General features: G+C 40.8%; 20 protein-coding genes across 31 annotated transcripts; 10 read left to right on the top strand and 10 right to left on the bottom strand.

Annotated features, from left to right (window-relative positions):
- Nucleotides 1-78,746: 78,746 nt before the first annotated feature.
- On the top strand, nt 78,747-80,132 carry LOC106652194. The gene is made up of 2 exons (XM_023461047.1): nt 78,747-79,527; nt 79,601-80,132. Exons 1-2 carry the CDS (start codon nt 78,747-78,749, stop codon nt 80,125-80,127), a joined length of 1,308 nt encoding a protein of 435 aa, XP_023316815.1. The 3' UTR covers nt 80,128-80,132.
- A 41,429-nt stretch (nt 80,133-121,561) lies between these two features.
- On the top strand, nt 121,562-200,714 carry LOC106652201. 3 transcript variants are annotated; one of them, XM_014371007.2, is made up of 9 exons: nt 121,562-122,058; nt 124,984-125,017; nt 149,926-149,999; nt 171,088-171,533; nt 172,448-173,139; nt 173,227-173,554; nt 173,639-174,135; nt 174,529-174,745; nt 199,451-200,714. In XM_014371007.2, exons 4-8 carry the CDS (start codon nt 171,300-171,302, stop codon nt 174,740-174,742), a joined length of 1,965 nt encoding a protein of 654 aa, XP_014226493.1. In that variant the 5' UTR covers nt 121,562-122,058; nt 124,984-125,017; nt 149,926-149,999; nt 171,088-171,299; the 3' UTR covers nt 174,743-174,745; nt 199,451-200,714. The 3 variants fall into 3 exon arrangements, with proteins under 3 accessions (XP_014226493.1, XP_023316810.1, XP_023316809.1); XM_023461042.1 differs by lacking the exon at nt 199,451-200,714 and adding an exon at nt 174,242-174,336 and having other exon boundaries at nt 174,529-174,635; XM_023461041.1 differs by lacking the exons at nt 121,562-122,058; nt 124,984-125,017; nt 149,926-149,999 and adding an exon at nt 155,880-155,958.
- Nucleotides 197,607-199,238, bottom strand: LOC106652202 (eukaryotic translation initiation factor 3 subunit I-like). Its single transcript, XM_014371008.1, has 4 exons — nt 199,129-199,238; nt 198,395-198,922; nt 198,095-198,322; nt 197,607-198,011 (listed from the first exon to the last, which is right to left on the bottom strand). Exons 1-4 carry the CDS (start codon nt 199,129-199,131, stop codon nt 197,763-197,765), a joined length of 1,008 nt encoding a protein of 335 aa, XP_014226494.1. The 5' UTR covers nt 199,132-199,238; the 3' UTR covers nt 197,607-197,762.
- Nucleotides 200,715-200,731: 17 nt separating the features above from the next.
- On the bottom strand, nt 200,732-209,033 carry LOC106652206 (protein pigeon). Its single transcript, XM_014371011.2, has 10 exons — nt 206,214-209,033; nt 205,956-206,092; nt 205,540-205,885; nt 205,212-205,471; nt 204,005-205,143; nt 203,580-203,939; nt 203,288-203,502; nt 202,959-203,162; nt 202,749-202,820; nt 200,732-202,662 (listed from the first exon to the last, which is right to left on the bottom strand). The coding sequence occupies exons 1-10, from the start codon at nt 206,275-206,277 to the stop codon at nt 202,592-202,594; spliced, it is 2,868 nt and encodes a 955-aa protein (XP_014226497.1). The 5' UTR covers nt 206,278-209,033; the 3' UTR covers nt 200,732-202,591.
- On the top strand, nt 208,942-215,728 carry LOC106652339 (spastin). Of its 3 annotated transcripts, none has more exons than XM_014371256.2 (7): nt 208,942-209,238; nt 209,319-209,877; nt 210,205-210,375; nt 210,907-211,326; nt 211,948-212,399; nt 212,605-213,247; nt 213,322-215,728. In XM_014371256.2, the coding sequence occupies exons 2-7, from the start codon at nt 209,355-209,357 to the stop codon at nt 213,483-213,485; spliced, it is 2,373 nt and encodes a 790-aa protein (XP_014226742.1). In that variant the 5' UTR covers nt 208,942-209,238; nt 209,319-209,354; the 3' UTR covers nt 213,486-215,728. The 3 variants fall into 3 exon arrangements, with proteins under 3 accessions (XP_014226742.1, XP_014226741.1, XP_014226743.1); XM_014371255.1 differs by having other exon boundaries at nt 209,152-209,238; nt 209,322-209,877; XM_014371257.1 differs by lacking the exon at nt 210,907-211,326 and having other exon boundaries at nt 209,152-209,238; nt 209,322-209,877.
- A 219-nt stretch (nt 215,729-215,947) lies between these two features.
- LOC106652362 (nucleolysin TIAR) lies at nt 215,948-220,650 on the bottom strand. The gene is made up of 3 exons (XM_014371290.2): nt 219,030-220,650; nt 218,162-218,458; nt 215,948-218,051 (listed from the first exon to the last, which is right to left on the bottom strand). Exons 1-3 carry the CDS (start codon nt 219,612-219,614, stop codon nt 217,755-217,757), a joined length of 1,179 nt encoding a protein of 392 aa, XP_014226776.1. The 5' UTR covers nt 219,615-220,650; the 3' UTR covers nt 215,948-217,754.
- Nucleotides 220,651-222,827: 2,177 nt separating this feature from the next.
- On the bottom strand, nt 222,828-228,945 carry LOC106652200 (eIF-2-alpha kinase GCN2). The gene is made up of 13 exons (XM_014371006.2): nt 228,476-228,945; nt 228,203-228,384; nt 227,421-228,120; nt 226,995-227,345; nt 226,272-226,913; nt 225,716-226,205; nt 225,373-225,643; nt 224,838-225,300; nt 224,282-224,770; nt 224,086-224,213; nt 223,599-224,013; nt 223,198-223,517; nt 222,828-223,115 (listed from the first exon to the last, which is right to left on the bottom strand). Exons 1-13 carry the CDS (start codon nt 228,563-228,565, stop codon nt 222,989-222,991), a joined length of 4,668 nt encoding a protein of 1,555 aa, XP_014226492.1. The 5' UTR covers nt 228,566-228,945; the 3' UTR covers nt 222,828-222,988.
- Nucleotides 228,946-231,037: 2,092 nt separating this feature from the next.
- Nucleotides 231,038-243,605, top strand: LOC106652327. The gene is made up of 12 exons (XM_014371225.2): nt 231,038-232,146; nt 232,721-232,883; nt 232,990-233,586; nt 233,650-235,041; nt 236,784-236,930; nt 237,015-237,588; nt 237,655-237,908; nt 237,986-238,519; nt 238,588-239,844; nt 239,913-242,385; nt 242,463-242,713; nt 242,788-243,605. The coding sequence occupies exons 1-12, from the start codon at nt 231,935-231,937 to the stop codon at nt 242,950-242,952; spliced, it is 8,019 nt and encodes a 2,672-aa protein (XP_014226711.1). The 5' UTR covers nt 231,038-231,934; the 3' UTR covers nt 242,953-243,605.
- Nucleotides 243,606-243,668: 63 nt separating this feature from the next.
- LOC106652219 (uncharacterized protein C14orf119 homolog) lies at nt 243,669-249,150 on the bottom strand. 4 transcript variants are annotated; one of them, XR_002763565.1, is made up of 5 exons: nt 249,051-249,150; nt 245,341-245,762; nt 245,156-245,258; nt 244,507-244,590; nt 244,251-244,342 (listed from the first exon to the last, which is right to left on the bottom strand). XR_002763565.1 is itself a non-coding variant. In XM_014371042.2 (4 exons), exons 2-4 carry the CDS (start codon nt 245,513-245,515, stop codon nt 244,336-244,338), a joined length of 285 nt encoding a protein of 94 aa, XP_014226528.1. In that variant the 5' UTR covers nt 245,516-245,762; nt 249,051-249,149; the 3' UTR covers nt 244,254-244,335. The 4 variants fall into 4 exon arrangements, 3 of the variants coding, with proteins under 3 accessions (XP_014226526.1, XP_014226527.1, XP_014226528.1); XM_014371042.2 differs by lacking the exon at nt 244,507-244,590 and having other exon boundaries at nt 244,254-244,342; nt 249,051-249,149; XM_014371040.2 differs by lacking the exons at nt 245,341-245,762; nt 249,051-249,150 and having other exon boundaries at nt 243,669-244,342; nt 244,507-245,248.
- On the top strand, nt 246,213-248,883 carry LOC106652218. Its single transcript, XM_014371039.2, has 9 exons — nt 246,213-246,397; nt 246,480-246,698; nt 246,778-246,964; nt 247,050-247,267; nt 247,352-247,483; nt 247,562-247,901; nt 247,995-248,221; nt 248,295-248,463; nt 248,534-248,883. Exons 1-9 carry the CDS (start codon nt 246,213-246,215, stop codon nt 248,660-248,662), a joined length of 1,806 nt encoding a protein of 601 aa, XP_014226525.1. The 3' UTR covers nt 248,663-248,883.
- A 69-nt stretch (nt 249,151-249,219) lies between the features above and the next one.
- LOC106652193 (signal recognition particle 14 kDa protein) lies at nt 249,220-250,301 on the top strand. The gene is made up of 4 exons (XM_014370987.2): nt 249,220-249,326; nt 249,410-249,482; nt 249,564-249,676; nt 249,810-250,301. Exons 1-4 carry the CDS (start codon nt 249,303-249,305, stop codon nt 249,924-249,926), a joined length of 327 nt encoding a protein of 108 aa, XP_014226473.1. The 5' UTR covers nt 249,220-249,302; the 3' UTR covers nt 249,927-250,301.
- Nucleotides 250,302-250,425: 124 nt separating this feature from the next.
- LOC106652209 (trafficking protein particle complex subunit 8) lies at nt 250,426-256,214 on the bottom strand. The gene is made up of 8 exons (XM_014371015.2): nt 255,579-256,214; nt 255,001-255,442; nt 254,683-254,928; nt 254,100-254,615; nt 253,319-254,024; nt 252,500-253,237; nt 251,199-252,415; nt 250,426-251,130 (listed from the first exon to the last, which is right to left on the bottom strand). The coding sequence occupies exons 1-8, from the start codon at nt 255,733-255,735 to the stop codon at nt 250,854-250,856; spliced, it is 4,299 nt and encodes a 1,432-aa protein (XP_014226501.1). The 5' UTR covers nt 255,736-256,214; the 3' UTR covers nt 250,426-250,853.
- Nucleotides 256,215-256,849: 635 nt separating this feature from the next.
- LOC106652203 (oocyte zinc finger protein XlCOF6-like) lies at nt 256,850-260,500 on the top strand. The gene is made up of 9 exons (XM_014371009.2): nt 256,850-257,469; nt 257,626-257,685; nt 257,780-257,848; nt 257,923-258,147; nt 258,228-258,622; nt 258,692-258,955; nt 259,307-259,628; nt 259,717-260,060; nt 260,142-260,500. The coding sequence occupies exons 1-9, from the start codon at nt 257,454-257,456 to the stop codon at nt 260,424-260,426; spliced, it is 1,980 nt and encodes a 659-aa protein (XP_014226495.1). The 5' UTR covers nt 256,850-257,453; the 3' UTR covers nt 260,427-260,500.
- Nucleotides 260,501-260,830: 330 nt separating this feature from the next.
- Nucleotides 260,831-262,063, bottom strand: LOC106652205 (succinate dehydrogenase [ubiquinone] cytochrome b small subunit, mitochondrial). Its single transcript, XM_014371010.2, has 4 exons — nt 261,839-262,063; nt 261,560-261,699; nt 261,295-261,485; nt 260,831-261,220 (listed from the first exon to the last, which is right to left on the bottom strand). The coding sequence occupies exons 1-4, from the start codon at nt 261,891-261,893 to the stop codon at nt 261,031-261,033; spliced, it is 576 nt and encodes a 191-aa protein (XP_014226496.1). The 5' UTR covers nt 261,894-262,063; the 3' UTR covers nt 260,831-261,030.
- A 111-nt stretch (nt 262,064-262,174) lies between these two features.
- LOC106652248 (tyrosine-protein phosphatase non-receptor type 14) lies at nt 262,175-264,450 on the top strand. The gene is made up of 7 exons (XM_014371083.2): nt 262,175-262,544; nt 262,621-262,971; nt 263,028-263,196; nt 263,267-263,428; nt 263,521-263,609; nt 263,687-263,897; nt 263,975-264,450. Exons 2-7 carry the CDS (start codon nt 262,622-262,624, stop codon nt 264,395-264,397), a joined length of 1,404 nt encoding a protein of 467 aa, XP_014226569.1. The 5' UTR covers nt 262,175-262,544; nt 262,621; the 3' UTR covers nt 264,398-264,450.
- A 327-nt stretch (nt 264,451-264,777) lies between these two features.
- LOC106652192 (uroporphyrinogen-III synthase-like) lies at nt 264,778-266,052 on the bottom strand. Its single transcript, XM_023461024.1, has 3 exons — nt 265,828-266,052; nt 265,444-265,747; nt 264,778-265,371 (listed from the first exon to the last, which is right to left on the bottom strand). Exons 2-3 carry the CDS (start codon nt 265,637-265,639, stop codon nt 264,785-264,787), a joined length of 783 nt encoding a protein of 260 aa, XP_023316792.1. The 5' UTR covers nt 265,640-265,747; nt 265,828-266,052; the 3' UTR covers nt 264,778-264,784.
- Nucleotides 266,053-266,131: 79 nt separating this feature from the next.
- Nucleotides 266,132-268,461, top strand: LOC106652337 (adenosine 3'-phospho 5'-phosphosulfate transporter 1). Its single transcript, XM_014371253.2, has 7 exons — nt 266,132-266,479; nt 266,560-266,771; nt 266,843-267,054; nt 267,136-267,511; nt 267,587-267,798; nt 267,867-267,992; nt 268,068-268,461. Exons 1-7 carry the CDS (start codon nt 266,448-266,450, stop codon nt 268,239-268,241), a joined length of 1,344 nt encoding a protein of 447 aa, XP_014226739.1. The 5' UTR covers nt 266,132-266,447; the 3' UTR covers nt 268,242-268,461.
- Nucleotides 268,462-268,539: 78 nt separating this feature from the next.
- On the bottom strand, nt 268,540-269,717 carry LOC106652338 (transmembrane protein 216-like). Its single transcript, XM_014371254.2, has one exon. The coding sequence runs from the start codon at nt 268,963-268,965 to the stop codon at nt 268,540-268,542; it is 426 nt and encodes a 141-aa protein (XP_014226740.1). The 5' UTR covers nt 268,966-269,717.
- Nucleotides 269,718-269,784: 67 nt separating this feature from the next.
- Nucleotides 269,785-277,457, bottom strand: LOC106652336 (EH domain-containing protein 1). Of its 5 annotated transcripts, none has more exons than XM_014371246.2 (7): nt 276,843-277,457; nt 272,297-272,809; nt 271,903-272,216; nt 271,714-271,822; nt 271,315-271,645; nt 271,081-271,251; nt 269,785-270,998 (listed from the first exon to the last, which is right to left on the bottom strand). In XM_014371246.2, the coding sequence occupies exons 2-7, from the start codon at nt 272,780-272,782 to the stop codon at nt 270,793-270,795; spliced, it is 1,617 nt and encodes a 538-aa protein (XP_014226732.1). In that variant the 5' UTR covers nt 272,783-272,809; nt 276,843-277,457; the 3' UTR covers nt 269,785-270,792. The 5 variants fall into 5 exon arrangements, with proteins under 5 accessions (XP_014226732.1, XP_014226730.1, XP_014226738.1 ...); XM_014371244.2 differs by lacking the exon at nt 276,843-277,457 and adding an exon at nt 273,763-274,634; XM_014371252.2 differs by lacking the exon at nt 276,843-277,457 and adding an exon at nt 273,763-274,632 and having other exon boundaries at nt 271,327-271,645.
- A 6,755-nt stretch (nt 277,458-284,212) lies between these two features.
- On the top strand, nt 284,213-285,739 carry LOC106658193. The gene has a single exon (XM_014380040.2). It carries the CDS (start codon nt 284,213-284,215, stop codon nt 285,737-285,739), a length of 1,527 nt encoding a protein of 508 aa, XP_014235526.2.
- Nucleotides 285,740-288,358: the final 2,619 nt, after the last annotated feature.

Raw genomic sequence — 288,358 nt, 5'->3', positions numbered from 1 at the left:
ATGGTCTAAAGAGCATCACGAAGAAACTAACGCTGTAACGTGAAAACCGCAGAAAATGTGAAAGAGCAGCTATCTATCATTTTTCCAGAAGAGAATCGCGTGCGTATGTTGACGTCATACGCGTACATCATTTAGTGCTAATAAATGGAACGAAACTTTTTTTCCCATGAACTCTCGTGATACATTCAAGTTCGCGCGAATCGTTGGCGCACGGCTGCTGTTGTGCTGCAGTGTATGTATACACGTTCGAGTTATGTAAACAAATGATTTTAATTAGCCGTATACAGCGTATATAGTTTTTGTTGCTTTTATTATTATTGTTGCACTGGCTCTCGCAGTCATTAAGCTTTGATAATAATCGCGAGCAACGTTAAAGCAAAATTATCATATTTGCGCGATCACCGGGGTTATTAGGTGCCGGAGTCTATCTCTCTTTTTTCTACATCGCGCGCTCTTTCACTTGAAATACTTCATCTAGGCATCGTTCTGTCTTATGCATGTCATGGGCAAAACAATTGAAGATCGCGATGGAAATTTGAGCGGTACATTTTTGCATATTTACCTATTTCAACATCCTCGTAGACATTGTATATTTCAAGGATAAACGGTACCATTAAATTATTGCAACTACAAAATTTTTTCAATCACATCCGATACATTCAATAATTGCATTCAATTTTTTTTTTCGCTTTTTCTAGCGCTTATACATATTATATACGTGTACATCGTATTCGTCGGCTTGCACACGTAAATACACGTATTCAAGCGCCTTTCATATGTACCTATCCTTTCATTCCTTCGCTGCGCACACTTCGGCGAATCACTTTCGCCGCGGCAGCGCGAGCGCAAGTTCAAGGCTGCACGTTGGCTCGCGCGCGCACACTGAAAAACTCGCACGCGCCCGTACACATATTTATAAGTACGAGTACATGCAGAGTACGTACGTGTGTGTGTGTGTGTATGGATGTATGTGTGAGTGTTTGTAATTGAAATCGAGCCATTCTGCATATGCACACACACGCACATGTACACACTCACAAGCATGCATTTATACAGCACATGCATCGAAGCTATACACGCAATTAAGCGCAGTGCGAGATAGGCGCGAGGCCGGAACACAACGCGCTGCACTACCTATGTATATCTATATGTATAATATTGTATGTATACGCGTATAGAGCCGCCACGTGCACAGCGTGCGATATTATATTCGTGGCAAATATAATCGCGCGCGTTCGCGATGATGATGATGGCCGCGGAGCCGTATGGAGAATATTTGCGATGAGATATTCTCTCTCTCTCTCTCTGCTTGAGCGGTGATTTTTTTCCTTTTGTCAAGGGTACAACGCTACTCGCGAAAGAGCGAGCGAGAGCAGCCAGCCGCGTGTTAAAGAAAGTTTAATACTACGAATAATATCCCTTTTGCTTTTCAAGGTGCGCGCAAAAGTCTCACACACACACACATACACACTCACACAGAAATGCGCACGCTACATACGAGAATATTGTAACGTATTAGTCTGCAACATATTTTTGTTTTATTATCGCGCGCGGGCGATTCATGTATGTACAAGTTATAATTAATACGCAGCAGTTTATAATATGCATGCGCGAGTGGTGTATACCATGCATACAATGCGCCTCGCGCGCAAATTATTTCCCCGGCATTGTAACGCGCGCAACGCAGCCCAACGCGCGTCGACGATTTTCCATAATAGAGAGGCTTAATTCACGCTCTATAAATACTGTAGAATTGTTTGTTGATCCAAATGTGCACAGTTCGGTGAGAGCCGATGGAGAGAGGGGCAGAAGGAGGAAAAAGAGGGACAGAGCGGTTCAATAATTCCTATATTTTAAAATTTTCGATTCGCCCTTGGAGCCAAATCCGAATCTAGGTTCATCGATGTTTAATTATGAAAACGAATATTATATACGCATGCGTACGCGCGAGTAAAATGATGCTAAAATCCTTGCATACATAATAGGCCGTGCTAAGCGCTCGACGAACGCTCGGGTAATTATTTACGGAAAATATTTGCATGAACGCGCGCGCGCGCTCGTATCCTCGTAAATTAATGGACGCGCGCAGAGCTACACCTATACAAAATTGTCTATACGCGTACCAGTGGGTGATTTAATGTTTATTTATATAATCCTCGAGGCGCGTAAATATGCCTGACGACTACGACTAAGACTACAAAGAAGCGATCGCACAGCTCGCAGAGTCGAAAAGCTCATCTTTTGTCCGTAAAAGTAAGACGATGCACAAACTGCGAGATCCGAGCGGGTATTATAATACGCGTATCATCAAACGCACGCTGGAAAACCATGAAAATTTGCGCGAGCACAATGGAAGAGAGCTTCTCGGACCTTGAAATCTCGTCGTAACGACGCGCACAATTTATCAAAAGTCAGTGATCGACGGAGTTCCGTTGCATAATGCATTGCGTGAAAAAGAAAAACCAACAAGTATAAAGATCGAAAATTATACATGAATGAAAAAAGCAGCCGGCGTTAATATTTATACAAAAAGTTTTGCGTAGGTGGGTGTGTGCTTGTGTGTTGAGTGATCAGTGCGGTACTGATCCTTCGCCACTCTCGAATCTGCATATCAGATAAACGACAACAACAGTAACTGTACAGAACAGCAGTAAACTAATCAAACCAAATCCTCGGTGTGCCCTCAAGATAGTATAGCGCATCGTAAAATAAATATTTTACAAACTGTGTTTATGAAAAAAGCCATTAAAAAATGTTAATGCCACGTACACGCACACTTTGTGTAACTGTCCAATTATAATCCGACTTTACACAATATCGTATGTATCTCTAGCGCGACATCTACATATCCTGTCTTTTCGAGCGCGTGAATCTCCTATGCACGACCTTGTAATCGTCTCCTCCGTTATACATGGTACACACACTACACTACATACACATCTAATGCAACTGGATAACTATCTTGTGAATTTGCGCTACTAATCGGCTTTGTCTCGTGTGCTAAATATACTATGTATACTCTGCGCACACCACTCGCGTATAGATACGTATTCAAAGCTGTTGCAGATGATCTGTGCGCGGTGAACATCCTAGCTCGCTCGCGATAGTTTCTTAATTGTTCACGCTTGGGTCCCGCACCACTCGCGCTGCTGCTTCGACTAATTTTTTCCCCCGAAAAGTTTCGCTATATAAAATTGATTATGTGATGCGATAACCTGAATACCGCGGAAACTTCCCCTCTACGCGTGTAATCGGCTTTCTTTATATATTTACTCGATCGTTGCTTGTATTCGATATAATTGGCAAACGGTACGTGTACATCCACAGATTTGCATAAACTCGCTTCATCGAAAGTCTCGTGCATAGTGCGACGTATACACGCAAGACTAAGCTTTGGATCATAACCCGGGAGCTTTTGGTATAACTTTTAGCCGCTCGAGAAGCTTCGATGATTACAAGACGCGCATAATCGATTTCCAGTGTGCTGCTTCAAGCTCGCCCGATTGTACAGATTTTTAATCCCGGGAAGCCATAAGAATTACTCAACGAGCTTCTATATTATCTATGAGCAAAAATGACGACACAATCGTTGTATTCGCGAAATATGCACTGGCGTGTGGCGAATTGTGCTCCCTTTTCCACTTTTGCAACTACAACAACAACGACGACAACAAAAAAAGAAGAAAAAAGGGAAAAAATTCTAGTCATATGCGTAAGATTCCCTCGACCTTTTCTCTCTTGGTGTACAGCACATATATATATATATGGCCGATTCTCTGTGAAATCGATTGGTCAAAAAAATTTTTTTTCTGCAAATATGAAAAACTTGTTGTATTTGATGTCAGATTTATCCCAAAAAAATTTTAGAAAAATTAGGGCCTTCTAAAACACTTTTTCACAGGCCCAAAGTTGGCCATTTCAGGGTTTTTTTGAAATTCATGAAAAATCACAAATACTAAAATAATTCCTGGATTAAAGTAGAATGATTCAAAAATGAAAGTGCCCAGCAATTTTTTTGTTGGAAATTGTCCAAATTTTCAGAAAAAAAATATGCCAAAGTGATTGGAGCCACCTAAAGAGATCATAGTGGGAAAACATACAAAAAAAAACATAAAACAAGAAATCTACTCGAGTTCGAACCGGACTTTCATTTCCTAAACTATGTAAAAAGCTTCCCAAAGATGTCAACTAATGCCTGATAAAGTTTTGTAATGGGTCTTAAAGTTTAACGCAATGTAGACTACAATGTGTGGCGAAAAACGTGCAAAGAAGGTCAAAAATGGGCCTAAAGAAGCTAAAATCACCAAAAACAGCCTTTTTCAGTCAAAAATGGTCCTAAATGCCTAAAATCACCAAAAACAGCCATTTTCTGTCCTTTTTTGCACATTTTTCGCCACATATTGTTGTCTACATTGCGTTAAACTTTAAGACCCATTACAAAACTTTATCAGGCATTAGTTGACATCTTTGGGAAGCTTTTTACATAGTTTAGGAAATGAAAGTCCGGTTTGAACTCGAGTAGATTTCTTGTTTTATGTTTTTTTTTGTATGTTTTCCCACTATGATCTCTTTAGGTGGCTCCAATCACTTTGGCATATTTTTTTTCTGAAAATTTGGACAATTTCCAACAAAAAAATTGCTGGGCACTTTTACTTTTGAATCATTCTACCCTGATCTAGGAATTATTTGAATATTTGTGATTTTTCATGAATTTCAAAAAAACCCTAAAATGGCCAACTTTGGGCCTGTGAAAAAGTGTCATAGAAAGCCCAAATTTTTCTAAAATTTTTTTGGGACAAATCTGACATCAAATACAACAAGTTTTTCATATTTGCAGAAAAAAATTTTTTTTGACCAATCGATTTCACAGACAATCGGCCATATATATATATATATAGCACATAGAACGCATGTATGTGTGTATAGTACAGTATAGGTATATATAGTCGGTCGCGCGCGCGCAAAGAAAAGCGCCGCACTGCCGCCACCGCTCAATTACGATAATTACTATGGCGATTGCGAGGCTCTCTCTCTCTCACTCGCTCAATCTCGAGGCGGCTTCGTCCGGTGTATTGATCATTGTTTGTTGCTCTTCAAGTGAGCCAACAGTGATATTTATGCTGCTCGCTTGCTATATAATGTGTTGTGTGTCTCGATATATAATAAGAGAGAGAGAGAAAATAAACGAGACTGCGAAATTTTAACGCTTCACTGCTCTCCTCTCTCTGCTGTGTCTCGCGATTAATATTTACACGTTTTACGTCTTTCGGTGACTTGTAACTTTTTTTTTCATCTCCTTGTGCTTCGGTTTTCGCTCCGTAGTCACACCTCGCGCCGCCGAGTAAAAGTTACGTATTATGTATAAATGTATAATATAATAATTTATCGAGTGTTAAAGAGACTTGTCACCCTAGCCGTTGTGTATATAAACCGTATACACATAAGAAGTGCGATAATAATATTACCGTATGTAACGTAGACAGCGTCGTTGCCACTGCCTCGATAACCGATAACGCATATAGCTGAGCTAAGCCCCCCGAGAGAGGCCACTTTCTATTGGACTTTTAGCAGACGGATATATGTACACATGTATCTGTATTCCTAATAATTATTATTACGAGACTGAAATAGACAGGCTGTATATCTGTATGTATAGTTGCAAATTCGGTTACGTGATCGCGCGCGCAAATCGACCTTTGTGTTGTGTTGCGCCGAGAGAGCTTTTCTGCAGTATCACCGCGTGTGAGAAGTAAATTTTCGAAGTCATCGCGCGAAAGTTGACTTGTTTATTTTATACATTTTATTTTTCGCCCTTTTTTTCCTTGGCAGTAAAGCTTGAGTCTGGATATATATTTTTCAAGACGAGAAAAGAGAGAGAGAGAAAGGAGAGAAAAAGTTGGTCGAGCCATAAATCCAAAGAAAAGTTGATCGCTTATAACGCTGGGCGCGCATGGCAGCGAACAATAAAAATGTCGTTTTCTTTCTCTCTCTCTCTCTCTCTCTCTCTTTCTTGAGTTCGCGCGCTGGCAGTAAGCAAGCAAGCCGACCAAAATGTATAATCGTAAAAATGCAAGGTCAGTTATCGTGCGCACATGTGCACACACACATAGTAATGTATACTTTCGAGAGTCAATGACACATATCACGCAAAAGAAAGAAAAAGAATAAGCGAGAGAGCGAGACCCTTTTGCTTCATAGTTTCGCGGGCGGCTATAACGCGTTGGCCTTCGATAACTGCCACGACGTATGGGACGCGATCGCTCGCCACCGTGCCAATCGGTCGGTCGGTCCATTTTCAGTCGACTGCGGCATGGCAAGGACTTTTGTTGCGATTGGTATTCGAACTTTTTGTGATTGGCTTTGGTATATATACTACAACGACTACTACTATTTGCGAAACACCGAGCGCTGGGCGCAACGCGTTGTCCTGTTGCATTGCTCGTGCTGCAATAATAATAGGGTCGCGCGAATGAATTTGCGTGTGAGCAGACAGGCAGGCAGGCTCGAGATCGAGAGCCGTATTTCGATTATTAGCCAATTGCTGCTGCGGCTACTATATATAAGCTTTTGTATAATAAACACACACACGCGTGCGAGTATTTATAAGTTACAAGATTGCGCTTTAATTGACATTTCAATATAATACGACCTATAAAGAATTGGCGGCTTTTATCAACTACTGGTTTTTCATTTGTCTTATATCGGTTGACATTGTTGCGGCTTTGTGAATTTATAACTCTCAATGACAAGCGTCGCCCTTTTATCAATCCATAGTTTCCATTTTTATTTATACGTTTTCGATTCGAACGATTCCAAAAAAAAATCCAAGGCCACCTGCATACGTATTATGTGTATGTGCAAGCTCGCTCTGCAATTTCATTATAAGGCGCGATAGGACTCGCGCGCGCGCCATCGCCGTCGAGGAGGAAATTTGCACAAAAGCAGCCTCGCAGCTGTGCGCGCGCGGCGACCTGTCTTCTCCTCAACTATACCATATCCAAATGACAGAGTAGCTGTGGCTGCTTCTGCCGTTGAACACATAGAGCTTCTCTTTGCTGCCTATCATACAACGCGAGCAGGGACAGCTTTAATAATTGCTTAGACACACACACACACACACACACAGATAGACGTGCTATGCGGGTATATAGATTCACTCCCATCGCATTATGTGTAATACCAGCTTGTTGAATGCGCGCTATTACACGTATAAACACACAGCAAATGAGCATCTGCCATTTTACTCATTTTTCTCATGAATACGTAGAGATGTCGGGGTGCCCGCGAGGAGGCATACCTTCGTCGCTCGCACGCGCGATTCCTTACCCTTATTCTCGAGTCTGATTCGTCTCGCGCGCAGAAAAGAAAAAAGAATCTTTGAAAAACAACAGCGAGAAACTTTTAATAAATAATTTTGACTCATTTTGTTGCAATATACGCAGCTAAAGCAGTATGAACGGCTGCGTTGGATTAGCATTCAGAATATTCATTTTTTTCATATATCTCTGAAATTCGTGGATTTTTCCACAGTGACATATGTAAGTATGTATCGTCGACGTCATCCAAGTCTTGGACATATATACTAACGGTACCTCGTCGTCGAAGGACATTGCCGTGCTGCTTCCTGGTTATGCGTATACATGTGCATCTTCTCTTTCTCTTTCTCTCTCTCTCACTCGCTCTCGGGATATATAGATAAAATGCAACTGTTGTGTCCCACGTCGCGTAAGCTTTGTCTTGTCCTTCGTGTCCGGTCAATTAGCGTTGCAGTATACGCTATATATCGGCTTTGTGCGAGTGAGCCTCTCTCTCCCCCGCTCCTTCTCTCTCTCTCTCTCTTTCTCTCTCTCTCTCTCTCTCTCTCTCTTGCTTTAGCTCTCTGGGAGTGGTCCTTTTAATGCACAATGCGTGCTAATGAGAAAACGAGACAGACCATCGTTTCCTTTCTTTTCGGGGCGCGCGTTATCGTTTCGCCGTTATATCTAAATAGATGGCACTTTCAAAGTTTCGGTACAATTGCATTGGAAGTTTATAACGTTTACTGAGAAAAAAAATTATTATTCATTCGAAAACTTATAGCCAAAAAAATATTTTTTAGGTTACATTAAAATAAAGCTACTATTGAAAATGATTCATTTATTAATTATATCTGGACAACTCGTGTAAATACAAATCAACTATCATGAGATCGATGAGATAATGGTTCAGTGCACAGAAAATACACTAAATAGATCAAAGCACTTGAAATGATGAAGCACTAAACTTTGAAGGAACTGCTACACAATTTCCCTTTGAAGCTAAAAAAATTGGCGCTTCTGATTGTTCTTAAACAAATATCCGTGAAATAAGTCAACTCGTTGTTTGACCTCTCTCTACCTCTTTAACTTTCTTATCATCGTCACAATCGTATAAAATGGTATAGCAGCAATAAACATCGACGCAGCTAAAGACTGCTCGACGACGTTGTGAAGAACTTTCTGTTTCTGGGAAGTCGAAAAGAATCACGTCCCTCTTTCTCTCTCTCTCTTTCTCATTCTCCATAAGCATCGAGAAACAATCGATCGTTTTCTCTCTCTCTCTCTCTCCCTCTATCTGGTTTTAACTGCCCTTACCTTTTATCTGTTTATTTCCTTCTCTATTACTGCGGTTCGTTTGGCTAGAAAATAGTAGAGAGTGAAGCGCGCGCAGCATCTCTCTGCGCGCAGTGTATAGAGTTCAATGCCAATTAAAATTTATCCAGCGCACCACAGCAGACAATGCCTCCTTTCTCGGACTCTCCTCTGTACGTGCGTGTGTGTATGTGTGTATGCGCATCCTTAGGGAGATTTCGCCTTTCGATCTTCGCGGAAGATCGACCTTCTGCAGCCTTGAACGGATTCGCCTCTCTCTCTCTCTCTCTCTCCTTAACTTTCTCACTTGTTCTCTCCCCCAGAAGTCTAGGATATTATACGATATACATTCTGTAGGATGTTGCCCCCTTCTCTCTCCGTCTTCTCTTGCTTCTAGCCAAATTGACCTGTACGCGGAGGATAGGATTAATTTTCGGCTAAAATCATACTGTGTGGGTTCGATTGCCAGAGCAAGAGAGACAGAGAGAATGCCTACACGAAATTCTGATCGTCCCGGTGTGGGTGTGTTAGCTAGACAAGCCCTCTGTAGCCCTACACACGTCTAGCTCTGGAATTTAATTAAATTTGATTTTCAAAGCTGATGATCTGTCCTGCTCTTCGATGTTTCTGCCCATGTCCATCATCGGTGGATCATCATTTAATGATCTTGTATAGTAATATACGGTATAAACATTTACACTTTGACAGCTGTTACGATATGAATAAATGGATCCCGACGTTTCGACCGCTTCTAAAATGAATCATATTATACGTCGTATAAGCGCTGGTCGATGATGAATTATACACTCACCTTTGATATATTCTATCAATTTCAATTAAGCCTGTTCTAGAGCAATCCTCTACGACCGTTCAAATTTGGGAAACCGCAATATTCATCGACAGTCAGGTTTTAAAGAGATTTTAGTGGGTATAATTTTTGTAATATCGTGTATTTTAAATGTCAGATAAAATTTATTTCAATTAGCATACAGTCTATTTATGAGCAGTAATTCTGCAAAATTTTGAGCTTAAAAGCGATTGAAATATTTTTTGCTGAACGTGATTAATTGGAATTGATAAGTGTTTATTGAGGTCCCAAAAATATGAGAAAATGAGTGAAAATGGAAATTTGTAAACGTATTTTTGTAAAACTTTGACGATCCCAAAAAATCTCATAACAATTTGAGGATATTTATGACTTCAGAAACAATAAATTTTTCATGACGGTAAGAAGGAAAAAATTTTCTCACCAATTCGATTGTACAGGGAGTCGGTCATGTGCGCGCTTGTATCGACAAATTCTTTATTCGTGCTCAGGGCATGTATGTGCAATGGCAGCAATTCAATTTATTCGAGTTTTTGGAGCTTTAGAGCTAGAATTTCTCGCTTATAAGCTCAGAGGGAGCGCTTATATGTTTGGAAAATCATTGTCTCGACTCTTTCTCTCTCTCTCTCTCACTCTCGCCGCACAAAAGATACTCGAGTCTCTTACCGCATATGCCACGCCGCAGCGACAACAATATTACACATTCACGCGTGCACGCGTACATATATACGTATGCGCGAAAGTCGACTTCCTGCGAGCATAAATTTCAAACTTCCATGCGACTCTGTTCTCTCTTTCTCGTCGTGTGTGAGCATGTGAGTCTGTGTGACAAAAATAATAGTTAAAACGCACACCCGAGCTACTGCTGCAATTTGGATCACGTCGTCGTTGCGAAACGCACACTACGAGAGCCGATCGATTAATCACGTAAAAAAAGCCCCAGCAGAATTTGTATGTGTGTGTGTGTATATGTATTGAAAATGCAAAATATAGTAACACCTACTGCGTACACGAGAGCTGAGTTATATCACGCAGGGCTTGGGCTATTGTTACTTCCTAGAGCACTAAATATGACAATTGCGACACGACACGTGTACGTACAGCTTTATATTCGTATAATACCTGCGGTTTGCCGATCAAACATATTGAGAGTGCGGTTTGCGAGGAAAAAATTCAATCGAATCGAAAATTAGAATCTCGATAACGGAAGCAATATAGGGTGTAAAAAGTTTTTGCCAAGCCCCAGAGCCAGAATTCAATAATCCTCCAACTCTGTGATCAGAAGATTTTTTCTTTTTGGTTTATCTTCGTCCTGCTTCCTTTTTGTAGAACGAAGGAAAGTCGGTCAAAACTGCTATATGATACCTGATTTATTTTTTCTTCTGTCGTCGCATCATCGATCTCGGTACAACGTTTTGCAGCCAAGAGAGCCATATACCAACACTTTTTATGCGTAGCTCTCTACAGTGCCAGTATATGTATGATAATTTGCACAAAGCGCAGACATAACCGGGGCTGGCTGACTTACTTTACGATTGCAACGGGCTATTTGGCTTCCACCTCTGGCTCGAATGACTTTTTTTGCTTCGAGCAGAAAAAGCTACAACTTTTCTATAGTACTTTTTTCTACCTAACGCGCACTGATCGTGTCGCCACGAAGGATAATGCGCGCGGGAGCCAGAGAATATTGTGGTCGTTTATGCGCCGCCGCTCATAATTTGGATCGTGAATTTGAATACCGCGCAAGGCGCTTATAATACCGCACAGAGAAAAACCAACAGACGCGCGCGCGGCGAAGTTTAATTTTCGCCTTTCGCGCATAACTCGCGACAACGACGACGACGACGCGGCGAAATAATAGCTTTATTTATAAAATCTTCAGACTTAATTTCGCAACATGTGCTCCAGTCGCGATCGTAAAGCCCGATAAAGATTCGGCCGAGCACGAATAATATACATTTTCCTCGATAATAACAATCGGCTGCGCGGCATATACAGCGCGACGCTTGTATAATAATTCCAGCACATGCACAATTCAATTAGAAACCCAATGAAATGGTAAATGTATTTATGTGTATAAAGCCTTAACAAGTCTTACGCGGGCGCTATAGCGTTACAGTATGTATGTATACCACCGACGTTACAAGTCAGCAAATCAGAACACAATCGAGCAAACGAGCCATTCACGCAGTTTCTCTCTCTCTCTCTTACTCCGAGAAAATTGATCCTTATCTCTCACTCAGTCTTCGGAAAGAGCCCCCATTTCGTCGTCTATCTATATTACATATACGTGCACGCGCAGACAAATCCGTGAAAAGCCAGACTGTCAATCTTGACGCAATACCATCGCTCGATTCATACCTAACTGTATGTATTTGCCTTGGCGTGTTGCTACGTAATTGCGCCTTTTTTGCTTCATATTGAGATACTGTGCCACCGAATGAATCGAGTCACGCTCGTAGAATAGATATCTGTTATGTTTTAAAAAGGAGATGATGATCTCAATTTGCTAATTAATATTGAGCGCAATTCGTTGGTGTACATTTAATCTTATTGTCTTTTCTTTTTTGTTTCAGGTGAGTACACGTGGCAAATTTTCGATCAAACAATACGAGTAAGTTCATTAACAAATCACAAAAAAAATTCGCTACTAGTTCATTTCGTGGTCGGTGAATAGATGAAGTTTTTTTTTGTTCCCTCGATCGAACTATACGGAGCTTACACTCATACGCTTGTCACTCGCGAGCGAATGGAATACATTTTCAAAAGCAATGTCAGTGCGGTATTAAAAGAGAGAGAAAAAGAGTGATTGACACAGCACGAAATTCCGCTAACGGGTGATTTCAGCCTCGCGCGGATGATTGATTACAAAGGATCCACGAAGTCAAGAAATTCGCGCGTTAGAGTTCGCATAGGCAGTGTAGTAGTACCGCAGCGAGAGAAAAATTTTTCCGAGAGCAGCTGCTTTCATTTCTGGACATTCGGACGTCATATTGTTTCGCTGTAGCGCAGTACGCCGTGTATCTGAGTACAAATGCACTGTCAGCGTGAATCGGAGAGTTCAATTTTTTTTTCGATAATGGCCGAAGGTACGCGTAGGCGTGTGCACGTCGGTAAAGTTCAATGGGCAAAACATTTTTTTCTTTTTGAATAAAACTTCCATCGCATTGAAATATTAGCCGCCGAAGAAACGTATTTTTCGACTGCACCTGCATTCAAAAAAGGATATTTTAAAATTTTCCAATGAAACTTTGGCGCGCGCACCGATCGATTTCTGCTCGCCGAGGGTCGAAGAACAGACCGCAGATATTCAGTTGCTGAAAAATTAAAGCATTTCACGGGGATAAATATTCGATACGAATTTTACGCTCTGATAGTCACTTCGCCTCAATTGCATCACACACGGGCCTTCGCTGTTTAATTTAATGCCTTCGATTTTTATCTCGCGCTTGCATACACACTAACGTACGTGTGGTGTACATTATAATATTTTGCACACTCGAAAGACGAGACGAACAAAGTGGGAATTATTATGTGTAACACTCAGCCCGCGCGCCTAGTGGAACGAGCGCCAGAGTAGACACACACAAACACAAAGCACGAGTTGGAAATTGCATTGAAAGCTACTGCGAGTATATCAGCTGCTCTAGGCACAAATGGATCCATCAGTTTGTAACCACGAGTACGCTATATATGCTTTTTGCATTATACTCGAAATCTCCTCTCGCGTGGTCTTTTCAACATTATTGTATACATACTTACATAGCCGCACATACACACACATGTACGTACACAATACCAGATACATTAAGCGAGTCTCTTTTCGAACTACTGTGTTATTGTTCGTGGCAAGTAGATTATCAATATATTTTCAACCACCATAGGCCATTCAAAAATCTGTCTATTTTATTTTTTTATGAGCTACAATGGGTGCGTATATGTTTGATATGCATCGATTAGCCTGCACCCTGGACATGGACAAAATGACTCGGTTAGTTTATAAGATTTTTAAATTACTCAGCAATTTTTAATGAATACATTTCGAGTTGATTTTATTTGTAGTATTACAGCCATTTTTGCTGTATCAACCCATACCATACAATATGAAAATTTATCGTAAAAACTTACAAGAAAACTTTCATGAAAGCTTTCAATGAAAGTTTGCAATGAAAGTTTTTTTGAGTCGAATAAATGTTAATCTAAAAATTTCAGGATGTTTTCCTAGATCTTTTTAGGAAGCTTACTTGAAATTTTGAAAGCACTATAAAAGCTCTTGCGAAGGTTTTTTTGATCTTTCAAAAAGCTTTTTAGGATCTTACGAGTAAGATTTTAGTTGCATACATCAACAACACGTGGCGTATGTATAAATTCATAGAAGCTCGATAGTGTCTAACAGTATAGTTGTATACAAGTATGCAATACTTTTTGAATACCATTGAATATAATCTATATTATTATTACGGGAAAATTTCGATCTTATTTTTTTATTTCATCGATAAAGCCGTTCGAGCATGCGTTAAAAAGAATTCTTGGCACTTAAATTTTGAATTATTCATGTTACTTTTAAGCTCGTATGTGTATTATAAGTATATATTAGGGTGATTCGCTTTTGCAAAAATGTTCAAAATCGCGTTTAGGTCATGGTGATTCTTAAATTTCAAGTCTTTAAGAAAAGAAAGCCGGGTTCAGAATCTCTGAAAAGTGTCAGAACCGGTATCGATAGATTTTTGAAGTTCAAAAACGTGCTCTTAAAAGGAGAAAAATCGGTTAACGATTCAAATTATTTCAAACTCTGTTTTCAGAGTAAAAATCACCTTAACAAAAAATTTTCTTACGTATTATTATCTGGAAAATTGAATGCCGTAAGTAGTGTTCACCTAGAAGTACGATTTCATCGAAAAAAATACACTTTTTCTTTTTTTTTGTGCAAATTTCGCAAAGTTCATTTTCGAGCGAGCGGCAAATGAACAGAAATAATCTAGAAAATTTTTTGACACCATAACAATTTAGGATTTTTTATGAAGAATCAAACGGTATATATTAGTATACACATTAATATTATTTTAATGCAGAAAAGTACGACTTTATCCCAAAAAAACAACATAAAAAAATTGAAAAATCGAAAAATTTATTCGTTGTTTCAAAATAATGGCTGAGTTCAATCACTCATGAAAAAATTGAATGCAGCTATCTGATAGGTTTTTTTCTAATCTTTCCAACGCTGTTTTCAGATTAAAAAAATTCGCAAGTTTCGCTGAGATACAGCTGTTTTTGTACGATGCGGTTTTTAATCATAAAATCCAATAATTCTGAGCTAGATCTATTCATTAAAAAAGCAGCGAAGCAGAATTTTAAGGTACCAAAGTGTATACTGATACATACTGTTGGATTCGTCATAAAAAATCCAAAATTGTGTTAGTGCCAAAAAATTTTCTAGATTATTTCTGTTCATTTGTCGCTCGCTCGAAAATGAACTTTGCGAAATTTGCAGAAAAAAAACGATCGAAAAAGTGTATTTTTTTCAATGAAATCTTACTCCTAGGCCAAAACTGACTACAGCATTCGATTCTACAGACAAAAATACGTAAGAAAATGTATTATTAAGATTATTTTTACTCTCAAAACAGATTTTGAAATAATTTGAATGGTTGGCCGATTTTGCTCCTTTTTAAAAGCACGTTTTTAAACTTCAAAAATCGATCGACACCGGTTCTCGACACTTTTCAGAGGTTCTGAACCCGGCTTTCTTTTCTCAAAGACTTGAACTTTAAAAATAGCCATGACGTAAACGCGATTTTGAACATTTTTGCAAAAGCGATCCACCGTTGTATATGGTCAAATTTCAAAATAAAATTCCGTTTCGTTAACAAAGAAAAGATAAAATTTTTTTTGCGTGCCCAGCGGCCTGGACCCCTGCAAATTGTTGCAGAACCTCTAGGAGTGAGAAAAAACGAGTGAACATAAAATTTGAAAATAGTTAATTTTTTTGGGGAAACTTTTGTGTTTTAGACCCCGAAAAGTCATCTTTTCACGCAAATACGACTTATTATTCCATTTCCAAGTCGTTGAAAAAGTATCAAAGCTCATCAAAAAAATTTAACTGACTACTGTATTCGATAGGAAATTTCCTCAGCTTTTTGATGGTACTATCAGATTTTCGAAATATCCAATTTTCACCGCAAAAATCGCCATCAAACATTGAGGACCAAATATCTCGAAAAACTCGGTGCGGATAAAGTGAACTTTTTGGATAATTGTTGATTTTCCCTTATGAAAATGAGATTTTTCGGAAAATCTGATAGTACCATCGAAAAGCTGAGGAAATTTCCTATCGAATACAGTAGTCAGTTAAATTTTTTTGATGAGCTTTGATACTTTTTCAACGACTTGGAAATGGAGTAATAAGTCTTATTTGCGTGAAAAGATGACTTTTCGGCGTCTAAAACACAAAAGTGCCCGAAAAAAATGAACTATTTTCAAATTTCATGTTCACGCGTTTCTTTTCACTCCTAGAGGTCCTAGGAACAATTTGCGGGGGTCCAGGCCGCTGGGCACGCAAAAAAAAATTTTACTTTTTTTTGTTAACGAAACGGAATTTTATTTTGAGATTTGACCACATATGTGTGCATTCGCTTACTTACGCCAAGTTTAATATTGAAGCTCTCCCTTGCGTATAAGTTCGTATATACGTTCGCCTGGTAAATTGTGAAATTACGCGAAACGAGGCACTAACTAATTACAAGAATGAAAAAAAAATTCAACATGGAAACTCGGCAACTCAATGTTTATTCTCATCCCGGTATCTTGTTATTACCTATTTACGAGACTCGTTTACGCACGCGCTAGTCGTCCGTAGTGCTACAGAACTGCCCGTGTGCAAAGAGCGCGGCAATAAAAGAAAAGCCAATTCCTCAATTTAGGCGCGATCTAAACCATCTCGCGGCCTCGTTCGTTATACATAGCAAATACGTAAAACACGTCGTCGTAGTCGTCGACTCGCTGCGACATCCTTAGCAGGTGTCAGCTTGTGTTTATGGTAATGGTATGTCAAGTACTTTAATCGATTTTGTACGCGCGTAACCTTAGCCGCGGAGTTTCTCCGCACTACTGCTGCTGCTGCTGCCGCTGCAGTGGTACGTGGAATTTTTCAGGGTTTTTCTTTCTTTCGACGCACATCGCTGAAATACTGGACCGTATACGTCTACGTACACGTGCACGCATTTGCGCGCTCGTCACTGGATATAGGACATATAGAAGCACGACTCTAGAGTTTCGCGAGCACGCACAAATGACTGAAACATATAGCGACTGCGAATTAATTAAAAGTGTGCATTACCATGATTAGTGATTGGCATTGAATGTTAAATTAACTTTAGAACTGAATCCTATACGAAGCGTGTTTATATATGCCGTAGAGAACACATCTATGCATTGGATGATTGCTTCATTTATGTTATAACTACTCTCGCGCTCGCGACAATTGATCGTACACAAAACGCGCTCGTGCGCATATTTTTTTTTTTTTTTGAATTTAAATATTGACTATTCATCGATTTCGCAAGAGCTCGCGAAACGCGACGATCGAATATTGACAAGATGATTGCAATTGCCTGCGCTCGCTACCGACTTTAAAAATCTCGTTTATTTTGCGACACGTTTGTGTGTGCGCATGCATCTTCGCGATTTCAATTCATGCGCTAATATGGTCTTAATTGGACGCGCGTTGATTTTGCGCAATTTTTCCGTCTCAATCTTGCGCTGCGATTCTTTTTTGCACCCGGCAACTCTGCTCGTGATTACGTACATGTATAAAAGCTATAAAACAGAAGAAGAAGCGAGATGGAAGGGAGAGAGAGATGCCTGCGGATTTAGACCTGGTAATCGCGGAGCAAAACGAGTCGGATTAGTGTGTCAGGTGTGTGCGCGCGTGCGCTCGTGTGTATGCACGCTAGTCTTCGTTTGAACCTTATGAATAATGCAGAATTTTTTTTCACACCAGTACGAGAGCGGGAACCGGCATGCTCTACAACCAATCCTCTTCTCCCATACTTTCTCTCTTATATAGCCCCGCTGCTGCTACTCGACTACCACAAAGTGGTCGTGCGCTGTAAAGAAGAGGATTGATGAATGAGGGCTGCTATCGCGCGCTGCGCCCGCGCCGTCGCCGCCGCTTTGCCTCTGCTGCTGCTGGTGACGTTGACGAGAAAATACGGTTTTAGCTTCTTTGAGCAAGCTAGAGCGAGAGAGAAAAATGTCTAACCATGTGTCTTTTGAGGAGAAATATTTCTCCCAAAGCTTCCTAACAATCTATTATTCTTATATATTATTCCGTGCGCGCGAGAAGCAATCCGATACTAAACTTTTAACCGCGCGTATCTAAGCTGCGTGGGCGCGCATGGGGGTGTGTATACGCTTTTCCTCCCTTACTGCATACAAAATTCGTCGAAAAATTGAAACGCTTTACATTGTGTACCGCGAGGCCAAAATACTCTTGGCAATGGGTGTAAACAGTTGTTGCTGCTCGAGCGAGCTCATTGTACGCTTCAGCGTAAACAGATTTGAATTTTCCATTTAAAATTAATTCTCTCTCTCTCTCTCGTCGAAATTACATTTTACATAGACTTGCCCTCCTCTCTCGAGTACTTAAATCTAAAATTGTCTCTTCTATATCGCTCCGCGCTCTGCATCAATTGCAAAAGATGGACTTTCGTCGAGCCGTATTACACGAATACTTCGGCTTCGTTATTTAGTTCAATCCTCTTACGGCGGGCTCATATATATTACATCGCAAGCTTCTGCAAGTTGAAAAGGGGAGAGAGATACTCTTTCTCGAAAGCTCATTGGGCGGGGAAAGAGGAAAATGTCTTTAGCATGCGTGTAGTTCCTATATAGCGGGAGCTGTCAGTCGCAGATTTTCCAGAGTGTATACGAGAAAATAAATATATAATATATCTTTTACATGAAAATATCCATTTTTCGATCTCATTTGCGAATTTCAGCCGCAATGTATATTACTTATAATGTAGCTGTACAGAGCTCGAAATTCTGTCTGAATTCCATTAATTTGCCACACGGAAACTCGGGCGTATAGCGCGCGCACTTGCGGGTCCTAATGCAGCGACCTCAACTTTCATTGTATTCGCTGCGGCTAACTCACTCCAGTTACCAAGCAGCGCGGGTGCGCGCGCGGAGCTCGAGCACCAATTTTATAAATAACTCCTCCGGTTACAGCACAAAAAAGATCTAATTTTTCTTTTTCTTTTTTTTTCATTGCAGTTAATTTATAACTCGCCTCTCTCTGTTTCTCGCGCTTTCCCAGCTGTAATAGCTCACGCTAGAGCGCGCCGCGCGCAACACGCGATACACGAATTACATTATAATATTAGCGCCGAAAGCTACCGAACTTCTCTCTCGGCTTTGCACTCGCTCAGCTTGCAGTTATTATACAGCGCATGTACACACGCACACACACACACACAATGGTCGTTATATATAAGTATATGGGTGCTGCGGTACCAGAGAGTACACATGGCATAAAAGCAATTATTATATAGACACATAAGCGAGGAGAAGGAGAGAGAGAGAGAGAGAGAGCGAACGAGCAAGAGAGCAAAGCTTGCCCATAGCGCTGGCCGCGTCGTGATTTGTGCACGACCGATTCTTTCGACGCCAAAGTCTGAAAGAGAGAGAGACAGAGAGAAGAGAGTATTATATGTGTAGCATAGAGCGATTTACGAGGACTAAAGTACGCCGGATATGGCCGAACGGATGCGAGATTTATCGTTTTGAGCCCGAACGGCCGAGCTTTGAATTTGACTCGAGCGAGCGAGTGAGGGAGCTTTTTTCTCGTTCCTGACTCTTCTGTTTTTTTTTCTTTCTTCGAGCTCGTTCGCGTACTACGCGCACACTCAGCGACCCTAGCTTTGATTATATCATCGTACGGATGCGCGACAGCGTGTAAACGGCAACGATTAGACACGACCTGTGCGAGTATTTTTTAATTGCTCGCTCGCGTTTGCAGTATAACATCGAGCTGGCAGAAAAAGCCGCCGCTGCCGCCTCGTGTGGATCGTGTACGACGAAATATCACCCGGGGCTGATATAATGTATATGGCGTCTAGACAGCGGGTGTGTTGGTGCGCGTGCGGGGTATTAAAACTTCGCCTCGGAGCGAAAAGATAAAAATATTTATTTATACACTATAACTCGAGCAGAGCGATCGTGCCCACATATAGTGTATACACGTATGAACAATATTGTTACACGCGTCGAATGATTCGTCGATCGCGCCGTGTACGCGTGCAGTATTAGTCCAAATCAAAATTCCAAGTACACGTGTACGTACATGTGTACTTTTGTGTTTCTGAGTCTGTCAGCAATTTATGTGAAACCGATGAGAATTCGCTTACATACATATATTCCGCGCCGCAGCAGCGGTACAGCTTGAATTATATCAAAGCTCGCGCGCAGCGCAGCGTCGTGTGTACATAGCGCGGCCGTATTAGAAGTGTATACACAATATACTAACTATATATATATATATATATATATATCGGCGCACGATTCGCCGCTGTTACATTTCAACGTTGATTACTTTATGTCTGTGCGCGACTGCAGTACGTTTGTTACGAATTAGGACGAAGCGGAGAATTATTTCGAGATAGCAAACCTATGAATAATGCGGCATTTGCGTTTATCAAACCGAGCGCGCGCCGCGCGTCGCGTAGTTGCAGGTGCCTGATGGCGTGGCGGCCCGGACGCCCGTGAGTCAACGAATCAATTTGTCCGTTTTGACAAAAGCTCCGGATTATATAGCTGACTCTATACTATATATATGACGCTCGTAACGCGGGCAGGGGTAAAAAAGGATAAAAAAAAAAAAGAAGGAAACGTGAGTATACGTGTATATATTGGTTCTCTCGAAGTCCGTAACAAGCTTCAATTTCTCACCGTGCGTGTGTGCACGGCTAAAACGAGTGAGAGGGAGAGAAAAAAGCCTCTCTCGTGTGTGTGTGCGCCCACCAGACAAGAGTAAACTGCTCCAGAGATAAGCTCTCGTTTTATATATAAACACATACATAGCGAACGACCGAGCGCCGAATTTTCTGTCGTATAAAGCAGCGCGAGGCAATAGTAGTAGCAGCAGCAGTAGCGGCAGTATAGGAGTAGTAGGAGCCACGCCTCGGTGTCACACAACCATGCGTGTGCTGCTGCAGCTACGACATTCCACTCCCTCTGCAGGAACCCTCTAAAAGCACCCGTATATCACACCCGCGTGGAAAAAGGAAGGAAAAAATATCAAGCTTGTATGTGCACGAGTGAGCAAGAGAGATACCCCACGCATCTATAAAGACACACACGCGTACACAGACACACGTCCTCGAGTGGAGGAAGCCACGCTGGAATGTAGCGATGCGTGGGCGATATATGCGCGCAAAGAGATTGCAGAGCTTCGGGTGTACTGTATACATAGCTATATAGTCGCCTGTATGAACGCACATTGCACGCAGTGAAAGCCGCGCCACGCATACGTGTACGTACGTATACTATATGTATGTGTGCGCATGTGCTGCACCGTGTACGAGCGTTACTTAATACCGTGACACAAAGAGATTATTTTATATATGTATAAACTCATGGCAATTGTGTGCACGCAAATACATACGTACGCACGCGTATCTACGTTGGAACGCGCTAGCTGAGAGCAAAATTGCCCTGCGAGAAAAGAGTGGGACATCCTACTTTTAGCTTTTTAACCCGAGAAAAGTCGTAAAGTATATATTTCGGGAGCTCGAGCTGCAAGTGTAGTTCTGTCGTGTGACGCTGCAAGCATAATTTGTCACTCGAGACACACTTTTTCACGGACGTACATATACGTAACCGATAGGAATACTGAAAATTGCTCCCTATCAATAACGAGGTTCGCTTGCGACTCTGTCGACTGCGGTGACGATGGATTTTTCAAATGTCGCTCTTTACACGACGTCTACGACGCCGACGACGACGACAAGGACACATTGTCATCGATGAGAAATTTCAAAAAGTCAAGCATTGCAGTTCAAGGACTGTCTGCGCGTACGACTCGGTATTATATACGCGTGTCTATGTGTGCGCGTATTATACGTGTGGGTATGTGTGCGTGCGTGTCTGTGAGAGGGCAACAATCGTTACGCGACGACGTCGACGTCGGACATAAATCTCAGACCTGCTGTATAGGCTTACACACCGATACGTCTATATATCTTTTTGAGGATATGTGCTGCAAAGACTGTAGACTCCCTGCGATGGCATCGCATCGATATATCCAGGCACACAACGTTAGGTAGCGATATATATACTTTATATAGCACGTATATAGATTGTTACTAGACTTTTTGTGCGAGTTTTTGCCTTGATATGTCAAAATGAGCTAGTAGCTACGTGAGCTAGAATCTAGAGAGAGAGAGAGAGAGATAAAAAAGTAAAGAGATTGGTCTGGGCATGTTGTTCCGAAAATGAAAAATTCGCGAAATTGCCAGATGGGCCAAGTTTGCAATTAACGAGTCAGCGCCAGAAGAGGATAATACACGGAGCTATAACAACGATAACAAGAGGACAGAATATATAATCTAAAATAGGATAAGCCGGCCAAACGATTCTCACGCTGTGTGCAGTATATATGTATAATGTATTATATATATATATGCAGGTCGATCTTCTCGTCGTCGCTTGTTATATTCCGTTGTGTCTGGGCGCGCGAGAGCTAGCAAGCGGGGGCAGAAAGTGAGTTGACGAGTTTCGGGTCACTAAGCGTACACAGCCGAGGTTTATATATATCTATGTATAATATAAAGTTAAGCGAGGCGACGTCGGAGCCCCGGAGAACACGAAAGAGAGCTGCATATATGCACCTCGACGTGAGCACGGTCTAGTTGCTGCTGCTGCAGCTACACCGTACCACTACTAGCGTAAAAACGGTAAATCGTTGTAAAGCAGCAGTCGCGCCAAATGCTATAAGGAGATACACACAAATATATATACGTAAAAAAGGTCGACGAGCGAGCAAGCCGGGAGAGAGAAGAGAAGATCTATATCTGCTGCAGCTCGAGCTGCTGCACACTGCATATAGTGCCCCAACGCCGCCAAATCGTCTGCACCTTCGCAAACATCGACACGTATTATACGTATAGCAGTTGTTTTTCTGCGCTGCTGCGCCGGTGTGTGTGTCTGCATATCTGTGTATAGCTTTCGCGCAACGACGAGACTGCAGTTTGCATACGATTACCGAACGCGTCGCCGAATGTGAAATAATAATATAATAAAAGAGTGAAGGAGGAGGAAGAGGAGGAGGAGGATTGAAGCGGGATTTTTACGCACTCTTGTTTTCGTGCGTTGACGCATTGTAAAATATGCATAAGCGGCTTTCGCTCGCGAAAGAGAGAGAGAGAGAGAGAGTGTGTGAGAGGCTGCGGTTTAAATATAGGCGTTACGTGCGCGTAGCCAGGCCTCTCTGTCCATAAGCGCTATATTATATTGTGTATAGCTGTAAAAACGTGAGCATTATTATGCCCATCAAAAAAAAAAAAAAAACAGAAGCTGACCTCGAGATATAGAGACGTTTCTAAGGCAAACACGACGAAAGATTAACAATTGGATTAACCGAATTTCACATTTGGAAATTGACGCGCGCTTTTTATTATATAGCTGCTGCTGCTGCCACGTATGCCACACACACCACAGAAGGTATGCGGACTCTCTCTTTCTCTCTCTCTCTCTCTCTCTCGGCTTAAAATATGCAAATTGGAAATGAGGTTCGCACCGCTGTGCGCGATATTATGCCCCTGTAGGCTAAAATTTCATTAGTGCAAGCGAGCGAGCGAGCGAGCCAGCCCGACGAAGCTATTACGTGTGGACTCACGAATGTGTGCTTTTTTGTATTTACGGGCAAAAGACAATGGATCGAGAGACTCGTGACTCGAATACACGCAGCTGCAACGGCAGCAGCAGCAGCAGCAACTGTAGCGTATTATATATACGTGATATAAGTTTTAGTCACTCCACTGCGAAAGAGCAGCCGCACATACTCCAAACGTCCAAGAAATCGCTTTAACTAACGCGCTCGGGCAGGGAAAATTTTAATAATAATACTGGACCAGAAGTCGAGTTGGCTAATCTACTTTAATAGAATTATCGAAAAAACGGAGCTCTGTACGTTGGAAAAAGTAATGGCTAATTGTACTCTGCGTTAAATTTAGTTACAGAGCGAAATCGTTGAAGATGTGTCTATTGATTCTAGATCATAATTGGCGGGCTGAAAAAGAAGCTTCGATTTCCAACCGCTAGATAGAACTTAATGCGCATCTTCTTCCGCCTTTTTTATGAGTCAGCTCGCTCAGTTAGCAAAAAGAACGCGCACGAGAGACACGTGCAGCTCCCGTAAAGGAACCTAAAAATTATTTAGGTTTTTATTAATTTTAGTTTTATTTTTTTACTTATACATTTTTTGCTTGTTAAAAGTTATTTTGTGTTTGGTGTTTTTTTTATTAGAATATAATTTGTTTTTTGTGTTTTTTTTCTCAATGCTGGGTGATTGCATTGGCGTCGTTGCGAACGTAACAGCCGCTACATACACGTGTCGATAATCTGCATATTAGGCTAATTTTTTTTTGAAATTTTGTAATAAAATACGTCTCAACGCGAGTATATTCACTAACTGACGTGAAATTTCGTTTGCTACTCCACTTTTGAGATTCAACGAGTATACGACAATATGGTTGCTCGTAACGCGTCACACGCCATCACAATTTTGCACCTCTGCATTTAAGTACTACGAACGGCCCATGTATGGTAGCTTGTTTCGCGCGGACAGACTCGCTTTGCTTATATACTATTACGAGTTTTTTTTTCGCTTTTCACTTTTTTTCTCTTTACGCTCAGATGGCCTTGCACCGATGAAGTATTCATAAAAAAAAAAAAAAATTGCGTGACTGCTTTATTTTTCATCTATTCGAGAGAGAGAGAAAAAAGAGCTCTAAATTCGCTCACGCGTTGATGGGCCTTTTATATATTATACGCCTGTGCACTATGATGATGGCGGCAACAGCATCAGCAGCAGCAGCTATAGACAGAGAAAGAAAGTGAAAGATTCGATATTGGATTTTAAATTGATATAGCTGCTGCTGCCGCTACCGCCTATATACGTATAGATGAAAATAAAATTGCCCGCTCTCGTCTACTCCTATACGTATATGCGCCTAAAGTGCTTATTGCGCGCCTATTTCTCATTCGCGCTGGAAAATATTTTTTCGCTAATAAAGCTTCCATTGAATACATCTCCCCCTTGTGCAAGAACATAGAGGAGTACGTGTGCGTGTGTGTGTGTGTCTGTGCATGTATACAACATTGTATGCCTTACAGACACACATCAGTTCTATCATCTTCCGCGTCGTTCCGCCTGTATATATAGGAAGTGGGTATTATATGCAAACTGAGTAGTCGTGCCATTCTATTATGCTCGCGGAAAGAGAGAGAAAGAGAGAATGAGAGAGATCTTGAAAATCTTCTTTATTCATATATACTCCTATAGCGCACTGCGAATGTCGATGAACGATTATTTAAGAGTAATTGATGTTTTTCCTCGATGCTATGTGCGGCATCGGCCGGTGCTTCTTCGTGATGCACCGATGTAGACTCTCTCTCTCTCTCTCTCTCTCTCTCTCTCTCTCTCTCGCATGTGTAATACGTTGAAAATCATAGACACGAGTTTGTCTGCGTCCATCTGTGTCTGTCCGTGTCATTTGGTGCAAGAGAGAGAGACAGGATATCTTTTGAGATTTCAGGTTTAACCCGATGATGATTATATATCTTATTGGCATAGCACACGCACACTTAGACGGTGAGAAAACTTCTTCGTGGTCTTCTTCTATGTACTGATGCGGCGCACGGATCATTTCTTGGAAATCGAAAATCATCTATATGTGCGCCGCAGGATACAACGTTGATATGGTATAAAACAGTAAAATTAATGAACGTTTGACAGATGAAAAAAATTATCTACATCTAGAGGCATTTGAAGACGGAATATCTCAATGTCAGGTGGAAGAATTTTTTTTTTATTTTTAATTTAAATTTATTTTTTTCAAGTACATGGATTTTGACTACCAAAGGCAGCTTTGAAAAAAATTACTCTGGCAAGTTTAACCTCACACATTTTCATGAGTATTCCCCACGTGAAAATGTGTGAGGCCCAAAGTGTTGGTACCAGAAGATTTTCGAGCTCGTGCTGAACCAACTATTGGATTTTAAATATGAAGGGCTAGTTCGATGGAATTACTTTGACGAGTTTGACCTCACACATTTTCACGTTGTGTACCACGAATATTCACCACGTGAAAATGTGTGAGGCCAAAAGCGTTTATACCAAGGAATTCTCGAGCTTTTATCGGATTGACTTTTGAACTTCTCAGAAGAAGGGCGAGTTTAATGAAATTATTCTGACTAGTTTGACCTCACACATTTTCACGTTGTGTACCACGGATATTACTTCACCACGTGAAAATGTGTGAGGCCAAAAGCGTTGGTACCAAAGAATTTTCAAGCTTTTTTCAGATTGACTGTTGAATTTCCCAGACGAAGGCTTAATGATCTGATGTGTTTGGCCTCACACATTTTCACGTTGTGTTCTATGAGTACTCACCACGTGAAAATGTGTGAGGCCAAAAGCGTTGGTACCGTGCCTTTTACTTCGTGCTTATTAACTCAAAAAATATTGATTCCTTTAGGAAAGAATTTTCGTGCCTGTACCAAGTCAACTATTAACTTTTTTCAACGAAAACGACAAGTTCGACGAAATTATTTTGACAAGTTTGGCCTCACACATTTTCACGTTGTGTACAACGATAAATACTTCATCACGTGAAAATGTGTGAGCCCCAAAGTGTCGATGACATTTCTCGAGTTTGTTAAAAAGCATAGGACTAAGGCAAGTTTTTGCCTTTCGAGTTTATTGGTGCGTTTTTTGCGCTGGGTCGACGATTTCTGGTTCGATTACTTGAAAATTATTGATTCATCAAGAAAAAAATTTACAAACTTGTGCCGAAGCAACCATTAGCTGTTTAACAAGAAAGACGGTTGAAGAAATAATTCTGATGAGTTTGGACTCACACATTTTCACGTTGTGTACGAGTATGATTTCACCACGTGAAAATGTGTGAGTCCCAAAAGCTTCAGTGCTATCTCTTGAACAAATTTGGCGGCAATTCGAATCAGCGACGAAATTACCCAAGTACTTTGTGTTTGACTAACTAAAAAATCTAAATAAAAAATTTCTTAATAAAGATATTCGAGATTTGAAGAATACACGATTGCCTTTTTTTCATATTCCTTCCATCGACGTCTTTGAATTATGCATTTTTATACTATACAGCGACAACGTCTGAATTGAAAATGAAATCTTGATTTTTCCGCTGCGAAAAGTCCATTCTCTTACGGACGGTGCAACATTATACGCGCGTATATATACATATTGGCATGCTCGAGGGTGGGAGAGATCGATATAGGCGCGTTTGTTGGAAACTTTCTATCAATCAACCTTTAGTACAGGCCGCGTCCCTTGCATATATATAATATAACACAATGATCGATTCCCTCGTCAAAAGTAAATTAACATCAGCACGCGGGCGGCGGCGGCGGCAGCGACAGCTACGGCGATCGGCAAATGAAGTTTTGCGCGCCACTATGTATAGTCTCGCAGCGAAGCAAACTGTCCAACGGACATTATATGATGCATATCGAAGAAGACCGACAGACGATGTAACTTTCAAATTTTACTTGGTTAACGCTGATCCGTCGATTATTTGATATAACCATTTGTTGGAGTAATTACTTTGCTACATTTTCGTTACATTTTTAAATTATTACTCGGAGCTTGCAACAATCACGTCAACTCGTGCGGGCAAAAATATGTAAACTTGAGTACATGCAACCATCCGGTGCATTTGTGGTACAATCTTGTTTTTAGTATGTGTGCATGTGTGTGCTTTGAGGTCAATACCACGCGTGAGTTCAAGGCACTTTTAAACTCAAGTCTCTCTCTCTCGTTGTGTGAGCACACTGGCGAACACACACACACTAAAGAGATAGACGCACCCAGACAGAGAGTAGCATAAAGGTCCGCTTTTATTTCTCACTGGATATATATCCACGCAGAGTCACAGAGACAGAGAGAGAGAGAGAGAGAGAGAGAGAGACGTAAAAGATTCTTCCTCCTGATCTTCGAAGCAAAGGGACACATTTGCCTCCGTGATGCGCTCCTTGCGCAGCCGATATACACCAACTTTTCTCTTTCTCGGCGTACAAGTTCTCTTTCTCTTGCTCTCACTCATCGGAGCACTTTTTCGCCGAAGTTTCTGAGCGCGGAGCCGTGTAACCTGTCGACGCACACGCATACACGCAGCATCACGCACACGCCGCTCAACTTACAAGCCTCGCTCTCCTCCCCCATCCCCCTTCTTCCTCTATCCTAAGTAAATGGCAAAGTTACAAACCCCCGAGAAGAGCGAGTGAAAGAGTGAGATAGAGAAAATGCAAAGTTAGCGAGGCGCGCGTGCTAGCGTACACGTCTCGCACAAGGCGCGCGCGAGCGCAAGAGTTCGGCGCGTGGGCGTTTTTAGTTTCTGCGGCCGGAGATTATTGAGTTAGCTCCTGTGCTCTTTTCTTGCCTGCCTGCCAGCCTGCTCCTTCTTCTTCTTCTTACTTCCTTCCTTCCTGCACTTCCTTCCTCGCTTCTTAGCCTTACTTTCCTTCCTCTTTCATATTTATTCAATTACGGCTGTTTGCGCGATTTAAAAAGTTAGCCTGTAGCAGCAGAGGCAGCAGCGCCCATACCACCCCCGCACGGGCTTGCTTGCGCGCGTCTCGTCGATGATGAAAACTTTTAATTACCGTCTTTTACCTTTCTTTATTGCTCGTGAAACTAAACCTGCCACGCGGGAATTATAATACTTTTCCTCGGCGAAGAAAGAAATAAAAATGAGGTGGGAAAAAATTGCACCTGACTCGAGACATTGCATTTACGGTAATAAATGCGCATTGAATATTTAAAGACCCGACGACACACTTGGCACGATTTTCCCGCGCGCGGCGAATATCGAATTTGTTAAAACTGCACCTACTTATATATAATATGGGATAGCTCATACACGCGATGTCACGCGTGCCCCGCTACATAAGCCTTCTCTATTCCTTATAAATCTTCTCACGCCCCGCTAAATTTATATCAATTAACGGCCTCGCCGAGCAGCAGCGGCAGCGGCGGCACCAGCAGCAGCAAGCTCGGATAATTTATAGCTTCAAAAGCCTTGTTCAGTTTTCGCGCGCTCGAGCTGCGCGAACTACACACAGGTCACACTGCACACAAGCGGAGGGGTTGGGTTTGGCTCGTGTGTTATTTTACACACATATCGCTGCAGCCCGCGCGCGCGAGAGCGTGTATATTTCAGGAGGGAGAGAGAGAGAGAGAGAGAGAGAAGCGCACGCAAAGCTCATATATGCGAGGAATTTACTATTTTCTACATCTTCCTTGACCTTATATAGCTGTGTAGCTGCGCTCCGCTCGCCGTATACGCCAAACGCGGCGCTTATGCAATTTATAAATAAAATTTTCATATGCCATCCGAGCGGAATAGGTTTATAACATAGTCGAGTTGTTGCCGTTAATTCGTGAAATCGCGCGAGCCCATATTATATACAGCTGCGGATATCGGCAATGGGCATTGCGCGCGTATATTGAGTTGTAAAAGCTTCGCGTGCGTGCGTCTTTTTAGCGGAACATCGATCATGCCAAGCTACCGGTGTGTGCGGCATGAGGTTTTCCTTTCCTTTTTTTTATTGCTTACTCGCGGCAAATCTTTGAAATAAATCTTACGGACGCAAGACAAGCTCGATATGTTTGTCTACTGGACTCGAGAGACTCTTCTAAAACACCGTAATGAAGCTATAAGCAGGGTTAGACACGCTTGTACAGGCGGGATTGCATAAATATGCGTTAAATTGAGATGCGTACACTCGGTGAAGGTGAATGGAAAAAAATACAAGACAAGATCTATTCTGCAGTTTACGCATATAAATGACTCTGCGAGGATCGATTTGAGTATCTACATCGCAGGACGTGCACGCCTGCGCTCGTCCACGCTAGTTATTTCGAACTCGAAGTATATAGAGCTATTATTCCAGCCCTCCCGAAACACGTATGCGCGTCAAACGAACCGAGTTGCGCATGCACATCAACGTCTCGCCTTCGAATTAGTAAAGTTGATTCATCGATGCAGTTAGATATATCTAGCGAGCGAGCGCACTTGACCTTTGAAACATGTATCGAGTTTAGATAATCCGATCGACTGCCTCGTGACATGTGCCGGCGATAAAAAATCCTTAATCCGCGCAGCGGCGGCGGCTGCAGCACGAACGAGCCAATTTCACGGCCCGATGCTCGCACGATCCCAATGCGTGAGCTACATACGTATCATCCCTTAAAATACAAAGAGTCTAGTCTCTCTTTATATATATGGGTCAAAATAATACTTTTTTACAAAACCGTGCGCACGTATGTCTCCGATCTCGACGCGCTTTTGGTATGTTATAGTACATGGTAAATAGGTCCCAAAAACAAAATTTTAGACCCCCTCCCCCCTCCTACCCTCCACTTCCGGTATAAACGTCCATTTTCGATCTCTATCTTTTCTGAGGACATGAAGTAATTAAAAAATCTGAAAAAAATCATAAAAATACTTTTTAACAATCCAAAAAACCTTGAATTTTTTCAGATTTTTTAAGTGCTTCAGGCCTTCAGAAAAAATTATTGAAAATTTCAAAAATCGAGATATGGCGGTATGAGCCGATGTAGTAAACGAAAATTTTTTCAGTTTTTTATCGCATTGAAAAACATTACCTCAATTTTTTTCAGATTTTTTCAGATAACCTAACGCACCTTTTGAGGCAAAAAACCGCTTTTTTTAACGAAAATAATTTTTTTAGAACGATACGGAGCCTCGAAAAATCTGAAAAAAATTTTTTCTTGTTTTTCTCGTCAAAATACATTATCTCAAATTTTTTCAGATTTTTTAATTGAAGGCGATAGCTTCTAGGGCCGAAAAATGCTATTTTTAACAAAAAACGGTTCCTAGAACCCGATGGTTCCGGTAAAAAAATTTGAAAATATTTTTTTTGAATTCCTTGTCAAATTTTAATAAATTTTGACCGGTTCAAAAGTTAGATTGAAGCCTCCTAGCTCAATGTAGAGCATGAAACTAGTTTTATCATTCCTTAATGTCTTCAGAAACGTCTTCAGATATTTTGCACTTATCTTTGTCCTGCTCTAGAATGAGCTAGGAAGCTTCAATCGAACTTTTGAACTGGTCAAAATTTATTAAAATTTGACAAGGAATTCAAAAAAAATATTTTCAAATTTTTTTACCGGAAACATCGGGTTCTAGGAACCGTTTTTTGTTAAAAATAGCATTTTTCGGCCCTAGAAGCTATTGCCTTCAATTAAAAAATCTGAAAAAATTTGAGATAATGTATTTTGATGAGAAAAACAAGAAAAAATTTTTTTCAGATTTTTCGAGGCTCCGTATCGTTCTAAAAAAATTATTTTCGTTAAAAAAAAGCGGTTTTTTGCCTTAAAAGGTGCGTTAGGTCATCTGAATAAATCTGAAAAAAATTGAGGTAATGTTATTCAATGCGATAAAAAACTGAAAAAATTTTCGTTTACTACATCGGCTCATACCGCCATATCTCGATTTTTGAAATTTTCAACAATTTTTTCTGAAGGCCTGAAGCACTCAAAAAATCTGAAAAAATTCATGGTTGTTTGGATTGTTGAAAAGTATTTTTATGATTTTTTTCAGATTTTTTAATTACTTCATGTCCTCAGAAAAAATAGAGATCGAAAATGGACGTTTATACCGGAAGTGGGGGGTAGGAGGGGGGAGGGGGTCTAAAATTTTGTTTTTGGGACCTTTTTACCATGTACTATAACATACCAAAAGCGCGTCAAGATCGGTGACATACGTGCGCACGGTTTTGTAAAAAAGTATTATTTTGACCCATATATAACCATTTTTAGCCATTCTCCTATACATTTCCCTCCCCCTCTTTTTTTCTTTTCCTCTCTCACTCTCTCTGGGTACGGGGATCTATACGCACACACACACTCACACACACACACACACACACATACGTATGCGGTACACGAATGTATGTATAGGAATTTATGACCGCTGGGTAATAAACACACGCACGCGCGCGCGTGCGAGGCAGAAATCGTCGAAAGGTGAGCTTTTTTTGCTGTTGTTGTTGTTGCTGTTGTGCCTCTGCCTTCTTATATTCTCTCTCTCACTCTCTCGTACCTTCTTCGGGTAGAGAGAGATCAAGTGGTATTATAAGCAACGAGTTTTCCCTCTCTCGAGCCGTGCACACACACACACACACACACACACACACACACACACACACACACACACATAGCTTACTTGGAGAGCAGCACAGTGCGGTGTATGCATTATATACTGCTGCCTCTGCTGCTCACGTAGCCGTTTTAGCGGTAAAAACTAGTTTGCTGATATACGCAATTTTATATAGCTTGTGTGCTGCGTGCGCGCGCGACCATTTCCAGTTTTGCCCTAGCGAGTGTACATAGTACGTACAAGTATACTTCTACGGTGTGTGCTACACGTATGTACAATCGCGAGATCGCGTCTCACTCTTCGTGATGCTCCATTTTTGCTCGTTCAATGGAAAATTTTTCCTTCCATCACCGGGCTCGCGCAATATCACACAAAAGCTGCCGCGGAAGCGATTGTAATTAGTCTCCTCGCGGCGCGCCAACGTGTACGTATCACTCGTGCAGGCGCAGATTTGGCTTCTTGGGCGCAATATAATCGCTGTGGCGCGCAACAGTTATGTTCTCGCGCTAGCACGCGAGCTACGTATATGGAATATATTTCATACACATTATAGCGCTCATGGCGAAAAAACATACAAATTATAAACGTACGGTCTAAGTGCTCGCTTGCGCGCAATTTCGGCGTCAAGTTTCTCCCGCGCGCGGCTTTTATGCATTATATACGTATCATGCGCCGTAAACGTACATAAGCGATATCACGTATCACTCTGTAGTACGGCTCGGGCGAGTTAGGGCCCTTCCCTGGAAAAAATGTCAATATAACCGTAAATCAGCGACGTAAAAATCATCCAATGATTTTGCGCATTAATTGTTTTCAGCGTCGTCTAGCCCTCTTGTTCATATATGTAAGTACGTGAGTACACTTACACACATACATACACACACAGGTCGCGCGCCTAGAGAGTACGTCCCGCACAGAACCCGTTATACACAAAAGGTGGAAGGTCGTATAAGTCGTCGATCGCGCAGCTCCGATCTCAGCGAGCACACATACTATCGTTCGAGCACGACATCGATTAACATTCTTGAAGGCTCGATGCACTGTGGTGTGCTGCACTATGCGGACCAAGTATCTCACGCTCTCCTACGTGTGTGTGCGCGCTTGAGCTTCGTCTAGTTTTGAAAGCCATACATATAAGCTACGCCTTTATCTTTATCTATGCACGCCGAAGCGCGTGTATTCGACGTACCTCCAATCTTGTTCGTAAACTAGGGATGAGACATAAGAGAGGATTTTTGGGGCGCAAGATCGATTAATTGGATGATTTTTATCTGGATTTTGTTCTCGTTGTTATTGATGTTGTGTTTACTTTGCTGTAACGCCGAGTACATTTCTCGTAAACGAAATGAACTGGGTCGCGCGCGCAGTGCACTGCTCGCGACTCGATGTGATCGCAAGAGAGCTCGGCTTGTAAATAAATTCGGATCGAGGAGCATTACGATGAACTATTGATTCAGTCCGATTAATTGCTTGTGCCGCATGTCAATTTAGAAGAAAATCCATGTCTGGCACGCGTGTGTTAGCGTTCGAGAGCCCCACGATGCAGGTCATCGTTACTACACAACACATCTTTGCAGATCGCGAGCTACTTTTCTGCGCCCCTTCGAGAGCTTCGTTCTTTTTTTCCTCTTTTTTCAGCTCGCAAACATTCCAGCGATCGAGCTTGCGCTACGGCACTCCTGCTGCTGCTGCTGCTGCTGCTGCTATTGAACCGTCGCGCTGGTATAAAGAGAGAAAAGAGAAAAAAGCGAAGCCCTTTAAAACCGAAAGATTCTTCAAATTTTTATATCATCGGTATTTAATTTAGCCCCGCAGTAACTAGAGCAATATCCTCTTTGGTAGAGATTTTTTCCATTATCCTGTCTTGCCGGTACGTAACAATGCCTGGAGAGAGCAGAGCGGGCTAGGCACTCTACATAGGCTCGCGCGTCGCGTAGAGATATATATAATATAGGTACACGGCCGAGGCGCGTAATGTCATTAAATAAATTATCGCCAATATAAATTCATCCCGCTCGCTCGCGTATATATATACGTGTGTGCATGTGTAGAGTATTGGCTGCAGCGTATATACTCGTATCTTCAGCACTTAACATCTCTCGCTTACGAATAATCGGTCGACGCGCCGCATCCACGCGTATACGTATACGCGCGCGGCATACAGTATATATCCACGCGATATATAAACCCATCCTCTCTGGCTCGCCCGTCCGTCCGTGTGTGCGGGGGAAGAGAATAAAAAATTTTAATTTCCTCGTGAGATAGACGCGCGAGGACTGCGGCACGGCGTCGACGCGAGTTATGTATGCAGCTCTAATAGAAAAGCTGAGCGCGATCAACGCTTAGAGGCGCGTGTGTGCACGCGCGGAGGCGAAGATAGGCGGCTGTATCAACTGTACGCGCGCAGTACTACGCGGATGACGTCATTCGCGAGTATGCGAGTATATAGACTGGGCACACACACGAGATATACGAGATTTGCACGAGGCATGTGTACTATACGTTCTGCATACATATGGCGCGTTAAATTGTCCATCAGTCGCGCGTCACGTGTAAATAGCTTCCGAGCGTATACTTGAATGCGAATCGTGTGGCTGCGCGGCTGCAGCTTTTATTGCGACTCTTTTCTTTTCTGTCTAGAAAGCTGAAAAGAATTAAAGAAACCAAATGCGATATGTGTCCAATGTCTATACGTACATACAGCTCGATTGTGCAAAAGTGCCTGCATACATGGAAGGAAATTCCACGGAGCGCGAGCATCACGTGAAAAGTGAAAAGGAGAGACATTTTAGCACGCGGCGCACGAATTGTAATTAACAACATCTGCGGCGGGGGAAGCGAGTGGTATAATATAGTGCAGCGACCGTGAGCTCGCGCAGCACATTTCTCTCTCTCTCTCTCTTTCTCTTTCTCTCGCGTGAGCTAATTCGCGCGAAAATCGGAAAACGAAAGAGAAAAGAAGGGCAGGCGTGTGATACGGTAATTACCTGTGTATAGCAGCTCGCGTTTGATTGCTTGATTACACCTGTACAAGATGTTAAGTTTTCGTATAAGAGTACGATCGTATAAATTATTCATCGAGCGGATTCGATTATGATCGATGCGTGCGATAATCGAGGCCTTTTATCGATGTGGTCCCGGTGATTAGGTGAGCGCGACCATCGATATAAATCCGCGGTTAAATAGATTTTCTCTGCAGGAGCGGGAAACTCGATTAAAAATATGTTTATTTACACAGAAAGTGAGAATTACATCGGCCGAGATTCACGTGTTATGCATATCAACGGGCATTTTTCGAGGCAAACAGAGACATGCATCAGCTCGTGGCTGAAATAAAAAGGAACGCGTTTAAATTCACCCGATGACGCACGTATACGTATAGCAAAAGGAGGGAAGAAAATAAGTGGCTTATTTTTCGTAGGGCCGCTGGGCATCGTTTTTCGTGATAGCACATACACGTGTACATACATACGTACTTACTGCACATATATGTATAAACATCGAATCTCGACACGCCCTATTATATCGTATATCCCCAACAACCCGCGCTATATACATTACGTATATATGTTCGCGATATATCGCGTCGAGCCGTCTCAATTTCATTTCTCGCACGCGCCTCGCCGCGTGCACACACATACATACGTATGCATCGCATTCTCGATAATTGCCATCGAGTTATAATATCCGCGGTCCTGTTTATTGGTTTTATTCCCATCTTTTTTTTCATTTATTTCTTCATTTGTTTATATTAATTTATTTGTGACGCGCAATGCACCTTGCGGTATGAAAATTCGTTTACTCCGAAGCATTATTATCAAGGCTACAAGAGCAACAACAACAAAACCATGTCCGATACATTGCAAGCTTTCTTCTGAAAATGTTATAAAATTCTATCATTATGTATGAATACTACGTAAAACGTTGTGATCTTGTAAACAAGATATTACAAAAATTTTGAAATTTAAAAGAAAACGATATTTTATTTTGAAAATGTGACTTTTAAAATATTTTTTATTAAAGCTTCACTGCGAAAGTATTCTATAAAATTGCTCTAGGCCTTTGAAAAATGTTGATGAAAAGTTCCGAAATTTCTGATGAAATTTAGGGAAATGTATACAATAAAAATGCTCGCGCACCGAACCTTGACAATCATCATGGAACAAAAAATGAGGCATGAGCAGGACATAACGTGGCGCTTGTAAATTTTTTAAAACAAACAAAACCCCTGTCGTACCACAACCGTCGGATTAGATAAAGGTAGCTATTCACGCGCTAAAATTTTAGAACACCCAAACACTTGTGTCGTACGAACTGAATGACAAAAAATTGATGATTGATTATATTATTTAGTTGAATTACAAAATTAGAATTTTTACACAGGGGACTTTTACCATACCGATAGGGAGTGCGTACTTGCAAAATATTTATTATTTTTAATTTAGGAAAGACGAATAAAACATTTTTCATAATCACGACCAAATCAATAATAATTAGAAATACTTTATTATCATTCACGAAATTGAAGTATATTTAAGTGATTGAGATCTTAAAATTACAGAAGATGATAAGAATTCTTCAGTGGGTTGAAATGTCTGCGAATACATCTCACGCGTCTAGGGTTTGCTACAATTATGTACTGCATCTTTGTGTCTTCTGCGATTTCTATGACTTTTGAAGTTATCCTTGCGGCCAAATGATTTGTGACGAATTTCACACTCGAAGAGTTGGATACGATCATGTACTGTATTCATGTGTTTATTGAGATTATCCGTGGATCCAAATGATTTGTGGCACATCTCACATTCCAAGGGTTCATTGTGTACTGCATTTATGTGATATTTGAGGTTACACTTTTGTCCATGATTTGTAAAAAACGTTACACTCGAAGGGTTTTCTACGATCATGTATTGTATTTTTGTGAATGTTGAGGTTTCCTTTTTCTCCGAATGTGACAAATATCACACTTGAAGGGTTTGCTCTGATCATGAACTGCAATTATGTGTTTATTGAGTACACACTTATATCCAAATGATTTCTGACAAATCTCACATTCAAAGGGTTTGCTACGATCATGTACTATAATTATATGAGTTTTAAGGTCACTCGTGCGGCTAAATGATTTGTGACAAATGTCACAGTCAAAGGGTTTGCTACAATCATGTACTGCATTTTTGTGAACGTTGAGGTTACCTTTTTTCCAAATGATTTGTGACAAATATCACACTTGAAGGGTTTGTTACAAATATATCCTGATTTAATGTGTTTATTGAAATTACCCTTGGATCCAAATGATTTATGACAAATCTCGCATTCAATGGGTTTGCTCCGATTATGAACTGCATTTATGTGCCTGTTGAGGTTATTCGATGAAAATTAAGCTTATGAGATAACTTATTTTGAATTCTTCTTTCAAACATTTTCATTTCCTTGGATTTATCAAGTTTGAATCGGAAATTTTCTAGAAATTTACCATTATTATCGTAATTGAATCCTTTTTTTATTGAAACTATGAGCCTTTTTTCATTCAAGTAATTTTTATGATTTTCTTTTTCATTTTTAAAATAGATTGGCCACATTGAGTTTCAGTTTTGCAGATGTACATCGATAGGGGTGGCTTCCACTCAGATTTAACATCTTTGCATTCAATATCTATGAGAATTTTTTCATCTAATCTTTCTTGTAGTGCCGCATCCCCACTCTCATGTTTCATCTGAAATGAAAACGTCCATATAGTTTCTAATAGGCGGTCAATAGAATGTAATTTAAATCATTAAACTCACCGATAATTCATGAAAAGGTAGTTTTTCAACATTTTCAGTTTTGCAAGATTTTACTGAATCGAAATTATAATTATCTTCAACTGGCCAAGTATCGTTTGGCTCTTGTTTTATCCTGAAGAATAATAAAATTTGTTTAAGCAACCGCTTCTAAAATTGTATGGGATGCACAAAAACTGTTTACCTAAATGTGTCTATTCTGCTTTCCATGACTTGAATAATCGTATGAATTAACTGTGAATTTCACGACATGCAATGAGAAAATATTCAAGGTTATGGGCCTCAAGAAGTCAACACTATACTTTGATTTCACTTATACACTTTTACGGGTATTATATGTAAAGAGTTAGTTCCCGAGGAATTCCTCACCAGCAACTGAACGCACTTCTTGTATATCAGCAAGGTGACCCGGGATTATGATAGCTCCTTGGCGATACTTTCCCCCTCTACCGTTGGTTGATCTAACGCAGTTATGTACTGCGATAAACAAATGCCCTCGCAATGTATCATTAAAAATAAACGAAACTTGTAATGGAAATGTCATTCATGCAGATCAGATCATGCACATCAGATAGTGTGATAACGTAATTTTTTGTAGCCGGAGAAAAATTCACATAAAAAAAATACATCACTGAACCCACAGCTATACGTTATATATAATGGTGTTACACGATTAATATTAGGAGTAAAGTTCAATTAGTCATTGGAAGGTCAGATAGTAATAAAATTTTATAATTTAGGAAAATACGTGTTTTGTATGAATTACGCTTATGAATTATTAAAACCGAAAAACGATTTAATATTTGATAATGGAAAAAACTTTCATTCGTTGAATTTCTGTACATTTAACTACCTTCCTCGTGGAGAAAGCAAAAATTATATTATATTTACGCAGGATCGAAATACATCGATCTCAATCAGGCGGAAAATTAATACATTAGAGCTTTCGGTGCGCTCGAAACAGCGCAGCTGATAATATAATACAGAATTCCATCCCTCAGAGGGTGGCACAGCAGTCTATAAATCGTCAGCCTGCGCGCGCGCTGTAATATAGTCGCTGCTCGAAAATTACGCGCGCGCCTTGGCCCACGCCGCACGGGCTAATCTTCCAGACGAGTGCTCGCGAGCTCTGAGAAAATCGGATGAATTCAGTCATGCGCGCGCCCGAGCGGGTACCATCATTGCTATGCATTATTATACAAGCTGCTTCGAGCTGATAACGAGGATGTGTCTTGAAAATTATTTCGGCCTCTTGTATCTTCCTTGAACGATATTATATTCATGTTCGCTTAATAAAGAAAAATGACTTTTTTATCGCGACGATGATCTCTCTCGAAGAGTTCGTCGAACCGTTTGCACTCTATACGATGTGTGCGTACTGCGCGAGATGCATCGCGCAACATTTTTTCGCCGCGAGTCGTGTGGGTTCGATGAACTCCTTGTATACACGTATATAGCTCGCATTAACGCAGAAAGAAAATAATAAAAAATTAAAAAGAAATTTGTTTTGGGCGTGACCGTATCGACGGGCCCAATATCATTCGGCAGATTGAAAAGGAAAAAAAGCGAAGGGCCAAAAATTGCACGCTCAGCGATCGGTACGACGCGCGGTTATGCAATTTAATCGATGAAAAAGAAAGAGAAGCCTCGAGAGTACATCCGAGTGCAGTTTTTGGATAATAATAATTACGCGACTTAGCATAAAATACGTCGAGATATAAACCTTATAATAAAATTATACCGGTAAATGCAACGTTTTTTTTGCCAAAGCGTAATCCGTAAAACCATAGCGGGAGATACGGTTAAAGACGATTTACGTTAATTCTTTGGAAAATGATTTATACGTCATAATTTTATCATTGTCTCCTTTAGTCGCATTGGCACGGGCGGATCAGCCAAGATTTGAATTCCGACCCGAGCGTAAAAGTAAGGAAAATTTCCGCACGACACGCATGTGCTTCATATGAAGCTGAATGAGCTCGATCGAGCACGATCATATTCAAATTTGCGTATCGAGTTCTCTCAATTGTATCTCGACATAGCTATATAATACACTTTCACCACTGCACGTATGGTTCATGCTGCTGCAGTTGACTCGCGAATTGCAGCTGCAGCTGCTGCTGTGCGAGTTATGCTTACCGATGTAGACATAATAGTTACATCAAACGACACAGCTGAGGTTATAGGTGAAGGGATGTTTGATTGAGTATCATTAGTAGCTCGTAAAATAAATATGCACAAACAAGAATAAGATCCTATATATTTCTCCTTACAAATTTTTTAAACGTTCTTGCTACCCCAATTTTTCTGATTACGATTTAAAAAAAAAACATACATACATATTAGACTGTCCGTTATTTCCCGAATTGCTCCGATCCTTGCTCTCACCCCTTGAAAGTTCATCATTTGGCTCACAATGAAAGAAAATCACTGTCCGACCGCGATTAATTAACTCTAGATAGTGCCACACGCGTCAGCTTTTTTCCCATTTGAATAACATGGGGAAATTTAGAAAAAATGTAAATTGAAGTTTTAAACCACTTAAAATCGCTAAACCTTGGGATTAGCGACGGTTTTCACTTCCTGGTATACCCATAATGAGTAACCAATACTTACGGGAACCCTCCGAAAAGAATTTTGGATTGTGCACACACGATATACTCAAAAAATGAAGAAAAACAGCATTTGGCGTGGTTTTTCGATATTTTACAACAAAACTGAGCGTAGACGATTATCTTAGATGTGTTAAAGTCAAAGTAGCGATCAAGACCTTTAATTTGAGGGTAATAAAACCTATCTACGTTCATCAGAACCAAAGTTATAGGCATTTGAAGTTTCATTGAAAAATCAGGTATCGAATCTCGTCCGACCGCCCAAACGCGCGACTCGCAGCTCGCTGTAATCGCCACTCGTACAAATGACAATGTAATTAAACTAGAAAAATGATCAAAAATATGGTTTTTATGCGTTTTTTTCTCAGCTTTCACGAAGTGTAGTCAGTTTTTTCGATAATTTTCATTTTTGTACTGAAAAATGGACATGAACATTTATTTCCTATTTTTCCTAGTGAACGAGTTATATTATAACAAAATGACCGTTTAAACATTAACGAGTGAAATCTATTAAGGAAATTTAATTTCCTTAGGATAAATGTCGTATAAGTCTTTCCGCGGTCCGTTAGGTTGCTTAAGTTACTTGGGTTACATGGGTTATCTGGATTATCTGGGTTACTTACATTATTTGAGTTATCTGGGTTATTCGGGTTACTTGGGTTACTTGGGTTACTTGGGTTATCTGTGATACTTGAGTTACTTGGCGTTACTTGGGGTTACTTGGGTTACTTTGGGTTACTTGGGCCACTTGGGTTATATGGGTTATATAGGTTACTTGGGTTACTTGGGTTATCGGGTTACTTGGGTTACTTGGGTTACTTGGGTTACTTGGGGTTACTTGGGTTATCTGGGTTATCTGGGTTATTTGGGTTACTTGGGCTACTTGGGTTATATGGGTTATTTGGGTTACTTGGGTTATCTGGGTTATATAGGTTATTTGGGTTACTTGGGTTACTTGGGTTATCTGGGTTACTTGGGTTACTTAGGTTTCTTTGGTTACTTGGGTTATCTGGGTTATTTGGGTTACTTGGGTTACTTGGGTTATCTGGGTTATTTGGGTTATTTGGGCTACTTGGGTTATATAGGTTATTTGGTTTACTTCGGTTACTTGGGTTATCTGGGTTACTTGGGTTACTTGGGTTTCTTTGGTTACTTAGGTTTTTGGGTTATTTGGGTTACTTGGGTTACTTGGGTTACTTGGGTTACTTTGGTTTCTTTGGTTTCTTGGGTTATCTGGGTTACTTGGGTTACTTGGGTTACTTGGGTCACCTGGGTTACATGGGTTACTTCGAGTTACTTGGGTTACTTGAGGTTACTTTGGTTATATGGGTTATATGGGTTACTTGGGTTACTTGAGGTACTTGGTTTATCTGGGGTTACTTGGGTAACTTGGGTTATCTGGGTTATTTGGGTTACTTGGGTTATATGGGTTATATGGGTTATATGGGTTATATGGGTTACTTGGGTTACTCGAGGTACTTGGGTTATCTGGGGTTACTTGGGCCACTTTTGTTGCTTGGGTTATTTGGGTTACTTGGGTTATATGGGTTATCTGAGTTACTTGGGTTACTTGGGTTATATGGGTTATCTGAGTTACTTGGGTTACTTGGGTTATCTGGGTTACTTGGGTTATCTGGGTACTCGGTTTACTCGGTCGAAAATGCAACTTTCAACGGGTAACAGTCAAACAAACATACAAACATCCTCTCCGGTGGAAATGATTAGATATAACTTTCCTATCGATCAATTGGGTTACTTGGGTTACTTGGGGTTACTTGGGTTACTTTGAAGTTGAAAAAAAACCACCATAATACATGCGGAGTATTAGGTCATCCGCAGTAATAGGTGCACAGTAATGCATGCATGTACCGAAGTAATACATGCATCCATTTTGCTTCCTCATAGAGGAAGCTCTGTGATAGGCTCGAAAACGAGATTTTGAACCAGACCTCGTAGGACAATTTGGTTTATATCTTTGGAAACTACATTGAATTACCAACAAATGTCTGTATGTATGTGTGTGTGTGGGTGTGTGTGTGTATGTACGTCTGGTGGTCTGGAACCAGTGTAACTTTTGAACGGAGACACGCAGCGCGAAGTTGTTCGGCTTGTTTTGAAGGATTTGTGGGTCGTAAGAAGCGTCAAAAAATTATTTTAGGATCCACCGAGTAGTTAAAGAGTTATGCTTCATTGTATCGGAATGAAAAATGTTTTTTTTTGAAAAAATTTTTTTTCGATTTTTTTTTATGTATAAATGAAGGAATTTTTATATTTTTTACGGTGGAATGGAAGAAGAGCAGTCAAACTTTAATTTAAGACCAAAAAAATATAAATTCACTGAATATTTTTAAAATTAATGACGAGTTTTTATTTTCTTAGTCCTGATGGTCCTGATGGTCGTGATCTACTGGTAGTTAGGACACTAGACAGTGAATCAAAATTTAAAAATACGAATTTTCACGTTAATAACTGATGCCTTACTGTTAGAACTGAAGTACTGTTTAATAATATTAAATTGAAATTAAACAATTTTTAATATTTGAATTGTTTAGTCAAGATCCTGAACAATAACTTAAAAAAAAATATTATTAGGCAAATCTTTTTACAACGTTTAATATTGAAGGTTTGAAAATAACTTAAAAAAAACCGCAGTAACACCCACATTTACCCGACATGAAATATTTTCCTGAAAATTTTGTTGATAAACTCGTTTTAGAAGTTTCGAGTTTCCGTTCACGAACATTTTTCGTGCACAAAATTGTCGACAGATAAAATTAATGTTTTGATAAATTTTGTTGACCAAATTTTCATACACGAAAATTTTCTTGAAAATTTCGTCGATGAACATATCCCGGAAAATGCAAATTTTCGTGTACGAAAATTGTCGAATCCATAAGTTTTCATAAAATCCCCTGAATAGCCAAACCCAACATTTAATGCCCTTTCAGAATCGTGGATTGAATTGAAAATTCAATGATTCGACAAAAAGTCATGATTGTTTGAACTAAAAATAAAAGTAAAAAATTGTGCGAAAAAACGATTTTGAGAGTTTATTTAGAACTATTGCAGTAAATAACTCAAGATATAAACATGATCAGAGGTTATCATGGGTGTAGAAGTACCTTAGGAAATTCTAACAGATCTTTCCAACCTTTTTTTCAACGTAATCACGTCTATGAAGTAAAATGTTAATAAAAATGTTAATAAATCTATAATTCAATTTTCGAAAAATGAAAAAATAAAGATTTTCTTTCTCACGATGTAATATTTTCAGCTGCTCACGTGGCAGGGTTGTAATGTGAACTGACTATATTCATATACACTACAATCTTTATTCTATTATTGAAAGTAAAAAATACGTGGATGCTGCTACAAAAGATACAAGTAGCTCGAATTATGTACAGTAAAAATTAGAAAGAGTAAATTTCAATGAACATGATTCTATTATATTCTATCATTTCTCAACATCTAATATTGTTTAAAATTTAAATATTTCATAAATATGCCTTATAATATTCTTACTCCTCCAAAAAATCTTAAAATTTCTTTGAAACAATCTAAAACCGAGCGAGCGTTAGCGAGCGAGGAATTGCGCTAGTATAATATGATACGATGCGTCAATAGAAGGGCTCCACAGTAAAAATACAATTTATAACAATGCTTTACTGCGTGTAACCAAATTCATAAGTGCATACAAACCTAAACCATCTAATTTATATTTGCGGAGAAGAATTTATATGACTTCTGCAAAAACCATTATCTACTTTGTGTGCACACAATGCGTGGAAAAAAAAAGAATATTTCTAATTTCAAGCAAGTTTCCTCACCAAAAATTTGTAAAAAAAAAGTTTCACTATCCAGACAATCGCTCTTCGAAAGCACTATTTATTTTCGAATTTTTAGATCGAATACGTAAAATTTTCGACTTTTATGTATTCTTGAGCGAAGGTAAGCAAAATTTGATTTGGAACAACAGGCACTTGTCTTGCCGTCCGAATATAAGCGGGCGGGTATTTGGAAGTTTTGCGTGACTCTTATTGAATTCTTTTATCCCGTCTCTCAGCTATACGTAAAAGTCTCGCTCGCTTTCCTGCGCGCTCACGCTAAGTTGGAGCCAAACTTCGACTAGCAAGTTTTCTCCCTTTTTCCAGGTTATATAGAAGCATCTATACATGTCATATATATGCGCGTTGAGTCGCGTTTTCAAATGCGGATTTAATCGATCGAGGATATTCCTGAAAAAATTTGTATGTTAGGACAACTGCGAACTGCATGCGGGAGATATCAAACAAAGGAAAAATGCAGCGCACAATTTAGGTAGAAAACGAGGCCGGGCGTTCGGCCAATTTTCTGAAGTGCTATCAACTTGCAGAGCCCTTATTTTTCATTGCCGCTTCGGTGTGACAATTAATTCTTGCGATTTATTATCCATCTCTCTCTCGCCCTCTCTTTCTGCTCGTTCGGCTATAAATCATTCGCGTTTATATGTATGGTTGTTTGGCCGCGGGTGCATTATCACGAGCAACGGGTTGCACACAACTACTACTACCGATGTTGCCGCCACCGTTGCTGCTTTATCGATCCTCAGCAATCGTGAAAATAAGGAAAAACGCGCGAAAAGGATGACGGGATAATTTGCATGCGAAGCGGGAGCGTATATCGCGGTGGCAACGGGCAAAAAAAAGTCAAATATCCTGTTATCTTCGGAGCTTTTTCGACGTTGAATTATAATTAAGCTGCGGATTTGTAGCGTGTGAATTATATGTTTTCGCGCGCACGTGAGTCGCTGTTAAAAGATCGTGCGCTTGTGATGGAAGAGGAGGCAAGGTAAAAAGTGTAACGACGCCGCATTAAATCTCGATAAATATTTAATTTTCAAGGTTACTCGTTAACAAAATTATTGTCTTTCTGCATATTTTGCAGGCGTTAAGCGGCCGCGAGACAGACGTGTTATTATATTTTGCGCGCGCGCGAGCCCGTCGATCGATTCAATAATATTGTGAATTATTGCGAGATTGTAGGCGCGCACCCGGTTATTCGTCGTGTTTTTCAAGGTGTTCGGGTCGCTGCAAAAGGATGAGTAATTTTCGGGATAACCTTCGTTCGGGCGTTTTATTTTACGATATTTTTTTCTTCCTTTTTTCTGAATTAATTCAAAATACGCCGCCGCCGCACTGCAATCTGCGCCGCGGCAACGATCATCGTAATAATGTGTACGTCGAATAAATGTATCATTCGGAGATTTATTCGTAAATTTATACGAAATTGCAGACGCGTACGCGTTTGTGAAATCCTTTTGAAATCTACATTATTTTGGAAATATTTTCGCGCATTGAATTGCAAATATATATCCGACGTTTCCATATATTTTTAATCTGATTGAGAATTGCCTGTCGAAATGATAATTGATGGAAATTGAATAAAATGCCGAAATTTTCGCGTTTGAAATTTGCAATTTCGCGAATTCATGATTATAATATATTTCACCTCTCATAAATTAGCAATTCGCGCGCTTGCAAAGTTTGACTTGTCGTACAACTCGGGTAAACATTTTTTCTTATCAGTTTCAAGCGAAAAGTTGGGCGATTGCATCACGGCAGCTGTTGCTACTGCTGCTACCGCTGCCGCGAAGCAGTGAATCATGTAATATAATAATATGATAATAAGGCGCGAGAACTCGTCTTTCGTCATAGAAATTTATTCTCTCGAAGAACAGCAGCGGCAGCAACGGTAGCCGTACAAGCATATAATATGATACAAAAGACGCTCGTTCGCGAAAACTTTCTCTGGCTCGTTGCGTGCGGATTATATACACATTTGCACGAAGACTGGTCGTTGATTTTGCTCACCAGGATTGTGTTGAACGACTCGGATATATCACTGTAAACATGCAACTCAAGGATTTCGTCATAATCATATGTGCATGTAGCTCTAAATCATCGATCGATATATTATTTTTCGGTACGTTGGGAAATACCTCAACATTGCACGTGATCGACGACTTCGATCGACTTGAATTAATCACGACTTATCATTTAATTATAAATAAATATAAATAAATGTTAAATCTTTTTGATTATGAACATTGAGGGATATGTAACATCAACGACGATAAAATTAAAAAAATAAATAAATACCTTGTGTATGGTTAATCCTAAGCAAAATGACTCTTTTTAAATCTGTAAAATAAAAAAATTAGCATTAAAAAAACCTACATATTTTTAAAATTCTAAAACTCTTTCAAAAAACGGTGATTAAATTGAGATTAGATATGGCTATTAAAATTATTTACATTATTTATTGAACCAGATTTTCAATGTGTTTCGAGTTTGCCACGACTCTGAAAACATAAAATTGCTGTATAAAGTATTGATTTTTAAGTTGACATTGTTTCATACCGGAGGTTTCAATTGGCTGAAAAGTATGTTAGACAGTTTTTTGAATTTTTTGAGAAATTGTATGCATTCTTCAATTAGCGTATTTTTTCAAAAATGTTACTATTTACAATAATTTTTCATCAAGATTAAACTTACATTAACATGATTACATCAAAACACAAGCTTATGCTGCTCGTGTATTATGATCTAATTGAAGTATTATATCCGAAACACCTGTAGATAATTTTTCCCCAGCCGGCTTTGTAGCCGAACCTAAAATCGCAGTGCTGTGATAATTTAAGCTTGAAAATGACGGAAAATTAAAAAATTCAAATGGTATTTCTGTCTCAAGCTCAGGAATTTTCTCATTTTATCATCCTTTGTCCCAGTAAATTTAGTTAGTATTTAATTTTCGAGTTGCATCACGGTTGACCTGATGCAGCCTATTTACGTATCGAGTATGTCGGGTTGCATCCGCACGCGCATCGGATTTGCGAATTCAGGCCTCGCAAGCTCTAAAGTGACTTTTAAAATTACATCAGCTAGTATAGCGTACGCTAACGTATGTGTTCTTGTATATGTCTGTGCAGTAAAAAAACAAAAACAAAAAAGAGCCACATCAGTATCTCCAGCTTGCAGATCACGATTTTTGCGTATATGGGAATATCCGTTGTCTCGTTCTAAACTGCTTTTTAAATTATATAAAAACTTATAAAATTATGGAAAATAGTGATCAAGTTTGTTTAATGTTATAATTACTATTGCCCATTATTGCTTTCAATTAAAAGAAAACTGCTCAAGTTTTTCTCGACTTTCATTTGCTTAAGCATGTTTTTGTATCTGTTATTGTTAATAAGCAATCGCACAAAAAGGTTACAGCGAGTGTCGCACAGAGAAAATTGATTTTGAATGAGTGAAATATTAACGAGTCAGCGGATTTTCCCATATAAGCAATTAGTTTCTGCTATAACAACAATAACGAACGAAGGTCCTTTTATTCAGCGCGAGATAGAGAACGCGAGAGCTGCACGAGTTGTTGGGGTTTGTGTGTATCATATACGTACCGATACATACATAAAGATCATCGGTATTTTCCGAGTGTAAATTGGGACACGTTTTTGCGAAGAAGCCAGAGAGAGATTTGTTTTCGCGTGTGCTCCGCTTATATATACCTGTGTGTGTGTGTGTGTGTTCGATAGTATGTATTTCGTTATAAACCATAGCTTCTCTTTTCTCTCTCACTCGAATGCCTTGCGATTTTCAAAACTGATTTTGAAAACTGATTTTGAAAAGGTGCGCGCAGTGCAGAGGGGACCTTGCTCGTTATATTCTTTGTATACGTACTCTGAGTGAGAGAGGAGCGGATAAAGGTTCCAACGTGTGTATATAAATGCTCGAAAGCAAGTCCTTGAACTTGTACGTGTTTTTTTTTAGCTGTGCTCAACTACTTGCCTATTATAATCGTTTACGATCGTTTTTCTCTTTTCGCGATATGATATGAAAAAGAGAGAGAGAGGAAACTACGTTTGTAGTTTGAGATTGCACATACCATTAGTATGCATGTATGGATATAGGACTCAACATATAAACATACTGTCGACGATTTACAAGTATCATACACTAGGACTTTTCGACGCTTGGCGCGTGCCATACCCGTTCTCGATCACGGTATCGAGAATTCAAAAATTGGCGCTCAAGGCGTCACACACCATCTACCCAAATCCAAAGACCAATGAAGGCACATTTATTTCAAACATACAGTCAATCTATAGTATTTTAAGAGTAAAAAAAGATGAGAAATATTTTGTAAGATTAGTAAAGCAAGCTGCCTCAGATATTTTACAACCATCAGCAGCTCCAATGACCAATTCAACTCGATTCTTAATATCACGTGTGTATATTACTATTATTTACCGTATCGGTGCGAATTCGCAGATATTTCTCTTTAACATGAACGTTTCTTTACCTACATCGTATGTATACGTGAGGCGTGCGCCTGGATAAATCAAATTTTTATTAGCTTCGCGTAACGATTTTACAGGTAATACTTTTTAAGCTACGATTCAACATACTTGGCATTCCAGCCCGCTGTGTATGATCAAAGATTATCATGTTATTATAAATCTAAAAACGTAAACACAATATAGAGATGGCAACACCATACCTATTCCGACGACTAATCAAAACACCCTTCATTACAATAACACTATCAATATTCAACAGATGATCATAAGATCTAGCTATTACATGGACCGCGTTGTTTATTAATTTTCCAACAACACAAAAAGAAAAAAAAGTTAAATAAAACATCTCGTGTGGCGTTATTCACAATATTATATGCTTCTATACGCATCTTGCACGAAACAGCACAGACCTCTCTAGCAGCTTTTTGCTTTGTATATCTATACATAAATCCGCACAGAAACGGAGTGTCATTAACGCCTATTTATGTGAAAGAGAGAGAGAGAGAGCGAGAGCGCGAGAGAACGCCTGAGTGGGATTGCATGTACGTGACGAGCCGATTTCAAGCTGATCCTCGCGAGCTCTTATCTTTTTTTTCTCTCTCTTTTTTTTGTATTATACCCGTCTATATCTACGCATACTATCGATTTTTCACTCCTCTTCCTTTCTCCCTTGCGCAAAAAAAAGAGAAAAATACGATGCGTGTATACGCGCGCTCGGTGCGCACGCATTGTTAAAAAATAATTGGATCGATGTGTTATTAATGACGCAAGAAAATATTTTTTCAATTTTCATACATCTCTATATCGCGCAAAGTCGCATGCTATCCGGTGGTACATGGAGCCATTGCTATACAAGGCGCGACGGAGCGCGAGCTCCGAGAGGTCCGATGTTTATTGATCCAAGTCGATTCGCGTTACGTGGCTTATATATAGCTGTAGCACAGTATATGTCGTAAGTGCATTCGCGCGACCCAGGCGCTCGCGCAAAAAGTGCTTTCTTACATTATATCCGAGGTGCAATGTATTGAATAACTCTCTCTTTCTCTCTCTCTCTCTCACTCGCTCGCGCGAATGAGTCGCGCGCACGATATAATATAATAAACTAACGCCGTGGAGCTCGCGAGCAGTTGTTTTTTTTGCTTTTAACGCGCGCACTATATGCTGTAATAATAATATTTTGGCAGTATTTATCCGCGTGCCTCGACGCTTCGATTTCCAGGAGGGTTAATAAAAATGTATGTACGCGCCCGTGAATCGCGATAATTGCAGCACCACGGCTCTCTAGAGGAGAGAGAGAGAGAGAGAGAGAGAGAGAGAGAGAGAGAGAAATAACCACCGAAACTTTGCAATTAGCCGAATCGTTTCCGAGTTCAACGGACCGTAGCCGAGGCTCTCAAGAGCGCGCTAAGAAAATAAAATAAAATATAGTACATGAAAAAGTTCTGCCTCACGCGGACGTTTATACTACCGATTTTTACTACTCAAAATCTCGTACCAGAGAGAAGGAAAAATTTATCGTTACGAGGATTTTTGCGAGCACAAATATATATGTCGGTCGTGAACATACATATGGGTAAGGCTCAGAATTTTTTAAATAAACCTGCGCTCGTATGTCACCGATCTTGACGCGCTTTTGGTATGTTATAGTACATGGTAAAAAAGACCCAAAACCAAAATTTTAGACCCCCTCCCCCCTCCTACCCCCCACTTCCGGTATAAACGTCCATTTTCTATCTATATTTTTTCTGAAGGCCTGAAGCAATTAAAAAATCTGAAAAAATTCACAAAAATACTTTTCAACAATCCAAACAACCTTGAATTTTTTCAGATTTTTTGAGTGCTTCAGGCCTTCAGAAAAAATTATTGAAAATTTTGAAAATTCATATACGGCGCTACGATGCAATACAAAGCCCGATCTTTTTTTCCACTTATTTTTGACATCAAAATACATAACCTCAAATTTTTTCAGATTTTTTCAGACAGAGCGCTGGCGGTTTTTAGCCGAAAAACGCCCTTTTTTTACGAAAATAATTTTTTTAGGGCGATATGAAGCTTTAAAAAATCTGGAAAAATTTTTTTCTTGTTTTTCAGGTCAAAATACATAACCTTGAATTTTTTCAAATTTTTTAATTGAAGGCGATAGCATCTATGGCTAAAAAACGCTATTTTTATGAAAAACGGTTCCTGGAACCCAGAGGTTCCGGTAAAAAAATTTGAAAAAATTTTTTTCGAATTCCTTGTCAAATTTTAATAAATTTTGACCGTCGCAAAATTTCGATTGGAGCTTCCTAGCTCATTCTAGAGCATAACAAAGATTCGAGCGAAATTCTGAAGACATTCATCACAATTACATTATTTTTCAAATTTCTTCAGAATTTCGCTCGAATCTTTGTTATGCTCTAGAATGAGCTAGGAAGCTCCAATCGAAATTTTGCGACGGTCAAAATTTATTAAAATTTGACAAGGAATTCGAAAAAAATTTTTTCAAATTTTTTTACCGGAACCTCTGGGTTCCAGGAACCGTTTTTCATAAAAATAGCGTTTTTTAGCCATAGATGCTATCGCCTTCAATTAAAAAATTTGAAAAAATTCAAGGTTATGTATTTTGACCTGAAAAACAAGAAAAAAATTTTTCCAGATTTTTTAAAGCTTCATATCGCCCTAAAAAAATTATTTTCGTAAAAAAAGGGCGTTTTTCGGCTAAAAACCGCCAGCGCTCTGTCTGAAAAAATCTGAAAAAATTTGAGGTTATGTATTTTGATGTCAAAAATAAGTGGAAAAAAAGATCGGGCTTTGTATTGCATCGTAGCGCCGTATATGAATTTTCAAAATTTTCAATAATTTTTTCTGAAGGCCTGAAGCACTCAAAAAATCTGAAAAAATTCAAGGTTGTTTGGATTGTTGAAAAGTATTTTTGTGAATTTTTTCAGATTTTTTAATTGCTTCAGGCCTTCAGGAAAAATATAGATAGAAAATGGACGTTTATACCGGAAGTGGGGGGTAGGAGGGGGGAGGGGGTCTAAAATGTTGGTTTTGGGTCTTTTTTACCATGTACTATAACATACCAAAAGCACGTCAAGATCGGTGACATACGAGCGCAGGTTTATTTAAAAAATTCTGAGCCTTACCCATATGAATATCACGAGTCGACGTAGCTGCTGTATGCTCTCGTTAATGTGTTTACATTATTAAAAAAAAAGAAAAAAGATATTAAAGGATTCTTGATAAATTGATGCGACGTAACGAAAATGTTTACTACCGAAAAAGATCGAGTTTCTGACAGGGGAAGAGATAGAGGGAAAGCGAGAGAGCAAAGTTCCGAGCGATCGCTTAATTTCGCAACAAGCTTTTTCCAGTGCAATGAGTTTGGCAGCGCGCGCGAGCGGACACTTTCACGTCTCACTGAGCCCGAGTGCACGAACGGGCGCGCGTTAAAAAAAAAAAGAAAAAAAATCAGGCAGGCAGATACACTTTCTCGCGGAAGCTGCTGCTGTTGCTGTTGCTTCGCTGCGCCATATAGATATATATAAATATACACATGCATATCTCTGTTCTCAGATGGATATTATTACGCAAGCTCTCGGGTGCTTGAGTGCCTTTTTGCTATTACAAAATAATACAGCTGTATCGATATTAGCAAATGCACATATAAACTTGTGTTATATATATTACGAATGCGCTACAGCGAGCTCTTATCGCTAAAATTGAATTTTTTTTATTATATTCGGCGCTACTCTCTGCTGCTGCTGCTGCTGCTGCTGTATATAGGATGTTCATGATCGGCACGTATGCAATGTATTATATATGTGTATGTGGCATGCACACGCGCACTCCAAAATAATCAGATCGTTACGGCTGATTATATACCGGCAAACTATTTAATCAAGCGAAAACTCGCTCTATTTCACAGGTAAATTACGCTTACATAAATTGTTCTCTTTTTTAAAACAATAATAAACACTGTAAGCCCGCACGCGCACAAACACACCTAAATTGCTTTCTCTCGCTCTTTCCCTCCTTGTTCGATTTCCCGGCGTTTGAATCATTTACGCAAACTGAGAAACTTAGCCCCCGATCTGTGTGCAGCGTACATGGCATGTACAGACGTACGTATAGTACGCGTGTAAAATACGCACACTCACACACATTTGTACATAATGGGATGCGCGAATTCAATTTAAAACTTCAAAGTGAAATTCGTCCCAAGTGCACGTGCATGAATAAATAAGCGATCGATCCTCATCTCGGCGTACTGTAGGTGTACTGCCTATATATAATATATATTCGAATGGAAATTCCGAGCTCTACGCTTCTAGCGCGAAAATGGGCCACCGCCGCGTGTGCGAGCTTATGTTATACATATAAAAGCGCGCGCTGCAGTGCGAGCGCTAAATGTCTTAACTTTACATCTGCTTTTCTGCGAAGAAAATTTTACTAAGCTCTTGCTCTCTTCTCTTCTGTTTCAGGTAAGGCTCGCTTATTTGGATTTCGTACAGCGTACGCTACAATGCATTTAAAGCAGTAAGTTCAAAAGTGCAATATAACGTTGTCTTGCCGATTTCATCTACATGCCGACGATATGAAGCTGCTGCTGCTACAGTAACCTTCAGTGTGCACATACGAGCCGGCCCACATTTATTATTACAACGTAAATACTTAATATTCCGCTCCGGAAGCCTTTACTATTAAACATATACACAGTCTGATAAAGATATGTAACGCACACGCACATACGCGCGAGACTAGATATTCGAGCAGGCGAGTCTTGCGCGCGCCGCGTAATACACCCACGCGCGCTTCTCGCTCATACGATATATATGCTGCTGTTGCTGCTGCACCGCAATATGTGCCATACGATGCATGTATTAGATTTGCTTCATTACAAAGTCGAGCAAGAGGGCAGCATTCCTCACGTTAATACGTACACACATACCGGTGGCTGTGGCGGCGGCGGCACGTATATTGGACAGGTCGACTTTAATAATACAAGGTAGCCGCGTTGCTGCTGCTGTTGCTGAGTCTGAGTGAGAGAGAGAGAGAGACTCGATAAATCGGTAATCATGGCGAGTCGGAATGCCGCATCTAACGCTGCAGCACCTCGCTGCTGTACGTACACTGGATCTCGACCCACGCGGAAAAATACTGCGCTCTCGACGCGTTCCACATCGTTCCAGGCAGCTGCATGCGGCTATACACGTATATAGCTTGCGTTCGTATACATAAATTGGCGAATTCGATAAAAAATTTTTCGCAATCATCGCCATTAAAGTATCATCACGCCCCGAGAGAACGTGAATACGATGTACACGGCTATATAGATATATTCAATCGGCGATGGTCGATCGCGAGAGAGAGAGAGAGAGAGAGCCCAATAACGATCGCGTATTATTACCTCGGCCGGGGCTGCACTCGCGCGAGGCTTGTACTCTCTTCGCCGCCGATGTAATGGTAATAATGGCAATAATACGTAGATATATACATGCATCGCAAGCCATGTGCATCCAACGCGAAGCGCTCGCTACGGCACGGATCGCAACGAACGACCTTGAGGCCTTGGCAATAGGAGGTCGGAGAAAGCTCTTTCTCCCAAGCGTGCGAGCGAGCGAGTAAGCGAGCTCCTTTACATCCTGTGCCGCGCTCAGCTGCGCCGCTCTGTGTGTGTATGTGTACATACAAGTACGTACGTGCGTGTTTATTTCCTATGCGCGGTTGTGTGTATTACGTACATACGTATAAACGTTTCATCGCAGTGATTACGACGCGCGGCGGTGCGGTAGGTCACGTTTTCGTGTGGCTATAAACTCTTTCTTCTTCGAATGTAATATCTGTTTCTGATTGTGCGCTTCGTTGAAGCTGGACACGAGCATTTTCGAGACTCTCCGCGAACACGCGTACACGTCTATATTTTGCGCGTTCGATTTTTCACTCGTTCGCTCGCAGAGTCGCGTTGTTGTTATGCAACACTTTTATCCTTGGTGTGCTAGTGAACAGAGTGCACTATTGCACTGGGTGGCACACTGATTGATACTCACACGTGCACGCGTACTTACGCGAGCCGAGATGCTCGAATGAGATTAGGAGTCGTAGCTGCAATGACATATATTGTTGTCACGCGCGATAAACACGCAACCGCCACGTATGACAGTCCATCGGGGCAATCCAGTCCATCCTCGCAATTTTCATTACTCACACGTATGTACACGGAAAATTTTCAAGTCACGTGAGATACGCGTCGACATCGATTATATTCGCATGTGTACGCTATAGGGTGGCGGCACCAGTGAATGAATGGATTCACAAAATTATGCTTATAATCAATTGATTAAAAATCTAAATTTGCATTAATCCCTAGCGTGCATTCAAATTTGTGTTCGTTAGGACTTATTTCATGAATAAAAAAATTGAAATACATGAAAAATAATATTTCATAAAGTTATAAATGATATAACTCAATAAAATGGGGTACCCCAGTGAATGAATGGTAAAGAACCAATTAATGAATACTCTGGACCCAGTGAATGAATGAATTATATTATGAGAGAGCATTGACAGGTTGAGAATTTTATCGACATTATGTCCAGTTTTTTTCAAAGTTTTTATTTTACGTTTTTATTGTTCGTTTCGGTTTTAGCCATCTTTAATAACTAGTTTAAATTAAGTTAAAATTAGCTTATAATTAACGTAAATCTAAACGATGTACGCACTGCGCCCTGCATGCATCGTCTGCGACCTAACCTCAAACGTTGGCGGGACGGCAAAAACATTGTCTTTTCATTTACTGGTATCGCGCCATGCCAAGTCGCATTATCCCAGTAAATGAATACATTCATTCACTATCGACTCTATATGAATTTTTGTGAAAAAGTGAAGCTAGTTTAACTAAAACTGATCATAGTATTTCAAACTTCAAGCATCAATAAAATAAAAATAATTTTTTGACATGGGTTAAAATTTCCTTTCATATTTTAATTTTAATCTTTTCTTGGTCATTCATTCATTGGGGGTCATTCATTCATTGGTGCCGTCACCCTATAATTCAAAATTGAATCTCAACAATGATCGATGACGAGAAAATGAGATTCGCGCGCAGCTGACGATCGTTTAAAATCAGTTTAAAACTAGCTAGAACCGATCAGCGCCGCGCGAGCCAAACAACGAGATATCAAGCTCTCGTATATATACGCGCACGCATGGGCATATAAATCCTCGACGCGCTGCACACAAACACATTGTATACGCGATACTAGTTCGCGAGCCTCGAGCGATATACGTTTGCTGTGCTATATGCGTGTGTATAATGTGACTGCAGCACACACCGGCAACGGGTGGGATATGATTTAAGGCGCGCATCATCTTCTTCCCTTATATCAGTGATGAATGCGCTATGGGCCTGGAGCTCGACGAATCGCAAGCAACGTAATATACATAATATGATGCTCTTTTTTGCCTAGCCGTTTAATTTTCTAATGCTCGGCCACATATTTTATTCTTATAGCGATCGAAGAGAGAAAAAACACGCTTCGCACTCAATGGTGTGGTCCTCTCAACTTTATCCAATCAAGACCGAAGTGCAAAAGAAAGAGATAAAATAAGAAAAAAAAGAAAGAAAAGTTAATTATCTAGCCTCGCGAACTTTCTTGGCGCTCTCTCTGTATGAGCGAGTTCAAAGTGTATCTACTTCACAGCTCTCGGGGCTCTCTTCTTCGAACGAAGCCAAACTAAAACTATCTCATCCCGCAACAATAACGAACGACACTCGCGCGCGCGGCTGCACACAGAGCGACTGCGCACACACGTATTATATAGATGTGTATATACATAAGAGAGTCAACGACGTCTCACATTCTGACCTCGCCAGACCTGAGGTCAAAATCGGTTTAACGACCTTCGTTCACTCTTTTCTCTCTCTCTTTTTCTTGGTCTTTAATTGCCTCGACACGTTCTCTCTCTCTCTCTCTCTCTCTTTCTATTCCTCTCGTACATACAAGTCAGAGATTTATTAAAGTCTCTTTTCTCTACGTACTGCTTTAAAACTATACTCTTACGTCACACGGCGCAGCGAGTCACACACGTATAACATATCGTACGTGTGTGTGTGTATGTTGGTACCGTATAGGAGAGAGATTGACACAAGGCGAGACTCGCTGCAGGCTTCCCTGGAAAAATCACAACTCGAAGCGCGGCGGCGCACTCGAGTGGGCGGATTACATATCTAGGTATATTATATATGAATATAATCGCGCACCGCATATAGGGTCAAGTTTGACACACGGATAATTCATCTTTTTATTTGCTCACCCCGTGTAGTTCGCTCTCGACTCTCTCGTGTATAATACAAGTTGAGGATTTTCCACGTAATTACGCGTGTACCTTTGCACCGCGTGTGTACTGTACCTTATATACCTAGCATGCCGTTCGATGCGCCCTGCGTGCACTGCACATTTGCGTTGCTCTGCTGCCACTGTTGTTGTTGTTCTTGTTGTTGTTGTTGCTGCTGCTGCTGCTGCAGCAGTCATAGCTTTCGGCGTGTATGTTTCACGCGAAATGGCTTTTATATAACTTCCTAACCGTAGTACGCAGTGTTGTTTGCAGCTTGTTTATTACTGTTATTACTGCGCGCCGGCTCCAAAGTGTCCGCTGTGCGTGTGTATCTATCTGTGTGCGCGCGAGTGTGTGTTCCGGCGCTTTTATACCGCTGCTGCTGCACTATAAGCACTGTTTACATTGGTAAAATATATGCAAGCGCTTCGTATATTAGAACATTGCGTGCGTGCATGTGAATACGTACACACACGTGTAATATACCAGATACGAAGCAGAGGAGGGGGGCGAGCGAAAAATTCAAAATTTCACATAATACGTGTGTGTACGAGAAAGATGCGTGTCCGCGCCGGACCGATTCTACCGTTCGACTACTTACAGGCGCACGGGAGCAAATTTCCGTAGCGAGCGCGTAATTCGCCGCAGATTCTCTCTCGCTCGCTCACGCGCTCGCGTGCAGAGAGAATAAGTCAGGACGAAGAAAAAGGAAAATAAAAAGAGACCGTGCGGAGGAGAGCTCGTTTGTACTGTAGGTATACATTCTACTGCTGCTCTTGCTCGTGGAATATCCTATATATCGTACGATATACAGGCATTATACATACCGAGTGACCTTAATTAGGCGTGTCGTTTGCGCGAACCGATCGCAAATAACACTGCGAGTCTAGCGCGCGACACTGGCCGCTATACACAGATATAAGTACCTACACACACAGTGGATATGTGTATGTATAATACGTATAACGACTGCAGATATAGCTAGCTCTACTACGCTTACGGTAATAACGGTAATAGCACGCGGCGGGGACTGATTCTCGTCCGTCCGATGCTACTAGTTTTCCAACTCGCAAAAGAGAGAGACAGCGTAGAGCGAGAGAAAACAAATCGCTGGCGCGCGAGTGACTGCAGTATCTATATCTATATGTATATACATGCGCACTGCACTAGACACTGCACCATTGCGCGAGTGAGAGAAGAAAGGCTGTACGTTTCATTATGCTCTTGTTGGCCGTTGTGGTCGTATAGAGTAGTCGTCGTCGTTGCTACTCCTACTCTGTTGTTGTTTTGAGAAACACTGCGCGAGGCTAGCTAGCTGCTCTCTCAGTGTGTCTGCCTATATTTGCGCGTATAGGTATTTCGCTGCATATAGAGACAGATATAGAGTTCGCGTACACGTTTGTGCTTTTTACGCCACACATACACGCACACACACATAGTTGCAGAAGCTGTTTTTGTCGCTTGGTTACGTACATATACGCGTGCGGCTGTCTCGGACTGCGGTACAGTTTTGCTTATATTATGTGGGTTATGCTGTCAGAAATTCTCGGCGTAAGAGAGAGAAATAGAATCTAACCGTTAAACATAAACTCGCTGCAGTCGGCACACCATGAGAGTTGTGCGGTTGAAAATTTTTAAAAAGGTAATGTTCTATTTGGAGTTCGTCGAGACCGAAATGAAGGGCGCGCAGAAGTACCTGCACGTTGCACCGTGCACTCTCAGCTCGTATACGTAATGTCTGGATTTGAATATTTCGAGCTTTTCAATACGCGGAGGTCAAACAAAAATAAATTTTTGAAAAACTACTCGTTTGGGTGGGCAGAGAAAACAATTCGCTGCATCGCGTGGGCATTTGTGCATACGTATCGAGCGAGAGTTTTTCCAGGAGTTCGGTACGGTTTTGTTTACGATTGGCTTTTTGAGATTTACCATGGGCTCGCGCACGTTTCGAATAAAGCTTGGGAAAAGGTCAAAATTTGAGAGCTTAAAAGCTATTTGTGTCTGAGGCAGGGAGAGAGAAAACTTGAATGCAGGCTGCACTTGTGTGGAGTGGTAAATAGCGATATACACCGGCACGCACACACTCGAAATACAATTTGCAGAGTTCACAATCGGTTTTCAACGCTGCATCTCTTTACCTTTTATCTTTTTTCTTTTCTACTTACTACTCGCTGCGAGTCGTCAACGCGAGAAAAAAATTCATTCGATATCAATTTTTCGCATAGATGAATATCTCGTTCAACAATGGAAGCAAAAATAGAGAAGAAAGAAAGAGAACGAGAGAGCAAAAATTGTCCTTACCTTGGCTCTTTTTTCCACGTCGTAAAATGACTATTTTACTCGCATTATGTTCTATATCTGCAGCGATAAAACCTCTACTCGTCTCTCCGTAATATGTAAGCTGGTACGGCTACGAGCTGAAAAATCGAAATTCAATTAGATATGCCGCAGACATCATATAATAAGAAATGCGCAAGCGACGTTTGTCTGTGTGTATATATGCGTGTACAGTATAAGATCAGCGTGTGCGTTAAGTACAAAAAAAAGTAAAACGAAATAATGTCCGGAGCAAAAAGAAAAGCAGCGACGGCGACGGCGGCAGTAGGAGAATCTCACCGCATAAATATCGCCGCAAGGAGAGAAAATGAAAATGCGCACGATGACTGTTCTTAGGGGGGAAAGGAGGGAACGGGGGAGCAAGAAGAAGAACAAGTAGATGTAGAGAAGAGAGAGAGAAGACGAAGAAACACAGGGGGAATGTATATACATGTATATATAAACGTACGTGGCATAGCCCAGAGCAAAAGAGAAGAAAGTGGAATAGAGATAAGAAGTAAGAAGCGACGACATCACGTAGGGGGCGAAGGACGACGCGAATGTCGTGCACGACGACGACAACACTGCGCAGCAACGTCGTGACCGTACCTACGTACGTGTGTGGATGTCGTCGTTTCTCTCTCTCGCTCTCTACTCGCTCGCATCTCCTTTTCAATGTAATAATGCAACAATCTGCCCCGACGTCAAGACCAGGATGGATAAGCATTTCTCTCGGCGCATTTTTTACAAAAAAAAAAAAAAAAAAAAAAAAAAAAAAAAAAAAAAAAAAAAAAAAAAAAAAAAAAAAAAAAAAAAAAAAAAAAAAAAAAAAAAAAAAAAAAAAAAAAAAAAAAAAAAAAAAAAAAAAAAAAAAAAAAAAAAAAAAAAAAAAAAAAAAAAAAAAAAAAAAAAAAAAAAAAAAAAAAAAAAAAAAAAAAAAAAAAAAAAAAAAAAAAAAAAAAAAAAAAAAAAAAAAAAAAAAAAAAAAAAAAAAAAAAAAAAAAAAAAAAAAAAAAAAAAAAAAAAAAAAAAAAAAAAAAAAAAAAAAAAAAAAAAATAAGAACGAAAGGAAAAAAAAGAAATCCCTGCTCAGCTCCGAGAGTTTTGGTGTACGTGGCGTGCGCACAAATTCAAGTCGCGACGTAAAAGCGATAAATAATCCCGACTGATTTTTCAATGCAGGTAATTATGATGCGCAGGTGTATTCCCCTCTTATGGAATTTTTTCCTATGAGAAAAGCCAACATTTTTGCGATAGCATCGAAAACTAGGGCCGAATCATTGCCTCTGGCTTGGAGCACATTGTATAGCACGGGCCCGCGTGCGCGTAATCTTTCGCGCATCGATTAATTCTCGCCGATACTGCTGCTCTCCTTAGATTTTTTGCTGCTTCCTCCTTCTCTCAGCTCTCGTCGTGGCTCTACGAATTGTATGCATCTCTCTCTGATTTTCAAACGCACGCGGCACATCGCGCGCGCCGTTTTATCCGTTGATGGATCGCCGCGCGCGAGAGGAAAATTATTCACGCTGATTTTATCGCGCCACCTACCACCAACGCCAGCCAGGCAGCCGCCACCGCCGCAGCACACCATCGCCTAGGTCGAGGAAGACAGACACGAGCTCTGCGGCTTTGTTTTTTCTTTCTTTCTTTCTTTCCTTTCCTTTTTTTTGTTCGCGTAAAACTAGATGCAGCGGAGATACATGTACACGCCCGATCTAATCGCTCGTCAGCGGCGGCTCGGCGCACGAGGGATGAGAAAATTTCGTTCTGTGTGCCTGCAGGAATAAAAGTATATATCTCTCTCTTTAGAGCGCGAGCTTGCTTATCTATAAGCCTGCGATGCGATAAGAAACTGTATTAATAGAGCAAAGTTCCTTTCAATTAGTCGAAATTCTGCGGTGGCGGCGGCGGCCTATAGCGATCTCTCGCTCAGGCTTGGATTAGATATCGCCGCGGCTTTTAATTATTTATATGCTATCGCGCGCGACTCTATAGTCGCGTCCAGATTAATCGCTGATTTATATCGGAAAATAGCTTCTTGAAAGAGACACGCAACAAACGTATAATAGCACATCGACGTTGTATATCTATATAGCTCTCGCACGCCTGCACTAATGGCTTATATGAGCGGAGCAGAAAAAGCTCAGCGCAGTGTAGGATGTATGGCTATTTTATGAACGCGTGTGTGCGGGGGTCACACCCTCTTTATGTGTCGCGCCATAAAATACGCCCTATATGATCTAGCGCACCCTCCTCCGCCCGTGTATACACATTATAAACTCGGTTGTTTTGCTCCTCTTTTCGAATCGAGGACGCGTGGCGAGAGACAGACGACGTAATCTATATAGAGAGAGAGCGCAAAAAAAAGTCTTCAATTAGGTCAGTGAGCTGAGCGTCGTGATGTCGGCAGCGGCGACGATGACCTTTGGCACGCGTGCATGCAGACTCTAACTATATCATCGAGTCGTCGCGTGCCTGCTGCGAGTTAATAACTGCGAAATTTTCGACGACGACGACAATGTTATTATTCTCTCTGCTGGCTGCCGGTCTCTCTTTTAGTGATGTGTGTATATGTATGTATACGTGCCTCGAGTAGTAAAGTATGTGTCAGCTGGCATAAGGATATACGTATACACAGGCTGGGTTCAGAGAGAGAGAGAGAGAGAGCGAGTTGAATTGCGTTCGCGTTCTAGTTTTCCAAAGTTTCGTATAGTGCTGCTGTGCGTTGGCTTATATATATACCACTACTACTACTACAAGCTGCACTACTGGCGTCGTTAATCTAGTTAATGCGAGAAAGAGAGTAGCGTCGCGCGGTGTATAGGGCTTTTCAAGGTATTTTCGGTGCGCTGAGGAGTGCACAGCGGCGGCAGCAGCAGCAGCAGCAGCGGCAGTAGCGTAGGCTAGGCAGTACACCGCACACCGTCGTTCGTATAATTAGATGAGGCAATTTCAAAAGTTTCTGATTCATTGCTGTTGCTGCCGCTGCTATTTCGAATTTATTTTTTTTTTATACTTTGAGGCTTTTAACTCTAAAACGTGCATATATACATCTGTCGCGAGTTATACTGTCATGGTTTGAAATCGATCGCGATATATGGAGCAGAGATGAATGAGGTCGTGCAGGCAAATGGCACTTTGCATAGTCGTCGTCGTCGTCTCTCTGAATGTTATGAATTATTTTGGGAAATAAAATTTCAAAAAAAGCAACGGCAAAAAAAATTTGGAGCAAGTCACGTGGCAAGGCCTAAATTGACGTTGAAGATGCTCCAATCATAAACTTCGCGGTCCGTACTTGAATCAAATTTAAAGGTCTCTCTCCGCGTGCTGCTCACGTATAAACAACTTGAAAATACCTACGTAGAGCCCCGGACATTTTATTTCGAGAATAGTCGTTCAATTTGCATCTACTTCAGTTATATTAAATGAGCTTTGGGCAATTTAAGAGATTGCCTCTCGCGCGTATAATAGTTGAAAAAAAATGGAAAAAGAAGAAACCTCGGAGGGAATGGCCTCTCTCTCTTGCGCGCAAAGAGACTCTCCTGGCTCGCGGGCCTATTACGTTTTTATTCCACGTCGGCTCACTGACTCTCTCGCTCTCACTTACTCTATCCTCCTCTTTTTCTTTATACAATTTTTTTTCTCTTCATTCTCTTTCATTTATAGCGAAGATCTAGATACCAGAGAGGAGTAGAGCTCACAGTAGATAACTTTGGCAGTTAATTGCGGTTAAGAAGGGCTCCATATATACGTATATACACACTGCTACTGCTGCTGCTGCTGCTGCTGCGAGCCAAGGGAAATTTACGACGTGGATATACGCGGCGTCGGCAGGGAAACTCGCAAGGTGGCAGAGTCAGGCTGTGCCTGCCGCGCGCGCGACGCGACACATAGACGCGTATACACACACAGGTATACACCTCGACGCACACACAGGCACAGCAACAATCTCCTCCTTGCAGCGCTATAATTACCAAGGCGATCCATTTGCATTTTTGTGCGCTACCTACCTACCTACCTACCGACGCGAACGAGCTCGGCACCTTCTGCTGCTGTTAGTGCTTTTTCGCGAATAATTTCCGATTCTCGCTGCCGCTGCTACTGCAAGGTGGAATTTATACGGTAGCTCGGTCGTGCGCTAAATGTATTCAAAAACCATAAATTAACACTCTCGCTTTCGAAGGTCGTTGCTCGAAACCAGTGCAGCACAGGAAAAAAAATGAACCAGCTTCGAATCAAGTTGAGCTTTCGCGGGTCACTCAGCGGCATAAGCGTATACACGACAAAGAGCGTTATTCATGCGGCAGGTGATCTCGAGCCGAGAGCATCGGTACGTCGCGTCGTCGTCGTCGTCGTCGTCGTCGCAGAATTTCGCGAACGTGGCAGTAGTGCATCAGCTCGGCGCTACGAGAGCTAATTGGTACGATTTCGTTTTCAGGTCAAAGTTATTATAGACCTCGCGTTTCTGTCTTTCGGAGTGTACACACATACACACACGTGCATAAATACAAGTATCTGCAGTGCGAGTTCTTTGACACGATGCCAGAGACGGAGAGAGAGAGAGAGAGAGAGAGAGTAGGTATTCCGGCAATGAGTGGAATGTCAAAGCTCGTGAGATCTCACGATCAAAGAGCTCCCATAGGCCAGGCTAGGCACTGCACTGCAATGACATAATTGATTATATACATATATATATATGGGTCAGATTCAGAATTTTTCAAATAAACCTGCGGGCGAGGTTCACGGATTTTCCTGAAATTTTGGTATGTTATAGTACATGATAAAACAGTGCCAAAACCAAAATTTTGGACCCCCTCCCCCCTCCTACCCCCCTCCTCCCCTATAGACGTCCATTTTCTATCTATATTTTTTCTGAAGGCCTGAAGCTATTAAAAAATCTGAAAAAATTCATGAAGGTACTTTTCAACAATCCAAACAATCTTGAATTTTTTCAGATTTTTCGAGTGCTTCAGGCCTTCAGAAAAAATCATTGAAAATTTAAATTATTTTATTTTCGGTGAAATGGTTCGATGTACCAGACCGGAGTATTTTTTTCTGAATTCTGACGTCAAAAAACGATTCCTTGAATTTTTTCAGAATTTTTCATTCATGTCCATTCAGCCTAGAGCTGAAAAACCGCTTTTTTTCACGAAAATAATTTTTTTAAGGCGCTACGGAGCCTCAAAAAATCTGGAAAAATTTTTTTCTCATTTTGTTCATCAAAATACATAATCTCAAATTTTTTCAGATTTTTTAATTGAAGGCGATAGCGTCTGGAGCCGAAAAACGTTATTTTTAACAAAAAAGGTTCCTGGAACCCGATGGTTCCGGTAAAAAAATTTGAAAAAATTTTTTTTGAATTCCTTGTCAAATTTTAATAAATTTTGACCGTCGCAAAATTTCGATTGGAGCTTCCTAGCTCATTCTAGAGCATAACAAAGATTAGAGCGAAATTCTGAAGACATTCATCATATTTAAATTTTTTTCAGATGTCTTCAGAATTTCGCATTAATCTTTGTTATGCTCTAGAATGAGCTAGGAAGCTCCAATCGAAATTTTGCGACGGTCAAAATTTATTAAAATTTGACAAGGAATTCAAAAAAAATTTTTTCAAATTTTTTTACCGGAACCATCGGGTTCCAGGAACCTTTTTTGTTAAAAATAACGTTTTTCGGCTCCAGACGCTATCGCCTTCAATTAAAAAATCTGAAAAAATTTGAGATTATGTATTTTGATGAACAAAATGAGAAAAAAATTTTTCCAGATTTTTTGAGGCTCCGTAGCGCCTTAAAAAAATTATTTTCGTGAAAAAAAGCGGTTTTTCAGCTCTAGGCTGAATGGACATGAATGAAAAATTCTGAAAAAATTCAAGGAATCGTTTTTTGACGTCAGAATTCAGAAAAAAATACTCCGGTCTGGTACATCGAACCATTTCACCGAAAATAAAATAATTTAAATTTTCAATGATTTTTTCTGAAGGCCTGAAGCACTCGAAAAATCTGAAAAAATTCAAGATTGTTCGGATTGTTGAAAAGTATCTTCATGAATTTTTTCAGATTTTTTAATAGCTTCAGGCCTTTAGAAAAAATATAGATAGAAAATGGACGTTTATAGGGGAGGAGGGGGGTAGGAGGGGGGAGGGGGTCCAAAATTTTGGTTTTGGCACTGTTTTATCATGTACTATAACATACCAAAATTTCAGGAAAATCCGTGAACCTCGCCCGCAGGTTTATTTGAAAAATTCTGAATCTGACCCATATATATATATATATATATAATTCGAGAGCACGACGAGCTCTCGCGGTGGATTATTATCGAGCTCTGAACTTTAACTTTTAATTCACTCGGCAGCAGGCGCAGCGGCGGCGGCAGCGGCAGCAGCCCCAATCGAACAAACATCATCTTTAATTAACGATTTCTTTCTCGTATTACGAGAGCAACGGAGCATTATAATAGCCACTACCTGGCTAGATGAAAATTTAATATAATTACCCCGAGTATAACCCTCAGGTCTCTATATATAAACGAAGTTTGATTACAAAGTAAAACTCGGGCCAATCTAGGCTTCATTTCTGTATTATATATAGCATTGACAAAAATCAACCGATGCGGCGCGTATACTCGGTGTTCGATGTACATTACGTCGAACTCGTCGCCGCAATCAATCGGTTCGAAGCATCCAGCTCATGCAAGCGCCTCGTTCCACCTCCTGATAAAATCAATAACTCGCCTAAACCTTTACTTCTTCTTCTTCATCATCATCTTAGTCTACTTCGCATCTTCGTTTTCTTCGTCGTATAGATAGTCGTTGTTGTCGTCTCGTTGTCTTCTGCTTTTTCTCGTTATTCTTCTTTATCCCGCTCTTCGTTCGTTCTCTTCGTTCGTTTTCCTCGAGGACCAACGGGAAAAAAACTTTTTCCTCCTCGTCAGACCAAATAGCGGTCATTTCTATCATTAGGATGAAGGGGCTAGGGCTGATGTATATACGTAAGCAGGCAGAACAAGGATCGCCTTTTAAAAGCAAAGAGCTTCATAATGATAACAACAATAATAATGACGAGCTCGAGAGTGAGAGAGAGACAGAGCGTCTGGTCCTTTGTAGAGGGGCATCGGGGAAAAAAATCGCTCGATAAATACCCAATATAAAGATAAAAGGAGACTCACTCGTGTCTTCGTCTATATAGGCAGAGGCACGTCTTCGTCGGAGCACGCAAGTGATAAGTCGGAAATCGAAACGTGCCTCATTACCGGCCTCTCTCTCTCTCTCTCTCTCTCGCTTCGTTCGTTGTTGCCGCTGTTGCTGCTGCTGCTGCCAGCCCTCGCGCGCTGCTGCAATGCCGATGTGCTGCAGTCTCATAATTACCAAGCGAGTGTATGTATTATATTGGACCTCGCCTCTCTTGGCGTAGCCGAGCATAGAGCCTTTTTCTCACTCACAGGTCGCTGACGTTTATTATTTTTCCTCCTAAAGGTCATCCATGCTGTATATAATACGTATCGGGCGCGCTGCGCACTGTGTATAAGCTTGAACAGTTACTTCTTCTTTCTTTCTGTCTTTTTTTTCCTCGTTGTAAAATAAAATGCGACGTCTATAGGATGACGTATATATATACACTGATCTTTGGGCTTTTGTTTAGCCTATATACGCTCGACTGGCAATTTTTTTTTTCGTTACGAATGCACGATTTATATTGTTTTCATTTCGATTGTTCTGTGCCCGAGCTCTGTCGAAATTCTATATGCAGCAGGTATCGTTTGTGATCGTGATGCTCAAAAAAGAAGCTACGTATTAATTATTCCTCTCGAGTATACACACAAAACCATGGTAAAAAATGTGCAGCGTATGGATAACGTTTCGCGGAAGCTTTTAATGTGCGCGAACAGGTTTCGATTTCAAATTGCAGCGCAGCTTGCAGATGTAAGTACCATTGCAAGGTAAAAATTCACTCTTTTTCGCAGTGAAATCGTATACGCGTTGAGTTAATCTAATATTTCTGAAGCATTCCATTCATTGAATATCATCATAAGAGTGAGACGGGAAGAGAAAGAGAGGGACAACGAGTAGCTCGTAGATATTCTCCCGGCATAATCCCGGAGTTTTCTCGTTTTATCGATGCATACCCGAGGATTAGTACCCAAAAGAAAAGAGACTAATTAGGCGTGGATCTAATTTTTTCCTCATTTTCTATGGCTTTCTATAAAGAAGCGAAGGTATAACACGTAGCGCATACGTGACTAGCATCGCGAACTGAAACATCCGAGCGTTATGTGCGAGAAGGAACGCGATGCGTGCTGTATAGGTATCCCGAAGAAAGTAACCATATAGGCGCACACACGAGTGTACGCGTTAAAAGAAAATCGATATTAAATCGAAGGTCATAAGATTTGCAGCACATGTATATAATATACACAATGCATAATATATAAAATACGTGCGTGCAGCTCTCTGCGCTCCGCGACTATCTTATCTGTTGAAATAAGTGCGATTAATGGGGCAGGCCGCGCGCGAGATGCGCGCCTTCGTGTAGGCGTCGTCGCAATTGACGCGTTGCACCGCTGCCGCTGCTATACAGATTCCAGATAAAGGACACGTACCATTATATATATTTTACATGGCATACATTATGGATGCCGATTTTGCGTCATCGTGCGCGCGTCTCGATCGTCGCGCAATACAATTTTATATTCAGATTCTCTTCTCTTGCTCTTTTTTTCTCCTCCAATGCAGCAATCACAGGATAATATTGAATTACATGTACACGCGGCTATTTCAATGCGGTTGTATGTGCGGATTGAGTTGCGCGCGTTGATGTACTTTAACCAATAAAGCGCTGCAGCAGCAGCAGCAGTGGCGTCGACGAGGGAATACCAACGCAAAAGCGTGGAAAATGTTTACCAAAGCAAATCTAATAAATATGGGGCGCGCGCGCGAGCTCGCTGCGAATAAAAGGGAAAACTTTGAATCCTTTTTTTTTACTCAATGGCATTATGGAGGATCTATACAAAAGCTTAATCAATATTATATACTTTTATATAATGGCGCGCGCCGAGCTCAGCGCTTTTTTTCACCCTCGCGCAAGGATCGATCGCATGTATAGTGTATACTCCGTCGTGCGCTAAAAGTTCGAATTCAATACAACAATAAGCGACGCAGCGACTGTACGGCGACTAGCAAACTTCATTCAATTGGACTTTACCAGCTTCGAATATAACCCCTTCCACAAAAAACGAGGGATAGAGAGAGATAGAGAGAGAGAGAGAGAGAGAAAGAGAGAAATGCTCAGCCAAGTTAGCTAGCTGAGCCGCACACAATGGCACCACGGAGCAGCTGTAGTGTATTTCAATCTTTGTACATCCAATCAAAGTATTGCAGCTAGCGATAAAAAAAAGAAGCGAATAAGAGAAAAAAAACAGCTGCGAAGCTCTGCGAGGAGCGAAAATAACAAAATTCAACGATCGCGCGTCATTCCATTAGCTGATTACTCGCATCTTTCTCTGCCTGCTGTTGCGGACTGGGGCGAGTGCGAGCGAGCTGCGAGCCGAGGAAAAATTAGCAAAAACCGCGCCGGGAATATAAAACGGTTTGTGCATCGTCACTCGAGTTCTGTATAGTCGGTACACGCCAGACTGCATGAGGCCTATCTTGATGCGATTACAAACATCGATGCTGTATCGTTACACGTATACGTATTATAAGAAAACTCGAGGTGGTGGAGAATCAAGAAAGAGAGACTGAGAGAGAAAGAGAGAGAAAAAAAGGAGCGTATATATACCCGATGACAAGGCACAAATTGGCCAGTGTGTCTCGGGTGACATACGTTATTTATACATACACAACCAACATATAGGGACAATATACAAAGCGGGGCTAATAATCGTTATCGCGTGTCGCTCTCGTGTGTGCCTATGTGCGCGCGAAAAAGATTAAAGTGGTTCGGGTGTATCGCGCGACTGCGTATAATAAACACACGCGCGCGAGGCACGTATAAGCGCGCATATTTTTCTCGCGTGACACTCTCTTTCAAGAATTCCTCGCGTATTATACGTATCGCAACGAGAGCCCTGAAGTATCAACGTCGTATTATAATAATAAATAATAAAAGGCCACGAGAGAGAGACAGAGAGAGAGAGAGAGAGAGAGAGAGAGCCTCAAGAGCAAGCCGCGCGCGCTCTTAATAAGACTTTCGCAATTTATCTATCATGGATACGCGTTTAGAAATTAGTGCAACCATATAATACGTAGCCTGTGAGCGAATATATCTATCTGTGAGTATATAATATAAGTGAATTTGCATTATGATTAATTCATACTTTAGCCGCGGCTGATCGTGACAATTAAACGCGCGGCTGCTTGTACGCGTTCGACGATCAGCTACCACTACCACTAGTACTACTGCTATAGTGCCCCGACCGAGATGCAATGTATTAAGACACTTTTATAAGGCAATTATTATTTCATGCATTATACATGGTCTCTTGTGTGTCTGTGCGCTCTGATATACTATATACAGATATATATATATATATAATATAAATGAATGGTGGAATGCGCGCGCAGCACACTATTAGCACGTGCATTGTGTGATCCCTCGAGTTAATTAAAAGCTCGCGTCAGTTCTCTTCTCTACTCTTTCGTATATACCAATTTAATAATACTAAATTATTTTCTATTTATTATCATTAGTTGTCCAATAATTCATTCATTAAACTCGTATATAGTGTATACAAACGATATACGTAACTTAATTGAGAGAGACAGGAACGGAAAGAGAAAGAGACGACAGGGGGAGAAAAACAGGAGCCGCGCGCGGATCGACTCGTCGACGGACGACGGTGAATTCCCGGAGAAAAAAGGAAAGAAAGGATCCACGCGGAATAATGCAAACGACGACATGCGCGCGCGCGTATTATAGGTATACGCGCAGCAAAGGTAAAGGTAACTATTTCTCTTCCCTTTTCCGATGCAATTACGCCCTTTTAAAAGCGTGCAATTAACAAGGGCCGCTCTGACGCTGTATATACCCTCTGTGCGTATGTGTATGTATATTCGGTGCTCCGAACTGATGCGTATGTCTGTGTGTACATAGTTTAACGATCATACAACGAAAGCAAAACGAGGTAAAACGAAGAAAAAAATAGTGTAACGTACGCGACGCGCGCAATTCTCTGTTGAAAAAAATCGTCGTTAATAGGAGAAAACGTACTTTTGGCATACGTATTATCCTCGCTTCCAAGTTGGCGTATGTATATTACAGATGCAGCGAGTCCAAGCACACGAGCCGTGCGCATGTAACATAGAGGGGCACACACAGCTAAGAGAATCAGCTACATGCCATTTATTGCCAGTGCAGTGCTCTGTGCTCTATGGCGGCTATGGCTCGCAAGCGCGGACGACCTTGAGAGGGCCGCTATAAAGAGGGAAAGAGGATGAGGAGAGTTATATGCTTGCGGCCGATGGCCTATTAGCTCTCTTTCTCTCTCTCTCTCTCTCTCTCTCTCTCTCTCTTTCTCCCTCTCTTTCATCCTCATTGTTGCATATAAAGCTTAATGCAGCGCACACGTATGTGTATGTGTGTGCATGTTATAAGTCTGGACATGTAGAATGTTATATTACAAACGCGCGGCATGCTTGCACGGTATATTACATCTGGCGCGTATTATTTATACCTGTACGTACGCCGTGGCGTTTAGATTCTTCTCGCTCGCGCGCGCAACTACTGCGAGCTTGTGGCTTTCCGAGTTTTCGGAGAGTTTGAGAACCTAGCTAGGAAACCCTGTGCGCGTGTGTGTCTGTCTGTGTCCGTGAGTATGGGTGCAGGAAAGGACGAGCTAACTGGATTAGCGTATAATACCCGGAGTTAGTGGACTGCGCGAGTTGCTGCCGTTGCTGCTGCGCTTGTTTGCCAAAGCTAAGGGATGGGCTCATCGCCGAATGTACGTAAGCGTGTGTGTGTGTGTGTGTGTGAGCGTCGGACGGCTGTATTTGTGTACATAGTGAGATGTGTGGATTAAAGTTTAGAGAGAGGGCTGATTTAGTGGGTGGAGGCGAAATTAAGTTGTAAGACGCGAGGAGGAGCGAGATCGAGCGACTAATTGGCCGCGCTTTCCCAAAGTTATTCCATGTTAAACACGGATTCCTCTATCTCGCTCTTCCTCTCTATCTCTCTCTCCATTCGTATATTGTTGTATCGTATATGCCAGCTATTTCTCTTCCTGACGCGCGTTTATTACTTGGCCCTCCCGAAAATTGCTCCGTTCGTACAACGTTATACGTTATGTGTAGGTCCAGTGCGCCGCGCGTACAGGACGACGAGCGAGATTTCACTTTCCCTTATACTGAGAACACGGCACAGCTCCACTGAAATTCGAAACTTGGCGTACGCAAGGCAGCAGCTTTACACAAAAAGGTAAAAGAGAAAAGCTTCCACGTATACGTTCGGACGTCATACGTGTGCGCTGCGATCGTGTAGATCGAGAATAAGAGGCTTTCGTTTGTGCGCGAGTGGCGAGTTTACGTACAGAGAGCACATGCATATTCACAATTCAACAATAGGGAGTCGCTCGTGCGCGTGGGCCGCCGCTGCTGCTGCGGCATGTCTGCGCCCGGCCAAGCGCGCACAGAATCCTTGTGTTATTATAAACGCGAGGTGGCAGATTTTTGCCAGCCTCGAGCTTTTGGAAATTGAATACGAGAAAAGTGATAATGCAGGATTTATCGACTCGAGCACAAGCGCCTTTTCCTTGCATAGACTCTGGCACTCTTGTGTGTGTATATACGCTTGTATGTTAGCTTGATTTACAGTCGCGCTAATTCGCCTCGGCCGCGAGAGAGTACGTATAGTAGTAGTACGTATACACATAAGGAAAAACATTTCACGCATCGGTATGAAAATGAAATATTATTAAGCTACTCGCTATCGCGCGAACACGAGCCTTTGACTCTCTACCTCTCTTTCCATCTTTTTTCTTGTCTCTTTTTCTCTCTCTCCTGCGCGTATAATCGTTCGAGTGAATAGAGGTTCTCTATCACGCGTCCATTTCACGGTCTATTCTGCCTCTCTTTCTCTCTCTATTTTTTATTCGCATAATTTATTACGCGATCATTAAACTCACTTCAAAGAAAGCATAAATATTCAAAATACATTATAGCGTGCTGCAAAGGGTTATTTACGACTCAAGTGCCATAAAAGAGCATTATCCTTTGGACGAGAGCGCGTTCGCTTACATACGTAGATGTATAAAGCTTGCGCGCGCGCGTGTCAAGCTCTCTCGAACCCAAGTACGCATACGTACCAGCGTACGTGTGTATGTGTGTGCGTAAGCGTGAAAATCCTCGATTTATGCCAAGTGTCATCGTAAAATCTCTCTGTATTATTACCTCTTGATACTTTGCATTATATTGATGTCTAAGTATGTACACTCCTGCGACCCGTGCAGCAGATCTGTGACTGCTAAAATCAAAAGGAGCTTTTCTTACGCTATATTTGTATGTATAATATGAAGTTCTGCGGCAATGGGCACGGCCCAGCTATTTAAACCATCATCATATGCAGAAAACCGCGCATAAATGCGCGAACGACCGTACATACTTGCGTACGTGCGTGTTATGCGTATATCGCTATGCGATGCACGTTGATTGCCCGGCAAACATTGCCAAGCAACTCGTACTTTTTCGGTATGTAAAAGAGAAGAGGAATAATAAAACAGGCGAGCAGCTTCGAGTGTTGCCTTGCGAACGCTCGCAAGCACGACGCTCCGGCACATCGTGGTTATTAAGATTATTCTTTGTGTCGCGTATGCGTGTACGCACATTTCTCTCTCTTTCTTTCTCACTCGTGCGAGTCGAGAGACCGGTTGACACTTAAATGTATCTACACATATGCAGACATGCGCAGAGCACACACTACCACTGGACCATAAAACATGCCATTCGTTGATACAAGCCCTCCCAAAAAAAAAATTGAATAGGCAAAAATGAGAAAAAATAAAGAAAAGAAAGAGAACGAAAAAAAAGTTCGACACACGGACAATGAAAAACACGATATGGGTGCAGTCGCATACATACGTGGCTTATACAATATATTTCGAGCAAATGCAGCGGCATAAAGCACACACGTACGAGATGCAGTGTGCGCCTGTACATCGCAAATGCGAAAGGCTTTTGTGAATGTTTTGTCCCTTATATACCCGTACCGAGGCAGAGGATGAAGGTAGAGCAAGAACAACTCGACTTGTGCAAGGATCATCCCGGATCACAGACAAAGGGTCAAACGAATCAACTTTTCGATTCCCCAAGATGATAGCCATCGTAGGGCACACACACGTACTATACCACAACTATGTAGGTATAGGTGTCTGCCGCGAACAAACAACGGTATATATTCTACAGCTCGCGCGCGCGCGCAAGTGCCGATAAGAAAATTGAATATATTCCAGTAGGCTCCATTTCACAGTGGTTGCGCGTCGTGGCTGCTATCGGACAAAAAACTGACAAACCAAATCGATCGATCGCGAAAGAGAAAGAGAGAAAATCGTATAGACTCGACGCACGAGGTCAGTCGCGCATACACAGCTCGTTGCTTTTTTCTCGTGTTCTTGCTCTTTGATACTTTTTGTATACGTGTTTGTCTGTATATGTATGTGTCAGTGTAAGTAAGTGTGTAGTTGTCTAAGAGCTCTGTCTCCGTCTCTCTTTCTCTGCTACAAGAAGACGAGACGAGAACTCGTCCGCGCGTCGTCACGACGTGCTTGGCCCTTAACGAGCCTTGACGAACATCGCTTCTCTCTCTTTCTTTCTCTATCTTCCTTGCTCTTGTGGTCTTCACGTTTTTAGATATAAGGCTCTAACACTAATAAGCGATTTTAACGCTCGCCTGATTCTCTTTTGCTACGACTAGGTGCAGAGAGCTCGTGTATAAATAACACATATTACATATTAGAGTATCCCTTATTTATTTCTATTTTTTAGCTTCCCCCTCCCCTTCATCACTCTCTTTAGATTGTTGATTGTGTCACCAAATTAGAATTTAAAAAATTCGTTTTAAAGTTTCTCTAGTCATTCTGATCTACTGATTTTCTCCAAAATTTGAAGGTATCTGAAAAATTTGGAAAATTCAAGCGTTCTCTGATTCATAATAAAACTTTTTCAAGCATAACTTTTTTTTCATAAAATGCTTCCTATAAGCCCAGAATAATTATAAAGAGTGGTGGAGTAAATGATGGTAACTGGAAAGTTGGATTTTTGCTTAAATTCATTCATCTGTCATAATATTTGAAGAGAAGTCCAGATCGCGAGGATTTTTCCGGACATGAATGGGAATGAACTTTATCTCAGGGAAAAGGATTGGAACATAAAAAGTTAGTATCCATAGTCAAGACTCCAATAAACAAATAGGTACTACACTAATTTCTAACTCTGCGACAACAATAGATATGATTTTATTTTAGAATGTTAACTTGCCCGGATAAGCAATGCTGTATTTAAATCAATTTTAAGTCTGTCAGTGTGGTTTTTGGCAGAAAAAATGTTTGCAAAAAATGTTTGCAAACCCACTTAAATAAAATTTAATTTTTGTGCTATCCCAATCTAAAGTAACATTTTACTCCCGCTGAGCAAAACCAAAATGTTACTTTAGGCTGGGGGATTCACAAAAAATTGCATTTGCACCTATGTAGCGAAAAAAGAAAGTCTCAGAGTACGTGATTATCAACCTCGGCTTCGCCTCGGATGATAAATTGCACGTGCTCTGAGACTTTCCAGTTTTTCACTCCCTAGGTGCAAAATATACTATTTAAGGTGCGCGTGAGTAATTCGTTCATTCTTTTAAAATAAGAACTCTAAAAAAAATTTGATACATAACTTGGATAAACCTTGGTGGACGTCACGTACATCAGGTTTTAAAACTATACGGAAAAATTATTCATATAAGCCCTTAGGTCAGGCAACGAAAATAAAGATCCATTAATCGAAAAAAAATTTTTACATGGGTTTTTATTCAAGATCTCAAGGAGAAAGATCATCTGGGTACTTGATTTTGCAACGGCTGTAGGCAGAAAATCTACTTCCTATTCACATCGTCATAATTGACAGAACAGGTTTTTTGTTCTTGCTATAGATTATCGCTGATTGAAACAAATATTAGTTCACCCAAATATATCACCTATCAAATATGCTAATTTTTCCTTTCAAGAGTCACTTCTATAATTAAACATACGTTAAATCTTTGTTACGCTACGAACATAAAGCCAAAGCCAAAAAAAAATCGCAGCTCAGTGTCGATTTGGCTATCGAATTAAGAGCACGTAATATATTAAAACAACGATGTCGACATTCGGGACGTTTTGCGCGATCGTCGTGATTCTAAACGGCATAATCTTACTCGGCTCAGGTTCACCTGCGACTGCCTATCAGAGTTTAGAGCTCGAACGCGACATCGGTGACAATTTCCTAGTGTACAGTGAGAGTGCCATAGAAAACACCAGCCTCTATTAGTGTGTGTGGTAGGGCCATCGAGCAGACGCAAAAGGAATGTTTTTTGCGTCGGGTGCAGGCAAATTTCTCGGGAGACAGCCCGAAGGAGGACGAGTGTAACATCACGCTGCGCTCCGAGTCCGGTGGCTTCATTGAGACGGGTCTCATTAAAATCGATCCTCTGGGCAAGGATCGAGCGATCGTGCGTTGGATCGAGGTCGACAGGTTCTCGAAAGCGCCGCTGAACTTGCGATTCAGCATCGTCGATTTTTCTAATTGTAAAGTTAAAACGACCAAAATTTCGAAAGATCTTAATGAGCTGATCATAAAAAAATTAAGATGGAGAGTGTTGATCTCTCTGAATCAATGGGTAAGCTTTTTAGAAGGATTTCAGCAATCAGAAATATCTTAAAGGAGAAGATGATTTCGAATTTGTGTCACTAGAAGAGATGGGTATTTATAGATCATCGATAGATGCTGAAGGAGTTGCTTCGAAAGTCGATAAGTGGCCTATAACTTACCCCGAGAATAGCACAGTCCAACCACTTATTGTTCCGTTGTCAAAGGACAAGGGATATTTGTTAGTCGAACCGATGCAATTGAAAAACAATCCCTTAAAAATGTTGTTAACGGTAGCGCTTATTCAGTCAAACGGTAATGTATAAAAAAACGTTTTGATAACTGTGATTGATATTAATTCTAACGAGGCATTTTTAACGCTTCCAGGTCAAAGAAAAAATGTAACTCATATCGAATATGCGTTCTCTTACTTTCCGCCTCTAGAAAGACCTATGATCTCATTGGCCAACGGATTGATCGGCATATGCGCTAAATTGAGCCAGACAACGATGAAATGTACGCAGTTCAAGCTTGGTGACAAAGAGATCAACTGGTTTTCAGCTAGTATCATCAATTATGGGAAGGAAATGAACGTGTACAATTTGCCGAGAGGTGAAGGGTTTCTGATTTACTGCAACATCAATTTGGAAGACATAATAGCACCCGTCAATTATTTGGTAAAAATCGGTCCAGATGGACAGGCCAAGCAGTTCTTGGATCCTGATATGAAGTATTGTCAGCACAGGGAATACGGTCTAAGAAACCTTTACGAAGACGATCGGGGCAATTATTGCCTGAGTTCCACCTGCGCGAGGATGTCTGATGGTCTTAGCGAAGAATTAACGAGTTACATAAAATTACAATCGAAGTGTTTCCAAATGGAAGCTTTTAAAAATATTTCAAAGTACGATGTAATACATGATGTCAAAGCTGACTTAATATCTAAGCTAATTCTCGAATAATAAATATTAATCACTCTTGTGCATAACAGCACTCGTAGTTGTTATTGTCTACTCGAATTTTTAATTTAAAAAATATGTAATTCATGTATTTGTTTTTATACTTTTTCCTACTTTTTACTATATGTGCTTGATCATCTTCCAAAATAAATACCGAAAAAATTCATTCATGCAAACAAAGTAACAATATTCGTGCACCTGACTTTCAAATATGACCAGCACTTTCAAAAATAATCTCTTATCTATTCCGCATTAATGAAATTGGTGAGGTTTTGAGCGTGAGCAGTTTGTAAACGATGTGATTGGACATCCAGCAACGTGGCGTAGGATATATAGTGGCATGTGATTGTGAGTGGGGTGGTGAGTATGCGACATATTTTCCTTAGTCTTTTGAAAGCTTGAGACTAATTTTAATTGTCAATAAGAAGTTTCTAGAAAAAAGCCGGACTGCTGCGTACTTGTATAATTAATATTATAATCTTTTTTTAATTGATTTTAAACAAACAAAAATGATAAACTGGAAAAGACAGAAAAAGGTACGCTAAGCGAGCTGAAAGTATAGCTAGTAAGCTTGTAAAGCTCATGTTTTTCATATATAAACATTTGAATGTTTTAGTACAAAAAGTTTGTCTCAATAGCGGCCATTTATCATAATCAATGATAAAAAAATTCGAATATATGGTCTAATTGAGCATATGCAAATGACTACATCATCTGAGTGTGTTGATAGAAATATTGTGGGTTTACCAAAAAGGTATGTCTACCATGACCACAAACCAATGATTGAACATTGATGTAGATTTAGATCCCTTTGTATAACGTCTCCCCGTGTTGGCGACCATTCGTGTATATTTTAACACTATTGACATTGAAAGAATTAAGCAAAACGAGGACGAGTGGAACAAGCCAACAAACCTCGGGTCTCAGTTTTTCACTGTGAACGGCAAGCAATAGCCATACAAGTTCAATCAACAGCAGTCATGTCAGACGGACGCAATCGAGTAATCGAGTGCGATTCGAACAGTTCAAACTGTGGCTGCTGCTGTTATCGCTTCTTATGTCATGCAGCGGTAACTAACTTCTATTTGGTATACTACTGTGAATTTTTGTGTTCAAGCACACGTGTGTGCTCGCCAACACGGGCAGATGATATGTACAGGATTCTGGTCTAAGTCAACCACGGCTCTGTGACTATCTTAGTTATAGATCCGTAAACGCAGCATCCACGGGTACTTGGTTGCTAAACCCACAGTGTAGCAAGAAAATGGAATGAAAAAATTATTACGCCGTGAGTTTTGACATCCCCATTTTTGCTGCTCGATAAAAATGATGTTCAGCTACAAATTTTATTGGCTCAGTTGATTTTGAATACCGCTTAATTCTCGAATGAGTATGATATTTGCGTGTATCTAAAAAACGTATTATTCTTAATTATTCAAGATTTCAAGGAGAATGATTATCGGAGTCGTTGATAGAAAGATTTAGCCTCGGCAGCAGGCGGCGACGCCACTTCTCCCTATTCACATATTCATAATTAATAGTTCAAGATTTTTGAAAAACGTTGACTATCATGTATGCTGATGGCTTCGTTCGTGAATCACTACTATATTTAAACTTGCGTTGAGGTTTTTTTACGTTGGTTCAAGCATAAAATCAAGGCGAAAAAAAGTAGGAGCTCAGTATCGTTTCGGCAAGCAACGAGCTAAGAGCAGCGCATATAATATCAACAACCATGTCGACATTCGCGACATATTTCGCGATCTTCGCGACTCTAAACGGCATAATCTTACTCGGCTCAGTTTCACCTGCGAGTGCCTATCGTAGTTTTTCATTCAAAGGCGACATCGCCGACAATAGAAATCCGGTGCTCAGTGAGAGTGGTTTTCAAAATACGACCTTATTTTACGGCGACTGTAGCAGACCCTACACAGACGTAGTGAAGCAGGAAGAATGTATTCTACATCGAGTACAAGCGGATTTCTCGGGAGAAAGTCCAAAAGACGATGAGTGCAAGATCACGCTGCAATCCGAGTCTGGCGGCAATATTTACATGAATGATATTGATATCTATGCTCTGGACAAGGATCGAGCGATTATGCGTTGGTTCGAAGATGCCCAAGCCTTGTATGGTCTTCACTTTCGATTTAGTATCGTCGATTTTTCCAATTGTAAAGTGACAACGACCAAAATTATGTGGCGTATCGATGTGACATTACTTACTGACTTTCCTAGCAAATCACCAGGTGGCTTTTTTAACGATTTTTTAAAAAAGCCGAGATATCTCAAAGAAGATGATAATTTCCAAGTTTTGTCATTTATCGATAAAAAGGTTGTTAATAGATCATCGATAAATACTGAAGGTGTCATTTCAGAAAGCGAAACGTGGCTTACATACCCTGCTTACTTTGGCCACCCAACGGTTATCTTTCCATTGTCGAAGGACAATGGCTATTTGCTTATCGAAACATCAATTAATAAACCGTCGATGACAGTAGCTCACATTCAGCCCAACGGTAATTAAAAAAGAACATGTATTGATTTTCGAGACTTTCATTAAAACTAATGAGATATTTTTCGCGTTTCTAGGTCAAAGAAAAAATTTAACTTATGTCGAAGATGTGCATCAACCTATGATCTCTTTGGCAAATGGATTGATCGGCATATGCTTCGTAGAGAAGAAAACAACCATGATATGCACACAATTCAAGCTCGGTGACAAGGAGATTAACTGGTTTTCGGCTAGTAATGCAGTGAAGGAGTTGGGTTTTGAAAGAGCCATCTACAATTTGCCGAGGGGAGAAGGATTTCTAACTCACGTTTCTGAGAATACAGGCGAGATCTTTTCCAGGTATTTGGTTAAAATCGGCCTGGATGGAAAAGTCGAGCAGTTGGTGGATACTGATCTGAAGTGCCTGTTCGAGCACCAGGATCCTGCTTTCTATAAAATTTTCGAAGACGATCAGGGCAATTATTGCGTGAGCGCCGCTTGCATGAGGTATTATCGCAAGATAGTACCATTCCCATTCGTCGAAGGCAAACATGTAAAATTCCAATCAAAGTGCTTTGAACCGGAAGATTTTCAAAATATTTCAAAACATGAGATCAAAGCCTGACGATCCTTCCAAGCCATAGCAATAGGAATAATAAATATCAATCACTCTTGTGTATATGAGCATTCGCATGTGATCAAATTGTTATTGACTATTCTATTGTTTAATTTAAAATAAAATGTGTGATTCAAGTATTGTTTTTATACTATTTCTCCCATAATTAATATCAAAAAATTCATTGGAAAATGAAGTAACCTTTAGACATTTAGATCTATCATAAAAAGTTTGTCTTCTGAATAACATTTATATGTATGCTTACTCATAGCAATTCCTCTAATTTTTTTCTATTTTTAGGCCTTTAAAATAAATTCGTTTTTTTTTGGATCTCAGCGGAATATATTTTACGAAATGTAATGCAATGCACGCAATGAAAAAATTTAACTTTCATAAACTGAAAATACGATGTATTATATTGCATGACACTTTTTTAATGATTCAAGCACATTATAAAATAAAATCTTATTGAATTCTACGATCTAAACCCAACCTTTGTTGAGCAAATCAAGACAATTGTCAATGTGGCCGTTCGGGAAAATAAAATTCATTAATAAAAACTTTGTAAAAATACAAAGATTTTCCAATAGAAATGTTATACTTTTAAAATCTTAATCGAGAATCATCTGATTTTTTTCGGTAAAATAAAGTTTGGAGCATCCAATATTATAACATGACCGTTTTGAGTTTATTAAATATAAAAATCTCACGCGATTCTACTATGTATTGAACAGTAAACGTAAACATTTCTTGTGAAATTCTTGCTGCCAACAACATTTCTGAGCATTCACGAATAATGTACAATTCTAATCGTCAAATTTCACCCTGCACTGGAAATCTCTTCGCTCATCATGAACAACTAGCTAAATTTTTTCAGTTTTTAGATCCTAAAAGATTCAATGCTGTTTGACCAGTCAATTAAAAGTATTATTCTGTTGCAGACATTCAGCGAGCAGACGAATCAATCCGAGCACGGACAGTCCAGCAGCGCTTTGACGTAAGCTTCGCATCAGCAGTGGCGGCACATAGGTAAGTCCACCACCATCCCCGTCGTGCAGAGGGAGACGTTGGGTTTAATCCGTTCTCGTCCGGCAGTAGCATGTCCAATTAGACGTTTTTCATGCTGGAGCTTAGTCTTCAAAGCCACCTTTATATATACTTATACGTTATTCTCTCTGAGTGCGCTTCGGTACGGGCGGAGGGATCAAGCCAATTAGACGAAAGTGACGTTCCGAACCCTTTTACGCCATTGAGTCTTTCACGCAGATAGATAGATAGATATATACAATGTGTACATTGTTGCACCAAAAGGAACATTTTATCGCGGTGACTCGTGAGCTTGTGGCTGTTACTTTGGTACGTACTAAAAACCGTAAAGGTTTCTTTATTTCTCACCCACTGGGATACGCGCGCCGTTCCAAGGGCAATACACGTATATAAAGCTCGCACGTCGCGCGCGCAAAAAGCTCCCAAAAGAAGTATAAAAAAATACGAGGGTACAGTTAAATAGCCTTTAGAGTCTTTGGCATGTCGAAATCTCGATACGCTCGCGCGCATAAAAACATTTATAGGTTTCTCCTTTACTGTATGGGCATCGCGTGCTGCGCACATGTGTGTGTGTTTGTGTGTACGGCGACGTTTTGTCCCTTTTTCGGCACGATTTCAGCTATCGATAGTCACATGGCTGCGTCGTCTGTGCTGTGAACGGTATGGAAAGAAAAAGATAAACAGCTCCGCAGAAAGAGAGAGAGAGAGAGAGAGAGAGAGAGAGAGAAAGAAAGAGCGAAAGAGGCTAAAAGGATATAGAACTAGCCGTTCATCTTTTTCCACTGCGGCTTGAATTCCTCGCGCGACTCAACCGTATGCCACTGTAACGCGTATAAATGTACACGGTACATTTGCGTATACGTGCATGTGGCGTGTACGGTGGCGTATATAGGTACGCAGGCATAAACCGCAAAATTCACAAAATAAACGTCTTGCGCCGGGCACACGGCAAAGCTCGCAGCTGGTCTCTAAACTCGCTCACGGGCTAAGTGCACGCGATCGTAGGTGTACGCGCCAAAGACCGACTGCTGTCACGCGTTTTTCAGCGCCCCTGTACACGTAGCGTGCACGCAAATCGGATAAAATAATGCGAGACTTTTCGTTCGTCCTGGCATTGCTTTTGAATTCGTTTCGAGTTTGGGTCAAGGTTGATACGAAATAACGCACACGAGTACGTATGCGGTATGATATACGTAACGAATACTCGTGCGAACGGTAAAATGACTAACAGTACAATTGGTATTAGCAACAGAGAGAAAGAGCCTATGAGAATAAAAAATAATTAATATTCCATTAAGGATGCTTGGGGATATTGAAAAATGGCTATGTATACATACACACACTTACAGACTCGGACAGTGAGAGAGAGCGCGAGAGGGCCCCGTAGTGCCCGTTAGACGTGGCTCGGTCGCGCGAGTTATAATAAACACACGCGGCGGACAAACGCGAAACGACGCGATCATGCCGAGCTAATTACGAGAGAGAGAGAGAGAGAGACGAGGAAGAGACGAGGAGGCGAGCACTGTATACTATGGGACACTGTGTAGCCACACTCATGTCCTATTGTAACAACTTCATGGAGCAGCTCCACAACAGCAGCAGCAGCAAAAAGTTTTATTTTATGTATGCTCGAAAGAAAGAGAGAGAGACTATAGCCTCAACAATCAATCCATTCAAAATAAAGCATCGCGCGCGCGCTGCGCTTGAGTCGTGCAAAAGCTCATCCTCATCTTGGTGCACACACATACACGTACGAGAGTATATTATAGAAGCCACATCGTGTAGCAGCAGGTCCGTAAGGACAAAGGTTATAATGGCAGCAGCGCACGTTCCTGTTACGGTAAATGTTTGCTCGCATATAAGCTGCTCCGCAGCGCGATGCAGCGCGAGAGATCGTCATTATATAAATAAATATATATACATTCCCCATTTTTGCCCAAATTGACACCGTACATAATTTATATAAATAAAAGCGCGCCCAGTGTGCCGAGCTTATTACACTTCTTCTCGTTTGTTATCTATTATTCAGTTTGTATAATACAAACACAGACACACAGATAGATAGGGAGATACGATCAAGCTGCATCGCTGCTCCATGACCTAATTTCCGCGTCCATCTCGCTCCACGGGAGGGTTTATAAGAGTCGTTGTGTTCTCTCTCACTCGCGATGACACGCGAACTCTATATAGAACCGTAATCAACGATATCGCATCGCGGCGATGCGATTAATTTATCGCCGAGAGCGCCAAGTGGAAAACGAGGTTTATAGGCGTATGTGTGTATACACGGGTATATAGTATCTCTGCCTATGCGCGCAGAGTGAGAGAGAGAAAATTCAGTTTTTTTCCCTCTTTTTCGAAGAAGAGAGGATCTACTACACGTATAGCATACACACACGTACACATACGCGAGGGCAAAGAAGGCGAATTTATGGAATCGTGTCTTGGCTGTTATCGTAAATCCTCGCACGCGTCGAGCGAACTGAAGTTACACGATTATTTTTCTTCTTTTCCCTTTTTTTCTACCTCGTTGCAGCGCGCTTTTCAAACAGCGAATCTTCACGATGAAAAGTTAGCGTCGATATTACTACTTATTACATACTCATCTCGAAAAGAACGATGTGGGTACAATTTATTGCGCTGAAAACAACGAGCGCGATTTTTGAGATTTTTTTTCTCAGTAAAAATAAAAGCAATATCAATTAAAATGTATGAAGAGTAAGTAGTTTTGAAAAAATTTAAAAATGCAACATACAATATTGTCAATGGAAATAAAGTTTTATAGTCTCCGTTATAGAAATGCTAAATATTAATAATGGCCTTATGACTCGAAAATGACTATTTAAAATATAATTATTAGCTCGTTTTTGACGATTTTTCTGTCCTAGTTATGTTAGAATTATTAAGCGCATCTAAGTTCACCTGAAAATGAACTTTAATTTATTTGCCTAATTTATGCTAATTTACGACTACTTCAAATAATGCAACTTTGAATTTTCACCACTAGATGGCTGGTATACCTTTATCTGCAAATCTGCAAGAAGCAAAGTCAAAATAATTGTATAAGTCAATCAAACCACGGGTTTGAAAACCACTAATAAGAAAATATAAAATATACTGTAGAATAAATATAAAATTTGATATAGAATAATAATATAGAAAATCATCGTGATCGTATTGCTCTAATAATATTAAGCAAATTTCAGCCAAAACTTTGGTCACTAGTTGTTCTAAGCGGACATGCGCAGTAAGCTTCAACTCGTGCCCGCGTGTTTGATTTGACCTGTCTGCTTATAACATTACAGACGACAATACTGCAGTAATAGTAAAACCTATGATTTTATCGAGATTATTAGGATTCTTAAAGGGAAAAATAGACACAAACATCATGCATTGCCGTGTTTTAAATTGTAAATCCTAAAAATCTCGATAAAATCATAGGTGTTACTATTACTGCAGTATTGTCATTGAAATAGAGTAGCAGACAGGTTTAGGACTTACATACACCTTAAATTCAAAAATTTTTTTATTTAATTTTTGAATAGGATTTTTTCTCCTCTTTCCATTGCATTTTTCAAAATTTTAAAATTTTGATTTTGCACTGAAACACAGCTGTTTCCGTGAGCTTTTTTCGTATACTTTACTTGTTAAAATTTTTCTTCTTTTGCGTTTTCTGGTGGGTAGTGTTTTTGGTCACCTCACGTAACTTTCAGCGGGTACCGATTGAGTTTTCTGCACCAGGGTCGCGTACACTTCTTCAAAACATCAATGCTCACGGCCACTACTACGGCTGAGACGACCGAACACTCAGATTGCTATGCATGAACAGTTAAACACAAATTTTTTTTCATTTTTCGTTTTTGCCAAAATTTAAGTCATAATAGTAATTTTCGATACAAGTGCCATAAGTAACACTTTTTGGCACGGCGTAGTTTAGGGCCCGAGCGCAGCGAGGGTCCTAATAGCTGGGCCGAAAAGTGTCCCCTATGGCCCGAGTACCGAACAACATTTTATAGTACTGTGCAAAGTTCACATTTATGCCCCCTTTTCCGAGCCATGAGTCGCACTTTCTGGTAGCGCGAAGTGAGGTTAGCGCACGAGCGTATGCGAGTGTGATGCATGAGTGTGATCATGAGAATGATTTAAGAGCTCAATCGTCTTACCCGTGGTAGTGGCCATAACCATTCATATTCTAAAGAAGTGTACGCAACCCTGGTGCTGAAAGCTCAATCGGTACCCTCTGAATATTACAACAGGTGACCAAAAATACTACAAGCCAGAAAACGCAAAAGAAGAAAAAATTTAACACGTAAAGTATAGGAAAAAGGCTCACGGAAACAGCTGTATCTCAGTGCAAAATCAAAATTTTGGAATTTCGAAAAAAGCAATGGAAAGGGGAGAAAAAATCCTATTCAAAAATTGAATAAAAAAAATTTTGAATTTAAGGTGTATATAAGCCCTTAAATCAAACACGCAACCACCGGCACGAGTTGGTGATTACTGCGCATGTCCGCTTAGAACACGCCTGCCGCCTAGCGGCTAAAGGATTCGCTGAAATTTGCTTAATAGAAAAAAATAGTTATTTTCTTAACTTTCATACTATCGAAAAATGGTCATTAAATAGTATACAACAATAGTACATCATTAACATGCACCATTATATGATCATATAAAATGTTTGTAAAAACGATCCCCTTTGGTTAGTATATGTATACCTACGAAACATGTTTTTTTCTTTAATTCCTAAGCATTGACTCCAAATATTTTATTCACCTGTAAAAATCCGCAGTGCAGTTCCTTATCCCTCATCATCATCTTTCAAAATATGAGCATCAGTATATGATTCTATCCAATGATCTTTCCACGTTTTATAGACTATGCATGACATTTTCGAATAATTTTGATCAATGCAAGGTTGATCCATGCAATCTTATTGTAAAAGTATTATATTATGAAAATAAAGTTGTTAACAAATGCTTGTAAAATATAAGCTATGAGTTACCTATTCTCTCTCATCGAGGATGCGTCGACAACCATGGACGTTTCAAACGATATGATAGAAACTGGATGCGATCGTTTAAAATGCATCAAATCTGCTTAAGAATGAGGAAAATAGGCCCGTACTTTACGTAATAAATGTAAAAATGTAGGACACTCCATACGTATAATACGCATAAACTTGAAGATTCAAAATAAACTCTACTTTACTTTTTAGTTAACTCCGTTTATGTACCAAACTCTCTAAGGGTGGTTAAGCAGAATCTACTTGACTGTACAGCGGTTAAAGCCACCTATCTTTTTTTTCTCTCTGCGTGTAGATGTTGCGGGCCGCAGCTCGAGCACTGTAGTATATATGGCTCCGAACAATAAATCCCGAACCCACTTCGGCGTGGCGTAAAGTGATAATAATCCTTGAGCGCAAAAAGTCGCACCGCCGCCGCGCGCTGCCTTCGCATATTTATATCCCTCGGTGTGTTTATGTATATGGATATATATATGCCTCGGGGAATAGGTTCTCTTACATAAACACACATTCATATGAGAAAAGGACAGTAAGTGCATGTGTGTGTATGTATGTGTGTGTGTGTGTGTGTGTGTGTGTACGTATGCGCCATAAGAGAGCAACGGGCTCTTATGGGAATTGTTCCGCTCATCGCCCAACGATGAGAATATGACCCCGCACCTCTTTCTCTCTCTATATACCCACTAAGCTCTGCTGCTGCTGTTGTTGCTCCTGCTTGTATATAGTGGGAGTACCGCAAGGGTCAATCCTAACATCGCGTCGTCCTTTCTCTGTCCATTATTGCCTCTCTCTCTCTCGCGCGCGCGAGCGCGTACTGCTCTCGACAGGATAATTTTTTCCAGACCATCTCTCGGCTCGGATATAACGGAGCGCTCTCGCAACCAACGCAGTGCGGCGCGCAGCTGGAATTTGTCGTAATGCGTGCGCGCGCTCGCGTTTCGATCGAGATTGCTGCGCGACTGTGCCGAGAAGTGCGAGCGAGCGAACCTGGAGTCAGAGAGAGAGAGAGAGAGAGAGAGAGAGAGAGCGCCAATTTTCTCGGCGATCGTATTGCTCTGATATATAAAGTGCGTGTATGTGTGCGCGCACACGCCAAGAGACATTTTTTCCTTAAATTTAGCCGTGCTCAGCGACTCGAGTCACGTAAAATAGTTTATCAGGCCAATGTTGAAGCGCGCGAGATCGTGGCGTTGGATTAACTTGGTACACTGCGGCGCAAGTCGCAGGTATATATATGATGTATGCTCGAGATCGAGCACGTTTATGCAATTCCTTTTTATATAGAAATGCGCGCGGGTAGAGCGATGATAATAGTAATAAGGACGATTATACTTCCACGTTGGAAAAGTTCATATTTTTATCGCCGGCAGTATAGTAGCTACTTGCTACTTACACCGCACAGCTATTGCTCCAGAAATATATATATATACCTCTCCAAAACTTGCTCTCGGGAAAGATCAAAAGTTTGTTGCTCTCGCACAACTCAGGTGTGCGGCTGCTGCTACAGCTGCTCTCTTTTCTCTCCGCTGCTTGGGCGTAGGTGCAGCGCGCAGGCATGTATACGGCTACTGCCACACTTTTAACTCCCCCGGCGCGCAAAGCTCAAACACACGAACTTTTCATTTCTTATTTCGCTGCGCTCTTGAGTTTTGCGAGAGCAACCGCACACCAACCCCCTCCGCTCTCCGCAACTGCGAAAAAGACGCGCAGCGATTCGCCCGTAGTAACTGTGAGTTAAAAGTAAGGGGCTTGCGCGAGCAGGAAGACAGGATAATTCACTTTGTGCATCGTTGCGGGGGTTAAAGTTTAGTTTTCGTATAGATAAAACTTGGCGATGTTGCTGCTACTCTTACGGTTTGTAAGTACTCCGAGGCAGTCGGCTGCAACTGTATAGCTGTAGCAGCAGCAGCAGCAGCAAATCAATCAGTCAGGAGCGTAAAATACCTCGAACGGAGGCGTACATCTACGCATATGTATAATATATTTATACTATAAATCTCGTCGCTATATGGCTTTCTAAGCAGGTCGTAAAACGTTGAGCATATAGGCTCCAGAATATGCATAATAAACGGGCTCGAAGACGAAACCGCTAAAATGAAGACAGCAAGCTCAAGGGCTCGGGTCAAATAGGAAAAGGAGCAGGAGACGACGGCAATCAGCGATTAATTCATAAACAAACGTAGACTCTCGAATTCTCCGAGGTGTCCGGGGCGCGTCTCGAGGGCATTCGATTATAAACGTGTGTACATATATAGAAGGAGATAGAGATAGAGAGCGAGAAGAGAAAGAGAAGAGCACGTAGATAAGGAGATGAGAATACCGTTATCTGCTGTTTAATGGGCGCGCACACTTCGTCTTATATACACACATTGGAACTCTTAACCCCTTTGGTACCCTACTAAGAATCAGGCATATAGTCGCGCGCGCTTGTATGCATCGTAGTAGTAGTAGTAGTAGTAAGCGTGTAGAAGAGGAGAGTCGTGGGAATTATCGGGGCCCGCGTGCGAAGATGATTCTCTCTCTCTCTCTCTCTCTCTCTCTCGTTCTCTTTCGCTTGCCCACGAGGCAAACAACAACAAGTCGCGCGCGTGCTTATACGTATATAAATAAATTTCGTCTCTCTCTCTCTCTCTCGAAACTTTATAGGCGCGGGCTTAAAGCTCCTCTTGCTCTCGCTGTGCTTGAACGCGGCGGCGGCAGCGGCGAAACGTTTTATATATATTCGCCGGCCTGGTAATTGTACAAAAGTTCCTCTCTCTTTCGCGCGCGCCGGAAAATTGTTTGTTGTCCATACATATACGCGCGGACACAATTCTGCAAGCGCGCGCTGCACATACTCACATACCGTTGTGTATTCGTAAAGTACACACACTCACACACATACACGTATAGACTTTAACTGGCCCAGCTGTTATATATTACATTAGGTATAGCGTACGAACTTTACCGTTTTGCACTCATGGGCGCACATCGATGCGCTCAGCACACACCACCACACACATGCAATTTGCGAGAGTCGCGAGACTGCGCGCTTATATAGTTCAGTATTTGTATATTGTATATCGATGAGATAATTCTCACGAATGTATATTGCGAGTCGCGGCTGCATTGTCCACACGCTTTGAAATTCAATCAACTGCACCAGCGACTCAACTATATACGATGCACAAACATCGGGCCACTCGAGCTGCAGTTCGAGATACGCAAAAACATTTGTCACGCGATGAATTTATAAACATACAGGCAGGCAGACATACGTGTGCATCATCGTTGCGCGGCCAGCAGCAGCATATAACGGGTTGTCTGGCCTGCGGGAGGCTAGAGCACACACACATACACACATACTCGTATATATATAGCAGAAATACTACGACGACTACGACTACTACTACTACTACTAATACTAACCACTCTGACCCTTACGTATCAATTTCCAACTGTCCTAGATATCGCGCGCGCGAGGATAGACTTCTGCTCCTAAGGCAGTAGTAGCAGCTAGCAATGGCTATTACCCGTGTGTACGCGATAATTTGCGTATACGTGCCAAATGAGAAAGGGAGAGACGAGAGAGAGAGAGAATTTCGATGAGGCGGTATGTCGCGAGCAAAATTGCATCGTGAGGTAATTGCAGTAGTCTACTGTACTCTCTCTCCCATTCTCTATTATAGCTGCTACTGCCACACGTAGCTACTGTCTTGATGAGACGCCCTCGATCGAGAGAGAGAGAGAGAATTGCCATTGCCTATGGCTGATTTATACTATGGAGTGAATTGCTCTTGCTCTGGCGCGCGCGAAATTGATTCGTATATCGCGCGCGCCTGGCCAAATGCGACTCCACACCTCCTACGCACGGAACAGCACAGCACGCACTCACCGCGCACACAAAATTGTAAAACTCGAACGCGTAACTGTAAAACGCGTGAGCGAGTGTCCGAACGAGAAGCGTCTGACCTTTGTATCGCGTATAATGTGACGTGCTACGTATATCTAGGTGATGATGACGACGCGGCCATAAGTATCACGCTCGGAAAATTTAATTTCGCGGCGGCGCGCAGCTAGTATATAATATATATAATGGGATATACTTTTTCTAATGACGGGATAAATCGTTTGCTGAATTGATACTTTGCTCGCGAGGCTAGCCTCGGCTCGAGTGATGGAGAGCGAGAGGATGGCAAAAACATCCTCGTTTCTCAAACGCACATCCTTAGTTCTGCTTGATTATACTCGAGACAAGAGAGAGAGAGAGAGAGAGAGCGAGAGCGAAACAGAGATCGATGGGCAAAAAATAAATAATCATCGAGCTCGTTTTGTGTGACTGTAGAGCATCGGGAGAGAGAGAAGAGGGAGGGAAAGAAAAAAAAACGATGTTCCAATCCATTTGTCTTGCCTCTCTGATCGTACCATTGAATATAATCAGCAGCTTTTTGTAACCAGTCATCGCGCGGCCGATTTATCCAGCTCCGGAGTCTCATGGACGCGATTTTTCTTTTAATTTGTATACTTATACTGTATATAAGTGTATCGTGTATGCGCGCGTTAATGTATGAAGAGAAAAATAAAACGAGACACTAGTTTTCGATAGATAAAAAAAAGAAGAAAGAGAGAGAGAAGAGCCACGTCTGGCGTGTTTTGCACTACAGGCCCGGCCCGAAGAGAAGTAATTGATTCGACGAACAAACTCGTAAACAAACCACGAAGTCAACAGACCTGAAAAGAAGAACAGAAGAGAGGCAGAGAGCGAGCAGATCAGCTCTGCAGCCGGATAGAGAAGCTCCTCTCTTTGGTCTCCCAAGGGATCATAGGATTAAAACATTGTTCTCTCGTCCTGAAGCACACGAATATATATCCCCGCGCTTGACTCTTCCTTTTTTCGCCGTTTTTTTATCCTCCTTCCCGACGATATAAACCCGTCGTTTTTTTCGTTTTATTAAAATGAAAAAAAGCAGCTATCGTCTTAAAAAAAGTCGTATACTACGTATATCTCGAAGTAGCAAATCGAAAGCTCTAGGATGGATATATAACTGTATGCATCATCACCATACCTAAGCCAGTGTCTAATTTTTCCCGTTCGAATAGAGCGACTTCGAGTATATTACACACACATATATATAGCAGCCTTTATATATACACCGCATCTTTCGTTAGTATTAAATTTTATTCCTTCCTCTATATATATCGTACGCTCGTATAGTACACTCGCGCGCGACAGGAGACTTGGGCATGTAGCACCTCGGAGACCGCGCGTCATGCAATTTTCTGCGTCCTTGCCCTCGGATATATATACTCGTGTGCGCCGGCACATGATTGCAACTACTCCTCTCCTCTTTGGTTTTTTTGTTTTTGCTGTTTTTTACCCACGTTCATGTTCCTAGATACTGTGTATAGACGCAGACACTATAGGTATTTTTTAAGTGTACGCAGGGCAGCTGCCGAGCTCTAATCATTCGAAGCGCGCGTATTATAAGTACCAGCAGAGTATTATAAGTACATAAACTGTATAAGATGAATTTGGGTTGACCTTTTGTTTGCTCCAATTTATCTAAAAATAAATAAGTCGAAAAACAGTTTCCAGTATAATTGCGTCGAGTATAATGAACGATAACAAGGCTGCATTAGAAATTCAGCGATTTACACGAATACGTACAACCCGAAAAGCCGACGTAATCCTTGTGTGTACTGCAAGTGTAGTATACCTCTCAATTTGCATAAATTCTCCTCTTTGCCCGCAAACGAAGTTGCTGCTGCTGCTGCTGCTGCTGCTTCGTCTCAACGTCTAGAGCCCGTTCGCGCGCAAGAGAGAGAAAGAAAAGATGCAAAAAAAAAAAAAATTACAGCGTCGACTACTGCACAAGCAGTTCGGTCTATAGCATGATGTAAGCAACAAATTCTCTTTCTCTCCTGTAAATACTGTTAAACAGTATACACATACTCGGCGATTATTATACAATATGCCTCGCTTATAAAACGTCGACGTGCATAAAGACGCTGCATCACAGGGTGCTGCTGTTGCTGCTGCACCATCATTCTCCGCTGCTGTGCACGGTTGCTGCTGCTGCTGTTGTATTATCACTATTATTGCCTCGGAACACAGAGCCGCGTACGTATATACATGCAGCCGCCACCGCGTGTGTAAGCTCAAGCAAGAAAGATACTTTAGGCGCATTGTATGGAAAATTTCGTCGTCGCGGCAGGGAGAGATGAGCCTTGCCAGCGAGCGAGCAAGAGAGAGAGAAAGAATGAAGAGAGGACATAAATACAACCGCTCGGTGTATATTCCGATCTGTCGTCTACGTACACCATACAGCAAGATGCACACACATAGGCGCATGCAGAAAGAGAGGCCTATTATACGTCCATCCTCCGCTTTTGCTTACGAGGGGTTATAGCATCCTTGTGTACAGCCTACATTGCTGCAGCAAGTATATAAGTGTTTTAATTTTTATGAACGACCCGGAGGAATGTCTCAGAGTTCGTACGTCAATGACGATGAATTTTCATAACTAATAATTAGATATTTGGAAAAATTGATAAAAAGCTCCAGACTATTTGCGAGCCTTCGACGCTGAAACTTTTATCGAGCTGTATAATATGGCATCCGAGTATTATACGGCTTTTTTCGTGTAATAGAGCCTCGTTTATTCAAAGAAAATTTTTATAAATTTTGCTCGGCCCATTCATGAATCTTAATTAATTCTGCTCGAGTTTCAATTGTTTGAGGTCGATGAAAATATATAAAAGATTAATTATTCAAACCATCGGATGATGAAGGTGTTTATTGAAAAAAATAGGAATAATAATAATAATAATTAGAAGGAGCAAAATGAAAAAAATCGATATTCAACCACGACTGAATATTTCACGCCTCTTCCATCTGCTTGTCGAAAATTCACGATCGTATCAAAAAATCCTCACCTCGCAGGGATATTGATTAGTTAATTTTAGGATAGACAATATAATGCGCGATTCATCCGAGCTTTGCCTTTTTCGATGCCAGGCTAAAAAAGCAAAGTCTCACCGCCTGTCGAGAATAACATAAGAAAACAAACGTTTGCATTATGGAGAACTTGACTCTTTCACTCTCTCTACTATATTTATAAAGGTATATACACATAGAAATCACGAAGAAATGAAAAGAAAAAAGTCCCTCAACAAATCCTCCTTCTTATTCTTCCGCGTGTCTGTGGATGTGTTTGTGCAGAGCTTCAAAGGAGCAGGATGCACATCTCTGGGCAGAAAAGAAACAATAAGACATCTACACACATACACATACATAGAAATCCAGGAGTTGGCCATGTATTATATCTATAGAGAGTCAATGGTGGCTTCATTCCTCGCGTGACCTCTGACGATCTCTCTCCTTTTTTTCCCCCTGCTAGATGTTTAGCGTCGAGTTCCTTTATTTTTTTTTCATCTCTCCTCTTCTCTTTCTTTCTCCTCTCGACGTGACTCTCTTTGTGTTTGCTGCTGCTGCTGTAGAGCTGCATGTCGCTAAAACAGAATCGTGATGTAACACACAGCGGCCTCCGCGTATACGCCATATATATTCTTGCATGTGTAGCAAAGCTGGGCCAAAACGACGGAGAGAGTCGTCGGATTCGAAAGTGAGTTTACCGAGCTCCACATATATCTGTTACATGTATGCACATAAAGGCAAAAGGATGGATTCTTGATGTGCAGAGAGCAGAGCTTGGCGGCAGCAACAAACGAGGATATATATAAACTAGTCGCGGGCGCGTGTGCGGGTGAGACAATGCTCCTGCGGGCTGTTTGTTGTACACACATGTACACACACATACAGACACACATACGCGCCTGATGATGAATTGCTCGCTACGTTTTCGTGTAATTAGATGGTTCTCTGTGAATGCGTGTGTGTGTGTGTGTGTGTGTGCATCGGTGTATGCATGCTGGATAGAGATACGATAGCAAAGGAGGTGTACTCTGTCTCTCTCTCTCTTTCGCTGCGCTCTTTGCTCAACTCGTCGTGATTAATGTGAGACTTTATACCTCGACGCGAGTCTATTTTATGTCTGTGTGCGCGCACACACATACGCACAACGGCAGTCCGGAATCAGTGGAATATTGATGACGACACACACGCCTTTGGCTCTTTTATCATAACAACCCCTTACTAATTACCCTCTCCGAGCTATACAATCCGATCGATTGACTTATCTATGTTTAATTCTGTCCCTGAGCTTTGTCATCATTCAAATCACGCGTAAATATATGGAATATCCAATGCAGTGCGCAAAAATGCAAGCTCGTGTGCGTGCCTGCGCTCCAGATGCGTGCTAGGTGCACGCGCGTATAACTTCACGTGTCGAATCGATTTGCTCTACCTTCCGTGTGTGTACGTACTTACGTATAATACCACTTTTAACTTGTCACACATCGCCGAGTAGCTAAAGTGAAGTCCGAGTGAGCACAGGCCAAGGACAAAAAATAAATAAATAAATAAACGTCGCGCGCGCTCGAGAAGAGAAGAAGAAGTCGCGATCGCGAGATGCTCGCAGCTGCGTGAGCGTATATATGTATATACGGTGTATATATAAACATAAGCGCACGCTTGAAGTGATTTAGAGTGTACGCCAGTGAAATCGAAGTAATGAAGTGCAAGACCGGTCTTCACTTAGTCTTCTCGAAGTCTCCCTCGAGAAAGGAGAGCTCTCCTCGCTTTTCTGCGCGCGATTTTTCTTTTGTATTTATTATAACGTCTCGTGCGCCGCGCGGCCCAGAGCTTATATGCACCGGCCGGCATGGACGACGATATTTAAATATCATACGCACGCGCGTGTATAAGATCGCCTACGCTCGCAGTCATAATCATCATACATTTTGATTAATTTATTTTGTTTTTCTCCAAGACAAGAAGTAGCGCAGCTTCAACATAATTGACTTATTCTTCATTTTTGCCGCGTCGCCACCGCCGCGCGACTTATACGCACGGGGTGGAGCCGCGTGACGACGCGAGGCTCGCGCTCCGCTCGATCATTATAAGACGCCCATGCTCGCATACAAAATGACAAAATTATGCTATTTTATATATAATGTACAGAGAAGGTGCGCGATGCACGTGCAAGAAGCGGGTGAAGCCGCCTATATCTTTTCTCGGATCGTGCAGTGCGTGGCGCGTTGCGTGTGCCGCCGCCGCCGCCATCGCCACGCTCGAGACTCGTCGTTGGCTGATTTACTATCGTTAATACCTCGTCTATTACCGTCATTAGGATGCGCGTCTTCATATACATGGCACTCGAGGCTGGACGCACGAGCTTCGCGAGCCTATATAATATAATGTAAAATAGCTCTTTGCGATGCTGTATTATACACATATATGAGAAACGAGCTTTAACTCGTTCCGCAGGATAACTAATAAATCACGAGGCGCAAGTATCTTGCCAACGACAAAATTACCTGCCTACGTAGTGGTATATAGGTACGTTTATATATAGGTACACCAGGCTGTGAGCTGAACGCGCGACTCGAGAGCCGATACAGCTTCGATCTACGTGTCAGCGAAAATCTGTACGCGGCTTCAAGTTTTGCCCGTGAACGAAATCTAGTGTATAAGTATATGGATAATCAAAACTATGGATAAGAAAATCGGTTGCGTATACGGAGAAGATACATCGGGTGTACTCATTGCGGTGGTGTGCTGAACTCACTTCGCGGTACTAGAAAGCGCAACGACTTATATCTCAAAAAGGGGTTCATAAATCGCGCTACAATTTATTATGTAACAAGTGCACGAGGAAGATGACTAACCTCGAAGTTTTTGCACCCAAGTGCAGCAAGGGATGCATAAGATATTTTTCTATAGTGATAAAAACCAAGTTTCGCGCGTAAAGTGTTAAACAGTACTATTACGTAGCACTGGGCTAGGACGAGAGAAACTCGTAGGTGAGTGAGACTGCTTCGCGCACTCATCGCACAATGTGATATATTAATTTTTTGCAAAAGGAAAACAAAACATTATCACGTTTACTACTCGAATGATTTGGATATCTTTGTTTGTCCAAAACAATGCATAATTTGTAGCTATACAGGATTTTAAGGAAAAATATTATCAAAGTAGTTGATACGAGTATTTTGCACTAGAAACCCCAAATAATAAATCACGAGGCGTAAGTAATTTAACATTAATGCAAACATCATATCTTATTGATTCATAATTGACAATTCAGGGGTTTTGTTCGTGAAATAACTTCTATAATTAAATATGCGTTGAGTTCTTTTATCTTAATATTTGGTAAAGTTTATAGGACTTCGAGACAAGCCCTATCTCTCGAAACGAGTATACAATCAATAAGAAATAGTATATTACGTTTCTAGGTACGAAAGTGCGGCTTTTAATCCCGGAGTGATGTTACGCAGGGGTAATACGCTGTGATTGAGCGCCGCACATTTCTCGACTTTGTTTACCCTTTTATTGACTGTTGGTTGATCGGCAACGCACCACGCGGTAAGGCTCTTGAGCCCTACCACACAACGATAGAAACACTCGGGCCGGTGCATGCACGTGCGGCATAATAGATGAAGGGTTAATATATCGAATAAGTTATAGCTTCTTCGAGTCTCTTAAAAAGCCATACGTACACTTGCTCTATGTGTATGTGTGTGTGTGTGTGTGTGTGTGTGTGTGTGTGTGTGTCTGCGTTTGTGTATTCGCTGCGCATGCGAGGCTGCAACGGTTATAAAAGAATTTATACTTATTTATGAATAGAAGAAAGCCATAATATCCCGTGCCTATATACACATTATACGGACAAACAAACACACGGCTGTGCATAAGTCGGCGTGTGTGTATGCAAGCGAACGCGCGTATAGCCGCGGATGGAGAGAAAGAGAAAGAGAGCCTGACAATAAATAGAGGGAATAATCACATCTTTGCAAAGTATCTGCGTATAATTTCTCCGTTTATACAAGGCGTACACGCTACATATATATACGTAGTATGCACATACGGACAGACAGCATCAGCAATTATATAAATTTTCATTCATGATTTACGACTGGGTAAACTGCACTCGCTGCGCTGCTCGGGTAGTTTTTCTCTTTATGTATGCGCGTCGATGCCTTGATGATCCTCGCTCAAGATGATGATGCGCGTACATGCATACACGTATGCGCACAAACACACATCCTCTTTTTCGCGGAAAACAAGCGACTCGCTGGTCATGCATATGTGTGTGTGTGTGTGTGTGTGTGTGTGTGTGTGTGTATAGTAAAGCCTTTATCTGCGCACCATTGGAAAGCATAATGGAACGAAGCTGCTGTTGCAACGATCGTTTAGCCCCCGCAAAGAGTCGAGAAATCGAATTCGTGGAATATATGTGTGTGTGTGTGCACGCGCGCGGTGAGATAAGTCGGCGCAGCAGCGGCAGCAGCAACCACCGCATGACCATTATATTGGACGCTATATATGCGCGCGGTGCAGCGCCGAGGGATCACGACCATAGAATTTAAGGCGGTTCGATAAGAGAACGTGGCTTTTCTACATACACTCACATACATACAGTTTGCAAAAGGAGCGAGTAAGAGAGAGAGAGAACCTTTTGCGGGAGACTTATTATCTATCCTCTCTTGGCTTGTTGTGTACCCACGTGATACACGTATATTATTGATTTTCCACCACGTGCACAAAACGGAAACGTATACGTATGTGTGTGCGTCTGCATACAGCACACATATTGCGAGATATTTTTTTACCGATAGCGATTCGGCGCGCGGAAAAGCTCCAGCCTCCGAGTATGTATTCTCGCGCGCGCACCTGCCCACGGGCTATGTATATGATACGTATGCACACACAGAGCGAGAAGTGCACACAGACACACGTATATTTACGCACAAACACGCTATATACGCGCGGGACCCAATAACAGCACCGTGTAAACGCTCGGGGATTATTGTCCAAAGGCAATCCTTGCGAGCGAGCTGCGCGTTTGTTGCTTTGCGCGCAAAAATCGTTATTCGCGCGTGTTTGTATTCACAGTTACGCACTTGGCGCGTTGTTGTTACTGCCGCTGATGCAGCATCTCCTCCCGCGCGTGAGCGAGTGATAGCGCGATCTGTACGAAAGTTTGCGACTTCCTGAAAATCGTAAAAATATCTTTGCACTCGCAACGGTTCATGATCGCCCGCGTATGGTGGATTGGTATACACATACACATACACACACACTCGCACATACACATTTATAAATAATAGGCGTGAGCTCGGGCTCGTGTTTGTACATATAAATCAAAATCTACCCTCTAAAGCTCGCTCGCGCTCAGCGCGTATACAGCTATAGATATCACACTCGCACTCGAATAGAGAGAGGAAATAAAAGTGTATAAGGGCGAAGAGACGCGCGTAATCTCTATCGTGAGTGTGTGTGTATGCGTTTATACGGCGCAGGTGTTATATCTATACGTATGAAACATTCATGAATACAACGGAGAGAAGGAGAAGTAACCGCCTCGGACTTTACGGACTCTTATATATGCTACAGCGCTGCCGCGGCTTGGCCATTCGCTTCGCGCTCTGCATTGTTATATATGTGTGTATGTGTGTGTGTGTGTGCGAATGTGTGTGCTGGTCCTCTAGATACATATACTCTCTCGCGCGCGGGCAGGAGTAACACTCGGGCAAATTTATAGAGTCGCGCCCCGTTATGTGCTCACTTACCACTACCACTGCTGCTACTATACTAGAACTACCACTTCTACTACCACCAGTGGTCTGAAAAATCTAATATATACCTGTGTGTGTGTGTGTGTGTGTGTGTGTGTGTGTGTGTGTGTGTGTGTGTGTGTGTGTGTGTGTGTGTGTGTGTGTGTGTGTGTGTGTGTGTGTGTGTGTGTGTGTGTGTGTGTGTGTGTGTGTGTGTGTGTGTGTGTGTGTGTGTGTGTGTGTGTGTGTGTGTGTGTGTGTGTGTGTGTGTGTGTGTGTGTGTGTGTGTGTGTGTGTGTGTGTGTGTGTGTGTGTGTGTGTGTGTGTGTGTGTGTGTGTGTGTGTGTGTGTGTGTGTGTGTGTGTGTGTGTGTGTGTGTGTGTGTTTGCACGTGCTAACGGTAGCGAGGTGTGCATACATAGCCTGGCACCTTTGCCTTTAGTATGCGCGAGATCGATTTGCCCGTATATGCTCGGACTGGACTGTCGGACACACAGGAAACTCCTCCAACGCTTATACACACCTATGCACTGCAGACACGTATACAGCTGCATTGCATTGTTGTTGTGTTTATATATACGCCGCGAATTCTCGAGCGAGCTTTGTGTCATCGTGGCCCATGTCTCTATGTGTGTGAGTGTGTATGCATGTGGGAAAAGGGTAAGGCGATATTCCATGCAGTATAAGTGTGTGTGTGTGTGTGTGTGTGTGTATGGGTAAGTGCAGGCGGCATTGAGTCTATTATAATTCGTGACACGGAAGCCCAGAGGGGAGAAAAGAAAAAAGCCACTGTCCCGTTAAATCTTTGGAGCTTTGGTTTACCTCGGAGGTGTATAATACCCGAACCCGCGGTGCACAGCACCTAAGGTGCTACATAAAAAACTAAAAGGAAAATCCACACAATTCCAAAGGCGCGCGAATTTCCTGGCAGAGCAAAAGAAAAATGTCTCGTGCATTTGCCTTTAATGCTCTTTATATTATTAACGGCTTACATATCAATGCTACTGCCTATTTATGCGGACAAGCGCGCGGCTAGAACAAAGGCACCATCGCAGAATCGCAAAAAATCATAATCACAGTGCAGCCCGAGCGTATTATCGTGCGTACAGTACGTATGTATAGCAGCAACATTTATGAAAAGGAAAACAGAGATTGAGCGATCGCGCATCTAATCGCAACCGAGCTGTTCGTAATGTAACTCGTGTAAGCTAGCCGCGGCGTCGGGGGGCCTACCTACCTCTCTCTCTCTCTCTCTTGAGATTTATGTCCATTGATAACGCACTTCTGCACACACCTGCCAGAGCACTATGATATTATGTGCACACACGTACACACACACACACACAGCAATGTATAAACTAAACTACTGCCGCGACGTTGTGCTTGTTTAAAAGTCGGTAATTAAGTCGGAGCGAGGGGGAAGGGGGAAAATGGATGTACTTAGCTCGAAACAAGAAAACAATGAAAAATTGAACGAAATTAATGGTTACGTGCGAGCTCGAGCCACACTATATGTCTACGCAGTCTACGCCAGTCTTGGGCGTAGCTAATAGTACACTTGCATTATCGCGCGGTTATCAACGATACAATAATTTTAGAGCTACTCAGATGCGAGCGAGGGTACTTTGGATTGATTGAAATCGGCAGAAAAACGTATTTGAAAAATTTTCCGGGATAATCAAGCTGTAGCACGCTCTGCATTCAAAACGATCGTTTCCTTTTTCTTCTGATTCGGCTGACGTCGCTTCGTTCGCCCTTGAACCAAAACTGCCGTGGCAACAAATTCTTCACGATTCAAGAGAATACAAATTCGCTCAAAAGTTAATACCCGCATGCGCGCATACATGTGCATGTGCTCGCGAGCTTTATACACGAGGATATTTCTTTGCGCGTTTATAAATGTATATAACACGCCACCGAGAAGAAATTAAATCGGTGTTACGGTTAACGAGCTTAGCTGCAGCTTTTCTTGCTGCTCCTTTTTTTTTCTCTCGTATGAGTGTATGTGATATATACACGGGCAGCCCATATACAGATCATCAGCTGCGTGTGTCCGGCTCCGTCGCAAGGGGACGTATATATATATATGTACGCGCGGTTATATAGCTTTATAATGTAGCTTTGAATAATTGAGAGGTAGTTTTTCTGACGTTACTATCTACATCGTGGCATCTAGCTCATAAGCGCGTACCATCGGTTACTCATACAAGGCTACCTTACACACACTCACACACACTCATATAAACCCACATCTCGTTATATATATCCTTTCATGAATTTATAATAGTATACGTCTGTATAATTTCTTCGAATATAAACTACGTGTATATTACCTCACTCCATTTTTCATGCATTCGAGCATGAACAAGGCCGTGGTACACCTCTATCTAACTTACCCTTCAAATCGCGAACATATAAGAATAAATCATCGTAATTAGAATTTTGAAAAAGTCGTCCGCGAAATTTACGCGGCACCACCTTTTTTTCTCGCTCTTATCTTCCCCCACTTAAGACATCCAAGAATTAAGTTGTGGTATGTATTTTTATACATGGTTTATGGGCTTTCGGAGTTAACAACCGTACCGTCGCGTATCCAAGTCCAGGGGACCATGGCACGTATATACGATGTATACACACATCTGTGCATCCACATATACAAACGTACACAGACACACACAGTGTGTGCTTACATTTAATTCCCATTTAAGATATCAGTCTAGCGGCATCGGCGCGCGGCAGCAGTCCGAGCTTAAATACGATAAGAGCGAGCCTAGCTGTGGCTGATGTTTTTCTTCTTTCTTTTTCTTTCGTTTTTTTCCTACCACAAGTATAGTACGATGCACCAGGGTATATAGCCCAGCGCTCGCGCGATCGTCACGCCGATGGCGCTTGCAGGGGGGTCCCTATCCTCTCACTCTCTCGCTCTCCTTCGCTCGCTCGGTAAAAATCAACTAATTGCACGTTCCGCCGACGCCGCCATTGCTGTGCAATTGCGCCCTCCTGTCGTATTACGTATAACACACACACACACACACACACACACACACACACACACTTTTCTCGCTCAGAGTTCGCGCCCGCCTGCACCATAAGCTGGAATAAATTTTATAACTCAGGAAGTGCGTATATGCACGTACACTCGCGGGGACTGCTGTCACGCTGTTAAACGAGTTGATTTTGAATGAGATGCAGGAGGTGTTTATTATCATTATCTCATTTTTTTACCCGAAATTCATACCCTTGACAACTTTTTGAACAACTGCCCTCCAAAAAAATATTCATAAATATAAATAAATTAAATCGAAGAAAAAAGCGTCGAAGGTTACGCGTATATAGCCTCACGTAGAAAATTGCCAAGCTCGCGTCGCTTGTGCGCTTATAAACGCGCTCGCGAGCGATTTTATCGGTCTTATATTGCAATGGGCTTATATTATATACGTATACACATACGAGGAGGATCTCTTCGCACCTTTTGCGTGCGTCTCGTATACTACATGGACTAGGCTAGAGCGACTAATTAAATAACCTTTCTACAGATCGTCCCGCCACGTACGGTGCACACAAGCGTGCGATGCGCTGCGCTTCTTTCATTCCTTTTTATTTTCTTCCTTTTTTTTCTCGCGCACGCACGAGAGCAGCACACGTATATAGTGTCTATATACTGTCCGCACACAGGCGAGCTCGCGCGATAAATTAATCGATTAGCATTCAGCTAGGCTCCAATTATAAGATACCTCGCTGGATTAGACCCAACACCGTGCGCGGATCGCTGCCTCAGCGAGCGAGAGAGAAAGAACGTGCGGCTTTTTATAATTCATGCTTTGGATTAATTGAGGGATGCGTATGCTTTAACAAACGAGCGAATGGATTTTAGTCAGCATGGTTCTGAGAATTTGGTATCAACTTTTATCGATACGTCGTGCGTTATAATAATAAAGAATCCTGTTTTTCAGTTTCAGGTGAGTCAGCTTTGATTTTTCACGACAAAAAAAATCTCGCAAATCATCTTCACGAGACACGGAACGTAAGTTTTTCTCTTCTTTTCTGCTTCTTCTTTTTTTATTTTTTTTATTTTTACCTTTCCGTATAAACGACGACTAGCATCATCCTCAACTGTATGTTCACGCACTGCATTACTCCTTTTTCTGGTAAGCGTCTCGACTGACCAAGAAGGGAAAAAAAGGAGAGAGAAAAATCAGTACATTATACAATAGCATCTCACCAGAGAGGTCTTTGGCCTCGTGGGAGTGTCCACGAAAGAGACAGAGAGAGAAGAGGGAAAAAAAAGAAGCAACCACTCGGGCAAGAAATAAAATTTTGGTGACATACATTGCACGGTGCGTTGAATTCTATTGTCTATGGCTTTCTCTCTGGGCGCTCGTTTCGCAATGTAAATATACTTATTATACATATATAGACGCGGATCTTTGGTACATGCTATGAAGTTGCAGCAGCCTGGACTGTCTGGTTCGGAAACTTTCGATTGTTCCACATCTTGTTGCGCGTTAAATTAGCTTTGACAATTTGTAATCGATATTATTATAAAATAGCTCAGTCCCTTCCTCCTCCTTCCATTAAAACATGCACGAGCTCTTGTAGCAGTGTAACAGCCGCTTGTGAGCCGTAGCGTTGAGCAATTTCACCAACACACATAGAGCAGCAGCGCATATTATATAGCGTACATACAACGATACAACACGGCATAGGTACACATGCAGGTTCATCGAACCTTATCGCCATAGCGCACAAAGCAAATAAAACGCCGCGATTCACTTATACGATTCGTTTTCACGCTGGCCGACGCCGACGCCGCCGCATGTACACGTTTGCAACGTGAAAATTGACGCTGTATAAAGGAAGAATACTATATATTTATATTGCGCCGTAACAGCGCGGTAGTGCATCGCAGCGCAATGCAGTGCGCAGTGCAACACACAGCGGCCGAGGCAAGTTCAAAGTCAAGCAATTCACGCTTCTCAGCCTTGAAAAGAATCTTCGCTTTTATAGTGCGAGTGGTAGTGCCTGTTACATACGTATGTACACACGCACATACGAGAGCAGCAGCAGCAGCAGCAGCAGCAGCAGCAGCACAAGGCGGAAGCGGCGTTGTTTCGCTCTCGCGCGAGGCATTTTACGCGTGTTCGTTTTGCACTCCTGTAATCCTGCCTGGGCTCTCTCTCTCTCTCTCGCTCCTCTTTTCTCTATGTGCTATATAGACTACTTTGCTTAGATGCCACCGCTGAGATATCGACTCTGTTTCTCTATTCAAATGTCGGCGAATGCGCGAAACTAATTAGCGAAGCAGCAGCAACAGCAGAAGCCCCCATACTATATACACAGCCGAGCTAGCTTATGGCGAGCACTCTCATCTCCGCGTGTATATATAGCGAGTGCAGCGTACATACGGGTAATCTCTTTTAATTTCATTTTATTTATTTACACTCTCGCGCGTTTGCGCTCATCCTATATGCATACATGTAGGAGTCGTATATGTATGTGTGCGTATAATATGCATTACCGCGATTATTGATGAGTTTTCGCGGCTAATTACCGACTAGGGCTCGTGAGCGCGCGCCTGGATGTAACGACAATAATGACGTTGTACGCACGCTCGCGTTGTTTATAATGCCGAGTATAGTAGAAGTAGAAAAAAAAGGAGCGAACCGAAGGAAAAAAGGCCGCCTAGTCATCGATCATTGGTCTCGCGCGCCCGTATACTTTCTTGATCCAATATTTATACACTTATTACAGGCTGCGCGAAGCCGCTCCGCTAATACATCACCAAAGTAACTTAATCTTCTTCCATCGCACATGGGATACGCAGCAACGCGCATTAATACATAAAATGCGCGCACACATATAATACGCAGTCTATTGAGCGATTATTCTTGCATACGCCGCTTTGAAACAATTAAAATAGTCCGGGCATTAATATCAACGTTATTATATATTTATATATCTGTGCATTGCAAAAAGCTGCGCTGCTCTCGCGCGCGTTCCACTGACCTTGATATCATAATGCTCGCTTCTCGGTTTTTTTTCTGCTCCATGCTTTCTTTCATTAGCACTTGCTGTGTGTATATTATGTGTTGTTGTGTACTCTCTCTCCCTCTCTCTCTCTCTCTCTCTCTCTGTTGTGGCTAGTGTTCTTGGTGCGCGCTTTTATGGGCTAATGCCTCCTCGCGTAATATAAATAGCCAGCGAGAGAGCGTGAAACGCGCGCCATGAGGCAGTTACTTTATTATTACAGTATGCGCTGTGCATTGCTATTGCTGCTGCTGCAAATTGATTTTGCGCGGCGCGAGCGCAAAAATGATCCGAGCCAATTTCGTTGACCTCTTCGATCGCGGTGTACGGGTGCGCGAGCGGCTATAACTATACACGGCATGCGAGCGGTGGCTTTCACCCGCGCGTTATCGATGAATAGAGCTGCGCTGCCTCTTGCTGCAGCTGCGCGCACAACTATACACGTATATAACGACAACGAGCTGCTCTCGACCCTCCTCGTAATACGTAGCGAGCTGTATTATATACGGGCGTAGGTGTTACGTATATATTATTACCCGTTGCGGCTTTAGTAGGTTAGATAACGATATTATTAACGTGGAGCGCGCGAGAGGACCACTCCCAGATGATGATGATCAGCCACGTCGTCGTCGTCGTCGTCGTCGTAGCGTCGCGTTCGTCAAACTGTATACGATAAAGCCGCAAACGCATGGGAGAGCGAGAAGGTTCATATAACACCGAGCGACGTGGTGTAATGATTACCCGTGGCTTTTATAATACGGAAAAATTGGGGAAAAAATTAGGGGCGCCAAATTGTCGAGTTTTCTCGCGGCTGCGGGGATAATAAACGAGTGCGGCGACCTAATGAAGCTCGAGCTTACATATTATACCTACGAAGCTTTATGGGCGAAAAATTCCATATTAACGCGCGAATTTTGATTAATGACAACGGTTAATGTATCTGAGCCGTTCTTGCCGTGTATCGTGGTGACGTTTATGGTGCCTATATGGCGAAGCTTTTGAGAAAATTTGCAAAAATTCCTTTAGGCTTCGGAATCGTTGCAGGGGTATGTCGATCACGACTATCTGTGTCGTACGATTGTTTCGATGCATACGCGACGGGTGGGAATATCTTTTCTGTTCAACGATCGACGCTCAAGACTGAAAAATTGACCTGCCACAAGTTTTTCGTATTACTGCATGCGGTGTGTACGAGCTAGCTGACGTACGTATACCTGCGTACGGAACGAGTCGATGTTCGCGACGTGAAAATTAGTGAGGTTCCTACGCTGGGATATGTACGTGTTTAAAATACGCGCACAAGTGTGTGTTATGTGTACGTGTGATGAGAAATCCGATCGATTCGTCGGGCTTCGGCATTTCTCGCGTGATATGCGGCTTGTGTGCAGCGGCGCTAGTCTGAAGGGAATTGAGCGAAAATCGCGCGCGTTATATGTATAGCCGGCTCGTCGTCGGCGGCGGCGGCGGCAGCGGCAGTAAATACTCGGGGCGCACGCCTGTGTCTGATTGGAATTTCGTCAGAGTCAGTGAGAGAGAAGTGAGTGGTTTTTAATTGGATTTTCAGCTCGATGAAGTTTTGATAGAGGCGCCCAGTCGGGAAGGCCCCCCCCCCCCCTTGTTATAGTACATAGAAAGAATCTACTTTACGCCTGTTTGTGTACGAGTGCACACACACACACACACACACACACACAAACTACACATCCATCTGCATGCACTCATATCGGATGAATAATTACCGAATAATAAGAAAATTAATCGTTGCATCGAGAGATTTTCGTATTCGATTGAGAATCCGCATGACATTTCGACAATGAGTCTTTAGCATACAATTAGGATCTTGCATTATATATTATATACCGCTGTTCGTGACTCAAGAGCAGTGCTCGTGCGCCTCTAAAGGCACCCAACGATCCACGTTTAGAACGACGTGCGGCCAAATTTATCCTGCGTTATAAGTGAGTTATGCAAGAAAACTTTTCTATACGTGTAATAATAATACATATAAACGTACTCCGAACTCGGCAGCCGCAGCATCAGTATACAGCAACAGCAAAAGCAGCAGCAGCATCAACAGGAATCTCCCGCGAAATCAAAAGAGATCTCCCCAGAGATATCTAAAATCTGATAGCCTTTTTACTAGCTGTCGTTTCTCTTCTTCTTCTTCTTTTGCTGCTGACTGCGAGAATTGCTGAAGCGATTTCCAAGCGAGATTGCCCAAGTGCTAAAATATCCCTGTCACCGATTTATACCGCTATATGCTCTCTGTATCTCTCTTTCTCTTTCTCGCTCTCGTGCCGCTCTCACACTCACAATCGAACACATAGACACAATCAAAACTCAATAATGCCACCAGCGACGATATCCGACACAGATTCCCGAGACCCTACATTTGCAATTTTTCACTCTGGCGCACACGGCACACGCGCAGTTTCGGATTTTTTTCAAGTGAAACTTCTTGAGGCGCGTTGCATATGGGGAGTGGAGCCATGAAATATGAGCACAAGCGCTACCATCGTAATTTTATAGACTGAGTTGGCCGACTTTGATTATCCGGCAGAAGACTAAATTTAAATATTCTGGTAGTGCTGCGATAGTAAGAGAACAAATTCAAAAAAACATGTATTGTAATAAACCCAAGTTGTCTTTAAATTTGTATGGTAGAGGTTTAATTAGATTAAGGTAATTGTTTACTTCATTTTAGATTAGGTTTTGGTAGTCACTTATCAACTTTTTAAATAAGTTGAATGATAGTTAATATAGACTAAATTACAATATTTAGTTGAATCGACCAAATCATTGAAATTAAATACACTTATGAAATAAGTCGGAAATAATTTTTTATTTAATCTCATTAGCAAAGTCAAATGAAAAAATTGTATTTCAAACACATAAAAGAACTCTATGTTACAAGTGCCATTGATACACTTTATGACATGTCATTAACAGTCGTGCCAGAAAGGGCATCACCCCCTATGGCACGAACATCATACTTTAGTTATTTAGGTAACAAGTGTTCGAAAATCTAGGCACGTATCATATTCACAATTTTATACAATAGCTTGCGAAACATACCAAAAGACTAATATAATAAATATGTAATAAAAAAAAGAATATCAGGGAGTACAAATTTGAATTTCTGATCAAATTTTACATCGCCAATAATTAGAATTTAGAAAATAATAATTTTAATTGTGGATTCATGAAAAATGAATGTAGAAATTTTAAAACTTCGGAATTTATATTTTCCAATTAACTCTTTTAGAGTCAATTTTATATTTTTAACGTGGCCCGCATGACACAGCAGCTTCGTTCATATACAATGGGTACAAGATAACTTAATCATCACAAGGAATACTACAAATGCCGTTTCCTTCTAGGTTAAATTTTCTTCATGTCCTTTTAATGTTTTTAAATGAGATTTGTTGGATTGCTTGAGTTAATTTTTTTTTGTAAGTTTTACTTCTAACTGCTATCTACTGAGTTTTAAAGTACAATTTAAACTGAACTTTCAGGATTAAAAAAAATAATAAAGTAAACTGTTATGCGATGGGTTTATATTTTATTCAGCATAATGATATTTGGCTATAAATTTGATTAGCTCAGTTGACTTTATTTGCGCGTGGCAAGGAAAAAAAATTTACATTTCATCAGTATTCAAGATTTCAAGGAGAAAGATCATCTGAATAGTTGATACCGAGATTTTGCACCGGCGGATAGCAAAACTTAACATCGAAAATTCTCTTTCACTTATCCATAATTGACAGTTCAGGATTTTTTCCTTCCCATTGATTACTACTGATTCATGTGAAAAATAAATTTGCTAAAAAATATCAACTATCAAGTATGATAATTGTTTGGTTCACCAATCACTTGTATAATTAAACTCGCATTGGGTTTTTATTATTTTTTACAAGTATAAAATCAACAAGAAAAAGAAGTGGGAGCTCAGTGTCGTTTTGACTAGAAACGAGTGAAGACAAGAACTTGCAATAACAACAACGATGTCGAAATTCGCGAGGTTTTGCACGGTAGTCGCGTCTCTAAACAGTATAATCTTATTCTGTTTAGTTTCATCCACGAGTGCCTATCGAAGTTTATCATTTGAACGCAATATAGGTGAAAATTACCTAGTGTTCGGTGAGGGTGCCGTAGAAAACACCACTATCCATTACGGCGTGGTCAGCAGGGATGGAAAGCAGGCACAGGCGGAATTAATTTTGCGTCGAGCACAGACAAGTTTCTCGGCAGACAGCCCAAAGGAGGACGAATGTAAAATTATGCTACGCTGCGAGTCTGGTGGATTCGTAGCTTTACATTCCATCAAAATCGAACCTTTTGGCAAGAAACGAGCGATCGTGCGTTGGTCAGAATATACGGAGGGACGTAAGGAAGACACCTTCGCTGCAAGCCTTGGTTTGGAAGTTTGGTACTCATATACCAAGTACCATTTACGACTCAGCATCGTTGATTTTTCAAATTGTAAAGTCAAAACGACCAAACTTGGCGAAGGTCGCAGTGGGCCAATCAAAGAAAATTTAATGCATTGGAACAATCCTGGTGGCTTTTTTCAGGAAGTTTATAATGAACTGAGATATTTCAAAGGAGAAAATGATATCAACGTTTTATCATTTGATGACGAGATGAGCGTTAATAAATTATCGATCGATGCTGAAGGAGTTGCTTCAAAGGATGAACCATGGCTCACGTACCCGACTTACTTAAGCCATCCGACGGTTATATTTCCATTGTGGAAGAACAAGGGCTATTTGCTTATCGAATCATCAACTACTAAAGGGCTCAAAAAACCTTCGATGACCGTAGCTCACATTCAGCCCAATGGTAATTGAAAAAAAAACATGTATTGATTTTCGGAACTTTAATTAAAAGTAATGAGATATTGTGTACGCTTCCAGGTCAAAGACGAAATTTAACTTACATCGAAGATGTGCGTGAACCTATGATTTCTTTGGCCAACGAATTGATCGGCATATGCTTCCGAGAAAAGGAAACAACCATGATATGTACACAGTTTAAGCTTGATGATAAGGAGATTCAGTGGTTTTTGGCTAATATCACCGTGGAGAAGTTGCTCTTCGAAAGAGCTATCTACAATTTGCCAAGGGGTGAAGGATTTTTGACTCATGTCGTCCACTACGTGGGTGACTCATCCAAAAAGTACCTGGTAAAAATCGGTTTGGATGGAAAAGCCAAGCAATTCCTGGATCCCAATATGAAGTGCGAATTGGATCAGGATATCGCATTTCACAAAATTTTCGAAGACGATCAAGGCAATTATTGCTTGAGTACCGCCTGTGGGAAAGCGTCTTACGGTAAAGTGGATTACATGGGAGGGCCTTTACCAGATCCAATTTATGTAAAATTCGAATCAAAGTGCTTCGAACCGAAAGATTTTAAAAATATTTCAAAATAAGTGGTAAAAGCTTAACGATTTCCAAAGCATAAGCAATGTAATAATAAGTATCAATCACTATTGTGTATTTGAGTATCATGTGATCAACTTATTAATGCCTATCCTATTGTTTATTTTAAAATAAAATGTGTGGTTTATGTACTTGTTTTTATACTATATCAAAATTCGATCAATAGTTTTGAAAATATCAAATCTGTGAGCTCATATTTTCATATTAACCGTCAAATACCTGTCTATTGAAGGCTTGTCTTCTGGATAAAATAATTTTTTCTACGACAATGTCACGTGCCTGCATATAAGTAAAGAATATTCACATTTATAAATAAAAGCGCACCGTATCAAATTGAGTAAATTCTCACGCGGTTGCTCGATCGAATTCTCCGATATAATAATATGTAACAAGCGAGAGAGCGAGAAAGAAAATCTTGTTTATGATCATTTCATTTTTCGCTCAGCTCGGCGCGAAACTTATGAATGTGTGTGTGTGTAGATTTTCGTGCCCGAGAGCTCACGAACTGCGAGATTCATTTTCAAGCCGGCTTTCGCATATAATTCGAGCCGCCCATTTGAGCTTCGGCATATAAATAGCCCCGAAAGACGATAAAATCGATGCCGGGGCAAAAATGAACGCGCATGCATGAGCGGCCCACCGAGCTTTCTGAAATATCTAAACCGAAAAAAACATCATCCCAGCCACGTGTATATGCATGTAAAGCAACTTTGAGATTTTATTTACGCAGATCTCGTGTGCATACAAGCGACGTACTCGCGCGCGCTCTAATACGATATTTCTAGTCCTCACACCCACGGCTCGCGCCACCAACTGCATGGCTACAGCGCGTATAGATGTACATACATATTATACCGGAGCTTTTTCCAGCTTGCAGCCTATATAGGCTTTCTTATATCCTCGTTTTTAGGATACCGCACCCTCTTGGTGTAATATACAAAGTGTATGTGTATGCTAGAGGGTCGTTTCACTCTCCCATACCGTGCAATATAAGGTCGCGAACCGCGCACAAGCTGTAAATACGTCTTGAGGAAGGGGGGGGGGCGAAAAAAAAGAGCGAGACGATTTTCTCGCTCCGACGTGCCAGAAGGCTTCTACTCTCTGTGTAATACGAAAAAGAAACGCCGACTTCGAGTTACGGAGCTTCTCGTCTGATGCTACTGTGTGTCTATCGGCGATATTTCAAGCGACTTTTATGAGCCGAGAAACATAACGACGTCTCTTTCTCGCCGTGCTGTAGATTGACTTTAAGGAATCTGCCCCTTTTTTGCTCTCCCTCTCATAGGTAATACGAGATATATAATACGCTTGAAAAATAAAAGGGACAATAATTTAGTACCTTTTCTTTTCTTCATTCCTTTTCTTTTTTTTCGCTCGAGCAGTCGCAACCGCAACGTCAGTCCGTATAAAAAAAAAGTGTTAAAGTGCCCGCGAAATAATAAAGAGGGAGAGATACAGCTCGGCGGTATATATAGTAGTAGACTCAACTCGAGAGTGGAGCTGGCTAATCGAGCAACGAAATCTAGCTTTAATGCAAAACAGCTCGTTTACACACACACAAACATATTATTCCCTTCTCTCTCTTGTGTGGGTGCTCGTGTGTGTGTGTGTGTGTGTGTGAGTATATAAGTAGTCGAGCATTCCATCTGCAATAATAGCATATCGCACTAGTATAGATGATTGTTGCTGCTGCTGTTGTTATTGCTGTTGCTGCCGCAACCGCCCCCGACTGCTCGAGTTTTAGCCTCTCGACCTCCTCTCTCTCTCTTGCTGCATAGGCTCTTCTTTTTGTTATTTCTCGAAACAATAAATCTCGGCTCGCTCGCGTATGGTACGAAAATTCTAGAGCTAGCAATTAAAAGGGTCCTCCCCCGGTGTATAACACGCGCTCGAATATATATATCAGGCAACTCCATACGTATACGCGCATCGTTTGTCATCCTGGCCTTCTCTCTCTCGCTCTCTATCTTTCGCTGCATGAATTAGTCGTGCAGACGTTGGACAGGATTAATCGAGGAATTCCGAGACCATAATATAACGTGCGCACAGGGGAAGGACGAAAGAGAGAAAGAGAGAGAGAGAGAGAGAGAGAGAGCCATAAGAGAGCTATGTAGGAAGAGATCACCGCGTCGTGTAATGATGCATGCTTTTTTAATAGTCCTGCTAATGATGATGCTCGGCGAGGGCATGGCGACCTCGAGGAGCATCAGTGGGCTTCGATAATAATATTCGATACAAGTACCGAAACGCGCATGTTTATATCGTCGCGGGCTAGCGAAAAATTTCCCTCTGTCAAGCAATACTCCCACAAGCACACGTAGTCATTTTTATCGGCCCTGTGTTGTGCGTGCGCGAGCTGACGAGGGAATAGCTGCACGCCCGCTTGTGCGCACGAGCTGGCACTATACCTGCGCGTATCTCGGCTACGCGCGCGCGCGCGCTATCTCCTTAACGACCCGACTCGGCTGTAGCAGTCGTCGAGTCGTCTTAGCTGTGCGCACATAACGCGCGTTTAATGTCACTTTTCTCTCCCTCTCTTTCTTTCTCTCTCTTTCTCGCGAGTGAACGCATTTTCACTCTTACTATCTTTTTCCTCGCCGCCACCGTTGCTGCCACTGTTGGCGTATTTATTACGAGAACGAGAGAGAAGCTTTTAATGATGTCAACGCTCGGCAGCTATTTAATCAAAAACCTTTTGCCTGGAGCACGTGTGTAAAAAAGAACATCCATCTGCGTGTGTGCGTTTGCGAGAATGTGCGCGTATCCATATATTTTGTAATCAAACACGGGGAAATTTAATTGAACCTTTCGGTGTTACTTTATACGCGACGCGGGTCAGGATTAGAAAAGTTAGCACGGGCGAGAAATCCAATACTCGCATTTTTTTCGCAATTTTTTCCTATCGCCGCGCGTACACCGTGTGTGTACAATGTATTCTGTCGCCCGAGTGCCGGAATAACCGTTGACTCTCGCGCAATCGAAAATATACAACCGTTACGTTTGTGTACATATGTAGATCGGGGAATGCGGTGCCGAAAATCTGATAAATTTTTTGCCCTCGTCAGCTTGTCTATACCTATACGTACCCGTGCACCGGAGTTTGAAAGTGATTATTTGCATAATATCCTCTTTGCTTGTTATATATAGCATGCGCACGGCATCTTTCGATAAACACGGAGGGATATAGAAAGCTCCGATATAGATTTTTGTGATCTTCTCCAAGCAATACGAGACGGAGTTAGGAGCGTTATTTTCAATTATAAAACTCACGGTAGAGAGTGAAATGGAGAGATCTAAATTGAAGCTCGATTATATACAGACACACAACGATTAGCTAAGAATGTCGAGAAAAGCTTTAAACTTAATCGCGATCTCTTTTGTCGATTTTTCGCTTAAAGATTCGCGTGAAATTTTGCTAGCATTGGCCACATTTGTGGGCTATTTTACAAAGTCAAATATTTTTTCTTAATCTCTCCGTAAATAAAAATCCAAATTAGATCCTTCGTAGATACATTAAAAATAAAACTAAGTAGCTCATATCTTTTTTATCAATGTACATATTTTGAGTTTTTTTTCAGCAACATTTGTTGTAGAATAACCCATGTACAAAGTAAAAAATTATTGTCACGAGCTCTTTTGTCACACCTCTGAAAGACAAAAGAGACAACAAAGTGTCGGTATAATGACGGGTTGTCGCAATTGACTTTATAGCGGTAATTATTCTTAATTTTATAGAATTTTATGAGAAACGCGAACGAAAGACTTCGTGCTGTTTGATAGAGCACTTGCAAAATATTTCGTTGTAAAATTTTATTTCAAAGATAAAACAATTTTTCGAGCGTAAATCGAACGATGTATAAAATTTCTTTGCTTTGATACTATCAGCTCGTTTCCTGTCTCTCGCACGCATAAAATCGTTGCTTGTAAATTATAGTATGTATCTGTACATATAAGTAATACTTTAACGAGCCAATTGACATTTTTCTCCCTCTTCTTTGCTCTCGATAATTCTGTAAATATTCGCGATTCGTACCATTCGTGTTTTGCAATATAAAAAAATAAAAACGTTAATGCTTGGAGAATATGATTTTGCTAGGTTTTCTTCATTTTTTTCCAAATAGTCCCTCTCGTTGTGGGTATATGGTATTGACTAATGGGTACTTTGACCGCATAAAAGCTGGAGAATTTTATTTATGACCGGCTTCGTAATGACCCGCAACTGCTTGACTCCAGTCGCGTACATAATTGCGAAAAAATGTCGGCGCTTATTATAGCCGGAGAAAAAAGGCTATATTCAGCGTCAGGAGCAGAGCTTAATGCCCGATGATGCCGGGGCGGCGGCTGCTGCTGCTGCTGCTTCTGTTTGTATAATGCTCAAGCTCTCAGGCTCTGCTGCTACTGCGGCATAATTTAATAAGCACAAAATATGCTCTCACCACGTTGATTTTTCTCCTTCGTTATTTTACCTTTTGCGTCGGTGGAAATATAATTGCAACGATAACAGTCCTGCCTCATTGTGTCTGTGTGCGTATACACGCGGCCATTTTATCATCGGAACAATTGTTTACCTTCCCGACGGGCCAAAAAAAGAGGAAGAGGGGCAAAAAAATCTTACACACTTGGCCCTTCCGTCGATTGGCAAACAACTTGAAGCTCCGGGAAGCCGTGCCAAAAACCCATCACGAGCCACGTATATATACACACAGGGAGAGAGCATAAGCGTCGAGGCCGGAGAGAGAAGAACCCTCCAAACAGAGAAATTCTCGCGTGCCATTCCACCTCAATTTCCCTAAGTGCCGGGGCCAAAGCCATCAGCGTGCAGCGCAGCAGCAGCAGCAGCAGCAGCAGCACCGCAGCGACAGCAAAACTCCTCCCGGTCCAATTTCAATGCGCGCGCGACTCTGCCCCGGTACTGACACACACGTGTACCTATGAACCCTCAGCTAGGAGAAACGCATTTATTCGGCTTTATACAGCAAAATGTACGGAGTTTTCATTTACGTAAATCCGTGCGTACGCTCGTGGAAAGATTGAGATAAAAATCTTCGGGGGCTTTTTAAATGTTTTTTTTTGTACTCGGTGGTTTCGAATAGATATTTCAATGTAATACAAAAAAAGTCAGCCACTCCCACGTCGTCGATATAAGTCGCTCACGCACAGGCGCTCGTATTATATCGTTTTCGATAAAACTGATTATTAATCAAACGATAAACGGTAGGATGTAAAACGATAGGAGCTCGGCAGCATGCAGGAGCAGAAGCAACAACAGAACAACAACGACAAGGAATAAAACCGAAGCCGCCGTACATACATAAGGAGTCGGCGCGGCGCGTAACCGAGGGAGTCGCCGCTCTGCCGCCGCACTATAAGGCGCGTATAATGTTTATGCAAAGTTGCTGCTGCAGCTCTGTTCCAGTCTCGTGAATCTCTGCCGCCGCCACTGCAGCGCGCGAATAATTGCCAAGAAGGACGCGAGCGAGCTCGAACGAACGAACGAGCGGTGATAACTCGAGGCTATTTATAAGCATCTAGTTTTATTTATAGGGTGAGCAATAATGCACACGATCGGGGGCAAGATCGGTAGCTCGGCTAAGCTGCACTTGTATAATATGCCCGCGCGTGTCTGGGTATATATAATAAATCGAATTAGGCAAAGACTACTCAAAGGCGGTAGCAGGTCTCCTCTCCCTCCCTATCTCTCTCGTCGTCGTGATGGATATTCCGCTTTATAACGTTGTTATACGCTATGGCTTGGAAAGTATAGGCGCGCGCGCGTTTTAAATATATATCTCCTGTGATTAAGAAGCTATATGCGATGGGAATCCATGATGATGTATACGGGGAGCCATTGCGATCGCAAAGTAGCAAGGCGGACGACAATACTACTACACTACGCTTGCGACCCGTACTTTTCTTGGAAACAAAACTACGAGCTTTTGCCTCTTTTCTCATATGTTAGCGTGTGTGAGAGCGCATGTATACGATGCACATCCTTGGCGCATAAACCACGAGCGCGTTTATAATAGTTTTAAGGGAAATCATTTTTCTCTCGCTCTTTCATACTCGTCTCTCATTCGCGTAGTTTTCTCGGTATTAAAATCTCTATATTACCCTCGCATTATATAAAATATTATTATATAAAACGTGTAATTACACACACACACACACACACGGTGCGTTTCATTGAAAATTGTACTTACGACCGTTGGCTGTGTGTGGATGCGCTCGCAATTTTCCGATAATATCCTTTTGCAGCGCGCAACGATTAAAAAAGGAGGGAGAGAGAGAAGCTGTAGCTGAACTGCAAGAACAGCGGGTATGCGGCAATCGGAGCTATTTTCGAATGGAAAACAATTATTGCCGCAGTAACGTTTTCCTCTGCCGATGCTGCTGCATATCTATTTCTCTTCGCAGGTACACACAGCAAGTATCTGCCGCGGTATAACTAAGCACACGCACGCGGCTTGCGTTGAAATAATTGCCAGGTTATACGCTCGAAATAAGCATGAAAAAATTACGCTCCAAGCGAGGAAATTACTTCGATCACACGATTGCTAATATGTTAAATTCTGTGTACGCGACTCTTATACACATATAAACTCGTGTTAAAAGTTCGCCGGCCCATTGTAATGGGGAGCACATATGTAAAATACGGTATATAAAACTCGTGTACGCGCCGATAAGCGTAAATCAGTTTGCGCTCTGCATTTCTGGCGCGGATACAGTACGCAGCGCACATACATATACCTCTTTCTCATTTTATCCGTCGCTTAATTTTCCGTATAGTACGCATGTAAGCGAATGAAGATTACGCGCGTACGGAGTAATTACAGCAAAAAAAAAGGGAAAAAGAATCGGCGTTAACACGAGTGCTGCACGCGCGCAGCTCGTGTTCGCGGAACGTTAATTAGGGTGAGTTTTTTCGGGTTTTTATTTTGGCGGACGTATATAGCAAGCTACCACTGTACACACGTGAGCTTTGCCGTGTGGTGGTGCACAGTCCCGGAAGAGAGGAAAACAAGCGTACACGTACATGCGCTCGAGAACGCCGATAATTATGACATTATTGCGCAATATTTATGCTGTATACGCTGTATTTTAAACCTCCTCGAGTTATCTCGATTATGAATCGCCGCATAAAGTGTAGGCAAAAAAATTAATAATTTACATTCGTGCGTTTGTGTGTGTGTATAAGCTCTGTATGCGTGCAAGGTGCCTGTGAGCGCACGTGCAGGCGCGCACACACACACACACACACACGTTCTTGCGAGGCATTATTTAGCAAATTTTATGACTATTCATCGCGCGTACACACACGCGAGAGTTCGATAAGGAAAGCTCGGCTCGCGCGCGCGCGCACCTAATGCGTGATAAAGCAACAACGACGACGACGACGAGAGGCACCACAGCGCGGAGGACGTCGAAGCGCGCACATATTCGAAACTGCACAGCACACGAGAAAATGAAGAAAGGGAGGAAGAAAAGCTTCTTATCTCAGAGGGCCTATATAAACGCGGACGATAGACGCTCGCGCTTTATATTCCAGGCGCGCATAGAGCGCGATATACCGCTGCAACCCTTTTACATGTGTTGCCAGGCGAGGATAAGGGCAATCGATAGATGTATAAGGAGTACGAGCTCGCGCGTGCACGCAATTAGAGGCGTAAATTGTTGCCCCAAAGAGAGAAAGAGAGAGGGAAAATGCAAATATATGCAGGAAATGGCAATACGCATGTATAATAATATGAAGAAAAGCTGCGAGCAAAAAGTGTCCAAGAAAGATAGTCGGCCCGGAGCGCGTCGCAACTCGTACATGTACGAGGCAAAAGATCGAGAGAACGAGAGCGACACAGAGAGGGCAAAAAGATAATCCAATCCGCACGCGTACGTGTACGCACGAGAGCCGAGCAGGCGTGACACTTGGTTTTATTTCCAAGTACCTTTTAATTCGTCCTTTTTACACGCACATAATATTACGCAGCAGCGGCACAAAATCCCTGCCTGCGGATTATAACCCGTCCATATTCGTTTGATTTTATATATGCGTATATCACAGAAGCGGCCGCTCGACGTACTCCTGCTGCTGCTGCTGCTGCGAGGCTCGTGTGGTTTTTATAATTGCGTACTCATTGCCGCGCTATTAATGCGTATTACACGCAATATAATAATGCGCGCACGAATATCGAACATCTGCTAAAAGGGAAAAATTATCTCTTTTGCTCGCACGCGGCTCTTTCTCCCTTTTCTCGGCGTATATAAGTCGCAGAATTCCATCCTTTTCTCTCCATTTATATATCAGATAGAAATTGCCGCGCTCGGCGGCGGCGGCGAGACGTTATCGCGAGACGATCGAAGGGAACGCGCGCGTTTTGCTATGGGTAAATTCAACGCACATCTACACACACAGCATACACAAGCACGTGTACAAGAGTGTAAAAGCCAAGAAGAGCTGACCTCGGGCAAAGGCTGCCTCTTTGCGCGAGCTTAGTACCTTCGAAAAGAGGAAAAACCATCTTGAACTTCCTTTTTAACGATTCGCGCCCTCGAGCTAGACTTTCGTCTAGCTTTATAAATCTTGGTCTTTTTGCGTAGAATAGAAAGAGATAGAGAGAAAGAGAGAGAGAGAGAGAGAGAGAGAGAGAGAGAGAGTGAGGCAAGCGAGGAAAAAACTGTGAGAAAAGGCCTCTTTGATCTCCGCAGCCGCGTATACATGTATACGTTTTATACCTATATAGAAAAAGAGCGAAGGTGCGTCTGCAGGACGGGAAGATTCGCGCGCGCGCCGCGTGCACCTAATGTAATACAAGTGAATTTTATCTCATTTATAATATTGCTAGTGCAAGAAATTGCTCGCCGCGTCGCCACATCGTTCCGCAGATTCTCCTTCTACTTTTTTTTATCAAACGGATGTAGGTATATATATAAGTTGGCGAGGAAAAAAAAATTACTTACATTTTCCAGTCTCTCCGTTTCTCGTATAAATATATACGGCCAGCAGCAGCAGCTATTATATGTACGGCATTGAGCGAAAAATCTGAAACACAAATTCAAAACGTAATTACGTACGAATTGGGTACTAAAATCGGAGGGCGTGAAATAATAATTCTGCACCGTAGTGCGAATTGAAATTTGAAATTTCAACTATACAAAAAAGCAACAACTCTGCGCTATCTACTGGTGCGATGTATGGTACACGAGTTGGCATCGTCAAGCTTCGCAGCGTCGCACCATCGGGTTATAAAGATAAGCTCGTGCGAAGGAAAAATGGAGAAAAAAAAGTGAAAGAAGAAAAAAAAAGAGGAAAAATCTCATACGCACACAACACCCACTGGCGTAAATACGAGAGCGAGGATAATTATGTTTTTCAACGCTCGTTGTGGAGAACATACGTATATAAATACGCGTTGCAACGAAGAGAACGATGTTGTATTGCTGGCTTATAAGTGTATGCAACGCCGTAAAATATTTCATAAAAATTATAAACATTCGAGTTTCTTGATAACGTAACTCGCTTATAATAGGACCGAGACAACAGCAGCGACGACGGCCCGCCGAGTATTAGGCGTTTTTCGCGATATCAGGCGCAGCGAATCTCGCTAAAATTTGCCTAGACTACACACACAGGTGGTTTATACATATACATAAGAGCTGCTGTGCAAGTACTACGAGGTTGAGGAAAAATACGAGCCTCGTAAAAGTGGACGTATTGCGCGACATCGTGTATGCAATATCTCTATATAATAACGACCGGCATCGTACTCGTAATCTGCGTTTATGCCCCTCGTAATCTAATGCACGAAAGAGGTTAGGGCAGTCGGTCGAAAGACTCGAAAATGCGCCCGACCGTTGAATGGCGCGATGAAAAACTCGGCCCGGCTACTACCGCTGGAAAAATTGACGAACGCATATTATGTATAATAGAACGTCTATCGACATACCTGTGCGCGAGTCCCGGCCGAAGCTAATGAAAACGCACGTCTATCTCTGCGCTCTGCGGTCTCTATTATATACGTATGAGTTTGTCTGTGCGAATAAAATGCAGATCTTTTCATAGCTTTACGTTGTGTATACACCGGTACATTCGGAAATTAGATATATATACGACTTGTGCTTCGCGCGAAAGCAAAAGGCATCTCGGAATGAAAGAGAACGAGAAACTCGCGGTAATGTAGCTTTGAATAACACCCCGCGATGTTGTACCGTCCGTATATGTGTGTGTGTGTCTGCGACTGCACTACATCCGTGAATGGCTGTTTGTATGTCTGTGTATGTGTACTTGCATACACGTTAAATTGTGTATCATACTCACCTTCGTATTATATATTTGCTTGGTATTCATAATCGGAGCTCTGCGTTCCAACCGCTTTTTATGCGCTGTATGCGTGCTCGAAATTTCAAAATGTTTCGTTACTCTATACGAACGTTCGTTGGCTCGGAACCGCCAAAAACTTTGGTCAACTACGACTCGCGATGTTCATTTCTTGAAATCTACTTTGTTAAACTGAATCTCGGAACACTATGAGCTGTACGATAAACGATCGATATACTTGGAAATGTAACTCTCGGATGGACACCTCGCGACTCGCGAATTCGTTGCGGGCGTTCAACCGCCGCTCGATTTTCGAAAGCGCGCAACCTGTTGCAGTGCAACGGCCGTCGTCGCGGAATCATCTTCTCTCGTCTCTGCAATAGTTCTCGGGTCGATATATGTGTGTGTGTGTGTGTGTGTGTGTGTGTGTGTGTGTGTGTGTGTGTGTGTGTGTGTGTGTGTGTGTGTGTTAGTGAATGCTCGGTAGCTTTTTGCACGTTACGCATAACTATACGTGCCCACTTGCGGTAGCCACGAGTGGCTCGAGCTGTGCTGTTACTATACGTGCTGCACAGTATAACGCGAGGACAGGTGCACTCGAGTCCCCTGCATACACGTTGAATATGTATACTACATGTGTGTAGGCAGTATAGGATACAGAGGCACTGATATATATACAAAATAATACACACACATAAGCGAGCAAAGAGTAAACGTTAACAGTGTATCTGTATCGCGAAACTGCGAAGGCGCGCGCGAGGATATGCTGCTGCGAGGATATTCGTGGATAGGTGGCGTGCGTGCGCATGCGCTCGCTTCGACGACGGCAGAACTGCACGGCACAACGGCGAGCAGCAGCAGCACTCGACAGGCAGCGGAGAGGTAGAAGTCGAGTCGCGCGAGTCGTGTGGCCTCATCGCTTCTGGCGCTTTCGGGTATCGCGCAAACTTGCAGTGACTTTGCGACCGGCATCGCGCGCGATCCTCTCTCTCGTGCCGTTGCGTATATATACATTTTACACCGGAGCTAATATATATATATACACAGAGAAAGGCGCCGTATACATCGTAACGCGTTGTTTTCTATAGTATACAAACTGCTCTCGGCGCGAATCAGTGGCTGTCTCGTATTATAGTGACTCGCGCCGCGCGTGTTCGCTTATCCTTGCTAAGGCAAACAGAGAGAGATCGTTAACCACGAGTGCGATATTAAATGAGAGATACAGAGAAAAAAAATGTGAAATGATTCGACAGTATAATTGTTTGTGTGTGTTGGATTGATAAGGCTTGATTTTTTAGTTGTTGTTATTATATTCTGTTGAGTTGAGTTGAGTGGATGCACCAGTGTTACCACGTCACACCCCCGCGCACGATATAGAAGTCGTACACAAGGTTTTCTCCAAAAATCGGCAAACGACGAACTTCGAGTAGAGGGTAAGGAAAACTCCAAATTATACTGCACGGGCCGTTGCAATAATTTAATTATCAAAATGTATATGACGATGAAATATTCGGTGATTAATTTCCTCCTCCTGGGGATCTCGCGCGCACCATTGGTTTTGGTACGTGCTGCTGCTGCTGCTCCTGTACGCTCTCGTCCTTGCGCCCGTGTATCCAATCCAATTAAGTAAAACGACGTTCGCTCTATATCGAGTACTTACTAATGACGATCTGAGGGCTCCCCCTTGATCGCGAAGGTTATTTTATCTTTTCTCAAGCTCTCATTCAGCAGCCGGCGCTGCTGCTACTGCTGCTCTTTACTTGGCACGAGATGTATACACTTATAGATGTACACACATCTAACGTCCCAAACCATCTTGGAGAAGCTGCTCGGTATAATACACAGAAGCTCTCTCATGGTTTAATACACAATCTGCGCCGCGCGATCTCTTCTCTCTCGTTTCACTCTCTTTACCGATACACGAGCTGTATTACAACTGCTGCTGCTCCTCCCCCTATGAGCTTCTTCGGTATCTTGAAAATATTTACCTTACTCTATCTCTCTATCTCTCTCTCTCCCGAGAGGGATTCTTCATTCAACGAATTTTCCACTTGGCTACTCGTCATCGTTCAAAGATATAAGGTATAAGGCAACCCCCCGCGGAAACTCGATCGCTTGACCCCCAACCTCCCCCCCTGCGCGCATTCAAGTCTTTGCCGTGTAAAAGAGAGAAGTCGCAGAGCAACGATCCCCGATGGAATTTCGCTTGTACATACATCTACGCGTGTATATACTCAACGCATAATAATTCAGGGTCGAAATTATTCATCGCTTTTAGCTTCCGGCGCGCGAGCGAGAGCGCGGCGTCTTATCCCTTGACTCGCTCTCTCTGTCTCTCGAAATCGACAACTTCCCGTGGGAAGTGTATGCGTGCGTGTGTACCATATCTATACCTATATATGTATGTGTGTGTACCTGTGCCCCGCTCTGTGCTGTGCTCGCGCGCGCGCTGCAGAGCACCGGGGAAATAAGCGCAATTTGCCTCGAGAGCTTTTCCATCTCTCGCGCTACATATATAGCCGAGGAGCTGTTTTTCTTTCTCTCTCTCTCTCTCTCGGCTTTAACTTCTTCTTCTCCTTCTTCTTCTTGTAACATGTATAACCCTATGTTTTTACCTGTATATATTGCGCACGGAGCGAAAGAGAGAGAGAGAAAGATTTTGCGTAATTACGGGGTTTGCCGTCTATATCGTAAGTGCAAGTGTGTGCATGTATATGTGTGTCTGCCACCAGAAGAATGTATAATACGTATATGAGCGCGCGAAAATTTCGGAGCGCGAGCCCGAGCGCAATAATACCGATGACGAAGGGTATACACGGTCCCGGCATGTATATAGCACGTATAGTTATATCGTATGATGTTGGCCGTTTCAGCAGCACCAGCAACGAGTCAGAGAGGAGAGGCTCATAAGTTTGCCCAAAGTTGTTGAGCACTTTAGTTTTGCGGCGAAACGCCCGCACTCGTTGCTCTGCGCCGGGTATAACGTCTGTATATGTGCAAGCGCGCCCCATGTATGTACTGCTGTTTTATGAAATTCATGCTTTATATTATGAATGCCCCCGCCACCGACGCCGCGATGATTTCATTTTACGAGATTGGAGATTTTTCGCGGTGATATTTCGTGTCTGTGTGTGTGTATGTTTTTATTGGAGGAAATGAAAAAGAAAAAAACACAGAGGAGAGGATATGTAGAGAGAGGCCGGGGGAAATCGAAACTCGAGGTTCGTTTATATATCGAAGTCTGTGGCGTGTTACAAGCGTCTCGCTCGTTCCGCTAGTGCCTCGCTGCCGCTGCTGCTAGATAAGTCAATAGAAATAAAACCGAAGGAGCGGAAAAATCTAGCGAAAAAAAGGGGCATTTAAAGCCCCGAGTACGTGTACTTGGACCCGCGAGCGCACACATGCACACACGCTCGTATACATCAACCTAGTCACTCTCTCTCAGAGGAGAGGAGAGAAGCGAGAGGAGCAAACATCAGCGGCAGCAGAGTGTAATCGTCTCCTCTTCCGTGGAGGCACATACTCTACGTACAGAGAGAGACGAGCGCGCGCGTGGTTCAAAGCTCGATAGTTAAGACGCTCTCGAGTCTATATGGCCTAGGCTAGAGCTAGAGACGACGACGACGACGACGACTTTGCCGCCGCTCGTCACAGATAACAAATGACTTTGGTGGATTTTCCGGTTTGCACGAACTGCTGTACTCTCTCTCTCTCTCTCTCTCTCCGATGGCTTTACTTTATATATATAGAGGAGCCGAAGCCGAGCGAAGCTTTAAAACTTGACTGACTATACTACGTACTATACGTTATATGCACGCAAACACAAACACAGCTCCACATGAGTAACGGATGCCAACGAGCGAGCGAACGATGCACGCCCGGGTTTGCGCTCGGTATACACACACACACACACACACACACACAAATAACGTTATGATGACGCGAACGCGAACACGCGCCCCGCGTGCATAATTAACGGCTACGAGCGTATATATACACACATACGAAGCGCAAGCAGTAAATGGAGGAAGCACGGCATATGTGGGCCTGGCAGGCGACTTGCCCCCGCTCGTGCGCGGATTATGGGACAAATATTCCGCAGTCCGTTGAGGCCAGCGCAGAAAATTTTTTATATACTTCTCTGGCGACTCTGTATGTTATGCGTTGTATATATTTTACGTATTGTATATGCCGTGCACGCTTTTTAGTCGCGCATGTTTTTAATATCAAAAGTCGCGCGGACGCGTTATATTTCACGGCTTTTTTTGTACCTTTCAAAAATATAATAATATTACTGTATACGAGTATATTCTGTGCGACAGAGAGACTAACCGTTTTTTCATATATGTATGTTTCAGGGGCACAAGAGGAGGAATCGGCAACTGTCAACAAGTGAGTAAATTCAATTTCACCGCCTTCACCTGTGCGCCCGCGCGCGCTCGCCTGTTATACGATTCTCTGCTGCTATATATACATGTATAATACACACAACGGTAATGTTAACCTTCGACAAATATCGTCTCGCTATATATATACGGGCTTTTACGTGTGCGGCTGCTGCTGCTGCTTTTTTTGGCTCTTTGCATACATATTCTCTTTTTCTCTGCGCTCTGGCGGAATCTCCGCGAATATTTGCACAGCCCGCATAGATCGACAAAAAGGTCCTCTCTTCTCCTTTTTTTCTTCTTTTTTTTTTAAGCGTGTGTAAAAACCAAACCAAAAGTAACAGAGAATTTATCGGATCGAAAAACTACCTCTCACCCCAACCTGAACTATTTTCTTCCATTTTCCAATTAATTTTAGCCAGAAATTCCGACGAATGTTATTCCATCGACGCAGCATGAGGATCCGTGGAACGATTCCATCGAAAAACAACTGACGAGCGAACACAGGGCCATATAGGTCGGAGAGGAGGCTCTTTATTAGGAGTCGATTCGGCCGCTTCAACAATGTTAATAAAAAAAATTCCCTTCGCGCATAGCCGAACGAACGTCGATTCTCTGCTGCGGCTGCGTTCCCTTGTCTTTCCCTTTGATGGTATATTATATGTATGTGTGTGTGTGTGTGTGTTGTGCAGCACAAAAGGCGGAATGCGCGCAGTCGAAGTGGAGGCATCCTCGAAAAATCGCGTCGAGAGGTCCTGGCGTCGTCTCTCTCGGCCTTTGAACGTTATTATTGTGTTGCCGCGAAGCAAACAACCGTTCAAGCCCGTTTCTTCTCTCTCTCCATATTTACGCGCGCAACCACGTATATATATATATACACACTCGAGAGAGTCATCGTTTAATAGCCCGCGAATAAAGTGAGACTCTTTTCGCTTTTACCGTGCGGACGCGGCGGCTCGCTGATGCGGCATGAGGGACGTAGTATAGTGCGAAAGAGAGAGAAGACGGAGCAAGGTGAGAGAAAGAGAAAGAAAGAGTTGAAATGAAGCGTGACGTCGGCAACGAAGACGACGACTAAGACTACACGGCGGCGATGCGCTTCGGGCTAAATGTGTGTTACCTACAACACACTTACACACGTACACACACATACTAACACATCTTTTAGCGAGCGCTCGCGCGTAATACCGAACGAAATTTCGTTTTACTGCGGTTTCGCGCGAACTCACTTTGCTGCCACTGCTGCTGTTGCTGTAACTGTTGCTGTTGAACGAGAACGTTAAAAGCAGTGATAATTGCTGCCTCTCGAGGTGCTCCTCTTTATTCTTTATCCTCCCTCCCTCTCTTTCGGTTATTATCCTTTCGACTCGAAATCTTTTTGTTTTTTTAATTTTTTTTTTTTTGAAGTGAAAATCCTCTACGCGCGTTGAGTAGCTAGAGGAGTGAATAGCTCGCGTGTGTTGGTGCATTCTGCGTTTTTGTGCAGATTGCTCGGTCAAACGACACATTTAAGATCGCGTTTCGTGATCAATTTTTTGAAAAGAACCAGCATTAACATTGTCGAGAGGAAATAAAAAAAATTCAATTGTATTATATTGAATTGATCAAATTATCATTGATGGTATTGAATAAAAGTAACAAATTAATATGAAAAGCTTACACTTGAAAAAATGTTAATCCAAATACATATAAAAATTAAATTTTATAGTACTTTACGTACAACATTTTATAGCACTGTGCTAAGTTCACATTTATGTCACAGAAAAGCGTGCCATAAATTTTAACTTATGCCACGCAGTGCTATAAATAATATAACTCATTTCTAAAACGCAGCTCTATATGAAGTGCTGTAAAAAGTAAAATTCATTTAAATGCCAATAGAATTTATTAATTTGTTCCTAAGTTTTCGTGGAAAAATTTAAGGATTAATATTCTACAAATCGTTTGGTATCGTAACAAGATTTATTTCTATTCAAAGATATCATATCTGATTATGGGCTTTTTGATTCTACCAACAGATGGAGTCTTGTAAATCCGCAAGTGGCAAACATATTTTCGATTAATATATAAATCGCACCCGCTTGTTAGTTTTTATTGACTTTTTTTTCCCATCGTTTAGTTGCATAACATGTGGCTTTCGTACAGAAACAAATCTCTGCACTAGTGAATAAAACACAAGGGAAATAAGACAAAAACAGAAAGAAAGAGAGAGAAGGGAAATAAAAAAATAAGAGAAGCGAATTCCGGTATTGCAAAACACGTGGCTGCTCCTCGCGCGTCGCTCGAAAGTTTCGATAATGAGCTATAAAAGCGAGTGAGCGGTCGATGACTCGACTCTGCGGGCTTTTAATGAAAACCTGCTTCGGGAGGATCGCACACGCGCTCCTGCTTTTACATACTAACACAATGTATAGCACGTATCCCTTTTTTGGCTCTTCCGCCCGTATATAAATACATGCACACACACACGCGCGCGTTACAAGGGGGTACATATCTCTCCAAAGTCTTTCGGCGATTTATCATGATGTTAATGTATAGTCGTGTGTGCTTGCATACTCGCGACTTATGTATATATACGAAAGGTACACACACGTGCGCTTATATTACCCGTCGAAGATATTATATTAAGAGCACTTGTGCAAATTTTTTTTCAATCTGCAGCGGAGCGAGTACGCGGGCATGGGCGCGCATATTTATCATCCGTCGAGTTTATTATTTTGCCTCAAAAGGCCGTGTAGCCATGCATAAATCCTCACGCAGGGGGTGTAGTATGTATTATATACAACGACTAAAGAACGTGCCCGCGCGCGCGCGCGGTGATAATTGAAATGATTTTGGGAGAGAGAGAAAAAATACTCACTCGCGTGGGTATAAGTCGTAAATTCGTTTAAAAGGCACATACCGGTTAATAATTTACAGAGTTGTGAGTTCTGCAAAAGAGAGGAAAAAAGGAAACACGTTGGTGAGAGGGGAGTGGAAGCAGGAGAGGAGAGAAAATATTTACTGCACATAACGTTATTTTGTCATTCCGAGAGCAGCAACCCGTGCGCGCGCTTACGCACCTGTGCTCGCCTTATTATTTTTCGACGATTTATTTAGAGATCGACAAAGGAGGCGCACACGCTCACAAAAACGAGCGAAAGAAAATTTCATAAATTCGTTTTGAATTTCTGGAAATTCACGAGCTTACGTTCACTTGGTAGTATTGTAAGGCAACGCGGGGATCGCTGCGAACGAGCCAAGAGGGTAAAAAAAGCTAAGAAGAAATCCGATCGATCGCATTTCTCGAATATATCGCCGATTAACCGATGCGAAAAATCACATAATTTATATTATACCGTCTGGCATTGACTTGAAAAAACATATTCCGAGCAGCCGAAGCAGCGGCAGCGAGCTCCATGAAAAATTCCCTACCATGTGCGCGCAATTCGCATAGCTTATATAGATGTACAGCGCACGCTCGCTCGCACACACGTATGTAATCACAGCGCCGCGCGCTGCAGGTACACATCTACATTTTTATCCGTCTCTCTCTTTCTCTCCCTTTTGCTCCGCCGGAGCTCTATCATCGAAGAAGAGTCTGCAAACTAATAACGCTCTCGTCGATTTTTTTCCTTGGTTCTGTGCCCTTATGTATACATATAGTTACCAGCGCACACAGAGAGAAGAGAACGAGCGAGAGAGCGAGGAGTAGGAACTGAAATTATATCATCGTGCACACGCGAGCATCATCCCTTTTTCGCATCGGCAACAACAACAACAACAACAACAACGGCAACAACGGCAACAACAGAGGAGTCGATATCTCGTCTCTCTGGTCTCGGGATGATGTGTGTGTGTGTGAGTATATAAGCGTACAGGGCCCCGCGCGCGCGCACCGATAACTCGCAACTTCCGGAGTTTCATAGTAATAACAATTTGCCCGGAAAGAAGAGAGAAATTTTGCCTTATTAAGAGCCGCTCGTTTGTCTATGTATACAAGGCAAGAGAGAGAAAGAAAGACGTAAAAGTATCCTCGGCTGCTCGCGATGCGGATGTTTTTGCGTGCAGCTAAAAGCACACAGAGAGTGAGTGAGCGCGAGCGCAGAGAGGGATTATCTATTATAACGGGAGGGCTTAATTTCTCTCAACGAGATATCAACGGGGCGACTCTATCCTCCGCGCGACGACTATATACGACTCTATATGTATACATACAGTGGATGGGGATATATATATAAATACGCGAGCCGATGTCCCGCTTTAATCGCTCGCGATCGAACAGCTGCAGAGAGTCGTTAGCTGACGATACGTGACGTTTTTCTAGGATCTCGATCATGGTAATGACGCTTACGACGCGAGAGATATCCCTCATTGCTCGCGTATGTGTAAGAACGCGATTCATTTTTTTTTCTTCTTTTTTTTTCATTCAACTACATACATATGCCATACTTTTCGTCCCTTTGTCACTCGGGCAAAATGATTAGGATAAGAGTCATACGTATATACGTGTGTATAATATAATTCAAAGCTGCACTCGCGTCGCGTGCGTATCCCGTTAGGAAATTGTTTCTAGGTTGACGATATGATTTACGATTAATTGTGCGTGCGCGCCTCGTGCTGCAGCAACGGCAGCAATAGAAGGAGGAGGAGGAGGATAAGGAATAAAAAGAGAGGAAAAAAATGAAGTGCGCTGGGCTCTCGCGTGCCTCTGCTGCAGCCACGGGAGTAATAATAATATCGTATAAATCACGAAATGATATACGGCACGCTTGGGTGTCGCACGTTCGAGTCTCTCTCTCTCTATGTGTATGTGTATGTGTGCAGTGTGCGCAGCAGTGTAATATAAGGCAGCTCGAGCTGCAGCGCTCGACGACTATTGCGAGCCCCGTTCACGGATAAAGTAAAGTCGAGCGCGCGCCTGATCACTCTGCGGAGTTGCAAGCGACTAAATGGCGTCGATTAATTTCTCCCGCGAGTTTTCGTCCTTGAAATTTGAAAAAAAAAACGAGTGAGAGAGAAGAAGTCTCCATCGAGACTGCCACTTCTGTCGGATGCACACGGTGGCATTCGAGCAAGCTTGTAAACTTCACCGAAAAACGACGCACGTATAAACGTACGAACGCATATTACACACACATAGGCACGGGGACGATGACCTCGGACAATCGATGGGTTGGTAGGTAATAAAAAAAAAGAACACTCCTCTCAGTTCGAACGCAGGACGCGCAACTTTAACGATTTTGCCGCCTTACATATAATATGTACCGTGCAGAACGCTCACCCCGAAGCGGAGCAAGAGCCGAGAGCTGTGAGAGTAGCAACGAACTTTTAGAATAATATTCGACGCAGTCCCGTAAAGATCGTAGTAAGGATTGCACGCGCGCGCGCGTTTCGTACCGCGCCCTCCTGTTTTGAGTAATTTTTATACTTTTTTTTTTAATTTCGTCGGAGCTCTCGCAACTTTGAAAGAGAGAAAAAAAAATTTTTTTTAATGCAAAGACGCGCGTTAAGATACGAAATGATGGATATGACTTTTCGGGCGACGCGTTACGAGGCGCGCTGGGCGGTAGTATACACTCTCCTTTGGCCAGCGACGAGACCTGTAATTATTGAGATGTACGCAATTTTGCGCCCTAACGTTACACGTACACCATGAGTTTTGGGTACTTTAGTGGACGGAGAGTCAAGATGAAAAAAAAGAAGGGAACGTCGAACCTTTTCAGCATCCGCGTCTTTCTCGACGTTATAAGCATAGTTGAATTAAAACTGAAATATTTATAGCGACGTTATATTACGACGCGCGAATCATCAGGGGGGGAAACTTCGAAGTTAATACGTCGACGTACAATTGATTTCAACACTGATGCACGAGCTATCAAATTTTCACATACTCTACACGTAAGGAGCTTTACACACGGCACGCATGTGCATCACCACACGGCAATGCACTGCACATGTGCAGTGCTGCGCTTTCAAATAATAACGATAACAACCACGTAAACGCAGCTCTGTACTTTTATGACATAAACAAGCCCTTCGGAGCTATTTCATTTAATAACGATAATACACGTTCGAGTACATATATAGTTAATGCACTTGCCCGGCCGCGCGCGTGTATAATGTGTATGTGTGTGCTGCTGCAGCAGCGGTCGTTGGCTGCACAGTCCACTGCCGAGAGAAGCGAGCGAATATAAATCGGTATATCATTTACTCCTAACGACTTTTCAAATTTTATTTCTCACGAAAATTTTTGCGAGCTTGATAATGTCGTTTTCGAGTATATTTTTATTCTCTTCGTCAATGTCGGAAATGTTTTTTATTTTATTTTTTAATTTTATCGCAGCTACTCGTCCTACCGCTCTTTGTTTGTTTATATTTTTTTGACAATTTTTGGGACCGTTTCGTAATATCATCGTGGCCCGAAATTTTTTCCCTCGCTTGACAGAAAGGAAAAAAGGGAGAAATAAAAAAGAAGGAAAAAAGCATTTTAAAAAATTCCGTGTAATGCATTGCTTCAGCGATGATGATTCGAGTTCAAAGTCGAGAAGGAATTCTATATTACTAGTTCGTTGAACCTGTTTGTATTCTTAATTGCGAGGTTTTCGCGAGGCCGACGCCGCCACCACTGGCCGATTCGGGCGTTTTATCAGTTACTTCTCATTAACGATAGTTCTTCTTCTTTTCTTCTCTCTTCTACTATTAAGTCTGCGAGCTGGCTATAAGGCCGCGCTGCTGCTTATCGATGTAACGAGGCAATGAAGATTTCGTGCCAATAAGTAGTTTACGGGCCCGAGTGAGAGAGGAAGAGGAAAGGACGAAACTTCTCTGCGCAGCTTCTATACATGCTGTATGCGCATAAAGATAAGCTCTCGAGTTTATTATTCTACGAAATATATCCTCTGCCTGGTCAAAGAAAAGAATCCTCCACGCATGATGTGCACGAGCGTCGGCCTGTATCAGAGATATGCAAAATTTTGTGCTCTCTTCGCGTTTGCGCGAGCTCCGTCATAATCAAGACTGAGGTAGAGAGAGAGAAAGAGAGGGAGTAGGCAGCAGATCAGCAAAAGAGAGAGAAGCGAACTACGGATCATTGACTTGAGAAGCTGCAGCTGAACGTATGTGTGTGGATGTATACTCGTGTGTGCCCGCTCGCTCGCGCGCGCGTGCGATGATAATGATGATGATGAGAACGATTATACCGGAGCGGACGGATAATGAGGACTTGTGCTGCCGCTACTCCTGCTGCTGCAATACGCGAGGCATGAGTGAAGCAACAGCGGCCGAGCAGATAATATAACGACGTGGCGTGTAACGATGCGATAATGGGCCGCGTGCGTGAAATTCTGTCGAGCCAATGACCATTATAATACGCGCCGCCCTGCAATACATACATATAGATATATAACGTTGTATTGTACGGACACGCACACATTTACGCACGTATTGTATACGCATTACGTCGTTATGTAACGTACCACCACCGTATCACCAACCAGTACCACCCCGCAGAGAGAGAAGCTCGAATTTTATATTGTATTATGCTTTTACGTTGTACTATGCGATTGGTATGCGATGGCAGTTCGATCTCGCGATCAAAGCGAAAAAAAAGAAAAAAAGAAAAATAATTGATCTATTTTTCGGAGCAAAAGGGGTATGTTATAGCTTATACCAGATACAACAGAATCACATCAACAGACAGGTACAGATACACATATATCGTAAACTCATATCTGCCACTCGTTACGTAATGATTGGGCCGCACACACTTGGTTGGCCTGCTGCCTTATTATTACGCTCGAATACCTGCCTTGGCTGCACTACTGTTCCTCCTCGTCCGCTCGCGCGCGCGGGAGAGAGAGAGAGACGCGCCGCGTTTAGCCGCTGCTACTACTGCTACTACTGCTTATACTAGCTGGGCCTCGCGTATAGCGGTTATTGCAATTTTATCGAAATCATATACAGCCATTCGTGTTCCTCGTCCGCATCTATATACATGCGGCTCATCTCTCTTTCTCTCCCTGTGCCGTGTGGCAGTGGATGTATCTCTTCTTCTTCGTCTTCTTCTTCTCCTCTCGACGGGGAGCTTCCGTTATAATGACTGCGTATACGCCCGCGTGTGCGTGAGCACTGCTTCTGCTGCTGCTGCTGTTGCTGCTGTGGCGGAAGGCGAGCTTAATGTTGCTCCATAGGGACTATCGTATAATACCGACTAATTTGCACGCGTTCGCTCATGTGGAATTGTCTCGAGCTGCAAATTGCCGAAAGTATATAAGAGAATATTTAGTGCTGCCGCGCGTCAGGGCAGAAGCAAAAAATTACGCATATATCCTCGCGTTACTTTGTACTTTTGTGCGCCTGAGCTTATCAACGTATGTGTGCGTGTAAACGCGAGCGTAGGTACGTAAAAGCTCCTGGTGAAACATTCAACAGCCCCCCGTAGTCGCGCAAGGCTTACAAAGTCAGCTTTACCAAGTCCATGGCTGCTGTTGTTTGAATTATTCAAGTATACGTGTACGTGCTCCAGCTCTCGGCCTTCTAATCCAATTTCATTCCTTCGAATCTTCTTTTGACTCGAAATCCTACGCTACGCATTATGCGCTCATTTGAATCCGGCGTATAACACGCACACACACACAGACAGTCAATCGAATTTCGCACGCGAGTAGCGCATTTTGGTGCGTGTTTTTTTTATTTGCACACGGGTTACCACTGCTACGCAGCTACTACTACTGCTACTGCTGCTGCTGCAGTTGCAGCTAGGTACATTCAGTACATAACACGCGCACGGAGTAGAGAGAGAGAGAGAGAGAGCGAGAGAGAGAGAGAGAGAGAGAGAGAGAGAGAAAGAGAGCGGCGCGCACGGCGTCCTTGGTCCGTGTCAGTGGCATAGAGCCCCGTACGGGGCTCGTTCAAGGTCGGAAACTTATATATACTGCGCTGCATGGTGCGTTTATGCTATACCTATATAAACGTATAATGTGTATACGTGCAGCAGCAGCAGCGGCTGCATACAGCTTATATATATAAGAGCTAGCTGCTAGCTCGCTGCAGCTCTTATATAGCTGCGAAGCCCGAGTTCGGCCGAGCCGAGCCGAGATAACCGGCAGCAGCTGCGGTGGCGGCGGTGGACGAGGCTAGCTGCTGCTGCTATACACACTGCAGTGTATACGCGAAGGGGCCTTATGTATATGCAAGCCATCGCTAAGAAAAAGAGAGAGAGAGAGAAAGAAAGAGACTATGTGCTTGGGCTGCTCATGCCTTTCTTTATATAAGTATAGAGACTTTTATTTTCGTTCCTTTTTACTTGTACGCTTCTGCTCCTGCTACTCCTGCTGCCGCGGCTGTTGTTGTTGCCTACTCTATACACTATTTTATTTTTCGTTCGATGTTGCAAAAAAAAAATAAAAGGAACGAAACAACGACAACGCGGCGAGCCACTACTGTACGCCAGCTCTGCACGTGTAAAAGAGGGACTTTACTTACGCAGCCCACGTTCGTATGTATATAAAAGTCCAATGATTGCTATACCAGCTCGATACGTGCGGGCGCGTGGGTATTGTAACTTATTCGCCTATTCAAAAGTAAAAAATCATTTTTTGCGCAGTAGCTTATTTACTCCCGAGATATATTTTCAATGTATAAAGATGATAGATTTTTTTTGCATCCAATATCTATGCACAATGCATGTACGTATACATAGCTACAGTAGAGCACGAGCCCTGTACCCTTTATATAAATAATGATAATTCAAAAAGAGAGCGCGCGAGCGAGGGAGAGAAATGATCCTCGCGCGCGCTCATATTTTCTTTCAATATGAACGCTTATATACAAGTGCACAAGTGCACTTGCACCCGCGCGCTTATGTATTTGTATGGGTAAGAAGAAAAAACACAGCGTATATAGTAGTAGGTATATATAAAGATGATAGAGTAACGAATGAATCACAAAGAGAGAAAAGGACACGTTTTATAATGCTTTGCGCGCTCGAGTAGTGTGTGTGTATGTATATGACAGAAAAGAACGAGGTAATACACTGCTGCATGGCCAGAGACGCAGACACACGCACACACAAATACACACGGAGGTAGATAGAGCTCGCAGTGTGTATATAAGTAAAAGAACTGTAAGGGCTCGTAGTAGCGTCAGTAGCAGCAGCAGCAGTAGTATAAGGTCAGAGAGTATAAAAAGATAAAGATAAATAGCAAAGAGTATCCTTGCAGTAGCAGTGTGTTATACGACAAAGAAGAAGCTGCTGTAGCCATAGCACGAAGCTCTCTCTCTTTCTCTCTCGTTCTTTGCAGTAGAGGTACTGCAACGTGACGAAAAAAAAGAAAAAAAGGGAAAAAAGGAACGAAAGAAGGCACGGAAAAGGGCATTTATATACGTGCACGGGTAAGTGTGTGTGTGTGTGTGTGTGTGTGTGTGTGTGTACATGAGATAGGATATAAAAGGCCGCAAGAGATAGGACAAGAGAGAAAGAGAGAGAGAGAGAGACTCAACCGTAATAGTCTTTCTGCGACGAAATAGAGATACATTCGGTGTGTTTATATGTCGCATCACGCTCTCTCTCTCTCTCTCTCTCTCTCTCTCTCTCTCTCTCTCTCTCTCTCTCTCTCTCATGAACCAGGTGCTGGACTCTTATTTTATTTTGAAAAATCCTCGCTCTCTCTCGAGCCACAATAATATATGATTTTTCTCCTGCAGTGCACTCGCGACGATGCGGCGTACGTAATATACGCGCGTACGCATCGTCCAACTCTGCAGTTCGGCGTATTGCTCGTGTACGTACGCCAGATAGTTAACCGAAAAATATTATAATAAGTGCAAGTGCACACACACACACACACACACACACGGCTGTTATCGCGTCGCAGCTCGATGCATCTCTATCGGCGGACGACGCGACGACGCCAACTCCATATAGTGTGGCATTATACGATACTCTTGCGCGCCGAGCAGCACGCCTCGAGAGTTCCTTCTTGGGATTTCCAAGTTGGTCGCTGCATGCTGCCTCTGTGAACGACGCCGGTGGTATATGAGCACACAACTTGGCTAGCTAGCTACTATCTGTACTATTAGGTACTCCTACTGCTGCTGCTGCTGCGCCAGAGTCTCTTCGCGGTTTCGTTTTCAGCGACCTCCTTCGCCGGATACTACACACCACGCAGCCGCGGCGTAAAAGGCAAAATTCAGCGGTCGCGCGTATTTTCTCATCTGCACTCGGTGCGCGCTACAGGTTCGCTTTTCTCTTTTCTTTTTTTTCTTTTTTTTCTTTAATAGCCACAGCTCTCATGGAGAGTTGTTGAGCGAGCAAACACGTATATAATGGTTACTGCACCGTCAATGACTTATAAACAGTCGCGGCTCTCTAGTCGAGCTATCGTCCGCCCGCACGCGACTATTAAAGCCGCGCGCGCATGTCGTTTGAGGCATCCATCCACGCTAGGCTTGCAGTCGGTCCAAGCAGTTGTATAGTGGGTACGGCCGTTTCGCTTTTCACTCGGTGCGTGGACGGCAATACTCGTATAGCCACATAGAACTCGTTTACACATACACGGCTCATTTAAAGCTCATACATAGATGCGTGAATTAACGAGGACAATTTTCTATATACAGTAGTGAGCAGCTGAGAGCGCTGCTGCTGAGCCGCGAGCTGTCTGACTAGATCGGGTATTTTCTACTTGTGACAGCGCGACGATGCTCCGAACACTGCGGCGCTGCTGCTGCTCATACCGTACGAATTTACAAAAGTCAATCGCGCTCACGTATTATCGCGTGCTGACTTTTCCTAGCTCTTTTCGAAAGCGACACGAAATACGCATTAACTAGAATGATCCCGCCACGCCGCGAATGTGTACACGTACCCGAGCTGATTCTGCTGCAGTTGCGGCCTGTGTGCAGTATTAAATGTACACAATATCGGCGCGCGATGTAGGTGCGCATTAAGCCAGAACGAGAGAGAGAGAGGGAGAGGAGAAAAGGCCTATAGAGAGCCGTTTACCGGCGAGTCGTGTGACGAGTGGCAGTTACTACCTGCGCGCGCGTCCGCCTCTTAGGAAAGACGTCGGTTTTCTCGGCTAAACACACGCGTATAGGTACACTTACAAGCACACATAGGCATCGTAAGACGCGCATCCGTACCTGCATGTAGGTATATATAAGTGTCGGTGTAGATACGTATACTCCAAGAGCTATAACAGACGTAAAAGGGCGTAGTACTTAGCATTACCAGGTGCGCACAGATCCATCTTTATTGAGGCTAACGGAGCATTGCTGTGTGTACACATACGTAGCATACATACGTACTGAAAAACGTACTTTGTGTGTGCGTGTCTGTGTATGTATGTGTACAAGCCGCGCGCATATCGATAATGGCCCCGATAACGAGGCGGCTGCATCCGTGCATCGGTGCACGCGCGTGCGAGAAAGAGAGCCGCGCGATCCATTCAGCGAATGTGTCGTGATGGTGTGTTTAACTCACACGCATCCACACACACGCACACATACATGGTCGATTCTGCGCTGCTAGAAGATGTTGCATGCCCGTCGTATCATATGCCGCTTATCATTTATATGCCATACATTCATACATGTGTGCTGAATAGGGCGCGTGTGCGCGCACACACGAGCTTAAGCTGTAGCTATACTCGTGCTACTGTTTCTGCTGTTGCGATATGCCATGATTTTGTGCGCGCGTGCACGAAACTCTCGATCGCAGCTTTTGCCGTATACCTATTTCGAATTGGGTATATGTGTATGTGTGTTGTGTGTGTGTGTGTGTGTGTGTGTGTGTGTGTGTGTGTATAAATATATATACAAGATTCATGTGTAGCTTACCGTTAGTCGTGCGTGTTACGCTATACGAAAAGCCGAGGCGCAAATCCATATGGACGACAGATACACGTATTTATGTACATATGAACGCGCGCAATGTGTGTGTGTAATTAGATCGATGCGGCGCTCGAACTTGTGCTGTGTAAGCTGCTGTCATTATAGTCTAGTTTTGCCTCCTTGCCATTCGGAAATTGGGCCGATGCGTTGAATGGGTGACGTTTGTCAATTTTTTTTGCTCTCTCTTCGTATTCTATGACTTTGTAGCCGAGTATTTGGAATGTATTTCATTCGTCATACGTTTAGTCGAACGTCGATAATTAATTAGACCCTTTTCTAATGATAAATCTCGTGAATATAAGCTAGAACGGGTATACAGTGAAAAATCTTATTATTCGAAGTTTTGGGGATCGATATTCGAATTTGAGTTATGTGATGATTCGAATTATTTTATAGTTTCATTTTTTTTTAATGAAAAGACTGATAAAGTGAACGAGAAAACACATGCAACGAGCCAATTTTTTTAGTAATTAACTCTTACTTATTGCTATGACTTTGCTTTTTTTCTTGTAGTTTTGAAATTCAGACACACGCCATATAGCTGTAAGTTAAGTATTAATCTTTTAATGTTTCGCTAGATAACGACGAGGTTTTTAACCAACGTCGAAGAGAATACTTACAACAACACGCATTAAAAGGGTTTCTATTCTAGGGTTTTAATTAATATTTAAAATTGAAAAAATTTTTAATATCATAATTAGAAAAAAGGGTTAAATTGAGAGTGAAGCATCTCCTAATTCAAAATATTTTGAGAAAATTCGGTTTGTGCGACATTATCTTCAAAATGTGTCCCTTTATTACGTTATTTTAAATGGGACTCACGCGAGACTAATTGACTACTTCAAAATTTAAGAACATAAAAATTCTATTATTTCAAATTATATTTGAACTATTTCCATTCTATATTATTTAGTATGTTTTTACAACTGTACCGGAGGCTCGACCGCGTCGATAAGTATATGCGCTTAAACAATTGGATTATTTACGAGGTGCAGTGGAAGCAGCGCACGTACACGTATTTATATGCGCTAGGTACGCATCAGAATTTCTCTCTGTCTTTCTCTCCTCTCTTCGTGCACGCGCTACTCCCTCGCCTCGTTCAGCGCTGCCACATTAATATTAATAAGAATTAGAAGAATTAATAAGACACATACTGCAGTGCATAGAATCTCTCTCTCTCTCTCTCTCTTTCTCTCTCGTGTGAACATGACCTTTATGTTGTTTGTATGTGTGTATATACGCATACTTATAGACATCGTATAGTCGTCGTCGTCGTCGCACTCATCGAGTGTGTGTATCTCGTCTCTCTCTTTCGCTCTCCCAGTTGTAAACGCTACCTACTGTTGCTCGTTTATGGCCTCCATGTTCATATTCATGTTTTTAGAGTTGGGAATTATACGACGAGTATAGTGCAACGGATAATCTCGACTGTCATATACCATACAGCTACTGCGCGCGTTGTTTCATTAAAAGCACGGTCCTATATGCGTATAAACAGTTGCAGCCGATGTTGATGTTGCTATTGCTACTACTGCTGCTGCTGCCGAACCACTACAAAATGCTAATATGCATGCCCGTCTAGTGCCCGCGCTCGTATAATCCTTCTTCACTTCCAGAACTAGACATAGATAGAGAGAGAAAGAAACTAGCAAACAAACCATTGTTATTTGTTCTTACAATTTTTCACTTTTATATTGCCAACAGACACCTGATGTTATACACATTCATATAATATGTACTAGTTACACTTATATACACTCGTGCATACACACGTGTACATCGTTAATCAAAGCTGACGGTTCTATGTACCGATTTTGTTTTGCCTTTCTTTCGCGCGCGCGCGCGGGAAAAATGAATAGAGAGCAAATCGTCACGCTCGTTGATACACAGCATCGATTTCTAGTGTTTTCACACCTATTCACTTTTGTGGAAACGTATAATACGGGTTTCATCTGCACTGCAGTGCTACTACATATATATAGACCTCATTATGTGCGCCAGTGGAAAATTCAAAATACCACGTAGACGCCAAGCGACGGAATCGGTTCGCTTTTTCACGTTTAAGCACGGCAGAAATCTCTACTTCTTCTGCTTCTGCTGCTGTGTGTTATGTGTGTGCAGCAGCCTTTGACGAGAGCATCTCGTCGCTGTAGTGCACTCGCACACACACAGAACCATTGAAATCCGCACTCGCTATTTAAAACGCCGTTAAGCTCTTTTGAATCGGCGCATCTCTCGCTGCTCGTCGACGACACATTTCCGGAGCTCTCTCGTGAGCTACCCATCTATATCTATACAGCGTGTGTGAGTGTGTATACGCGCGTTTTATCGATCGGTTAGAAACGATATAAATATATATGTATATATAATACTTACACACACTTACATACACGTACGTAGGGAACAGTCAAGATCTCGTTGGTATAGATGGCTGCTAGGGCATAAATATCTATAGGCTTTTATATTTATCGCTTTGCCATTTTCAGCGCGATCGCAACGGCGGCTGTAGCAGCATCCATCCTCGATGATATACGAGGTGTTTCGCGCCAAGCGCTCGTTATTTATACGTATATTACGTACGTAACTGACATTATATACATCCTTAGGTCTCTCCTATTTTTTAGTCAGCCCGAGTGAGTAATTAATTTTTCTTCCCCCTTCATTTGTTTTGTTTCTTTTCTTTTTTCTTCTCTCCCTCTCTTGACTCTCCGCACAAACGCGCAATCATAAAGTCCTGTATACGACAATTTCTGCGCCTGTATTGTAGTAGGAAGTGTGCAGGTACACACACACAGACACAAACACACGCACGCCACGAGTCGTCTAATAAAGCTCCTCTTCGGTTCTCTCGGTGGCACACGGAGCGCTAGACATTATACACAATTCACATGTATGCCTGGACGTAAATGTGTATATATATAATAAGCTTTCTTGCGCGCTGCCATATTCTTCCGGCAGCCTGACGTTATATTATAGTCGTCTGCCACTAACCACCGCACCATGTTTATGGTCCGTTCTTGTACAAACATCTTCATTCATATACTCGCGCGCCGCCCGGCACACAGACAACATTCATAGACACACGCTCACACGTACATTGCCTTCAGCCATATGAAATACAGCAGCAGCAGCAGCAGCAGCAGCAGCAGCAGCAGCAGCATATACATAGGTGTATATGTACGTGTGTCTATGTAATATAAAGCTTCAAAGTCACGCTCGCCAAACAATACGCCGCCGCTTCTGCCTTCATTAGCCAAGCCCGTGGCAGACAGCTACTACTACCATACCTGCACGCACACTTCTGTACAGGCAAAGCTTATATTTACTCGCTCTCCGGACTATAGGGCGAACTTTTTGACTTTCGCGCGATTATACGTATACATGGTCCTGTGTTATTGCCAAAACGTGCAACAGACAATACGTAGTAAAAAAAAAAAGAAATTCAGCTGATACATGTGTTGTGAGCGAAAAATATTAATTAAACGCGTCATGTATCTTCTCATTCTTGCACTGCAGCTACGGATTATATTATATATGCGTGCATACATACGATAGCTAATTTTATTATCACCTTTTCTCTCTCTCTCTATTATAAACATAATACGGAAATACGACGGCGCGAATCGCAAATGCGAATCAGTGTGTGTGTGTGTGTGTGTGTGTGTGTGTGTGTATGTGCGAGTGGAATAGACCTGTCTCATTAAACGTGCCGTTAGTCGCCCCGCGCGCGGGCTGCCGACGCCGCCGCCGCGTGAGCGCGATTATCCGGCCGAGTTTTTGCATGGTAACGGTGTGGTGTGCCTCTCCCTCTCTCTCTCTTATACTCTCTTTAATCGAAGCCGTGTACACACATATACGGACTACTGCCTATATATATATATATCGTATGGATTTAAACATATATTATATAGGAGCTAGTGACCTTTTGTCGCACGCGCTCGAGCGGGGCACATTCGAAAGTCGTACCTCCCATATAATGATACAGCACTCGAATACGTATCGAATAATAAGGTTTCCGGTTGACGACTCGACTCGAAACCGATGATACTTAAGAATGCACGTGGAATACGCGGAGGACGACGAGCCGCTTATAAGCATGAGCGGCAGGATATTATAAATCGCGCCTGCCTCTGCGTGCTGGGACGTGATACGATTTTCAGCGGTATAATATTGTATTCGTTCGATATTATATGTACGCACGACGAAACGGACTCGCTGACACGACGGACTGGTCGAGTCACTCGATATAATAATGACGAACGCGGCGCGTGCGAAAGCCCCGCAAGTGTCTCGATAATTTTATAGTGACGAAATATTGAAAATTTGCAACCTTAGCTGGCTCTTCATTGCGCAGGCGTGCCTCGAGTCAAAAACCATTCGGGCACTTGAAAAAAAAAACAAGCTATAAATTCGTAGGGGGATTAAAAAAAAGTTTCGAGTCTGATCAAACGTGCTCTCCCACTACTTGTACGTATAAGTGTGTGGCTGCTGCTGCTGTTGCTGCTCATGCCGTGTGCCAGGAAAAAAAGTAAAAGGAAGAGAGAGAGAAGCAGCTTTTCACAATTCCCATGCGAGAAGTTGGGTATAGTTTTTCTCCCCCTGTGCGGCGGCGGCGGCGGCTGCACACGCGGCGTATGCCATATGTGCAATAGGCGTCGACTTTTTTGGCAGCGATAGCAGGCAGTCAGGCAGGCAGAGGCATATAGCTAGCTACTGTCTGATGCCTTTTTTGTGTCGCGATACATATACGCTCGCGCGACTGCACGCAGATAGGTATACACGCGCATATCCCAATGTCTCTGGCAACCGCACGTATAATACCGGCTTTTTCTTCTATCGTGTTTATACGTACGGACCAATTAAAAAGTAAATACGAGGATATGGCAAGGGAGTGGGCTAACTCTTTTTTCTGTGCCGCGCTGATCCTGTATGTATCTGTGTGTGTGTGTGTGTATGTTATATACGTTTATGCATTATTCATATCTGCGCACAGAGAGCTCGGGCGAAGGTCGAGATCGAAGCGATTAATCTGGCCACGGAATATATATACGCGCGTCAAAGAGAGCTTTTTTTCCTCTACCGTGCGTATACAGTATACAAAATACAAGCTCATCGGTATTTCGCGCGGCTTAATTTACAAACTCGTCGTGAAAAATCATTCGAGGAGATTTGTCAGCGACAGCTGTTGTTATTGCTGCTGCTGCACTTGTGCATTCTATCTGTCGGCAATTTTTTGACACATGAAAATTAGCCGACGACGTGACGTGGAACGGAGTAGCTGAAGTAAGCAACTACAAAAAAAAGGCGGCAGCGGTGCTCACTTTTTTTTTCTCCTCGCGATCTTGCATTCATTCCGTCCGACAACATGCATGTTAATGTCGCCGCTACGCTCGGCGATTTTCGGCTCGGCATCCTCGTCGTCGTTACGCCGCTTGAGCCCGCTGTAAAATATATGTGCTGCGACGTCGGGCTGCTCTCGGGCATGGGGGTCCCGGTAGCACACAGTTCAAGCCAGTGGAACCTTCGCGGATATACGTCCGAAAGGTACAAGTACCATAGCTTTTCCGAGCTAGAGAAAACAATGCTCATGGCTCCCGACACATACGCACACTCGGACACACACTCGAAAACATGTAATTTTGACCGCCATACAAAGTCATCGAGATTGAGAAGTTTCTGCTGACTCGAGCACAACACACGCACTCTATATAGCAGGCAATGACGGCAAAATTTCATCTAATTTTACTCGCAGAGTCATGCGTCGCAATTGTTGCGTGGCGATCCCATGAGCGACGCGACTCGTTGTTTTTACAGTGTAATCACAAGCAACAGCAGCAGTGGCCACGATGGCGTAATTATTATTGCAGTATATAGTATATAATGTTATTTCCGAGGCTCCGCAGAAAAGGGAGACGGAGGATGAAGTGAAAATTGAAAATGTGATAATCACGATGCGCAGCGCACAGTATACGCGAGGATAGAATACTTACGCGTTTAATGTATAAAAACCGGTTGAAATTTTACTTGAAATTTTCACAGCTCGCAGCTCGATCCTCGCGGTCGTTCTCGCGTGCGCAACGGTGCGAGCGATATATAGGTACGCACATGATGAAAATGAAAAAAAGGGACGCAAATACACACACGTGCACACACGCATACGCTCATCAAATTCCTGCGTTCACCTGCGCGCAGCCTGCGAGAGCGAGGTCTACGCGTGATATAATTCCCATATAATCCGTTTAAATAACAGCTGCGGTTCTCTCTTCGCTCGCATAATTCTTTAATTGGCCGCAAAGAGGAAAACGAGCCAGAGGGAGGGAAAGAGAGCATGAGTACGCGCAGCGGCACACATATATATACCCACTGCTGAAAGTGCGAGCGAGCGAGAGAGACAGAGAAAGACAGAGATAAACGCCATATAGCTGGCAAAAAAGGTGGAAAAAAAGGAAAAACATTTTTCTTATACGCGCGGGCTAGAGAACGCGACGAAAAAGCGACGACAAGGCATAGGCTTTTTCCTGCCACACGTATATAAATATATCGCGCGCGCTGAGCTCGTCGCAACGTCGCAATTATAAGCCAACAAAAGAAGATAGATGCTGCGCGGCAAGTATACGTACTTACACTCGGCGCACAGCACATAGATCTTTATACACACACACGCAGACACACACGAACGCAGCCAATAGTGCGGGTAGTTGCGGAAACAGGAAAAAGCTCCGCGCGTCCGCCGCAATGCCGTGCGCGCGAGAAAAGGGAAAAAGGCTCGTCGGCTGCTGCTGCTGGCGCAATGGTGGAGTGGAGCTGACGGTGGTGGTGTTAGCGCGCCGTTTATGAGTGCGGCTATATTATTCAAGGTCTTTCTACTCGTATTTACTGCATGCACACGAAGCAACTTAGCGTTGATAATGCTTGCAAGTCGAGAAAAAGGTAAATTATTGCACGACAGTTGCAACAAAAAGAAATTCCATCCTAATCTTCCGTATTATAGGCAAGAATTTAATGAACAACCGATGAAGTAAATTATGTCGCCGCTTTCGTGTATACAATTACAAAAGAATACATGAACTTGCGCACGCACGAGTATATCGATACAATGAGTTGCGCCTCCTTTCCTTATCTCTCTTTCTTTTATTATTTTGCATGCCTCGAGCTATTCAATTATCGCTCGGCTATAATTGCAATTGTCCATTTTTTACTTTTAAAAACTTCACGTAGATCGTACTGTGAAAAATAAAATTCGAAATTTATATCTCTTGGGCAAAGAGCAGTGCAGTGCCGCAGTGCCAGCTCGTACGCATGAAGAAAGAAAAAGAGCGAGAGAGTGAAAAAAAAGTTCAAACCACGAGTACATCTTCGCGTATGTGTTATACGGGTCGTGCGTCCTTCATTATATAAAGCTCGACCGCGCGCGTCTGAAGTTATGAAGAAGAAAAAAAAAGATTAGCCGGTAAAAATTATTGTTCGCTCTCTCTCCCTCGCCCTCTTTTACTTCGCGTGCGTGTACTTCAAAGTAATAACTTATATAAAGCGCAAAAGGTAACTTGGACTCTCTCTCTCTCGCTCCATCTTCGGTACCGAATGGAAAACACACTTACAATTTAGAGCCTGATCTCAAGGGCACGAGGGGGCTCAAACGATAGTAAATCAAATCTCTTCTTCGTCCGTTTGGGTGTATGCGCGCGCGTGCAACAGAAAATTTATATTGTTATATATGCCGATGTATTTTTGTTGCTTCATTTCACCCTTTAGCAGCCGAGCCGCGCGGCGCAGAGAGCAGAAAGAATAATTACCGCGTAAGGCAATAACGTAACGCTGAAACTTCACCGTCGTTTTTTACTTTCGATGCGGCGCAGCGCGAAGCTTTCGAAGTGCGGTGCGGCGAGCTTTTATAAATGACCTAAATTATTAACTAGACTTTCGAAAAGATTTAAAACCCAACTGCACGATACGGTTAAGTAACTAAATATAGATGTAGAGACTGCAGCTTGGTACCTCGTCGATAATTAAAGAGTCCGATAATGCACCGATTTTCATTCCTCGAGCTTGACTGTCGCCAAGGTTACCTCCGCCAATGAAGTATATACGCGCGCGAAAGTAAATGACATGGAAAAAAAATCAATCGCACACCCATGTGGCTTCGCCTCGATCACTCTGGGCAGGACACACAAAGCAATTTTACGTATGATAATAGATCCGTTAAAAAGTATAAATAATGCCAATGGAGCTGAGAGAGAGAAAGAGAGAGAGAGACAGAGAGATCGCAGAGCAGCCACTCGTTCGCTGGCGCGAGAAATGCAAGTTGTGTCTTTGCACTGCGAGAGAGAGAGCTGAGCTTCTCTCTCTCTCTCTCTCTCTCTTTGTCACTTTTGGTACCGCACACACGCACGCACATCATGCAAATGAGCCGCGAGTGAGAGAGAGCGATGGTCTCGCAGACAATGGAACTGGGCTCACGCGACACATCCACACTCACACATATAATACGTGTTCTTCCTATATATGTGTGCTGTGTTGTGCGAGAGCTGCGCCGCGCGCAGAAATGCGAGTGCCAATCGATTGAATATTTATCGTTCGAGACGAGAGGCGTTGTCGCACCGTTACTTTATAGCGGTGAAATTGGCTCTCTCGTTCGCTCGCTCTCTCTCTCTCTCTCTCTCTCTTCTGCGAGCGAGCGAGAATACACCACACATCCACCGACGCTGTCGCTCTATTCCTATACACATACTCGCATACACACACACACACACATATACACCCAGGAGGTGCCTTTAGAACGTAGCCTAGGTATATATAGCGCGGCGGAGACTACGTGAGCTGAATTTATTAAACGCGTGTGTTTGAGCTTTCGAGCTGCATCGCTACTTTTGCCGTTGGGTCTGCTATATATGTGAGCGTGTATGTACCTAATACATATATGCGTGCACACTCCTCGTTGACACGAGCTTTTTTTCACCCTGTACAGTCGAATGAAAAAAAAAGTCGTATTATATGCTCGCGCGTCGCGCTCGATTTAATCGGGATGGGCGGCAATAACAGCAGCAGCAGGCAGCAGCAGCGGTGGCATGCCGATCGATTGACTTCTGTATAATATAATGTATCCGCTGCGTCGAATGCTCAATGGCTCGATCCACGTCCTTATAATTTCGGGCTCGTTTAGAACCTCTGCGCACGGTGTACATATAGAAAAGCGGCGACGGTACGAGAATGGGGAGCGACGAAACAAAAGACGCCTTCAAGTACATCGTCGCTAACGTCGTAGCTGTTCATTTCTACGTCGTAGACGTCGTCTAGGTCTATGTATGCATTATACACACTTGGTAGCTCTCTCTCTTGAAAGCGCAGTCAATGGCAGCATCCACGATAAACTCGGCAATGGCTCTATATAAACGCAGACGGTATTATAGGTTCGCGTGCCGATTTCCATAAATCATTCGCTCCTCTCCGTGCTCCATATATATATGCATCGAGAGCCATACCCTGCAAATATCACGTTCGGTACACGTGCATGTGTATATGCGATGCGATTCACGTATATATATATATATGCTGCTATGCACTGTATACTGTATAAATGGCATATGTGCGGCGGTATACCCCAAGTACACGCACGTATGTACGGTATAAACGTATATAGAGGTACCAGTAGCAGAGTAGCATTTCCGTTGCGCGACTCGATGATAAGGCGCGCGTCTCGCGCTGCTACCGATCGATCCCTCGCATATATACTTCCTCGCTGGCATATACGACCAAGACCAAGACCACGACTGACTTTCATGGTCACTCGTCGCTTTTTTTCTTTCTTTCTTTCCACCGCTTATATGTAACATTTTTATGTTGCACCCGTATGTGTAATAACGAGATGATTACAGTGTAGGGGCTCTCTGTGTTCAGCGCGCGGCGCTATATCTGCTCGTGACCTTGCGCGCACCCATGCATGCAAGTGCATGCGCGCCGCCACGGCTATATAACGCGTGGCATTTATGCTCGCGATATAAATGCATGCATTCAAAAAATTAAGGGTTATTGATTTCACGCGATCTCGTGCGAACGACTATAAAGGTGTAAAATTCCGCGCGCGCTCGCTCGCCACGAACAGAGAGATTGATTCGAACGTTCCGCGTAAATGGACGCGAGGTGTGAGTTTATATTATGGAGGAAGCATTCTATAAAAAAAATAAAAGAGACGTATTATAATACGTGTGCCGATCGGGCGTGAATATATAGCCCTGGTGCTGTACCGTCGTTGTATAATTATGCTATATTCACGCATTTACGTGCGTTGCGATCAGCAACTTTATCCGCGAAAACGACATCGCTAATCGAAAGGTCGATTGGCCCGTGGTGTATAATGTCGAGGCTTATTTCCCTAGCCAGAACCACTACGTATACAGTACGGGTTGTTATCAGTGCATACACAAAACAACGAAGAGACGCTCGATAGTATAGTCGAACAGCGTCGTGTACTCTCGAGGCTTTTATTATTTTGAACTGAGGCCAACGTTCGCTTCGTGTATATAAGCTGCGATAGCAGTCGACTGTGCTAGGATCGATTTGATTTCCGCCCGCACTCACGTTAACTGCACTCGGCGTTATATTGCAACTTCGTTCTTTCGCTATTTAATAGAAACACACGCGTATTAAACGTGTGAAAAATTCGACATTCCCCTTTGTCTCGAGCTTTTGTTTTTATTAACACGTATTTTATCCTCATCCTCTTCCTTTCTCTCTCTTCTTTATCTGCCGCCGCGTGTTCAGCAAAAATACGATAAATCATAGAATTAAACTTTTTAATCGTGTATACACACATTGTCTGGTTTCGAGCTGTGCGAGTGCATACATATAATGTGTGTACAGGTACTTGGGCGCATTTTCCAGAGAGTATTATTAGACGAGGCGTGCACGCAATCCGCACGCGATGTGTGTGCTTAATCCATTAGGAGGAGTCGTCGCCACCGGCACTGCCGTCTCGTATTAGTATGTGCGGAAATAATGAGGATAATGTGCGCCCTGAAAAACAATGTGTCATAATTCTTCAATCATGTATTACGCGCGACGAGTGCGTGCAAGTGTCGTATACTTATAATACACGATCCAAAATACACAAGGAAAAAAATTTTCATTCCCTAATGAAAAACGCGCTTAATTCTCATTTTTTTCATTTTTAATTGATAATTCACGAAAATAATGATGCGCAAAATAAACGCGCCTGCCTCTAAGTGCCGCTTGTTTTACAAATCGGCTCATTGTGAGAGGCTCGAAAAGCACAAAAGACACGTATACCGCTGAGGCGCGCTCATCGACCTTCGTCGTAAAACTTTTTTTTTTAGACTCTCTTTCTCTCGCTGAGAGTATTATAATGCATATAAACTAACGGTTTAAGAACGCGTTATGATAATTCAAACAAAGTCGCGAAAGAAGAGGATCGAGTTCTCTTTCTACGCTAGTGGGAGAGAGAGAGAAAGGTCGCGTGCGATATACTACGATCGGTATAAAAAAATGTGTGTGCGATGAATCGATTTGTTCCATTGTCTCTTTATCTCGCTCGTCGAGACCTTTATATTATATATCTAGCATTATTTTATTATTTTATATATTACACTGTGTGACGAAAGGACAGAAAAGCCCCCCGCGTTAACTACGCATAAGCAAGTTCACGCGATGGAAAATGTAGGCTACGCTTGACGCAATTTTTGTCTTTTTGTCTTCTTATACATATCTCGCGTGCGCTAAGCTCGAGTTCGATCGATTGATCGATCTCGACGCGCACGATAGTAACGTGCCTCGAAGACATACATATGCATACGAGTCGAAAGCTATAAATCAATTTGGCTTTAAGCGGACGAGTCGATCTCGATAGATTTTTTTATAAAAAGCCGTACATGAAACCACGAACGCTAGCTTCTATTCGCTTTACAGCGATTTACACATAGATTTCGTTTCAGCGTTATACAATAATAATAATTAAAAATAAAAATAAAAACAACAATAACAAAGAACGAGATTTAAAATTAACGTTTTTTATCGTTTGATTTGTTTCAGGTGAGCTGCAGCGCGCACACACACAGAGGCCCACGTTCGTCGTGGTCGTGCATCTCTGCCTATAAATACACGCAGTAAGTCGCATAGTAGCTTTTATCATCTTTACGAAATCAAAAACCCAAGTAACCCAGTGCTACCTATCCTACTGGTACAACAACAACTACTACTACTGCTGCTACGACTTTACCTACCTACTACTTGAGCTGCACACCCTCGTTAAGCATACAGGCACGTACAATAAAAAATCTTCCCTCGCTTCTGCTTCTGCTGCTGCGGCTTGTTACATGCAAGTGCGGCGATTGTGCATATAAGCTACATTATATGTGTATACAAACACGTAGAGATAGATAGGTGAATATAAAGAGGAACGCCGCCACCGCCGCCGACGACGACGACGACGATGACGACTACGACAAAGTTCCGTTGACCCGGTCTCCGCACGTAAGTTGGCTAGCGAAGGTCGATCGGTGGCTCGAGATAAATTCCCTACTTATATGCATACATGCGCGCATATATACATGCAGTATGTGGAGGCAGCAGCAGGGCACAAACCTAGTAGACAACGGATGGAGATTAGTAGGCGATATCCTATAAACATACGTGTACTGCGTGTATGTGTTTACGTATACTTACTCCCGTGTGCCGCGATATATGGTACATTTATTCCGCGCTCTGCCGCCCCCTTTTTTGCGCTGCAGCAGCAGCTCGCGCATGTGCGCATGCATATAATGCGCGCAACACACAACGTGTATACGTATATACGATCGAAAGAGAGAGAAAGAGACCGCCGACCCCCTCGTCCCTCTTTAACGGCACGTCCATTGCCCGCACCAGTACCTATATGTGCATTGCCGAGGTAGTAAGTGTGTATGTGTCTGTGCATGTCCCTGACCTTGCGTTTGTGCGAGTGCAGCGGGCGACGAGGCATCGTGTGTGCTGTACCGCAGCAGCAACAGCATGAACAGATATACAAGCTTGCCTTTTAACGAGACACACACGTGACCGTGTGTTGTGTATGCGCAGGTGCGTTTAATATAGCCGCTGTGCACGCGTTAATCGGCGAAAACAACGCGCAACATTTTTCACCGACTTCGCTCCGGCTGCTTTAATTAAAAGCTCTCTTTCTCTCTGTCTCTCGACGGACTCCGAGAGCTGAGTCGCGGAGGAAATATTTTTCCTCTCCTCTACTAAATATGTACACACTTTTCAGTCTGGCTCGTCGCTATGCTGTATGCACCGTGTGGGTCGTCAAGCTACATTTTATATATAAATACGCAACAATGACAAGCTCGTGGCTTAATTTAGCACTGAGATAACGTGTATCAATATGAAAACGAACCCGCGAGAGTGTCCCGCGCGCTCGCGATAATTTGCAGACAGCATATGTGCCAAGTACGAGAGACCCATAATGCATATAAACCACCGTGCAAGCCGCTCCTTCTCATTGTGTCTGCGGGCACTAGTATATTTATACACACATGCATCCACACACACACACACACACACACACACAAAGTCACACGAGGACTCACAGCTTTTATACGACGTTCTTTTAGATTCGAGAAACTAAGCGAATAATTAATTAATTACGATCTTTGTCTTTTAGCTTATATGTATAATATTGTTATTCCTAAATGGCCGGTGGCTCGTGCGGCATCGAAGAATTTTTCAAGCGGCAGCGGAGAGAAAGAAAGAAAGAAAAACGAAAGATTCGATCGGTTACGTAAAATCAACTGTCTCGCTTGCGCCTCGGCTAAACACTTATCACGGCTCGCGAACTTTCCATTCTCTCTCTCTCTCTCTCTCTNCTCTCTCTCTCTCTCTCTCTCTCTCTCTCTCTCTCTCTCTCTCTCTCTCTGTATAATATTATAAAGTCTCAATATGATCTCGCGGCCCGGCGCGTGCAACCCATGTGTTTTTATAAGTTTTCGATGATAATGAGAGACAATATTGTATGTTTGTGTGTGTGTGTGTGTGATGAAATCTCGGCACACGTCAGGCCTTAGTAGCTCTCTTATAATATAATACACACAAACGTAAACATTTTTACTCTTCAACAGCGCCGCACGCGCGCGTATCGGAATTGATGTGTGTGTGTGTGTGTGTGTGCATAACTGTAAAGACATCGCTTCTCGCGAAACATTTTCTTTTATTATTGTTGCACATAAATATAAATGCGTGAAAGATTAAGCCTCGTTGTGTCTATATAATACACGCACGTGTATGCGACTCGATTTCTGTGTGCGTAGGCACTTTCGCCGCTTTATGCTTGCGCGACTTTACTTGCCGCCCTCAAGTTTCGCAAGTTTTAGCTCGTTATTGCCTATACGGCAGCGACACAAGCGCACTACAACACAAAGTCATTATTGGCTGCTGCTGCGCGTGGCGCACGTGCCTCTCAATATTTAATCTTCGAAAAAAGCTCCTCCACATACATACACGGAGACGAATCGGTGTGCTACATAGGCGCAGGTATTTACGTGCACGTACTTACGTACACACAAAGTAAAAAGCCATATAAGCCCGGAGAGTAAGAAGGATCGCGAGCGAGGAGCTGCTGCTGTACTTGTGGCGAGGGTGGCACGAGGCGCCCTTCGGTCGCGCCTAGTCTCGTGCGGTTTATATTTAGATTCGCTCGCGCTCGGCCGCAAAGTCGTGCTTCTTGTTTTACATTTGTGTGCCTTGGGTATAGATATATACTCTCTTTGCGCACACGTTCCTCTCTTTCTCTCTCTCCTTATGCTGATTCATGTATCCTAGAAAGATCCTCGCTACGAGATCGCCCCCTTCTTTTCCACTTCTTCTCCTTATACTATCTCCTTCTTGCCTTGCTCGCTCGCTTGCTTGCTTGCTTCGTCTTCTTCTTCTTGTTCTGCTTCTTCTTCGCGTCCTTTAGCAACTGCTTGCGCGCAGAGAGAGGCCCTCTTTTGCTCTTGTCTCTTTCTCTCTCTCTCTCTCTCTCTCTCTCTCTGCTTTCTATATGGAGCTTTACCAGTTAGGATTAATGGTCTGTTAGGTGAGGAGAGCGCGAGAAGGAGCTATTTTTAGATGCTTACGTGCCGTATACACAGGGTTGAATCTCTCTCTCTCTCTCTCTCTGTCTTTTTCTCTCTCTCTGAATGTTTCGTGGTTGTTGTGTGTGCGCGCGCGAAGTACTGCAAGCGACTCGATGCATTATAAGTAAGCAGCAGACCCAGAGCGAGAGAGAGATACTGCGCGCTCCGGTACAATGCCATTTGCAGAAGAAATGTATGAGCGTAATTTATATTAATACTCCCGCTGAATGAGGCTTTATATTTTATTCTTTTTTCATCGCCATATACATATAATACAGCACGCATGAACTTATATAGAGACGCTGCAGCTTTTCTGATATCTGTGCGCAACACGAAAAATAAAGCGAAAACGATGTCTCGCTTGCATCCCATAAGCCACGAGGGAAAACTAGTTTTTTCTCCCTTTTGCTATTAATATAAATACATTACTTCATTGGTGGCATTGTCCTTATACACCGAAGCGTTTCCGTCCTCCTCTCGTTCTCGCTCGATCCTGTTTTCACTCTTTCTTTCCTTCGTACCTCATTGCGTTTGTATTCTACGTGTGTATATACGCGTATGCATGTGACTTGGAAACGACAACAACAACAACAACAATACACACGCGTACACGCATATTTTATACGCTCGCGAATTAAATACGTACGCACTACACACAACTCTCTCGTGTGCTCATTAGCTTCGTTTTTTGACCTCCTTTCCTCGCACGCGCTCGCCATAAGCTCATCTCTCTGTCTCTTTCTCTTTCTCTCTTTACACTTTCTTGCGATTTAATTGGCCTGACACCGCCGCCGCAGCCGTGCACACACCAGGCGAGCCTGGCGCGCTTCAACTTGAATGCGAAAGTAAAATTACTTCACTAGAACAATCAAGGTGTGCAGTGCCTCGAGATTTTTTTTTGTCGGCTCTTTTCAAACCTTGTACTCCCCTATTCACCCCTATAAAATCATAGTGTATTTGACTTTTCCCAATTTCATACTTTAATAATCATTAAAATTAAAATTATAAATATTTTTCGACATTATTGTTAAAATTACGCAGCCAGTAGCAATAACGTGCCAAGAGAGAGAGAGAGAGAGAGAGAGAGAGAAAGAGAGAGAGAGTTTACAAACTTCTCGTGATATCAGTCTTGACTCCTAGAATAATTTTCATAGAAACATCTTAATTATAATTACCAGTTTAAACCTGTCCTCTATTTCATCTTCTCTCATTCCATGCATATTTGCATAAGACATTTTCTTCTTGCCATGGTTCTCTATGTAAGCCACTCGGTATGTCGACTCTCATTCGAGATTCGCCGCAGTATGTAAAGTGAAAATAAATGCATACGACGAGGTGTATCGAGGCTGCTGAATATTTGAGTGGATTTTTCATCCACCGAGAGAGAGAGAGAGAGAGAGAGAGAGAGAGAGACGCGCTTATAAAACCATCCGTTATACGTTCGCTTTTCTCTCCTGCTCTTGACTGTAATATTCGAAAAGTCGACTCTCTTATCGGCTGTAATTGACGTAAATGAGTGAGCATCTTTTGCTTTCCGCGTGTGCAGCCATTACATATCTATTTATGAGTAATTCACTCGGCGATCGTACACACACTCACAAACACACGTGAGTGCAGGCAAGGTGATGTACCTCCTATGGCTCTTGTGTGTGTATGTGTGCTATACGTACTTATTGCATAAAGTGTCCTCACCCTCGTGCCAGCATTATACGTACCTATTTTATACGAGCTGCTATATTTATCCTGCACGCGCTCGAGGATTATTTTTTGCATGGTTATTTTTAAACTTACGAGACTCTATAAATAGACTTCGTATATACACAAGCGTAAGGCACAAGCACCGAAGAGATGCTCGCGAAATTGCCTCCTCATGCCTCCGACGCCGACGCCGCCGTCTCCGTCGCCACCTCGCCGCGATCTTTAGTCTCGTTTTCGTCGCGCGGCGATATAATAAACTCTCGTTACCGGAGTCTTGTGTGCACCTCGAGTATACCAAGCCTGTGTAGATGCGTATACATGTATTTATGCTTATACGTAAACAACTTCGTCGACGTCCCAATCCAAGAAGTTTGCCGACGCATCGCGTGGGCGTGAATCGACTCTTACTTTCATCCCGCATGATATGCTATAGTGTGGCAACAGCAGCTTCGACGCGTGAAATTCGAATCGGTCATCGATACTCTCGCGTGCGAATTTATACGTACACTATACTATATACACAGGATGATCTGTGAGCCCGCGCGCGCACGACACGGACGAGTTAGAAAGTTTCCAATATAGCAATAATCATCATTGTTTGCGCAGGATCCGGAGGTGCGTTACGTGTGTGTGTATCTGCCAAGTTCCGACGACGCGCGTTCACCTCGACTCTGATATAGGTATACATAATATACGCCTTACCCTTTGGCGCGTATCGCTCTGGCAATATATAGCACTGTACGTATAGAACCATCGTCGTCGTCGTCGTATATCGGGCCTCCCCACCTTTTGGCGAGCTCTGTATAGCACGTTATATACTTACGGCATCCGCGCACGTAGTAGCAGCAGCGCAAGAGGCGCACACGCATATTGTATAGTGCGGGTACTGTACTGCTGGCTGCGGCGCACGACAGTTCACCGGTGACAGTACTTTGTGTACAGTGTCGAGTGGAGCAGCAGCAACGCGCGCGCGATGCACAATGTAACTTCGCTCTCGAGACTAAATTAAAAAAAAAAAAAAAACACAATTTACTAGTGGCGCTTTGAAAACTCTGTTGGGTACTTTTTCGAGTGTGCTTAGTGCATGTGTGCTTGTTATAGGGTTAGGGTGAATTTGGAAAAAGTAGAACGACGACGCACGTGTTTCAAGTTTTGAGTAGTGTTACATTTATGAGTTTGTCGATCTGTGCTAGTCCTAGAGTTGAATAGAGAGTGTTGCGCTTTTTTTAGTTTGTGCGATGAACACCTCTAGTGCGATCGGATGGATTAATTAATATCGGTGAGTTTTGTTAAATACACAAGACATCGTGAAAAGCTCCGTTTTTTTTACGTTCGTATGCTGTGTGTGAAACGATAACACATCGTCGCATTCTTCTCGCTTCATTTGCAGTTCGAAGTTTCTCAACGCGCGCTCGTTTATTTATTAATCGAATCGAAAAGATTCGAGATCGCAATCGTGTGTATCGAGTTCCGTGCGTTGGTTTTTGCTTCATCTGGGAAAAAAATCGGTAATCCCGTGGCCGATACACACATACACACACATTGCCAAGCGCTGATGAAAATTTTCGTTACGAGATTTTTCTACGAGATTATAAAAGCAAAACACAGCAGCGGCAGTGTATACGTGACGCAACGCCCATAAGAGATTCTTAATACATACTCCAAATTACTATTGAATATAAATCTTTCGCTTTTAATATACACGTTTTCTGCAAAATTCGCCGCTATATACGTTTCAGCTATACTTTGTGTTTGTACATAATATTATAATAATGCGCAATCCTTTTTCTACCTATCTTCGCGCGGCCCAAGGAAAAAATGGTCGTTACACGTCCAGCTACACAGGCCCCGACACGAGGCTCGAAAATATATGGTAATATCCTCGTGTTCTTTCAATTAGTTTATTATAGATTATACGAGCGATATAAATTATATTTCGCTAAATGCGTCATAACATGCGCAATGTCTGTATTACACGGGCGCACGCGTGTATAAAATAGTGTCCGACAACGTTTCTATATACCGATAAATCGGCTCAATTTACGGGAAAACGTATAAATTTAAGGTATTAAGCGAGCCTTTCTCCTCACCCCTCCTCCTCCTCTTCTTCCAGCTCAGAAGTTATTAATTTGCCTGTTCTGCTGGAGAAATATCGGATTGTGTACTTTATTTATTAAGCTCCGTAATGAGAGAGGTCCAGACAATCAGAGAAATTAAAATTTTCATTATTATATTAAATCTTCTTAGTTATCTCTGTCTTTTTTTCAGCTTTTGTTGTCCAGTTAATACTTGCATAAACAAAATGAGTTGTCTTGTTTCTCTTTCGCTCTTTAATTATTCATACATTCTGTGGAATATATGGACAATATCACGTAATCGGTGCCAGTCCAAAGACTGTTATGTAAATTCTTTAAATTTTACAGAATCTTGCAATTTCATTCTAGATTCTGCAGGTTCACATTTAAATAATTTAGTAATTTCATGACATTTCATTTCTGCCTTATCGAAAAAACAACAATAATTCGAAAAAAATCGTCGCTACATTTTCTTTACTTTCAAGATCAAAAAAAAATGGTTCCCACTATAAAAAATAGTGACTAGATTGTGCCCAGGTTATTCGATCAATTCAGAATTTAACCTGAAGCCCTTGCAATCGTTTGCACAATTTCTTTTGTTTTCAAATATTCTAATGAAATAAAATTTGCAGTTTATTACGGTTGACGTAATATAACCCATATACAATGCAGCGTCCGATTCGTTCATTTCGATTTCGCTTGTTTTCCCTTTCTTTCCGTCTGGTTGCTTCATAAAAGCTTTTTGCCTCTCTTTCCTTCCTTTCTCCTCTCTCTTTCTCTCTGTTTTCGCTAGGTAACTTCTATTTATATAATTTTTGCCACTTTGAGCTTCTCGCTGCTACGCGAACAAAAAAAGAAAAAAAAGCATCGAAAGAAAAATAGGTACGCAATGTGCTACGCGCATCGTGATAATAAAGTTTGATTAACGCCTTTTTAATCCGTATAAAATTATTTTAATTAATTTAACAAACATACGCACATAATACCTTTTATGTGTGCATACACTCGTAATATGAGTTGAGAAATGTGGGTTTACATGCACCGATGCACATACGCATAGACGTATAGAGAGAAAGAGAGAGAGAGAGAGAGAGGGTATAAAATTGCGTGGCATCATAAATTAAGTCCAAGAGATGAAGAACCTCGAGCCAAGAAGGAACGATTTCATATCGTGTGCAATGTGCATACATATATTGTATGCACTCGCACGCATATAGGTATACACGTACCCTCACCTTCGTGCACATATATATGTAGATTGCACTTGATGGCTATCTTAAACTTGATCCTCGGCAATCCTTCAACTTCAGCCTATTTTTCCCTATTTTTTCGCTCATTTTCATGATCAATGCCTCGTCTCATTTACATCTTCCACTATATGAATCATTGCCTCTAAATAATAACTGTAAAGATTTATAAATTCGACGCGAGCTGCTGCTGCTGCTGCGCGCGCTATCAGTTTTCATCTTGTTTGTATCAATCATATTATATATCTTATCTCTCTCTCTCTTTCTCTATTTCTCTCTTTTTCCTTCTGGCTAATTAATATCATAATTTATTAAGTGTAATGGACGTCTAAACTCGTTCATTTTTCAACTAACATCGTATCGCGCACGGCAGTCGTCGATATCTATTTGCAACGATGTGTGCGTAAAATTATACACTGTGTATGCAGACGCGCGCGCAGTGTTTGTGTGTGCATAATGGGTCCGTAGGCTCTCTCTCTCTCTCTCTCTCTCTCTCTCTCTCTCTCTCTCTCTCTCTCTCGATATACAGCACGATAATATCACGTCACGCGCGCTCTTATGTGTATGTGTATATACAGAGAAGAGGACTCGGGGATCCTCCAACACGCAATAGAACTGCAAATATCCCGTATCAGGTCGATCGTCCCCTCTAATTAATCCCTAGTGTACATTCTGGTGCGAGGTCACGGTATAGCAGCGACACATACACACGCGTTGTACATACGCGACTATGCCCTATCCGCATCAAAAATTCAAAGCTAATCTCGCGCGTTAGATCATCTCTCCCTCTTTCTCTCTCCTCTCGCGCCGAGCTATCTCTCTCTAATGCCCATGCGGCTCATTAATGCACCCGCAACGCGCCGCGCGCGTGGCCTGCTCTCGCTCGCGCAAACCGTGATGAGTTAGATAGATGGATCCGAAAGTGCGTGCCTGAGAGAGAGAGAGAGAGAGAGAGACAGTAAATTGGGCCATTAATCAGCAAACGTTTGCACTCCTGTAAGCCGAAGAGATTATTCATGGACGTACAGCTGGAAGAGAGAGAGAGAGACGGATTCATGTTTGGCGCTTGTGTTTGGTGATTGGCGTCACGTCCCGGTGTATCGGAAAAATCATTTTCCATTTTGACCTTACGTGAGCTCCATTCGCTCGAATGTGCGTGTGCATCTGGTATACCTGTGTATCGTGTCTATCGTTATAAGCTAATCGAAAAATTGACACTCTTACAGCGATCGAGAGAGGAAAGAAGACGTCGTTTCTTATATATACGAACGTGCATTGTTTTTCAATCTTTTTCCCTCTTCTACTTCGCGCTTAGCTGCTCTTTCACCTCGCCTGTGAGCTCGCGCTCTATTGTGTCAATCCGCCGTGACAATAATCCACGTTATATAGGGGTGCAGCCAAGCGTGTTCGACCCGTTTACTCGAGCTGATACAGCAGTTTTTTTTTTTTTTTTTGCTTCCAAAGGTCTTCGTCGTCGCCGTAATCTTAGTCCCTCGTCGTATAAAGACGAAGATTTTCAAGACACTGGGCGCGCGCGGCGATGGAAGTCGATAAATGTCGTTCTCGTCCAGATTCATTGGGAATACGGTTGTCTTCCCCCGTATAGACATGCGTATATGAGAGAGACGAGTGGAGAGAGGGAAGCCACGAGGAATTCGTATAGGATGGATATAATATCGAGCCTGGAAATCAGCTATAAATGTATATTTGAAGACGAGCCGACGAAAGAGTCAGTAATGGTAATAGTAGTACTAGTATAGTAGTAGTAGAAGTAGTAAGCTCGTTTGCGAATGGTATATAGCCTCGCGTCTATTGTAAGCGCTCGACTAGTCTCTCTTTCTCTATGCTGCGTATATATAGTCATCTCTCCCTCGAGCTAATTCTTCGCATTTTATACGCCCATAAAGGCTCTAAACACGTGAAACCCTCATTAGCATAGAAAAACGAGCCTCGAGACAAGTCGACGCGTGCGTTTTCCTAATAATTAAACATCTACGGAGCTTGCCTCTCGCGAGTAAGCGAGCGAGCGAGCGACGAGGTTCGCATAAATATATGCACTATGAAAATGATACATCAGGCACCGGCACAGACATGCACGTACTCTTATGACCATCATTGTCGTATAACACGGGGAATATATATTTCCACTCACAGCAGAGAGAGAGAGAGGAGTCTAAGGAAGGGAAAAAATATATGCGTAGTACATGCCATAGAGGGAAATGAGACGTGCGGTTAAAATAGAGCAAAAAAGCTCCGCCTTGAAAAGAATATCTTATCCCTTTTGCGTTTGCCAAGGATCGTTAAAGTTGCGGATATATATGTGTACGCGTACGCAACGCAACGTGTATATTTTCTCGTTTGCTCGGCCTCTCTTTCTCTCTTGCTCTCTCGGTATTCGTCTATCTGTCTTCGGTTGATGTTCTCTCATTAACGCGTATGGTGATTAAGGTATAGGGAAACTGCTGCCACTGCTGCCGCCGCTGCTCTCTTCTACTAGTAGTTGAGCACTAGTTATACTACTTCTACTACTACTAACCCCCTTGGGGGGTTTAAAGCCGCCGCACACGCGGAATGGAATAGATGCAAATACTTAGAGAGCTGCGCTCGTATATAGCCTACTACTTCTCTTTATAGATACGCACGCACACACACGCACACTTATTCAGTGTAAAGGCCCAGGAAATAAGGGTGAGAGAGATCCGATTCACTTGATTCTATTGCTAGAGCGAGCGAGTGAGTCAGAGAGAGAGAACTCGTGGATGGGATCTGCGTTAGCAGGTTGTTTTAGCTCGGCCAGCCAGTGCAGCGCGCGCTGACGGATGGACGGACGTAAAGACAGGAACGCGCGTACACATACACACACAAACACTTTGCATGTGCGCCTATACGTATATATATTGCATATACATTATGGACCCGGAGCGCAGCCGTAGCCACGCCGTTGGGGTTTAATGGAAAACCATATATAGCACCTCTACTCGTCGGTGCACACGTGCACTCGTGTGTGTACACCACGCACATACGTGTATACCTGGCGCTCATCCGTTAATATAACGAAAATGCAATCGGCTGGCGCGAATCGGTAATTTTTTTATTTGCGAGGAAAAATTTTATCAGGGTTCGTTTTTTCTCACATTCTCGCTCGCTATCTCGCGAGAAACGAGCCGTGATGTATCGCTATGGTGTTGTTGTTTTTTTTTCATTCGATAGGTGTAAGCTTATCGCCGAAGGTTTTTCACACATCCACCCATTGGGTTTCCAAAACTTATCGGCGAAGGTAAGATGGAATGAGAGAGAGAGAGAGAGAGAGATCATCCGTCTTTTTCTGGCGAGCTCTTGGCAACACTTTACACCTTTTTAAGTGATAAGCTCGTTCTCGGGTCAACGACTGTCTTTCTCTCTTCCGCGTATACATATAAAATAAAATCGCATCTTCGCGTATAATATACACACGCGCGCGCGCGGACACGCACGTGTGCAGTCGATATAACTCGTGCCATCATGGATTTATATTACACGCAGTATAAGCGCGCACAGACACGCGTAACTATACCACGGGGATACTAAACATTTACGATGCTAAAAGCTTAAAGCTCTAATCTTCGCCTTCTTCGTCTTCTTCTTGGCAGCTTGGCGCGCATCAGCAGCAGCAGCACACATATGCCTCAAAGCTATTCATCCTTGGTAATACACCTAGGCGATGCTAAAGGCTCTCCTCTAAGCGTCGAGTCGTTTCGCTATCATCGCGTCTCTTCAAAACTCGTCGTACACACATACACATACAAGTGTCTGCTCTGCACATAGATATATACAAATATAAACGTGTACGGGGAGGGCTATATACGCACATATAGGCAGTGCGCTGCGTGGAGCAATCAGCGAACGTTTTACTATCTCTTCTCTCTCGCTCGGGTTCTTCCTCTCTTTACGTGTACATTATTCGAGCTCCGTGGAAAATGACCTCGTTAAATCTTCGATTTAATAATTCTTTGCATAAATGCGAAAAGGATACATTTGTTGCTTTACGATATTTACCGTATAACTCAAGTTACTTAACAAACCAGACTCGAGAGAAAAGGTGTATAGGAAGAAAACTCTATTTAATACGCGTGGTATGCTCGGTGAATCGGGAACTCATTAATGAATGTTGTTTTTCACATTTGTAACGCTTCTTTGTAATTAATAAGACCAATTTTTGTAGCTACGTCTATTGAGAGGCTAGGGGCCCGTCTGTGAGATTTTTTTTGTCAATAGGAAAAAGGACTCTCGGCAAAGTCGCACGATTATTTATGTAGAAACACTTGCAATGTGTGCCACGTGCACTTACACAGCGCATAAATAATCAGATCGAGAAAGAAAGAAAAAGAGAGCTACTACCTATTCTTATAATGCCTTAATTAAACGACCTTTTATCACGTGGTTAAGCCAACGAGCGGCGGATTTTCTCTCTCTCTCTCTCGCTCTTTCGCTTGGCAACCTGCTGTTGTTGTGTAGTGCTACTGTGTGTGTGTTGCACGAAAGCGAGAAAAATATTCGGTGCCTGCCTGCCTGAGCAAAGGAAAACAGAGCGAAAAAAATGCGTCAATTCGTGTCGTGAACACGCACTTGGACCGTAGCCGAGCTTATCTCTCTCTCTCTCCCTCTTTCTCTCTCTCTCTCTCTCTCTCTCTCTCTCTCTGCCTCGAGTGTATAATACCTGTAAATTGACTTTCAAGCACGTGCGACTGTATAAATAAAAGCCAACCTGAATTAGCTACTTTTTGCGTAATGTCACAGAGCAGCTGAGAGAAAAGAAAGAGCAAAGAAAAAGGCGAAACACGGCGCACACGATTTTTCCTTCGAGCTTGCACAAAAATCTCGTGCTGTGTTTTGATGATTTTGAAATAATAAACGTAATAACTGTACACGTATATAATTTTTTTTTCCTGTCGTCTCGCATGACTCGAGGGAGGGTATAGTAACACCCATTCATCACTATATTTTCGTAACGTTACAGAAAGCATACCTTTTAAAAAATTGATGGATAATTACATTCACTAGGTGAATATGCTGATGTAGTTATATGCACAAAAAGATTAAATACTAAGCTAATTAATGAATTCAATTTTTTTAATTTATTTAAAAGATATTAAAATTGTGTGGCTGATATTTCTCCTTGTATGTAGAAAAAATAAGTAGGATGTACGAGCGAGCCGTGAGAGGTTTCATTAGGTATAATTCAGGCTCCCCGCTGATAGAGTAGATACTTTTACCAGACGATGATTGCGCATCGTCGCGAGGTCGCATTCGTACTCTAAAATAGCGCTTTCATCGACATTTAAACGCCATACGATGTGCGCGTTCATACAAAAACACACTCATCGTCATAAAAGGGTCAGTTGCACGCGCTACTCGCGCGAATACTCCAAAGAGCGAGAGAGAGAGCTTTCTCTTTAAAAGGAAATTTAACGAGCGGTTAAGCGGCGTTACGACGAGAACGATTGATTTTTCAGTTGTTTTAAAAGGGAACAAATCGCTCGAGCGCGCACACAATTACACCGTTTGTCATAGCGATAAATGTGTCTATGTGTGTGTGTATAAATCCGGAGCAGAGACACAGATACATAATACGAACCTATGCTACACGCACATGCGTGTGAGTGAGTGTGCAATATATTATATGCATACGCGTGTGCGAATGAGTGTGTATGCGTGCGATAGTTTATTATTGTAGCGCCGCGTGTGCTCGATCGACTTTCACTATTCGCAAAACCGGTGCCGCCGCTCATGGTTTATATCGCTCTACGTATTGGCTCAAAATCCAAGTCGAAATATATAATCGCGCGACTAGTTGTCTCTCTATATTACGCACGTATATAATAATACATGTATATAATGCGGTCTTTATTGATCGTCGATGAGCGATATATTAGCCATCGCAGCTAGTCGCGCGCGATTATGAATTAATTTTAATATAAACGACATACACACACACGTTTACGTGCACAGCTCGAACAAGCTCGCGCGAGACGTGAGCGCCGCAGCGAAAGTCCTCGATCGTATCATCGTCGATCTGGAGAATAATATAATATGGACGCGTGTCTCATTGTTCAGTTTTGACAAAACATTTTTCGGGGTGCAGTCTCGACGCGGCTCAGCAAAATTTGCGCAATCGCAGCTCGCGACTCGCGCGCACAAGTAACTAAAGAAAAAAAAATTACAGACACACACACACACACTTGCACAACTCTGACAATGTCTGCGCTCTAAGTAGCAGCAGCAACAACCTCCCCTTGTGTGCAGCAGCAGATTCGCGAGGACGATAAGCGCCGCAGCCTCTCTCGACGTATACAGTATAAGTAGTAGTATTTTTCATCGTGTGTCGCGCGCGGATTCGCGATGCATCGTGCACCACTCTGCTATATATATACCCAAAGATTAGAGGAATGCCGATCACGATCTATCTCTCTTTCTTTCCCTCGCGGTAGTGGTGCTGCCGCGCGACAGTCGACTGTCGAATGCTATCCGCTAGATATGCACGTTGTTGGATGTTACCATTTTTTTCTTTCTATCTTTCCTCGACGATTAGCTTGGCAGCTTAGTAGTTGCTGCTGCAGCTTCTACACAAACATAATAAGTATTTCGTCATACGAGGAAGTTTCGATCACTTTTGTTCATTATGCAGCTGTGGCTGCGGCCTGGCTTGGCGCTCTCCTCGACGAACGTATACCTACCGCAATTTATCGATTCTGGATTGCAATTGCCTCCATACGCTCGTTCGTGCGGGCGGCGCAAGAGAGTTGAAATAATACAAATGTAATATAGGTCTACACGTGGGCTGAACTTTGACGCGCGCCGATAAAATTCCTTCTGCATGAGCTGAGCCGAGCGGAGCCGAGAGAGAGAGAGAGAGAGAGAGAGAGAGACCGTGACAGGGCAGCAGCCGCTTGCCGCCACTCTCGACCTCTTTGGCATCTCAATCCGCGGTCGGTCGGCTTCTCTCGCTCGCTCTCTTATTCGAAATGCGTCAATCAAGCATCCTCGGCGCTTCGCGTGACATCACGTCTCTATACATTATCACATTTACAGCCTCACGCACACATATACATATAATATATACATACACATATGACGCAAGCTTTAAAGGGGTCTGCAGAAACTCGACTCTGTTGTCGTGATTTACACCCGCACCACTGCTGCCACTTTCACTCTCCTGCTCTCTCTCTCTCTCTCTCTCGCTCTTGTACAATAACTTGCAGCAGCAGCAACAGCAGGAGCAGCAGCAGCGGTATGTTATAAAGGGCGTCCTTCAATATCTGCAGCATACACACGTATTATATTGCGAACGAGCGACATTGGCGAATTTCTCACTTCTGAAGTCTGAGTTATAGCTCGGGAGGATCTATATAGTGCCTCCTGTGTCCTGGTATATACGTATATATTATTATACGATGTTGCCTCTCTCTCTCTCTCTCTCTCTCGCACTCTCTCGCGCTCTCAAAGCCTTGTTCAAAAGAGAAGATGTGAAATTCGGGACACGTGCTGCAACGCTCCAAGAGGTATATATAGCCTACGTATATTCCGGTGCAGGATGTACACGCACCGCTCACATACACTCAACGCACACTGTATACGAATTCAAATGTGTGCGAACGTCTCGTTAACATCGTCATTATAATGATATTTTTTGACTGTCTGTTCGACGTCTCTCCCTCTCGCAATCTTATATATATACATACGTATATACACTGAAACGCATGGAAAATTTCAAAGGGAACCTCGCGCGCGAGCATTTTTTTTTCTTCCTCTATCATTGTTAGACAATATCGCGCTGTCATAAGCGTGTGCTCATATATACATATTATATATATATATACGAGTTCTTTTGTACAATGCCGGCGCATGGCTCGCGCATGCTCGTGCTCCCGGAATGCTGCGTATATGTTTTTATGACATACACGCACGCGTGCGCCCGGGCGCATAAAGGATAATTAATTTGTAATATGCGGCGCGTAATGTCAAAAAATTTGCGAAACTCTTATATTAAATGCGCGCCATGGAGCAACGCACAACGCTTGGACTCGTTCTCGCAGCATCTGTCGAAAGATACGCGCAAAAATGCAGTACACAATATCGTAAATATCGAGGAAAAATCGCACTTTGTTTAGTCGCGCGCGCGCGCGAGCTTGTAATAAATACATATACTCACATTGTATGTGTGTGTGAGAGAGAGAGAGAAAAATACCGACACATAGGTGCAAGTATCCCGTGTGCATATGTATTCATGAAACGTAAACGAGGGAGCAGCTTGACTCGCGTTGCGTGTAAGCGCAGTAGTAATACATAATTAGATCGAGCAGTAGCAGCAGCAGCAAAGCAGCAATTGGATTAAGAAACGCTTTCGTACGCGCGTGGCTCTCTTGGATTCGGGTTATAGCCTCTTTCTCGGCTTCGCGCGCACAGATACATACACACACACCTTTGGCTTAATGTAACTTGTATATATACCGTAGGTATATATTTATGTATATATCGTGCCTACCTCTTTAAGCGCGGAGGGTGCTCATGTTGCGTTTGTTAATTGCATACGAGCTTTAATTCGTAGAAACTCCGCAAAAGAGCTAGGCAAGAGAGAGAGACAACTTCCTAATTTTCACGTGGAAATTCAAATGTTGCTTAAGACAGAGACGGAGCTCCTGCACTAGTAGTGCAGTTGACGAGGCTCGCGCACGAGCGTTTGATCATTTCTTGCACGCGGACGCCGGGGACCTATATAATTTTTTTCTTCTCTTTCTTTCTCGCTTTGCCGCGCTGCGCTCACGTTTTTTTTTACCATTTTTTTACTCATTCTCGTCGTACATTAGGAAATATTTTCGTGGGAAATTCGCCTCTCATTTTCTTACGTACTTTTTTTTATTTATGATTTCTTAATAATCCAACTGTTTTTTTATATATTACCCCGTTGTAATAATCCTGGACTTTTTGTCGCGCTGAATTGTTTCGTCAGCGCAGCGCAACGCATGTGTACATATAAAGCCTTTAATGTCGCGTGCGTTGTTGTTGTTTTTTGCGCTCTATCCGTTGCCTAGTACGATTGATGGGACACTCCCTTTTTTAGTAAACTGTTAAATCTCGCGTAATGATTTATAGGTTCTAAATTCAATTACGCGAAAGCCTATTATATGATCGGGTAAAAGAGATGCATTTAACAGGAGCGTATGTATAAAACACTGACCTACTATAATCGTCGTCGCCATCGCACGGCGGCCCGCTCGCGCAGAGTGAAAGTCTTATGTTAATCGAAGTATCGTAAAATTTTCACGAGCTCATACCCAGTGGTCCCTATAAATACCATTTTTTTCCTCCTCTTCTTCCCGTTCGTTGTACTCTCTCACCTCCTGGATATATAATAAATGGAATTTTCTCGAGATAAGGTTCTCTCTTTTTTCTTTCTCCTTTTTTTTTCTCCCCCAAAGCTATCAGCTACAGATGCTAAAGTTCGCGCGAGCGGCGCAGAACTCGTACTCGAGTACTCAATCGAATTTCATCTCGTGCATTAGCCGCAGCTGCCAAAGAGAGGAGAGAGAGAGAGAGATTGAAAGAAAGAAAGAGAGAGGTAGAGTTGCGCAACAGTTCCGCGCTGTCGATTACACACTTTGTAATTAAGAGGCTTATCGAATTTTCATCCGTCTGTGTGTGTGCTGTGCCGTGCTGCATGAACGTTTCCTCGAGAGGTCTTGTTATTTATAAAAGTGAAAAACGCCGCTATATAAACGGTTTATTAGCACACGGTATATATCTATACATCTAAAACGTTATTTGTCGCTCTGTGCTCGCGCGCTTTGCCGCGTTTGCGCGATTGCTCAAGACTTTAATTAATCGAAAAGAGCCCCATGCACGCTCGCGCAGCAGCAGCAGCAGCAGCAGACTCGTAATTTCCATTTAGACGATTTATGCGTTTATAATTTCGTCGAATTATAATATATTCGCGTAACGCATGGTCGCCGCGCGGCGCCAATGGAGAAATTATTGACTCGTGCTTGAAAATATATACGCGTGCCGCAGAAGCACAGGGGGGACTTTTTATCGAATCAAGCACAGGCCTCCTTTTTGCGAGATATACATAAAGAGCTGCATTTACGCACGCGGTACGTACTTTACGGTATACATACGCGTGTAATATAAAGGATAGCCGCGATCGCGTCCCCTTAACGTCACGATTTTCGTTTAATGCTGTGTGACTTCTATATGCGCTCGCGTACGCGCGATAGCCAATTATTATAACGCAATTTATATATATAAATGTACGAAGCAACGTTGAGCCGTGTACCTACAACCATGATCAAATTCACTTTTGCGCGAGGAAAAAAATGCTCGCTGCCCCGTTATGTTCGAGCTGTGTATACGTCGGTATACGCAAGCACGTGTATATCCTACGTCTCTGGCAGACCTCGAGCAGGCGAGCGAGATGATTTCCCCAAGATGTATTACACCGGCGTCAGCTGCTAGTCTTTCTCTAATATACACACAAGTGCACACATACAAACACATATACATACACACACACTCACGTGACAAACTCGTGAGCGTGCGCGAGATAAATGAGTTTCAGCTTGAAAAATGTCTGTGTGTGTGTGTGTAAGGAGCATCTCCTGGCAAACTTCCTGAAGGCGCGTCTGCCACGACGCCTCGGGTTATTGGTCACAAAAGCGTATCAGACTCTTACCTAGATATTTTTTTCTATCCACTCCCTCTCTCTCACTCTTAGCTCGTTGAAAGAGTAGCAGTGGTACTATTACTGCTTCTGCTGCTGCTTCTGCCGAGCGCGTTATTAAACTTCGTCTCGAGAATGAGGGAAAAAAGCTCAAATATTTATACTTTATGGACGATCTTAGTCGTTAATACCGTTAGTTTTAAATTAAACTCGGAGGGCTGATTCGCCTGATCCCAAGCGATGCGCTGCATTTTTCACATCACCATTTCATTGGACGAACATCGTGTTCCTTCATTCTATCCCTCTCGACTGCTGTATTTACATTATTAATGTAATAAAGCTAAAAAATATCGTGTAAGAGGCGAGGAGATCGAAATTCTCCCTTTTTCTCTCGTACTAGACGGTGCTAAATTCGATAGAGTTATTAAATTCCATTAAGACAAAAAGGAAAGATCTTTTATTCTATCGTCGCTAAAATGGGTATTTTTCCGCGCAATTAAATCACCGATACTCTGTTCACATTGCTCGTAATCGTTGATGTAATAACATCGCACATCGAACGTAGTCAATCGAATTTCTACCCTTTTCTCGGCTAAAATTCCACGGTACACACTCTACCTGCGCCATATCGTATTCCGCGCTAAAAACAAGTGTCAGTATCAATTGAAAACGAGAACAGCAGATGCCCACGTGCGCCGCCGATACGTGTCAATTTTTCCATAAATTTACATCGGGGCGAGCGAATTCCGACATGCGACGTCGAGGTGGTGTGCTGCACGTACGTGTAAAACGCTTTGTAAGTCGAAAATATTGCTACCATCTGTACACATACACACGCAGCAGAGCTCCCAATGCTACTGCTGTACCACTGCTGTGCACCCCAAACGTGTGCAAGCTCGCGCGCTCATATCGACGTGAGAAAAATATCCTACCACGATGTCTGGTCTGCAGGGCTATGTGTAATATATATATATATAATACTACGACTTCGGTAGACAATACTTCTACACGCTTCGAATATAAATAAATAAAAAACGAATGGAAATTGTACGCCGGCGAGCTCTTGCGATGAGGCTCGCATTCGAAAATCTTGACCGTATTACGCCGCAGCACACCGGGCGTCCGTAATGTCGGACTGTCGGAGAGTTTTCTTTCGCATATAGAATGCGCTTTCTTTCCGTTTTTCGAGATTTCGATTGAATGATCGAGCTTCAAATTCAATCGCGAATATAAGATCAAAAGAGACAGGCTCTTCTGACTGTTTTTTTGTCAGTTAGCGAAGGGATATTGATATGCATATGGATGCACTGTCTTTAAGGAACCCTCACTTTAAAAATCTTAAATTTAATATAGATTTTATGTGAAATTAAACATTAAAATTAAATTAAACGACCCTGAATTTTATTTAAGGTCTTTCACATGAAATTTTTGTTAAAAATCAATGTACCGAAGTATACTGCTCAAAAAACGAACGTAAATTCAATCAAAATTAAAACCAACCTTCACCGCTAGATGGCGATTACTTTTATCTATAAATCTGTATGTAGCAAAGTAAAAATAATTGTATAGGTAAAACCACGGTTTGAAAAAAATTTCAATTGAATCTCTCTCTACTCGGTAAGTTTTACAAAGGAAATTTTAGATCCTCTCATATTATATAAATTTTAATATAATTATTTTTGGGTTATTTTGTGACATATTGTCATTTTTATACTTTACGAAAGAAAAGATTATTCAATTAATTACTCGATAAGCATAATTGCGATTGGGCCCCCAAAAAAAACCTGTAATGCACACTGAAGAAGATGACGGTTTTCAATGCATTCAATATACTTTCAATGTACCCTGTGTACACATAGACACACACAGACTCGCCTACACAATGCGCAGGTTGACGCGCCACACGTTCGATCGATGTCATTATCATAATGGATAGTATACGTCGACGCGAGTGGATTATCGCTGAGTGAGAGTGAGTGAACGAGCGAGGGAGGCGTATACCTTACGACGTGTTTCGTACACCCTTAATTGTGATTATACGTATCGTAATAATGCCCACAGGACATGCGGATGCGTGACAGTATTTCTCGCTCATGCTCGTCGTTGCTTATTTCGCGCGTCGGCGGTGGCGTAGAAATAATTTCAACGGCGTGTGAACTTGGCGTTGTAATGCACGATACTGAAAGTGTTTGGATTAGAGCGCAGTAAAACGGCCGCGAATTATAACGTATAATATATACCCGTACGCGCGTAATAACTCTAGTACCAGCTCATTGTTTTTAGCTAAGATTATCGAAATATTCTGAAAATATTATGTACGAAACTTCTTTTTCCGCGGATGTAATAACAGCTCACGGCAATAAAAGAGGGAAAACTTGATTTTTCTGTTGTAGATGGAACATGAGGATCTTTCGGACAGGCAGCAAGAGGAGTCGCGGAAGCAAAAGTCGATGAAGCAGCAGAAGCAGCATCAGCATCAGCAACGATCTCAAAACTAATAGTAGCGTAAGATTTTCTAATCACTAAGGCTCCAAGGCATTGGGATATCAAAATAGGACCTGTAAGGGTGCGAAATAGATATTAGGATTAAGTGCGCAGCAGAAGGATGGCCGCTACAGATGGGCAGATAATCGTGGCAGCAGCCCGCTGGGCCGACGAGGCCACCTACCTCCGTGACTTTGTGGCCAAGCAGAGGCTGCCGGCGGTCATTAAGATCACCAAAGGCCAGTACGGAGGTCTGGGCGTGCCAACGCTGCCCGCTCCCTCGTTACAGTCGACGGCGCTCCTCGTCTCGGCCGGCAGACGACGGAAGATCGTCGCGCAAGCTGTCAAAATTAAGGTAAATTGCGCCGATATTGTGGCGACATTGAAGCTCTGAGAGATTTCGATAGGCATTTATTATAATTTTTTTTAATGACTTCTAATTGTTCGAGTTATCTTGGAATCCAATCGAAATTGTATACAGCAATCGAAATGGTAACTTTTATAAAGCCATTGATTACTAATTAACGACAGCATCGCCACTAAAGCATTGATTGATTAAAACATTGACGCGAAGTTATATGGTATATTTTGTAATGTGTATCTTTGACATGTTGTTTATTGGCATTGATAATTAGAACTAAGAAAATGAATTTCTTGTTTGGGAGGTAAAATAGTAAGCAACAATATTATAAACGTGAAAGAGACGATATTTATTAAAAACTAAAGTCAATCATGAAAAGGAATTCCAGTATGACTAAAAACTAATAAATGATCTTAGTCGATATTTTTAAATTCGACTTTTTCGGCCAATAGATGGCTTAGCCCAATTATATTGTAAACGCGCAATCGAAACTCAAGATATAATGAGTCAATAAATCGGTACGAGCTAACTGTCAACGAAAAATAGAATCATTGAATTAACGCCTAAAGGACCAGGATTTCAGAGGTCATATAAATCATAGAAAACAGGCATAATGGGTATTTTAAATCATTGATCGATCATAGGCTATGTGTTGATTAGGGGGTGCGCCAATGTTATTGGCTTTCCGGTCCTGTAAAGGTCAATAATTAGGTTCAGCTTTTATGTCCCCTCATACTGATCATTTATACCTAAAGGCACTTGCTCAATGTTACTGCCCTATTTAATTGTGTTATACATTTATTCTTAGTTTTTGGAGGAAAAAAGTATTGAATTAATTTTTTCAAAAATATAAGAACTGAAATTCGAAACAACTTGACTTGAACAATGCATCGTTTATGATTTGTCAGGAGGGCCGTCGAGTGGTGGGCGTAGGACCACGACTAGCCATACCAGACTCGTACGTGGGCTACTTCGAGATTCTGAGCGAGGAGGGCCGAGCAGTCCGGGGCATCGAGTCGGTGGCGGAGCTGTCGCGACGCTGCCCCGAAGCCGGTGCCCTGGTGCGCGAGACGGTGCGCGGCATCGCCTGCAAGCTCGACGAGAACGGCGCCGCCATACCCGAGGGCAGCCGCACCCTCGCCGTGGGCGAGACGATAGTCGTCGCGGGCGAGCTCACCCTGCCCGGCCGGGGCCGATTTCTGCGCTGCATCGACTGCCGGGACGACAACGTGCTGCTGCCCCTTGAGCAGCGCGCCCGATTCAGCGTGCTGGCGCGCGAGGACAACATCAGCGGCGTCCACACGGCCCGGGGCCTGCTCTGCAAGAGGCTGCCGCTGACGGTGCGACTCGTGCACGGCCAGCCGCCCCGGGGCCTCAAGAGCTCCAGTCAGTTCCTGCCGGAGCTGCGGCTGCTGTCGAGTTTCGAGGAGGAGCACGTGTTCGCGATACCGCTGCAGAGGGAGGGCGCCGCGGTGGCACTGCCTCTGGCGGCGCCGCTGAAACTCGTCAAGGCCAGGAACGAGGAGGCGCTCAGGGCCATGCCCGAATTCGCCAGACTCGTCGAAAGATCGTCGAGACTCGTGGCCGAGGTCGCCGATAGGTGCGTATACTTCGTTACTTTCAACTCTTCCGTGATCCCCTGTAAAAACTATAGCCCTGTGTGCGTGCGTCCGATGCACCGATGTAGATCTCACGTGCTGGACGGCCGGCTGGGCGAGAGCAAGTCGAGTAGGCAGGGCCGCAGCGCCGGCGGCTTCCTGCGACGCTCGGTGAGCTCGGACAGTGCCAACAGTAATCCAGTGGCGGCGCATCACCGGTCGCATCACCATCATCACCATTACCACCATCAGCACAGTTTGCCTGTGGGCCACGGCTACAGGGACGAGAATCGCGTGCCCCAGTCCTATTCCGAGGAGTACGACGAGATCGACCAGATCTACGACTACGTGCGGGGTTTCGCGCCTCTGCCCAAGAGCGTGAGGTCGCCCTACGAGAGTCCGCTGGGCAACGGATTGGTAAGTATCCAAATTTGACGCCTGACCCCACGTAGTCTCAAACTACTGCGTGTACAAAAAAATACCGAAAATCGTAATGCGTAGGGAAACGGGTTGGCATCCGTGACGGTAACGATGACGCCGTTGGACGATCGCCCGGAACCGCCGCCGATCGAGACGATACCGACGAAAAAGGCCCAGGCGGAAAAGCGCACCCGTCGCTCCGTGAAGGAGCAGCCCCAGCAGCAGCTTCACCATCTGCACGCGAGCAACCACAACAACAGCAACACGACGGGCACCACGGGTACGACGGTCACCTCGTCGTCGATGGCCACGCGGACCGACAAGCCGCCCCTGTCCAAGCTCTACGTAAAAAACGGCGGAACTCAGAGGGGCCGGCCTCTCATGAGGCAAAAGAGCGCCTCGCCGCTCAAGGAGACGCCGCCCGTACTCAAGGGTGGCTCGCCCCTCTTCAACATCAGGTACAAAAGCCTGACGAATTTGCAGCAGGCCATGGAGCTCGACGGTACGCTGGACTCCAGTCACTCGGGTGGGCGTACATCGGGCGATTCCGGTGCTGGTGCTAAACTGCCCGAGAAGAGGTGAGTTGTACAATTTTTTCGTTTCTATTCTTGTTTCTTCTTGTCCTTCAATGTCAATCAACTGAGATGAACCGTGATTTACATCAATGAATCTGTACATTTTAAGCCTGCGATTTATGGAGTTCGGACAGCATAACAGACGCTTGATCAAGAGATTCGTCAGCAAGAGTTTATTTCCTATTTATGTGCTGTCGAAAAAAAGTACGTCACATATGCACTTTTTCTAAATTATAAAAACTGTGTGTTACGTTTTTGTGTGTTTTTACGTTGAAAGCCTAGCATTCCCAAACTCTGGTAAACGTCTTTTTTCAGTTTGTTGAAATAATAAATAACGAAATTTGCATTTCTCTCATACTACTTGGCAGGTTAAAACATCGAATGAAATGTTTCTAGATCGCGGCGACTGAGCAGACCTCGTTCGCTGACGAATCTCGTGTGGGAGCTGCGCAACGGCGGAAGCGGTGGAGGCGTCGGCAACGGCTGCAATCGCTCGGAAACACCACCAACGATGGCGCAGCAAGTGACACCCGTGCCACTGACCAAGTGCGGACCAAGGCTGGCCCTCACCGTCTTAGCACCGAGGCGCGTCGGCACACTCTACCTCTAACCCGTGAGTACCATGTTTTGCAATCCATTTTAAAATCAAAAAATTGATTTGATATCGGAACTTAAATTGATCCGTTGCCTTTTACCGAGGATACTTAATTACGAAATGTACAAGTTTTTTGACACGCAAATATGACAACTAACTCAACAAGTGGACAATCCTTGAATTCAACTGAATCAATAAAATTTGTAGCTGAACGTCATTACATCGACCAGAGAAGAAAAATAACATCATTATATTGATCATTGTGCCATTTTTTTACTTTTTGAATTACTTGGATAAGCTTAAATAGTTCATAAGGCAAACGTACAAGTAAATCGAGAAAACAATTGGCAGACCATACATACGCCTTTGTATTCTTTGCATTTGCAAGTTCTCTTTGGGTTTTTCTTGATAAAAAACTTTTGTTTACGCTACCGGCTCTCCGTGCACAGACCCTTTACTTGGATTCTATAGCCTGCGCACACCACCGCCGAGTTCGCTCGGTCCCCATAAACAATGGGACGAGATTCGTCACGAGGCACGTGTATGCATAGCGAAACTTTTGAAATGAAGCAGGAACGAGCCGCGCGCGAATCAATACGAAACTTTTGCGCTCAGAATTTGTAAACTGTACGCATTTAAATGACAAAGACGATTTACTTTCGACGTCCTTCTGTTTCTTTATGTATCATTTTTAGTACAAAAAAAAGTATCATAAAAAATGTAATTTTTATCCGTGCAGGTAAATTAATGACAATAATTTGCTCTATTTACGTCTTCGGTTTTCCTTTCCGCTGGTCATTATTATTCTCTATGGTCTTGCGCTGTAGTGGAGAGCTATTGTTATTGGAAAAAATATAATTCATGCGCAACGCTTAAGCCCGCGAGCTTTTCTCCTGACTGCCTGTGTCTGTGTGCATGTGTAGATGCATGCATTCTCAAGTACACACGTCGTGGTTGTAAATCAGAAATTCGAGGATAATTTTATGACTTCTCGAAGAGATGAGACAGTCTCGACGAAGACGAAGACTAATTTTACGGGCCACTTGGTGTTTTATGCAGGCAAGCTGCTCGCCGCGCTGAGTCGCCGCCGACACAGGGCGCGACAGAGAAAATTGCTCAGCTCTCTGCACTCTCTCTCCCTCTCTCTTCTCTCACTCAACGTCATTATCTTAAATGGCCGTGCATTTTATTGAATTAAAAAGCACCAATATGAAGTTCTCGCTATGTTATCCTCAGAATAAATACTTGTCGGGAAATTCTCTGCTTGCTCGAAGTAATGTTACGAACCGATACCTTATTTATTTATTGTTTTTACAATTGAACTAGATGCGCTTACGAAGGACATCATTTTCAACTGATACAAATGCGTCCACAGAACAAAAATCAGATTTTCCCAACGAGTCACATTCAGACGCCTCGAGACTCGTCACGTATAATATAAGTCGTTGTCGTCGTCGACGACGAGTATTATACGAGGAAAAAAGCGATTCCCATGGCAGACTCGATGCACAGGTCGTATCCGCACACCGCCGGTACATCGCGCACTCACATACATGTATACGCATTACGCGTGTACTCTTGTATATAAATTAGCCAGTTAAACTTCTCTCTGAGTTGCTGCTGATGCTGCTGCTGTAGCTCGCCGAGTTTAGTTTCCTTTTTATGCGCAAAAGAGAGAGAGAGAGAGAGAGAGAGAAAACGATACTAAACGAGAGACGCTTAAGCAAATAGAGTCTAAGCCGATATAATAAATACAAGCGTTTTTTATTTGCTCGCTAACTCCGAGTCGATTAATCGGGTCGCATTATAATGCTATTCTTTCTGTCTCTTCTCTATTCGAAGCAATTTCTCTATCTCTTTTTCTCTCGCGTGGAGGGCTCTCCTCTTTGTGCCGGGCGCGTTCATCGAGAAAATATACATCGAAAAATTTCACATAAACATCGCGCGCACGCGAGAACTTGTGCAATCGCTCTCGCGGTGCGGAATAATCGATATATATACAAGATGCCTATAAGTAAGAAAGAAAAAATAAAAAATACACTCGAGCAAGCGTCTGTGTGCAAGCTTATGTGTATAAATGCAGCACGTATAATGGTGATACATCTCGACAATCCGAATAAACAACGAGCCAAAGACGACTGTATATATGGCGGAGGGATTAATTTCATCACGCGACACGCCACGATCGCGCAGTAGAGGCGAAGTATTATATCGACGCGAGCGGAGCACAAAGTTTGTATATGCTGTATACGTGCGCGTATATAATTTACTTTTTTGTTGTTGCTCGTTGCTCTTGTTGCATATACATACGTCGGCAGTTTGTCTGTCTGTCTGTGTGTGTGTGTACACATACTTGATACTGTCTTTATGTCGATAGACTTTGTTTTACAAGATCACTCGGATTAAAAGTATAAAATGTACATACGTAATAGGTGCCAGCATAAGATCAAACTCATTCGCGTGGTCATATAGTAAAACAACGTTTACGCACACAGATATACCTATCTCAGCCAATTCTTAAAGCTCTCGCGAGTCTTATTCACTGTATATCCTGCACTAGATTTGTTAAATATGTCTTTTAGCGCGTGGGAAAGACTCTCCTTTGTAGATGTGTGCCAAGTGCGCCTGAATTTCGCGTATATTTTACAAGCCGCGGGCAAGGTCACAGGCGTGCAGTCGGGCGAAGACGCGCGCGCACGAGAAAGCGCAAGGAAAAAAGTGCGAGCGAGAGAAAAGAAGGCCCTAAATATGTATACGTTTTCGTCGAGTTCGCATGCACTTATATACACACAGACACAGTATATAATCGTTGTTTCATCGCAGATAGCGAGCGCGCGGAAAAAGTTACGAAACAAAAAAGTCGTCGACAAAGTCGAGTGCATAGATTTAAATCAGTGCAATTTTTTCTTCACATTTGCTAACGCGTCGTAATTTGTATCGCTGCACAGCAAGCCGATTGCTGTTGCTCCTTTCTTTTTGTTAGCGCGTCCAAAAATACATCTTCGTATCTCATGTTCGCACAAATTTTTCTCCGTGAGCTCCGAGAAGTGTAGAAAGCATCATCTCTCTCTTTCGAGCAGTCTGAGATTTTTTTTGAGCGCGCGCACGAGAGGCCGTAAATTTCGCGCAAAATTTTCCTAGCCCATTTCCACCGCGTCCTCTCTCGCTACAAGCCTGAACTTTCGACGAAAGGTTGAAAAATAATAATAATTTTTGAGGTCACGCGACATGATTCATAGCCGCGGCCGTCGTCTCGTATACACGGCAATTTGCATACAAGAGCCAAAAAGATCATCGTCTATATAATATTCCATCGCATCGTCTATCGGTTCGCGAACTTATTTATTAACTTTTGCCTTATAGAGGAGGCATTGCATTGCAGCAGGCGCGCGATAACGACGCTCAGAGAGAGAGAGAGAGAGAGAGAGAGAGAGAGAGAGAGAGAGAGAAGAGAAAAGACACACCGAGACCCGGTACGATTATACGCTTCATTTATTTTGAGATTCGAACTGAAAGTTTCGCGATGTACACGCATAAGCATCGATAAATCATGCCTTCGAGGAGTGAGAGAGAGAGAGAGAGAGAGAGAAGGGCGAAAGAGCATCAGGCAATGATTGAAAAATTAGTCTTTTTCACTCTTGACAATTGTGCAACAAGCTGAATATTATCTTCAGCCGATATCTCGCTGCGCGTAATAGTTTTTGCGCGCTTTCACATCTCTCGCGCGCGAGGAACTTGGAAACATTAATCAGACGGTATATAGGTATACCACGTAGTCTGCCACGTACGTACGAGGAAATCACCTACAATCATTCAGATTAACATCTTTTCAACACCCATCCTAAAATGCATCCGCTTTTGTGTGTGTGCGAGTGGCCGGGATCGAACGCGTAACAAATGCTCGCACTCACACACAGACACTGCTCGGGCATCCATTAAGACCAAATTAAAAAAGAAGAAAAACGACTACGACGACGATCATGGCAGCTTTCGCTTCGCGATCGAACTTATATGTGTATGCGATGCCACACATCCTGCGCCGATGCTAATGCATTCGGGAATTGATCGAGGCGAAACTGGAGACTAATAATGGCCATTGTTTGGCCCCGCGCGCGCGAGGAATCCTACGCACTTTCCACTCTATACGACACTGTAACACACTCGCGAACGCGAACATCTCAAAAGTGACTCACTTGAGCTGAATATAATATAGCGTATATAGCGCGTGTATGTATACACGGATGGCATTTCTTTCGGCAGCTATTTTAGCTGTCGTCGATTTTTCAATTTCACGCGCGAAATTTGCGCTCGAAAAACATTGCCTTCTTTTATATTGCCGCGCCTGTTCTCCGCCCGCTCCGTGTAACGCGTGTAGTACTCCGGTAAAAAATGCGCGCGCGTTCCCTTGCCGCGATGAAAAATGCAACTCGAGCTGTGTATAGCAGCAGCCCGTCTTTACGGGACCCGGTTTTCTTTGAAGCATACACACACACACTTGCACACGCAGTGCAAAGATATGTATACCGCGAGCGAGCGAGCAAGCGCGTTCGACCTCCTATTCGAGAAGGATATTTTTTTCAATCTTCATAAAGCACATGCGGGCTACATTAAAATGCATAGGTGGCATGAAAGTGTCGCGAGTCGAGCGAGCGAGCGAGCTGCAGGCTGCTTTATATACGTTAACATGTAGGAAGACAGACAAGTTGTGTGTGCGCTCACGGCGTTTTATATACCATGCATTACACGCAGTCGAGTCGACCTTTTCAGCCGAGTTGGAGCTTCGCGCGGCGCCCACAGAGTGCACGCATACACTTACTCACGTACACTTACATGCTTTGCGGAAGAGCGATAGAGACTTTTTTCCTTGCCAGGCGCAAAGTCACGTAGGTGTCGAATTTACTCGTCTTGACAGTACACCTAGATATCTGCCTGCGCATCCAAAAATTTCAATCCCTCACTCTCTCCCCCGAGACACTCGACGTTACTACGGTTATTTTGCCAGAAGCGAGTGATCGAATTGAGCCGCACGAGGAGGCAAATAAAAACGCTAATCTTAAACTTGAGACAATTTGTTTTTTATCTCGATGATAAATTGTTTAACCATCGTTACGCAATACAGCGAGTTGATCGATAACAGGTATACCGGAGGCGCTTCACCGCAGACTAGACTCCGTTTTCGCAGTTGCGATACCGAGGAGCGACGAGTGCGGTGTATTTTCGTAAATAAATACACGTGCAGGTGCGGGCGCAAAATTTTGCAAAACTCTTCAAGTGGCTGGAAATTTATGTACGCGGACGGAGTATAGTAGTAGCACTGGGGAGCTCGTATACACGCACACGTCGGTGCACACATACGCGCGGACATGCGAGCAATAATAACTTATTCATCAGCGAAACAAGCCCCGAGAGCTGCTTGCAGCATCCTTTTACTCCTACGCGAGCGCAGCAACGAGTAGCTATGATGCACACGCTTATGTAGTTTCAGCTGCTGCTGTTGCTTGCTTCATGAAGAAGAGAGAACTACAAGGAACCAAAAACCACAGAGTCTAATGGTACAACTTTTGATGCTTATGTATGCGAAAAAATATCCTGCCGCGAGCAGCACATTCGCAAGCTCTCGTGTGTGTGTGTATATGAATGTATATTAATTTCACGTAGCTCGCCCACGTGCTTGGGTACTCGCCACGCTTGACAAGACACTGTGGCACACTCGTCGTTATATACGTACACAGCGTTATAAAATGCAAAGCAGAAATGCATACGATCGCGCGTGTGCATACTGCTTTATATGTGTAGCTCTCGGGGGCCCGCGCTTGCACTCGTCATTATGCATATAAAGGCGAAATGGAGAAAGAAAAAATTTCTCGATTATAAATTTTGCGAGCTTGGGCGATTGGCAATATTGCACGAAAGTAACGGTATGCATGTGTGTGCTATATGTATATATAAATATGTGTGCAGCAGCCAGGCAGGCCCGATGGAAAGTTATTATCAAAGCAGTTCGCGGAATGCGTGCTGCTGCTGCTCTCGATAATCGAGCTTATATACGCGAGCGTCCGCGCACACGAGCCATGGAATACCGATGAGGTTCGGAAAATTTCCCTTCGCCGACGAACGACCTTTGAGCTCGTTCAAACGTGTAGCGGCGGCAGCAGTTTCGTCTGCAAAAAAAGGAAGTAATAATAGGTAGTAGCAGCAGCAGCAGTCGATGTGTGTATATTATATAAATCATAGGGCAGCGATCGGGCCGTGCAGATAAATCGATTGCGGCGAAACGTAGCGATCGTACATACGTTGTATATGTAGAGAAGCTGGAGCCCCAATGACAAAGTACGCAGGCTGCAGCGCGTTGAAATGTATGTATTTATTTTATAAATTATCGAATCGGCCGCAGTACGCGCGAATCAATCTCTATAGGCTGCCTTATTATACGTGTAATAAATAAAAAAAGGTGAATATATTCCGCCTCTCTCTCGATATAGGTACGCATCGACAAATGATCTCTCTTCCTCTGGCGTATATGTATAATAACGAGTCGATGCTGTAGTATATAGACGCGCCTATACGTATGTGCGCGAGTAGCTGCGGTAAGTAGCCTCGGGAACTCGCTCACCCCGTGTAAAGACACACACTGCACTCGGCGCGTACAATGTATCTCTCTCTCTCTCTCTCTCTCTACGTTTCTATTACGACTCGCGAGCACGCGTCTGTGTGGGATAACTCGTTCTCTCGAGTGCGATATCGACGCAACAACGTATGTGTATGTGTGTGTATGTGTGCCGAGCAATCGGTGAAACCGATCGGAGCACACATGCAGTTGCACGCGCCGGAGTAATGAGCAAAATCTGCACTGAAAGAAGAAGCTGATTCTGCTGCTGCTGCTGCTCTTGGCAGAAGGTATAACACAAAAGGTAAAAACGGGTAATGCGAGGTAGAGAGAGAGACGAACAAAAGGTGAAAGTAGCAGCTGATTTGTCGGCTGTTTTCTTCTGGCCAAACTGTGAGTGAGCTTTATCGAGGGGAGGAGCATCTAAAGTTACGATTTTGCAGATATGATTTATTACACATTCGGCGCGCGAAAATATATGGTTTTACGTCGAGTCGCTGCAGCCGAGCTTTCGTATACGTATAATGCATGCAGACGCAGAGCCCGCGATCCTTTGGGTTAATCCATTATTTTGTTCTCGAGGCGTGAGAGAGAGAAATAAATTGAATTGTTTTGTTGTCAACGCGCGTAAACTTATACGTCTCTCTCTGTCCCGCTTTTTCACTGACACGCTCAGTCAAAAATCTTGACTGTTTTTTCAAAAAAACGTTACGCGTAGCTCAAGTCGATCGATAGTTTTTGATAATCTCCCGCTCGCAGCAGCTCGTAGTAACGTAAACGAAAGCGAGAGTAATATAATATTGTGCACTAAAAACACGAACTTTCCATTTGCAGTAGTACGTGTGCGTACGCATACCAACGGCGGCAGAACAATCGGTGATAATTCGATTAAAGCTCTCATATATAGTACACACATGTGCATTCGAAAGTCGAGTTCTTCATTTTCCTGATTCGAATTGCTGAATTGTTTTCCGCGTGTATGTGTGTGTAACGTGCGCGTACAACGATTTTCCGTACTTTGCAAGTTTATTCGTCGCGTTCCTCCCTTCAATTCTCTCTCTCACTCTTTCGATAATCTTGTGCAAATATTACGACTTTCCCACGTATGCGGCGTGTGTGCATGGGGCTCTCTATAAGACGTGTGCGGCCAACACACACAGTTTCCTTATTTTATATACATCCCATATACACATGCAAGCACAGAGAAAGATATTAATAGCTGAAAATTGTACAAAGATCGGCGCACACACACACGGACAGTTTATCTCGCTCGGTGCAGTTATAGAGATAGCCCCGCGCGCGCAACGTTCAATGAGGATAAAAGGAATTTATCGATCATCGTCTTGCCGCACGCACATACGTACATACAGATAGTACACGCGTTATGCTCACGCGCGCACTCGGCGCAAAGGTACTATGACTAATTTCCGCGAGAATTGCACGCGCTCGGCGAAAATTGCCACGCCGGCCAATTTTTCCTTCTCTCGTCTTTCACTCTCTCTCTATCTCAATTGATCGGGCGAATAATGCGTGTGCTCGCGTGGATTTATTTATTTTTTTCATTTTGCTGCTCAACAATCGAGCATAAGCGATAGGCATCGACTTTCTTTCGCGTACCACACAATGTGTGCATCATATGTATTAGCGCGACGAGCTCTGAGTCCTACATATTAGTCGCGCGGGAGCAATTTTTTTTTCTACAACGCACGGAAGCTCCACTTCCCATGCGCATTATGCGAGCTTATCTCTTAACTCTCTTTCTCGTTCTATTACGCTGTTTTCTTTCTCTCTGTGCGCTTCCAGCGCGGTTTATCGGGTCGACGCGACGCTCTTTGTGTATGTGTATATTTCTCCGTGTATCCTTTATTTAAGTCTGAACACAAAGTACATAAGCGTCATATGAAAAAAAAGGAGGGTCAAAATATTAACTCGGCGCAAATGCGATAAAAGAAATGAATTTTCACCCAAGCGCACACGCCAAAGACGCATACATTGTTCCTACGAAAAAAGCTGGTTTAAATATTGCTCTTATCAAAGCTCGCGTATGTAATGGGAATTAGTAAAGCATATACGAGCCCAGCAACATTACATTCATATGTATATAGCGAAGCCATGCAACGTATTCCCGGTGTACTGCACAAACGGAACCATTGCGAGAACGAGCCCGCCGTGATAAAGAGAAAAATTAATCAACGAATACGTAATTTGGTTCTATACATATTATTATTATTATTATTATTATTATTATTATTATATATACGAACTCAAACTCGATAGAGAGAGTACCTATATGTACGCGCTGCGAAGCCAAAATGAATAACCAATTTTGCGTGTTGCGTTGATTCTACACGAGGGTCTTTGTGAAACGTAATTTTGAATATTTTTTTTTTCACAAAAGAGAGCAAGCAAGTGCATGGAGCAGCTGGACTGACAGCTCCAACTCTGCCGCTCTCTCTCGCTCTCTCGCGCTGAGTAACTTGAACTTATAATGACGCGTTTATAATTAACCCCTTTGAGTTGTACTAGCTGGCTCGGGCAATAGGACGGACGGCCGAGCTGATGCAAAAAATAAAAAGAGAGAAGCGACGACGTCAAGAATCTCATTTTTCGCGCACAATGCGCGCGTGCATAGCTAGAGTTTTTGCCCCGGCCTTTTCAAACTGAAACGCGAAATCACTTTGTCGCGTGTAACGTACATCAAGCTTACGCGTATTAAAGAGCTTGATTGATACCTGATATACCGAGCCTATATATATTGTAACCTCGCCTCGCGGTGATGGTCTTTATGTCTGAGTATGTGTGTGCACATATATACTGCCGCACGATGTGCAGCTACACACGCGAAAAACTGTATATAATAATCTTGCATGATCTCTCGCGATCGCCGACCGGTGATGATGCTCATATCGCATACGGCTTACATCCTGACTCATCGCGCGATACGAATACAAGCACAACGAGCTTTCCACGGTGGAGACTGAGCTTTTTTTCATTTTCTCTCTCTCTCTCTCGCTCTTCCCAACGAGTTAACAGCATCGTTATAATTGTATTGCACGAGGGGGTTTACGTACATAACCAAACGCGTAATTTCTACGGCGGAAGCACAATTATAAAACTATCATTTGTGCTTAGGCTCGTTGCATGTTGTGAACGTGTGTGTGTGTGTGTGTGTATAGTGTAGAGAAAACGAAATTACGGCGTAAAACGGGTAGGCCAATGGAAATTGCACCAGCGCATCCAACACAACATCTCTTATCATCATCTCTCTCTCTCTCTCTCTCTCTGTTTGGCTGCTTCTGTATAGAGAAGGCAATAATCGCTTCTAAAGCTTTTGTCTATAATGTACTTTGCACGTGATCGCTCTTGGCCTTGTGCTTCTCTTTTTCTCCCACTTTTCGCTTGTAGGATATACATCGAGTCTCATTTTCCAAGCAGCTCTTACACAAAAAAAAAGAAGAAAAAATAAGTGCCGCGCGTTGGACTACTGCCTATATCGTGCAGTGTAGACGCAACGATTTTCTTCGATCTCTCTCTCCTTAAAAAGCTGCGCAGTGCAGATGTGTGTAGAAGTCGTATAATATACCCACAAGACTAATGGCCTCCGAGAACCCCAAGAACTCGGGTTAAGATTAAGTTTCTTTCCTGCATCTATTCTCTCGTTTTTTTCCTCCTCTTTTTTGTGTGCGCGCGCGACGTTTTTTCGGAGTCCGCTGGTAAATCAAACGTAATAGATGCGACGTCGACTCTCGCTCGGCCTTTCTTATCTCTCTTTCTGGTCGCTTTCTGTGCCTTATATTTTTTGCCAACTTGCTAACTCTCCACGTCTTTGACGAGCGACGCGTAGTCGTCGTCGTTGTCCTCGTTCTCGGCGAGTTGGGGATTGATTTTTCCAGTGCGCCGCCGAGGTGCGAGGTACATTATATACACGCGCGGCATTGCTTATATAATACCGTAAATCAAGGTCTGAAAAGGCGGAAAAATTGCGCCTCGCTCTCTTTCTTCGGTACACAATGTTGTCTAGGGTATATAAATATAAAGTCCCGAGCTGCTGCTGCTGCTGCTGCTGCTGCTGGCGTGGCCTTTAGCTGGACCTCCCGCGCACGACGGCTTATGTAGGACCGTGTTGTGTAGCACACGTTGTGTTTTCTTCTCCTAGTCTCTCTCTCTCTCTCTCTCTCTCTCCGCCGCGGGTGGCTCTCAAACGAATTATGGGCCTTGTCACACCGCGACACGAGCGCGATCCGAGGAGAGCTCGCGCATCCTCGTGTTCTCTTATTCGCCGCTCTGTTGCGCGAGTACTATGCATTCGCAGCTCTTTATGCATAGTACGTAGAGGTATATATATGTATTAGCTTGAGTGCGATGGCTCACTCCTACATGTGTATATTCAGTACACGCGCGCACATAACATACTCGAGTTTTGAGAAACTATTTTTCACTTCGGTTTTGTTCGCTTGTTTGTCTTTTGTATTTGCATCGGTAGCCCCGTGTATCGATTCATCGTGTTGTATACAGTTCGATCTGTACACTATTTTTCATTAAAAATATACCAGTGCCGTTTAATTAATCTTTATTTCGAATATCGCCTCGAGCGTACGATTCGCTAGTGCACTACCCTAGTAGAAATGCTCAACATTAATAATGGCCTAATGACCAAAAATGTCAATTTAAAATTTTTTTTTAAATAATTTATTTATAATAGGTTGGTTTTTGGCATTTTTTGGTTATAATTATTACGTTACAAATATCAAGCGTAATTCAAATGACATGTAAATGACAATATGATGATATAAATGATGATATTCGATAATGGCGAGTACCTTGACCTGTAGTTCTGCAAGTGATAAAGTAAACAAATTTGTATAAGGCATAGCACAGGTTTGAGCATTGCTTGTAAAAGTGTTTTTTTTAATTAAATTTTTTTATATTGGTTAAATCTAAATAGCATTAAATGTATCTTGCACTTATAAGACTTGAACGTTAGAGTATATTGCTAATGTATCAAATTCTAGATTGACGTAAATAGACCTCAAGATTTTTAACCTCCGACTCGCTAACTCACCCTTTTTTACAAGATCTATGAAATATAGATCAAAAACGTTGTATAAACTAAAGAAATTCTAACGAATTTCAAGGAGCTTTTGACGAATTAAAAATAGCACTAACGTAAATTTACTCCCAACTCGGGGAAGTTGATTTAATTAGTTATAGTCGAAAAAAGTCTGATCTAGATCTGATTTAAATTCGATCTCGGTATTGAAAATTTCTTTTTAATAATACAGTAAGTTTGCAAGTCAAACATGAGCGTTTTTTCAAGCAATTCGTTTCGCGATAGAACATTTTACATTTTTTTGGAAAATAAATCGTTGGTATGAAAAAGTTCGCGGAGGACTTTCATCGGTTAACGAATTTGCATATAAATCGTATTCATTATATCAACATTTATAATACAGATCTAAAAACCATCAAATTATTCCGAAAGTTGGTCGAATAAAAATCTGGATTTGTATCCGCACGTATAACAAAGCATCATTCCGCGCAATTTGCACGTAGCCAAAGATCGATATACGAGTCGACCGGTCCTGTATATCACAAGTATAAAATAAACAAGATAAAAACATCAATTGTTCGTGCGCAGGGCTAGTTCATAAATCAGAAGCTCGGTCATATATATGGGTCAAAATAATACTTTTTTACAAAACCGTGCGCACGTATGTCACCGATCTTGACGCGCTTTTGGTATGTTATAGTACATGGTAAAAAGGTCCCAAAAAAAAATTTTTAGACCCCCTCCCCCCTCCTACCCCCCACTTCCGGTATAAACGTCCATTTTCGATCTATATTTTTTCTGAGGACATGAAGCAAGTAAAAAATCTGAAAAAATTCATAAAAATACTTTTCCACAATCCAAACAACCTTGAATTTTTTCAGATTTTTTGAGTGCTTCAGGCCTTCAGATAAAATCATTGAAAATTTCAAAAATCGAGATACGGCGGTATGAGCCGATGTAGTACTCGGAAATTTTTTCAGTTATTTTTCGCATTAAAAAACATAACCTCAATTTTTTTCAGATTTTTTCAGATTACCTAACGCACCTTTTGAAGCCAAAAACCGATTTTTTTGACGAAAATAATTTTTTTAGGACAGTACGGAGCCTCGAAAAATCTGAAAAAAATTTTTTCTTGTTTTTTTCATCAAAATACGTAATCTCAAATTTTTTCAGATTTTTTAATTGAAGGCGATAGCTTCTAGGGCCGAAAAATGCTATTTTTAACAAAAAATGGTTCCTAGAACCCGATGGTTCCGGTGAAAAAATTTGAAAATATTTTTTTTGAATTCCTTGTCAAATTTTAATAAATTTTGACCGTTTCAAAAGTTCGATTGAAGCTTCCTAGCTCATTTTAGAGCAGGACAAAGATTAGTGCAAAATATCTGAAGACGTTTCTGAAGACATTAAGGAATGATAAAACTCGTTTGATGCTCTAAAATGAGCTAGGAAGCTTCAATCGAACTTTTGAAACGGTCAAAATTTATTAAAATTTGACAAGGAATTCAAAAAAAATATTTTCAAATTTTTTCACCGGAACCATCGGGTTCTAGGAACCATTTTTTGTTAAAAATAGCATTTTTCGGCCCTAGAAGCTATCGCCTTCAATTAAAAAATCTGAAAAAATTTGAGATTACGTATTTTGATGAAAAAAACAAGAAAAAATTTTTTTCAGATTTTTCGAGGCTCCGTACTGTCCTAAAAAAATTATTTTCGTCAAAAAAATCGGTTTTTGGCTTCAAAAGGTGCGTTAGGTAATCTGAAAAAATCTGAAAAAAATTGAGGTTATGTTTTTTAATGCGAAAAATAACTGAAAAAATTTCCGAGTACTACATCGGCTCATACCGCCGTATCTCGATTTTTGAAATTTTCAATAATTTTTTCTGAAGGCCTGAAGCACTCAAAAAATCTGAAAAAATTCAAGGTTGTTTGGATTGTGGAAAAGTATTTTTATGAATTTTTTCAGATTTTTTACTTGCTTCATGTCCTCAGAAAAAATATAGATCGAAAATGGACGTTTATACCGGAAGTGGGGGGTAGGAGGGGGGAGGGGGTCTAAAAATTTTTTTTTGGGACCTTTTTACCATGTACTATAACATACCAAAAGCGCGTCAAGATCGGTGACATACGTGCGCACGGTTTTGTAAAAAAGTATTATTTTGACCCATATATATCAAACGTATCTGGAGTGTGTAAAATTTAACACGATCGTTTTAATGAAACGAAGAAAAAAAAAGAAGCAACGCCGAAGCAAATCGAATGATATATTAAATACAAAAAGGGGGTACAATGATCCACACCTATATAATACGTGTGTATAATACGCGCGCGCATGTTCGATTAAGCAAGCACACGCGCGGCAATATGTGCCACGGCTCACAGAGCAAAAATGCCAATCCACGACTTTCGAACATTCCCATCTCTCATGTGTGCATATAATACACACACATGCACAGACACATTTTCTACATAAGCCTGCTGACCCAATCTCTCTCTCGCTCGCTCTCGGTCTAATATGTACTCGCGCTGCTGCTCTTTGGCTTGCGGAGAGTGCAGAGTGCGATTCTATCGCTAATGATCACATTAACCGCTATATCCACTGACCTCTGCTAGTGCACACACACGCGCGCGCGGGAGCAGCTTACTTGGCTTTATCAGCCAACAGCGGCAGCAGCACCCTACGTAGTACATCCCATAAATTACCTCTTTCTCTCTTTATACATATAATGCGCTCGTGAGTGTGTGTGTGTCTATATAAATGCATGAGATTCTTCTTTTTCTATAAATAGACTTAGCCACAGAGCGCTTGAACCGATGCACGCAATATAAACGTATATAAATATATAGGTAAAGATAGGCCCAAAGTCAATCGGTCATTCGATTAATTAGCTTTTTAGCCGAGCTCGCGCCTACCTACCTACCTACCTATATGACACGTACGGTACACTGCACACACACTTATGGGTGTGTAGCATCCACTTAGTGTATATATAACAGGACTCGCAGCTTTAAACTTCTAACCTCGGCGATTTATGGCTTGTATATTATTAATATATGTATACGCGCGGAGATCGGTAGTATGTATAGGCCTTTTCCTGACCACGCGGTGAGCCGCGCGCGGTCTGTGCAAATTGCAACTGTATTATAACGCGGTATAAGGTTTGGGAGCGCGCGCACGACCAACCCTAAGCGCAGACAGACAGGCAACAGCAGCTTGTATTTTCGGACGCAAATGAGTTTGATTAAGATCCCGACGCTTTCGAGTGTATCGCGCCTCAATCCCGTGTATCTCTATTTTTCTTCGCCCTGCGCGCTCCCCAACAAAAGCATGCATAGACAAACAGACTCGTAATATGCCTGTAGAAAACTAGTGCAGAAAAAAATAATAATTTGTCTGTGCATATGTGCTTGCATGCTTATATGGGTGTAACTATAAGTGATCGAGTTTCGTACGTATACACATAAGCGCATAATTCTTCGCTCGTGCACATACGTAGGGAAATATGTATATAGTATTAAGCTGCAGTGGCAGCAACGCAGCAGTTGTACCTATATATATGCACATAATACGCACGAGGAGAACCGGCTTTCACTATCTGCTGGGCTGCACGGCGGTGCGGCATATTTATAATTGAACAAAACTCGGACGTAGCAGTAGCAGCAGCAACTCTCATGCGTGCCAGTTTGTGTGCATGTGTGTTTGTGTGTGTTTTATACACATATGTATAATAAAACATTCGCGTGAGTCCACGTGTCCGATAAGCATCAGCATCGCAACGCAACAGCGGAGATTCTGTATAAGGTTTAAACGTTTGCATTATTATGCGTACATGTTTGCATGCGCGCATGTATACGCACTTATATACGCGTTGGCAGCGATTATTATTATAATACTTTTGCTTTTTGATCCTATGTAATATCGTATAATATAGCAGCAGCAGTTTATGAAAGAGCTCGTGTCGCGCTTCGCAGGACAAGTTGGCAATAAAGTTGGCATGTCACATCTACGTCACAATTGAGTTCCTTCATTTTCTTCTTTTCAAATTGACTTAAGTTATCAGGAAACTGAAAAATCCATCAAAGTGTTTGGAAATAATTTATTATTGATGAAAATAAATATCCCCTTTTATGAATGAATTTGATTTTTCAAATACGTTATCTATAAAATTATTCAGAAAATAAAACGAAATTTATAATATTACTTAAAAAAATTTCAATAAAATTCATACAAATGTATCTCGTGAAAAATAATAGTCGTGTTCAATCCTTATGTGCACGAACCGCTCGCCAAAGAATAAAGGAATACAGAAAAAAATTAATAAAAGTAGCGATAAAAAAAGAACAGTCCCATGATGCAGTGTGTGCTCTTACAACAACATGTCGGTACACAAAATAATACGCAAGAAATACCGATCTAACTTGTACGTTATACGAGTCGAATCCGAGCTTTAAAGTATATCGCATATATTTTCCGTGTATCACCCAGGCTTTATGCGAGCAGAGAGCACTTGTGTATCGAGATCGCGTGAACAATGAATTGCAACACTTATACGTACAGATATGACACACACGTAAAGGCCAACAGTCATAACAACGGCAACGAGCGCGCGCGCACGGTGCTTTATTACATATCATTAGAACCCACATTATGCCCTAGTACATAAAATAAATATCGAAATATTACTCGTGCATTACGGCGTTTGATTTAGTGCATCATTCCGTAGTACACGGCAGCAGCAGTGGCTATGCATGTGCCCTTTAATAATTCACTATGAAAACAAAAGAAAATTTCACCGTTCGATCACGTACAGTACACATTGCGAACTGAGTGGGTTATCCCTCCTCGTTTTTGTCTCTCTCACTCTTTTTATTTCTACCCGAGATAATCAATTTGAGGCAGTTTTATGAGCTCCGGCACGTCGCTTAAAGAGAGCAATGGCAAACATTTTTTAACGCCAATCGAATCGTCCATCTCTCAACTCTGTAGTGTATGTGTGTGCGTGTGAGTGTGCGCTATATATGTATAGTGCATGTACATTGTTGGCTAGAGGGCTCGACACGATTTTCACCCCCATCACGCCGGCAACGAGGCTTGTCTTTTTGCATTATGCAAGCTGTACTCTCCGCTCTGAGTAGTAACATTTTTTTTTTTTACACAAACAATTACCCCGGCGAAAAATAATTTACTGTTCGCTTCGTGTATATCCACGTCGGTGGACTTATCAAATACAATTATGCGGGATTTTATGCGACCATTAAAATTTCTGATGAATTAACTTCCTAAAGTCCAGGCAGGGATGATTTACTGCCGTCCACTTTGTATTTTACGCTCTCTGAGACCTGCTGAGAAAGTTTGGAAAAAGAAAAAAAAAATTGAATATCGCGCTCGCGCCGGCGCTCGCGTGTGTACAGACATCGTTGATTTATAGATGCACATTTTCGTAATTACCAAAAGACCTATTTATACCTGTCGTGTTTTCAGCGTCTCAACGCGATGCTGCCGCTGCTGCTGCTGCTGCTGCTAGGGCATGCAACAATTTTTCTTGCTGCCTTGGAATAATTAGCTTGTCAATCGATTACCGTAAAGCAGAATAAGAAGCAAAAATTGTAAGCACAAAACAAACCCCATTGTCGACTCCAGAAACCATATTATATTCGGCATTTAAGAGTGCGCGTATTTATATATCGGAGCGTTTTATCTGCCATGCCTCGAGCGAAATAGAGCATATACGTACGTGTATGATACTTTCGCCTCGAGGAAGGGGCGGTGGTCTAAATTTCATTGTCTCTCTCGCACCTACAAAAACGAGTCAATAAAATTTCTCTCTCTCTCTCTCTCTCTTTCTCTTTCTTACTCTCCGATTGAACAATAAGCAAATCACGGGCTCTTTCGCGTTGCGGCGCGCCTGCTGCATACATGCATACGTGTGTATATACGAGTGCAGGCGCCAAAGCCGATAATATAAATTTTCGCATTTCAATTTCGGCCCATGCCCATGCGATATATCTGCGCTCATGTATGTGTGTATCATTGCCAAGCACTCGGGCCTATATGCTGTATGCTGTATACTCTCCACACGGTCTCCTGTGAGTGATTTACGATAGACCAGTAATTATATTATAATAATAGCGTATGCGTGTACGCGTGTACGTGTGTATGTGGAGCTTGACTCGCGCAGACAATAGGGCGAAAATAGTAACGATAAGCGCACTAGTTTCACAGCAGAATGCGTAATTCACGTAAAAGCAAAGTTACGTACTCGTATCTCTTTTTTTATATATATTCTTTTTTATTTAAAGAATCGCGGTTTTGACTCGCCGCCGGCTGGGGAGGAAAAAAAATACCTATAGCGCAGACCAGACCGCGCGCGGCGTATCATATTTTCCACGCGACTGACTCAAGACTCGCTCCCCGGAAAAATAGAGTGACATCCGGATTTCGCGTATACAAGATATGTATAGCGCGTGTACATTATCAGAGAGAACTTTATATTCAGTAGACTGGAATGATTACGCCTATGAGCAAGACTGCAAAAGACATCTCTTGTATATATAACACAAGTTCAAGGTCTCTCTCTCTCCTTCTCTTTTCTCTCCCCTCGCAAAAGAGATCGTATAATGAAGAGCATTTTGCCGCGTGCACGTGAACGAGTTTCTTGTTTTATGCGTTACGCGCCGGAAAATGAAATCGAAAACGTAATAAAATATACAATGTACAAAAAAAAAAGAGAGAAAAGCACAAAGCAACGAAATGATGACGACGAGCGCGTCTGCGTCTGGCTTCGTTCGAGGACGAGAGTAAAAAAGGGAGCAGGTGCAGCGCAATAATAACAATAACGCATAATATAGACGCTGGCGCGAAATAATTGCCAACAAATGTAAATTGCGCCTGTCGATAATTTGCCCTCGTAGTAACCGCTTGGGCGTATACAGCAGCCTATATATACGATGCAATATAAATATGTGTAAGCACAGCAATGGGACAAGTTTATCTGGTATCAATTAGGCTTATCGATTCGTATACGCGGTTATATAGTAAATATATTTTGGCTGCTGCGCGTAATACCTGTCGCTACTGCGACTGCTGCTGCCGCAGCAAAAGCTGTCGGGGAAATTTTCACTTTGCACTTTGGATGTTAGTGCACATATACACACACAGTTGACGGGAGGTAATGGAAAAATTGCGTAACCCGCGCGAGAGAGCGTGCGTAAGTAAGTGCGCACGTGTGCGTAAAAGTGCTCCCATTAATTATTCTATTAATTATATTACTTAACGAGCGGCTAATATTCGGAAACCTCCTGAATATAAAATTTAAATTACTAGATTGGAATTGCGTTACGAGGATACGATTCAAAGACGAGGAAGAAAAATAGCGTCTACCGGGTAAATTATGCCAGCCCTTCACGTGTGAGTTGATTCGACAATGACGGCGGCGACGACAAGGGTATATAATACAATAATTGTGCACTCTCACGTGCAAAATATGATTAATAGTCCGTTTTTAGCTTAGACATTTATCGGCTACGCGCAGGCACGCGCAGGCACGCTATATTATAATGCCCTAGACACAATGCAGCTCTCGTGCGAGCACACGCGAACTTCACGGCTCGAGTGTGCCGAGGAGCAGCGCGTCTGCCGGGCCTCGATTATGACGTGATACCTACGCCTCGTTTTAGATATATACGCGTCTAACGTATTATAACTTAATGCATGTAACAACTTAATGCATAGAAATTGACGTGCGTGCGGCTACGGTGGCGCTAATTTTTTCCCTCGCACTCACACACAAATCACTCGAGGTGTCAAGTGTTGATATTACCAAAGGACCGATCGGAACAAATGGATTATATATGTGAATCGGCCAAGCGATGAGAGCGAGCGAAATCTCGCAAAAATGTGTAAAGATTGATTTCAATGCCTCATTGTTTCTGGGCAAGCTGTAGGAGCGCGCGCGGCTGCGCGAGGTGTTTATCAACTCGTCGACACGCTTGTATGTATAATAGCAGTTTTCACTCAAAAACCACTGCGCATAGAAAGAGCACTGCGCGGGTCGAATGTATAAGAGAGATGAACGTATTTATCCGCTTATATTTTACGACAACAATACCTATATATAATCGCAGCTTTGCGCGCACTCGTCGACGCGCGAACATTTCGCGTCTGCGGGTAAATATAATAATGGCTTGCGTGCAACGCAGCCTCTCTGTTTTTCCAGAAAAACCATGTGCGAGAATGAATAAACACACCGAGAGTGGCTGTGCGAAAGCAGGAAGTTTACGCCTCTAACTCGGCGTATTTCATTATTAAACGCGAGAGAGACGCGTCGAGTCCTCGCGCAAATTTGTTGCCCGACGCGCGTTAAAAGCACTGTGTGTACGGGGTGGTCGTAATTTTTCAAAAATGAAACGAGGATTAGTTTCATTTTCGCCGCATGTTTTTTCGATTTTCAGCTATTTTGTATGATTTTCATCTTGAAAAATTGATTTTCGATTTAGCATGAATAGGCAAAAGTAAATATTATGTATTATCTGTGAAATTCACATCTGTTCACTACCGGAAGCTTTAAAAATGTTTCAGATTGGCAGAAAGCTCTTTAAACGCGAGAGATTGCGTATACGTTTATCAGTGTTTGTTCCCGCAGTATTTGTATGTTTTGTACGTGAGCTCCAAGTTCGTTGCACTGGACAGTCAGTCAACTCTATTTACTCGTGCGTCAGTATAAACACGCAAACACAAAAATCCAAATTTTTAATTGTCAGCGATATGTATTTTTGCAACGTGATGATTTTTCGTTACTCGTTTACGTAGTACATACGCGAGACCAGTTCCAAAATATACACGCGCGCATTTTACTACTCGTCAACGATGTCAAACAAATTTCCTCGCTGTATCTGAATTTCGCGCGACCTGCTGTACATGGTAACGAAAAAATGACAAAAAAAAGAAACGAACTGCTGCCGCGTTGAAAAACATTTCATCGAGGGGAGTTCTTTTTTTTATATGTCAGTGGTCAATCCCACGAGTACCACGACTGCCGCACATAACAATATTGCAGGCAACGCAATTCGCGGGCGGCAAGGTAGCGTGCCCCACGAAAACTCCGTGATCTCTCAATGGTGGTTCATTAAACCAAAAGTTGGACACTCTTTTTCACGCAAGAGCTACGAGACTCGAATAAAGGCAAGTTGCCGTGTACGCTGCGCGGTTTTGGTTCAGTAGTATAGTCGTCGTGGTCACTTTTTCAACGCCCTCACTTCGTCTTTTTCCAAAGCGAAGAAAACAAGAAAAATGTCGCCTCCACGAAATGTCCAGACTCTTTTTTCTGACGGGGCCCCTGCGACTAATCCGGTATAATTCGCATTCGCTTCTGATGCATCGAATAATCCACAGGATTTCAGTCTCATTTTCTCGCGCTTACCAAGCGAAAAATCTAAAAAATGAAGCAGGCCGACCACTCGGGCGCGCGCACGGCCCACCCAGGATATACACGTGTACATGGCTTATCTTTCATCTCCGAAAATATATCTATCCTCGTCTTCCTCTCTTTTGGCCGAGAATTCGCACGTATTTTCGATTCTGTCTCCAGTTCTCGTCGTTTTTTACCCCTTCCTTTTTCTGTTTTTTTTTTTTTTTGCTTATAAACATCGATGTTCCGCATGCACTTATCGCTGGTCATTGAACTTCACCTCGTCGTTCACCGTGCATGAGTCTCTTTTATTCTTTCTTTAGTTTTTTGCGTAACGAAAAGAAAAAAATGAGTTTGCCTTTTTGAGAAGCAAAAAAGGGGGAAAAACAACGCTCGACTCTGGCATCGCGGCAACAAGGCCTCGATAAGTGCGAAAAGATAAGGACGAGAGACGAGGCTGCTTTTTTTCAGTGTATCCTTTCAGTCGTCGTCGCGTTGAAGAGAAAGGATCACTCCGGTGTGACGTAATTTTTCGCGCGAGACAGGATTCGGTAATAAAAATGACATTGGAGAAATGGACTTGTACGTGTATATAGTGAAGCTTGTCGCGCGTTATCGCGAACGAAACGAAAGTGATTCTCTCGCCGCGCGCGAACTGAACAAGTCCATAAATCATCTCGTTCTCTCTCCTGCTGAGCTAACAGTCGTCGACGACGACGACGCGCCCCTGTCGTGTCTTCGTTTATAAAGAGAAAGTATATGTACATGATATGCGTCAAAATCGTCTCTATACGTCATATAACAGCAGACAATAAGCACGCGCGTGCGTACCGGGCTAATGCACGAAAGGATATTATTACAAAGTGCCAATTATTATCGCGTATGGGCAATATGAGCACAGCGACGACAGTGAAAGAGAGAGGAAGATGAAAAAAAAGGCAGAGGTTGATTTGCGGAAGTACGAGATCTCGCCCAATAAAATCCCACACGTCGCGAACTTCGCCTCCTTTAATTACGGGATGATGGGGAACAATATCGTTTCAGTGAGACGCTGTGTATGCACAGCTTTTTAGAAAGCGGTATGACGAGACGACATTTGGTAATTTTGAAATCTGCGTTATTTAGGAGATCCATTAAGAACGAAAATACGCTAGGGGTAGACGTCGACGCTCATCCGAGAGAAGTACTAAAATTCAATTAGTCCCCGATGGAAGGATGCATATATAAATCATTTGTTGTATATAGGCACTGCATAGAAGACGAAAAAAAATCAAATTCAAGTTGAATGATACCAAGACGTATGTGGACGCCTAACAAAAAGTGAGTCGGTGTAATCTAGACTTCCAGGAGTTCGAAATTATGCTGATTTTACTATTTTGATCTCCGAGTGAACGTATATACTTACGCACCCCTATTTGTACGGCTTATAATCCAAGCAAGCGCGTATTCCCTATCCGCATATCAAGAAATGATACCGCGAGAACGTCGGAAAAGCCGCAAACCGCAGGACACTTCATTTTTCCGCTTATTTATAGAATGTTCACGTATATCTGGTGATCGTGCTACCGATCATTATGAACTTTGAAGCTTTCCATGTACCCAATGGGGATATATCGTTTGTTTCTTGACATATTTTTTTGAGATTAGGAAAGGGCGAATTTGAAAATCATTGCACTTTTCACTTATTTTTATGTAAGAATTATTCATGAGATTTTCCTCGTCATCCTATAATATTTACTGCATAGATTTATGGTTTGATACTGCTAAATATATTACATACGTAAAAATTCTATCTTCAATAATCGAAACAATTTTTGATTTCTTAATTTTTTGTATTTTATTATATAATTAATTTGAATTCAATATTACAATAGAAGTTATACTTCTACGAGAATCTAAATCCATTTTTGATTCAAATTTTTTACAAAAATTACAATTCCTAGTTATTATAAAATAATATTCCTTAACAAGTATCTAATATTCAAATTGATAATCAAAGTATGATTGATCCATATTGTTAATACGAATATAACCGTCTTCTCCGCCTGTAGCGAGCGTGCGCCCATTCGGGTGGTAAGCTAGAGAATTAATTGGACCGAAATGACCTTTTAATCTTGCGAATTCTTCTTCGAAAACAAGGTGGAAGAAACGAGCATCAAATTTGCCTTGCTTTGCAGATGTTGTTGTTACATCCATAGCATCTTGACCACCACCAACAACAACCTAAGATATTTCAAAAAATTTATTTTAAAATTAAGATTATTCAGTGCTTATTTTCATTAAAATTTAGTAAACAAAATACTTACGTAATCATGAGTAGGAGAAATTGTTGCTGAATTGACTGGACGTTCTGTTTTGTATGTTTTTAATGCCGTTAAATCTTCACTATCAAATAGTTTTGCTGTGTGATCTTTGGAAGCTGTCACAAACATTGTGCCATCTTTGTTGAATTGCATATCATTTATAGCACAATTGGTTTGTCTTTCATTTCCAGGTACTGAATGTCCATCAGCGTAGTTCAGTTTTTTTCCAGTCTGTTTGAGAATAACAATTGTTATTATTAATCTGAAGGATCAATTCTATAGGAAAATTATAAGATTGCTTACCCTACTATCCCAAATAGCTATGGTTCCATTTTCATGCCCTGTGATGATTGTTTCATCCAAAGCACCCCAAAGTAGGGATGTTATCCTAGATTCAGCCATCATTGTTCTGCAGATGTTATCTTCTATCTGAAGAACAGGTTCTGGTGTTCTTATATCAATGATAAACATTTCACAATTATGACCAAGAGCTTTGTCAGTGGCATAAGCAGCTAAATTTCCAGAAAAGCTGAAGCCACAAGCTCTCACTGAGCTTTTTGTACTTAATTTGCTAATTTCTTTGCCAAACTGAACATCCCATAATCTGAGCGACATATCACCACTGCCTGACAATAGACGAGTCGTGTCCCAGTTGACATCAATGCACCAAATTGAACCATTGTGTCCATTGAAAGTGCCTAGCCTTTCTCCATTTATAGAGTACCAGACATTTGGTTTTTTGTCTTTACTAGCAGAAAATATTAAATCTCCTTCTCTGTTGAATTTAATCATAGTAATGGCACGCTCGTGCCCATGTAACATAAGAGGTTTCTGAAAAAAAATTTAAATAATAAACAATTTGATCTAACATTTATATATAAATTCATTTTATATTTGAAGTAAATCAAAGCTACGATAACAAAAACACAGTTATATAGGTTATATGCACTTCACGCTTCTTCGTCAAAATAAGAATGTAAGAAATATTTAATACGATTGCAAAGGCACAAAATATTGACAATTAGTGTTCAGCTCACCATTTTGGATGGTTTTCAAGTTCTTTCGAACTTTACTTTTATTACTTATGTTATTTTACAAGCCGACAATATTTCATGCGGCAGAATAGCTTTATTGCCACGAGACGAGACCGAACTGGTGAATTTCTAAATTTCTACTGCTGTAAGTCTTTGACTGCAGCGCCATCACCGCTGCCGAAACCGGCTATGTTTTTTCCCTCATTACCGACACTCGCGAACGCGCGCTAATTCTGACTGCATGTCTATAACAAATCGAATAAATTTTTCCCTACATTTTGATTAGAAAATTTCTCAATTTTTCCTCAATTTTTCTGTTATACAGAGTGGCCGTGCAAGCGCCATCCGGATAACAACGATCTCGGAAGAAGCAGTAGCTGCGCGCGCGAGCTTGACCGATCGTCAACAGAAGCCCCAGCAGCAGCCACCGCCGACTCCTAGCCGATTTCCGCTTTGCCGCTTGCTACAACGAATTAGAATCAAAGTCGACGAGATGCAGAGGCTACGCCAGCTGCAGCAGCAACAACAGCAACAACTACAGCAGCAACAGCAGCAGCGATGGCGAACCGCGAACGTCTCATCAAGACCAAACAGTTTTTTAAATACCCAGTACTACTACCTTCATCATCGAGCCGTACACACATGAAGAAAAAGGAAGAAACAAAAACAGATTAACGTACGCGGCGTACCTCGATGCATCTCCAGCCGGCTTCGTTTCTTCTTTTGATCTTTTTGATATTTTTTATTTCTTATTTAATTAATTATGAATCGAGCACTTATTCAGCGAGTCATGAAAATTCAGTCAGTTCGATAGCATGTGCGTGAATGCGCGTTCGATTTAAATGATAAAAATGTATGTATAATTGTTAGGATGTGTATTTTTTTTTTAAATAATAATTGAAAACTCGTCCCATACGATGAGAGATGTACGCATGTAACGAGATAAAGATAAAGTGCAAATTATTCGAGCCCTTATTACTGGTGCTCGTATAATTAGCATCGATGATAATTGTAAAAAGGACGATTGTAAAATTTCGCATATAATAAGCTTGCATTCAAATCAAGAAGGTGTAAATATTCAAATCACTCGGAGCGATTCGATGCTGATGATTTTTGTGTCGAGTCGCACGCGCCAATCGAAGGAGTTTCGATAGTTAAAATTGCACGCACTTCCTTGTTCTTAGCAGAAAACTAAATGCATACACGTATTATTTAATTCGTCTCTGTGCTTAGCTACAATCGCAGATGTATTAGTACCATAAGTTTGTATAATGCGAGAGATAGAGAAAGCAAAAGAGAAGCAACATTATAAGCCTTTGATTATAGTGAACGTGATTATATACATTAATAACGATGATAATATTGTAGGGATTTGTACACGTGTAAGTTTGTAATGTAATGCGCGCGCAAAGACACGAATGCCATATACAATATATATTATAATATATTTATATGATTATCGCCTATAAAAATGTTGAAAGCAAAAGTAGATAAGCCGCAAGTGTCGCTGCGGTGCTAAGATACTTAAGTCATACCCCTTATTACTATTTCATTAATTGTACGCATTATAGACGTATAACAGCTTCTCCCCCCCCCCNTTATTTTTTTTTTTTTTAACGAGTACATTGATGAATGTAGGTATGACATCAACATGTAATATACACGTAATGCTAAAAGTTTGTGTATGATACACATCGAATCATAAGGTTCTAATTTCGCACACCCAGTAACATTGTGTAATTTATAATTATTAAATAAGCATCTATAAATGTAATATTTGCGATGCAAGAGGCCCGTAAAAAACTTAGTAATTTTATCGCATAATAATAACGAGCCTCGTTACTCGTTTTTATTCTTCATTTTATTGTGATTATTTACGGCAATGTTTTAATGATTAAAAATTAGATTTCTATGTAACGTATGATGTTAAGGCCTGTACTTTTAAAGTGATGATATATATTTCAGTTTAAAACTTTGATATCTTGTATAAGTTTTCCTCGGACTGATGTATGTACTGTAGTTTTTATGTAATATCGCGTGTTGAAATCAAGGGCAATTTTATTGTCGTCTGCGTCTCTATGCAGTAGAACATCTTCAAACAAAGATTTTTGTTTTTTTTTTCTTGCTTCGTAACAAGTATCGAGTGTATTATTTTACTATTTTTGTCAACTTGGCCGTGCCATTGCGTTTACGTTTTATGATATAAGTATATGATGACAATGTGTATGAAAAAAAGAAAAAAGAAAAATTGAGTAGCCGTACACTCACTGTTGAAAATTTGCGGTTCAGAAAGTAGCCTCTACCGCTTAAGATTTATTCAAGTGGCCTTAGGTGCAATTATACATAATATTACGTAACTTGAAAAAATAATTATACGCCGAAAGTCCAGTGTTTAATTCTATGTGTTAAGAAAGTGCGACACATTTTTGTGAAAACCGATGACCAGTGCTTGAAAAATTGTAGAAAAATCACTCACGCGAACGCATGGACTTGTTCGTATACCTACTCTTTCGTGTACGCGACATTTCGTGAATTCGAAACAGTAGCGTTGATCAAATTTCTGTTCATTCTCATTTTTCAAATAGTCTCTAAGAAGCAATTAGATTATTAAGGATAATGTGTAATGTGCAGTTTTATCAAATAATAATTGTGAGAAATCGTTATTTTCTGCGTATTTCTGAGTGCGAAGGCACGCGGTCCCCTTTACACTTTGATTCTGCGTAATAAATAGAAAAAAAAAACAAATCGAACTTAACGCGTTGAATTGTCTTAAGTCTTTTTTCACATTACGTGTAAATACAGCCGAACAATACATGTGTCCAAGTTCTGTAGTAGTTAACCGTTTCATTTTGCCGTGATGACGTTTTTTCTTCTTTTTCTCCGATGTTATCAATTTTCATTGCTCACGAATGCAATTTATCCATTACTGTTATTGCGGTGAAATGTTTGGTGAGGAAAAAAATGTAAGGGTCGAGGATCGTCTGTGCCTTCGAGTCTTTCGCGATAATAAGCGAATTATCATTAAGATTGTATTAACAACAGCATCTACTTTTGTGATTTTTCATAAGTTTAATTGTTCATTTTTTATGTTTAATTTTCAGTAATTGCTTACCTAGATTGGCTTGTACATCATAAAGAGTGTTTCAATAAACAACCATCAAATCAAATATTTATGAATTTTTTTATTTTAAAAGTTTACCTAATAAATCCTTTAAATATTTTAATAAGTGAGTTCTCTGTATACTGTTTTATTACGTCAGTTCCATGCATTTAAAAAATCGTATCTTGAATAAATAAAAAATATGTCTTAACAACAATAATCACCGTTTATAATTAAACTAAATTACAATTCGAATCGTAAATTTATCACAATTAAAAAGGAACGTATCATAATTTTATCTATTAATGATTCACAAATATAAAAAATTGAAAATATGAAAATGAATTATTGCACTGGTTTTATGTCCTAAAGGAAATCCTCGGTCGACGTGACGGTAGCCTCGATGAGCAATCCAAAATCCAGTTCCGTCAAGCTGGCTGCAAAGAGTCGAATAAAAGAAAAAGAAAAAAATTAAAACTCCTCGGCGTCGGAGAATAATAATCATCAAATGAGAATTCCATACCTTTGGCCGTGAGTAAATCGAAAAACCTATCCAGCGGAGAAAGTCGATTTGCCGCAGGGAAGGCGGATAAACCTATCGAGAGCAGACACAAAAATTGATTAATACTCCGGGGTACGATCGGCGCGATGTTAAATTCATGTACGAAGATCGGTAGGCGCACGCGTCTGCGTATATATATAGAACGCAGTGCGCGACGACCATGTGTCATACCGTTATGATGATGACGATGCTGCGGTGCCCTGCTGCGAGACTGGCTCGGCTCGCCCGACAGTATGTTGGCCGCGTGCTCGCGGGCTCTCAGCATGAAGCTCACGGGGTGCAGCCACTGATTCAGCAGACGCTTGGCTCGAATGCGTGGCATCACCGACAGTAGTTCCAGTTTGTGGCTGATGTTGCCCTTCGTATCGTCGATATCTTTTTTTTCATACATACACAACACACAATCAACGAATTAATTAATTATATCGTCGCTGCGGCTACTACTCTACTTTTCTTTTCTTTTTTTTTGTTTACGCGTTTCTTGAAAGCTTCTCTCTTACCGGACATTATGACTTTGGCCACGTCGACTTGCAATTCGAACACGGAATGTCGGGCGTATTGTAAAAATTTGTTGTATCTCATGGTGCGATAACCGAGGTAAGCGAAGAACGACATGAAACCTTGAGGAACTGGGTAGGCTACGCATTCTGTCGCGTAACGATATCGCTCCAGCAGAGTGAACAGCATCCAACGCCTTGAATCGTCCAGCTGGTCGCTAATGCCAAAAAAGTAATAATAAAGGAGTCAACGTTGATTCGTCGAATTATTCTTGTGTCTACGAACTGAGCTTACATGAGATTGAATCCTCGTTCGATCTCGAGCTTCGAGTCGACGTTGGCGGCTTTGCAGAGCATTTGGCAGAGCAGCCTCGAGGCGTCGAACTGCGTGGCAACGTATCTCGTCGACATTGCGTGCACGTGCAGCGGTGTACACGACGAGCCAGGTGCCTTGCTGCGAACGTTGGTGCCGGCGACGCTTTGCGAACCATACTTCAGCAGGTGCAACGACAATTCGCGCAGATTCACCGAGGCTATGTGCTCTTGTTTTGAAGCTGTGCAGCTCTCCTGCTCGACGAACGGTAGAGCCGAGTGATTGGCGTACTTGTGACGTCCACCCATGAGCTCTCCGAATGTGGCGCTTGCAATGTTGAACCTGGTAAATAAATAACAAAAATGTTTAATATTTCTGTCGTTACGTTTGGAGTAATCATTACGTACCCTCCATTCGGTGACATAGGCGTGCTACATCTCGACAGAGCCTCCGGTTGGTAGCAAGACAGCGAGATCTGTAATTTCTCCGCCGTCTGACTGGGTTGAAATCTCGGGAAATCTTCTTTGCTCCTCTTGTTCAACGTATCCCACAGCTTCGTCCAGAGATCGCTTCTGTAAGTGACGATTCTCTGTTGCGGCGACAGCAGCATCACCGCCGTGTTCCAGAGTTTCTCGTGGCTCAGTTTCACGCGCAAGTCCTTGACTTGGAGCTCAATGGTCGAGCACTCGTCGAGCGTCGTCACGGGAATCAGAGACAGCAGGGGTATCGCGTCGGTGAGCAGATTTTTTTGCACGAGCATGTGAGCACCGCCGATGAGGAATTCTTGCATCACTTTGACGACGTCGAGATTGCGCGGTTTCTCAACCAGGGACGATATCAATTCGGATGCCAAGTCTAGGTCGTTTTTATGGGTCAAAAAGTAATGCAGTATGGCCAGACGATTGTCCGACGATGAAGTTTTTTTAAACAAGTCGATGAGAAAGTTATTGGGTACGGTCAGATTCACCAAGTCCAATGTTGGTAGGTCGATCGTCAGAATATTCGTGCTAGTACCAAGAAGAGACGAAAAAGTATTGCTGGTAGACACATTTTTGGATTTGGTCCCGTTCAAATTCAATAACGGTACGAGGTAGGATTGCGCCGATACATTGGGTAAAGCTCCGCCAAGGATGTGACAGCAAGGTTGATGATGCAAGCCGATCTCCAACAGGTGCGTAAAGCAATCCGGCACGAATACGATCATGTGGTGTTCGCCGTAAAGGGCGAAAGTCGGTCTCATGAGCTTAGCCCGGTTCCAAGGTATGGCTGGAACGACGCAGTGAATCACGCAGCTGTGATGCAGAAGCGTGACGGAGTAGGCAAAATTCACGGTGTTCGAATCGTCGCAGGACGACACTTCATCCATCTGGGCATCTTGTACAGGACGGTAGAGGTAATGATGGCACACGCATACTGTGCCCTTCTGGTCCGAAACGACGATGAGATCGAGCGAACAGTCGTGTATTCTGAGAGGTATCACGTCGTCCTCGTACGCGCCACAATTGTCTGAATTGGGACATTGTGGTAAGTTGAGAGGAATGTTTAACTGTAGAAAAGAGCATAATGTTAACAGAAGTTAAGTTATTTACAAATTTTTGATATTGAAATACTAACCACTGTTTCATGGGGTAAATCATCATGAAATTGAAAGCCACTGAGCGTTGGGGAACTACATGGAGGGTTGTGTTGGTCTCTGTTTGAATCTTCAGTAAACACACTTGTTGATGCTTTTTTTAAATGTATGTGATACAAAACTTGATTAATTGAATCCCATTGAGCCCATATAGAATTTCTTATAATGACTTCCTTTTTCACTTCTTTTATTGAGGCTATCTCAGTATTAGTATTGTATAAAAGGGTACACTTATGGACGTCTAAAAACAATATCTAAGTTTAGTTTTTCGATAAAAATCATTTCTTTTTTAAATGAAATGTAACTTACATTCTTGATGTATCAAGACCAAGAGCTTGTCTATGCTAGAGCTAAGTTTTTCTTTGTATAAAAACTGTATTCTTATTTGTTTAAATTTTTTACTTTCTAGGGTATGTATCTTAGCTTCCTCAGTCTTCAATTCAACTAAATAAGCTTGATAATACTCATTGGACTCTGTACTTGTGCATTTTTTATCTTCATTAGCAATATCTTTGGCTGATTTTTCACTATTAATTATCACATTTTCTCTTGCATCACTTTCCAGAGTTTGTTTTACTATATATCCCAATACTGATTGACTTTGGTTTATTGTAGCTTGAATCAGGTTAAGCGTATCTTTGAATCTATATAAAACCTGAGTAACATTCAAAAGGTAACTTATTCATCTTGAATTGCTCTATAAAGATTAGAATAAAAATCTGTACCTCTAATTTATCTAAAAGCCTATTGTAACAGCCAATTACAGAATAAGGGCTCCGATTGCAATGCTTTGATGAAATTTCTATCCATCCCAGTAGCAAAGATCCATTGCTTTCTTGACCAAGTAATTTCCATTGCTCTGCTGCAAATAATGAAAGCAATTAAAAATCCAAATATCATAATTTATAACTTGACACTGGAATATAATTGGAAAAATTGCAAAAATACTTGAAAATTGCTTGTAAAATTGAATGAAGTATTACCACTGTTCACTTGGTCTCCCAAAAAGTAACACAATTTAGCTGCTAAATTTTCTTCTATAGACATTGTGTCGTCTGCACTTTGTATATATGCCGTTGCAGTTCCGCTGTTGATTTCCGCGATTACACTTAGAAATGCATATTAATTGGTCAGTTTATTGAAAGCAGAGAAGAGACATTGTTCAAGTGCAGCGCAGAAACAAGTGAGTTGTTGATTTACGACAATAGAACGAGAAGGAAGATGTTTTCTTGCTGCCTCACATCGTCACTGCATTTGACATTTTTGATGGGACGCGATACATTGTGATAAGCATACACTGCGCGCGAATTCCATGAATGTGCACTGTACTGCGCATTTCACCAAAATACTGCGTTGTTATCAGAGTTTTGATTACAGAATGTCAACGCATTGATGTTTAAATGTAATTGGAAGATATGTTATAGCTACTTCGTCTGAGTGAATTTGAAAAATCGAGTCATTGTCGTATTTTAAACGATCTTTTTTACAAGGTAGAGACTTTCATCGAGTCAAAGACCTTGAGGTGTGGCAATAAACATATTAATAACGATCGATTCTCATCTTGAAAATTGTGAAATGATCCTATGAGAAATTGTTTTCTCATTAGCATACATTTCATACTTTATGGAATATTCAGCACCCACGCATTTTATCTTTTTATAATTAGCAGTTTACGTATGAGTTCTGTCCGTGCAAAACAAATTCATTGTTCAGTTGTAAAAAAACTTCGTAGCTGGCAACGTATCAAGAAAGATCGATAGTAAATCAAATTTTCTCTCGCGTTTATTTATTCGTAAGTATGAGAATTTAAATTTATTCGATTTCAATAATTTGACATTGTTCCAATAACACAATCGATTCGTCGTCAAAGTGTAACTGATGCAGCCATCTCAAATGTTGCTTCTCGTATTACCGATCTATGGATTATATTAATTTTGATCAAGCAATCATCAAAATATTTGGTTAATTTTCATCCGATTAATTTAAAAACAAATCTTTAAAAAAATGATTTGATTTTTTGATCAAACCCTTAAAATCTTGATTGTATGAATTCAATCAAAAACGATTAATGAGTTTTAACGCGCAAACGTTTTTATAATTTGATATTTTTTTACATTAAAATAACAGCATTTCAGGGCTGCCAATAACTGCAATGTGCGCATGCGTGCGTTGACCAAAATGCAATGGCAAAATGTTTATTTTAAATAATTTCACATCCTTTTTTTGATAAAACGTGTAAAGATCTTCACGCGGGCCCGAGGAAAATTCGAATACACAACTATACTCTTTGCTATGAAAATCAGAAAATTGAGGCTGATATGTTAGTGCACTCAAAGCCTAATAACATCGCAACTCGAGCGCGAAGAAAAAACATGCGATTTTTTCCGTTACGCATACGAGCAAGGTGTTTCGCAGTATGTCCCTATATCTATATAGGAATACGATACTCTACCAGTCCTGCGCCTGGGGCTATACGAATAACACACGGCAGGTAAATCTTGCGTAGTTCGTGCCCGCTGAGACGCAGTTTACAAGCGATGCTGCTGATCAGTCGGCGCGCGCTAGCTGCTCGCGCCGTTGCGCCGTGCAGAATTATTACAATAATAATCGAGAATTTCTCCGAAACGTCCCTGAAAGAAGCATAACTTAGCCGATGGATCGGAATACACACAGAAAAAAAGGTCGAGGTTTACCCGTATAACTCATTTCATCGCGCACATCATCTCGTCGCATCGCCGCGACTGATCGACACCTGCGCCTTTTTTCCTTCTCGCTCCGTCACTGTTCCTCTCGTGCAAAGTACAGTAGTAGTTTACAAAGCAAGCGCGCTGTCGCAATATCATCATCATTATAACGTCGGTGTGTGTAGAGAACGTCTGCGCCAAATGTGAGGATAGCCGAGTAGTTCTCTACCTACGTACGCGATGTAGGCATACATGTGTGTATGTACATTGCAGCCACTGGCACATGCACGTTATATTCCGCTGAATCGACAGTGTGTGGACGAGAGCAGAAGAAGAAGCGGAGGAGGAGGTAGGAGGAGTAGCATGAGGATACGCAGAAGGGGTTGCAGTTAGTTCACCCTCTTACTAGTGTCTACACAGTCGCGTGTACAGCACAGTATCATTTACACAGCAGTAGAAGCGCATCAACTTGACCCTATCTCGTGTATACGTACGACAGTTCACAGCACACAGAGTGTTGGTTGCATTTCGCGCAGTGCACGGCGAGGGAAGAAACAAGACGGGGTGTTGTGTATAACTTCGCTTGATTGTTGTTATTGTTATTTGTTCCCTTCTTCAAACTCGATATGAACTGCAGCAAAGAAGATAATACCCTACGGCGTACAACTGATCGGTGCTTCAAGCCATAAAGAAGAAACGGCGAATGTGAGATATATACTTACTATCTACTCGAGCTGCTAGAGGTGAGAGGGAGATGCCAAAGCACCGCAGTAGCGCGAATATCGAAATTCGATTCGTCTGCTAAAAAGGGGATACTGCTCCATCGAACTGACTGACTGTCGCATCGCGAGTGCCGATGTACACACAACGCACGCACATCGGTTTGTGTATATTTATATGCCTCGTGCTCTTTTCCGCGTTCTCCTCATCCTTTGTATAACTCGAAGCGCCGTGCAGCACCTTTTGTACTTACAAAGCTGAGCTTTTTTTTTGTCTCTCCTTTTTATAGACTCGAATAACATAATACTCGTCTAATGGGAAGCTGTGTAAAGCATCGTTGAAGATCCGACCTTTAAAAAGAAGTAATTCGGCGTCCGGCGAAGCGGCTCACAATAGCTCGCCAATAACGACGGCCACAACTACGTCGACGACGACAAAAACATCAGCGGCAACGACGACTCTGTCAGCATCGCATAATCAGTTACGTTCGCGTCTGGGATGTCGGAGCGTGCAGACGAATACCGCGACTCAACAGCAATCCCTGTACTATCGTCATCGTACTCGATCAGTTTCGCCGAAAAGATCTTTCAGTCAGCCGCTCGCGGTAATTAAGCGCGATTTTCTTTTTTTTGACTCTTTTTTTGTATGAAAAATATTCAATTAATTGAGATTTTATTTGCTCAGCAGCAGCTACACTACAAGTTACAACAGACTTGGGAGATGTCTTATAGCGATGGCGGTGGAAGTGGACGTTCATCTAGAAAAAGTAGCAAATCACCTAAAAAACTACGGGTGACAAAGGCTGAAAATAGTGATAAAGTAGTGACTAGTGTTTACAATCATCTTCATCATCATCGCCATGGTCATCGTAGTTTGGAGGATCAGCAGCAGTCTTCTTCAGTGCACAAGAAAAATCTCTACATTGTTTCTTTTCCTCTGATACTTTTGTTCAATGTGCTTAGGACTATTATTTATCAATTGTATGTGATTTTCAAGTATATTTATGCCTCTACATCACACTTGGTTCAAAAAAAGCAAAACAAGAATGCTTGCCAATTAGAGATCATTCTCGATCCAGAAGCAGTCATAAACGATAATAAAAGTGATAGTGACGACATGTCGCAAACAACAAGAAAACCTGGACCTGGTCCGGGAGATCCATTATTAGCTAAGCAGAAACATCATCACAGAAGAGCCTTTGAATACATTAGCAAGGCTCTTAAAATTGATGAAGAAAATGAAGGTGAGTAAGCACAAAAAAATGTTGTAATATATTTGATATCAACACTATTTCAATTGTGTATGATACTAATATTTACAATAAAATGGTAGAATTGAAGATTTAATACATTCAATCATATAAAATTAAAACGTATGATAAAAATAAAATAATCAACAAATTGGTTACCATAAAAGAAACAAAATAATCAATGAACATATAAGTTCACAAGGCCATCAAGTGTCATACCCCATATTTGGCATTATAATGGAGCTATTTTATTTCCTAAGAACATTGATTTATATGCTCTCATGAACAAAGACTTGCATGGACATTTTTTAATGTGTGTAGGGCATAAGGAAATGGCCATTGACTTGTACAAAAAAGGCATCGACGAATTAGAGAAGGGTATTGCCGTCGAGTGCAACGGAGGTCGCGGCGAAGTTTGGGAAAGAGCGCAGCGATTGAACGACAAAATGAGAACTAACTTAACAATGGCCAAAGACAGACTGGACTTTCTCAGTAAGTTCTTAACTATTTGGTAAATGTTTGTATTTTCATAGAAGACATATAATGTGTTAAGAGTACGTAAAAATTTTATTGTAGAGTATTTTTTCCTTACAAATATTTGTTATAAATATTATTAAGTATATTTATTTTTATATTTGCTTGAGTTATTGTGCTTTGAATTTCAATCACGTAGACGCTAATTTTGAAGCAAAAAAAAAAACTAGCTATCAGCACTTGAAAGCAATGCCAAATTTAATGCCTAGAGCATTTCGATTGAATTGACGTGTTCGCATGTTTGTATATAAGTACGTGTTACTTTTACAAATAATTTGGTTTTTTTTCACATCTCGTTTTTGTTTTTCAAATAACTAAAATGAAATTAAAAAAAATCGGTACGTACGCGCAGCGCATTGATAATAAAGCATCACTCCAAAACGGGGCAAAAGAGCAACACAGCGACCGAGAGAGAGAGAGAGAGAGAGAGAGAGAGAGAGCGAGCGAAAAAAATCAACCTCAGCATTTGTTCATTATGCCAACGTGTAGCGAGCTTGTACGAGCTGAAAAGTCTGGATATCAAACAACTGTCGGCAGCGGAGAAGAGCAAGGACAACCAAGCGGAAGGACAATCGGCGTCAAAGCAAACGAGGAGCGGACCTAATCGTCAACGCGTAGCTGCTGCAGTTACTACTACTACCACCACTAACAATGCTTCCACGAGTCGATTGACAAACGCCCGCGGCAGAGCACCGAGTAGTACGTACAACAAGAACAATACACATCAGCTTCACAAACCCATGCAGATTTACGGAGCGTCGGGTGGAGGTGGTGCTGGTACAACGTCAACGAGCTCGAGTGGCGCGGCTAATCAAACTAAGACCGCGACTAAGAATAATATTAAGCGCATAGTTGCGAGTACTAAAGCTACCACTGCTACCACTAATAATAACGCTCGATCCAGCGAAGGTATTGTACCGATGTCGCCCTCACTTTTTTTTTCATCTTTTTCTCTTTCTTTCCATGTATGTATGTGTAGCGTATTGTGTTGTCTGCACGCACACCCCGAGTATATGAACTATTTTTACATCTGTACATCATCGGTAGACAAACTGCACGCGAGCTTTATGACTTGATGTTGCTTGGACTTTCTTCCTCAAGCTTGACAACAAATTTTGTTTCTTAAATTTATCCTTGTCAAATGTATACTTGTAAACATGTGTATCTAAAATAATGTACATATTCAAGTCACCTTTGCCATTAAAACTTAATGAGGTAGCTCTTAGTACTTTTATACATTGACTTTTTATGACGATGATTATCATACTGGTATACCTATATTTGTGTTAACTCGAGCGTCGCATCAAAGGAAGCTCGTGAAATATGACGATACGCTCTGTACACGCCTTCGTATATAAATCGTTTTTCACTAAATAACACGATAGCGTAAACGGTACTTGGCCTTTAAAACTCGTTTTTTTCTAAGTTTATTTTTACTTTCTTTATCGATCCATACGGAATTAAAATCCTGCTTCTATCCAATCTCCCTTGTAAAAACAAGACGATTTTCTACATTTTTCTTCTTTTCAGCCTCTGGTCGAAAATTCCCTGTGGCGGGCAGCGGCACCTGCAACAGCAACAACAATCGACGTCTAGCGACCGCCACAACGGCGATCGGCAGCGGCGGTAATGGCAGCAAGAGTCAAACCCTGCCGCGCAACATGGGTCGGTCCGCGTCCGTTTTGCCGATTCATCACCGATCGTCCAACGCCAAACCGGCCCTGACACCGCCGGCCGTAAAGAGGCAGCTCTCGGTGCCCGGAAACGAGACGTCCGCAAGCGGCGGTGGCACTGGGACGACCTCGACGGCGTCACCGATGCGGCGCAGACCCACCACACCCACGGCCAGTAACAAGGGCACGCCGGTGAAAAAAATCGTGCCACAGCTCAAGGGTGTGGAGCCGAAATTGGCGCAACTGATACTAGACGAAATCGTCGAGGGTGGACCGCCCGTCCTGTGGGACGATATAGCCGGTCAAGAGGTAATCCAATTTCATTCAACGACCTTGGACGTATTCACGCGCTGTTCTTCTTTTTTTCTTCTTGTTTCCGTTTCTCATTCTTGAAGGATTAAAAAATGTCAATAGCGATTAGGTCGAAAATGAGGTCTTGTCTTGTACGAAACACTAGCGCTCTTAATCTCGTTTAAAAAGAAAACGATCAATCTTTCTTTTTTCCTCTGCACAGACAGCCAAACAGGCGCTTCAAGAAATGATAATTCTACCCTCGCTGCGACCGGAACTGTTTACGGGCCTTCGCACACCAGCTCGGGGATTGCTGCTGTTTGGACCACCGGGAAATGGCAAAACACTGCTGGCCCGAGCCGTGGCCACGCAATGTAACGCCACTTTCTTCTCGATATCCGCAGCGAGTCTCACCTCAAAATACGTGGGAGAAGGCGAAAAACTGGTTCGGGCTCTGTTCGCCTGCGCCCGAGAACTTCAACCATCAGTCATTTTCGTGGACGAAGTCGACTCGCTGCTGAGCGAGCGCAAAGACAACGAGCACGAGGCGTCGCGACGGCTGAAGACAGAATTTTTAGTCGAGTTCGACGGCCTTCCGTGTAATCCGGAAGAAAGAATTCTCGTGATGGCCGCGACGAATAGGCCCCAAGAATTGGATGAAGCTGCGTTGAGGCGATTTACTAAACGAGTATACGTTACGTTGCCAGATTTTCAGACACGAATTATATTGCTCAAACGATTGTTAGAGAAGCACAACGACCCTCTCAATGAAGATGAACTTAAGCAATTATCTTTATTGACCGAGGGTTATTCTGGCAGCGATCTTACTGGCTTGGCGAAAGACGCCGCTCTGGGCCCTATAAGAGGTACGTCGATTTTGTAACTATTATCCTACCAAAAGAGCAATATTATGTTACGCATCAATATTTTTATCTTCCAGAACTCGACATGGAACAAGTAAAAGATTTATCTCTGAATTCCATAAGGAATATCACATTGCAAGACTTCCTCGACTCGTTGAAAAGAGTACGAAAATCCGTCTCGCCCGGCAGTCTGGCAGCCTACGAAAAATGGAGTCTCGATTACGGTGACGTAAGCCTTTAAGATTTAAAACTGTAATTAAAAACTGAAGATGATTCAATTACAATTTTTATTGGTAATATTTGATAAAACATTAGTTGTCTTAATCGTATTGCTGCTGGTCGGAATACCCTGAAAAAAAAACAGATATTTTACCATTTTCGTGGTATCCTCTCAACATTGTTACAAAATTGACTCAGGAAGGTGATTTTAAATACTTCATGTGCCTGTCTCTAAATGTAAAATAACATTTATAAGAGGTGCATAGAATTTTTCTCATTGTCTAATCTGTAAGTTATTTGATGAAACGGAAAAAAATTTGTTAATTTTTTAATTATATGGAAGCAGCAATTTATGATTGGATATTGAATATGAAAATGCCTTTCCGGACTAACACAGGTCACACGCATTGAAAAGAAAGCGTCATGTGTAGTAAAAAACCGCAGCGTATTGTACTTGCTTTGATACAAAAATATGTCTTAAAATACTGTGCATGGTTCTACGAAACAACGAAACGGTAGTGTGCAAAGTAAATGAAAGAACAAAAGCGCAATGTTTTACTAGGTATTTTTTATCCTATACATACGATGATTAACAAGTCGTTGTTATATTGTACATGATAATTGCAAACGGTTTCAACTAACCGTGTTGAAACTTTTTAATGCAAAGTTAAAGGGTATTAAAGCGATCGATGAAAAGTGAATTTCAGGTGATCTTAATTGTAGATTATTTTTATAATTATTGTCGTTACATTAACTAGTCTTTGAAATCTACGTATCGTTCAAATCTCTGATTTGGACATTTTAACTTCATTAGATGGTCTTTTTGTTGTTCTTCTTTTACATAACATACCAGTGAAATACTTGTAGTAAATGTTAATATCAAATATACATATCATTTACAGATAATATGCTTTTTCACGCGTATTCAATATTGTTTGATGAATTAATCTGCATTTATTAATAGAAGCATTTTACTTATAAGGAAAAATGTCCAAATCAGTCATGTTATATTAAATAAAGCCCGCATTCCTAAGTAATATTTAGAATAGTATTTAATGAGTGTGTTATATTATTGTTAATTTTACAGATGATATATTCAAATTCTAGTATGAGAATAAGTTTTGCCAAACTATGGTGCGTACTTAGTTGCCACAACTTTTCACTCACTTATTAATTCACGTACTAAGTGTACTTTCCAAAGGTACTGTATGAACCACGCGAAAAATTAATTGTCTTTTCAGCTCTCTAATTTTCCTCTAGTGGTTATCGTGTATGTATCTTGAGTTAAAAAAAATTAATGGAATTAAATAGTGTTATGTCAAAATTGTTAGGTTTTCTTCATGTCACGACGTCTAATTCGCATGTTGTGATAAGTGGATTATAAATGTGAATTCGATGTCCTAGTCCATACTATTTGATTGTACGTTTTTTAAATGTAAAATTGTCTGTTAATAGTTGAAAATATTAAATGATTTATCATGCTTCGTCTTTTACCTATTGGAATAAGTTCATCGCTTATAAACAGAAAAATAAGCAAATAAAAGTGAAGTACAAACCATCCGAATAAATAACAAAATGAGGCCAATAATCGCTAAAACGCGTTTCTTCTTTTGTATATTTTTGAGGATCTCTTATCCAGCGATTAGAGGCTCAAGTTTGATTTAATGTTGCCAAATATACATGCAACGGGACTGCTTTAATTTATTTTGTAAATTTTGTATCACTGGCTATACGCGCATAAACAAATCCACGCAATTCCGATGAACGGAATTGCCTGCAACAATTTTTTACATTTACATGGTACACGGGAAATAAATGAAAAATAATCAAATTCTAACCGAAATAAATTAAAATTGTGAACAACATAATTATTAATATTGATACTGGAGTCGGAAATGAGTAATAGACCTGCCTTCTAATCATAAATGAAAAACAGTTTTGCTGCCTTGTCACAATTATTTTGCTACTTTTGTAAGTATGAAAAAATCAGATTTCAATCACTAAAGTAAAAATAAATAAGTGCATTATAAAATACATTAACTGCAAGGCATAATTAAAAAATGAATATTATCGTTTAACGTAAGACGAAGCAATATGATAATCTGTAACTTCCACTTATTTATGATTACATACTATCAAAAATAAAATACAATTGTCTTGTAACATTGTTCGTAAATTAATTTAAAAATTATAATTAGATAAGAAAAGTTACAAATTTATTTTGTAAAATTATCAGAAGCAAATAAAGGTGCAAGAAACAAGTAATATAGCATTTTCATTGTAGATTATAGAAACTATGCTCAATACTTTAGAAACAATTTCGTTTTCTAATTTCAGTAAATTATACTTACACTAGGCATAGGAAAATTTGTATATAATCAATTTACTCGTGTTTTGTACAATATAAACTGGTATATTTGGTTTTTATTTTACAAAATTCACCATGGGGTAATGATGAGGATCAAGATGCACAAACAATGAAAATCAAAATTGTATTTTAAATATTTATTCCTTTTTTTTCATTCAAAGGACAATTTGTTTATATTATAAGATAACATTATCCTAAGTAATGTCGAGCTTTTTCGCTCCACCATACCTAAATTAAACTTTTTATATAACACTCTCCATCTTCACTTACTGAATCATGTTAACTCAATGTCTTACTCATTATGAATCAAATTCTCCATACAAATATTTACTCACTCGACAAACTTTTTTAGCATTAAATTTATCAAATTATACAAATTTGAATTGTTTTAAACATCCTATTTTTTTTACACTTGCTTTGTTCCTACCTTTTATTCTTAAAAATCAGCTAAGTTGACATTTGTTATCGCCAGTGGTATCCAGCAATTTCATTTTCTCCTACACTTCGAAGCATGAAAAATTAAAAACTATTGGAATGAAATTTAGAAAATTAAAAAAAAGTAAGTACATAGCGTCAATTTTATAAAGAAAATTACATTTAGTAAGATACCTGCAAAGCATTGAATCAGAATACTCTCAGGCTCAAAATATTTTCTGCACATGCATATTCATTTTGCGGAAGACTCGATAGAAAAAATTTTCTTAGAGTGAAATCCAGATCTTGTTTGATTAAATACGAAATTATTATCGCATATTTGATACTCGCCAAGCTTCACTCAGAATTATTATCTAAAAGCATTTTGTAAAGAAATAAAAACTAAGATCGACAAATAATCAACCATTATTATCTTTATTAATATTATGCTCAACATTTTTTTGATTTTTCTATCGTTCATATAAGATAAAAAGCGCTTCGTTTGAAACCATCAATTATCCACTGGCGACCATGAAATTACAAAGCAACGGTGAGTTTCATTAAAGCGCGAACATTTTCATGTTAAAGTTATCAATGCATTTAATTTCAAAAACCTGCATGCGATTTTAGCAGCATGACTTTTTTTATAAAACATCACAGTGGTGTGTCTAGCTATCATATTAAGACCTTAAGCATTTATTTTAACATTTTGCATTGATAATTGTATTATCGCTGCTCTTGATTATAGATGAAAAAACACACAAGTGTTTTGTTTGACAACACATTTGAACTAAAAGAAAATGATCTTTTTTAACATCGCGTCAGAGAAAACAAAAATTAGAGAAAAGTAGAGAAAGAGAGAAATAAATCTTATAAAATTCTCAACAATTGCAATGGTCTTAAACATGAGTAGACTAAGATCACACTGCATAACGAATGCAGGACTTTGCAAGACCTCAAAGATAAATTCAAGTACATACTACCTTGTTTCACATTCTTTTATTGCAACTATCAGTTGCATCTTTATTATTTTTTTCTACAAAGTAATATTAACTATCTGCTAAAGTGATAGCCACTACAATCTAATAAAACCAAAAACAAATTATTAACTCACATTTTATTTTCTCCGTCTACATTACATCTAGAAAAGGCGCGACTAATTGTTCTTAATTAAATTCAAAAACATCTTTCCGATTCAATTGTAGGGTAATATTTGTTGCAACGTCTAACAATGTACAAATATATATTTAATGCAAGTGTGGCTTTGTATGTCTCCGTATGTACAATGATTGTACATTACAAGAAGTAGTCAAAAGTCTAACAATGAAGGTAGGTAACATATAAGTGAGCTTATCTTCGAGGAATAAATGGATGTCAAGTGTGGTATACATATCTTTCAATGGTCAAAGTTGTTGCTTTGCTATTGATAATCGTTATTAGTTTTTTTTAATTTTTTTTTTTCGTTTTATTTTATATTGTAATTTATTTGACTGTTACCGCTTCACCGTCTCATTGAGAAGGATATTGAGGTGGCATAGAATAGGTTATTGGCAATTGTTGCCCCGGTGGAAGAGAAGCAGCTGGTGTTGGTGGTGCAGTGCCGGTTTGACCAGGCTGCCACGTTCCAGCAGCTGGTGTAGGCATCCTCATACTACCCATATACTGAGCTTGTTGCTGGCTGTAGTACTGATTGTAATATTGTGGCATATATTGGCCTTGCATTTGTGGGAAACCAGCAGCTTGAGGGTACCAGTAACTCATTTGTTGTCCATAACCATAAGGATACTGACCAGCTCCAGCTGTAGCCTGTAAACAAAGAATTACCAAAATTTAGTAGGTGTTTATTTATTATAGGTAGTGCTGATGAATGTATTTTGTACATAATTCATGTTTTTAAATAGCATTAAGAAACTTACTGGCTGAGATGGTACATTAGCATTTGGTCCTATACTATTGGGGTCTCCGTTTTCTTTACCCCAGAAGCATTTGACAATGCAACCATTAATTTCAGTGTTATGAGTTTTTTCAATTGCATGTGTAGCAGCTTCTTTTGTTGTGAACTTAATGAAAGCATATCCCTTATCTTTAAATACTCTGATATCATGAATTGCGCCAAAAGGCGAAAAAGTAGCTGTAATCAGTTCGTCTGATATTCCAGTTGTAAATCCACCGCAGTATACAGTGCAATTGGTTGGGCTACTTTGGTTGTATACCTATGAAAAAATAACAAGTAAAGATTATAATGTCATTCATTAAATTAGTTTAATATAAAATAATTATGTTACAAATCAATCTATATTGGTGTATATTATAAATTTTAGGTAATACAGAAATACTGAATGTTGTTAAAAAATTTGAAGTTGTTTTATGGTTTGAACATTGAACGTGTTGTTGAAGCTTAAGAAAGATTATGAATAATAATAATAATAGATAATATAGTTAGTTAGCTTGGTCATAATTCTGTTCGAATATTACCTTCCGAAATAAAACATTCAATAATTTAAACTATATAAGTTTGAATTATTGAATTAAGAACGCAATGGTTAAATTTTCAATTTTTTGAGTCGCAAATCAATTGTCCTGTAAAGCAAAAATATATTAAACTTGCTAGCAATAATATATTAAGGAGCTTGAGATACATCAATATTAATAACCATTACTAGGCGTTGTAAATTCCTTTACGTATTATTATGGGTTCGATATCTATCTAACATTTAAAGATTAATGTCTGAAGTAACTGTGGAGGGTTAATGTCAAGCATGACTGTTAAATATGACAACTTACCTCTTCATAGTTGGGTTTGCTGTTGGTATTCCTTGGCCTGTCGGTCCTTGGCGGTGGTGGTTTTCTGGTGGACCAGTTGGTCCTGATGCTCCTCGAGCCGAGCCACTGGCCGTTCATCGAGCTGATCGCGGCTTCGGCGTCGCTCTTCTTCACGAACGAGACAAAGGCGTAGCCCTTGCTCTTGAGGGTCTGCGGGTCACGCACGATGCGGCAATTGCTGATCTCGCCGAAGGGCATGAAGGCCTCGCGCAGCGTAGCCGTCTCGATCTCCGGTGACAAGTCGCCGACGAATATGTGATGGTGATTGCTCGTATCGAGCTTGGGCTGATTGCCCGGGCTCGTGGCCCAGTTAACCTTCATCTCTTTCTGAAGGAACATGCGCTTGTTCATGGCAGCGAGTGCCGTGGCGGCGCATTGGTGGTCGTTAAACTCGACGAAGGCGTAGGGATCGTTGCCGGCCTCGCGTATGATCTTGCAACCCTTGACCATGCCAATCTGCGAGAAGAGGGTGCAGAGCAGGTCCTCGGACACGGTGGCATCGAGATTGCCCACGTACAAGGTGCGAGGATTCGATTCCTCACTCATCTTGGACAATATAATCTGTTCTCTTATGGAGCTAATGTATAACTACAATATTACAGCCGTCGGCTGTACGGGACACTCTCACGCACACAACCGTAAAATATAGGTGTATATATGGAGAATATACGGTAGGAGCAAGAGACCTAACTGTGTGAGAGAGAGAGAGAGAGAGAGAGAGCGAGCGAGCGCGACGAATCAGCAGCAGCAGTAACAGGCGCAGCGCAGCTCTCCGTATATGTTAAGTATATTATATATTTTGTGTATATCAGTACACGTCTCACTCGCTTTGAGGCTGTGTGTACAGGGCTTTTTTCGATGCGGTGTATATATCGGCGCAACTACGGCGGAGTGACTACACTACGGCAGCGGTGGCGGTGGCGGCGGCGGCGGCAGCTGCAGCAGCACAAAACACACTAGTACGCCGAGAGACCGAGCACACACTACTGTATAGAAGCTTTTCTCCGTTGCACATATGCGCGAGCGCACGTACACTGCTATATGACCAACGTGTATCAAACTCTCAACACACGCGCACAAGCGAATGATATATTTTATGTTATATAGGCTCCTATATGTATAGAGACTGGTGTATGTGTATCACATGCGGACGCGCGAATGGCTTGCAGCACACATGTAAGGCAGTTACAACACTTTATACCTATATATGACCACCACCACACAGTTGAACCGGGCAGAGAGAGACACGTACACGCGAATGTGCTGCTCAAAGAGGCACTGCCTATGTAATAGTACGATAACAAAAAAAAAACAACGACGAAATGTTAATGTTCGGTGCTCAGCACACTAATAAGAACACGGCACAGGCAGTCAGTACACGCGCTGCCAGGCAATGGGAGGTTATATTACACCAATCTAATTCCTTGCTGTCTGTAGTCGTGGCTCTGATCGACGAGTAACGATGATGATGTCTGAGCTCTATGCTCTAACCCGATGAGAGAAAAAGAGAAAGAGAGAAGCCACAGACTGCCGAAACCTCACATACGTATTATGGAATAGAAAGAGAGAGCCGCGCGCACACAGACGTATTACTGTACGAACGCGCGCACACACAAGTATGCCACACGTACACGCAGGTAGTAAGTTTTGTACTGTGACTACTATACCAAGTTTCTATGTGAGAAAGAGAGAGAAATAGAAGGAAAAAAGGAGCGAGAGAGAAAGAGAAAGATCTGTTTCCACAGTTGACCGTGCGCAACGATGCCCGTGCGTACGACGACGGAGTGAAAGAGAGAGAAAGATGCGAGTCACCGACCAAATTTATCCTATAGATATATAATGCCCCGTATTAAAATAAGGAGCATGAAGTCATGAGCGGAGTCTACTCTCTATGCTGTAAGCTCGATCTTGCAGCGCGGCCCAGGGCTTGTAATCGTTTTTCAGGCCGTCTCTTTCTAGCTTACAGCTCGTGTCTCTGCGCATGCAGTGGCCGGCAACGAGAGAAAGAGACAGACGCTCCAATGGTCGCAACGTGCTGCGGGGCGCATGGAGGCATTATAAAGTCGTTTGGTAACTATCTAACGCGCGCGCCCCGAGTGCCGTGCGCGTGTCGAAAACGTCCATATAGCCATTAGGCACTTCATTTTGTTTTTTCGTTTCTCGAGAGAGAAAAAAAAGCGCGAGAAAGAGAGAACGAGTGAGCGATTGGAGCGTCAATCGCACAGGAAAATTAACGTTAAGAGTCGTTGCTCCCCACTCTGCCATCTGTTATTTCATAGCTGCGCTTTGCTGCTACGAACGATTTAAAATCCACGCGTACTTCCGGTTAAAGCTGCTGTTAGTAATACAGATGTAGTTCTCTTATATACAGAGCCGCGCACGGCGGAGAAATGAAAACGAGTCATGCCTCTCGCGCGTTGTTTATTTCTCCTCAAATTCCTGACGCATCCATGCCGAGGAAAATTTTCCGCCGACACCTCGCGCGGCTTGAATTTGCGCTCGCCTTGCAAAATTTTTGTTATATATACCTACCCACAGCCTGTGCGCGGCTTTTGGCGGCTATTGCTAATTGCCGCGTGCCGCTGCTGAAGCAACTGTACAACATACCTATATGTTATATGTAGCTTTCGCGGCGCGACGATAAGCGCGCAGGCTTGTGCCGCGAATTCGGAGCTTCGTGAAAGTCCCGAACGCACACGTATCGCGCCCCGAAGATTTCGTGCGGAGCACCGGTACTTTCGGAGATTTTATATCCCGTTCGGATACTTACCCATGAAGAGGTGGATTTTTTGTTTTTACGCCGAAATAATACGCCGTGTGGAATATCTTTCAAAACGTCGGAAAATTTTTCCAGAAAATGCCGACAACGTTTCGCAACGTTCGAAAATTCGACCGACTGCTTGAGCGAATAATTTTATCTCTAATATTATGAGAACTCATTGTTAAAAAAAAACATCGTAACGACATCCGAACGTTTCATCACGTAGCTATATAGAACGATATCAAAAAGAAAACGCATGATAGTACAATTATTCTTGTTACATCATGTAACTAAATCCAAGGCTTATACGGACTCACCTTGCACGTCGAATATATTTTTAAGCTCGAGTGTATTCACGGTACTCGAGAAAACTTATGCTATTATTTTAATGAGTCGAGGAAATTATTTTTATCGTACAACCTGTACGGGCCATTGTAAGGTGTATCAGGTTCATCTCGATCAATCGACTCGAGATGGTTTGTACGTGGACATATGCGTGACAAACGTTGGGTGAAAGCCTTTTACTCGTTCAGTCCGAACGACTATTAATGAGAGTCGAGGCTTTAATGTGTATACATCTCATTAAAACTCGCCTCTGACTTGTGTAAGGCACTTCGTAGAGGCTGTTTTCATTCGAGAAGCACACCGCTGCTCCAAACGAGTTCTATTGATGCTGGTATAAAAATTTGAATTTTACCTTTCTATTATCGAAGTACCTTTCAAGCGCATGACTCTTATTTCTAAAAACTGCATCTGGCAATGCCCAAAATTACGATAAAAATAAATCTTTACGATTAAAATTTTAGTAGATAAATAATAAAGTTAACTGGATTAGTTTTTTATTTGTTTTTATAATTTACAGAAATCAAAACGATTATTAAAATTTAAAAAATAACTGAACTATGTAATAGAAAAGTTTGAATTCTTGCTTTCATAAATTTCTCAGAATATGAATAGATACTATTACAAGTTAAATAATTAGGCATTAGAGATCGAGTAAGAATTACTTCTAAATATATTCATTTGAAAAATAATTTTATTAAAAAATTATTCTCTCCGGACACTATCTTAAATTTATATTGTACAATAAAATATATATCTATAAAAAATTGGAGAATTGCTCCTAAAATCAGTCTTTGAACATTACTTGTACCATTATTCAAGTAAGTATACCCCACTTGTGGTAATTCAGATTATATAGAATCAACTGCACTGTAGGTTTATTTGTCTTTGCTTCCCATATTGCATCCGTAATAGTTTTTATGTATTTTTTTCTATGAGAGTTTCTGCAAAAAAATAGAAATATTTTATTAATACATTGAAAACTATTCAAGTTTTTTCTTTCTTAAATAAAATTAAAAACATTACAGCTCCATAATACTCTGAACGAGTTTCTGAAACTTTTCCTGTTTCAGAGATCCAAGGCGGGATATGGATCTAAAAGCATTCGAGTCTACACGTATGCAATAACACTCAACACTAAGATGTGGCTTAGTTTTTTGTAAATTCTGTAAATGCGCGCTTAAAGTTTCAAGTATTTGGGTTTCAAGGTCTTGATCTACTTCATCATCCTCCGAATTCCACTTTATGTCTATATTGAATGGTTTAGGAGTCGAAAAACTGTTTGATCGATTCATGGACGAAGAATCATCTTTTTGATTTAATGGATTCAAAAATTGATCAAAGTCCTGAGATAAATGCAAGTAATTAATTTAACGAGTTAATTGTTATGTATTTAAAAATTTCAAGTCAAATTATGTTAAACTTACCTGCACTTCTACTTCGTCTACGTTGTGTATATGTTTTCTCAGTGGCGACCATATGAATACTTTTTTTGAAGGGGGTTTCAGTATAATTGCTTGCTTGATCCCCATTTCTTTGTAAAATTTGTTAGCCTCATCTATTTTATCAAAATTCGTATGATAAACTTTGTAGCCCCCAAAGCGCAATTTGGATAAAACATAGTACAATTCAGGTAATTGTTGATCGACTTCACCGCCTATTACAGAAACGAGAACATCAGCTAAAATACCAAAGGGTTGCTCTTGATCCTCATGATACTTGACACAAAATGAGGTAATGACGTCTAAATTAATACTAATTCCTGTAGCATACTGTTTGCATTGATTGACTTGTGGAACATAATTCACTCTGTCACGAAAGTTTTTAAGCAGTTTATCGTACCTAAAATAATGTTCATTCTATGAAATGAAATGCTTCACAACATTCATAAACCATACATCTAATGTAAATTACCTGCCACCGTATGCAACGGTTTCATGACGACCTTTCATTTTACTAAGAAAACAGAACATTAATCCGTTATATTTATTTATGTTGTACGCATACAGTGGACCCAAAATCACTTTGGGTGGTGGGAATGGCTGAAATAAACGAATGTTTTTTATATATTTTTTTTTTATAATTATATTGTGCAATGTTAAATTCGTACCGTTTGTGTAGTAAAACCGTTCATATAACTTTGTATGCCCTTTATCAATCGATCGATTTCTTTGAATCCCTCCTGCGCTAATTTGTGTTTAGTCCCTCCCCATCCATTTACCAATTTTCTCATATCAGATATGTTTGACGTCTTTGTAAATCTCATAAGTTTCTCTATGACTTGATCGGGAAGACATAAACTCACTAGACGTGCTTTAATAACCCGAAGCCAGTACTTGTCAGACGGTATCACGTCCAAAGCGTTCTTAGCGTCTTCAAGCATTTGCTCCTCAACTCCACAATGCGTTAACACGGCGTCTAGCAAAGATGTGTGATTGACTCGCACGATCACATCACAATCTCTCATGGCAGGAATCTGATCGAATATCTCCAGCACTATGCAGATCAGTTCTACATCGGCCGAAGGATTTGGGGCTGCAGAGATTTTGTCGAATGCTGCCTCAAGAGTTTCTTCAGGGTGTTTGGACACATGTTTCCTCTACAAAGTAACATTATTATGAAAAAGAAAATTAACAATCCAAAATATAAACCTGATAAATACCAACCTCGTGATTGTATACTCGATCGATTGAATACCTATTAAGGTTTGTAATTCCATTGTAGGCGACGAATCTCGCAAAAGCAATACGAAGATCACACGGAAGTGACACTATTCTTCCATGGTAAGTCATCATTTTGTATAAAATTCTATTTTCTTTAATACCGTTCGGTTCAGGGAACAATAGATTTGTATGATCTGGTACACCACCGTACTTTTCAAATATTTTAACGACCACGAGTTTCACAGCTTCTCGTTCCTTGTTGTATTTCACAGGCATTTCGACTGTATGAATCTCATCCTTTGTCATGTTCATAGTATAGACAAGATCGTATTTTAATTCATAATTCTGCTCGAAAATATTCTTGATTGTGGTTTCATCCGCGGAGTTAAACTTGTCCATAATATACTTCGATTCTAGAAGTTGTTGTGACGTGGGTCTCTGTTTGGGATCATGATTCAATAACCAACTGCGAGGAATCCACACGAATTAAAACAATTATACAAACGTTAATCTCAAGACTATAAAGCAATTAACTTACCGCAAAAGGTTTGCTTTGGTTTTCATTTCAGCCGTACTCCACTCTTTAGGTAAAATTACTTCTTTTGACCTCAATTTTTGAATTGATAAGGCACGTTCCATACCGGTCGTAGGTGCACGACACATTTCAAAAAATATAATTCCTAAACTGTAGATATCTACCTTTTGATTATAAATCGCTCGAGAGTTTTTAGAATTCAGTTCGGGGGCTGAATAAGACGCGGTACCGATTTCTCCAGTTAGAGACCCAGCGTATCCATTTGCTGACATTTCTGCAGACAAGATACGTGCCAGTTAGAATAAAAAAAAAAAATAACAAAAGAAATAGCAAAGCGACAACTTACCTATATTTAATTGCCCTTGTTTTTCCACTGTATCTCCGTTCTGAGCAGCATTAGTGCCGTGAGTATGCTGCGACAGCATGCTGTTTGTAGCCAATCCAAAGTCCCCGATTTTTACGTGATCGCTGCTATCCAAGAAAATGTTGGCTGGCTTCAAGTCTCTGTGAATCATACTCTGCTCATGAATGTGTGCTAGACCTTCGATTATTTCACGAAACAATCGCCAGAGTCTGGGTTCATTTCGGTAGAGATTATGTTCGATGGCTGTTGCAAGTGTACTCTTCTCACAAAATTCCATTTGAATGTACATAACAATAATTCTTTTAGATGTTTTATTATCGGGTCCCAAAGAATTCTCCGTGGCTTCTTCTGGTTGTTCACTGCTTAATCTTCTACCGCTTAATGGAACTCTCCCTGGCGATCTATTCGATCCGCTTTCGAACACTATAAAGTTTCCTTCCGAAATTGTTCCTGTATTCGATGCTTTCGAATACTATAAAAATATATATTTACAATTTGAGAATGAAACGATATCTTATATATTTTTTATGTAATTTACCTCGGTTTCGGATAACGATTCACCTGCTTCATCTCTGCTATTAATATCGCCATCTTCATCGTCGTCATCTTCGTCGTCGTCATCGTCATCTTCATCGTCATATTCTTCTACTGCACCATCTACTGCATCTTCATCGTAGAATTCGTCTTCGTCATTTTGCATTAGAATCCAAGGCAAGCCTAGAGAAGTTTTATCTTTAGGATCCACGATAGACTCCTCTATCCATGATGTATAATATCTCACAACATTATCGTGATTAAGTCGAGAAAGCAATTTCACTTCTCTTATAATTTTTTTATTCATTGGCCCTTCTTTTTTGGGTAAACGAATGATCTTGATGGCGTAATAACGTCCATCCAATTTGTTTTGAGCTTTTAAAACCGAGCCAAAACCTCCTTTGCCCAAAAATGTGAAATTACAGAACTCTTCTATCAAACGCGAAGTTTTATTGAAAATACCGGTGTCTATGATCGGTAAACTCCTATTGTGATCGATTGCGATGGAGTGACTTAAAGCAACGATTTGCTTTAGTGATTCTTCCATTACATAGTCTTCTATAAATTCATGTTTAAGTAATTGTGTTGCTGACCAACGTTCCTTCTCAATTGCTAGTGCCTTGCGTAGAAAATCATCCAACGACCGCTGCCCGTCAAAAAAAAAATTTCATTAAAATTGTACACATTGCATTTTAAAAACTAATATTAAGAATATGAGATTCATTACCGAAATATTTGCAGGCAAAGTTATTGGGTCAGTTAAGGGAACCTTAAGAAAAGTTAATATTAAACGACCCAATCGACTAACATCTTTCAATTTTTTTGTTTCTACTTTTTCTACATCTTCATCAAATTTTAATTTACAAAGATCAGTGAGTTTTTTTTCAATTGTGTAATCGTTTATTTGGATTCTGTTATCACTTAAAAGCAAGCTTGATTGTTTAAGACTGTCATGAGTTAAATTTTTAGCATGTAGATGTTCCAAAGCCCTCAAAGCAGCCTTTGTAAAACTTTGGATGATATTTTCATTGTAAATAGATCCAAACACATTTTCATAAGAAAACAACATAACAGGGCACTGAAAGAAAAGTGATATTAATATATATATTAATATAAAATGTTCTGAAAATTTGAGAAAAAAATTTTAAATTACAATTTCTTTTAGAATATAAATCCTAATTATTTCATCGTCAATAAATGATTCGATACCCAAGTACTTGGCTAAGTTTGGATGATTCATTTTTTGCACTATTTTAAAATCTTTTTCTATACTTGTAATAATTTTTTGAATTTTTGGTAACTGATTAGATGAATATGCCAAACTCCATTTACTTAGGCACAGTGGCTCAAGAGAATCCACATCTGCAGCTTTAAATATAATTGAGCCATCTTCATTATGTTTTATGCACTGAATTCGTTTAACCCTTATGTTTGCATCATTGAAATTAATTATTTCAGGATCATCATTATGTTTACATTTAGTTGGCTCTTTATATTTATCTTGTACACCTTGAAAATTTGTAAACTGATTGGAATCAGAACGTAAATAATAAGATTCTTTTATGACAGAACGACATTCTGATAGAACATTTTTTAGCATCTTGCGATTCTCTTCTTCTATTTGCTGTTCTTTTTCCTGTATTAATTTTTCATTTCTATGTAACATGGCATCATGAAAACTCTTGTGGGCTGGTTTATTAAATGGACTGAGAAAAGATTGGACTACTTGACAAAGGTCAAAAATCATAACGCTGCCTTTTTTCTGTTCAGCCAACTCATACAATTTAGAAAGTAGTTTATCTAAGTTTTTATCAGATACTCCTTTGGCATTTTGAAAAGAGAGTTTAGGAACACTAAAATAGAAGAATAAAAAATGCTAACTAATAATTATAAACAATGATTGAAAGTAAAATTACTGAACACTTGAAATCTTACTCATTGGGATAATTAGGTCCACACTCCACTTTAAGATCAACTTGTGCATGAATCTCCAATTTACCCTCCAAGGAAGTATTTCTTTGTGGCCAGAGATTGATGGCGTACTGCATGGGTTTCCATTTTTTCTTATTCTTATTATTTTTACCTCGTAAATCGCGCATTTGACCGCAGTAAATGGCCTGTAAAAGCATGTTAAAGACGTCAATTCAATAAAATAGCAGTGACAAATTACGAGTGTGATCCACCGGTCTAATTAACAAACGAACTCACGCTTAAGGCATCGAACTCGTCCAATTGTTCGCTCTTGCATTGTTGCTCCGTCAACTTTTTAACTTTATAACAACCATTTGACTTGGCCATTTTACCAAACGATATTTATAAAAGCACCACTTTTCACGCACTTCGATTCAAATCAATCGAGTAAAAAAATTAAATTCGGAGTCCGAAGACCGGTCGGTCGTGCACACAACGATTGTATGATCGCACCAAAACTTCTAACCCAAACACACCGGATCTGTGCTTGTAAACACCTCGGTCAGTTTCGTCATCTACCAAACACGAGCCGTATAAGCATACTAGTTGGAATCAATGGCCTCTCTCTCTCGCTCTTTCTCCTTCCATGCGTCTACCCAGCAAGATACCTTAAATCGAGATACACTTATAAACGCTGCCACAAATCGACTCTAGACTCGTATCCAATTATGAAAATCCAGCGTTTTAACTGTAGCAGTAGTGGTAGCGCGTATCGAGAGGTTGCGTGTGATTCCGGCGCGAGCTCGACACAGCACAGACACGTGGATGTGGCAGTTAGCTTTTAGCGCTGCTTTGCGTTATCATGATCATTATTACGAGCAGACTCTGTGCCCTGTGCACGCATGCATATATATGTATAGGTATATTGCGTGCGTATGTATATAAAACTGGCTATGTACGCAAGCTGACATCGACACATTCCACGCGAGCTCTGCTCTCTCGCGATCCAATGCTTATCGCGTGCCTTCTCCTCGAGTCGTGGCGCGTTTCAAAACAAAAAATAATAATACAAGAGAATCGCGAAGCGCGCGGTGGCGGCGTCGTTTTTCGATTTCTCGGAATGATTTATGCTCGCGACTCGTTGGTCAGAAAAAGTTTATCGAAGATAGCTCTATTATAATTAAATTGACAAACAGATGGTGGCACTTGCCATCATAACACACGACGAATCGAATGCCGAAACAGTAGTTTTCGTCGTGGCCGCGCTAACACGTCTCGACTTTGTTATTTTTTATATATAATACAGTAGATGCCAGAAGTATAAACAGCTGCGAGACTCAACAATTATAATTACGATATAGACGAAGAGAGTCTTTTGTTTGTTTTCGATAGGAGGTCAGGTCGAGCGGTTATTCGCGATAAATAATCCCCGCGCGCGTTACGTTACGTCTACATCTACGCGACTCCGACTCCGACGTGTCCGGAAATTACTCACCGTTTTATACAGAAATGCGGGCACTTCGTTATTATTATACGATGATGATAGGCACGCATGTAATACGATAATACACACGATCGAGAAGTTTTGATAATAAAAGCATGCCGCGTAAGTATATAAGTTAAGTATATTAGCCGCATCATGTGCGCAAGTTGCGCAGCAGCGTGTATAATCGTCCGTCTCGGATTGATACTTTTACCAATGGTCTCGCGCGCGCCGCGCACTTGTTTTTATGTAAAACGAATCGCGTCGTTTAATGCTGCTGCCCTGCCACCATGTACCAATTACCATGGGGTCTGTGTCGGCGCGCGCGTAACATTCCAGAGTCGTAAATACATTATATATCTATAGCGCAACAACATAACTGTATGGAAAGTGGGTCAGCTAGCCAGCCAGCCAGCGATCTAGACGCCGACGACGACGACGATGGCGGAACAGCGGCGTCGACGACGTCGACCGCCGCACTTTACCCGTATTTATATTTGTACGCGATTATAAAACGCACACGATACGAGAGGAGGAAACTCACTCTCTCTCGCGCTCCGTAGACTGTCTCGACTAGCTATATAGGTAAACAGCCTCTATGCAAGCGACGAGTACAAAACTACGTACTAATGTCGCTCTCTCTCTCTCTATTTCTCTCACGAAAATATGTACATATAGACAGCGCGGAGTAGGTACAGCCGATTAAAAATAGTTATCTCATTCATGGGACGCCGTCGTCTATGTATCGCGCGCGCGAAGAGAAGAGCACACAAGTCTCTTTGCGTCTTTTAAAGAACACATCTTTTGCTACTCTTTTTCTTCTGCGTGCCAGGCCGCGCGATCATCGCATGTCGTCCGTCGCCGTCGCTGCGCGCGTATGTTGACCCTGCCCCGTGTGGAGTTTACATATACAGTACTCTATACGCAGCATTAAAGGCATAACATAAACGCTTGCGCGCTCCTGTCTCTCTTTCGCGCAACTTCGCACAGACGGTGCATCTGCACTCGCGGCATAGCAGTCTGATCGTAAACGCGCGTATATTTACGTAGTAATAGTAGTAGTAGTAGTCTGCAACACCACCACCTACGCCGCCACCACCAGACAGCGTATTGTTATTGTATCAGTGAGTATACGCAGACTGTATACATACAGAACGCGCCGCGCCCGCGCCTATAATATTATAATATACTCGTACGCGCAAAACGTGGGTGAACTGCTGCTAGCTGCCGAAGGAGGATTCGGCGCGAGTGCGCAAAGACGCGCGTGTTTCTCTCTCCTCTCTCTGTCTCCTTCTTTCGCTTGTATACTCTCTGCTCTGCACGGTGCAACGCACACAGACAGACAGTACACAAACTCTATCGGTGTATTAGTGCGTGTGTACGAAATTATATATACGCTGCAGTGGTGTACTACGTAGTAACGTATAGTATACGAGACGGGCGCTGCTGCCGAGGGTAGTGCAATATTGGCGCGCATGCCTTGCACAATGACGTTTCAAAACAACAAAGCTACTCGCTGATATTTACTGACTGCCTTCTGATTGCTGTGCTGTGTCAAGAGTGTTGTGTGTTATTTTTCCTCGTTGGCTATATATATGATATCATCGTCGCAGCATAGGCCTCCCGAGCTGTATAGAGCGCGCGACTCATGGAGATAGATCTCTCTATACGCATCTGCCCATCTTCGTCGTGCAAAAGCAGCAGCAGCGGCGGCAGACTGACGCAGATTCTCGTGGACCTCGTGGCCCTCTGCTGTAGTGTATATCTCCTAATAGTGCTTTAGCCGTTGACTGGCTGTGCCCTCGTGCATTTTATTATATACATAACATACGAACGTCAATTTGTGCCGTGTGCGTGCGTGTGTGATTTGTGCAGTGTGCATACTACATATACGACACGTTTGACTCATCGAGAGAAGTGCCTAGAGAGACAATAATAAACGTTCTGTTATACACAGCTCGATAATATATCGCCACAACGAGCTTGAAACGCAGTTGTGGTCTGCACGAGCGCTAGCGCGGGTGAGGCCGCAAAAATCTCTTTGCTTTTAACACGCGCGCATATTGCGTTGGTGCATGCATGCTGCACATGCGAGCATGACTCCACCCCTCGCGCGTACTATCGTAAGGTGGTAAATAAACACAGAGAATGTGCAGTCTGGCGCGCGCGTGACTGCCGTAGTACAACTACTACCCTACATGTGCTGTTGTTTGGCCGTTGTCCGGCCAATGTCCAGCTAGCTCGAATGCGAGTGTCGAGCGCTTACGCACGCCATGTCCAACGACGCGACGTCGACGTCCGCCGTCCTCGTGGACGAACATCGTCGTCAGCCGATGCAGCAACATCTTGACGTCGACAAGTGCATCGCGGCGAGGTTATGGTACACGTCCACCGTCGCCCTGGGACTCGTGAGCGATCTGCACCACAACGCCTCGTGGTCCAGCGAGGACCTCCTGCGTTCCAACGGACTCATCGATGCTAATCTGTAAGTCGTCGCGCGTGCATGGGAATTCCCCGTAGTTGACGGGTTGCAGGGCGCGCGCTCGATGCATGCATAACATATACACAGACACACGTCATGAGTTTTCGCGGGCCCACACCTTTTCGAGCGTGTGTCGCTCTCTCTCTCTCGTAGCCATTTTTTTTCTCTTCTTTTCATTTCAAGGTTATGCTGTTTATAAATATACGCACATGCATGCATGTGCATGGGCGCTGCTGCTCTGCTGTTACGAGGCTGCTGCTGGCTTGCCTGCTTGTTCGCTCGCTTGCTTGTGTGCAGGCAGCAACGTAAGAAAGCTTAGTCATAGTAGAGCAGCAGCAGTTACTACGACGCACGTTGCGCTGTGTATATAATATTGCGCGCGCTCCACATTTGTACGCGCTCCGTATTTACGCTTTATCGCTCGAAAATACGCCGAGACATGGCATAGGCATTTAATATGTGACACGACGATACGAGTACGCGCGAAAAACATACACAACACAACGCACAACACATCCGCGATTTCGAAAAAAGCTTAATGTTACGTTAATAATGATGATAAAAAATACTCTTGCAGAAATGCGACTGACGATACGGAGCAATGCGAGTGGATCGCCAATGTTGTGTCGCTTTGCTTGGACAAGCGTAACGCTGCCAAGGCGAAAGAAAATTTGGGATTCGCGCAGTTCAAATTGAACTTGACACTGATTAGAAACGATCGCTCACAAGTCGTTGAGAAAGTATGCCTCACTACACCTTTTAATAAAAGATCTTTTGAAAAAAATTGTTTTTAATAATGTTGTTGTTTTTTTTTTATTTATTTATTTATTTTTTTTTTACTAACAGGAATTGTTACAATTGTTTGAAGATATTCTCAAAGTGAGACGCAGTGAAAAAATATGTACAAACAATATATCGAGTGAGTCATCTCAATATTTAGAAAATAGTTTGTGCACAACACCGGCATTGACAAGTTGGCTCATCAATGAATTGTTACAAATATGGCCTACTTCAGACTTTCCTAGTGATACTGTTATCCAGGATCTTTATTTGAATGTACTCAAAGTACTCACTGCTAAGGATAATCTCAACAAGAATCTAGGTGTACTTTTATGCTTATTATCAAAATTAAATCTCTCAGAAGTCAAAGAAAAAGAGTTAGTGAAATGGCTTTATCCATGTCTACTTGAACTACGTGACTCTGAACAAATAGAATTAGCTCTATATTCTAGAAAAAATATGACTTTATTAGAGGAATGGCACAAATTTCTTGACATTACTAACTTGAGAATGTTACCATTAAATAGTTTAGAAAATGCTCAAAAAGTAAGCTATCTATTATCAAGTGCAGATGGTAATGATTCAAACAATCCAAATCTGAATGCAAAGGAGCTTACGTTCCGAACAATTACAAGAGGTGTCCACTGGCTTCTAGACATATTGGTAAGTTATAATATAACTAAAAAAAAATGTTTAGTACAAAAATTAATAATTGATTTTGTACAGGATACGTGCTTGACACTACTTGAGAATGGCGACTATGAGAAAACTTCTAGGATTCTATCCTGTCCACAGTTGGGAACCCTCTGGCCTTCCTTACTTCTGCACTTTCTACATAATTTGTCTAATCCACAAGTCACTGCCCAATCAGAAGCATGGTCAAAAGAGCAAAGAATTTGCGAATCCTTCAAGTTTTTGCTAAATAAGTGTTGTTACAGTCAATATGAAAACGACGAACCAGTTTTGATGAATCTGAATGCACGTCTGAATAGCGATTTCTCGGTCGTCAAATGGATTCTCGCTTACCGTCAGCAGCACCAATCGATTTCCGTCGATCAGAATCTATCGATTAAATCGATATTTGCCTGTCTGCAGGACTACTGCATCTTGACAGTCATGAAGCGCAGCATTAACATTCACGAGTGCGCGACTTCGGATCTTCAACCTCTGCTCAAAGATCGCCCGGACGAGAAGCGAGTTTTCAATTCATACAAGGCCATGCAAGCCGCGCTCAAAGCCATCCTAACCGATCATTCCAACGCGAAATTTAGCACTGCCAGTGACGACGCTCGTAATTATTACGTCGAGTGTGAATCCCTCGTTAATGGAATCTATCCGCTTTCGACGCGAATCGAAGTGATCGAGAACATATTCTCAATGCTGTTCCTACGATACGACTCGCATTTCGAATTCCACGAGGGAAATTCTGAAGAAGACTACTGCCCCGAGACTACGCTCGATGGTACGGGAAAGGAGAGCTCGGCTCACGAGACTCGCGACGAAGCTCCGAAACCCCTCTACGGCTTCGTGTGCAACAAGCACAGCGTGAAAAGGCTTGCAAAACACTTGAAACTCTGTGTGATGCAAACGAGCGTGGAGTTTGCCAAATTACAGCGAGAGCTCGATGCTCAAGATTTCGAATCAATCAAAAAGAGCATAAGCTCATTGGACAGTGCATTAGCCGATTTGTTTTGGCGTTTGGAATTACTCACGAGTTCCGAATTCGTCGAGAGCAACGATGTAGACGAGGTAGACACCCCAATGACGATCGATGAAAACGAGACTCACGCTCTCATCGAGAAGTCAAGTCCGTCGACGAGATTACGCAGCAAGTCGTTGTTCTACAATCGGCGGAATTACAGCTCTTCCGAGGAGTTGGATCAAGAGACGAGACTGAAGGTCGACACCGACTTTTCTTCGGAAACAGGCTCGACCGACGCCAGTACGAAGCGTCGCAAGAAGCACAAGAGTCATCTGGCCGCCTCGTCAGAAAATTTAACAGCGGCTAAAAATCACAATTCGCGATACATCATCAATCTCATGCTGGCATCGAAAGAGAGTTTGGCCCTGCAATGCCTCTGGAAGGCAGACTACGTCAGAGCTCAACAAGTCATATCGGTAAGTCACATTCACAGATGCCTAATGGCGCTTTCGAAATCGGCGTAGGCATCCTCTTCGTATAGCGTCGCCTCGTACTTGATCGGTGCTTGTTCCTCGGCCTTTTCTTTGCCCTTGGGTATCTTCTCGACCAAAATACCAGGAGGATTTTTCGCGTAATACTGCTTCTCGTAGTCGATCATGCGGTAGGGAAAACAAGACTTACAGCGACAGCAACAGCAGCACCAACCTGACGACAAAATAACGATAAGCCGGCGCTAGACGCGATATCGGATGATTCAACTTTACCTCGGGTACACCAACACGGAACGGCAATAATAACGTATATAATCAACCAGACCTTCAAGATTTTCCAGAGGCGCGCGGCACTCGTGCGTTTTTGAATGGAATCGGACGATTTTACGAGATCATCGAAGGCGCACTCGAGCGCAGTCACTCCGTACTTGAAGCCCTTGAAGTTTGAGCAGTTTTTCGGTTTTTTTATGTCCAATTGTTTTTTAAGTAATTTCTTCATCGTCGATTGAATCTCTTCCTCGCTATACTTGAAAGTTATTTCATCGACCGTAATATTTTCAATATCTGCACTGTATTCGGGCATTATACGTTCGTATTCCATTGGTGCTTCTGTAGTCGTGGTAAGTTCTGTCGCTTTGTTTTGCCCTTCATTTTTCGTAGTATCCACCGTCGTTTCCCAACTTCCGGTTGTTTTAAACTCATTACTTCCAAATATCGTAGTCGCTGTTTCTTCGCTCGCTGTATTCGTACTAATATTTTGAAAACTTTCGGTTTTTTCGTTTGTTTCGGTCGTTTCATCGGTCATTTTCCACTTTTTAGTCGTTTCATCTGTTGTTTTCCAATTTTCAGTAGTTTCATCCGTTGTTTTGAATTTTTCAGTCGTTTCATCTGTAGCTTTCCATTTTTCGGTCGTTGAAGTCGTTGTTTTCGATTCATGATTTTCCATAAACTCTTTCGACGTAATAGAAGTCTCAGGTTGATCCCAGATCGTCGTAGTTGTCCCTTGTTCAGTTCCTATTGTAGTTTCCTCTGTTGTTTCGGAAATTTCAGTTGTAGTCGTTTTACGGGTAGATGTTGTGGTTTCTTCGAGTTCATCCGCGTCATTAGAAACAGCAGATTTGTCAATGTTTGATTCCCTATCGATACTATTCTCCGTTGTTAATAATGCTTCTTTTTCATTTTCATCGTTTCGTTTTCTTCTCGGGTGTTTAATCGCAGATCTTATCCTCGAGGAAAAATCCTTACCGATATCTATTCTAAATTAAAAATTAAATCAACTCAAATATATCATTTTAACACTTATTGTAGTCCTATTTATACCTTTATTTTTTTTAACGAAGTCAAACGACTCATTTTCGACATTGTTGAATTTAGCAACGAAACGATGCAACTGTTCGTAATTGTCTACTTCTCCATTCCTTGGCTCTATTAAATGCTCGATATCTTTCATCTGAATCATTTCATTTTCCAAGTCATCGTAATCCTCATCATCCGAAGAAATGATAAATGTTCGGCTGTCACGCATGTTTATGACCTATAATTTTTCTAATAATAATAATAATCAATTTACATAATGATATAAATGAAACTTACATCATTATCGTTCGCTTCGATTAGGCGCGAGAAATACATCAAAATTATAACTATGAAAAATACATTGAATTTCGCCATTTCTTTAGCTAATTGAAATCCTATAACCTTTAAAACCGATTTGTTTGCACACGCAGATGTCTGGCCTGAAGAATTCAACCATTGACGGTCACGTTCGATTTTCCAAGGCTATGCAAAACTTCCGTAATGAAATTACGAAACAATTGAATACCAGCGACGCATTAGACTCTACTGCCAAAAGCAAAGAAATTCAATTGTTGGAGGTAAATTTTTATGTTCGAACAATTTTTACTTTTCCTCGTTATTAATTATAAGCCATACAAATAATAATAAAAAAAATTGTACAGAATGTTCGACGCGCAGCTCAAGGTGGTTATCAAACTTCACGTCTGACTAATCAAATCGAAACTTTCATTGCCTCGCAAGAATCTACCGCTCGTCTTTTAAATAGCGATCAGACCGGAGCTCGAGAAATTTTAACGTTTTGCGCTCTGGATCTTGCTTTAACCACCCGTCAATCTTCCACGAGTTTGCTCGAGGTCGCTATGAAGTACTTGAAAGGTTCACAAAAATTGGACAACACGCGCCATTCTGATTTCTTTAACGATGTTTACCGACTTGTTCGTGAAACAAAACTGACCAAGACCGTGCCCGAACTTCTGTTGGATGCCACTTTACCCTTGAACTTGGCCGAGTGGAAGGAAAAATCGAAATTTTGGAAACAACTTTCTGACAAAATTGCAAAGTTTCAAGAAACGCAATTCGTACTCGACGCGGCGGTGGAGAAAAATGACAAAGGTGATTGTATGCTCGCGGGTCAAAAAATATTCCAGGAAATCGTCGACATGTGTGCCGGCGACTATAATTACCTTAAAAAAATTATGTTCCATTTGACGGTTCTGCAATCGATTGTTCCTAATGGTAAGTTTACATTTGTTTTAAATTGATTCAAATTGGACTTATAAAGAACATGTGGTTTTCTTCTAGACGAACGTAGCGCAATAAGTACTGAAACGGCTCTTTTGAGCCAGACTGTGGACTCATACTTAGGACATCAAATATTCGATTTGAATGTCGCTCCTGAAAGTCTAGAAAAAATTGCTAATAAGCTTGGAGTTCATTTAGTTCATAATGTATTAGTTAATTGCTGCCCAAAACTCACTTATAACGACTCGTTATGCTCCGTCAAAAGTGACTCGTGGGGTAGTATAATTTTAAACAAAAATAGTTCCTCTAGAAACGTGAGTAAATTTTAATTTCGATTATAGTAATTAAAAAAACAATTTTCATCCCAAAATTATTTCCATCTTGTTTTCAGTCTGAAAGCCAGGATAAAAATCAGGACCCGAATCAATGCGTCGTTGACATTTTATCGGAGCTCCTTCAAACCATCAAACGATTGTACCCTGATTGTCCTCGAGTATCAAGCAAGGATATGGTCGATTTATGCAAGGACAACGAGATTTTACAAATTTTAGATAAAACTTGTTGTTTTGAAACCTTAGATTTAAGTGAATTGTCAGTTGGCGATCACACTGTAGCATTTTTCCTGAATCTTTGGAATTTACTATTTTTACACGCACTACTTACTGTTTGGGTGTCCGATCTGCCAATCAATTCGTTGAGACATTTCGTATCTTTGTCTTCAATTAATTATTTGATTGGAGATTTAGGGCGTATCTCATTGGCAACTTTGAGATCGAAATTGCTGGGTTCGATGTCATGGGAGCCAGAATATTTTTCCAAAACCGACGATATCAATGAAGTGGCCTGGCAAGACTTGGATCTCGTTCACGATCCTCGAGTTATTTTTGCCATGACTAATGAATTCCATGAATCACCGGCTATTCGCGTAAGTGTAAAAACATTTCTTGTATTAAAAGGCAAAAAGTGCAGAATAAATAATTTTTATTATTACAGATTTATCATCCTGATACGCTAAACAAGGATTTAAATCAAGCTCTGAGCGATTACCTTGAGATATATTGTAAAAAAGATTCAGAATACAACGAAGCATCAAGAGAAGGAAAGCGCCTGTACAAATTTCCTGAAATCGTCGAACGCTACGAAAAGTTTATGGAGATTAATGTATCGAATGTTGATTACAGCAATATGATCATCAATCAGTCTAATCATAACACATCTCTTATACAAAACTACTTTAGTAAATCTGATAAGGTGATGCGTGAATATCAACCTGTTACCGTATCCTACGAAGTCGTTGTTCATTACGATAAACTATCACCTCCAAAGATCGAATCGAGCATGAAACGCAGCACAACCTCGAGCTATTACAACTTAATGTCATGGAGTTCAAGATCGATAAAACCGACAGTTCTGTCATACCTGGAAGATCATTGCTGGTTATTATCGTATCTGGTAAAAAAAATTCACAAAGACATATCGGCATCGATTAGTGACAGTAGCTGCGACAATGCTCAGCGAACTAATTGTTTTGAAAATCATACTAACGCTTCGTGGGTAACTACATTAGCTAATGCCTTATTTGATTGCAACCCAACTCTTGCTAGCATACAAGAAAATATATGTCTGAACGATCTTTGGGAATATTGGGAAAGATGTATTAAAGACGATAGAATTGCCAACTGTCTTGAAGTTATCAATGCTTTACCTCCCAGACTACTTTATAAATATACTGAAGTACAATGTTTAAAGGATAAATTACTCTACCAGTTGATTCATTCTATGGACAGCATAGATGCTAAATTAATTAAGCAATATATTCATCAGATTAAAGATGTTAACGTTTTAGCCCAGACTATTTTATTCAACATGGACAAGTGGCCGGTTCACTTATGCCAAGATGCTCTACATCATGTGATCGACCATAGAAACAAACATAAACTGCCGTCACATTGTCGCTTCCGATTGAATGAAACATTGTGTCGAGTCACAGTCTTTTACAAAATGTTGCCTTTTTGCAAAGGCAAAGAACTCGATTCCCAGGAGGCAACTTGGCACGACGTTGTATATTGTACGGAAAAATCTGACCCAGGTTGCATAGTACATTCTTTGATCGAAGCTGAGAGATACGAATTATGTCTTGAATGGTTGGAGTATCAGGCATTTCCAGTAGAGATGCAGCCTCTGGTAACTCAAGATTTATTGATTGGGTTATTAATAAATGACGATAATAATTTTGAAAATGCTCGTAAGGTAGGTGTATTTCAATATTTAATTTAAAAAATGGATCTTGAATTTTCTAATGAATTATATTTTTACAGTTGTTATCTTCATTACCGGTGAAACAATCCTTGAGAATTTGCAAAGCATCTCTAAAGAAACTTCTTTCGATGAGAGCAATGAAATTTTTATCCGACTGGTTGCTCGAAAATTGCGAAGAGCATCATAAAAATTCCAACTGTAGACTTCGGTTGGGAGTGGAGATGCTCTCTCAAGTCTTATCCAGAGACCGCCCGCATTATCTTTATTTGATTAAAGAACCTCTGCTCCTCATGGAGCAGCTTTTGATGAACTGCAAATTCGAATGTCTTAGTAAGATAATGGATGTGATAGAAAAATTCAGAAATGCGAAGAGAGTCGATTTTCCAGTTGACATCTTCGACAGAATCGTACGATTTTACGCGGCCAAGTCTTTGGATTTTAGAGTATCGACTCATCGCGACGGTTTGGATTTCAAATCTAAAGATTCAAATGCCTGGACGATATCGATAGACAATGACAGTCGAAGTGGCGAATTCATAATGCCGGCCACTGTACCAACCAAAGAGGAATGGGTCTCCAACATGAAAGTTCGGAAGTGTATGTGCTGCCTAGCGGTTACTTTTTCCATGTTCAATCGACGTCACCATTGTCGACGCTGCGGTCGTGTCGTCTGTGCCTCGTGCTCGCAGCAACGTATGCAGGTTCAAGGCTATCCCAAATCGGTGCTCGTGCGTGTCTGTGACGATTGTAAGCATCAAACGGTTCTCATGCAGTCTCAAGGTTCGAGCTCAGCGGCTAGCAGTGTAGTCCTCGAATGCTGGAGACTCAGCAAGGATGACGCTCACAATCGAACTGTTCGAGAGGAATTCTCGTTCGAGCACGCGCCAAACGTATCGCTTTGCTTGGCTATTCTTAGTTTGCATTCCGATCACAAGGCCTACGTGAGCTTTCTATTGGACCGATGCGATGAAATGAAAAAGCTGCTGCAACCCGGACCGGGTGGAAGAGTCAACCCGGAAGTCGATCATGGCTTACTAATCAAGATGATTCGTTCTCTGCTGGTAGCCGTTAAGGTCAAATGTGTAAAGCTCGGACTCAATGCAGGACTCACGCACTGCGATCGATTTTTGTCCCAAGTCGATCTCATCGCAACTCTCGTGCAATCGGACTGCTTGGCTTTGATTCCTACGGACGAAAGCCTGGACGATCACGCATTCAGAAAATTGAGAGACTTGCTCACCGAAAAGGAGCATTGGACTCTAGCGTTGGACGTCAGTACGAAAACTGGTTTGGATACTCAGGGTGTCTGGGCTGCTTGGGGCAAAGCTTGTCTGAAGGCTGGCTATCTCGATCGAGCTCGGACGAAATTTTCTCATTGCATGGAAAAAGTCCTCAACGAAAATCTCGACGACTGGGTTATGTTGGGCTATCCAGATACAGAATTTTCGAGTCGCAGCAGCGAGGAATCCGTAGAAATGCAGCAGAGTCAGCGTCCGTTTGACGACGCGAAAAGCTACTCACCGGGTCGCCGTATCAAACGTCACACGCTCAAAAATCGACCGACCAAAGATCCGCCTCTGTTGGTAGAAATTTTACAAATTTTAGAAAACCAAAGTCAGCTGAGTCCCGATCAGCCAGGATCTCAGCCCAAATCTGCCACTGCGGCTCATGAAATCTTGACGACACTAAACACTTTGAAAGCGGTCAGTCAAGGCCAGTGCTCGTTCGTACACCATTATACCTCGCACAATGTATACTACGAAGAGAGCCTCCACTATCTTCTTACTTACGGCAGCTCCTCGTCGATTTTAGAATTTTATGTGAAGCACGAACAGTTCGAAAAATGCCTCGGCTTCGTCATGGAAAATTGTCTTGAACCCGAACTCTTTTTCAATTCTCTTTATCTGCGCTGCTTGAACATGGGACATACCGAAAAATTGCTCCACGCCATGCGTGCTGATGACGCGAGTTTACTCGCCTGGAAAAAGTATCTCTGCTACACGTGCCACAATCTCGATAAAAAGGGCTATCTCAATACTCTGTATCATTTGCAGCTGTTTATGCGCGACTTTATTCGAGCTGCCATGACCTGCATACGATTTTACAAAAACGAAGCTCGCAATTACACCGATCTCTGTGGAAACGTGCACTTCCTTGTCGACGCGCAAAGACATCTGGAAAGTGAGTTGAGCATCGATCAATTGAGTATTAAAAAAAGGAGAAAAAGTGTGGGCTCGTCGCACAGCGGCTTGACGATGGAGATGGAACCGTCGGAGATTGACAAGCACATCAACACGATCTCCCGACAATTGGAAATCGCAAAATTTTTGGGTAATTCCGAGAGAGAAGGTCGATCGGTCGCTCCGTACCTTAAAATTTTGTATAGTATGGATCAGGTGGATAACACACATTCCATTGAACTTCCAACGTTATTTGGTAACCAACATGAAAAGACTAGACTCGCCGTACTCGCTATTCTCTGTGGACGGGATACGGAGGAAGGATTCGGTATAGCCTTCAGAATAGTACAAGGTAAGTTCTTCGATGACTTTTTCATAAATTTAAAAAAATCAAAGCATAGATATTTGAATTGATTCTTTTTTCTACAGATTATAATTTAAAACAACACAAGGTATATTCTTTGGCGGGCCATGTGTTAGCGTTAGAGAAAAAAGTCAGCTCGATCGAACAGCTGATAAAGTGTTGCCGAAGTTCTGGTGCGCCGGACTCACTAGCTGTCTCTGATCGTGTTTTAACACATTGTGTGAAGCAGTTGTTATCCAATCAAGCTGATTCTCAATCGGACTGTAAAGACAACGTAGATTCTCTGATAAAATTGATCACCGACGTGGAACTTAAGGTAAGAACAATGAGTCGATTATAGTCTCAAAAATTAAAAGAAAAAAATTACAATGATTTGAACTATTATTACAGATAAGCGCGTACATCGAAAGCAAGCAGCTGAAAGCAGCCTACCTTCTTGCTGTAAAAAATCAAAGGGCTTACGATATTAGAAGAATTTTAAAGGAAGCAGATCGTCTCGGTCAGAACGCTATTAGAACAATTTGTACAAAGTGGTTAAAGCAGAATTCTTTATGAAAACGATTATAAAATGATTGTTCATAAAGGACGTAGTAAAAATGAGTTGAATAAATATGGGCTTGATCAAGCTTTTTATTATACTCAAATAGTGTAAGATACGTTGCTCTTGCACGTTAAATAATAATAATTATCAGTTAATTCATTTAAGCAATAATTGCGAATAATAAGTAAAATTTCTATTTTATGAATGTATTAAACCACGTTATTACAATATTACAAATATAGCAATGCTCGGTCGTAAATTAATTAATAACAATTCAAACGACAATATTTATAACTACAATGAAATAACAATTGCTCGAGCGTTACGAGAATGCCAAACCACACAGTGATTCAATGTTAGTGGCACCGTATAATTATAATCATTATTATTTATATTATCATTATACATATACCAAATTTTACTACAGAGATCTGTGATACTCAAATTATTAATTAATCAATGTTAGTGTTTGTTTATGTTAAACTTGTACATTATTATGATAACAAATATTTTAATCATTTTAAGCTGACTAAAATGTATTGATAAATAACAATTTTGACATTGATGGAAAATTGCAATGAAGAATTAAAGCAATAGATAAAAATATTTTCAACTGTCGAAATTAAAAGTGTAAATGTTATTTTTGAAAATCTCTTCAAAAAGTTAAATTGTAAATATGATTGCAGGATTAAGGTAGATTTTCTAAAAAATATTTTCCACCAGTGTAAATTAATGTAATATTATGAAGTTGTATTGTACAATGAAATAAAAATGATATACGATTAAAATAAATTTGAGTACTGTTTTGGTGGAATGTTAGTATAACTACAAACACAAGTGATGGACTAGAATTATGCCAAAATTGGGCATTCTCATATGAGCTCGTGGAACGTTCATCCATCACAAAAATATTAGTTATTTAGTCTCTTCTTAATTTTGACAATTAAACAAATTTTTTTACATCTTTGTGTTTATAAAAAATAACAGAGTCTTAATTCTCTTCTTTTTTTTTCTCTTTTTATGCTTCCACATGATTTTCTGCGTTATCAGCATGGTGTTCACCATTTTTACCTTCGTTCAGTCTTTTCTCATACTTTTCAGCAAACTTTGGATCAATGTTCTTAATAGACATGACTATTGTTTCTTTTTCTGCATCAGACCAATTGTGACTCCATTCTCTAAATAATTTAATACGACACTGAAACAGACTGGGTGGCCTATTGGAGTCATCTTTACCTAAATTTTCCAGTCCGCTCAGCAAACCATTGACAAGACCAGGATTGCTGCATCTTTCCATCAGAATGCCCAAAAAGTCATCCCTCTGCATTTCGGACCACTCTTGAAACCATTCGATAACGTAGCGAATCTGGGCCTGATTCGACAGCGACGTCGACATTTTAGCATCTGCGAGAAATAAACGATTTCACTCAATTTTACACTTGAACGAACTGTAAATTGTTTTAATTGTTAGCACAAGTGTTACGCGACCATTAGTAAAAGGTTAGAAAGAAAATTATTAGCGAATCGATCGAGTGAAAATTTCAATCTCAATTCGTCTCGCAACTTACGAATTTATAGTGTATATGAAAATCCAAGCTCCGTTGCCTTGTGCAGGAGTGACTTAACTAATGGAGTCGTGCGTTAACTTGTGCCTAGAGTAAACACGGAGTTGATACGTCAGCTTATAAGCTCCAGGCGCGTTTTTATTCGTCGTCTTTTTTTGTTTACATTTACGTATAATACATATATTGCGGCGTTTTACTGCCATTCACGTAATTGCGGCTTCCGCGCGACTCGTCTCCTATATGTATTCGAGAAAGAGAGAAAGATAGAGAGAGCGAGAAAACTGCCGCTCCGGCGTCTATATACATTACTTTGTACTCCTCATTACGTATATGCAAGTACTACACAGCATCGTATATAGACACAGGCACAAATACGGTATAGGGCATGCAACTGTGCGCTGCGCTCTCGAAGGTGCTGACTGCACGGAGCGAAATGTAACGTGAGAAATGAAGAGCACGAGGAATGCGCCGGGAATTGTTGTGTGTTGCGCCGTGCGCGTATTCGTGTAAAATAATGATTAAAAGTATAACACAGACGTTTTACTTTACATGCCGAGGCATCTTTTTCATTTATTAATTACAAAAAACCCGGAAAACTAACAACAATTGTCGTGTCAAGTAGATAAAAGGCGTCGTATGAGTGATCTCTTACTCTAATTTGCTAATTTTTGGCTTTGGATTGCCATCGTCGCTGTCGCCGCCATCCGATTCATCGTCATCTTCGTCGTCTTCATCGTCTTCCATCTCGTTCGAAACTGTAATCGACATTCGATTATCACAATTGAAAACTTATGGTTTAATTATCGAAACGTCAATTGGTCGATTGAAAATTCTTACCTTGATTGTTTGAGCCAGTTTCGTTGACAATTTTCGTCAAAACGTCGTTGACATCTTTTTGTAAAGATTTCAAGTTGCTGATAAGCGAAGATAAATCGTTTACTTGATACGAATTTTTGTAAACGTTCTCAGATTTGCTATTAATTTCCACGTTCATCTCTGCTTTTTTAACCATTTTTGTAAACTTTTTTCACACAATGATGCTCGTGGTTGTCTTCAAACGATGCTTCTCGCACGCTTCCTCGGAACGTAATGTGTCTCAAAAGCCGCCGTTTGACACACGTGAAGGACAACGTGGGCCGGCGATTTCGCTTTTTTGTGTTGTCAACAATTTCCTAGTATTTTAACGGCGAACGGACGATTTGAGCGCCGCAGGTCTTTTTGAATTTTTAAAGCAGGTTCACTTGATCTTCTTTATCGACCTGTGTCAATTTAATTTTCCTTATTATTATTTTATTCAAAGCACGAAGTTGATGTAAATATATAAAAAATTTCTTTAACAAAACTCAAATGCACATAAGAATTTTAGCGAACAACAAGACTTAATAAAAAAATTGTTAGTTTTGCAAAAATGAATGATAATCAGTCAAATTGAGGAAAATAACCGAAATAGCAAAGGAAAAAATGATTTCAAATGGAGGTTACTAATAAAATAGAGAAAATTTTTCAAACTTCAAGTCACAACTTCATAACTAGTTAATTTTATATAGCCCGCTTGGAGCAGACAGCTGCTTATTTTCGCTCCATCTCTCTCACGCATGACGGCGCCGGCTGTGTTATGTTTATTTGAGTCGTTATAAAGCGTCTTCGGTAGCCGTTGTATTTTACTAAGTAAACTATAAATTGTTTTTCTAGTGCTTGTTGTTATCAATATGAATAGTTTATGTGGTCAAAAATTGCATAAAAAACTGAAGGAACTCGTGCCAAGTTTGCCAAGCAGTATAACGCCGAATGTTTTGGATAAACTAATTGAAGATGATGCAGTACTACCGTTTCTGCATTGGTTCTATTCAAACATAAGCATTGACAACGTCTTGTCGGATGGATGTGTAAAATTGTAAGTTTCCTGTATCAATTATAATTTTTTTATTACAATTTTGATACCTAATACCACAAATTTAATAATTTGTATTTAATAGAAAAGAACATATAAAGAAAAATGATACTTGGCTGGAAGGTGCTGAGCTGGACTTGGCCCTCAAAGAGGCTACAAAAGATTGCCCAGATTTACTGAAATTAGTTGAATCTGAGTACTGGAATAGCAATCAATCTGAATTGGATTACAATGTTGAAAAGGAATTATATGAGCCTGATGTAGAATATTTGCAAACCATTGAAGAAAGTATAATAAATCTCAAGTAATAACAATTTTTACTTAAATAACTGTGTAAAGATATCTGTATGGAGATATTTATATAAAGTTTATTTTACTTTTAGAGAGACTGAAGAACAACTAGATGCTGAAATTGATAAAAAAGATGAAGCATGCAAAAAAGAAGAAATAAAAGTAAAACTAGCTTATGAAAGCTGTCTCACAGTAATTGAAGATTTTAATTCATGTCATCAACAACTTTCCAAAACAGTAGACTTGTTAGCCACTACTTATATAGATGCTGTCCAGAAAGTAAATATTTTAACAATATAATTATAAATATTAATATAAATTGTGTAATTTTTGTAAAGATAAATGAATATTCAAAAATTTTCAGAAAGGTGAAAATTGCATGTGGACTCATATGCCAATTGAACTTTATATTAAACAACTGGAGACTTATAATGAATATCTCAATTCTTATGCAAAAAGACAATTTTCTATTCCATCTCAAAAAGACAGTGAAAGCATTTCAAGTTCGGATCAGCATAGTAGTATTTCAAATGAAAGTGGAGAAAATGAAAAATTAAGAGAACTTATTTCATGTCAAAATAAGTATGAAATTATTCAAATTTGATTTTTTATTATCTTCTACGGGTTATAATTTTAAAATCATTTTATTTTTTTGTTACCTTTCAGCATATTCCTTTCAAAAATGAATGAAATTTTGGCTAAAGTAGAAGAAGAATCTAGTAAAAGCTTAGCTAAATATACTATGGATATTTATAATAACATGAATTTGAAAATACCTAACACACCAGTCATGGCAAGGTAAACCTTTAATATGAAAAAATTTATAATAAACAACACTTGATAAAAAAAATGATCAATACATTCTCCTGACCCTAGGGCAGAAATAGCTGAGTTAACGAAAAGTCGAGATTTTTTGGAAGAAAACGTAAATCTTTTGCAAGAGCGTCAGTTGGTTGATTATGCTCATCAATATGCAAAATCCAAGGTAGTAAAAGTGCTTACAGATGAAGCAGAATGTAGATTGCAGAGGCGGAGAAATAAGGTGTCAAAATTAGAACGCTTGAGTACCCTTGCCAAAGATAATGGCCATGCATTTTCTACACTACTATGTATGTTATTTGAATTACAAATTCACAGGATAAATGAAATAGTACAGTTTGTATTGGATGCAAGGCATTATTTGTCCATGGAATATACTTTATCATCATTAAGAAATGTCAGTGAAACAATAGATGTGAAAAATCTCTTAAAGTTTATGATAAATTTTATTAAAACTGAAAGTTTAATCATATGTGTAATTTTTATTTAGGAAAGTATGCAAAAAATGCAAAGTGAATACAGTTCATTAATATGTTCATCTAAGAATCAAAATGCGTTTTGTAAATCACTTATAGAAATGTCATCTATTGATGAATTAAAAGAAGACTTTTATTCAGCAGAAAAATATTATGATGACTTAAAATGTGATAACTCAGAAAAATTAAAAATTCTATTAGATGTAAAACTAACAGAAATGATTGAAAGCTCAAAAGAATTGTAAGTATTTTTCAAACATTTTACAACTTTTGGTATCACATTATTTTTTTTTTTTATATTGGTTATTTTACAGAGAAGAGAATACTATGAAGCTTTTTGAAAGAGAAATAACCAGTGGTCCAACGCCTAATTTTGTAGCTGTACCGTGTAATGTTCAAAATGAAATAGATAAGGCTGTCAAACAAATAGAGCAGCTGGAAAGCAATGTAGAATTGATAAGAAATAAATTGAAAAATATGATAGTAAGTAGTTAAATGATAATTTGAATAAGTTTCCTTGTGAAAATTTTAAATTTTTTTTCCTTTTTTGCAGAAGGAAACGAGTTCGCCCAACTTTGACAGAGAAAAGCTTCTGCTATGGCAAAAATTCCTAGCTGATCCTGATTCTTTAAAAGACAGGTGCAAAGAGCTGGAGGATTTGAGAGATCATTCAGCATTTTGAAAAGTTTATCTAACGTATATATTTAAATTAACTCAATAAACGCATTAATTTAAAATTTAAATAATAATGGAAGTATCAATTACTTCAAGTAAGATGATGCATAAATGTGCCTAGTTCTAATTCAAGATGTATATTTACTTTGCCAATCTTATATATTTTTTCAGAGCCATATAAACTTATTGCATTTATATACACTACCTGAATCTCAATTCAAAATAAAAATAAAAATTATTTATATACCCTTTGCATAGTTGTTTGAAATTTTTGAGAACTCTCCTCTATGGTATTGTTTATTTTGCATTGAATTATCAGATTATGTATTAATTAACAAGAAAGATTAAGCCTACAAAATTTATCTTAAAACTCAATAACAGTTAATTGTTCATACCTTAGTGAATATACTGAATAATTCATGAAAGAAGCAAACCAAAGTCATAAAACCTAAAAACCACAACACGACCTGTCACAATTATTCCGCGTGCCGTCCATGCAAAAGTGACAGTACTGTTAACTGTGTACAGTGCCGCTTCGGCATATGTGATAAAACTTAACCTGAAAATTTTAAGATTCGTACTAATAGCTGACGACGCCAGATATTTTGGTGCAAATATCTGATCAGAAACACATATGCTTGTTAATCATGGTTCTACTCGATAATGATGCGGTAAATTATTGTTTATGTTTTTGGATTCATGTTAACATTTACGGACAACCAATATATAACAGATCTTATTTTTCTTTCCACAGTTTATCGCGCAATTAAACAAGTTATTTGAAAAATCTCGTACAGCTGGCTCAGTGAGACTAACAGTGAAAAGATGTAAATAAGTTTAACTGAATTATTAAATTTTAGATGAAATTTTTAATACAAAATTAATGCTAATGATACTTCGAATTACAGTCGATGGAATCCAGAAACCAACGCCTAGGGAAGGACGACCACCACATCCAACACCTTCGGAGTATTTGTGTCTGGTAAGGGCGTCGCATCGTTCAAAGAAAATTTCAACAGTGGTAAGTTGACGTTTTACTCTGATGTATTTTGGAAAATACTTTTGATTATTCTTCAGTTTGAATACACAGTTTATTTATAGATATGAGATTAAATTTTGACAACCATAATATACATAAAAATATTTTCTTTTAGGTTCACATGAAAGATGTCAATAAGTTCCAACAAGCATATTGGAATTTGTTGAAATCAAATTTAAATGGTCTCAAAAAGCAGAAAAAAGTGAAAACTGCTAAACCAAAAGCTCAATGATTTTTGTTTACAGTTAATTATAATAAATGTCTGCTTTGTTATCACAATGATATGTTGATAAGAATCACTTTTAAACTCATTGAGTGAGTTTGGGCTAATGATTTTGCTGAATTCTCACTGATTAAGTTCACATCTTTCACAAATTAGAAGTAATAATATGAGTGAATGAGGTATGTCAAGTAAAGCTGTACCTAAACTATCAGTGTGGTAGATAATTCTAAGTAAAATATGTAAAAAATATTTTAGTGAAAATGTATAGTTATTATTCATAATTTACTTCACAGAAAAATTGTATTGAAATTATGGAGAAAACCCACAATGTGCACCATTGTATGAAAATTATCAATGTCATTTGAAAAAGTTCTTATAATCAAATGTAAATAATTTGTACTAGAAGTACAGTTGTTTTTATATCAATAAAACATTATTTATAAAGCAATATTAAAGTATTGATAGTTTTTATTAATAGTAGAAGGTTTTCAAAAAATATACAGATAAATAAAAATTTAATGACTTTAATAAATATATAACAACTAATACACCATTTACAAAGTTACTATTTTTATATTTATATAAAATTTTAATAACACATGTACATTATTAAATCTAAACTGTACAATCTTTTATACATTCACACTGAATACAACGATGGTTGGCTCAATTAAAAAAAGTTTATTATATTAATTATAGTAAAGCACCTGGCTTTCATAAACCAAGAAAATATAATTTAATAGTTCTAATATGCATGCATGGTATTAAGGCACCACACTATATGTACTTCTTACATATTTACATATAGAAAATTGCATGGTAGTATACAGAGTGTAATAATTTAAAAATTTCAAATAAGACCAATGTAATTGATTATTTAGACGTGGAATTAAAAATTCTAATGTGCAGGCAAAAATAAATTTTCAACAATGTTCTTCATTTTGGAGTGGTTTTTGCGTTGCTGACAATGCAAACACTTTCCACATGCCATTTTTGTAATGTATAATCAGCTTCATCACCAATTTTAGCACTTATTTCTAATCTTGATGACATATCATATGTCCCAGAGCTTGGTAAAATGGCTTTCAATTGGATTTTTTTTTGACAATGTGGTCCTAAATCACAAATTACTGATGTTTGTCCAGCATAACGAAAAGATGTTGAAGCTTGAGGCGAGTAAAGTTGTGTTCTAATATTTGGTAAAGTAGTTTGACTAAAAAAAAAATCATATTGAATAAACTGATATTATTAATTTTTTTAAATTTTTAGAAAAAGACAAACCTGCTTATTCCAATAGTATCTATTTTGACATTAGTGCAACTATCTGAAGTATTTTGTAAAACAACAGTAACGGGTACTATACATATACGACTAAATGCAAAGTCATGATATACTTCTTTGGAATGTGTCAAGTAAAACCATATAAGATTTTTATGGCATTCAATTGCAAGATGTTTGTCAACTTTAGGTGTTTGAGAACTAGGTAAATTAACATCAGGACCAAAAACTTTCAACTTTCCTGAAATTTCAAGAGGTACATCCATTTTTTGGGTAGGATAATTATAAGGTTTATTCAAATAATGCAATTCAACATAATGTTGACCAATTGCATTTCTAATAACTGATCCTCCTTCAGTGACTTTAGCATTCCATCTGAGTATTACAATTGAGTCTAGTTTCAGGGCAGTAATTGAGGGATTTTTATCATTTTTTACTTGATTTTGATAATTATCTACAAAATGATCATTAGCATCAAGAGGCTTTATATGTCGTTTCTTGATGAATGTCAAATACGGTATGTTCTTATTAGTTCCTAATTGGTTTTTCGTTAAAGATATACTTGAAAAATTGGATTTAACATCATCTTTCCCAACCAATTTCATTATAAAGTGCATCATTTCTTGAGGTTGTATAGAAGAACTCTCCAATGGATCATCAGACTTATTCAATACCCACTTATCACTTTGAAAAGCAATATCAGTCAGCTCAATTTCATTCATGAACGGATCATGAACTTGATTTGAATTTTTCACATGAAGTATAAGATTTAACACTGATAAATTGTCCTTGATAATCGCACTTCGTCGGGCTATGACACTTGTATGAATCGAATCTAAAACTGTTAAATGCCAACTGTGACGGCTAAGCCTATACCTCGGAATATTTTTCGGATCGATATTTTCATAATAAAACAAAAGATCCAGTCTGTGGTTTCCCTTCATGTGAGGAGCACAAACCCACAGAGTCATTTTCATTGAATCTCCAACTTGGAGGATATCATTTTTTTCAGGTGGTAAATTAATTTTCATCACAAGATCATCGGTAGCTTTTTTTGTTTGATTATAATCTTGATCATGATTTGAAAGAGCAAATAGTTTTGGGTTTGTAGAGCCAAGGTAAATATTCTTCAATGGAGCACCTCCAATGTTTTTCAAAGTAACTTCCATTTGTTGAAGTTCACCACACAGCATTTCCGGAGAAATAGGAGAAAATGTTATCTGCAAAATAATTTTCGAATATAAATAATTATTATGATATTTTAATTAAAAAAAAAAATTTATTTAAAAAATGTCTAAATGTACCTGCAAGAATGGCCCTTTATTTACTACATTCATATCTAATCTTAAATCTACTCCATACAGCGAGAGTCCAGCTTTTTCTTTGACATTTTTCAATTTTGGTCCTTGAAGTTTGAATTCGCGCTTTCCTCTAATGGAGCTCGATGTATTATTAGCCTGATCTGTACTTTGAACTGGATTTAATAAATCATAACTCAAACCTATAATTTTAAGTTGGCCTATTTTTTTAGGTTTCAAAGATAACACAATAGTATGCTTAGATACTGGTTGTATAGTCATTGCTTCAATTTCTAAAGTTTCTACAACAATATCTTCAAATTCTGCAGAAGTTTCATTATTAAAAATATTTTGACCATCATCAAATGACCAAATTAATTTTAAATTAGCTAAAGGCAAGGGTATTAGCAAAGGATTTGATAATGTTATACATGAATAAATTGGCTCGTTGATTACTGCATTTGGCTTAGTGGAATTATTGCTAGTATCGGTGTAAATTGTTACGGTTGGTTTGAAAATCATTGGTGCTGTACGTTGGGCTTTGGATAGTAAAATTTCTTCTAACTTTGCCCATCTACAGTCATCAGCATCTTGACTGTATGATAAAATCTGACTTACTAATTCTATGTTGTTGCCTAATTTAATTACAGGTCCCAACAATACTTTGATCTGCTGATCTTCAACCAATGGTAACGGTAATATTGGAAGATTGGAAAGTAGTAGTTTCGACTCTTGACGTGCTTGCTATTAAAATAAATTATAATAATAATAATAATAATAATAATAATAATTTAATTGTCTAAAAGAAACGTTATGAATACTTACATCATGAATGTATAAAAATTCTCGTAAAAATGCAGCTTGCTGAAGCGCAGGCTGTTTACTAGATGCACTCAGAAGTTTTTGGAAAACAATCACAGCCTCATCTACACATTTTAGAGCTGCAGCTTGTTTGCCAATTGTAAAATGAATGTGGTCTTCGGCCAGTGACCAACCTTTATTCTCATAGACTTGATATGCTTGTTTGTAGCATCTTAAAGAATGCTTTCTTTGACCAGCTTTTGAAAATCTATGTCCAGCTAAAACAGCATGAAACGAATATTTTCTGACCATTTTTGGTGATATAAAACAATACGCAGCCTGTTCTAGTAATAATGCTGAGCGCAAGTCCGAATCTTCACTTGTCATTCGAATTAATTGCTTTGCTGCTTCTCCATATAAACCTCGGTTTTTTAAACATTCTGCACTCAGTAAAGTAGCCCTTGTGGCAAACTGTGGCATTTTGCAAGTATTTAAGTATGTTGTTATAGCGTCGTCCATATATTCAATAGTTTTTCTTATCATTTCATCCATCATAAAAGCACTTAAAGCAGCCATTTCTAAGGCACCTGCATAATACACCCATGCCTGATCTGCAGCAAAATCACGTTTCGCATTATGGTAAGCTTGGTAAGCCAGTGAATAATGACCAAACATAAAACATAAATCGCCTAATCGTCTTAACTGCAATTCTGGAGATTCTGATGTGTATCTGTGAAAAAAGTATGAAAGTATTGAGTGAAGTAATAGAATTTGAAGTATTTGAGATTTAAGTTAACAAACTTACATTACTGCATTAGCTGGGACAGATCCTGGAACACCGGGTTTACTAGTTCCAAACCACCTTTTAGTCGCACTAAACAAAGATCTGCTAACTCCTTTTTTATTAGATATCAGATCATTCAATAAAATTATTTGCCTTTCAACATAAGGCAAAAGACTTTTAAGACAAAATTCTGATATCATCATTTTCAACCGTTCAATATCTTCAGTTGAAAGTCTAGCACCATGATGTGATAATACTTGTGTGGGAGAATCTACCCAAACATTAGCATTAATGGGTGGCATACCATCTACTTGAGAATTCATATTATCTACATTATTCATCTTAGGAGGGAGTTCACTTTCAGGACTTAAAGGATGAATAATTATATTGCTAGTGGGTACTACTTCTTGTGCAATTTCCAATTGACTTATTTGTGAGTCTGTAAGCTCTGTAGCAATACTAATATTTTCATTTCGATCAGGAGTCATCAAATTAAAATTTCTGGGAGCAACTGGAGTCCCAGCTTGACTAGTTGACCTAGTAATAATTAAAAAAGTTAGTAGGTAATAGCTTTTAATTCTAAATATAATTTAATTGCTCTTACTTTTCTGGTTCAGTATTCACTGCATTAGGCATTGATGCAACTCCTAATGTGTCACCTGGAGAACGAGGTGAGTTATCTTGATCGCTGATACCAGTTAAATCAGAATGCTTGACTATAAATTGACTCCATGGATCTGGTAGGTGAGTATTGTCTTCTGAAATATTAAATGGTCTTGAATTCATTGACAGAAAAAAACAGTTGTTGGGTCCATAAATATTTTTCATTTCAGAAAAAATTTCTTCAGCTCTAAAAAATAATTTATATATTAGATGATAAAAAGTTGATGAAAAAGTTGTTTTATGTATATTGGTGACTAACTTTTTTCTGTCATCTTGAAAGGTGTCATAAATAAGGATATAATATCTAAGGGCATTGTTGTTAAACCATTTTGGTAATTTGCCAGGTACACTTTGATTTAATTGTGCTCCAATCTGCTGAATTTTGTCAAGAGGATTTTCATCTGCAGTTGATACAACAATCATACAAGCTAAAAAATGCTTTATGAACTCATGATCAGATGGGAATTGCACATTGAAAAAAGTATCCCTCCAAGCTTCAAACCAAGGAATTGATGCTGGAATTTCCAAGCTCACATTTCCAGTGTTGACAATTGTTTTCCGCTCATTATAATTGGAACTGACAGATTCATTAAGCATTTTTCTAGCTACATTTGGTTCTGGAGGGCAATAATTAACATCTTTTATAGATATCTGAAGATTACGAACAGTAACCATTGTTCCTTGAGGATCTCTAAAATGACCTAGAGCAAGATTATTTTTTATTTACACTTGCAAATTGTGAAGCAAGTAATTGTAATAGTATTTTGAAAATTGGTAAGCAGTGAAAGCTGCTTAGAAATGACAAAAGTACATTGTGAGCAGAAAATAAATGTATACCTTCAGTGGCAAGTCTGCTAAACGGCTGAAGCATCTCAATAAAGCTGAGATTATTCTTTTGGCAGGTGGCTTCGGCATTTGGCGAGCAAACAGCCGCCACTTGAGGTGTGAATCCATTGGCGATGAATTCGCGTGCGGTTAATTTGCATTGAGCCATGATTATCCTGGTAGTTACCTATTTTTACTTATTAATATTTTTTTTGCACACACACACTCACTCACTCCTTTATTTTTGTAATCACTGCGACGAGACTAACACGGTCCAACCACAGTCTCGCGATAACCTCGCGAATCAATAGATATTCATGACCGAAAGAGAAGGCGTTACAGCATCGATGACCGACCGGAGGAGCCCTGCAATGATATTAATTTCACTCGCGGCGATGACAGAAAAAAATGCCAGATGATCTCGCTGTGTGTATAGTGTATACTATATATAACTGACGTTATAATGTGCCGTGCGTGAGACAAGAATTTCTCTCGATTATCGTTTTATATTGGCTAGTTCGAAATTCAGCCGCTTCGCGAACGACGATGCACATTTTATGTCGCTGATGATAACAACCTTTCGCAATCCGTTTGATATGTATGGCAGGTAGTTATGCATTATTGGCTTGCAGACATCTCGCTCGCCACTGCTCGTATCGGCTATGTCAGAACTTGGCAAATAAGACATCGCGGCCAAAGTGCGCGTGCTTGGGCATCGTGATAAAATAGCAGCTGATTTTAAACTACGCGGTTCGTTCGAAATCGTGTAGTTTATTTAGTATTGGCAAAAGGGTAGGTGTAGACAATTTCTTCAACTGATGACATACTAATTAAGTTTTCTTTTCTATGTTAAATTCAAATATTAATTACAATTCGATGAAAATAGTAATTAAAAGTAGTTTATTACATTATGTATCTAGATGCAAATTGTAATTCTACAACAAAGATAGCTATTGGCACAAGTACATGAAAACATACATTTTTTCAAAAAATTTCCGCCAGTTTATCACTNATGTATATAGTCCTATGTCTTGTCCTATTCTAACAGCATTTTTACGATCTTGAAGATAAAACTTATTATCCCAAATCCATTGTAAAAAGAAACATATTCATGCACGATCATTAAGTTCTCTGCGTAACTTTTATCTATCTATTATAAGAAAAGATAATTCGTACTAATGGTAGAGGGGAGTTCGCACTAGTGACGAGTGAAAGACGAGCCGAGCGCTTCGGCCTCATCATCACATACGAATAACGAAAGAGGAAAAATAAGAGGCGTAGCCCCTTTGCTTAGGCCATTTTGTGTGGAGCCGTGCCGATGTGGTGATCGTGCCGAGTCAGCACGCAGGGGCGTACTGTACGAGCAGTTTACGTGCAATACACGATTTCTCTTTCTACATCTGTGCCTGTGTGGCTCGCGGAGGCGCAAATACTCGCATCTCGCATACAAGTATAAAGTGTGTGTATAATATTCGGAGCTTGCTCTCTCGACGCGTCCTGTGAAACAGCAACAGCAGCAGGACAAGCCACACGCACGAAAACAAGAGCACCGTGCCGCGGGCGCCGATACTGCAAGAGCGCGGAAAATTCGCCGTCACGTGTGACGAGACGACGTTTCGCACTCCTCGTCGATGCCTTACAGCCACGACCAAGTTTCGTTATCTCTGCCAGATGGAATATACGTGCGCGAGCTAAAAAGGATGATGTGGCAGACGGACGCCGTGTTGTGAACGAACGATTACACTAGCTAGAAGTAGAACGTTTTTCTTCCATATTACTTTTGCTTCTACGGACTCCTGCGAGTGCACAAGGTGAAAGTTCGAGTTTTGGAGTTGTGCTCCGAATTGCATTTGTCATTATTGAGGTGTTCTTTCGAAAGATCTCATCATGGGTGAATTCATAGGTAAGGAAAATAATCGCCGACTCTCACTTGTGCGTAAATTCCCGTGTAAATACCTGTTGCTTGTGCTCCTTATCGATCTTAAGCCTCTACACGCATGTATGTAAGATGTGTGTGTCATCGTCGAGACTTATACATTGTTTATCTTTTTATTTACAGAAGTTGTTAAAGTGGAGAACTCCTATCTTCCCGAGGATGCTATTCACGGAGTTATTGTGGGTTAGTGACATTCATTGAATCAATATAATAGCTTTATTTTTTATTGGTTTTTATTGGACATTGAACATTAAAATTTTTTATTTTATGCAATTAGGTGATATATTTTCCAAAGAAGGGGAGGAGGGATCTATAATCATTCCTGAAATAATTGATGCTGATTCAGGTACTTGACAAAACTTTAAAAATTACACTGAGCTATTGATAATATCAGTCATTATAATATCATTTATGTTACAGTAATTGCCCAAAATGGACAAATTATTCAAGTTATCGGAGAATATGAATGTGTTACTTGCCGTAGAATTTTTACTTCTGAAGAGATGCTCAAAGAGCACTTGGATGTATGTAGAGAAGAGGATGATGATAGGGACATTATGGATTTAGGACCTATGGAATGCATAGATTCTGATTATGAAGAAGATAGTAAAAATTTTGCCACTGAAGAATCTAATAGTCCATCAGGTAAAAATTAGTATTTTCAACACTTAAATTTATGAATTCTTATCTACTACATAATAATTGTTGATTGGATATTTTTATAGACTCGCAGAGTTCAAAGAATAATAACAAAAAACCTGCTATAAAGCCAGTGCCAGAAACTCAATGTCACTGCTGTGCTGAAGATAAAGAAACAGCTCATTCTGGTGGTCCTCATCAGTGCACAAACTGTAATTTATCATTCAAAAAAGCAGCTTCATTAGAGAGACACAACATTGTTATTCATTGGGAATCTGATCCATGTTCATGCCAAGACTGTGGGGAAACATTTCGTGACCGTAAAGCTTTGGATAAGCATCGTTACACAACTCATGCCAAAACTAGCAAAGTTTATAAGTGTGATAAATGTGACACTTATTTTTCAAGAAGTTATCACTTGAACAGGCATAAACAACAATCAGGTTGTCATGGGGATCTTGCTAATAGCTACACTTGTCAAGTAAAATATTGATGATTATCTCTTGAAATTCTTTAATTCAGAAAAAATTTTAATAAAAAATAATCAAAGGTTTGCAGCAAAGTATTCACTCGTAAGGATAATCTTAGGGAACATTTGAGAACTCATGCTGGTATGCCTCAAAGGAAGAAAAAATCATGCACCCTATGTCCAAAACAATTTTATACAAATCAGCAGTTAGTGATCCATATGCGCATGCATACTGGTGAAAGACCAGTAGAATGTGATTTGTGCCCTAAAACTTTCTTATCAACTCTAGCCATGAAAAAGCACCGCAGAGTTCACACTGGAGAAAAGCCTTTTGAATGTAAATTTGTGAGTATATTAAGATATTTTAGTTATTTTTAATAATTCTAAATATTATGGCTCCCAAGTTATGTATCATATGAAACATAACATGATCGTTTTATTCCAAGCTAACCATAAGGATTTGAAGACAAATAACTTGTAAGTTGCAACTAATCTTAGACTAGCACTTGTGAGAGTATATTGTAGAATGATTTTGCAGCATTTTATTGATTTTATTTTATTAATGACTGATCACTTTTTGAGTGCATAAATTTTTAGACAGAAAAACTTTTATTTTTAAAAAAAATATATATTTCATTTTAATCTGGTTGCTTTCTGACTTATAGTTAACTAATGAAAACTTCTATTATTTTTTAGTGCAAAAAGAAGTTTGCTGCAAGAGAAACTTTAAATCGTCATCAAAGAACTCACACTGGGGAAAAGCCTCACGTTTGTCAGTATTGTAATAAATCATTCATCCAAGCAGCTCAATTACGGGCTCACATTTTTCATCATACTGGAGAAAACGGATTTTATTGCGATGTATGTGGAAAAGCTTTTAATCGCAAAGCTCGTTTAACAAATCATAAAAAATTTGTTCATGAAGGAGCCACTCCTTTTAAATGTGAAACTTGTGATAAAACGTTCACAAGAAAAGAAGATTTATCTAAACATGTTAATTTACATGCAGGAATTAAACGTGAGAATTATATTTAATTTGTGTAAATTTTGTAAAACGCGACGTAGAAAATGTTTTTTTTTTAATATTAATTTTTTAAATATTTCAGCACACAAGTGTGAAAACTGTGGAAAATGTTTTGCTGCAAAATCATCACTGCAAGCTCACATGAACACGCACAGGAGAGAGCCTCCACAATCATGTGCCGAATGCGGCCGAGCATTTATTCGTCAAGATTGCCTCATGCGACACATTCGCGCAAAGCATAGAGATCTTTTGGAAGATGTATTGGGTGAAGCAGAAAAAAAGCATTTACAATTATCGATGTTTAATATTGCTTATATTGCCAATGAAAAAACGAAAGCTGGAGAGACTAAAATCATGTCGTTAAATGAATTGATGAAAGCAATTACAGACCTCTTAGAAATGTTAATAGAGAAAGAAACTTTAGAGGTATGCAAATTTTAATATAATTTCATTAATATTTGGAACAATTTTTTCCATTTTAATAATAATATTCTTAATTTAAAATAGCTTTTCGGTTGGCTACAATCACCTCTGCAAGATATTTTGGAAGCTGTCATACGCAGATGTGGATGTGAACCACTTACAGCTGATAACGATTTACCATTGCCAGAAAGATTAAGGGGTAATGTGAAACTACTGTTCAATGCAGTCATTGAAGATGAAAATGTAAAATCTTTAATGACTACGCAGACTGTAGATGAAGTAATAATGCACGTATTGGAGATATCTAAAAATAACAAAGAACAGAATGAAAAAGAGAGTGAAGTAAAAGTTGAAATTGAAAAGCAATAGATACAATTTGTACCTAATATTGATAATGGAACTGAAAATGTTTATTTATATTTATTATAATAAAGTTTAAAAAATTTAATTTTATCATCCCTATGATCAAGTGAGATATATTAATTTTAACAACATTAATATTATAATGTAAAATGTAGATTTGATTTATTCATAGATATTTTTATGAAGCACAAATTAGAGAGAAATTTTAACTGAAAGTTAATGTTTTTGATTCATTGTAATAGTTTTCTCAACGTTATGTTCACTGTATTTTTACATGGATCTTTGTTTATTGATATCTGATAAGTTATTCTAAAGAAATGAAATGTAACAACTATTATGTTGTATTTAATTTTATAGGTGCATATTTTTTTTTTTTTTTTTTTGAAAAAATTGTAATTAATTATTAAATGTACAAATGAATAAAAGTATAATTTTACTGTTTAAATTCAATACAGAATTAAGTCATTTAGAATAATATTAAAAACATCCTGTATAAGTATCTCCGCTATCATGAAAACGTTTATTGTCTAATTTACAACATTAATGCAGCTTGACATTAAAAATAACGTGAATTAGGTAATTATTTATTCTATAAACAGGTCTACAAAATTTATTTATCTTTGCCAATAGCCCAGCCTTGCTTAATAGCTTTGCTTATTCCGGGTCCATTGTAAATAAGAACAAGTAAACCAGCAAGTGTGACAGCTGATAACGCATATAATGCAGCCATGCATACTTTTGGAACAATTGGCCCAACCACAATAGGTCTTGCATAATCTACAATGATTGCCTCTAGACCCCTAAAATTAAAGTTGATGATTAATAAATCGAAACAAATATTTTACACTGTAACATTTATAGAAATGGTAAATACCAATGAACATGTATCACAGACAAAATGGCCAAAGCTCCATCAAGAATTGGATTTTCTAATATTAAGCAAAGTGGTAATAGTGGCACAAAAGCAGCTGACACCACCCTTTCTAGTTTCCAGATATTTACATGATCTCCATGTGAGCTCATAGAACGCTTTTGAATAAGGTTGTTACCAACAATTTTTGCCACCTAGAGAATAATTGATTTGTTTACATGAATAAATGATTCTGATAATTACAATTAAGGAAGGGTTTTTCACTTACTTGTAACGATGATGGTGTAATAACATTTTTAAAGGTAATTGGCTTTGGTAAACAACTGATCTGTCTGGTGCATGTTGGAGCAACTAGGCGACTAGAATAGGTTCTGACAGTAGTAGTGTTCACTTGAGACACAAACGATTCTACAAAAAAGTATTAGTATTGATTGAAACGTTTCTGACACAAATTTTATTTTTATCAGTTCATTAAACGAAATATTAAAATGGTTATATAACCATTACAAATGGAAAAAAACAACCTTTGAAACACAGTAATACTTACTTGACAGAACGTTCAAGCTTCTCAAAGTACGGAGGCTTGCAATTTTTTCCAACATCTTGAGGATATTTATAAACAAACTTATCTATAACTCGATGACTTTTAAGTACTTTTGACTTAGATTATATACTCTGTTATTACTTTTGTATGTCAATCACTCTCGATCCACGATAGCCGGATGGAGAAAAAAAAGTTTGATGAGAAAATTTAGACTGCAATCGCGAATCATGAGGCTCTCTGCTAGAGCATTCGACTGCAGCGCCACCGTTTTACGACGTTGTCAGATTCACAAATGTTATAACCTGCAATACCTTTGAATTTTTATGACTTCGTTAATTAACAATCATGAATTAAGTATTGATGAATTTTCATTCAAATAGTAGATTCCGATATAAAAAGCACATGAAGAAAGTATAGAAATGACAAAAAAAATTAGTTAAATGATGAACTGAGTCATGTGATCAGTTGCTTCAAAATGTTTTGACATTTCAAATGGCAACACTGTATTATGAGTCGTGTTTATGGAATTCGTGTGTTTCTCGTGTCCATTTGATAATTCAATATATTTTTAAATTACTTTAAAATGAGTTTTCCAAACTCATAGTGGAACCAAAACCCCCAAAGGGCTATAATACGTCAATTTCAGCTATGGAAAAATTGAACTATTTATTTTAGTATCAAATCAATATTGATATAAAATACTTCAAAGGTATGGTTATTATTTATGGAGATTATACTTTTTTTACTTTACGTCTGATGTTTATATATTTATAAATTCTTTACAGAATGCCTTTCAAGTTTCACTTGAAAAAGAGTAGGCAGTACAATGTTTTGTCCAAAAATCAGTATATGATATGCATTGAATTGCTTGACTCGACTACAATAGAATGTACATTAAATGTAAACAGTCTTGGCCAAGAGTGCTTGGAAAATGTTACTTCCAGAGTTGCTCTTGGCCAACCAGAATATTTTAGTTTATGTTATGTTTGTCGTCATGGCACACCATCACCAAGATGGGTAGATTTAGATAAACCATTAAAAAAACAACTGGAAAAAGATTCAGAAGGCTTCAATCTGTATCTACGAGTCATATTTTATATCACAGATGTAAATTATATTCAAGACGATATGACAAGGTTGAAAAGAATAAAATACATTTAGAATTGAATTTTAATTTCTTTATTTTTCGTAGGTATCATTATTATTTACAATTAAAAAGTGATATCTTGGAAGATAAAATACGCTGCAATGCACAAGTTGCTGTACTTTTAGCTGCATACTCCATGCAGGCTGAGTTTGGTATTTATGACGAAACAAGGCATCGACTTGAATTCCTTCAGCAAAACACATTTTTCCCAAAAGTAGGTGAATTCTTGTAATAATTGATGTTCAAAGTACAAAACCAAATTTAATCTGATTATTCTCCATCAGTCCATCAGTCAAGCTGAAGCAAATGGTCAAGTAGGGCTTTTAAACAGTTCTCTCTGTCAATATAAAATGTTAGGTGGAATGACACAAATAGCTGCAGAAGAATGCTACATAACAATGGTTATGCAATTGGAAGGATATGGACATGAAACATTTTCAGCTAAGGTTTTTAAATACTGAAAAATATTCAGAAATGTTATTTAAAGTTTTAATGTTATTTAAGTAAATAAAAAATTATTTTATTTTATATACACTAGGATGAAAGTAGTACAGAAGTTATACTTGGCATATCTATTAATGGAATCATGGTTTGTTGGCCAAGTACACAAGTAACACAGTTTTACAGGTATTCATTATTATCCTTTTGATACTATCAAGTTTATTTGTGACAAATTAAATTGATTATATTTCCTTTGATAATAGATGGAATGATATTAGCAATGTTATAAACCACAAGAAAACTTTTTGCATTGAATGCCAAACTGAAATGAAATATTCCAAAGAGTTTACGTTTCCTGAATCACGCACTGCAAAGTACATGTGGAGATTGTGCATAGCTCAGCATACATTTTTTATGAAATTACAACAGACTCCCGTTCCAGAACATCGTCAAGAGCCAACTAATAATTATATGGTATTTATTTCATAAATAGATAAATATATTCCAAAATTAAAATGACATAGAATAGAGCAATATGCTTTATCTTTTAGGAGAGTGAAACTAATGATTCAAGTGAACGAAGTCAAGGTTTTCCGAGTGGAGTAGATGATTATCCTACCCAATGGACTAGTTATAATGATTTATCAACATTACCAGGTCAAGCTGTTTCAACTGTATCTGCATCAACCACAGATATCAGTGACAGTTTACGTGCCTTATTACCTTCCTACAGACCAGCACCAGATTATGACACAGCTGTGCAAATGAAATATAATTCTCCACCAGTTATTAATAATAATCCACCAGTCATCAATAGCAATCCTTCAATTGTCAACAATAACTCACCAATCATTAATAACAATTTGTCAGATTCTCAGCCTTTCTATGCCAATGCTTCTACGATTATGGAAGCAGAAGCAAGCCTTATGAATAATCCATCAACTTCTAATGGATATTATCAAAATGAAAATTAATTTAAGACTGAAAATTAATATCGGTCACAGAAATTAAATTATTGTATTAGTAATTTCAAATTTTTATTTTTCATGAAAATTCAGCTTTAAAAATATTGTAATTAAGGACTTAGTTTTTTTATCACTACAGTGACTTTAGTGTGATGTATAACTAAGAAATTGTGATAGATATTTTTCTTTGTATTTGCATATATATTTTAAGTAAAAAGTCAATTAAACATCAAATTTTTTTTAAAAATCTGTTTTATCACTTATTAATTGATTTATTTCATGTACATATAATCTTATGTAAAATTATTATATTAAAAATATCTATTTTCAACAATAGACTATGTTTTTTAAACAAAAACTTAAAAACATCACAATCCTTAAAGCATGGATAAAATATCAACAAATTTTCTCGAGCACTTGAATTAGAGCAAGAGGTTCTGGTTTCTCCAGTACTCCATCTACTTTTATTCCAACATTCAACATAGCTTGTTCTGTCACAGGACCAATAGCAATATTTTTAAAATTCTCAAACGCTCTTATATCATTATCCTTAATTGACACCAAGTGCTCAACAATTGAAGGACTATAAAAAACTAGAACATCTGGATGCTTGGCTAGTTTAGAAGCAAATGATTCTTTTAAGCTTTCGTGTGCTTTTGTTTTATATACTACAATTTTTTCTATACCGATTTCTTCTTTAGTTAACATTTTTGGTATTGTATCTCTAGCAATATCACTGCATGGCAGTAAAAGAGGTTTTTGAGTTTTGTCCATTTTAGTTATAATGTAATCAGCAAGGTTCTTTGCATTGCCGGATTCGGAACCAAGAATATTGAGCAAACCTACATCTTCTTTTGCTGTAGTTTCTGTAGCGTGGCCAATGCAAAATGTTAACTTTTCCAGCCATGATTTAACGCACAATGGATTTTTTGCTTTGCTAGCAGCCAGTGCAGCTACTGCTCTTGGACTTGTCAACACCAAACCTTCAATGAAAAATTACACCATCATGAATTTTGAAATTAATACCTCATAAGTAAACTAGCAACTAGATTTACCACTGTAGGAATCGCTCCTGGACAAGCGATTTTGCAACTCATCCAGATTAACAAATTCAAATTGAAGAACTTGTAAAACATCACACTTATAACCATTGTCGATTAAAAAATGTTCATATCGATTTTCGCTATTGTCTGCTTCGCCGGAAACACCCATACAAAGAACAACCAGTGATTCTTTATTTTTAGTTGTCATTGTTGTAAAACAAATTTAAAAAGTCGAACTAAGATTGCTGTCAGCTGGCGGTGTTATCATTCATTTATTACACTGACGTAACCTATTTTTTTAAATACAGCCAAGTTCCTGAAAAATAATCAAGTACGGATACTTCTTGAATACACGGTGTTGTAAACAATAATTGTTCGATTATTTTCCCAAATTACGTTTTGAAAAATAAAAAGCAAGTTTTTCGAATTTTCTGACAGGTCTCAACGGCACACCTACTCTCAAAAATGTTTACGTATGTAATGATCTTGATTCAAACACGATTAAAAAATTTGGTCGTCTACTGTACACGCGAATTTTTTCAATTATCTTACAACGATGTCATTGATATTTGAGAAAATTCATTGCACCAAGAGTGAAACAATGAATTCGTAATAGCAGCGCGCTGCGGCGCGCGTCTTATTATTACGTTTTCGAACTAAATCGCTGGCCAACTCGCACACACATGAAAGCAAGCTGGAACGCATGTGTATGTGCACAAGTGCGTGTATGGCGTATTGCTGCTGCTGCTGCACAGTGCTTGCAGTCGTCCGCGATACCATCGTATATAGATATTTAATGACTATACATTTGTTTTATATATGCCTTTGAAAAACGTGAGTTTTCAGTCGTGTAACGCTCACGCCGAGTGCAATGACTTCGTCGTACACGTATCTGTGAGAGAACGGAAGGTGCCGATTATGATTTGTTAAGCTGTTTGTTTTTAGAATCTATATATTTTACGGGCTCGGTGCAAGTTGTCCGTAATTTTTTAACGATTGACACAAGGCTCGTTGCGATGGGCAATTATGGTGGTGATATTATTATTTGGTGGGTATCTGCAATTATGTCATTGCAATTTTCAACTGCTGTCAACGTTTAATTGATGAAATTTTTACATATGTTTGCAGTTCGATAGTTTTAGTTTCGTTGTACGTCGTCTACTTTTCCACTAATATTATCAAGTCGTTAGTTGGAAATGGAGAAGATATTTTGAGTTCTAAAGAGTATTATAGTTGGATTATACGATTTTTGTTAAACTTTGCTGGCTATGCCACGGTTTTGTTGCCTGGATATTTAATTTACAAGTATGTCAGGATAAGCAAATATTTACAAAGAAAAGGTAAGTTAATTACATTTTTTCATTGATTTTTCATAAGAAAAACAAAAATGACCATTTTACAACATTGTTAGGTAAAGGATGCTTGTCCAGATTAGTGCATTCATGTTTCGTCGGCAGTGGAGATCAGGGTTTACTAGATTCTCCTCATTATTCTCAAGTTCCAACTAATAATGGGCAACCACGTACATTTTTGCAAGATACTTTTATCCTTGTGCATTGTTTCCTAGGATTGCAAGCTAGTTATCTAACATGGGGCTATTTACAAGAGAAAATTATGACCCAGGTATGGCATCTTTAAATATTTACAAACATTTATTTGTAAAATTAAACCCTGTTTTTACATTATTATTATTTTTTTACACAGGAATATGTTGATGAACTTGGAAATAAAGGTCATTTCAAGGATTCTCAATTTCTAGTCTTTATAAACCGTGTTTTAGCTGTAATTATTTCATCAATTTGTTTGATGGTCATGAGACAGCCTGCGCACACAATACCATTATATAAATATGCATTCTGTTCATTCTCTAACGTTTTAAGTAGTTGGTGTCAATATGAAGCTTTAAAATATGTTAGTTTTCCAACGCAAGTGTTGGCTAAGGCATCCAAAATAATACCTGTGATGATTATGGGTAAAATTGTTTCTCGATCCAAATATGAATATTATGAATATGTTACTGCAGTATTTATATCAATTGGTATGATGATGTTCATGTTAGGAAGTACTGATCATGAAAGTGGTGAGCTATTTAATTTTTTTCAAAATTTTACCTAAACTTCTGAAATTTTTACTTCATGAATTTTTTTTGCATCAGATGGTACAACCACTTTTTCTGGAGTGATGCTGCTGGGAACTTACATGACTTTAGATAGTTTTACCAGTAATTGGCAGAATGCTTTGTTTAAAGACTATGGTGTCAGCACTATTCAAATGATGTGTGCTGTCAACTTATTTTCAGTTTTATTGACAGCTACATCTTTATTTCAACAAGAAGGTTTAGTTTATTCTCTATCTTTTATGACAACTGTAAGTGTAATTTGCTTATTTCTTTGTGAATTTTAAAGAAGTGTACATTACAAATGAATTTATTTCAGTATCCTCAGTTTACATTTGATTGTATATTGATTTCAATCTTTTCCACCACGGGTCAGTTGTACATATATTATACAATCTCCAATTTTGGAGCAGTGACTTTCATCATAATGATGACTATTCGTCAGGTATAAAAAATTCTACACAATTGCTCTAAATCCATATTAATTTCATCAAAAATATTAATTATTTTATTTTTTCAGGGCTTTGCAATATTACTATCATGTATCACTTATCATCACTACATCACACCTCTTGGAGTAATTGGTATAATTATAGTTTTTCTAGCTGTGTTCCTGCGTATTTATTGCAATAACAGATTACGTGCTATAAAAAAGAGACGAGCTGAGGCTATCAGTATAAAAAATAAGTCTTAAGTGAGAATTTTTCAAAAAAATTATTTATTTATTACACTGTACATGCTGTAAATAATTCAACTTAGGAGAAATGATCTCACACTCTAGGCTAATGAGTAATGAAGGAACAAATTCTCAAAGAGAATAATCGTTAATATTAATGTTAACTGATAATGTTAACTTATATTGTTCAAACAGTATAATTTCACTTCATTGTCACATTACACAAGTTTAAAATAAATTATAAACTTTTTGATTATTTTTGCAATACATCAGTACCTATGAAGATACAATATAAAAAATGCAAACTTATTCAAATTCAGCCTTCTGGTGGTGGTCTCTTCCAAACGACACAAAGGAATAACATGCCAACTGATGCTTCAACTGTGAAAAATATTAATTGAATAATGCACAAAATCTGTTCCAATCTTAGAGTACGGTCTTGCCAAAACAAGAAGTACAAAGTAGACAAGATACTGGGTACAATGAGAAATAGTCCAAATAGAAAAGGTAATCCATGATCAAGTAAATTTCCTCTTTTGCCAAGTAAATTTCGTATCACTTCCGTTGACACAAATAAAAATAGCACGGCAAACTCCGTCGTCACGTTTGTAAAACTCGCTTGAAAACTGTAAGTCTTGACGATTTTTATACAAAATTCGCATATCGCGAACATACTGAAGTAGAACCCATTCAAGTAGAGTAGAACCTGATAGATCAATGACAATTGCGACGCCGAAGGCATCTTGTCGGATCTTCTTCTATTTCTTTGTTTGAATTCTCGCAGTCGATTTCCCGCGTGTTCGCGCAGCGCTAGTTTTCACCTGTCACTCTTTCAGCTCATGATCGGCCGATTGTATTTTTAGAGTATCTACCTCACAGCGTCGTCGATAACGATTCGATGGCCACGATCATCATTGAGAATTGGACGTTGAACTTTTCCGAAAATCGATTCACATTTGTGTGCGATTGCAACGTCTTCCTTAACCTAATGAAAAATTGATAACGTATTATACGGTGGGGCCGAGTCGCTGTACGACGCGCGTATGTAGTTCTAATGCAAACTGTGGCAAGTGGGCAACACGTCGTATAGGAGAGGAAGCCCGTTCCCCAGGGCGACGAGCTGTTCTAAAAACAGAAACAAATCTTCTACGCCCCCTGACGGTACTTGCTTTTCTTCGCTCTCGAGTGGTCTAACGACTTGCAAAAGTACAAATTCATAATTGTTACAGCCGGATATTAATCACGCTAAGGAAAAATTTTTTCTATTTTTAAATCTCTCATGCTTCCATGACAGTAGAAAAAGATTGAATTATGACTGGGCCAAATCGGGTCGTTGTTATGACATGGGCTTACGCGCGTAGAATAATTAAAACGTATGAGTTTCAGTGACATGTATTTAAAATTAATGCTTTTTTTCATAAAACGAAAATTCCTGATTAAAACATAAATATCAGTTACGTTTTATTCGTTTTTGAATAAGCATTAGTTAGTATTGACAAAATTATATCTAATTAATGCTGATAAGTTTTCAAATAGTGTGAAATAAGTAAAGTCATGATGATTCAGTTTTTCATAGAAATAAATTTTTTAATAATTCATAAAATTACACTTATCTCTTTTTCGAGCGCATGCAAGAATATTTGTGCATTCACAAAAGTAAATCAAATTTACAATCATGTGAAATAAATTTTTTTTTTTTTTCAAATTTTTCAAAGAATTATAACGTATATCGATATGTAAACATATCCTTCTTACTCTCTGTATTCGTTGCCGAATTTTTTTTTAGATTTGTCTATTTGACTGATTTGTTTGTAGTAAACGCCTCGTAAAAGCCGCGAACGTTTTTCAACTCTGGCGCTTAAAATTCATGCCGTCACAGTGAATGTATAATTGTAAAAAGTTATGGTCGACTGAAAGAGTCTAGTAGTGTAAAAATATTTCATTTGCTCGAGGTTCTTAATACTTTGTGTGTAATTTTCTTGTTGTGACAATACTTTTGATACAACGATTTTTGGACCAAGAACATTGTTTCGTTACAATGTAGAAAAATGCGTATATAATAAGCCATAGAAATAGATAGTAAAGAATTTTAAGAGTTGAATATTTTCTATAAAATACACCCATCTTATATCATTTAATTCTGCTAATATAATATAAATTTTTTCTGTTCAAAAATTATCTCGTTAGTATAATATACGAATCTATTTTACGCGCAACAGTTGTGACAATTGCACGCACAATCAGTCACGTACACAATCACATGAATAGAATTAAAAAATAATTAAGGACAATTGATCTCTGTAAAAATAGATTTACATAAAATAGTAACTTGCCATTGTCCTTGTAAATAATTTGCACGCGATAAACTTTAGTTTTACCGTGATTCATTTTTCCGTTTATTTTTTTTTCAAACAAAAGAATTCAGTACTTATCACTGATTTAGTTTTACCGTGATTCATTTTTTCGTTTATTATTTTTTTTATCAAACAAGAGAATTCAGTACTTGTCACTGATTGATATGAGTTCAAAAGAATCATCAATTTGTTGTAAAGTCTTCGAAAAATTTCATTCACAAATCACGTTTTGACGGAGGTACTAAATGATCCGGTAAATCCACTGGCAGTTCGTGTCCGTCTAATTTAACTTTGATCAAGTGCATCGCGAGTGCAAATTCATCAGCGTCCAAGTAGCCGTCGCGATCTACGTCGGATAATTTCCATATTTTTCCCAATACAGTGTTCGGCAGCTTTGATTTGATCATCTCGGATTTTGCAGCTATAAAAGAAAAGTGTTGGTTTTCAAGCATTAGATAGTGATCATTGTATTTATCAGTAAAAAAATAACGCTCGATATTTACCTGCTCCTGTGATTTTTCCATCAGATGGACCAAGCGTTTCAAAAAGCGAATCGTATTTGTATTTTTCTTTCATTACTATCCATTCTGGTTCATTAGAACCAGCGTCGATGCCTTCACCTTTCTTGTAACCAAATGGACTTTCTTGATCTTCAACACCTTCAAAAGCTCCACCTAAGAGAATAATAAAAAAAGTTAATAACCAAAGTTTTTTCATTTAAATAGTGCATCTACTACCTGCTATTGTACCTTTAATGTGTGGTTCTGTTGTGGTAACCGTATCTTCATGGGGTATCATAGCCATTAGTTTTGAAATGTCATCTGCCAGCATCTTATCCACAATTTCAAGTAATCTAGGTTTAAGTATGCTAAATTTAGTGAAATCTTGATGCGCTAGATTTTCCTGCATTTTTTTAAGATCTGGAAAATCTCCTGGAGAAATCTGTTGTTCGCGTTGAATTTTATCGTAAACTTGACCTAAGTTTTTAATCAGCTCCTTTTTCTTACTATCTTTATTGAACATACTGGGCATTTCCTTGCGTAGTGCGCTTATTATGTATGCATGCACCTAAAATTGATTTTTGTAATTAATATCAATCGTAATTTTTTTTTACATAGAAAAAATGAAATTTTTACCTTAGCTAAACGTGCTCGTTTAATTAAATCGTTAAGTTTTCTAAGAGCAGCATTTCGGGGTAATGAACGTAAATCTTTGAATAGATCTTGTTCTTCATCTTCAAATAATCTATTAAAAATAATACAAATATAGATTTAAGCATGACCATTAAAATGAGCAGGGCTTTATCTAATCTCGTGAAAAATTACCTCCTATTAACGTCATATCTCAAAGGTTGATCCCAAAATGAGCCTATATATACTCGAGCAACTTCAGGCGTTTGTAAAACTTTTCCAAGAGACCACATAAGTGCGCCATAAACACGCATGAGTTGCTGATGGTCAACCATGTCAGCTTTGTTAAGAACAATTCGAATTTTATCATCGTGTCCTCGGAGAGCTTCGATAGAGCGTCGGAACTCGTCAGAAATATCAAGTTTGTGAGCATCAAACAAAAGAATAATTCTATCTACACGTTCTGCAAACCATTCTAAAACTCCTGTAAAATCATATCCTCTGTCAACCTGAAAATAATTTAATGTTTGCAATGAGATAAAAGTCAATACACTAAGTGGTTTGAAATAATTAAATTAAGAATGCTCACCCTTTGTTTTTCTCCAGACAAAATTCCAGGAGTATCAACAATTGAGATACCCTTGAGTACAGGGGAATTTACACTGGAGCATTGGAATCGATTAAGAAAAGCATTTCCAAACTTGGTGAGCGGCCTGAACTGTTTTTGAGGGTCGACGATCAGAGCATTACCAGGTATAACACCTTCTTTCTCATCAAACATAACAGCAATAAACCTGTCCGTAGTAGGCTCAGGACCTATTCTAATACCAGGGAAGTCTCTTTCCAGTAAATATTTGATGAATGTTGTTTTACCCGTGGAGTACTGACCAACGAGCAGTATCATTGGTTTGGCATCAAAGTCAGCATCATCTAGTTGTGGAGAGTGAAAATCATGAAATTGATAAGCCTGCTCGAGAGGCAACAATTTAGTTTTGTAGATCTTTTTGAGCCCTTCGGTGACATTGTCAAACAGCTCTTGTTTGCTGCTATCTTCTCTACTTAGCCAGCTGAACATTTTGTACTGCGCTTGCTTTAGCTAGAACTGTAAAAAAAATGAAGATGCATAAAAATAACAATCAAAAACCATTATTTATGGTATAGCTTGCGAGTAAAACAATACAAAGAATGCATCAATAAATCAAGCAAATGGGTATTAAAGAAATTGCAGTGTACTCAAAGAGCGAAGAGAGAGAGAGAGACAGTTAAAGAAGATAAAAACAGGCGACAATTAAAGCCAATCGAGTTTATGTGTATACAAGGAGAGAAAAAGAGAGAGAGAGAGAGAGATATAAATTGGATCGCGACCCCGTGTGCATATGCACTATGTATCTAGCAGTAAACTAACGCTTAAATACATACCACACGCACAGATCTGTATGAGTAGCAGCAGCAGCCAGCAACGTGCGCGTTCTAGTACAATCGTACAATAAAAGTAGAGTAATTATATAGTTCAGATATTTGCAGGTCGCAAAAAAGAAAAATCGTTCGAGAGCGAGAGAGAGAAAGAGCGAGAAAGGAAGGCGGTCACGCACAATTGACGAGGAAAGAAGGATGATGATTCACGGCCACGCTAGCAGTATACACACGCAGAAAAGGCAATATAACACTGCAAACTCGGCACACAGCTGGCGTGCGTAAATGTGTGTAAAACAGAGAGACGTCGTAAAAGTTGTATCCTATATCCTATGTATGTACGTAGTGCAACGGCGTATACCTACAATGCAAATGTGTAAATAAAAGTGGGTGTCTTATATTGGATATCGAGATAGCCTGCGGTACGCGTGTGTAGCGCTGCAAAGTGGCTGCCAATCGATGGGCTTTAACTTTCCTCGAATTCGCCAACGCTATATACTTTTTTATCTAAAAATATGCGTGTGCTTGTATCAAAGCAGAAGCATCGGCACAACAAACGCAGTCACAGTCACACAGACACGCACTCACACACGTCCATAGAGCTTGTATTTATATACAATGTATGATCGAGCTATCGCATACCTTTTAGAAAACAATAATACTAGCACCCATGTGCTGCGAGAGACTAGCGCAGAGCTCTCGAGCCTATAAAATGTGTGTATAATATGTGCCAGATCACTGCGCCAGAAGAGACTGTCGTCGGGAGCGCGGCGCACGGAGTCTGCTGTATACCAGTGCCTGCCTATATATCGCCGTGGTACTGCACAGCACTGATGCGCGACGACGCTCGATTTTGCGAGCGAGCCTCGAGATAATGCGTAGCCTATGTGTACAGAGAGAGGTGAGGATAAGGCCGCGATATTGCTTACACGAACTTGATTTTTTTCATCGAAACACTCGAATTCGTAATTATACGTATATACGGCACTCACCCGTGTGACTCGTACGCAGCCCTAACCTGATGACATATACGAAAATAATATTGATAATAAAGCGATATTTCGTACGATCGCGTGCGAACGCGGACGTCTGAATGTTCACTATACTGCGCGCGGAATTGTAATACACTCCTCTCGCCTTATTGCAACGTATAATAACGCGAGTATATATGAAGTATATATATGGGTGAAAGGGCGCCCGCGAGTATATTATATAGCACAGAAAAGCCACGTACAAAATTTTGTGAAAGTTTGCGCGAGCGACGGTGTGGTGGCACAAGAAGATAAAGCCTTTACATTAAACAGTGGGATAGAATAGAGCGACTGCTGTGTATTGTCTATGGTATATATCGCGAAAGAGACTCCGGAATTGCAATTGCCAACGGCCGACGAGCGATAAGCCGCGAAGATTATTGTCTGGATGAGCGTTGCACGGACTGACGCGCAAATTTGTTGCTCGTGCATAATATAACCCTATGCATACATTATGCACGTACTTACGTATCGAGTGAATTGTGCGACACACTTACACATTACGCATTTATATTACGAACGATTTATAAGCGTTCAGGTAGCGCCAGCAGGTTCGGTTTTAATTTCTTCGTTGTTGTTTTTTTTCTTCTTCCACTTTTAGATGATTTTTGCCCGCGCGCTCCCATAATAATCGTTTTATGCCTAATGAACCCAAAAATATTCTCGCGTATATATACAAGCTGCTAATAATAGCCAATTAAACATAGTCGGCTAAGTAAGTTATAGATCCAAAAATAGTCTCATATTGTACATCTCGATACGCGAATGCGCACAGCGAATGTGTGTATGTGTACATATGCGCAATCGGAATGATGCGTGATTTATATATAAAACACCACACTACACCGCATCGATTGAATTCGTCGATTTCTGTTTTGAGAATCGGCTATCATACTCGAGTAAATCTATAGCACAAGCAGGCATTAACATTATAAGTGGCCGAAGTATGCAATCGAGCCGCGCCGCGCGATGACGAATTTGCCGAACGTTCGAGGAACTGCTTCTGTCCGTCACTCGTCAAGAGTGCATTGATATGTGTATAATATTTGTCCATGTTGTATATCGATAGATCGGCTTTGATGTCTTATTATTTATACTTGCTGTGCCATCATCGTGCGACTATATCATACATCATCCAGTCCAGAGAGAAAAAAAGATACTATATGAGCTTAATGTATAACTTGCTGAAGCATGTCGAGAAAGAGACAGAAGGTCAAGCGCGTCGACGCCGCGACGACTTTGCGACTTTGACGATATCGCGATTTTTCCACCTTATTTCCGATATTATGAAAAGTCGTCTATGTTTTAGGAGCTGCTCTAACGATCCAATTGCCGATACATGAACGAGGCTCATTGTTGACAAGTAAATACTTATTATACATATAAATGCAGTGCACACGAGCTATCTATTACAGCTCCGCGCGCAGGCTTAGTAAATAAATAAACATATTGTGTGTATCGTGCAAAAAAAATCATTCGTCCTTGCCGCGGAGTTATATAGCGCGATATTATATATAGCTTTATAAGACGTGGCTGGAACTGGTCTCTCCGCGCTTTTACTCGCAATAAAAAATAATAAATATCGAATACAATTGAGATTACAGCCTTATTTGTCTCTCTCTCTCTCTTTAGCGCCTACACATATACCCACAAGAACGTTGGCGACTGCATAACTGGGTTATCTCGTATTATTGGGATAGGAGCTTTACAGGTTCGTCGCCGCGACTCATTATCATCATCATCATCATCATCATCGTGGCATCGGTTAAACAAATATTAAGCTGCCGCTCGCGAATCGTTTCGCATTATATAGCCGATTCGCTCACACGTGCATGAATTATGACATTGTAACGAGTCATCGCGCGCCGCTTCTCGTGTGCACGCATTACCAGCACGAGCATATAATGCAGCAGCTAGAGAGCAGCGTCGCGTCATACACACGTGGTGGTTTTCAATACGTGTGTTTACGCTTAACACATATTCACTCATCGAGCTTCTCTCTCTCTCTCTCTCGAGCCTTGAGAGCCTCGCTCGAGCTCGCGGAAAAGGCGCGTGCTTAATATATACGTGTAACAATCGGTATACATACCAGCCGCACGGTATGTAATCGGCCAAGTACTTGAAAATTTTCAACTGTTATAAACAGCGGCGATCGCGCAAATATCATATCGGGCGTCGAATACCTCGACAATTATTGAGCGATAAAGAAACAGCACGATTCGCGGCAATGGCGCCGTCGCAAGTGAAATCGATTTACACGTTCGCGATTCAACTATTTCGAGTGTGTGTGTGTGTATTTATGCAGCATTAATACAGACGCGTTTGTACGCGCCAATAAGGCAATTTTCGAGGTGATAGATATATTTTCTCGCGCGCGTATAATTTTTCCACTCAATTAATTAAGAGTGTGTGTTGCTGCATCGGGAACGCATCGCGCTCGCAGCCACATACATAAATGTACTTGTCCGATTCGTTGCTTACATAATTATACTCGATCGCGAAACGAGTCAACGTCGCACGTTTTATAGACAGAGTGAAAGAGTAAATTAATTAAAAAAAGCCTACACGAAAAAGCGCCGAGGAAAATGATCGAAGCAAATAAAAAAAAAAAGCGGCAGCTGACCATCGTCGAGCGCCATATGATAAAAAAAAATCGTTTAAAGCTGCAAACTTACGAGTTCGACGACCCACCTTTCGTGTTATATATATAAAATATAATGCCGGGGCAATAATTTATAGGCTCTCCTGTCGTCGCGTCGACGTTTGCGAGTCAGCGTCGGCGGCGGCGGGTGCTAATTTTTCAATCGTCGTCTGCGTGCGTTACAGTAGTGGCCAAGCTGACGGCTGCTGCTTCGGCGTCACGCACACGAAACACTTTAACGCACGAATCGTATCGAATAAAAGCCCCGCAATTTTGCAAACGTCGGCTGGCGACTGCACACACGCACACGGAATTGCACACGTTCTCGTGTGAGCTCGACGCACACAATTGTATTACACACTTCGGAGACACCCGCGAGACTTTTTATGTAACGTACGCCCGTACGTGTATTCGTGCGCGGCTCGAACGATGAAATGAGCGCGGTAATGGATTATTATCACCTCGCCTTCGTACAGCTCTTCTCTTCTCTCTCCTTTTTTTTGTTTCTTTTTTTAATCAATCGCGTTTCGCACGTAGTGTGAATGGCGACGATTCTAGCGCTATATAATGACTGACCAGTGTGTGGGACTGCGCGCGTTTTGATGAAACAACGCGCACACTAGCTGCTGCTGCTGCGGTCGCTGTCTAATGCTACACTATGTAACGAAGTCGACGCGCTCTGTAGCGAGGGACTACTACTCCGACGCGCAAACGTTTCTTCTTCTTTTTTTTTTCTTGCTCGTCCTCGAAAGAGAACGAGAGAGAGAAACTCTTTGAACGTATAGCAGACTCGTCGCACTTGGACGTATGTACGCGAGTCGCGTACACATGTGAGCGTGGATTCGTCACACGTACAGTATTGTACGAATCTAAGTAGAGGAAGCTTTTTCAAACCGATCTCTGTGTTTAGATGAGCGAAGAATGCGCCGATCGTAAATGATTTATTCGGACGACAAACACGCGCTGCCTCGCAGTCTCGAGCTATAGAAGAAACGATAAAAAAAAAAAAAAGAGTCAACGATCACGACGGCGTGTCACACGGCAAAAAAAGAGAATCGTTGAATATTGCCGATCTTTGACACACACACGCACACATGTGACCGCTCATCTCCGCCGTCGGCGCGACTGTATTACATATATAGATCGAGAAGCTGTAATAGCAATTTTGCAGTGGCGGTCGAGCACAGAGCGTTTAGCTTTAACAAGCGCCATGTGCACATCTGCACGCACACATTTATATAGATGCAGGACGTTACATATACACACATATAATACGACTCGATTGTCGCTGTGAGCCGGTCCCGTTCGGACGGAGAAACATGGTATATAGTACATAGTCACTCCTTACTTTGCGTTTTCCGGGATCGTTCTGGGATCTATAAAATAAAACGAATCAAATTATGCAACGGCGGCGGCGGCGACGACGTTGACGTCCTTGAGACTCGGAATCGGTAAAAATTTTGTGTCGACGCATGCACACGAACACACACACACACACACACACTTACGAGAGTGCGCGTGGTATCTATATATTCCATCGGCTCTCGCTCAACGCGATTACGATCGATTAGTGCCTAATTCATTTTAACATATATCGCGCTTATTTGATACGCTGCGAACATGATAATAATATATCAGCGCGCAAATATTATTTAATTAAACAGATTTCAACTGTCCGCGTGAAATCGCTGCTCTGTGTACAAAGCTTACACGCACACATACACTAACGTATGCAGCAACTGCAAAGGCACAAGCTGCAGAGAGTATTATTTCGTTAATTATTTCGTTGCCGCGACTGCGCTTTTCTGCAGCCGAGAGAGCGCCGCTCATCATCCGTGACATTGTCGTTGTTTATTTTATAATGGACACAGCCGTTAATTACGTCACTGCGCAACGACGTGGAAAATCAGCGCGCACGTCGAGGAGTATAATGACGACGAAAAAACATATTAAAAAAATGAAAAATAAATAAATAAATAAATTCGCGTAGTCGAACGACGACAGCGATCCGTGGGTATTATATACAAGCGGGGCATACACTTGTAATTTATACAGAGAGGCACGAGCAACGCCGAGGCCAACGATTGATTACGATCTCGCGCGACAGATGTATACTATATATTGTACACATTATAGGCAAAGATACGTCTTATCCCTCATTATCGTTGTTTCGATGTTTTTCGTGCAGGTGTTGTGTTTAAGCGAGAGAGACCAAAAGATAGGAAGAGAGAGCAAAGCGTGGCACTGTGTAGCTCTCTTTATAATATCCATTAAAATCGTAACGAAGTTATTTTACCTCTTCTCTCTCTCTCTCTCTCTCTAGGGCGCACTCGCGATCGTAATGTGAAACTTCCTGCGTAAACTGGTGACGAATACTCGATAGCGCGCTCGCTCACGAGAGAGAGAGAAAGCTCTAAGACTCGGAATTAATTATTTTCAGCTTGCTAAACGCAATATATTTCAATAATCTCGTGTACAATTATAAACGCTATACGAAAATTAAACAAAAAATTGATAAAAGCTTGTAAAAGATAAAAGAGAAAATAGCAAAGATTACGTCATTACAAAATACGATCTCAAATATATATAGTGTATAAAAATCTATGTATAATGGAATGCATCGAGGCGATTGATTCAGTACAGTGGTCTTCTCGTTTCGTCGTGCCAAACGTCGGCCAAACATACCGTGGGTATCCAATCTCGATCGTCCGATACGAGCATCTGTTGTCGATGGTGTTGACGAGGATCGTGATGACGACGGTGACGATGATGATAATTATGTTGCTGTCGACGTCTCGATGTCGCTTGCGATTGTTTCGGTTCGCGCGAGCCTGTATAATTTACACTCGGTATATTTATAGATAAAACGGGTGATGCGCAATTGTATTCGATATAGGGTTTATAAAAGCGCCGAAGCTTTACGTTCGTTCGTATGAAAGCTTTGCTCGAATTTAGAGCTTGACTCATACTTACAACACGGGGCTGAATCGCGAACGCGAGATTCGAGGTAGCTCTGAAATTTGGCGCAACAGACGCGATCGTCTCTCGCGATGACGTCGCAACGCAAGAGATGATCGTCCCTGATCGGCCTCCTACATCCTCCTGCCTCTTTCGATCTTCGTTTGGCCGTTCTCTTGTGCTCCGAACAAAAGTCGTTTCTAGGGTCGTCATCGTCGTCGTAGTCGTCTTCGTACTCGGTCACGAGGTCGCTGTCGATCGAGCTCACGAACGAGCCGAGTATCTCGCCGATTCGGACGCGCGACGTCTTCAATCGGCCGCTCAGCGATCGCCAGATTCGCGACACGCGCTGACGCAGTCTGTTGTCCGCTTCCGACTTGTCGTCGTCGTATTTTGTACCGCGGTCGTTTTGCGACGTCGAATTTGCCCGACACGCGTTTTTCGCGGGATAATAACGCGCGTTTCTTTTTGACATTGCGTCCGTGTGCGTGTAAATATTGATGTGAATGTTATTGTCGGTTTTTACATCTAGAAAAGTACTATTAGGTTAGTAATGCGTTGTGAAACAAACGAATGAGTGCGTTGCACCATTTAAAAAGTTTGTTTGGGCGCATTTGGTATCTTTGAAAAACGAGCTTACAGACAAGCGATTAGTATAGTGATTATGATCGCACACTGAAAATTTGCCGTTTACATGATATATTCTGTAACATCCGAAGCACCATTAAAATTTACAATTGAAGACTTATTTATCTCGTTCGCGCTGTGCGTGTTCATGCGAGTTTCTTGGTCAAACGAAAACCGAAGATGATACGACGAGCCAATGCTCTGAACAACACCGTAACGAATAATACAACTATAGCATGCTGACGGGCTGCCAAAATGTTCATTTTTAGGTGGAAGCTGTGATGTTCAGAATCTGCCACTCGAGCGCTGTCTACCACATAATCGAAGCGCATCTGCATCTGTGTATTATAGTCAGTACATGTTACGACGTCGCAACGAAAACAACAAACGAAGATCGCATTGGCTCCTGCAGCCTCCAAGTGATTCTCGCGAAAAACGTTAAATATTTTTATAATCCAAGTAATTGGATTAATTTAGTGTGAGTTACGATTCAAAATTAGATATGGATTATGGTCATCTAGAAACGGACTGTGGCCCAGTTAACTTGCTAATATTCAAGAGTTTACGAAAAAAGTTCAATTTGGAAAGCAAAGAGGAACGACGAGAATTTCTCCGTCTAGTTTGTCCTTTAGTTAGTGATTGGAAGGACAAATATCCAGATCTTGGAAGCATTTTTCGTCCCCAAGAACTTGATTGGCTCCTTTCAGATTCCATAGATATCAGGTGCCATGGCCCGGATAATCTACATGGATTAGAATTCTTTAATTTTGTAAGCAGAAGTGGCTACAAGGACAAGCCCGACATTGACAAAGACGGCAAGCCGGTTTTACGTCGCTCGACACCAGTGCATCATGCCGCTAAGCATGGGGTCACTAACTGGAAATACTGGCTATGGGATCTTTTTAAAATGTACAACAGATTCGATTTGAATTACATCGACGAGTGGGGCTTCACTCATTTCCATGCGGCCTGCCAAGCTGATCGCGAAGACATCGTCGAACAATTCCTCGAGGATGGACAGGATCCTAATTGTCGCTCCCAAGAATCGAATAAAAAAACATATATTAATCCACCGCTGCACGTGGCTCTGGAGCACGATAATCAGGTGGTTGCTGAATTGCTACTGAAAAGCGGTGCCGATCCCAATCTAGGCAATGTAATGGGATTGACCCCTCTACACATTATCTGTCGAAATTCTCGTCTTATTGACACGATAAAAATGTTCTTTAAGATCAACGACGAAAAAAACCAAATGGTGCACGTCGATGCCCGAGACAGGTCTGGTTGTACCCCACTGCACTTGGCTCTAACCTACCAAGATGCAAAAGTGACCGAAGTGCTGCTGATAAGAGGCGCCAATCCAACTTTGGTTCAAGAGAACGGATTGACTCCTCTGCACTCAATATGCATGAAAAAAGATGGTGACTATTTGTTGAAAGCGTTGTTTAAGTCAAGCAGCAACAAAAAAAATCCAGTGCATGTCAATGCCCAGGACAACGACGGCGATACACCCTTGCACTTGGCCCTGGGGAGCGAACACAAGGAGGTGGTCGAATTGCTGCTTAAAAATGGCGCGGAGCCGAATATGGCTAACAAGGAAGGATTAACACCTCTTCACGTTATTTGCAATAGAAACGACGACGACGATGACTTGGCAAAATTATTCTTCAAGACCATCGACGCAAAACATGGTTCGGTGCATGTTGATGCTCGAGACAAGTCGGGCCGTACACCGCTGCAATTAGCTGTGTCGAATCTTTTGCCACATGTAGTCGAAGTACTCTTAGATCATGGCGCTGATCTATCAAACTTTAGTTTTCCCAACGAGAGTTACTTCGGCAAGAGATTTGAACCAACACATGATTCTCTTAATTTTAAATTGAAACTAGCGTCTGGGGCTCTAGCTATCGTCGAACGTCTTGAGATAAGAGGATATGAGCTGACTTTCAGCGAGACCATGACGATCATGAAATTTTTCTCGAAGCATAAATTGATCGATAACACGGGGCATGACAATTTTTGGCACAGCAACGAAAACTTCTTGATCAAGGCAAAGAAAATACTGATGATTCCAAGTCTGTCACTTTACGAACTGATCCGGTCACTACATGAATAGATGGCAAAACTATTCACAGATATTTACGATCTCGAGTTCACAAACTGGGATGATTATAGGCAATCCTTCCCGAAGGACTCAGTAAAGTTTGCGCTTTTGCATCTGTAAGAGAAACTGTCTGTATTTGGGTATGCTGTAGAGATTTTTCAAATTATGAAAACAAACAAGTTTAATAAAAATTGAATTCATAAATTCTTCTGGATTTTGATTTTATTTCATATTTATGTAAAATGTTTAAAAAACATTAATCTCACGATCTCGCTCGCGCTGTGCGTATTCGTGCGGGGCGGATTGCTCGGTTACCTCGGTCAAACCAAAGACAAAATGTAAGGCTCACAACTAACTCGGCATTCCAAAATTCAGATACAGTCGGCAGCATTGCAGCTGAACACTGCCGTCCTATGCCATCGGCTGTACCGCCAACTTGAGAAATGTTTATTTTAATATCTATTAATTGATCGATACAATCGAAAAAATTTATTACGTTAGTGGATACAGCCGATGGCATAGGACGGCAGTGCTCTGCTGCAATGCTGCCGATTCTATCTGGAGAAGAGTATAGTAATTCATAGCATTAGCCGGAACAGCGCCGTCGTAGTGACGTTTTGGTGCCAGGAGTCTGCCAGGTGGAGGTTGCGAGGTTCAGAATCTGCCACTCGAGCGCTGTCTATCATATTACTCAAAGGGCATAGTAGCTGTTCTGTGTAAATCAGTATTTATATCAATACATGTTGCAACGCCGTAACGAAAACAACAAAGGAAGATCGTATCAACTGCTGCAAGCGATTCTCGCGAAAAAAGTGACATATTTTTATATTATACGTGACGGTGTTAATTAAAAGAGTTTCCATTCCAAATTAGACATGGATTATGGACAACTAGAGACGGAATATGGCCAAGTTAACCTGCTTATATTCAAGAGTTTATGAAAAAAGTTCAATTTGGAAAGCAAAGAGGAACGACGAGAATTTCTCCGTCTAGTTTGTCCCTTAGTTAGTGATTGGAAGGACAAATACCCAGATTTTGGAAGTATTTTTCGTCCCCAAGAACTTGATTGGCTCCTTTCAGATTCCATAGATATCAGGTGCCATGGCCCGGATAATCTACATGGATTAGAATTCTTTAATTTTGTAAGCAGAAGTGGCTACAAGGACAAGCCCGACATTGACAAAGACGGCAAGCCGGTTTTACGTCGCTCGACACCAGTGCATCATGCCGCTAAGCATAGGGTCACTAACTGGAAATACTGGCTATGGGATCTTTTTGAAATGTACAACAGATTCGATGTGAATTACATCGATGAGTGCGGCTTCACTCATTTCCATGCGGCCTGCCAGGCTGACCGTAAAGACATCGTTAAACAATTCCTCAAACATGGACAGGATCCGAATTGCCTCCCCCCAGAAACCAACGTGAGCACATATAATTCGCCCCTGCAGGTGGCTCTGGAGTACCATAATCAGACGATTGCTGAATGGTGTAACCGTGTATAAGCTGTAAGCAGGACGAGAAAGACGGACCGAGTTCTCGAATAAAGTGATTAAGACTATCTTTTCTTTAATGAGACCGAGTCAACAACATTAAAATTCGCTCCAACGAACGACTGATTGTTTATATTACTGGAAAAATTATTTAGACTCGATATTTTAGTGCAAAGCGAGTTACATTTATACTATATACAGAACATAACCTCATTGAGGTTGGAATCTGCGACGGGCCATGGCTATGGCTGCGTCTGGCAGTGGCGGAGATTTGATAAGTAATCGGAGTAATGGACCCGGTGATTTAATGGAATTTGAACCCTCTGATACTACACATAGGAAAGGCAACAATGACAAAGATTTTAACAAAAGAAGAGCCCCAGATAACTATGACTCTGAAAGTCAATTGAAAAAATTCAACGCAGGACAACAGCAGCAGCAACAGATTCAACAACAACACTCTACAGAAGAAACGCCTTACAACACAGGAAAAAATGAAATGACCAACTCCAATAGCAATAATAATACCCCTTTAGTGCCTATTGTATACTATAGAGAAAATATACCTGGACCTTACAGTGTGTGGGTAAGGAGTACAGTATCAAATAAGGAAGTGAGTCAATTCAAAATAGGCAGTCTAGTCTATAGAAAATATGACAGCATTAAAAATATATGTAGAAGAAGCAGATCCAAAGTAGAGATCATTGTCACCTCTAGGACTCAAGCTAACACTCTTGCTAATGACACCTCTTTTAAAAAACACGACCTTGAAACTTATGTTCCTGGGTTCAGAAGAACCAGAAAAGGAGTCATAAAAGGTATTGATTTGGAATTCTCTGATGAAGACATATTGGATGGTATAACCTGCTCAGGACCAATGAAAGTGATGGAGGTACGTAGAATGAGCAGAAAGAACAAACAACACTCTACTCAGGATGTAAATGATTCCAAATGGATTCCAACCAAATCAATAGTATGTACCATAGAAGGTCAAAAGCTCCCAGAACATGTATATATTTTTGGAGTAAGAGTCAAAGTCGAACCGTACGTACAAAAAGTCATGCAGTGCTATAACTGTCTCAAATACAGGCATACAGCTAAAACGTGCAGAGGAAAATCTAGGTGTTTCAATTGCGGTGATCTCAAACATGAAGGTGCTTGTGCACATACTGCTCCTCGTTGTGCTAACTGCAGCCAAGAAGGCTTAAGTGATACTAACCACAAGAGCATAGACTCATCTTGCCCAATCTTTATAGCCCACAAAAAAATCAACAACATCATGGCTTATGATAACGTAACATTTGCTGAAGCTAAAGATGCAGTGTTCCCAAACAAATCTGCACCACCGACCAGAAGTCTCACAGGCAAATCAGCTGAACAGTACCCACCATTAAATAAAGAATCAAATTATTCTGACTTTAATAAAATCAATAGTTTGGAGAATAAAACCACCACAAAAATCAGATCCTCCAATAATCAAGTTTCAAATCAGTCTCCTTCTGGAAAACAGGCCATCCTGTCACATCCAACGACCAGCAACAATAATAGCAACAACAACAACAACGGAAACAGCAACAGCAACAAGAATCGTACAGGAAAAAGCACACTGACAACTAACAATCCTGAGGGTCAAGATGGAAATTTCAACACCAACTTGGCCTCAACGACCAAGAAACTTTACAACCGTCTTCATCAAGAACAATTAAACAATATCAACGGTTCTACACGTGACCCACTTTTTGATTTTTGCAACCCTCCAACTTAAACACAGCTTTAGTCTTACTTTTAATAATTAATGTACTTGAATCACTTATTTGAGTCTATAAAAAGAAAGCAAAAACCAAAGAATCAATTTATTTATTTATTTAGTCATTGTAATATGGTTAACTCTGGCCTTAAAATTCTTCAATGGAATGCCAGAGGAATTAAAAGTAAGACTGAAGCTATTAAATTATTTATAAATTATGATGTAATAATTATTTTTGAATCATTTTTAAATGAACATAATCACTACACTTTACAAGGTTTTAACGCTGTCAGATTTGACAGAGCTTGTAATAGTAAAGGAGGTATTTTGTTTTTAATCAAATCCAACATTATGTACGACACTCTTGAATTAGGATTGAACGACCTAGAACAAATAGAAATAGCTGCCATCACTATAGATACTTACCCAGAGCCTACAAACATTATANATGTGTGTTCTCAGCTGTCTTCGTGCTACCTGGTGGGGTGCTCACCCCCAACTCCTATTAATGCTTTATAAGTCCTTGGTTCGTTCTCGTCTTGAATACTGCGGTCATCTCATTCACCCGTGCTCACAGACTAATTTAAATAAATTACAGAAGGTCCAAGACGCATGCTTACGCATAGTAATGGGCTATCGCAATAGCACCCCTCTCAATGTAATAAGGGCTGAATCCAAGATACCACATCTTTTAAACAGATTTCGAATCCTCGGATACAATTACATACTAAAACAACTATCTATATTTAACAATCAGATAATAGAGCAACTAGAATCTTTAAAAGAAATTAGCGAAACATCTATATACACAAACAATCATAAAAAATCATTGCTGGCAGAGTGCTACGACGAGGTCTGGTTTTATAATCTCTCCATCTCTCAGTTTGACAGACATTTTCAATATTGCAGTCCCTTCTACTCGGCATTCGTCAATCCACTAGTTGACCTGGCGTCTGGCAAGGAAATCAGAGAGTCAAAAGATCCCAATTCCACTTTCACACAAAAATTTAATAACAATAGCAACACGGAATACGTGGATATCTATACTGATGGCTCTAAGTTAACTTTAAATAAAAAGAATGAAAACAATAATTACTGTTGCACCGGCTTCGCAGCATGGTCAATAAATGAAAATTTCCAATTAGCCTATAGAATCCATGATCTTGCTACGATCTTCACAGCAGAGTCGTTAGCTATTCTATTTGTTCTAGATAAAATTAATAATTGTGATGAAAAAAATTTTAGAATATTTACTGACTCAGAATCAATTCTGAAATCACTTTCAGTCTCGTCAAGCTACAATACCAAATCTTTGTTAATCATGAACATAAAAGATAAAATCTTCAAATCAATTTTGTTAAATAAAAAAATAGAATTCATCTGGGTACCCTCTCATGTGGGTATCAAAGGGAATGAAAAAGCTGACTCTGCTGCAAAGCTTGCGGCTCAGTCAGGACCACTAAACCAGGTAGAAATACCTTTCTCAGATATTTTTTCTGACCTCAAAAGTAAATGCATACAAAAAGAAAATGAGTCTATTGTCAAAGAGGCACAAGTCAAGGGATCTTACTACTTTGACAACTATTATAAACAAGAACCCAATCCTTGGTTCACTAAATTTAGTCACCTTATTTATAGAAAAGCAATTGTATCAATTAATCGAATCAGATCAAATCATAACTCATCTAAGAGTAGTTTAGAAAGACTCAAAATTATTAACTCAAAATGCTGTGACTGTGATGGTCAATCTGAGGAAACGGTGGATCACATACTATGGCAATGCCAAAGATTCCACAAAGATAGATTAAAAATGATTAATAAGTTAAAAAATAATAATTATTACGAGCCGTATTCCACCGTTTCTCTCATATCTAAAAACCAAGCTGAAACGATAGTTCCTATCGCGGAATTCATAAATTCCATTAATATTAAGATTTAGTAATAAGACTTGGTAATAAGCTAGAATAATTAAGAAAGCATAAAAATTGTTAATGAGTTTTACTTTTAACTTTAATTTCAACTACAATCTTCTTTCTAATTTTTAAGTTTAACTTTTAAGTCAAATGTAAGATTTAAATTTTGTATCACTTTTGTATATGTACTACATTTAATGCCACCTATTGTCAAAATATAAAACTTTGTGTTATGGCAATGTAGTTACACACTAATGCCAATAAAAATCATACTAAATCTAAATCTAAATCGATTGCTGAATTGCTACTGAGAAGCAGCGATCCAAATTTAACCAACGTGGACGGATTGACTCCTCTGCACTTCATTTGCCAAAACTCCCACGATGATGCCATGATAAAAATATTCTTTGAGATCAATGACGAGAAACATCAAACTGTGCACGTCGACGCTCGGAACAAAAGAGGTTTGACACCATTGCACTTGGCTCTAAAATACCAAGGTACAAAAGTGAACGAATTGCTGCTGATAAGAGGCGCCAGTCCGAATTTGACTACAGAAGACGGATCGACTCCTCTGCACTCAATATGCATGCGAAAAGATGGTGATAGCTTGTTGAAAATTTTGTTCAAACTTAGCAGTGAAAAAAATCAGCCGGTGCAGGTAAATGCCCAGGACAAGTTGGGTAACGCACCATTGCACGTGGCTGTAACTCATATGAGACGT

Source organism: Trichogramma pretiosum, unplaced genomic scaffold (assembly GCF_000599845.2).
Source record: "Trichogramma pretiosum strain Unisexual culture from Peru unplaced genomic scaffold, Tpre_2.0 scaffold18, whole genome shotgun sequence".
Classification (NCBI taxonomy): domain Eukaryota; kingdom Metazoa; phylum Arthropoda; class Insecta; order Hymenoptera; family Trichogrammatidae; genus Trichogramma; species Trichogramma pretiosum.
Note: the sequence above shows the minus strand (reverse complement) of the source record. Positions and strands in the feature narration are given on the sequence as shown.

Excerpts from the sequence above, each read along its gene's own strand:
- LOC106652194 (XM_023461047.1), top strand. The coding sequence starts at position 78,747 with ATGTCGACATTCGCGACATATTTCGCGATCTTCGCGACTCTAAACGGC. Across the intron at positions 79,528-79,600 it reads AGCTCACATTCAGCCCAACG|GTCAAAGAAAAAATTTAACT; the intron begins GTAATTAAAAAA and ends TCGCGTTTCTAG.
- LOC106652201 (XM_014371007.2), top strand. The coding sequence starts at position 171,300 with ATGGCCGCTACAGATGGGCAGATAATCGTGGCAGCAGCCCGCTGGGCC. Across the intron at positions 173,140-173,226 it reads GTGGCCGAGGTCGCCGATAG|ATCTCACGTGCTGGACGGCC; the intron begins GTGCGTATACTT and ends GCACCGATGTAG. Across the intron at positions 173,555-173,638 it reads GTCCGCTGGGCAACGGATTG|GGAAACGGGTTGGCATCCGT; the intron begins GTAAGTATCCAA and ends CGTAATGCGTAG.
- LOC106652202 (XM_014371008.1), bottom strand. Across the intron at positions 198,323-198,394 it reads TAGCTATTTGGGATAGTAGG|ACTGGAAAAAAACTGAACTA; the intron begins GTAAGCAATCTT and ends ATTCTCAAACAG. Across the intron at positions 198,012-198,094 it reads TTTCTCCTACTCATGATTAC|GTTGTTGTTGGTGGTGGTCA; the intron begins GTAAGTATTTTG and ends GAAATATCTTAG.
- LOC106652206 (XM_014371011.2), bottom strand. The coding sequence starts at position 206,277 with ATGTCTATAGAAGAAAATTTAGCAGCTAAATTGTGTTACTTTTTGGGA. Across the intron at positions 205,472-205,539 it reads GGTCTTGATACATCAAGAAT|ACGTCCATAAGTGTACCCTT; the intron begins GTAAGTTACATT and ends TATTGTTTTTAG. Across the intron at positions 203,503-203,579 it reads GAACGAGGATTCAATCTCAT|CGACCAGCTGGACGATTCAA; the intron begins GTAAGCTCAGTT and ends TTTTGGCATTAG.
- LOC106652339 (XM_014371256.2), top strand. The coding sequence starts at position 209,355 with ATGTCTTATAGCGATGGCGGTGGAAGTGGACGTTCATCTAGAAAAAGT. Across the intron at positions 210,376-210,906 it reads AGACAGACTGGACTTTCTCA|CGAGCTTGTACGAGCTGAAA; the intron begins GTAAGTTCTTAA and ends GCCAACGTGTAG. Across the intron at positions 211,327-211,947 it reads TAACGCTCGATCCAGCGAAG|CCTCTGGTCGAAAATTCCCT; the intron begins GTATTGTACCGA and ends TCTTCTTTTCAG.
- LOC106652362 (XM_014371290.2), bottom strand. The coding sequence starts at position 219,614 with ATGAGTGAGGAATCGAATCCTCGCACCTTGTACGTGGGCAATCTCGAT. Across the intron at positions 218,459-219,029 it reads GCAAACCCAACTATGAAGAG|GTATACAACCAAAGTAGCCC; the intron begins GTAAGTTGTCAT and ends ATTTTTTCATAG. Across the intron at positions 218,052-218,161 it reads CTAATGTACCATCTCAGCCA|GCTACAGCTGGAGCTGGTCA; the intron begins GTAAGTTTCTTA and ends CTTTGTTTACAG.
- LOC106652200 (XM_014371006.2), bottom strand. The coding sequence starts at position 228,565 with ATGGCCAAGTCAAATGGTTGTTATAAAGTTAAAAAGTTGACGGAGCAA. Across the intron at positions 224,014-224,085 it reads ACCGTTGCATACGGTGGCAG|GTACGATAAACTGCTTAAAA; the intron begins GTAATTTACATT and ends ACATTATTTTAG. Across the intron at positions 223,116-223,197 it reads GTTCAGAGTATTATGGAGCT|AAACTCTCATAGAAAAAAAT; the intron begins GTAATGTTTTTA and ends ATTTTTTTGCAG.
- LOC106652327 (XM_014371225.2), top strand. The coding sequence starts at position 231,935 with ATGTCCAACGACGCGACGTCGACGTCCGCCGTCCTCGTGGACGAACAT. Across the intron at positions 236,931-237,014 it reads AAGAAATTCAATTGTTGGAG|AATGTTCGACGCGCAGCTCA; the intron begins GTAAATTTTTAT and ends AAAATTGTACAG. Across the intron at positions 242,714-242,787 it reads TCACCGACGTGGAACTTAAG|ATAAGCGCGTACATCGAAAG; the intron begins GTAAGAACAATG and ends CTATTATTACAG.
- LOC106652219 (XM_014371040.2), bottom strand. The coding sequence starts at position 244,334 with ATGTCGACGTCGCTGTCGAATCAGGCCCAGATTCGCTACGTTATCGAA.
- LOC106652218 (XM_014371039.2), top strand. The coding sequence starts at position 246,213 with ATGAATAGTTTATGTGGTCAAAAATTGCATAAAAAACTGAAGGAACTC. Across the intron at positions 246,398-246,479 it reads TCGGATGGATGTGTAAAATT|AAAAGAACATATAAAGAAAA; the intron begins GTAAGTTTCCTG and ends TGTATTTAATAG. Across the intron at positions 246,699-246,777 it reads GAAAGTATAATAAATCTCAA|AGAGACTGAAGAACAACTAG; the intron begins GTAATAACAATT and ends TTTTACTTTTAG.
- LOC106652193 (XM_014370987.2), top strand. The coding sequence starts at position 249,303 with ATGGTTCTACTCGATAATGATGCG. Across the intron at positions 249,483-249,563 it reads GAGACTAACAGTGAAAAGAT|TCGATGGAATCCAGAAACCA; the intron begins GTAAATAAGTTT and ends TTCGAATTACAG. Across the intron at positions 249,677-249,809 it reads CAAAGAAAATTTCAACAGTG|GTTCACATGAAAGATGTCAA; the intron begins GTAAGTTGACGT and ends ATTTTCTTTTAG.
- LOC106652209 (XM_014371015.2), bottom strand. The coding sequence starts at position 255,735 with ATGGCTCAATGCAAATTAACCGCACGCGAATTCATCGCCAATGGATTC. Across the intron at positions 254,025-254,099 it reads GTCCCAGCTAATGCAGTAAT|ATACACATCAGAATCTCCAG; the intron begins GTAAGTTTGTTA and ends CTTTTTTCACAG. Across the intron at positions 253,238-253,318 it reads AATTTTTATACATTCATGAT|CAAGCACGTCAAGAGTCGAA; the intron begins GTAAGTATTCAT and ends TTATTTTAATAG.
- LOC106652203 (XM_014371009.2), top strand. Across the intron at positions 257,849-257,922 it reads AATAATTGATGCTGATTCAG|TAATTGCCCAAAATGGACAA; the intron begins GTACTTGACAAA and ends TTTATGTTACAG. Across the intron at positions 259,629-259,716 it reads TTTACATGCAGGAATTAAAC|CACACAAGTGTGAAAACTGT; the intron begins GTGAGAATTATA and ends TAAATATTTCAG.
- LOC106652205 (XM_014371010.2), bottom strand. The coding sequence starts at position 261,893 with ATGTTGGAAAAAATTGCAAGCCTCCGTACTTTGAGAAGCTTGAACGTT. Across the intron at positions 261,486-261,559 it reads TTACACCATCATCGTTACAA|GTGGCAAAAATTGTTGGTAA; the intron begins GTAAGTGAAAAA and ends ATTATTCTCTAG. Across the intron at positions 261,221-261,294 it reads TCTGTGATACATGTTCATTG|GGGTCTAGAGGCAATCATTG; the intron begins GTATTTACCATT and ends CTTTAATTTTAG.
- LOC106652248 (XM_014371083.2), top strand. The coding sequence starts at position 262,622 with ATGCCTTTCAAGTTTCACTTGAAAAAGAGTAGGCAGTACAATGTTTTG. Across the intron at positions 263,429-263,520 it reads ATGAAACATTTTCAGCTAAG|GATGAAAGTAGTACAGAAGT; the intron begins GTTTTTAAATAC and ends TATATACACTAG. Across the intron at positions 263,610-263,686 it reads CAAGTAACACAGTTTTACAG|ATGGAATGATATTAGCAATG; the intron begins GTATTCATTATT and ends CTTTGATAATAG.
- LOC106652192 (XM_023461024.1), bottom strand. The coding sequence starts at position 265,639 with ATGACAACTAAAAATAAAGAATCACTGGTTGTTCTTTGTATGGGTGTT. Across the intron at positions 265,372-265,443 it reads CAGGAGCGATTCCTACAGTG|GTTTGGTGTTGACAAGTCCA; the intron begins GTAAATCTAGTT and ends TTTTCATTGAAG.
- LOC106652337 (XM_014371253.2), top strand. The coding sequence starts at position 266,448 with ATGGGCAATTATGGTGGTGATATTATTATTTG. Across the intron at positions 267,055-267,135 it reads AAGAGAAAATTATGACCCAG|GAATATGTTGATGAACTTGG; the intron begins GTATGGCATCTT and ends TTTTTTACACAG. Across the intron at positions 267,512-267,586 it reads AAGTACTGATCATGAAAGTG|ATGGTACAACCACTTTTTCT; the intron begins GTGAGCTATTTA and ends TTTTTGCATCAG.
- LOC106652338 (XM_014371254.2), bottom strand. The coding sequence starts at position 268,965 with ATGCCTTCGGCGTCGCAATTGTCATTGATCTATCAGGTTCTACTCTAC.
- LOC106652336 (XM_014371246.2), bottom strand. The coding sequence starts at position 272,782 with ATGTTCAGCTGGCTAAGTAGAGAAGATAGCAGCAAACAAGAGCTGTTT. Across the intron at positions 271,823-271,902 it reads AGATATGACGTTAATAGGAG|ATTATTTGAAGATGAAGAAC; the intron begins GTAATTTTTCAC and ends TATTTTTAATAG. Across the intron at positions 270,999-271,080 it reads TGGAAAAATCACAGGAGCAG|CTGCAAAATCCGAGATGATC; the intron begins GTAAATATCGAG and ends TTTCTTTTATAG.
- LOC106658193 (XM_014380040.2), top strand. The coding sequence starts at position 284,213 with ATGGCTATGGCTGCGTCTGGCAGTGGCGGAGATTTGATAAGTAATCGG.